General features: G+C 37.9%; 2 protein-coding genes across 6 annotated transcripts in view; both read left to right on the plus strand.

Annotated features, from left to right (window-relative positions):
* The window catches only part of HERC2 (HECT and RLD domain containing E3 ubiquitin protein ligase 2), a 94948-nt gene extending 78662 nt beyond the window's left edge, over nucleotides 1-16286 (plus strand). For all 3 annotated transcript variants that reach the window (XM_087938435.1, XM_087938437.1, XM_087938436.1), the window contains exons 78-91: nucleotides 426-603; nucleotides 1487-1648; nucleotides 2741-2832; nucleotides 3151-3290; nucleotides 4738-4925; nucleotides 5456-5653; nucleotides 5939-6022; nucleotides 7586-7727; nucleotides 8654-8848; nucleotides 8955-9067; nucleotides 11493-11683; nucleotides 12049-12154; nucleotides 13978-14190; nucleotides 15508-16286. In XM_087938435.1, coding sequence (XP_087794561.1) covers nucleotides 426-603; nucleotides 1487-1648; nucleotides 2741-2832; nucleotides 3151-3290; nucleotides 4738-4925; nucleotides 5456-5653; nucleotides 5939-6022; nucleotides 7586-7727; nucleotides 8654-8848; nucleotides 8955-9067; nucleotides 11493-11683; nucleotides 12049-12154; nucleotides 13978-14190; nucleotides 15508-15780 — 2275 coding nt within the window. In that variant the 3' untranslated portion in view covers nucleotides 15781-16286. The remainder of the gene's footprint in view (nucleotides 1-425; nucleotides 604-1486; nucleotides 1649-2740; nucleotides 2833-3150; nucleotides 3291-4737; nucleotides 4926-5455; nucleotides 5654-5938; nucleotides 6023-7585; nucleotides 7728-8653; nucleotides 8849-8954; nucleotides 9068-11492; nucleotides 11684-12048; nucleotides 12155-13977; nucleotides 14191-15507) is intronic.
* Nucleotides 16287-32737: 16451 nt separating this feature from the next.
* On the plus strand, nucleotides 32738-241611 carry OCA2 (OCA2 melanosomal transmembrane protein). Of its 3 annotated transcripts, XM_087938439.1 has the most exons (25): nucleotides 32738-33034; nucleotides 61720-61826; nucleotides 64872-65155; nucleotides 84297-84395; nucleotides 85483-85674; nucleotides 91831-91888; nucleotides 92565-92637; nucleotides 103991-104139; nucleotides 105403-105485; nucleotides 106367-106520; nucleotides 128883-128954; nucleotides 130491-130556; nucleotides 132318-132374; nucleotides 135043-135167; nucleotides 140827-140965; nucleotides 143078-143210; nucleotides 165213-165360; nucleotides 167336-167393; nucleotides 170150-170258; nucleotides 182400-182527; nucleotides 189731-189790; nucleotides 190888-190992; nucleotides 192685-192778; nucleotides 207034-207127; nucleotides 238910-241611. In XM_087938439.1, exons 3-25 carry the CDS (start codon nucleotides 64905-64907, stop codon nucleotides 238992-238994), a joined length of 2532 nt encoding a protein of 843 aa, XP_087794565.1. In that variant the 5' UTR covers nucleotides 32738-33034; nucleotides 61720-61826; nucleotides 64872-64904; the 3' UTR covers nucleotides 238995-241611. The 3 variants fall into 3 exon arrangements, with proteins under 3 accessions (XP_087794565.1, XP_087794564.1, XP_087794566.1); XM_087938438.1 differs by lacking the exon at nucleotides 61720-61826; XM_087938440.1 differs by lacking the exon at nucleotides 61720-61826 and having other exon boundaries at nucleotides 64877-65155.
* Nucleotides 241612-288358: the final 46747 nt, after the last annotated feature.

Raw genomic sequence — 288358 nt, forward strand, 5'->3', positions numbered from 1 at the left:
AGGGAGGCAGGGCTGAGAGGCGGGGCTTCTCAGCCATCCTGCAGGGACTTGTCCTGAGCCTCCCTGAACTTGGTAGTTTGCTGGCAGATGTTTTATTACCCGACTAGGTAACAACATCAGATGTTATCTAGTCAGGTAATGAAACGTCTGCAAGCAAACCACCAAACTCGGACTCCTCCCCTCCCCTCCTTGAAAAATGTCGTTCCCCCCGCCGGTCCTTGAAAAAGTGTTTCTGCGTGAAACTGGTCCCTGGTACAAAAAAGGTTGGGGACCACTGTCTTAAAGGCAGCAAAAATGTGTTAGGATTATTTATCTTGAAAAGTCTAACAACTGTGTTTTAACTGTTCCGATTAATCTGTTATACCTTGCAGTCCACAACGTATTTACTAACATTGCCCTTTATGCTTTACAATTATTTTGTTTAGTCCTTGTGATCGTCCTCGAGTAATTGAATCTTTGCGGGGCATAGAAGTTGTTGATATTGCTGCTGGTGGAGCACACAGTGCATGCATTACTGCTGCAGGAGATCTTTATACATGGGGCAAGGGAAGATACGGACGTCTTGGTCATGGGGACAGTGAGGATCAGTTGAAACCTAAGCTGGTGAGATGGTGTCCAAGTTGCATATTTGAACCCCCTTTTTTTTAACTGGTCAAGCATTCAATTCAACTCGTAATAGGTCACCTCATTATGCCAAATTTCATGCAAAAGATTTAAGGAAGTCAAAAATCAATAAACAAATAATTTTGGACCTGTTTTGCCAGACTTATTTTTGGAAGTATTCATTCATTCATTCATTCATCTGCCCATCTTAAACCAGAAATTTTTTTAAAAAAAAAATACGTAAAAACATCAACCATACAGCTATTTTAAAACTGCTATTAAAAATCCAATTACATATAAAAATATTCAAGTGGTACTGCAATCAGTGTAATACATTCAAAACAATACATTATTTTAAAAAGGAGTCAATTCAATGTATGTATTATGTAGTTATTAACATTGGATTATAATTCATATTGAAAATTCAATATAGTCGAATAAAGTCAGGGCAATCAGCTACATTTAACTTCTGTTTCAGGCTATCTTATTGATCTTTTACTTTGCTGAAATTACCTTGTAAAAATGAAAATTAAAAAACATTGCTTGAATTTCAATCCATTTTTTACTTCATTTTTATTTCAAAATCTTAAAATTGCAAAACACAATAGTATAATGTGCATGTAAATCAAAATGCAATATTAATTCAATGAAATGAGTACCACATCTAAAAGTTAATATGCCATATGTTTCTGTTTCATGAAACGCATGCAAATGATCAAACCTTTCAGAATGGTGTCTAATATGTAATGTGCCACTGTTCCACTGTACTCAATGTAATGTACCACTAAAGAGAAGACCTACATGAGTGTGTATTATTGTAGTAATTTACCTTTTAAAGTTCTGATCATTTGAATTTTGTGATAACCAAATGCTTGTTTGACAGGTTGAAGCACTCCAGGGTTATCGTGTGATTGACATAGCCTGCGGCAGTGGGGATGCACAGACCCTCTGTTTGACTGATGATGATACTGTCTGGTCCTGGGGAGATGGAGACTATGGAAAGCTTGGGAGAGGCGGAAGTGATGGTTGCAAAGTGCCAATGAAGGTACTTCATTCATACTTTAGTAAAATGAGAAAAAAATGTGCACCATTTTTCTATATTGTAAAAATATTTAGCCTTATCTGTTGGATTCGGAATAATGTTGAATGATGTGAGCTAAACAGGATTTTCATTTGAGAAAATCTGTATATATCAATAATTTCTCAGACTTAACAAATGCATTTCAGACTAGTTTGAAGAAAGTCCGATAAGTTATCACGAAGATCACGAAAGATTCTGATTTTTCCCGTGATTGGAAATATTGGTCCCTCTGGCTTGTACTTTTATTTTCAGAAATTTAAAATGAGAAAAAGCAGGAAAAGTTTTCAAATTCCTTTATACTCTAGCTGACATTCTGTGTCGCTTGCACTAAGTGTATAGTATTAATATCCACTAATATTATGAAATAATCATGGAAATATGTTAATGTATATAAACCATTAGATTTGAATCAGCATTGTGAGCCATTAAGCAACTGTTTGAAGTGTTTGAAAAGATAAGTAAATGATTTACAATTAGGTGTATGGTATTCCACATACCAGGTGTGATAGCAGAAATGTCTTCTTCCTGGCTGGTAACAAATATGAATATATCAATCAAAAGTGTATTGTCAATGCATAACATTTGTAGAATGAAATTGAAATACAGAAGATGAAGGCACATCTTTATTAATAACAGCAGTTGATCAGATTTCTATGGATGTAGCCATTTTCTTTAGAAACTAATATATGTATTTTCTGATTTTTAAGGCTCTTTTTAACAATTGTTTTAGTCTTTGTGAGACTGCACTACATGGCTATCGTCTGCTTTCATGGGAATGAAAGCTATGATCACCAATACATGGTTCAGATGTGGCCTTCATTTTCTCCGGTTTATATTTCTCTGGGGAAATGGGTGGTTTGCTCGATTAAACAGAGATGATAAAGAAAAGAGAATGAAATCAGAGTATTTTAAATTATTTCTTAAAATAATGAAACAAGGATTGTAGTAGTATCTTTTTGGATAGAATGGAGCTTTATTTTTAAGATATCACAATGTTCTGCATGTTCTGCAGTTATTTCTTTGACAAGCTGTGTTTAAACTTTCCCCCCCACCCAGATTGATTCTCTCACTGGTGTTGGAGTAGTTAAAGTAGAATGTGGCTCACAATTTTCTGTGGCCCTTACCAAATCAGGAGCTGTGTACACTTGGTAAGTGTATTTATTCTTCCAAAAAATGTAATACCACTCTTAGTGATTTATTTTCTTTTAAACAAAAGCATAATCATTGCAGGCTGGAGATTAAAAAACAGGCATTTGTTACAAACAAAGGTAAAGTATTCCTTTAGCAAAATTATGCTTCTTTAATGGAATCTAGGAAGATCACAGGTTTATCTTTGTGGTATCTGCTTTTTTCAATATAGGGAACAGAATTATATCAAAATCTATATTCTCCTAATTTACATTCCTGTAATAATTAGGAACAATTAAAGATTGATGTGTTAATTGTAATTTATTTTTTGGATACAGGGGCAAAGGCGATTACCATCGATTAGGTCATGGATCAGATGACCATGTTCGAAGACCTCGACAAGTCCAGGGTTTACAAGGGAAGAAAGTAATTGCCATAGCAACGGGCTCTTTACACTGCGTGTGTTGTACTGAAGATGGTATGTGGAATAATTCACTTCCTTTAAAAACAAAACAACAAAAACAGCCTTAAACTCCCAAAGTGAACACATTTTAGAAGACTATTATATCATTTCTGGTCTTTTGGTACACTGCTGAGTATTTACTTCAAATCCCAGTTGCCTTCCATTTTTTTAAAAAATGTGTCCTTTCACTGTTTCTGAAGAAAATTTTCCAAAATAATCTTTGCCTTATGTTCATTTTGTGAAGAACAAGACAAAGTGGTAAGCCTTTAAAATATACCCATATGTTATAATTTGCACTGCACATGTACTCCCCAAGTACATTGCTTCTGAATGCCTTTGCCAAAGGTTGTAATGAAGCAATAGAAACAGCATGTGAAAGTCAGGAAACTAGAAATTTTACAACAGAGCCAAGAAAACAAATTAGAAGCATAGGTGTATGTCATGGCTGCATTTCACCTATCCAAGCTTCATGAGCTGACAGCCAGACATTAGCCTGGGAGGGGAGGCAAGGATTGGAATGTGAAGAAAGGGGGGCCTTGAAGCCCAGTTGAGGCATTTGAGAAGTTCCAGCCAGCCAAGGTCATTACGACATGCAGATCTGGGAACCAAACACCTGTTTCCTGAACAATATGCAAGCACCTCATTGGCCCTTTGCAGATAACAGGGAATGGCCCGTGGGGTGGGGTGGGGGTTGTGGGGGGCAGGAGAGGGAACTTCCCTTTGTGTTGTTTGCATGGAAAACCTCAGATTCATCTTAGTCTTAACCATCCCATTCAGTCATCTAGCAAAGAAAGACTCCTGGCCATTTGTTTTGTCAAGGGTATACTTTACTGAAGCTGAAATAGTTACAGAAGTAGCATTCAAAATTCAGGATATTAGAAGGTAATGCTAGAATATTATCAAAAACAAGATTTGCAACAATTGACTTCAGCAAATGAATGTAATTATCCTAAGAAATACTAATAGCTTAAATTTTCTGTGCCTTCCCTCCCCCTTTCCCCCAAATTATCATTCAGGTTCAAGTATCCAGGTTCTGTTTTTCTTTTGTGCTAAAGTAGAGGCTATGCTTCTGATTTCTAACAAGCATACATTTTCAGTCTCATATATGTAGAGAATACCGTACTTCTTTGTCCAGGTTAATCAACCAGAAGACTATGTCATCACCTCTTTTCTTGAGACATGACAATTCCTGAATCACCACCTTTTTTCTCCTTCTGTTGCTAAACTGACACTAAATTAAAGGAAATACCCATGTCTGCTGAGACTGCTGAAACAGTACCTTTTATCTGTAGTATTAATATATATGTCTTATTAAATGTTTTGATTGTTGTGTGCCAATTATTACTTCTTCTCATTAAAAGGTATTGTTGAAGTCATTTTGTAAATGACATAATGTTTCTATGTCATTATTATAAGTGATTGATTTGTTTGAGTTTGTAAATAATACTTTTGAATGGTACAGGTGAAGTCTATACCTGGGGAGATAATGACGAAGGACAGCTTGGAGATGGGACAACTAATGCTATCCAAAGGCCACGTCTGGTTGCAGCACTTCAGGGTAAAAAGATCAACAGAGTAGCTTGTGGTTCAGCGCATACTTTAGCTTGGTCTACTAGTAAACCTGCTAATGCAGGCAAACTCCCATCCCAGGTAAAAAAAAATTCTTTTAACTCATGTTTTTAATCTTTTGGAAACTGTAAAATCAGAATATTAATAGTCGCAAGTATAGAAGTACAGACATTCTAGTACATTCTATTTATGTACTGGTCATGCTATTCAACGACTTGTTAGGCATGAGCCAAAAGGAATGATTTGATGAGAAAGATAATGGTTTCCCAAGACTTCTTATGATTTTAAAAATCATGACTTTAGCTTCTTCATTTTCTATGGCTTTCTCTATTTTATGGTCCCACTAGTTTTTGCTTTCAGGCAAATGGTATTTCTTGTAGATCTTCCAATGCACCATTGTTGCTACTTACTTTAATCATACCATTGTTTGTAGTCAGTATGTGAATACTGTGTATTATTATTATGATTAAAATATAAAACATATCAAAACAATGTATAATACTCAATAGAGAAAGTACCTAATTAGCTGACTATTAGGTCTTATATTATCTGTCATGAAAGAACACCTGTTGGTCAATGCACAAGAAATTCTAATGATGTGAATTTTGTAGGTTCCTATGGAATACAATCATCTACAGGAAATTCCTATCATTGCCTTGAGGAACAGATTGCTGTTACTACATCACATTTCCGAGCTCTTTTGTCCTTGTATTCCCATGTTTGATCTTGAAGGACGCCTTGATGAGACTGGCCAGGGTCCCTCAATGGGGTTTGATGCATTACGAGGAATTTTGATATCACAAGGAAAGGCATGTATCTCAAAACATCCTACTAACGATTACCAGTTACTGTCATAATGCTTAAAGTGTGCAAATTGTTAACATCTCATTCAAGATATGACTTACGATGTACAGTATAGAAAGATCATAGCATTGATACATGGAATTCAAAATATGAATTATTAATAAGGTTTCTTCTAATATATTTCTGCTAATGTAATATTTTGTATTTTAAATGAAAAATGAATAATATTAAATATTCAACCAAAAATGTATGTTTTAAAACTTACGTTCCAAGTCTCTTTCTTCTTTTAGGAGGCAGCTTTTAGAAAGGTTGTACAAGCAACTATGGTGAGAGATCGACAGCATGGGCCAGTTGTAGAACTCAACAGAATACAAGTAAGAATGTCATAATATGACTGTTGAATGTAAGATTTCTGGCCAGCCTTGTGTTTGAAGTTGAGGATTAGAGTATGGGAAACTCCACTTATAGTACTGATAGAAGTTTTTTCCGCTTTCTAATTAAGATTGATTGATGCTGATTGATTTGTGGCTTTTAAAAGCTTCACATTATTTGATAAGTCAGAAATAAAACATTTTAGTAGCCATGAGATATCTGTGAAATCTTGGTGGTTTTGTGGTAAATACCAAAAATTAATCTGTAAAGATCCAGTCTGCTTTGTGAAACTGTTCACAATTGTGTGGACTGTATGTACAAAGTCGCAGTCTGATAGGCATGTGTAATTCTGATCTTCCACAGTATATATAGCCTCTGTGAATTTATATTTCCTGGAGTTTATATTTCCTTCCCACTCTCCCTGCATCCACATATTCCTCCTCAAGAGCCCTTCTGGAAGAAAACAGGGCTATCCTAAGCAAAGTGGAATAGATGCTGGTAACATGGCTGAGTGAGGAAAGAGCTCAATTAAACAGAGCCCTGATTAATTTTGAGTGATTTTTTTTTCCCCTGAAGAACATTGTGTTTAAGTTATCTAGAAAGGCTTTTTAGGAACACAAACAGCTGAAAATAGAAACATGGCTTGGACACTTATTTTTGTTATATTGATAATCATGACATCATGACACTGATGAAAGATAGCAAATACATTCTTATGAACTCAGAGCATTAAGACTGTACTAAGACATTATGAAATTTCGGTTGCCTACAGCTCAGTCCCCAACCTTTCTGGCTCCATAGATCGGCAGTGGCGGAGGGGGGAGGGGGGGTGCGCAACTTAAATCCCACACATGTGCAAATGAAGCTTCATGCATTCCCCCATTGCTTCTGTAGCTGGGTCCCTAATAGGGGTTTGGAGGTCCCTGGTCTAAAGTATATATGAAAATCTAGATAAGGCTCAAATCACAAAAACATAATGCTTCTCTATGTAGAAATCTCACATTGTTGTCATTGTTTTACCCATCTTTAATAACTTGACATTTTTTAGAATGCCCTCCGGCATCACTAAATTTTAGGAAATTAGCATCACATGTGGTCACTTCATGGAAGGAAGTGGTTATCATAAAAAATGTCAATGACGTAAACACTTCTAATATTAGGCCTAAGGCCGGAGATATATGTTTCAAGATTTTTTTTTCCCAGAGGATGAATATACTACTGTTTATTGTTTTATTTCATTAAGCAAACCAGGCGAAAGACATTGCACATGTGCTTTGGAATAATGGGTTAATACTGTATCTCTTTAAAGGAAAATCAGTGTTAAAGTAGGAGGGAATAAGTGCAGAACAGATTGAGAATTGTGTCACTGTTTAACTTTCAGGGGCATCCAGCTTTTTCTCTGACTTTCATCCAGTTTTATGTATGTGTCTTCAAAACCAGCTGCTGAAAAGTTTTATTAGGACCATTAATTTGAGTGTGTGTTTTTGCATTACCAAAATACTCTTAAGCTTTTGTTTTGCTAGAGTTAGATTTTTTACTAGGGTTTTTTTTTGTTTTGTGATCAGGTAAAGCGATCTAGAAGCAAAGGAGGATTGGCTGGTCCTGATGGTACAAAATCTGTGTTTGGACAGATGTGTGCTAAGATGAGCTCATTCAGTCCAGATAGTCTTCTTCTACCTCATCGTGTTTGGAAAGTCAAGTTTGTTGGTAATTTTTTTTCCCCACTTAATCTAATTTTATAATATTTTGCCCTTTCTTATACATCGAATAAATACCAAAAAGAAGAAATGTCAGTAATAATTTTTCCTTGGTACTAATTATTGGCAACTGGTTCTCAACCCAAATTAATTGCATATTGTCATTTTCAAACAGAAATCTTCTTAGACTAAAAAAATAGTTTCAGATATTTCTGTTACATGCTGCTTGCTGGATATTTTTTCCTGTGCTATTTTCTTTTATTTTACCTATATAGGTAGTTCTCAATTTTATGACCATAACAGAACCTGCCCATTACAATAATAAGTTATGAAGTGGGTCGCCCCTGTGCCCTATCTGATTTTATGACCTTTTATTGTGGTGTTCGTTAAGTGGCCATTTAGGAACCAGTTCACTATGGGCCAATTCTGACCACAAGCAGAAGTAAATGACAGTTTTCAGCAAAACTGTTGCAAATACAGTCAAGCACCTAAAATGTGGTCCCATGAACATGGGGCAACTGATACAATTTTGGAACCAGGTCATAAGTACTCCTGGGAAGGCCCATCATAACTTTGAATAGTCACTAAGAGACCAGTTGTAAATTGAGGATGACCTGTACATAAATGTTTATAAAACTTAAATATGTAGAACAAGAGGGAGGATATGTGCCTTTGAATAGACCATATTGAGGGCACGAATTGGCTCATCCTGTAGAATCTGACTTCACTAATTTACTGATTAAGCATGTTTTTATAGATCAATAAACATTTTGAAATATGTATTCTATTATGTCTAGGATTAACTGAATGGCAAAATGAGTGAATTCAGCAAATATTCCTTTTCACTGCATCTAATGTTAATTATAAAAATGGCTGAATGTAGCTTTAAACTACCAACTCAGCAGTTCCACAAAGTATTTTTTTTCTTTCTCTCAGGTGAATCTGTGGATGACTGTGGTGGGGGCTACAGTGAATCAATAGCAGAAATGTGTGAAGAACTTCAGAATGGACTGACCCCATTATTAATTGTGACTCCTAATGGAAGGGATGAATCTGGAGCAAACAGAGATTGCTTTCTCCTAAACCCTGCGGCAAAATCTTCATTGCACATGAACATGTTTCGCTTCCTCGGTAAATTATGCTGCAGCTTTTAAACTTTTTAAAAAACTTTGAGTAAAGCTTTGATCGTATAATATGTGAAACACTTTTCTTTTCTTTTCTTTTTAAAATTACCTAGGAGTTATGTTGGGGATAGCTATTCGGACTGGAAGTCCTCTGAGCCTTAATCTGGCAGAACCTGTATGGAAACAATTGGCAGGAATGAATTTAACAATTGCTGATCTCAGTGAGGCAAGAAAAACCTTATGTTCATCTATATAATAATATTAGCATAATGAAGTGATTCTCAGCTTGTGGCCCGTGGACCCCTGGAGGGGCTGTAATATCATCACAGAGTTGGCAAAGGCTTGAAGAAATGTTATGATTTAAATGTTGAATTAACTCTTTGTGTTCTATGGCCATAGTCTGTGGCCACAAAAGGTATTTAAAGGGGGTTCATGGCAAAGAAAAGGTTGAGAACTACTGGCATGAGGACTTACCTGGTTATGGTTACATCCTTCTACTGCCAGAAGGCCATTCTTTTTGCATTAGATATGTGTTTTTATTTGGCCAAATAACATGTTGTTTTTTGAGGGATAAGATGAGAAGACAATAATTAATAGGAAGCATTTGTATGTAGTTTAACACTTCCAAAGTTAACACAAACAACAAAGGTGATAGTGGGCACCCTTGTCTTGTTCCTTTTCTTATATTAATAGAGTCTGTCAGTTCTCCCTCTATCATTACCTTTGCCGTTTGCTTATAATAGCTTCTATTGCTTGAATAAATTTTCTAGCAAAACCCATCTGTTCCAACAGCAATAACATGAATCGCCAATTCACATTATAAAATTCCTTCTGTGCATCTAGAAATATCAGAGCCATTTGTTTTTCAGGATGTGCCTCGTAGTATTCCAAAGTATCCAAGATTACTCTCATATTGTCTTTAATGTGTCTCTTTGGCAGAAATCCATTTTGATCAGGATGGATAAAATTATTTAAATATTTTGAAGTCTTTCTGCCAATATTGAAGCAAAGATTTTATAATCTGCATTTAGTAGAGAAATGGGTCTATAGTTCTTAATTTGTAATGGGTCGGCCACGTCTTTTGGAATAAGTGTAATATAGGCTTCTGACCATGATTTAGGTATCTTCTTCTTTAACATAACTTCATTCGTAACTTCTAGCAATGGAAGATTCAAGTATTCTTGTAATGTTTTATAAAATTTTGCCGGAAGTCCATCTGGGCCTGGTGCCTTTCCATTATTTTGCTTCTTGAGTGCTTCAGTTAACTCCATCATCCTTATGTTGCTTTCTAACATTTTTTCAGTCTCTTTAGGTATCTGAGGTAAATTAGCATTCTGTAAGTACTGCTTAACTCTTTCCTCATCAATATTCTCTTGCATATATAATTTCCCATAGGAGTCTCGAATGATTTCCTTCTTCTCTTTGCTACCATGGCAAACTTGGCCTTGGTTATCTATTAATTGCAATATTTTCCTTGATTCTTTCTCATTTCTCAGTTTGCATGCTAACCATCTACCTGGTTTGTTTGCATCTTCAAAGTAGTTCTGTTTAGCACATCTAATTTTCTGTGCTAATTCTTCTTTTTCTATTTGTCCCATTTTATGTTTAATTATATCCATTTTTAGCTTGATGTCCTTTTTCTGTGGCATTTTCTGTAGCTCTTTTTCTAGTCTTTTATGCTCATCCTCTAGGTCCTTAGAGGCTAGCCTTTTCATAGTATTCCTTTTCCTTGTATAGTCCAAAGATATACTCTCTTCTTAAAGTGAGCAATTGTCTGCCTAATTGATAGCAATACAATTTTAAGCTTGTTTAGTGGAAAATTTATGGAGATAAATGGGCTATAAGCATATCTATGTAAAAAGAAACTTAAATTTAGAACGAAGGAGGAGATTAAAGCCTCTCTCCATTACCTAAGGCAGGTAGATGATTGTTGTCAGGATTATTAGTACAGAAGACTTCTTTCCCAAGAATAGGAGTATATCTCTCTGTGTGCATCTCTCTGTGTAAGAAAAGACACAAATACAGGAACATGGAATGCTTGTGTGTCATGGCTCCCACCTACAAGTCTTATACATTTGGGCAGTTCTCAAAGGGCTTTCCCCCCCAAATTTTCCAGTCCTACTGTAATCCAATATAGTTTAGAGGTTACTTTATTTACATTTTATTTCCAGAGAGCACTTAGTCAACCTGAAAGTCAAAATCAAGTATTTCACCTGATGGTTCTAGTATTAGTGTCTTTTTGCACATAAAGGAAGCTGACACTGTATGGAAAATACTTAATTTGGGATATGTTCAGCTTGTTACTCCCTTTCATCAAATGTATTCATTCTCCTGCTTCTCACATTTCCAAAAATTATATGATAGCTTCCCCAGGCTTGAAAATGCGTTTCAAGGTATTTATATTATTGTTCTGTAGCTCATTAGAAGATTGCCTGTTCTAATTGTTTCTAAGAGTTTAAAATCCTAAAAGTTTTGTAAATGGTTATGCAGTTTTAGTGTCAATTTGCCACTATCTCTAACTTTAAGCGCATGTTCTTACTTGCTTGAAGGATCATAATGTGAACTAATTAGCCATATAATTTATCCCAAATAATAGGATATTTAAACATTATGTAGAAAAAATTCACTTAGTTCTGTTTTATATCTAAAAGGTTGATAAGGATTTTATTCCTGGACTTATGTATATCCGAGACAATGAAGCTACCTCAGAAGAATTTGAAGCCATGAGCCTGCCATTTACAGTGCCAAATGCCAGTGGCCAAGATATTCAACTCAGTTCCAAATATACCCATATTACACTGGATAATCGAACAGAATATGTGAGGCTTGCAATAAACTACAGGTTTGTAAAGTAGTCAGACATGATAAGTGATAATTAGTCCACTGTTGAATGTGTGCTGTAATATTTGTCAGTGTTGAGATGAAATCAAGCAAATAGAGCACTGAATAGAGTATGATGATCATTGTTAAGAATTCAGATTATTTGAAAAAAAAAACCCTGAAAAACTAAATACAACTTTGTATCGTCTTCAGTGTCAGTGATCTTATGTTTATTCACCTATTTATTACGAAGACTTTCTCCAGACTTTTAAAGCAAATTATGGAAAATATGCAGATATCTCTTCGTGTCCTCCCATATGATTGTGGAGCAATTGTATTTCTCTTACTAACAAATACATGGTGACATGATTTTTTTTTTTTGGTCAGATTACATGAATTTGATGAACAAGTGGCTGCTGTTCGAGAAGGGATGGCTCGGGTTGTCCCTGTTCCTCTTCTTTCACTATTCACAGGATATGAACTGGAAACTATGGTGTGTATATGCAGTTGTTGTTGGCCAACTTAATAAAAATCAGAACACATATTTGTACTTCAAAGATTTATAACTATTTAAAAGAGAAGCATGACAGTAGCTATATCTCATTATTTCCTAAAAGTTAAATTTGGCTGAGTTACATAACAAAACAATGCTAAGGAAATAAGACAGCTATTTTGTGCTTTTAAAATATTTAACATCTAAATTTAAATTTAGTCTTATATAGACAGTGAATAATTCTCTTTGCTTTCTGTCCAGATGTTAATGGAAGATAGATTTGCACCTCTGATGTTTTTCCTACTTAATAATAGCAACAAAGACTTATTCTCCATCTTAAATCATTCTGATCAAGTTAAAAAAAAAACATGGTCTTTCGTAAAGGAAGACTAAATGCTGTTCAGTCTAAGCACTGGAGTTCAGGGAGTGTTATTTTAGTTCTTTACTTGATCGATCTTAGACTCAAACAGAACCTTTAGACCAGGGGTGTCAAACTTAAGGCCTGGGGGCTGGATCTGGTCCGTGGGGTGCTTAGATCTGGCCCACCTGACTGCCTGAAAACAGCAAAGTGGAGCTGAGCTAAGGAGGGCCGTGTGAATCCCTCTCAAGCTCCATTTTTCCTGGCAGAGGGTTGCAGGAGGCCAGCCCAGCCCAGCCCAGCCATTAAGGGAGCTCACAAGGGCTGCGCGTGGCCTTTCCAAGCTCCATTTTTGCTAGAAGGTTTCAGGAGGCCAGCCCAGCTGGAAACGGAGATAGTGAGGGCCACATACAGCCTCCCCCCAAGCTCTGTTTTCACTGGCAGAGGGTTGCAGCCGACAATGGAGCTTGGGAGCCTGTTTTTTCTGGCAGAGTGCTTGGGCCACCACAGGCGCCCCGCTGACATGAGTGAGATCAAGCTGGCCACACCCACTCTGGCCACACTCTCCTGGCCCACACGAGGTCAAATAGAACCCTGATGCGGCCCTCAATGAAATTGAGTTTGACACCCCTGCCTTAGACAAAGTATATTTTGCAGTCCTGAAATCAGCCCATCTCTCTTCTACTTGTCCTAGAACGTCTAAATCTAGGTTCCTCCTCTGCAACTGTGTGAACCATAAAGATAGGTGGTTTTTTTTGTTTTTTGTTTGGTAGCAGAGCATTTATCGCCAGAGGAAATTAAGTAAATGATAGAAATAAATGTTTACGAGTTACTGAGTATTAAAGTAAAAAATAAACATTCAAGAATCGAGAATAATTCAAAGATTTTTAGGCCAGCTAGTCTTCTGTAACCAGGAAGTCTTCCAGATGTGGAGTCTTTTAAGTTTTCAGAATTCTCAGTAAAGGCAAGTTATTTCCTTCCCTTCCACATATTTCTTTTGATTCTTCTCCCATATAAACACCAGGGTGCCGGACCATAGTTATTTCATTGTCTCTGTTATGTGTGCCCACATTCTCTTTTCTGTCTCTTGCACATGAATGAGAGATACCACTCTTACTAATTTTTTTTAGTCAGCTGTCTTTTATTTGCCTTTTCTCCTGTAGTTTTCTTGTGCAGAATTATTTTGGGTTTTGGTGACCAAGTTATAATAGATGTTTCTGTTCTCTGTTTCCAAACATTGGATCTGAATTTTTATAGCTATTGAGAGATAATTAACACTCACACAATGGAGCAAAGCAAAAGGACAATAACTATGTAAAGAACATCATATATCAAAGTGCACCTGAGAATTCAAAAATCTCTAACAGCAGCATTTTTAAAATACATTCCTATGAAGAACTATATTTCAAGCTCTCATGAGAATAAAAACTAAACTAAAACAGTTTCTGCTTTCCCCCTCTTTCAGGTGTGTGGGAGTCCAGATATTCCTCTCCATCTTTTGAAATCTGTGGCTACATACAAAGGGATTGAACCCAGTGCTTCTCTCATTCAGTGGTTTTGGGAGGTGATGGAATCTTTCTCCAACACAGAACGGTCTCTGTTTTTGCGCTTTGTATGGGGTAGGACAAGACTTCCAAGAACCATTGCAGACTTCAGAGGCAGGGACTTTGTCATCCAGGTAAGACTTCAAAAGCTTCATGACAGCAAAGTGCCCTTATCTCAGGGGTCCCCAAACATGGACTTCCACAAGTCTTAAAATTGCCAAGTTTGGAGACACCTGCCTTATCTCATGCAACGGAGGAAATGTTTATTTATGGATGGTGTATTGAAAGAAACAGGAAGCTTACAGCTAAATACTTGTTCTTGTTAGGTGTTTCTTTGAATATTTCCAGTTCTCATTTTTTTCTTGTCATGATTTCGCCTATAGTTTTTTTTTGCATATAAACAAAATGGTTCCCAAAGTAATGCACTGTATCTGTGTGTGTGTGTGTGCATGCGCACGCGCATACACACACATATTTGTCACTGATGGAAAGTAAGTTTTTTCTTGATCTCATAATTATTCTGCTGAATAGTGATGCACTTTGAATGAGAAACAGTTGTTTATTTTCAAGAGATTAAAACAAAACCTTTAATGATGTATATTTAAACGTTCATGGCTCAAAACAGCCCATAACAAATTGTGAGGTGGTGTGGGTAGGAAAAGATTTAATATTCTTCAACAAGAAAGTTTTCTAAAATAGTCCGTAGAAAAATGGTGAAACTTTAATTTACAAACACCCATTCAGCAATGTTCAGATGCAACAAAAAAAAATCTAGTTCGGGCTTCACCCCCCCCCAACAATTTTTTTTAAAGGATCCCTGACAATTGAAGTGATTAATATAATTGACATCATTTGCATCATTTATGTCAGTTGTGTAATTAGGTAAATGCAATAAATTGCTGCAAATTATGTTAGTTACTTCAATTTTGCAAATTTAAATTTAATGGATGTTTGGTTTTGATGTTACTTCCCCAAATTGATGCATAAAATTGAGGTCTTACTGTGAAACACATTGATGGCATTCCAATGGCTCAAAGCACTAACTACAGTATAACAACCCAATGGTCAAATCAAGACGGCTCTTCATACGTAATTGGTAATCACAAGCACTAGTCCAAAACGTGCAAAATACTTTAAAACGTGCGTGGGCTGCTGGCACAGTGAAACATATACATATCTCCTTTGTACAATGTTTTTGCCATTAAATTACTACAGTATTACATGGATAGCAACTTGAGATATAGCTTCAAAATTGTTATTTGACTTGGGAGAAAGCAAAAACAAGGTGACAACTGCCTTCCATGGCCCTTTCTTAGGAGCAGAACTCTGACCCTCTTAGCTAGAGATAAGCCTTTTATTTTTCTATAAGCATGGATAAGTGACCACTTTGAATTTTGGGCTATACAAATGGCATTCAGTGACATTGCTGTTTTTTCTTTCTCCTTTCACAGGTTCTGGATAAATACAACCCTCCAGACCATTTTCTTCCTGAGTCCTACACATGCTTTTTTCTTCTGAAGCTTCCTAGGTATTCTTGCAAACAGGTTCTAGAAGAGAAACTAAAGTATGCTATCCATTTCTGTAAATCCATAGACACGGATGACTATGCTCGAATAGCATTGACAGGGGAGCCAACTGCTGATGATAGCAGTGATGATTCTGACAATGAAGATGCTGATTCTTTTGCTTCTGACTCCACGCAAGACTATTTAACTGGCCATTGAGAGGGAAGGTCCCCTTGCCAGAGACAATGCTGGAGCCCCGGAATAGCGTGCCACAAAACAGCTTTGATGCAACGGGTCACAGTCCAAAGGCATGCAGCCAGAGAACTACTAATCATTACTAAATGAGGAGTACGTACTACTTGTTATAGGAGTGGCAAATAATGGAAATAACTGTCTCTAGAACTTGTGGGTGCCATACATGGGCATTGAACATCTGTTTTGATGGCTGGAGATTCCCTTCACCCCCTTCATGCTGCACTGCAGGATAGAACTTGGTGTTTACTGATGTGTTGTAAATGTTTATAAAAAATTGGTAGTGTGGCATTTAAAAAACTGAAATTATTTTAAATGGTCAGTGCAATAGTCTTTTTTTCCAAATTAAGTGTTGTGTTCTTTGCATCTTCTTGATTGTATATTGGAACTACTGTGCAATTACTGAATAGTATTATAAATATTTCAATTAACTTTAATAGTTGTTTGGTTATTAAAAACTTTTTTGAACGCTGTTATCAGTATTCATTATATTCTAGTCGACTAGCTGCCCTATTAACTAGCCAACAACTTACTAAGCTTGCCACTTTTCAGTGTCATATTATCTCCTGTCTTCCCGCCCCCCTCTCTGAATAACAAGATCCTTAACATAAGATATAAAAGCTACATAATTGTGCCATGACCATGTCAAATTATAATTTCTCTCTAAATAAAACAGCCATCACTATCCACTGACAACTTAATAGGGCTTTTTATGGTGAGAAATCTTTCCAGGAGTTTCCAACTTCTAAAACATCATTGTAGCAGCAATAAAGAAGTGTTGCTGTACTAAAATTTCAAGTCTTAGATAGCCTAGAGTTTATTTCTGAATTAGTTAAAAAGAAAAAAGTCAAGTCGCCTTTGAGTGAAATTAGATTCCTGGTGATTTATGTGGGTTTACCTGTACAGTTCTCTTGGCATGCTACAGAAGCGATTTGCCATTGCATTCTTCCTGGATATATTTTTAGCTTCCTAAGCTGCAAAAAGTCTGGGATTCTCTAGCCAGTCTTGGGGTTTTACCTATGAACTAGGAAATTTCTTGTTTCCACTTATTGCTGCTGTAATTGTTTTTATGCATCTAAATAATTTGCCATTCATTTTCCAAGCCCACCACACACAGGGACACAGATAGAGACACACACAAAATACTATATATTCTCTCTCTCTCCCTCCCTCCCTCCCTCCCTCTCTATCTCTCCCCCTCTCCCTCTCTTCCCCTTCCCTTTGCCTTGGACTTTCTTAGAGCCCCACAGCATACATTTTGTTTCTTAAATTACATTTTTGCTAATCATTCTGTTTAATTTTAAATCTCTGCATTAAATATTTTTGAGAAACAAAATTAGGACTGCTATGCTGATGAACAATTGTTTAATTTAGTTAGTACCTAAATGCAGTGGTCCCCAATCTTTGCGATTTGGCCTGGCTGGAGAGTAGGGTCCCACGAGTGGCGGGCTGGCACACATGCGCACATACAGCTCAAGTCACACGAGCAGTGGGCTGGTGTGCAAGCATACACACATGTTGCTTGACTGCAAGTCAACCTGGCACGCAGAACCGTATGCTCTGGCCCGCTTCTTGCATGATTGGTTCCAAATAGGCCATGATCCAGTAGTGGGCCAGGGTCTGAGGAGTCTTGCCTTAGTATACAAAAATAAATTTAGATTGGGTGATGAATAACAAACTAAGTGACATTAAAAAGTGCTTTAAGATGCATTGTAAATTCAATCTTAAAATTGGAATTCTTTCAATTGGAACTCACAGTAACTAGAAAATGAAAAATGTCCCTTGATTATTTTTAATAGCAAATTTGCTATTTATTTGCTATTCCAAAATTTTAACTCTGAAGTTAGGTCCATTGACAAATTTCTGCTTTAATAATAATACTTCCTTGTGTTGCTCTTTTACTTTACAATGGATTTCCTAAAAGCTCCTTTAAACCTTCCTAATCTCTGGCTATTTCTTGACTTGTCTTTCTGTAGGATTACTTTGCAAAAGTGGGCCCAGTGTTTTAAAAACTAACACAACCCCTTACAATAAGGTTTTCATTAACAGTCGTATCTTGTATCTCATATTTTTCTATTTCACTAAGCAATGCAAGGCCTTTATTCATTGAAAGGTCAAATTCTTTTGGCTTTGTTATTTCATTAATTTTAAAAAAAACAGTGCTGGCTCAGTTTCTGATTTGTAAAAAAACTTCCCTTCCCTTTTCAGCACTGTTCAAAGTCACATGGCAAAGGATTTTTTATATAATCCACCATACAGAATTGAAAATTTGGTATCAACACCAAATGAGATATTAGAACTAGAATCAATATTGCTAGCTAATTGCCCTAATGATATTTACTTGCTGGGTTAACCCCAAACATAATGCACAATTACTGGAATTCAAGAAATGCCAACTGGAAAGTAACATACCATAATCTGAAACTAATATTTAACAGTCTTTTATATAAGGCACATAACAAGTTTCTACTCACTGTTCTGTAAGAGAAGTCCACTGTAGGAATTCTGTATAAATTAGAAACTAGATCATGCAGCCATTCTGTTGGTTACTACCATCAAACTATAACCAGAAACGTGTTTAGGATTCAGACAGCTGTTTTATTATTTGACTTCCTGCTATATATGGCTGGGGATATAGACTGGAGTTTCATTTGGAGCTTGTCTCTGAAGACTAAACGCTTCAGGTTGTTACTGCCCAGAGAAGGGTAAAAGAACAGATATTATCAAGCTACAGGCTGAAAAATATGTGTCAATTATTTTTTGGGTGCCAGGACAACTAATATGTACATATCAGTTTGCTGGTGAAAATGCTAGCCTTCATTTATATGCAGAGACAGGCCTGAAATCGGGTGGGATTCTACCAGTTCGCACCTATTCGCTAGAACCAGTTGTTAACATTCTAAGCAAATCAGAGAACTGGTTGTTAGAAGAAATTACTGGCCTAATCCTGTAAGGAAGGCAGGAAGGAAACATTCTGGTGTTGCTTACAGAAACTGCCTCTCCGTTAACCCTTATTACATTCTTGGCAGGACTAGACTTCCTGTCTCAGGAACTTCTCTGGAGTTTTTCCCCCCTCCTTTGCTGGTATTTTGCTTATGTGGAGTGACCATTCAAAGTTACAATGGCACTGAAAAAAGTGACTTATGACCATTTTTCACACGACTGTTGCAGCATCCCCATGGTCATGACAGGCCAGGCGAGGAGATGCGTGCCTCTATGTGAGTGACATTGAGTTGGCCATGCCCAGCCAATAACATGACCACCAAGCCATGCCCACCAACTAAGTCATGCCCACAGAACCAGTTGTTAAAAATTTTGAATCCCATCCCTGCCTGAAATCTTGTAAACTTATATTTATAATACTTTTTTTTAAAGGAGGCCAAATCCTTTTTTCTTGGCATCCAGTAATAATTTATATTTCACTCTGGGTTTTTTCCTCTGCCATATAAATTTAGGTATATATTTGTTTGATTCTACAAAAAAATTATTTTCCAACTTGACTCGCACTGTCTGAAACAAGAACAACAATTTTGGCAAAATATTCATATTTACTATCGAAATACATCTCAATTGCGATAACTGCAATTTGGCCAAATTATCTAAATCTTTATTTGCGTTATTAACTTATAGTTATCTTTTTTAATTGATGAACATCTAGCAATCAACCAGATCCCTAAGTATTTTACTTTATTTACCACCTGTATACCTAATTTATTTGCTAGTTCTTCCTTCTGCTCCTTTGTAGTTTTTTGTTAACACTTTTGTTTTTTCTTTGTTAATTTTTAACCCTGCCACCTTTCTGTATTCTTCTATTTCTCTTAGTAGTATAAGGCTCGCTTCTAAGGGTTCTAATATAAATGCCTTATCATCGGCGAATGCCTGGAGTTTATATTCCTCTTTTTTAATTTTTAGTCCTCTAATCTCTTGATTTTGTCTAATTTGTGCTAAGAGAGTCTCTTCTGCCAGTATATACAATAGAGGAGGTAGGGGGCAGCCTTGTCTTACTCCCTTATTTATCTTTGTGGTATCTGTATTTTCCCCATTTATTAATATTTTTGCGGTTTGCATGTTATAAATTGTCTTAATGAATCCTATAAAATTTTCACCAAATGTCATGCCCATCAGCTGTTTAATAAGAAAGTTCCAATTCAGGTTGTCAAATGCCTTCTGGGAGTTTAAAAATATCAATGCCATTGTCTTGGTTGAGTATACTTCATAATATTCTAATATATCCATAATGGTTCTTGTATTTGTTTTTATTTGCCTATGGGGGAGGAAGCCATTCTGATCAGTGTGGATAATTCTACTTAATACTCTCTTTAATCTTTCCGCCAATATTGTGGTCATTATTTTGTAATCTACATTTGAAAGTGATATTCTATAGTTTTGAATTTTTTGTGGGTCTGATTGTTCTTTATAAATAAGGGTAATATGTGCTTCCATTCATGATTTAGGCACTTTAGCATTCTCCAGGGCTTCATTGTACAAGTCCACCAATATCTCCTCTATTGTTATATTTATAATACTTAATTCACGTGTCTTGCTTTCTCAATTATAAGTGCTCCTTTGCAATTATATGTCACTGTGGACCTTCCCACATACGGACCTTCCCAAACAGGAAACCCTGGATGACTAGGAAGTCCAGACTCTGATCAGGGCCCATGACCTGGCTTTTAGAGCAGGTGATACTTCACAGTACATCGCTGTCAGAGCTGAGCTGAGAAGGGGCATCAAACATGCCAAGGAGATGTATAGGAGGAAGGTTGAGGGCCACTTTACTGACAGTGACCGATGGCAGATGTGGAGGGGGATACAGGCCCTGACCAACTATAAAGGCGAGGGCCCAACAAACAGCGAGAGCAGTAGCACTCTAGCAGAGGAGCTAAACCGCTTTTTTGCACACTTTGAGACCACCAAGAACCTGGACATACTGTTTCACAAGGACCACGACGCTGCACCTCTCTCTCTTCAGGTGCATGAGGTGAGAAAAACATGGAGAGCAGTAAATCCCAGGAAAGCTGCTGGGCCTGATGGCATTCCTGGTGCAGTAGTTAAAGGGTGTGCTGACCGGTTGGCAGAAATACTTACAGAGTTGTTCAATCTATCTTTAACACATGCCATCATCCCACAATGCCTGAAGGCCACAACCATGATCCCCGTTCCCAAAAAAACAAATATAAACACTCTCAGTGACTATAGGCCAATAGCATTAACAAGTTCCATTATGAAGGTTTTTGAGTGACTAGTTTCACAGCACATCAGAGACTGTCTCCTGCCCTCCTTTGATCAACATCAGTTTGCTTATTTAGAGCAAACCGATCTACAGAGGATTCTGTGGCCATCACACTTCACTGAGCGCTGAGTAATCTGGAGAACAAACAGCTATGTGAGGATGCTCTTTCAGGAATATAGCTCTGTGTTTAACACTATCATCCCAGATATACTAGTAACCAAACTCTATAATCTGCAGGTCCCCATCCCCATGTGCTCCTGGATTAAGAACTTTTTGACAAATCACAGTCTGTTAGACTTGGTCCCCACCTTTCTTCCACTATTACACTCAGTACTGGTTCCCCCCAGGGTTGTGTCTTGAGCCCCCTACTATATGCCTTGTACACCTTTGACTGCTCACCAAGCCACGCAACAAACACCATCATAAACTTTGCGGACAACACGACAGTGATTGGTCTCATCTCTGGAGAGGATGAGTCGGCATGTAGGGCAGAAGTAGAGAACCTGTCTGTCTGGTGTTCACTGAACAATCTGTCACTGAATGTGCATAAAACCAAAGAACTGATTATGGACTTCAGGAAACATGGACAGGACCACGCCCCACTCATCATCAACGGAGAATGAGTGGAAACTGTCCCTACGATCAGATTCCTTGGTACCCATATGTCAGCTGATATGTCCTGGTCCCCTAACATCAAGGTCATAGTGAAGAAGGCTCAGCAGTGGCTGCACTTCCTGCAGGTTCTCAGGAAAAACAATCTGGATAAGAAGCTGTTGCTGGCTTTCTATAAAGTCTATGTAGAGAGCACTCTGACATATTGTCTGGGTGTGTGGTATGAAGGCTCCACAGCTGAGGACAGGAAAACTGTACAGAGGGTGATAAACACAGCTCAAAAGACCTCTGCCCTCCTTGGAAGACTTAGCCAGGTCCCACTGCCAAAGCAGAATCAAGGCCATCATAGAAGACCCCTCAAATCCTGGCAATTATCTTTTTGACCTGCTGCCATCTGGACGGCACTTTAGGTCAATAAAATCCCACACCACTAGACTAACAAATAGCTTCTTTCCCTGGGCCATCCGAACCGCAAATAAACACAAAGTCACAACCTTATTAAGATGTGAAATCTCAATACCTCATTCAGATGTATAATAACATATTACAGTACAATCCATCTCTTGTGTATTATACTCGGCAAAGCGTCACAGTCAGTGTTGGATGTATATTTTGTGTATATTCGTAGATATTGTACTCTCAAATTGCAAATGGAGACGTGGGTACTTTATTTTTCTTATCTTCATTTTTAAGTGCTCTGGTTTTATTGTATTGTGAACAGTTGCTGGGGTGCATCCACAGTTTCGTTGTACATGCACAATGACAATAAAGTTCTTCTAATTCTTCTATATCAGCCTCAGTGGTGCAGTGGTTAGAGTGTAGTATTGCAGGCTACTTCTGCTGACTGCTGGCTGCCTGCAATTTGGCAGTTCAAATCCCACCAGGCTCAAGGTTGACTCGGCCTTCCATCCTTCCGAGGTGGGCAAAATGAAGACCCAGATTTTGTGGAGCAATATGCTGATTCTTTAAACTGCTTAGAGAAGGCTGTAAAAGCACTGTAAAGCAGTATATAAGTAAGTGCTATTGCTGTTACTAATATTGCTTTACTAGAAGGGTACTACTACCTGTGAACAGGAGTTTTAAACTATAGGTAGTCCTTGGCTTACAACAGTTTGTTTAGTGTTGCAAATGGCACTGAAAAAAGTAGCTTATGACTAGTTTTCACACTTACAACCTGATGTAGCATCCCCATGATATGTGATCAAAATTCAAATAATTGGCAATCGATTCATACCTATGACCGTTGCTATGTCCCAAAGTCATGTGATCCCCTTTTGCAACCTTCTGACAAGCAAAGTCAATGGGGAAGCCAGATTTACTTCACAACAGTTTGACTAATTTAACAACTACAGTAATTCACTTAACAACTGTGGGGAAGAAAGGTTGCAAAATGCAGCAAACTCACTTAACAAATGTTTCACTTAGCCACCAAAATTTTGGGCTCAATTGTGGTCGTAGGTCAAGGACTATCAGCACTGCTTGTTGAATGCAGCCCTGGTTAATTTAAATTGGATACCGTCTAGCTCTGGGGCTACCTACGTTAGCTTCATTTGAAAATTGGGAGTATAGATTCAGGAGTTCAGTTTTTCACTTCAGGAGTTTTTCTTCAATTTACAGGGTTGTGTAAAAGACAATGTCACCCTGAAATGTTAACTTTAGATAATCCTCAAGATGGCTCTGTCATTGTGAACTGTTACCTTTAGATTAAAAAAGAGATAGTGCAAAAATTGGGTAGGTGAGTAACAGAGTGGCATCTGTAACAATGTCAAGACTATGCTTGAAGAGGAAAATGTATTTTGCTTCCAGTTCGGAACAAAATATATTTACTAGGAATACAGGTGAAACTCGAAAAATCAGAATATCGTGCAAATGTTCATTTATTTCAGTAATGCAACTTAAAAGGTGAACCTAATGCATGAGATAGACTCATTACATGCAAAGCAAGATAGTTCAAGCCATGATGTGTCATAATTGAGATGATTATGGCTTACAGCTCACAAAAACCCCAAATCCACAATCTCAGAAAATTAGAATATTGTGGAAAGGTTCAATATTCTAGGCTCAAAGTGTCTCACTTTAATCAGCTAATTAAGCCATAACACTTGCAAAGGGTTCCTGAGCCTTTAAATGGTCTCTCAGTCTGGTTCAGTAGGAATCACGATCATGGGAAAGACTGCTGACCTGACAGTTGTGCAGAAAACCATCATTGACACCCTCCATAAGGAGGGAAAGCCTCAAAAATGCTGCATCAAAGCACATTAATAGAAAGTTATGTGGAAGGGAAAAGTGTGGAAGAAAAAGGTGCACAAGCAGCAGGGATGACCGCAGCCTGGAGAGAATTGTCAGGAAAAGGCCATTCAAAAGTGTTAGGGACATTCACAAGGAATGGACTGAGGCTGGAGTCAATGCATCAAGAGCCACCACACACAGACGGATGCTGGACATGGGCTTCAAATGTTGTATTCCTCTTGTCAAGCCGTTCCTGAACAACAAACAACGTCAGAAGCATCTTACAAAGAAAAACGGAACTGGTCTGTTACTCAGTGGTCCAAAGTCCTCTTTTCTGATGACAGCAACTTTTGCATCTCATTTGGAAACCAAGGACCCAGAGTCTGGAGGAAGAAGGAGAGGCACACATTGCAAGATGCTTGAAGTCCAGTGTGAAGTTTCCACAGTCTGTGTTGATTTGGGGAGCCATGTCATCTGCTGGTGTTGGTCCACTGTGCTTCATTAAGTCCAGGGTCAACGCAGCCGTCTACCAGGAGATTTTGGAGCACTTCATGCTTCCTTCCGCAGACAAGCTTTATGGGGATGCTGACTTCATTTTCCAGCAGGACTTGGCACCTGCCCTCACTGCCCAAAGCACCAAAACCTGGTTCAATGACCGTGGGATTACTGTGTTTGATTGGCCAGCAAACTCGTCTGACCTGAACCCCATAGAGAATCTATGGGACATTGCCAAGAGAAAGATGAGAGACATGAGACCAACCAATGCAGAAGAGCTGAAGGCCGCTATTGAAGCATCCTAGTCTTCCATAACACCTCAGCAGTGTCACAGGCTGATAGCTTCCATGCCACGCCGCATTGAGGCAGTAATTTCTGCAAAAGGGGCGCAAGCCAAGTACTGAGTATATATGCATGCTTATACTTTTCAGAGGTCCGATATTGTTCTATGTATAATCCTTGTTTTATTGATTGCATGTAATATTCTAATTTTCTGAGATTGTGGATTTGGGGTTTTTGTGAGCTGTAAGCCATAATCATCTCAATTATGATGCATCACGGCTTGAACTATCTTGCTTTGCATGTAATGAGTCTATCTCATGTATTAGGTTCACCTTTTAAGTTGCATTACTGAAATAAATGAACTTTTGCATGATATTCTAATTTTTTGAGTTTCACCTGTATTCCACTGGAGTATTCTGACGTGACTGCAGAACAACATTTAAACAACTCAACTATTCCATATTCCATATTTTGTGGGAAGAATATTTGAAAATTTTTAAGCGTTCTTGCTGTGGGAAAAAATGGGAAGTCAAGCCTATTGTTTTTCACCCTAGGCTCCCAAACATATCTAGTGTTGCAATGATCCTTGATGCTACCAACCAACTTTCAGACAAATTGCCCAAAGAGATTATGTTTAAAACTTTTGGAAACTCCCACTATAAAAACTGTACGGAAACAATTTATTTTTATTCTCGCACTCCAACATTCTTCTTTTTCCCCTTAAAGTATTCTAACTGAAAGGAATGTCAAGAGAAACAAACTTAGTGTTCTTTTTTAAAAGAACATCATAAATTCTCCCACTTTACTTTCAAATCAGTTATTTCCTCCAGGGCAAGCTGGTGAAAGTCACATAGCTGGACACAAACACCAGTTAATTCATTGATTGAAATGAACTTCTTTCAAATTGTTTTAAAACAAGAACTTAATAAACAGTGCCTATTACTATTTGCCTTCGTCAACTGAGGTTTTGCTGAAGACATTATAGGATTCCCATGATGTATAAATGAATTTCCCTAATCAAAATCTGAGAACTTAGTGTGACAAATCTTTGTTGACTCCTGGTTATTACTACATTGCTTTCAAACTTAGACTTTCATACCATAAAAAAGTGTGCATTATACTCCAGAATTTTAATAGACATTGTTATTACATTGGCTAGTTTGTAATTGCTGGTTCCTCTTTTCTCCACTTTTTGATGATAGGTGATACAGGTTGTCCTTATTTAGCAACTGCCTTGTTTAGTGTTTAGCAACTGTTTAGTTTGAATGGTGGAGTAAAAGTAACTTTGTGACTAGTCCAGGCATTTGCAACCATTGTAGGTCTGCAAAGCAAGCAAAACTGAAATATGATAATAAAATCATGATGTTTCACTTAGCGACTACTTTGCTTAACTACTAAGTTGCTAGTCTCAATTGTCGCTAAATGAGAACTACCAGTATTTGCTCTCCCATCAGTCAGCTGCCATTTCACTATCTCCAGACTTCTCAAAGGGAACACATAAAGATTGGGCAGTTCAGTAGCTAGCTCCATTAGTACCGGAGGTACTGTGATATACCAGGACTGTCAAACTCCCAGGCCGCGGGCTGGATGTGTCACATGTTGGCTACACCCACACCCGGTTTAGCCAAGGGGAAAAAAATCCCGCTATGTCACTTGACACCACCGTGATGATGTGAGTTTGACCTCCATGGGATATACAGTGTATTCATGAAGTATTCAGACTTTCTTCACTCTCATCAGATACAGATAATCAGAGTTGGAAGGGACCTTTAATCTTTCAGAATTTCTTCAATTCTCGTTGTGTATATATACTTTTCTGATATCTTGTTTCACTTACACTTTTTCATTTTCTGTGCAGCCACAGTAACTTGTTCCACTGTCCTCCACGCCTCATTTGAAATGTTTGGAATTATGCCTTTGTAAATTAGTACCTCTGGAATGTGGGAAGTGAGAAATATGACTAAGGGTCAATCAAGAGTAGGCAACTGAGAAGAGCTATTGCTTTTAAAAGGGGATGCTGCTCATGAGAATGTCAGACTGGCAGAGAAGAAAATTAGAAAACACAAAAGCCCATAGAAATTGTGAGCCTAAGACGACAATATATGCTGATTGATGAGAGATTGTTTTGTAATTGTGAATCTGAATAGATAAGATGGAAGTGGGGAAGCTCTAATTTAGTTCAGCTAATTATAATACCTGAGAGGTCCTAGGCCTGTGATGACGAACCTGTGGCACACGTGCCAGAGGTGGCCTGCAGGGCCCTGTCTCTGGGCATGCACACGTTGCATTTTCGGATGCGTACATGTGTGCTTTGGGCACTTGGTGCCAAAAAGGTTAGCCATCACTGTCCTAGGCTGTAAACAGTATATGGAAATGGAGAAAGGGAAGTGCCACTGCCAGGTGGGGGAATGGCAAGTTCAGGCAGTTTAATTTGCAGAAGGAACATGATTGTGGAACATTTTCCAGAAAGGACTATCTCTAGTTTCTTGGGCTATAAAGGTGACGGGGGGAGGGAGGAGGGGAAAAGAAACAAATGTACCTTCAGATTCTGTTAATGTAACATTACAATAAAGTAGAATTAGTTTATCTGTATTTGCTCTGTGTGCGAAATATCCCACAAGGATGACCTGGGATGGAAAACATGGTGGGGGAGGGGGGGGTGGAATTATCCTGTCATTTTTATTGTAAGACATTCTACAGGGGGCTGCCCTTAAAGACCATCTTCAAGGGGAGAAGAGAAATTACTATTTCAAAAAGTGTCAGAATTGAACTGTAAAATAATAAAAAGGGTAAAGTCTCAATGCAATTTCCTATCGATTTTAGTTTTGAGCCTTGAACTGTAGTTATTGTTTTCTCCACCTCAACAGTAAGTTCTTCTCCTCTCCTGTTCTCACTCATTGATTTATCACATTAATACTTTACACTTGTGGAGATTCTCAGTCGCGCAGGTCAACTGCAATGTTTTTTTTCCTTGAGGAAGACTTTTCACCTCTTATCCAAGAAGCTTCATTGGTTCTGGCATGGAAGGATGGAAGGATTAGTTCTGACAGGATTGGGAAGGGTTGGAAGGGCGTTTCCCCAAGTGTCCTCAAGAGCTCTCAAGGAGTACGCTAAAGAAATATGATCCTTCCAACCCCAACCCCCCTTAGAACATTCCAGTTGCCTTTTGGAAAAAGCACCTTTCAGACAACTATGACCTGCATGACTGAAGAATCTCCACAGAGGTAAAGTATTAATGTGATAAATCAAGGAGTGAAAACAGGAGAGGTGAACTTATTGTTGAGATGGAGATAACAATAATTAGAGTTCAAGGCTCAAAAGTAAAACCTGTAGGAAATTGTGTTAGTGTATCAAAGAAAATAACACATTGCTTTCAGGGGGATATGTTTTAAAAGGGACACAAATAAGAAATCACTATGTTTAGTGTTGGCACTCAGTACATTTTGTGTCTGATTGAATAATAAAGCATCTTTTGCAATGAAAGCCTTATGCCTGGCTGCTACCATCTTGCATAAGTGAATGGGTGGCAATGGCTTATTTCTCTTCCTCTTGTGGCTGAACTTTTGAACAAACTGTATCCTTTAATCCAGTGCTTCCCAAACATTTTCCTTTATTATCCCAAACTGCTTATTGGAAAGTCTTTATTTAAATGTCCGTGTTTGATTGGGTAGTGGGATTGTGTGCAGTTTTCCAGCCCACTTTTTGGGGGTAATGACCAGTTTTTGGTTCCACCTTTTAATTGATACATTCTGGTCATGAGAATCATCCTACCTGGTCTTTATTATGTTTACCAAATCCTCGTTGACTTTCTGTGCTAAGAGCCCAAGCTCATCCTCTCTATTTCCCATATTTTGAGCATGAAGGTATAGATAGTGAAGTTTATGAACCAATGTTATGTCTGATTTTCAATGACTGGTTTAAGAAGCTCTATTAAGCACTCCCCCTTGTGTAGGACAAGGTCCTTAATTTCTCAGATCCTTAATTCAGGCTTTTCCATTTCCAGTTCTCAACAGGATATAGTTTGAATAGCTTTTAATTATTTTAATCATTATCCTTAGGCCAAATACATTTTTACCAGTCCTGGTTAGGTGAATAACTTAGAACTCTGGCTGCTACTGATGTATCTGATGGTCTAGACCAGGGCTTTCAAACTTACATTGTTACATCATCACCACATGATGTATTGTGACTTTTCCTCCTTCGCTAAACCAGGCGTGGGCATGGCCAGTGCGTGACGCATCTGTCCCATGAGCCACGAGTTTGACACCCCTGGCCTAAACCTTTCTTGTGCAAGGGGCCTAGTCTTATTTTTTCTTCCAAAGCTGCTTTGGCATCTTGGTGTTCTTTCCACCTTTTATTCTTGAGTCACACATGCTGGCAAATGTCAATGAAATCCCCCAAATTCCTCAACCCACTTGTAGTCTTTAACTGCTGTACAACTCCAGCAAGCTCCTAAGAGTCTTGATTCCTTCTGTTTATTTATTTGTAAAATTTATTGGCTGCCCTCCTTACTTCAGGGTAACTCTGGGAGGCTTACAAACATAAAAGATAAAAACTGTACAAAGCTAATATATATACATATAGATAGAGAGAGAGAGAGAGAGAGAGAGAGAGCAGAAGTAGTATCTGTTATTAATCTTTCAACCATCTCTATTGTGATTCTTCCCCATTGGAGCTCCAAGCTAACTGGCAGACCCAGATCTTTAGGATCTTACTAAAGGTCAGGAAGATTGGCAGTGACCTCACTGGAGGGGGGGGGGGCAAGAGGCTTCAAAGGACAGATGCTGTTGATCTAAGAACTTTCTAAAAACACAACAAAATTTGGTTTGGTATAATAATCTGTGCTTTTAACTTAACTGTGAAGAAGAATTCAAAGGCATGTATCTTGCCATGTATTGTGCAATCACTTACAAGTAAGTAGAGTTTATGAATTATGAACATTTTGAAGATTCAAATGTTGGAGTAGACAAAGCTTAATCTGAATGAAGCTGGTTCTAACCCTGCATCCTCTTGCACTAATGGGAATTGCCAGCATTCATTTGTCCCCTGCCTCCCAGAATCCTTGGTATTAAGTAGAATAATCCTCATTCTAGCTCCTTCCAGATCAAGGTTTTCTCACATTATCTGATGTAGTTTGTGAATGATACAGCTGATACCCATAAAAGTATCTGCTAAAGCAATTTATCAGCTTGAGAAAAGCTGATATTTAAGAGATGATGAATATGAGTGTGTTTAATGAACATTAATACTACCTATAGCTTTGAGGTTGATTTTGAATTAGAAAATGCCAGGTTTAACCAATCAAATTATTACTTAAGTCCCATTGATTTAAAAGGAAACTCAACAACTAATTTACAAGGCAGTCCTATATTCAAAAGTGAATCATGTTAAAATCAATTAGGTTTATACCCACTACTATTGTTGTTGAGCTCTTTGCTTTGTTTTCTTTTTTCAGATATTTCATTACCACTGTAGGTAATATTATCAGCGCTCTGACATGGGGAAATGAGATTGTTAACTGTTTATATATAGCAACTTGTCCTATTACCTTTGAATTGTGGGCTTTCAGCAGAAAAAAAAAGTTTGGGTGGAGGTTTGCCTAAATATGAATTTATTTCATTTGTGTTCATTCTGAAGCATTTTGCACCCATGCTTTGTTGCTGTAGTGAAGAACACATATAGCTCAGGGAGAGTTCTTCATATGTGTTTGAGTTCAGCTCTTATCATCCATAGTCAATGTGACCACTGAAGGAACTGCCATTCGCAGTCTGCAAGAGCCCATAGGTTTTTTTAATGCTTTCTTATAATGTTTTTATTGCATTGTGACATCATAAATTACATAACTTGAATAAGGCTTGAATCACAGGACACTGATCACTGTAGTCCAATTTAGTCTCTTGCTGTTATCTACAACCAGGGGTGGGCTGCAACTGGTTTAAGCACACGCAGCATTCAATAAAACCAATTTGAGCCACTCCAGCTCAGCTTCTGGTCTTCCCTGATAAGTAGAACAGCTGAGGCACGGTAATCCACTTTGCCGCATGAATCTGCTGAACTGCATAAGAAGGAAATGTAAGACAGGATAGTGCAGGGGCAGGTGCCAACTGATCATTGTTCATAGGGGTTTGCTAGAACCGGTTCGAACCAGCAGCAGCCCACCACTGTCTACAACTCTTACATACTTTAAAAGGGTATCTTTTGTTCTCTTCCAATTTTCTTTAAAAAACAAAATAACAATCTGTTAAGGCTTGAGATTAAACCCAATTCTTCATGAATTCCATATCATAGAAGAGGAAGAACAATGCTAACTTTAGTTTAAATTTCATTCATTGAGTTGTAACTTGGATGGTTGTCCTACTGATATAGAGTAACTATTGTATGAATTGCTTTCTTGAAGTTACTAAAAACATACAAATATGAAAAAAGCCCAGAGCAGTTTCTTCCCCCTTCCTGCCCTCCGCTTTATCCCTTCTGTTTCATTGCACTGAACTCAAAGTCTGCCAGGAATGCAGACAAATTATTTTGTATTCACCCTCTTCACCTCCACATGCTTGTCATAAGATATAACCTCCTGAGTGGGAGGACAGGAACTAATTTGCAAAGCCCCAATCTTTTTTTCTGATGGTTATTACTACTCTTCAGCAATTCAAACAACCCCCAGCCTTATCAATCCAGCCCAAAGCAGGTTCTAACTCATAGCTGTTGATCTCAGCTCTGTTACCTAGATCTCAGGTTCTTCCATTGTCCTTCTTCTCTACAGGATTGTATACCAATAGCATAGCCTTCTCCAACCTCATGGCTTAGTAGTGTTGTGAATATAGTTGTGAATTCAATGTGATATAGTGATTAAAATGTTGGACTAAGAGTGGGGAGACTCAGTTTCTAATCCACCCTTAATCATGGAAGGTCCCTGAATGACTGAGCTCAACCTATGTCACATTGCTGTAGGGAAAACTAGGAGGAGAAAACAGATTGTATATTATGAAAAAGCTTGGCCAATCTGAATAAAAGGCAGGATAATAAATCAGATCATTAAATGCAATCAATTTATAAACTGCTTCAAAATGTGATAGTTTGTATAATTGGATTAAAGAGTTAAACTCCTAAATACCGAATCAGTGTTCTATCAAAGGATTTGAGTTACATTAGAGTCTCTATAGATCAAGGCTGAGTTCCCACAGGACTAGTTAATTAACAAGATATGAGCAAAGTGTAGGGAAAGCTTTGATGTCCAACATCCTTTGTCAAAAGATGAACTATCCCCCAAGCAATTTTATTCTTACAATGGCTTCAGATGGAACTTACATTATAGCTGGGTTTGTACTGAAACTTATTTGGGTTGTTTAACCCACTTTCTTAATTCATATAATATATTGAGCCATAATTCAAATACATTGCTTTTGACAACACACTATGCCACCAAAAGCACTCTCCCAACAACCTAACCCGACCCTCAAGCAATTTAAAACTCGTGTAAAAGCTTGTAGGCTAATCCTTAGTAGGGTAATTTTCTTTCTTGTGGGAACTTCATTTGAATGAAATACAGTTGGGTAACAGCATCGGACTTCAGACTCCAGATGCAGCGCTCAGCTCCAGAAATGAGTTTTAAGATTCTGAGATTTTGACCTGGAAGCCACCCTCCCCTTAGATTTGGAATTTCTTTGCCATGAGTCTCAGACCTAGTTTGAAACAGTTATTAATTTCATTCAAGATCCAATACTATAAACATAATTTTCTTTGAAAAAAAATCCTCTTAGCCTTGATTGTTTAAATGTGTGCATAGATCATTTACAAAATGAATGGTGTGAATACAAAAAGGTTAATATTCATTTACTTGCTTTTCTGTTCTATGAATAAAGGTTGAAAAAAAAACTACTTCCTTTATAAACTGATAGTGTTTAGCAGTATAAATACTTTAAAGCTCTCAATACAGTTACCAATTTATAATCCAGACACTTTATAATATAAGGGTGTCTCTCTGTGTGTATGTGATCCATTTTCCTTCTTTCCTCCACCTCCCTCCTCCCCTGCACTTTGTTAAGAACCACAGGATGATTAGAAAGGGCTTTGTGAAGTCAGAGTATTGCTAGTGGCTGTTAAATGCCAGCATCTACGTTGGTAATATCACATGATGATAGACCTAAGAATTTTTGCTTCAGTTGTATCTGTCAAGAATGTAATGGACACTTGTAGATTTGTAGATACTGAATGCATCTTCTCTGTGATTTATACATTTAGATTCCTGAAGTCACTCTTCAGGAACATGCTAACAGCTTAAGAGTTTACAGAAATATTGCAGGAGACTGTGCTTGTGCATATCTTTTTCCTTTTGTGGACTTGAAGAAGGTATTAAGAAATCTACAAGACCAGGTAAAATATTCTCTCCATAGAAATATTTTTTTCGTCCTTTGAGTGACAAATTATTGAAAGCATATGATTGATACCAGTACTCAAGGACACAATTTGTCCTAATTTCTCTTAGGTTATTGGAATACCATTTATTTATTTCAGATCTTTCACTGGTCAATTTGTTGTGTAACATTTTGGCAACTTCTGCAAAATAACATTGTCAAATGGTAAATAATATATGGTAAATAAAATAAATAATTACACTATACACTGTACTGATTCATATAAGAAATAAGCTGCTTTTCCAATTTATTTTCCAAAGCTTTAAGATATCTTGGTTTTTCTCTAGAATTATAGTATCTGCCTTTATGTTTTGTTTTAGTTTGTTCTGTCTTAGTTTGTATGTAATTTAATAGGATCCACACTTTTTAAAAAAGCAATGTAAATCAATATAGTCAATTGTCACTGCTTCATTTGATAAAAAATAAGATATTTAGCAGCATGAATATATTTTTATTGTATTACTGGCCTTTGTAATTATCTATCATCAGTTGCTTTGGAGCCTTTAATGATTGAGGGATAGGATTAAGATCGGTAAGACAATTTCTGAATAAGTTGGGTGAGAAAATAAGACAACTGAATAACTTATGTAGAAGTTATTGTATGGTGATAAATGTTTTTACCTGAAGTGTTAATGAGTTGTTAAAATTCAGGCTACTGTAAAATTTGTCACAGAGTTTGTGACAATGGAGCTTAGAAGAGAAACAGAACCTTTTGGTGGTACTAAGGTGTATCCTATTTTTTCTCTAAAATAATAAGTTTGAAGGCTGACTATTGTTCTTGCACATTCATACTTCATCTGCTCCATATGACTGCCCATGAAATAACAATGAGATCAAATGTTGAAATTAAATATAATTGATGACTATATAAAATTTCATATGTTCAGCAAAAATTGGGTAATATTTGATATCAATAATTAGAAAAGAAAACAATTTGGAGAAATTTGAAATAAACCCATTCCAGTTCTGTCTTTGATCAAAAAATGGTTTCAAAACTACTCAATGAAAATTTCTAGTCACACAAAGAATTATTCATATGAAAGGATTCTTTCGTTGAAATTCTAAAACTTTTTCACCACTCCTTATTTTGATTCACATTAAAGATTTCAGAGTCCTTGAGAACTTGCCTTAAGAAGAATGACGTACTGTAATCAAACTAAACCAAAGCAATTGCATTTTTAAAATAAGACAACAGATTTATTTTTTATTTTCTAATAATTTTACAGGACACACATATTATTTTTCTTATTTTTAACCAATTTAAGCTGTGGGACACAAGCTTTTGAATTTAGATCAGTGAGAAAGAGAACAACTAGTGTCATTTCAAGATCTTTCTTCTTGGGCTGCTTATTTGGAAAAGTGTGTTAATACAAAGGAATGATTACAATCTTGGGATAAAGAAGGATAAGAATGGGAAAAATTTATTTAGCAAATGAATCAAATTCAAATTCCAGAACTTCTCAGAGATTTTGAATAATTACATTGGGGTCATGTCCCATTCATGGACTTTCATAATTTCAGACAAAGGAAATACTTTTTGTTTAAGAGCAACAAGGATATTAAATCATGTCACACCCAGTAACATCTATACTGCAAAAATTTCAATTACCAAAATTATTCAAAGGACCAAGATATAAATGCAGGATGAGATGTGTGAAAGCAATCCAAAGATATGACAGTTTGGGGTAAAACAGAACTGCCAAAACAAACTCTTGTTGTGTTTGTTGTCTGCACAAATGCTGCCTTTATTTGATTTTGTTTTGGTTTTTTTCTGTATTACTCCTTGCACTTTGAGTGCAAAAGACCATACATTGTTAGAATCCTTGATTAAAAAAACAACTACTACAAACCATGGATTTTAGAAAGGCTGATTTTCATAAATTGAGGGAAATAATAAGGAGTATGTCAAAGGAAAAAAACAAAGGCAAATGTGGTGTCTTAATGAGGACTTCTTAAAAAGAGAATTTAGGATAGCCAAGTCTCAATAAGGAAGAAAACTAGGAGGCATCTAAAGAAGTAATGTAGTTGAATAGGCAGCTCACAATAACATTAAGACTAAAGGAAGATGTTCATTGGAAATGAAAATAGAGCTAATTACCAACCAAAGCTCTGAAGGTTTGGATTATACATATAGAAATATAATTATATATAAATATAAGATTAGGAAATAAAAGGTGGGAAATGAGGTAGGACTTCCAAAAGAGAAAAACCCAGAAAGAGGGGTTTCTTCAAATATGCTGACTGAAAGAAGAAAACAAAGGAGATAATAAATTCACTGCTTAATCCAAACAGAAAAATCTTAAGATACGACCAAGAGAGAGTAGAGACGCCTAATGTCAATTCTGCATTTGTCTTTACAATGAAATGAATTGGGCAGGATATAGACAGGATAGGTAGATTTAAGTAACTTAGCGGATAGAGAGTCTAGTCTAATCAAATCAGGGCATTTGCTTTTGCGAACAACAGCTATCTTTATTAAATGCATATAATGGATTTGCTATTATAGGATTTTAAACAAGGAGTAGAAGAGTGGGAAGGGGTGAAGAAAAACAAGGTGAGAGGTTAATGGGTTTACATAATAGTAGAAATAGAAAGAGGCTGAACATTAATTTATGCATAATGGTCTAAGAATCCATTGTTGTTCAGGTCTTCTGCAATGGATTTAATTATTTTTAAAAATGTTTTGTATTGTAATTCAGTCCGCAGAGTGAGTGGTGAAGTTTCTCTTTGAGCCACTTTAGTCATGAAGTATCTCCTGGGGCTGAAATGTTGTACCTTTGCCTTGTCACTGTTTGGAGCTTCCATTTATGTCCAATTATTTCTTGCACAGAATAAGACTGACAAGTTTCTCCAGTACAAAATCTACAGGAGCATTACTGGCATGTGATGACATACAATATATCATGTTAGAGCAGTGTTTTTCAAATTTGGCAACTTTAAAATGTGTAGATTTCTGCTCCCCAAATTTCCCAGCCAGCCAGCAGGAAAAACACCATTTTAGAGGATGAGCACATGAAGGTGCCGTTAACAGGGCTTGCTATGGTGTTGTTGGCATAATTATGGGGCAGAGTTGGCATCTGTCATGAGCCACAATTCAATTTCAGAATTTGACTCTCATACTGACAACATTGCTTCAGCTGATTGTCAACCTTGGGAGTGTTCAAATCATGATTTGAGGAGGCTGATCAACCATAGGTGTGTCCTGATCAGCTGGAACAGTTGGATGATAAGTCATGATCCCAAAACCTCAGACCTCCCCACATTCAGTGATGAGCAGAACAAGTGCTCTCAATGTGGCTCCTTTACTAGGCAAAGGACAAGGCCCAATTAATTGCAGCTAGCTGTCTGCAGACAGATTTATATAGCTACTTTGCAATCAAACCTTTAAAAAAACCAATTGTTCAGAATTCTAGCTCATGATACTTGTTCTTGCCTTGACTAATGGACTAGCTGATTACCAAACTCAGTTATCTTGCTTAGTAAATAAACCAGCTCCTTAGCAACTGTGTCTATGCCTTGCATGCAGGGGTGGGATTCTACCAGTTCGCACCTATTCGCTAGAACTGGTTGTTAACATTCTAAGCAGTTCGGAGAACCAGTTGTTAGAAGAAATTACTGGCCTAATCCTGTAAGGAAGGCAGGAAGGAAACATTCTGGTGCTGCTTACAAAAACTGCCTCTCCATTAACCCTTATTACATTCTTGGCAGGACTAGACTTCCTGTCTCAGGAACTTCCCTGGAGTTTTGTTTCCCTCCTTTGCTGGTACTTTGCTTATGTGGAGTGACCATTCAAAGTTACAATGGCACTGAAAAAAGTGACCTATGACCATTTTTCACACTCACGACTGTTGCAGCATCCCCACAGTCACGAGAGGCCAGGCGAAGAGATGCGTGTCTCAATGTGAGTGATATTGAGTTGGCCACACCCAGCCAATAACATGACCACTAAGCCATATCCACCCAGTCACATGACCACCAAGCCACGCCCACCACTTAAGCCACACCCACAGAACCAGTTGTTAAAAATTTGAATCCCACCCCTGGTTGCATATGTGTATGCAACCTGAGCGATATCTGGGTTTGTTGCAGAATTTTGTCCCCATGTTTGTGTTGTCCTGTTTCCTTTTACTACCAGCGATAGGTTAGTTTAAAGTGGGTGGTTTTCTGAGTGAAAGTATGGCCTTACACCTATACTGTGAGAGATTGGTATTGCTCAGTACAACTTATTGATGATACTTTTTTTAAAAATAAAAGTTTTATTTAAGTTTTCACAAAACATACAAATACCAATAAAATATCTTTTTTTGAGGACAGCATGGCCCCGGGTTATCACTTCTCCATACAGACATAAACTCAATACATAGTTATCTTATACATTCTAATCCATATCTTATAACTATTTTAGCATTTTTTTCAATAGCTTTTCCCTTTCTTTACTTCCTATAACCTTATTTTAAATTATCTCATTCCTTTCTTAATTCAATTACATATCTTTTTAAATTTAAATTTTAAAAATCTTTCTAATCAATGTTTTTATACTTTTGTCTGTCCTGTTTACAATTTCATATTATCTTTTCTCATAAAACAAATGTTCCCCTGTAATTACTAGACTGGAGTGTAACACCTTTGTATCTTTTTTCAAATCTTGTTTAAAAATTTGTTACACCTTTACAGTTATTCATTTTCTAACCTCTATTTTATAACACATCTGTGTATATATGTATAACAATAATAAATGGAATAATTATTCAAGTACAGCTCTGCCATTAATATTAATAACAATCTTTTACATTTCTATTTCTTTTAACAAACATTACCTACTAATATCAGTACTAATATCACCTACTAATATCAGTTACCTATCAATATCAGTTGATCACTTTAATCATATTTCATATTTTACTTATTACTGTCCTTAAATAAAAACAATAGTTTTTAACAGTAGTCAATAAAGTTATTATTCTTATTCAAGTTCATCTTGTCAACTGATAAAAATCTTCCATGGTTCTCTTCAGTTTTTTTTAAACTTTCTTTTTAAATCATTGAGAGCCTTATTTTCTTTACAAACAAATATTCCACTACACACTTATTGATGATACTTTTGAGTGGACAATTAGTGCAGTTGTGTCACTATTTTACACTGGTTTGCCTGTCTCTGATCTAGCTCTGTTATTTGTCTTTTGATCTCATTGGTGGATATTTTAGTCAACTGAATACCCAACTAAGATTTAGGTTTAAGTAAGGCAGGCTTTGTATCTGGTTATCTTCCTAAATGAAGCGTAACTTTTTCTTTATGCAAATACAAGCTTCAAAAATACTTTATTAGTAATGTTAATGTTATTGATTCTCTCTCTCCATATGTTAACTTCATTATATAAAGCTTCCTGTTACCCATAAAAGGAATTTAGGGGCCAGTGGTTCTCAAGAATAGGTTGCATAATCCTGTAGTAGTAGGAATGGCACTTGTTATTTATATGTAGATAACGTAGTTCGGTTGACAATATATAAACTACAAATATATATGTTTGCAGCTTTAAGGAAAAATACTGTAATGTATTATCCTGTGTTCTGATTGGTTAATTATGCTACAAGTTGCCATAATAGGGAGCTATAGATCATGGTTTAATCTCTTCTCTCTCTTTTTACTGATGATCTCTCTGGACTGACTATGGACACATATTGACTAACCCTGTTTATTTTGATATTCGGTTGATATTGAAGATTATCTGTTGTATTATGGTTTGATATTGGTCTGCTGTAAAAGACTTGAAACCGGTAAGAAGACTTTATAACTGGATATTTCTGGACTGTTAAGAACATGTATGACATGGACTGTTTATTGGACTGTGCTATTTGTTCAAGTAAACATTAATACAACTTGTTCAACTCTGTGTGGCTGTATATTTATTCATAACTGTTCCCATAAACCATTTCCGTGTGCATATCCTTTTTATACAAGGGTTACTCTGCACATATCCTAACAATACTACCCATTCTTCCCCCCAAATATGACCTATCCTGAAAAGAAACTCTAGCTTCAGTTTTGCACGTGTGTCCAATATAAGTCCTTCCTCCAAAATAAGCCCTAGTTAAGATCCCGATCACCCCATTGCACCTGGTTGCACAAGGTGGGATAAGGCGCAATGGTAAAAATCAAGCCAGGGTGGGGATGGGGGTGGTGCAGCTGCCCAATGTTCCCCGCATCCACTTAGGACAGTTGCAGCTAGGCAATTACTTAGGACAGTTCTAGCCAGGCCTTCTACACCCTAACAACTGCCTTGCCTTACACTTCTTTTGCGGCCATTTGTTGTCATTTGCATGTGTCGCCTCTGGCTTCCATTTCACCAGTTGAGAAAGGAGCTCTGGATTGATATGCATGGCATTCCCCCAGCCTCTGTTTTGAAGGCCTCTATTTTGCAAGATAAACACATACAGTTTTGACTTCTGAAGTTATTCCTGGAGTGCCCAAATAATGATATCATTGTATATAATTCACATGGACATTCCAAAAAGCCTTGAAGAAGGATAAAGAACTTTAAGCACAGTTTTCCGATCTGATACTTTTCTACAATTTGCAAGTGGTTTCATTTTAGAATAGATATATTTAGACACATGTTTATGTTTAATTATTGAAAATATTAATGAGGATATTGTGGATATCCTGCATAGTAGTGGGAGATATTATGGTTAAAATGGCAATTGGATGCTGGATCTGGACTGCCAAGATCTCTTTAGAAAAAGAAGAGATCTTCAAGATCACATACACATACTCTGGGCAGCTACTTTATGTGACTAGATAGCAGAAACCAAGGTTTTTGTGGTGCTTGAAATCAGCTAGAAGTTGCAAGATTTCATTGAGTTTATAGCCATTAATGTAGCCTTCATGGACTCAACATTCAATAAAACTTCACTTCTTAATCACTTTGGATGTTACTTTTTAAAAAATTTGTATTACATTTTAAATATTGAGAACCTTCAGAACCAAAGTTTTATCATATTCAGTGGGTGCCATTTTTCTTCAATTGTTTAAGAAAGAAGATTACATGTTTAAGATTTTGTAAAAAAAATCTATTTTGGAATACATAGCAAAAAGGTGATGAGAGTATTTAATTAGAAAGTTTAAGGGTTTAAATGGAGTTGAACTAAGATTTTGAACTTAATTAAATGCATTTTTCTTGTGGGAAATATTCTGTGCTGACATCTGGATAACTGTTATGATTACTTTGAAAGTTAGTCACTAGAGGAAACCAGAAGGAAATGGTTCTGTTGAGAATAATATTTTGGGGCATAGAAAACAATTTTAAGTATTAAAATTATCTACCATGATAAATGAGATGGCATTATGGAAAAGAAAGATTTTATCAAAATAATTTGAAACCAAGTTAAATGTGGATTTAAAAATGTATAAGCAGCTGAAAAAAGATGAAACAGTGGACACACTAAAAAATGAACCATTGGATTTACAAGTGAAACCAGATATTGTTTAACAATTAAAAACAACATCCAAATACTACAACAGAAGCGTGGTATAGACAGCTTTTTTATATTGTATTTACAAAGAGTTTGTTAAAATTGTCAGTGATTTTTCAGAATCAACAGATTATGAAGAGTGACATGGATCTTTATACTGGATCTACAAAGGAGATTTTCTAAAGTCAGCAATGAGAACATAAAAAGAAAACAGATATTTTAGATAGAATTTGAGGAGACTAAAGATTGTTCTGAGAAAGGAGAAAGAATACAGAATTGATTTATTTGATCAAGGCCAGAGAAAGTGAGAAAAAAAAAACGGGTCTTTAAATTTGGTTTTGACTATTCTATTGGACTAATCTGGAGGACAAATTTAAAGAAAAATATGTTAACACAACAAAGGTTTAAAAATTAAACTGGATAGATATTGAATTGTGGACACTTAAAGGGCATAACTAAATGCTGGAATTGAGTGTGTTGAAAAGAATAGCTAATGATTGAAATTAGTGAACTTAATAAAAATATTATATTCAACAAAGAAAGTTAAAAAGAAAAAGACTCAAGAGCACCACCTGATGGTAGAGAAAATTTTTAATATGTTTTAAAATGAGTGTCTGGTCTTTTTGAGACTTTGGATTTTGGAACTTAAAAGAAAATAAAAGGAACTTTACTATTGCCAGTAATTTGGGCAACAGGTGAGAGGCCAATTAGAGGATTCTGAATAAAGATTCAAGAGTATGAATTGTTGAAAATAAACTCAAAAGATATTGGCTGAAATAATATACTGGACTCTGAATTGAATATATTTATGAAAGGAGAGGATTTCAGCTATTAAGGAAGAGGAAAGAAAAAGAAAAAAGGAGAAGATGTAATGGAGGAGCTACTTGATATAAGATTGGACTCACAAGTTATAAGATTGGATATACAAGATACAAGGGACATAATAAAAATCAAACTTGAAATGTGTAATTATATACTACAGAAATTAGAAATGGTGACTCAACATACACAAGAACATAATAAGCCAGAGGGGGAGGAGCCAACTTAGGACAAAACGAACAACAATTATTTAAGCGGGGAGCAGGGGGGAAGGAATTAGAATTAAAAATTTGTGGTCTGATGGGATGATAAAAGCGAGAATTGTTCGGAAAATGGCTAAAGAGAGAATGAAAAAGCAGAAAAAGAAAGTGCAAAAGGAAAATCAAAAGAGGGAAAGAGAAAAGTTTAATAACTGGAATGAGAAAAGGAGGGGAATAAGAATGGAGAAAAAGGGAATTAAGAGAAAAGACCAGAAAATAAAGAGGAACAGGAAACAAACAAGGATGAAAAGAAGGTACCCTGTTCAAAGAGTGAGAGATAATGGGAAAAAAGGGATAAGGAAGGGGATTCTGCAAGGTAATGTGTTGGGAAGTATAAGAATATACTGAAAATAACATTTTGTAATGTATAGATGATTTATGGAGAAAATATGTGGAATCTGAGAAAATATATATATATATATATATTTGTGTATTTATACTAGATAGGGAGATTGATATTAAGGAAGAATGAAGGTGGTTAGCTCGAATTATTAACTAGAGGGGACAATGATATTTACAGATAAAGATTGATAAAATGACAAATATGACATGAAAAAATAATATGAGAAATGACAATAGAAAGGAGATGAGAATTTTAGATAACATTGAAAAATAAAATATGAGAATATATGAAGAAAAATGGAAGGAGTTATATTAGGATTTGGAATTGAACAAATGAACATAGAATTGAGATGAGAATTTTAGATAATATTGTAAAATAAGATAAGAGAACATGAATTGGGATTGGATAAGATAAGCTTAATATTTAATAATGATAAGGATGACGTAATATGAAATTAAACAAATAAAATGAATAGGTAACTATGGTCATGTTTGTATTGAGATGTGAAACCTGGAATCATACTGCTTGCCAAATGAGAAAATTGAATAATGGAATTACTAGGTATGTTTAACTGATATGGTGGTAAGCATTTGGAGAGAATGTTGAAAATAAATATTGAAGAAGTATGAATTAATATGAATATATGCAATGAGAGATGTATGATACATTGATGCCACACCGTTAATGTATTGTTGTTATATGTAGATTGAAATAAAAAAAATTGGGAAAAAAAAGCATAGCCTGATTAATCATAACCATTGGGAATTCTTGTAGTTGCACTCTTTTAAAGCTGGTTAGATAAGTTTGGTTTAATAAGATGTTTGTGCCTGTCTTTCAGAAAAACTGCATGTTAACATCATAGAGTGTATATGAAATATATAGAAAGAAGAGCCTGAGAAATATTTTCTAAATGGAATGTTTAGCAGCCCTTTTGAGATTTAAGGGATTAACTCATAGCCACCAATCAGAAGTTATTGTTAAATCCTTTTAAAAGCAGAAAGCAGTTAGTGTTAATCCTGACGATTAAAAATATCTGTTCACATTGCAACCATTGATGAAGAAATACTGCAACAATTTTCAGGAATGTTACAAAGTTCTTAACACTGATTGGAATATTAAATGTGAGGCCAAATAAGTGAATTAGGCATGTTATTTAACTGATATTGAAGGCTTGCAAACATTGCATTGCTATTAGTTAATTACTAATTTCCCTCAAATCTTGGAATGCCACTTCATCATGGCACACGTGGGAGAGGGACAGTGCGGTGTTGTTGGAGAGATCAGTGAAGAATGCCAGGAATATAAATCAAAAGAGTATAATTCCAGAAGGGACATCCAAAGTGTAAAGGTCCTTCCTACTGCTCAGCTAAATCAAGTAGGCATCAAGTAGGTAGTGATATATGAAGTTGTTGCATGATCTCTTAAAGGATAACATGAAAGGGATCATTTAATACTATGTAGAGAAGGCAGTGGTCAGCCATTCTTTCCTTGGCAAGAAAATAATATGGAAATGCAATATAAAGTTGTTATGTCTCACCTTTCTTTTTTCCAAAAAAGATGAAAGAGTCCAAACTCACACAAACACAGGCAAGCAAGTTGACTCGGTCTTTACAGAGTTAATCCTTTATACTGATAATGTCTTTAGCATTCGAACACACTCTGCCTGCCAAGTCTGAAATGATAACAAGAAAAACTACTCACTAAAGTTTCCAAAGCAGACCACAAAAAACAGTCACAACAAAACCTGGAAGAGAAGTAAAACTTCGTCCCGTACAAAGTTTCTGGAGAAAACACACCCACTTTTATCCCCTGTGGGGTGTGTCTCAATGACTCAGCTCACTCTCTGACCCTCCCACGCCTCCTACGTTGCAGCTCACATTTCTTCCTACGACGCTGCCTAGGATCAAGCCAACATTCGTCCACTTGACTCCCTGTCCAGGGCTGCTCCGATATGCCCTCCTCCTCCTGATTAATCTCAGGCTGTTCCTCTCAGTTGTCTGCTGAAACCTGAGGTATTATCAGGGAGGAAGGCATTGCCAGAGAGGAAGGTCCTGGGGAGGAAGGCATTCCCTGTTCCTCCTCCACAACTTCCGAGTCCTCTTCCTCTAACAGCACAGGCTCAGGAATCGGAGCCACAACATAAAGTGTTTGACAATATACAGTTGGACGATAGGCTCCCTCCTATTGGATGGCACTCAACATGTTACTGGAGATTTTTGTAGTTCTAAGAGATTCCATTAGATGTCATATTTTGTCCAAGAATCTTTCCCAACACTAGATAGTATAGGACATTGTTAATTACTTTAATACCCACACATCAATATTCAATTTTCTGCAAGTGCAATGGTTTGTATTCATTGTATTGACTCCCTTCATTTACTAAGGATTTACTTCTTGACTTAACTATAACTATTTCCCATTTTTAAAACACTATTTAATTATTATGCTTAAGAGCCACAGCAATTTTTCTGCATGTGATACATGCACACTCAACAAGGGTCCAAATACTTTGGGAATAGATGAATTTGAATGACAGGTTTTATTTACTTCTATACTCAAGGTGAGGTTTCTATGGTGATGCTCACAAATAGTTCCCTTTGTAAGTGTTCCAGAATTGTTGCCCATCTTGGTGTTTAAATTGTAACTGTTTTTTTAAATTAAAGAAAAAAATATTAGAGAATGCTAGCTTGTTACAAATCGTAATGTCAGCCTCCAGGACTCTTTGTTTTAAAGCTTAATTCTCTTCATGCGTCTTCTAGAGCAGGGGTCACCAACCTTTTGGACTTCAGGGACCACCAAACTCATAATTTTAGATCCCAGGGACTACTAACTGGTTCTGTGGGTGTGGCCTAATTTGTGGGTGTGGCTTGGTGGTCATGTGACTGGCTGGGCATGGCTTGTATGTAAATATTATAAATATTTATATAAATATTGAATTTTTTTATAAAAAAGAGCAACTTTTACCCAAAATCAGGCAAAGAGGCAGGCAGATTGAATTGCTCACAGAATCACAGATTCATTCAGAAATCTATCTATCTGCCATTGGCTAGCTCAGTCTGTCACATAAAATTTGCTAGCAAGCAAACTCACAAAATTAACTCACAACACACCATGTATGTAAATATTGATTTTTTTATTAAAAAAGAGCAACTTTTACCCAAAATCAGGCAAAGCAGGCAGATTGAGTTGCTCACAGAATCATTCAGTGATCTATCTATCTGCCTTCGGCTAGCTCAGTCTCTCAGATTTGCTTTCCGTGAGTCTGCACTGAATTTGCTTGCAAGCAAACCTTCAGTGCTAAGGGAGGTTCGGCTGTACACTTAAAAGCAGAGCCGAAGATCTAAAGACTAGCTAGAAAGCAAGATATCCAATCATTTCTTGCTTCCTTGCTAATCTAAATCTCCCGGCACAGCAGAACAGCTGATGTTCGGAAAAAGGAAAAACAGCAATTTAGCAGGCAAGTTTTCCAGGTAGAGAGTGAGTGGGTGGGGAGGGTTCCTGTGGGCCATGTGGGCAGTGCTTCTGCGCAACCTGGATTAATTGCCTTGGGGGTGCTCTGGGGGTGAGATTTCTCTGTGGCCCACCAAAATTTTCTCACGGCCCACTGGTGGGCCGCGGCTCACCGGTGGGTGACCACTGTTCTAGAGGCACAGTTAGCCAATGGGAAAAGTGGACAGTTTTGCTTTAGGGTTTGAATCAAATGTAAGATGGGATCATTGGAGTCTGGTTTGACTCTTGGGGACTTTGTAGACAACATCCACGTAGTTTTGGGCAACAAAATAGTAGTAGTTTGCTATTGCCTTCTTCCAGGATAGTTGAGCCTATTATCTAGGTATTTACTGGACCTTTTTCCAGGATGTTGAGCTTATTATCCATATGCTTTCTGGATCAGACTCTTGCTTTCTTTTTTTTTAAAGGTCTGCCAAGGTCAGTGAGGAGCTATCACTTCCTGTAGTTCAACTCACATTGTCAACTCACATTGTCATGGCGGCATCATGTGACATATCACAATTTCCCCCCCCTTTTCTAAACCAGGTGTGGCTATGGCCAGCAGGTGACATCTGGCCTGCAGGCCACAAGTTTGAGAGCCCTGTTGTAGTTCATGCTGTAGTTCAAGAACACAAATATTCTTAATGGTAAATCATAGGCATTTTAGCTTTTAAGCAGGCAATCTTCACACATAATCCTCACAACTGATATTTCACTGCAACATCACAGTATGGATACATCCAAATTGATTAATTGCATGCACACAAATCCTTGTCTAATAATCACTGCTCCCTTATAAGGAAGCCTTTGCTGAGTGCCAAGAAAAAAAAAAATCCAAATGTAAATGTTTCTTCTTCCCTTTGAATTTTTTGATGTTAGCAATGAGGGTCGTTTGGCTCTATATGCTGAAAGTACTTAATGTAATTAATTAGTGCTTTAAATGCTTTCTAAGTAGAAATATTTCATTTAATTGATTAATTAATTAAACTGGAACCTTGTGACCATGTCACAACTTTAATAAATTAAGGACAGACTTTTGCTTCCAGTTTATGTAAAAACTTATGCTGGCATCTATGGAATATTTGCTTTATACTGCCAATTTAATATTATTGGGGTTTTTATTAAATGAAAATTTGTACATTCAATGGGTTGCATCATCTGGTCTACTTTATCTGAGCTCATAAATTAAGTAGGATTAGGCTAGTTAGGACTAAACAGAAGATTTCTAGATAATATTGGGCTGTAGATTAGACTTAAGGTAAACTAGAAGTAGAGTATCCAAAAACAGATAGGACTGTACGATCAATTTCACTTACAATTATAGATTTACAGTAGAGAACAATGACAATTAAATTAATGTTTTCAGAGCATATAATTTCATCTTTCCCTTGACTTTTACTTATTCATATTTTTCAGTAATAGCAAAAGAAGGCTATTGCCAACTTGTTGGGTCAATCAAATATGGGAAGTGTGATTTTGACAACATTTTCACCTGTCATGACTTCTGGAAAGTGTAGTGTTTATACTTGCCCTTTTAGCTTTTCAGGAAAAAACTGCTAAAAATTAATTACATTTGTGGCCTGGATTGTTATATTGTTTGATACTATTTTAAAGGGTTTTCTATTCCAAGCTGCAAAATTGCTCCAAAAGACAAAAATACAAATACTGTAATGTCAGCCAGGCATCTTAGAAATTTTTCTAGGGTTATAGGTTAGGATGCAGTGCTAGATGGTGGAAAATTCTAATTCATCCTCTGGTATCTCAGTTAGCAAGGTATGAAAAAATACCAACAACCTAACACCTGGACAAACTGTGCCAATCAAAGACACAAAATTAGTTAAGTTATTTTGGTACATGGGACATATTATTCCACGTTCACCTTTCTCCATCCCAGACAATAAAAATACAATAACAATTTAAGAAAGAACCAGTTTGCTGTCCTTTCATAACACTCCTGAAAACCTCTGCCTCAAGCATCTGCTTCATACAGTTTAATGAGATGGTTTTAATGGGCCACATGAGACAAATACAAGTTTTTTTTAACATGTACCTTTAGCAGGCATTCTTCCCATTTTAGTCCTGCATGCCACATTTACCCTTCATACTTCATACTCTTCATATCCACTTAAATTATGAGCAAAGTGACTTTCTCACATCAAATACAAAGATGTTTCTTTGAAAGTTATAAATGCTTTTTTTCTTGGAACAAATTTCAAATTAGTATGCTTGTGAACATTAGCATTGTTTTCCCGCCCCTCTATGAATGTTAATAGTTCTTCCATTTGTCTTGTTGTATATTTAGTGGCACTTTTAAATGATAACCACCCAAACTGGGTTTTACCATCTTTGTAATCTAAAATCATTGATGTTTTAAACAATGCATTAAAGATTTGATTAGCTATGCTTCAAGCTTTGTAGTGCATAGTTTTGCTTTCTAATTGGAAGCAACCTAAGCAATTCATTAGCATAATTAAGAAAGCTATTCTTTTGCACTTTTTTTAAAAAAAATCCAAGCCAGTTATCTTTACAACGTCATGCTTGGGAGCTAGTGTTTGTTTCAATACTGCATATACAATTTCCTGATGCAAATCATTTTCTGTGGCAAATTAACAGAAAAAGGTTAAATGTGGGAAGAGTAAATAAATTCTAAAGTATATGTGAAGTCAAACTATTTGCTTTCCTCTGAAATGTTGGCAAGGCTGACTCTTTTGGGATGACTCTGCATGTGATCAGCTTGCCATTTTTAGAAGTATGTAGCATTAGCAGAAAGAATATCTGGGGGGATACATGAACCCAAGTCAGCTGTCTTAACCTTTCTATGACGCAGCTTTTGAGCATCCAGTTGTTATTCAAAACGATCTGAAGGTCTCATTAAAACGCTGCCAATTTTACATAATCCTCAAGCCAGTCAGCTGAAAGACATGGGAATGGGGCAAATGTAGTGTCTATTGTTAAAGCTCTAGATCAGTCTTTCCTTTACAGCTTGCTTTAATTCAGATTCTCTGGATAAATTTTATTCTCTTGGAAGTCTCTTCCAGCAGATTAAACTGGCCATCTTCTAGTTTTCTTTATCCCACTATTCAGTGTTAATAATTCTTAGTTGGACAGCTTTATTGGGAGAAAATGATCTTGCAGATATCCAGCCCCAAACCACGAAGGGTTTTTAAGGTAGCAACCAACATCCACCAATCATTGCATGTTTCAGCATAAAATATTATATGGGTACTTCAAGAAGTGTACAAAGTCCAATCAAAAAGTAACTAAGACACAAGTGACATGCAAAATGACTGCTATTGTAGGAATGAGCTGCTCTACTCTTTATTTTATTTATTTATTTTGTCAAGCATGCATTTAATTATGTATGTATGTATAGACATGATTATTAATACATGAAATAGATACAAATAAAAGGGAACATTAAAACAGGGACGGTAGGCACGTTGGTGCACTTATGTACACCCCTTACAGACCTCTTAGGAATGGGGTGAGCTCAACAGTAGACAGTCTGAGGTTAAAGTGTTTGGGGTTAGTGGAGGAAACCACAGAGTCAGGTAGAGTAATCCAGGCATTGACCACTCTGAAGTTGCTGAAGTCGTAGTTCCTGCAGTTGAGTTTTGTGCGGTTTACCCTGAGTTTGTATCTATTGTGTGCTCGTGTATTTCTGAGGTTGAAGCTGAAGTAGTCATTGACAGGTAGGACATTATAATGGATAGTTAGAGACTGAAGGCAGTGTAGTTCTAAGTTACCTAAGCCTAAAATTTCAAGTCTGGGGGCATAGGGTATTCTGTTGCAAGTAGAGGAGTGGAGGACTCTTCTTGTGAAATATTTATGGACTCTCTCGATTGTATTAATGTCCAATATGCAGTGCAGAATCCAAACAGACGAGCTGTGTTCAAGAATTGGTCCAGCAAATGTTTTGTATGCTCTAGTTAGTAGTACAATATTACTGGAGAAAAAGCTTTGTAGAATTAGGTTAACAACTCTTAATGCCTTTTTGGCAATGTTGTTATAGTGGGCTCTAGCACTTAGATAATCAGAGATGAGAACTCCAAGATCCTTGACAGAGTGAGAATCGTCTACTTCACAACCTGAGCTGGGTGAGGTTAGGAATTCAGCAATGGAAAAACGTGGCAAATCAATATGGCCTTCATTTGCATTCTTTGAACAGATGAGTAGGCACTTCAGACTATATGCTGAACATGCTATGTTTTGCCTCTTCTCTATATAGCTGTGTGTAGCTCTTTAGGTAGAGAAGCAAGAGCAAGGAGGAATTGCCATCTTCTCATTTCCTTCTTTCCTTCTTTCATTTCACAGAGACCACCAGAATTGTCTGCAAGAAGGAGCTAATCGTTAAAGTGCCATTTTTATTAGCTCCTTCTTTTTCTCAAAGAGGTCATTGAAACTCACTGCCTTATGAAGAAGAGCAGCAGACATGATCTACCTTTGGTGGTAGAGGTGAATGGGAAGAAAGAGGTCATATGAGCTCCCAAACCTTACCAGCCACAAACTGGATGTAAGCAAAATGCCTGAAGGCCAGGATAATCAGAGACTGCCTTGATCTGAAACCTGTGTATTAGGGTTGGGGTATTGAATGCTTTCCATCCATTGAATAGAATAGAGCTGGAAGGGATCTTGGAGGTCTTCTAGTCCAGCCCCCTCAAGCAGGAGAACCTACTGTATACAATCTCAAACAAGTGAAACAAGTGAATGGAGAACCCCTTCTTTTTTGGGGAAGTCCCTCAAATATTGAAATATTGCTATCATGTCAGTCCTAATTCTCTTTAGTGTATTAGGGTTACTGTGAGGAAACTGAAGAAAATAGGTAGTTTTTGAACCTGGGGGTGAGGTTTGTTTTCTTGGCTGGCTAATACAGAGCAACATTAAGAACTGGCATCTGAGATTTTATTTTTCTATTTGGGAGGTATTTTTAACCAGAAGAGAAAATATTTCCTGCTTTTTTATTGATGTATAAGCCATACAGGGAATCTGCTTGCTTGAAGAGTAGGGACTAAATCCTTTACAGGGGTCTAGATAAATAAGCATGGTAGACAAAATGGAAACTGATCATGTATTACTGTGCTATACACTTGATGTTACTGAAAAGGCTGAGAAGTGTTACTGTAGATCTCTGCTGAGTGATTTTAACAGATGATGCTTCTCCATGGAGATTTCCCTAGATGTTCTGGATCTGGAAAGAAACTTTAACGTCTGGAGCAACTCTTGACTTATAAAAATGCTGTTTTTATATTTTATTATCCAGCACTCCAGAAGAAAGAAATTGAGCCCAATTCAAGGGCTTGATTCATTATCACTTTCCACTTTCTACTCCATGGATCATGTCGAGTGGTATACTGCAGATGCAGGGAGCCTAAGTCACCTGTGCCATTTGCTTGCCACAGGAATGGGCACTTCTAGTCAAACCTGGCAAAGGGTCCCTATTTGGATCAAGAGAAAGTCCATGCTATAAACCAGGCAGAAAATCACCTGGAGGAAAGTAATGGCAAACCATTTTCACATTACTGCTACCAAGAAACTACATGAATGTTTCCATACAATCACTAGGAGTTACATTCAATGCAAGTGAGCCTGTGCTATTGCATTATACAGTGGGTTAATTACTCATTCCTTAACCATCAGTTATGTAGCCAACATCCATGCATGCAGAAATGGGAGTTAACAGAAAACAAGAAAATTTGCAGAAATATCAAAAGTGCCCCTTTAGCCACGGTGGTGTAGTGGTTAGAGTGCAGTACTGCAAGCTACTTCTGCTGACTGCCAGCTGCCTGCAATTTGGCAGTTCGAATCTCACCATGCTCCAGGTTGACTCAGCCTTCCATGGTGGGTAATATGAGGACTCAGATTGCTGGGGGCAATATGCTAACTCTGTAATCACTTAGAGAGGGCTGTAAAGCACTGTAAAGTGGTATATATGGCTATTTAGAAAATTAAAAATTCCCTCTAAACTCCTTCTAAAAACAGCCTAAGGTTTGAATATGGTCTGTGAATCAAGTAACGCTGATCCACTGGAGAGGGAGAAAGAAAAACCATAGTGGAGAATGGAACGGAGCTTCTTTGAAAAAGACATAAGATGGAAAAAGGACATAACTGTCACCAGGATCCAATCTGGATCAGTCACCAGGACCAGAAGTTTAGTCTTCCAATTTTTAGGACTCATACTGGAGCCCATCCTTAGGGAACTGTCACTGAATGTGAGAGACTATTATAACTGTGACCTTTATAAGTCCCTTTATGGCATTTGATTATCTGCTAACACAGTAACTGAAAGTAGAGGAAGGTTAGGTAAGTAAGCAATTTGACCCAACAGGCATTCATTAATTATTTTCATGCTTGGGCAACCATATTATAACCCCAAACACAATCTGGATAAAAATATATAAAACAGGGTATGGCGCTATAGATATGGAGAGGCATCCAGACAAACAGGAGTACAGATCACCTGTTCCAATGACTATGCGAAGTTGGAATGAGTAGAGGACAAAGTTGTCAAAACATGAATTCAGAAAGATTGCACACCAACATTCTGTACCCAATTTCACACCCTGGGAAGGTTCAGTATAGAAACACTTGTCAGTTTGGCAACACCATAAGTCACTCAACACTCAGATGGCTCAAGAAAAGGATGGTGAAGGAGAGTAAAAAAAATCTGGATTAAGAAAGTAAGTTGCCAACATCTGTTTTACAAAAGAAAATTACTCTAATCAAGTTGAAGAGATGCATCATCAGAATTTGGAGAGGGAGGGCACTTCACTAGAAAGCTGGTGCAGGGCTACAGAATTGAAACACCTGCTGTTTATCAAGGGAGACTTAAGCAAGATTGACACTGCAGAATAACAATAATTCAGAGATATCACTCTAGGTACGATAACACTTTTATTCTCCCTCCTGAAATGTACTTTAGCATGCTTATTTCTCAGCATGAACAGCTGCCGTGTAGCTTTACATAGATTTTGGAATCACTGCAGTGTTGAATTGTTGCAGGGGGAACTAGTGCTGAAGGTATACTTTTAAAGTGCTTAATCTCTAAAAGAAGTGAGACCAAATCTCAGATCTGTTTAGTAATAATACTCTTTGATCTGGAAGCCTTTCTCTCTATCCCTGATATCTGGATATGTTGTATAATTATGGTCTTTTCCAACTTTTGGTACTTTCCAAAAGATAAAAGGTCACATTCCAAAAATCGGCTGACCTGAAATTTTCTCATCCACAAATATGTGTTATATGGGGGTATTGAACATCATAATTCAACCCATTTGGAGAACCTATATTGTAGAAATATGTCCTAGAATTTTTTTCAGTTCTGCTATATAGTTTTTATATATTTTACGAGCAGGCTGAACAACTGCAAGGCAAAATCTGTCTTTACAGTTGATTAAACCCACCTGCAGCAATGACCTTTGTATAACACAGACAAATCTTCTCTGTAGGGATGGCTAATACTTTTTCACCTTCAGGACAACGTGCTACATGGCATTACTTATGCAGCACATGATATGTTCTCTAACTGTTTTCTTGTAGTATTTCTCCCTCTTTAATATGTTCCTTCAAACTATTTGTAATCTTTCATGTTGAGTATAATTTCCCTGTAAGTTGTAGAATATGTTTTAGAATTTTTCCCATAACTTCTCTTTGATGCAGGTAGAGCAAAAATAATGAGCAGTCAACAAAATCATGGATTTTTTTCCAAAACAAGATCATAGTCCTACAAATATACAAGTATGCATCTTTGACTAACAACACTTCCTCCTTCCCTCCCTCTCTGGAAATATGATCTAGATTTGTCATTTCTGTGTGTGAGTAAAAAAACAACCTAATGTATGCTATTTATTTATACAAAAATTACAATAGCTTTAGCTGCTAATGACAGGTGATACTCTCAAATTAAAATAGCTTCCAGTTCTTCCTACTTTCCCATCTGTCAGATGGAAGCAAACAGAACAGCTTTGAGGCTTAAGTCAAACCTTTATTGTTAATTCATCACTTCACAAGAATCTTGCCAGATTTCCTGCTATCCCCTGGGAAAGCCTGATATAGACCTCAGGGTTTGATCTCATATGTTTCCTCTCATTTATGGAGTCCAAGCTGGACTATTCTTTAACTCTTAACTTCCTCTATCTTCCTTTCAGCCATAGATTCCACCATACCAGCTAATAGAACATTATGCATTGCCATGTGACACTATATCATATTTTAATCTGAACATGGTATTATGTACAATTGGATTTGACAAGAATACAGATGTAGTGGTGTTGCAGAAGCAGAATGAAAGCCTCAGCAAAAATCCTTGCTTTACATGATTTTACCTGGGAATAGGAGTCTATTGCTTATCCTTATGACCAATTAACTATAGCATAAAGACCTGTTGCTAAAGGACATACCTCATGAGGTCATTTTTGTTTCATTCTCGGCTGCTGCAAGGCAAAACTTCATCTTTAGCTGTTCTAGGTTTCAAGTAGCCATTACGCCTTTTCCTGACATAAGTTTGCTGTATGAAAATCACTTATGATTTTGGTGATGGGAGAGAGAGAGAGAGAGAGAGGGAGGGAGGGAGGGGGAGGAGGGATATATATTATCCTATAATAGGTGTTCTGTGGCCAGTAAAGAGACTCGCAGACCGGAGTTGAATTCAGCTCTTTAAGAATAATAATAACTTCAACTGCAGTCGAACCGCAGCAGCCCTTTTTATAGCGGCTGCTCCATGGCTCGTAACCAATGACATTTAGTTTAACTTCCCGCCGCTATTGGTGGCCAATCAGGCACCAACGTTACTAACCAATTGTATCGTTGCTTCGGTTAACCAATAGGAACACCACCCTAGAAGTCTTTATTTAAATACACTACACCCCTCCCCTCTTGGTTCGTTCCAATGTAACGTAGTCGTGCAGGTAGGCGGGGCTCTTGTGAGTCCTTGTTGACCTGCGCAGTTCAGTCTCTGTGTTGGTTTCTGCCGGTTCGGAAAAGCCAGCTGTCCGTTCCTCTCCTCCCTCTGGAATCTCCCGGGAGGGTGCCTCGACCACACCGCTTCGGTCGTGTCTTGGGATTGTTGGTCCTACTCTGCCATCTGGGCTTGCTGGATGGGCAGCGTGGTCTCCTCGCTGGGGGTTGCCCTATCTCTGGCTAGGATTCCCAATAATGGTTTGTGGTCGGTAATCAAAGAAAATGTCCTACCGTATCAGTATTCGTGGAATCGTTTCACTCCCGAGATGGCTGCCAAGGCTTACCTGTCTAGTTGGCTGTAGTTTCTTTCGGTTTTGGATAACGTCTTGGAATAAAAGGCAATTGGTGCTTCTCTGCCGTCTGGAAGTGTGTGGCTGAGATTTGTGCCTATTCCGAAAGGTGAAGCGTCGCAGGTGACAGTTAGAGGTAGCGTGTTGCTGTATTGAATCAATACTGATTTCGATGTGATTAGATCCTTAATTTGTTTGAATGCTGTTTCTTCTTGGTGGCCCCATTTCCAGTTGGCTTTTTTATCAAGTAGTCTATGCAGTGGTTCTGCTACTGCTGCCTTCTGTGGCAGAAAAACATGATAAAAATTAATGAGACCCAAAAAAGCCTGTAAATCCATTTTGTTTTGGGGTCTGGGGGCTTCCTTAATCGCTAGTATTTTTTTGTGTGTGGGGTGGATTCCTGCTTCATCAATAAGGTATCCCAGGAACTCGACCTGGTTTGTGGCAAGTTGGCATTTTTCTTTTTTGACCTTAAGTCCTGCTTCTCTAAATTTTGTCAGAACTGCCCTTAAATGGTCTTTTAGTTGTTTTTTGTTTTCAGCAGATATTAATACGTCATTGAAATAGGGTACCACCCCTTTTAGACCTTGTAGAAGGCGTTCCATTAGGCTCTGGAAAACGCCAGGGGCTACGCTTACGCCGAATTGTAATCTATCGCATTTAAATGCTCCTCTGTGCGTAACGATGGTTTGTGCCTCGGCTGTTTCAGGATCAACGGGTAATTGTTGATATGCCTGCACGAGGTCAAGTTTTGCAAAAATTCTGCCTCTTCCCAATGAATGCAACAGGTGTTGGACTACTGGAACGGGGTATGCGTTCTGTTGCAATGCGTGGTTCAGGGTGGCCTTATAGTCACCACAGATGCGCATGGACCCGTCAGGTTTTATAGGGATCACAATTGGGGTCTCCCATCTGGCGTGGTCAGTTGGCTCTAGAACCCCCTGAGAGATTAGTTTGTTTAGTTGTTCGTCAATTTTAGGTCTTAGTGCAAATGGTACCTGTCTGGCTTTGAGTCTAACTGGAGCTACGTTCGAGTTTAAGTTAAACGATATAAGGGTCCCACGGTACTTGCCTAAGGTCCCGTCAAACACGTCATGGAATTCTTCCATCAGGTCTTTCTCCCAGTCAGTCATGGTGTTGTTGTTTATTCCTGTCACCTCGATCCCGAGTGGTTCGAACCATTCTAAACCGAGCAGGCTGGGCCTATCTCTGTCAACAATGGTTAAAGGCAGGATCTTGGTGTGCCTTTTAAAACTTACTTTGAATTGTCCTAGCCCTACTACCAGTATTTTGTTACCCTAGTAGTCCTTGATGATTAAGCTTTGCTTCTCAAGTTCTCTGCGTTTTATATTGGGAATCAAGCTTTTTATTGTGTTCCATGACGCCATTGATAAATACGAACCGGAGTCTACTTCCATCTTGCATGGCTCACCTTCAATCAGGATGTTGATTCTAACCTTCTTAGTGTTTGTTGTTCTGGCCGTCCCAATTGTGATAGTTTGGTGTGTTTCTTCCTTTTCATCTTTCTGTTGACTTTTTCTGTCATGGTTCCAATGGCTTCCGGTAGTCCTTTCTTTGTTTCTGGGGGAGGTACTGCCCTGTTCCCTTGATTTATAGCTCTTTTTGTTTCGGCATACCCTTGCGATGTGTCCCCATTTCTCACGATTCCGGCAGGTAGCATCCAGGAATCGACACTCAGATCTCGGGTGGTTTCCGCCGCAACCCGCACACTGGAACTCGGATCTTCTGCCTCGTCTCTCTCTCTCTGGTTCCTTTCTGAGTAGAGTCTGTTCACTTCCTCATCTTCGTCAACTGAATCGGTTGATGATTCAATGTCCTCATGGTGAGAGGACCTGGCAGCGTGCTTTTTGGTTCCCTCTGTCTTCTTCTCTTTGTTGATGCTCAGGCTGCCCGTCATATTCATCTGCTTCATTTTTGCTGCAGATTTCTTTGCGGCTTCAGCGGCAGTTGCTTCAGCAATGGCTTTGTTGACGGTGATGTTTGGTCGGTTTAGTAGTTTGCTCTGCAAGGTTGCATCTCTTAGTCCAAGGACTATGCAATCCCTCATGGCTTCAACCATGTTGAGGAATTCGCATGCCCCCCCAATGTCTCTCAATGCTGCTACAAAGTCTCCAATGCTCTCGCCTTCTAGTTGGTCACGCTTGTAAAACTCGTGTCTTCTATTTAGGTTGGATACGGCCAGTGCATAATGGTTCCTCAACATCCGATTCAGGTCTGGCCATGCCATCAGTTTAACATTGTTTGGTCTTGCTAACACTTTGGCCATTTTAAAAATAGTCGGACCGCAATGGGTTAGGAATATGGCTCTCTTCCTTTGGTTGGTGATTCCTTGCAGTTCGTTGCTTTCTAAAAACATCAGGAATCTGTCAATGTACGACTCCCATTCTTCTTCGGCTGGGTTGAACGGTGCAGGTGGCGAATTGTTCCCGGCCATCTCGTTGGTCCTTCAGCTGTTGTTGCCACAAGCTTACAGTCTTTGTCTTTTTTATCCCACCTTCGTCGCCAGTTTTCTGTTGCCAGTAAAGAGACTCACAGACCGGAGTTGAATTCAGCTCTTTAATAATAATAGTAACTTCAACTGCAGTCGAACTGCAGCAGCCCTTTTTATAGCGGCTGCTCCATGGCTCGTAACCAATGACATTTAGTTAAACTTCCCCCCGCTATTGGTGGCCAATCAGGCACCAACGTTACTAACCAATTGTATTGTTGCTTCTGTTAACCAATAGGAACATTGCCCTAGAAGTCTTTATTTAAATACATTACAATAGGCATTACCCAAAAGGATATTTTGGCTTGTGAGAGAAACTGAACACCTGGCTTCCAGTAGAGTGATACCTGACTGCACATTCCAAAATGCCTGTGATATTTGGGCTCCTTTTATTCACAGGCTTCCTGCTTTTTGGGAAAGAGCATTAAGCTTTTTTTTGTTGCTAAACTACGACATAATGAGCCTTTAGAAATAAAAAAGCACAAGTGACATTTCTTTGAGTATATCCAATTGGGCATTATTAGACCCTAAGTGAAATTAATCAGAATTCAGTCTGTTTTCTCTTTTATCCAGAGAATAGGTACAGTAGACAGGCAGATGGTGAAGTAGGATGGAGGTGTCTCATGACTCCTTATAATGCTTTCATTATACAAGTGACCTGCCACTTAGAATATTTCTGAACACGGGTCTACTAATCCAAAATGATTTAGTGGTAGGTGAACCAAGTGGGGAACTATGTAAGTGGGTTGAAAGAGGAGTGTGAGGTCCTTGTCTATTGGGGCAACTGATCCAAGAACTGGAGTAAGCCTCCACTGATGGCCTCCCATGTGTGTTGAGACTATAATAACAGCCACTTTGGTCTAGAAAGCAGGAGACCATGAGTTCAAGTCCTCCAGTCACACTCTCTTAGTTCAATCCATCTCACAGAGTTGTTATGGGAAAATAGGAGGAGGAAAGTATGTTAGATAGGTTTCCATCTTGAGTTATTTGTAAAATAATAAGGGCAGGGTATAAAGAAATAATACATATAAGTTGCTCTGGATTGCTTTACAACCTCGACTTACAACAGTTCATTTAGTGACTGTTCAAAGTTACAACGGCAGTGAAAAAAGTGACTTATGACCATTTTTCGCACTTATGACCATTGCAGCATCTGTATGAACATATGACCAGAATTCAGATGCTTGGCAACTGTTTTGTATTTGTGACAGTTGCAATGTCCAGGGATCATTTGTGACCTTCTGACCAGCAAAGTCAATGGGGAAGCCAGATCATTTAACAACCATGTTACTAACTTAGTAATTGCAATGATTCACAACAAGGTTGTGGCAAAAAGGTTGTAAAACGGGGAAAAACTCACTTCACAAATATTTCACTTAACGATTATAAATGTTGGGCTCAGTTGTGGTCATAAGTCGAGGACTACCTGTAATTCTTTATGTACAGAAACAAAATCCTAATGATATTATTGTAGGATAGAACTGGGATATGTGGAGGAGAACAGACTGGATTTCTTTCATCAAGCTTTTACCTTTTCTTATCCAGCATGGGCAATGGGATATTGCTGCTTTTCTGCTTCACCTTGACATTCTCAAGAAGAATGTTCCTTTTTAATGTTTTTTATCTGATAATATTGTCAACCAACAGCTATGCATAGCAGTATGGTTGACTTTCCTCTAAGCAGTTCTATGGTGGACTGTAAATATTTAATGGAAATGAGGGAAGAGGAAACTTTATGGGGTTAAATGGGTTAATTTGTCTCTTACTTCCTAAGAACAGCTACATATTGTGGCTGAAAGGAACGGAATACAGAAATAGACTGCTTTTTAACCCGATTTCTACTTAGTCAGTTTTCAGACCTGATAGAAAAGAAGATAACTTTTTTCTTTTGAAAGGAAGTGGATTGCAACGCTTCTTATAAGATCTATATATTTGGACAAGCATTTAGCTTTTCAAGTACTGAAAAAGAACTCTTTGTACCAATTCTGAGTCATTGCTCTTTTAAAGAATTTAATATTACCCGAGCATCTGAGTAGGCTCGCACTGGATTAAGTATCATCAAGATTATACTGTCAGTTGATTGGGAGGAACAGGCAATTTTACTCTAGCCCCTCAGACAGAAGTCAATTCTGATCGCTTCAGATCTTTCAATTCAAAAGGAATATACACCATCTGTGCATGCACTAAGAATACAAATATTATTGGTGTCTTCTCTTAAACAGATTTTCCTCCTTCCTTCCTTCTTTCCTCCCTCCCACGTGAGAAGAGATTTCTCATTCCTCAATTCCCAGCAGTTCAATTCCTCATACCCTGAAAAACTGATAGCAACATACAGAAGTCTCTTCTTTTTCATGTGCTTTTTCCAGAATTGCTCACAACTTGATCTTGAGGAATCAAGATGCCTCCCCACTTTAGCTTTAAATGCAATGCATACAGGGGTGGGATTCAAAGTTTTTAACAACCGGTTCTATGGCCGTGGCTTAGTTGGTAGGTGTGGCTTGGTGGTCATGTTAATGGCTGGGTGTGGCCAACTCAATATCACTCACATCGAGGCACACATCTCCTCACCTGGCCTCTCATAACTGTGGGGATGCTGCAACAGTCGTAAGTGTGAAAAAGGGTCATAAGTCACTTTTTTCAGTGCCATTGTAACTTTGAATGGTCACTCTACACAAGCAAAGTACCAGCAAAGGAAGGAAAAAAAAAACTCCAGAGAAGTTCCTGAGACAGGAAGTCTAGTCCTGCCAAGAATGTAATAAGGGTTAACAGAAAGGCAATTTCTGTAAGCAACACCAGAATGTTTCCTTCCTGCCTTCCTTACAGGATTAGGCCAGTAATTTCTTCTAACAACCGGTTCTCCGAACTGCTTAGAATGTTAACAACCAGTTCTAGCAAATAAGTATGAACTGGTAGAATCCCACCCCTGAATGCATAGCAATTCCCAGTGATTTTTACATGGTAAACTTTTTAATGTAGGAACCTAACATTTGGTGATGCTTCACAGGAGAATACTACAGCTACCAACAATGCTGCATAAATAAATACTACTTTTAACATGGGCAGATATTGGTTTATTACTTCCAAAAAATAAAGACTCTTAAATATAATGGAATGGATTGATATTTTTGTGCAACATGTATTGTAACTGGATCCACTTTGCGCAGATTCAATTTAGCCATTTCTTTGACTGAAATGCCAGTTTAAATGTGATGTATGCCGGCCACAAGAGGTCAGTGTATACTTTTTTTTTTTTTTTCTAAAAATGCACATTGTTACCAATCATACAATAATGTAGGTGGAAGAGATTACAAATTCTGTATTTATAGCATTTCATGCCTTTTACAGTGATTTTTGCTGTGGATCTTTGCTTAAATGCTGCTTTGTAAGGTGGATAAGTTAATCAAATATTTAGCAATGGGGAACAGTTCAAGAATTGATCAGTTCGATTGTTAACTCATGCACACCTGGGAATTGTGCTATTTTAGATATGTTTCATTCTCCATGCTCGTGTCAGGCATACATTGGACCATTATTTTCCAAAATCACTCTGTGCTTTGTTTTGATTAGAGCTCTTTTCCCTCCTCTTTCTCCTCACTTGATCATATTGCTGCAAGAAATAGTAAAGTCTGTCCGGATTGATCCTTGGATGAGAACCTAGGGAGGACATTGGAAAGAAGCAGAAATAGGACTAGAGGTCCCAATGGCTCATCACTGCAATTTGGACTGCATTTCCAATCATAAATAATTATGGCTGTCAGTCAAGGCTACCGCAGGACTGGCCCCAATTTTACAATATTTTTTGCATCTGTTTTTAAGTGACTCATCGCAGTTGTTATGTGAATCCATGGTTGTTAAGCAAATGCCATGGTTGTAGGTATGAACTCTTTCTTTTGAATGTTTTCCCCACCTCCCCTGGAAATCAGCAAAAAAACATTGCAAATAGTGGTCATGTGACCGTAGAATGATGCAACCAGTTGTAAAGGAAAGCCGATTTCCAAGCACCCGTGTGTACGTATGTGTGTGTGGTAGGACATTTTAGACAGCCTTTATGGCTTTAGGCCACAAAGCACCTGTTCTTGGCCTGTAATAATTTTGAATGGTTATTAAGCGACTGGTCATAAACTGAGGACTACCTGTACTTCCTGTGACTTCTTGTAATTCTGCTTTCTGATCCATAACCCCTGAGTCCTCAGAGGCATGGCCACTGCCAAGCAATAGAATGAAGGATTGAATGGGACAGGAGCAAGAGATTAAGGACTGGGTGCTCTTGGTGAATGAACTCTCTTGGGAATCTGGGGGAAGATGGCCACTAGGAACTTGTGGCACGGGGCCAGGTTATCTGAGGAACCTCCCTTCTTCGATTACATCAGCTCTCCCTCATTATTTCTGGCAGAGAAAATATGATGTGGATACCATCTGCCAGAGGTAGATCCCGGATGGGTTGGACTTCTCTGCTGTGGCACCTATCCTATCTCTCCCCTAATATTAGGTTCATTTCATCTCTTTTAGATGTTTTGAAAGTCCCTCAAGGTCCCGTTATGTCACCAGCCTGGTTTCTCATGAACCATGTTTAGATTGCTCCACTCTTAAATATACTCATTCTTTCTCTGCCTGAGGTTTGTATATGTTTTAATTAAGTTTGTTTTTTAAAAACATATATATTAAATGCTGTTCTATATCTATATCATTCTTTAATTATTATGTGCTGTCAGAATCACTTCTCCTGAGATGGACAGTTATGTAAATGTGATAAATACATAAATTTTGTAAAGTAGGGTTAGAGGCAGATCTTCCTTGTACAAGCAACATTACTTTCAACTCCCTTATCATCTCATGTTAAAAATGGATGATGATGCATTTATCCAATGGGGCAATTATAGGAGAAGAGACATATTAGTTTGTGGTTGCCAAAATTCTGGAGGAGTCTGATAGCAACTTTTGCAATTAACAGGTTTTATGAAGTGAGCTATCCATTGGTGAAAGGAGCTGGAGCTCAGAAATGATTGTTTAATTAATAAAATATATTAGTTAGCAAATATGCTACCATATTCCTCCTGATGAATGTGTGACTATTCTTTTAGACCCATGGCATCCATGGGCCTTCTCTAGCAACCCATCTCTCTCCCCCCCCCTCTCTTTCTTTGCCATGTGGGCTGGAGAAAAGGGGAAAGAATTCAATGTCAACCAGAGTCTTTAATTCACAGAATTCCATGTTTTCCACTTAAGATAAAAACAAAATTCCTTAGAATTTACAGTCATGGTCAATTAGCAAGGGATAATTGAATCAGAAAGTTTATGCAAAATGTAGCTTACATGTATAATATATAATAATATGTATTATACAATGTATAAGAAAGAGAGGGAATAGCCCCACCAGCTTTTAAAGTTCCCCTCACTTGGAAGAATTCAGACCAGGGATGGCATTGATTGGGCTCATGGATGACCTCTGGTGGGGATGCAATAGAAGTAGTACAACTGTCTTAGCTCTTCTTGACCTCTCAGTGGCATTTGATACCATTGATCATGGTATCATTTTGTGCCGGCTCTGGAAACTGGGCGTGGGTGGCACTGTATTGTGCTGATTCTTCTCCTTCCTCTGGGGCTGGTTTCAGTCAGTGTTAATAGAGAAAGAGATCTAGTCCAAGGCCCCTACTTTGTGGGGTGCCTCAGGGCTCTGTTCTCTCTTCTCTTCTATTTAATATTTACATAAGGCCACTGCGTGAGGTAATCTGTAGGTGAGACATCATCAACATACAGATGACACCCAGCTTTATATCTCTACCCAGGCCTCTTGAGTGATGTTATGGATGTCCTATTTCAGTCTGCGGAGACTGTCGGAGATTGGATGGGTAAAACAGGCTCCAATTCAACCATAGCAAAAGAGTGACTGTGGGTATTTGGACTCCCCCTCAATAAAAGGTTCTATTATCTCTGGTTCTGGGTGGGGTTACACTGCCCCAAACAGACCCAGTGTGCAATGTGGGGGGAGTCCTCCTGAACTTGTGGCTCTTGCTCAAAGAGCAGGTGACAGCCACATTTAGGAGGGTTTTTGCTCACTTTGGTGTGCCAGTTGTGCACATACCTGCTAACAGTAACTTATGCCCTTGCAATTGTTGTGGTTCACCAGCAGCCTGTGCAGACGGCAGTGGAATCGGACAGTGGGGAAGAACAGGGACCAGTCAGGGAATCTGAGGAGGACTCAGACGAGGGTCCTGCATCCAATGCAGAGATTGGACCAGGACCACCTGGGAATGGGGAGCAGCCTCCGGAGCCTCCGTCTGGCAGCAGCAAGGCAGAGGAACAAGGGGAGCCTGTTCCCAGTGCATGTGTGAGCAGAATTGCTAGAAGGCAAGAGCAGCTAAGACAAAAGGGGCGACTCGGGAGGAAAGCTTGTAGGTGATTGCCCCTCCCCTAAGATACAAAGGAAGTACAAAAGTAGAGAAACCTTTGCAGGAAGCAAAGTCGTTCACTCTGTTTGGTTTAAACCTTGAAGCTCTGTGTGGACTTTGTACTTCAGCTGGGTTTTTACAGTTAATTTGGCACTTTAGTTGTTGGCAGCAATTCAAAGGAGATAAAGGTGGGTGCTTATGTCGGGAGATTGTTTGAGACTCATTACAGACTGGGAATGAACATAATTCCCAGCGTTGAAATAAAACAAGAGTTGTTTGGACTAAGCGTGTGCTTAATTACAGTCTCAGGAAGCCGTGGTCAGAACAGTAACCTCAAGACTACTGTAATATGTTCTACACCAGGCTGCTCTTGAAGACCATTCAAAAATTCCAACTGGAGCAATATGTGGCTGCACGAGTAGCAAATAGTACCAGATATATGGCACATGTAACACTATTCCTGTGTGAGCCACACTGATTACTGGTGTGTACAATTCAAGATACAATTTAAGGTGCTGGTGTTGACTTATAGAGCCCTACATGGCTTGGGATTAAGGTATCTGAGGAAGTGCCTTTTTTCAAGAGTCAAGGACTCATCAAACTAGGTCAAGCAGAAGTCTGTCTTTTTCTTCACTGGCCCCTGCAATATGGAACATCTTCCTTTCAGAGATTAGAAAGGGTTCAACCCTATTAGTCTTGTGTAAGGTTTTAAAACCCTGGTTATGTTCCTGGGGTGCCATATGTACCAATGGCCCCCTTTTCTGCCCATATTACTAGCTGAACAAATATTTTGCTCTTGTGTATGTCAAATTGGATGTTTTTAATGGTTTGTACCAGTTTTATTGTTTTATTGCTTTAAATGATTTAAAAAAATTTAAATTGTAATATATTTTCTGAATTATAAACTTCCCAGGTTAATTGATTGAGATGGATAGCCAGAGAAATGGAACAAATAAAGTGTATGGCTTACCAGTTTATGTAAAAGAAATATAGTGCATAAAAATGGAAGCTCCGATGATTCATAAAAAACATTACTTTTTAATATGTAACTTTTGTGCATTTTATTAACTTAACTGAACATATTACCAATGAAGCATTATTAAAATAATACTTTGGATTGCAAGAAAACCCAAGAATGGCCAAACCATCCCTTGTACTGATACTTTTATGGCAAATGGATGTAGGTCAATTTTTCTATTAAAGACAAAAACACATTGAATTAGCACAGAAGAGATGAAAATGAGTGTTTAATATTGTCTCATCCTTTTTTAGAATAGAGGACACAATTCATCTGGTACCAGAACTATGTACCTGGACAACAAAGATGATGGTGCAATTACCAGAAACGTAGATATGGAACTGGACTCCCACCACATGGATGTGCTTGGAGATGGAGCAACAGAGCCAATTTCTTACAATGTCAGCAAACTGAAGCTGTTGAAAGAGATCATGATTGGTCAGGGACCATCACATCAACCATATCCAAATATTGTACAAGAGCCAGAACAGTGTATTACTTTGGGGAAAGATTTCAATCCTCTCTCTATGCAACAGAGGTAAGAATCCCAAGAGGGAATGCAATATATCCTTTTCCTTCTGAAGCATTTGTTCATTGGCTCAGGAATCCATATATGTTTTATTTAACATCTTCCTACAATTAATAGAGACTGTGGGGAAAAAAAGCTTAGCTGAGGAACCATAACAGACAATTGCTGCAAAGGGATAGGCTCTCAGCAGGTTTCAGAACTAACACATGATTTTATAGCAGCTCTGTGAGCAATTTTTTGTGCCTCTATTTTCAAGGATCTTTTTGTCTTCTTTGCCTTTGTACTTAAACAAAACATGCATAGGACACACAAAAAACTCTTTATGCAAATAAAATTATGCCAAAATTGATAAGTCAAAAGTTTACAGGACCCAGTTCTGTAATTATGGGTGATTGCTCAGGTGATTAAATTAAGGCACGAAGCTGCAGTTATGATACTGCAGAATGGTGTTTATTATTCATTTCATTTACTGGGTGATGAGCGTGTAAAAAAAATTTGATGCCATCAAATGAGACGCACAAACACCAAAAATATTCCAAAAGCCAATTTGCTTTTGCTTTTTAAAAATCTTTACCAGGTTTTGTTTCTGGTGTACCAGATTGTTTTTATTCTGATCTTGTACCACTGTTTAATTATATTGGTCTCAGGTATATAGAGGAACTTTTGAATGATTTCTTGATAATTGATTCTTCTAGAAGTTTCAGAAAGTGGCAGCAGAAAAGACCACTTTTGACTGTTGTGTCTTCACATATTTTGCTAAGTTTAACTCCCAACAACTCTTCCTTACATGACTAACAGTGAATGATTCTGGAAGTTGAGCAATATTAATGTAAGTTCATTTCTAGGGCATTCAGTACATAATATTCCTTTTCTGCCATTTTATCTTAACAAACAGGTGTGGGCTAAGGCTCCCCCAAATCCCATGAGTTTTGTTACTGAGTAAAAGATTGAAACATGTAGATTTTTAGTCCATGCAATCTTTTCCTGCTATTTCATACTATCTCAATGTTGCATTACCAAAAGCGTGATATAGTATGATATGTCCATTAGTATAGTATGATAGTATATTAATGCAGAACCTTAAAATCACATAGGAAAAACATGCAGTTTTTACAATAATTGTAGAATTAATGCTGTGCTTTTTTATAGGGCTATTTTATTAGCTATCATTTTTGTTGCACATCATTTTCACTACTTTTTCTGTTGTTCGGTACTTAGCTGAGAAGAAGTGCATTATAGAAATACAGTGAAATTTATGTTCAGTGTAGAAGAAAGACGTAGACCTTCTGTAGTGAGGTCTTGATTTATTATGGCACTAACAGGGCAGAGAACCATCTCCGCTGGTTTCTTAACACTATATGATGGAAGGGATAAGTTACTCTCTATAGGACAAATGAGATATTGTAAACAAAGGGGGAATCGTGGTTTACATTAGGCCACTGCATGCACAAACTAGCAAGATAAGTATGTTTCCAGACAGATAGTCTCTACTTGGTTCCTGAGTGATGTCTCAGTTACGACTTCAGTTCCTGAATCCTATGAATGTCACATACCTGCTGATATAAAACAATCTTCCTTGCTTTACACCACAGAGTCAGATTAATTCTCACTAGACAAATAGTCTGATATGTGCATCTTTTATTCAGTGCATGATATACTCACTGAATTTACTCATACATGATTTGGCCTTTGCTACTAGATTGCAAGGCTTGAGAGGAGTAGAATGATGCAATAAATTCATTTGTCTGACGACAGAGTTAAATCCAATATTTAACAGAGTGTGCTTCTTCAGATACTAGTTTTACCCCTTTCATTCAGTAATCAATAAACAATTTATGTAGTATCTTTCTGTAACAAGAAAAACAGGAATGAAGCTTATGCTTAGGAAGCCTCTAAGATAATATCCTGTGGGGAGATACTTCACCTGAAACTTCCATAGCATCAACAACTCTTGTTATAGTTGCTATGGGGATGTGTTTGTTTTCTGTTATATTTTCCATTTTCCTTATTGATTGTTTAAAATTTAAAGACAGTACTCATGAAGATCAAGAAAAGCACCATTTTTACTAATAAACTGATATATATGTTGGCAAAATACAATTTCATAAACCTGAACTAAGAGAACAAACTGTTCATTCCTGATCTGTTTGTTGTGATAGACATAAACGATGCAAACTGTTTTTAATGGAGAAATGCTTTCCCTCATTCAAAGCAACTGTCACTGAGGATCACTTTTCCCAACCTCTGTGGGCTACCTTCTAACATGCATGAGGCTGAGGATTCTGGGAACTATAACTGTAACTTTTTAAAGAATAGATTGGACAGATATTTGTCTGAAATGGTATACAGTTTCCTGCTTGAGCAGTGGATTGGACTAGAAGTTCTCTAAGGTAACTTCCAAGTCTGTTATTCTGAGGGAACAAATTGAAAAATGCTGATGTAGAAAGATGAATGTAAAATAACTTATTTAGATAATCTTATGCCCAATCTAATTGATACAATGCCCAGAATTACTACATATCATGATTTTGGTTAAAAATAGTCTGGAGTATGTAGGGGTAACATTCCTCCTAAGATATCTGGAGAACATTGACTTGAGGATGAAGGTTCACTCTCTGAGCTTGTGGTTGGTTTCTGAACACTTCATTACCAGGCTAGGTAACATCTTTAGTGGAGTTTAGGGTATGTCAGTGTTTTTCTGTTTATGAGGGCTTCAGGTGTAAGCGTGTCAGTGAGGGTCTTGTGATGGGGAAGTTACATCAAGTGATGTTATTGGGAGGTGAAGTGCTAGTTGGGAGTGGGGTTGAGACCAGGGCTGTCTTTGGCTGGCTGTGTGGTTGATTTAGATTTTGAGGAGTTTGTAGGCTGGTTGTAGATCAATGTGTCTATTGATGGAATTGCTTGTGGAGTGTCAGGCTTTGATGAACTCATGAGCATGGCGGGTGGTAGTGTAGCCGATGAACATTGTCTTGGACAACACATATTTGGAGACTTAGAGCATACCTGTATTTAGCAATGTAAGCTGCTCCTAACCCATATTCATGCCAGCTCAGCTCTAAGCTTGTAAGCTAGTTTAAGAAAATCCTGTGAACTGAAAAATCTTGGAAGTAGTTTGCAAGGTTTTCAGTCTAGCTACCACATTCTGCTTTTGGATAATTCACCTGCTGATGTGTTTTCTCACTTTTTTGTTCAATGAAAACAACAGCCAATTTCCTTGCTGTTGGTGAGTATTCCTGTACACATATAAAACATACTTTTATGCACACCCACCCACATGGTTATAGTGTTAAATTAACTTTATATTCACAGGTAGTATGGTAGTTAAGATCTTTGCTTTACTGGATAATTTAATTTTGAATGCTCCAGATTCAAATGTTTGTTTAAAAACTGAATTGCCACATGGACAAATACATATTTAGAAAAATATATTGTCACAAGTATCAATATTTTGCTCTATCCTAATTTTTTATGTTTACTATAGGAATTTTCACTGTTTTCATATTTTTTCATGTTTTTTTATTTTACACAGTTTAAATATTTAATTTTCTTCATTTTATTTTTATAAATATAATACATTAAGTCTCTATTCTAAACTATAATTTTATTGTATAATATTACTATTGTTAAATGATTAAATTGGTACTTAGTTTTAATACAATATGATTATTGTAAAATGCTAGTTGCAATCTTTTTTGAATTTTGAATACTAAAAATAAAACAAAAAGATCTTTGTTTAAAGGCCCAGAGAACCCTGCTGATTGAAAACTTGCCCTGAAACTAGTTTTTTTTTTTTTTTTTTCTGGAGTAGGTACCATTTTCCCTCTGTTTTTTGTTTAAACAAGTCTAGAATTTTACCATTTTACCATTTATCCACTTATCTGAACTAAAAGGATTTCTCATATCAATTTCCAGATAGCAAATTTTTATGTGGTAAGGGTAAAAATCCTTTATTAATGAAACCTATTGGTTTGGCTGAAGGCATAGCCTTTCCTCTGAAAAGACTGAACTGAAGTGCCCTGATCCAGATGGAGAGGAGGATTCAAGGCAACATAAAGTGGAAAAGAATTATCTGGAAGTGGAGCAGCAAAAAGAAAAAGGACCTTGCTACCCAGTCTTGGTGATGAATCAAGAGTTAAGTGTAGCTTTGATCTTACTGAATGAGATCAATCCATTTGTCACATTGATCATTTCTGGAACATTAAATGATGATAATGACAAAAGATGGGTAATCTGGATACTATCATTGCAACTGCCATTCATGCACTTATCCATTCACTGAGAATAGGTAATTTCTCGTACTGGCCTTTTTCATATCACTCTAAATTTTCTAAACTTATTTGCTTTTTCCTAAAACAAAAAAGAAGTTAGTAACAATTGGATGCATTTAAAAAGAGGTTTGCAAAATGTAGTAGGAATCAGGTTTCTGTTTATTCAAAAGGATTGAAATCCATAACCGAACAAAGAAGTTGAAGGAAGGAAGGAAGGAAGGAAAGAAAGAAAGAAGGAAGGAAGGAAGGACAGAAGAATAACAATAGCTCACATTGTTTTACTTTTTAAAGAATAATGTCATATACTGCTGTAAAAAATGTTTGCATATGTGATTGGGCATTGAGGAAGAGAACCTCATGGTATTATTGCTGACAGCTTTTGTGATTCAGTTCTGCAAACAGGTTCAACAAATAAATAAACAAAAGGAAGCAAAGAATGATGCTAGAATAGTTTTTGAAAGCATCATGCAAGTTTTTATTGTTATTTCCAATATATCTTTGTCCATTACCATCAACCCACTTTCAATCTATATGAGGCTTCTTGTTCCTTCAGAAGACCTTGTACTTTTGTCTTTCATGTGCCATAGAGTTGTTTGGAAGATGCCATTATTAGCAGATTGAAATGTACCTATCACATATTCTTCTAGTATGAGTAAGAGCCACTACTCTAACTACCAAATATGATTGTTTTATGGTTGTGGAATACTGAGATAAATTATAGAGTTTGATTGATACTAAGCCACCTTATGTGTAAGCTCTCTAGAATAGCTGTCTCAATCAGTTTCAGTCTGAATACTCAGATTACGTAAGTAAATATTCCAGAAATCCACTTCCCCCCATTTTCATATATAAGGAAAACTGTTACTGTTATGTTTATACAATATGCTTTATATAGTTCAGAACCTCTAAAACAAAATGTCACCTTAAATTAGTATATTCTTTCCAAGTTCTGAAGATGAGCACTTTACCCCTGTTAATAGTGTATATATATATATTTAATTTTTTAAAATAATTTTGCTTCCCATTTTCTGCATCTTCACTAGCAGATAGAGAAGTTAATGTTTCTAAGCATATAGGCAGCAACAGTACCTCATACAATCATAATGCTAACATGATACGAGCATCAATCCTCTTTAGGATTTTATTGACAACTGTTTCGTTATGTAACATTCAGAATAAATATTATGAACTTGATTTTAATTATCATGAAGATTGATAATAGAACCAGTAAAACCAAAATTGTGAGGGAGGGGAGGAAGTAAAATTGGAAAAATAGATTTTTCTTTACTTGTTACTTGTATTGTGATTAGTTTTATGATAGTACATTTCATGTTACTCAGAATATATAGATGTGATCAGAAGGACTGTATTTTATGGATTTTCTCAATCTCTCTTAAAATGGAAGCTTTAAATACTAGCTGAGGGTATTGCTTTGCAATATAGAAAACGCATTAGTGTTTGTTTCCTACAAGTGCTGCATTATTTTTATTACAAGCAGTACACTGTTGATCTAAAAATAGTTGGGTTAAAAGCTTGCTGACGTTTGACCAAATAAGCTGTGCTAATTAAAAAGATTTATTTACTGTTCATATGCTTTGCCTGGAATCAATAAAAAAGGATGCATTTTTTGTTTTTTAAAATTATTAGGTTTTGTTCATTTTCATTGCACCGAGGAATGCAATAGCCGTGCCCCAAATCTGATTAAATACAAATGGTGAGGGGGGAACGGGACAAAAATAGTAAATCCTGAAAGAAGCAGAGGTGGGATTCTACAGGTTCTCACTTATTCGCTAGAACCGGTTGTTAACTTTCTAAGCAGTTTGGAGAACCGGTTGTTGGAAGAAATCTCCTTTTGTTATTTTCCACCCTTCTTGCATTCTCGGCAGTATGCCTAGACTTACTGTCTCCAAAGGAGGTTTTTTTCTTTGCTGGTAAAGGGGAAAGGTTGTTTTAAGCTTTTTACACTGCTGTTGGGAGGAAATACTCCCCTGTTGGAGTTAGCACTTTGAAGAAATAATTGAATAATGAAGCAGAGCTGCCAGGAAGAAGCTTGTAATGACAATGAACCAAGATGAAGGACATTCAGCAAGGCTTCTTGGCTAGCTAGAAAGATTGACATTCGAACGTGAGTTTACATACCCTTTTTGAGTTTTAGTCTAAAACTGGTGACCATTCAAAGTTACAATGGCACTGAAAAAAGTGACTTATGACCATTTTTCACACTTACGACATTGCAGCATCCCCACTGTCATTAGAGGCCAGGCAAGGAGAAGCACCCCTTGATGTGAGTGATGTCGAGTTGGCCACGCCCACCCAGTCACATGACCAACAAGCCACACCCACCAACTAAGCCATGCCCTCAGAACCGGTTGTTAAAAAAATTGAATCCCACCCCTGGAAAGAAGGTTATTTCAACTCTATTCAAGTTACACAGAGAGGATTATACTCCAGATTTATTGGATTTTTTCTATTTAGTCTGAAAACCAAGCATTTCAGCATTTACAAAGCAAAAATGTAGGAAAAATTCACACACTGTATGGATCAAGAATGAGTCTTTTACACATGTAGAGTGGTGCTTAAAAGTTGTAAAAATTTAATATTTCTGCTTAAATATGAGCTAACTGATCTATTCTTTGCATGAATCCTAAAACTAGATTGACTACATGAATGAGTCAAAATATGCGTTCATTTAATGAGGAAATGATCCGAAAGTACATATTTAATATATTCTGATTTATTTTGTCAACTAACTTATAACAATTTATGGGTAGGAAATCAGGCAAAATCATTAGGATTTCATGGGCATGGTGGACCCTAGCTTCTTGGGTTTCCCTTGCTTTTACTTCCTTCAGTATGAAATCCCTTCTAACAGAGATGGTTTACTTGTGCTCACATGTCTTTTTTAATGTACCCAATAGCCTTTTGTTCTTTCACACATTAGGTCTTCTGGGTGCTTTAAGGTGAACTGATAGAAAGACATGCATTTGTGTGTAGGGTCAACCACAAGGTCAAGAGGAACAGTGGTGTAACATTCTTTGAAAGATGTTACAGGGCATCCAAGATGAAAAGAGAAACATAGAAAATCCATCAGTGTGGCAAAGTCCAGTTGTCGCATTGGAGAACAGAATCTTGTGGGTGTAAAAATAAATTGGGAACAGAAAACCTCCTTGTTTTTGCTGTCACATTTTATAACACTGAATGCTTGCTTGGCTAACTTCCCTATTATTCTATAAATAAACTCCACACACTGGGGACCAATATTGTATTGAATCTATTTGGTGTTTAGTCTCCTTTCTAGCTGACTTCTTTAGCTGACTATTCAGGGGTTTTCAGATATTAATTAGATTTGTGTCACTGATGCTGGAGACATGACATTAAAGCAGTCACCTGTGATTTAGATTAACATCTTGTGGTTCTTCTGTGCATATTGTTGCTGGCATCAAATTATTCCAGAAACACTATGTCTCACATTCAACTTTTAAATTTTCCTTTAAAGTTTTGCAAAGTAATTGCTTATTTATGTATTTCAGCATACTCCAATATCTAGTAAGGCATTCCTCATAAATCTGGGCTGCTGGCCCACATCAGTTCAGCTATGCAACATTTAACTCACCAAACCTTCTGCAAGGAATGAATGATGCTTGCCATGCACTTTTTGCTGACCCAAAGCAGAACACGATACACAGGGGAGCTTTTTCTGTATGTGCATTGTGATGATAGAATTGCTAGGCACTAAACATGTTGCAAAAAAGACAGCGTAGTTCTTATCTGTTCTATTTAAAATTGAGCACAAAGCATAGAATGCAGAATAAGTAGGAGATGTTAGAAAGGTCAGTGCTTTTCACAATCTAGAGCATCACAGTAGAGGCCTTTGCTAATGCCTCATATATTTTTAGAAATATGCTAATTCTCTGCAGTCATGCAGATTTACACAGAAATAAAACTGAGAGATCAGATGGGTATTTGTTGATATGCTCCATTTTAGGCAAAGAAGATTCACTACACTTAGACTCCAGGCAGCTAGATAGAAATCAGTTTGCAGGTTCCATTAATTTCACATAGAATGCTCAGTCACTGATCAATTTTGCAATGCCAGCTTCATTTTCCTTTCTAAGCCTGTGTCTTTCCCTAAAAGATCAGTCAATATTTTGGGTTTACCTATTGTATGAACCCAGGCTTTCTGGTTCATAAAGTATGATTAGAAGCTGCATGAAGTCTAAACCCAGCCAGTTTTGCTTATTTAAGAAATGGTGTCTAAATAAAATAATGAAGTGACACAAGGTATGAAGGCCCAGCAGAGACATAGCCTGGCCAAACACCATTTAACTCCAGCAAAGTTTCCATATTGTCTACTGTCAGTTCATACATTGGTTACAATTCCAGGGCTGCTTGGAGAATTTAGGATGGCTCAAAAAGATTTGAAAATATTGCCTTGATTGTTTTCTTTTCACTAGTTCAGCTGTCCTTGAATCCATCATAATTCCATGTTACAGCTTGCAATAGGAAAGTGGTTCTCAATTTGCGGTTTGCTGACCCTTGGGGTCTGTGAAGACTTGAAGAAATATTATGATTTAACTCTTAAGTCTTGGGGCCCATAGCCATGGTAAATGGCTACACAAAGGACAGTATTTAAAGGAGACCCATGGTGAAGAAAAGGTTGAGAACCACCACAATAGGATATTTTATGCAATTTAATCAAGTAAGTTACTCTTCATGATTCTGGATAAATGGTCCATATCATTTCAATTACACAAACTTTGTCCCATCAGCGGTCCATAAGTAGTGAATGATCTTGTCAATCTTTCCCTTCAGCAAGTTTAAATTTACTGCAATGCTTGTGCACCCATATCCTAGGAATATTTGTGAACATGATTAAACTTCTGTTTAAATCCTTGAACTAATTTATTGAATTAGTCTTTTAAAAGAAAATATAACTTGAGGAATGGGCTGGGCAGCAAGCTTGCTTTTGATTCAAACTCACCTAGTTGACACCTGACGAGTAAGGAATATTGGGTTAATTTATTAAGGCTTAAAATAATTGATTTATAATAGGGTGATTTTGTATAATCAGTTGTATTTAAATGCTTTCTTAGGAGCAAGCCATATCTGCCAATATTTTGTGCAACTGGAGAATAAAAGCAACTAACTCATTATTAAGAGAGAGGGAATAGATACTAATAATCTAATCTAGCATTTTTTTCTGTTGCCTAGTGTGATTATATTGAAGAGTGTTATGAAAGAGAAACATTTTTCCCATTCTCTATTTCCCCTTCATTCCAAAGGATGGATGTACACAGAAGACCCCTAACCTGTAGGACAGGGGTGTCAAACTCACGTCGCCACTGTGTCATCATGTGATGTATTGTGACTTTTTCCCCCTTTGCTAAACTGACTGTGGGCATGGCCAGTGTTTGAGGCATCTGGCCATAGATCTCAAGTTTGACACCCCTGCTGTCGGAGGAGGACTGGCAGAAGGAGAAGTGAAAAGAGGAATGAGTTTAGTAATTTTGAGCCTCAAGCAAACTTAGTCCAATCCCTCGAATATTGTTGACCCTTATTTGGTTCTAACCAAGTGTTTACCATAAATTGAGAAGATTCCTGTGCTTTTTCACACCTGACATAACCACACCTTCCCTACCTGTTGTGTTCCAGATGTGGTGGATTCATGTAATCCTTGGTTGAGATGGGAAGAATCTTCCTGCTTGCTAGTTCTGAGCATTCCTAAAGCAAAACTTCTAGTTTTCTAATGCCTTGTGAACTGCATTTTGGTGGCCAATAGCCATGGAGAAGAACATTTCTGCCATAATAGTTATACCCACCTATAAATATTGGAAAATTGTCAAAATTTTCTCCTGAGTCAGAAATGGCAGAAGGCATAAGAACTGGCTTTGAAGAAGAGGAGGAAGAACTGCTACCAAAGCAATAGTCAGATAATAGAGATTTGAGAATTTTTTCACTTATTTGAGAAAAAGTCTTAGGGGGTGCCTCCCTAAGTCACATGGAGATAAAAACAGAGGATGGGAAGCACATTCTAATGTGTTTGCCAGATTCTGTTTCTGTACCTATTAATAATTAAAGGTTAGGGGAATGGCATCCAAGCATCATTGATTCCCATGAGACATTGCTCCCACCTCAAGAATACACTGAGCAGATGTCCCAGCATGGCTGCCTGGTTCCCATAACAAAATGAACAGAAGTGATTGGTGGACATAATAGACTGTGAATGACCCATAGGGAAAGAGGGGATTAACTATGCTTGCTTTTGTACAGGAAGCCCAGAGTTGGTTTTGCTTCTTCTATGCCAGTGTGTTTTATTCAGTAAAGCTTATATTCTTGGTAAAATAATGTTCCAGGAGTTTCTTTTTCTGGATTCGCCAATTGGACAGTTGACATCTGACCTACGTGGCATTGGTTTCTTAGTTAGGTCTGCCTGCCTTGTGGGCTTAATAGGAATAGGAATTTCTGGATTATTCTCAGGTTTTTTACCCTTATGTTAATATTGAAACTCTTGATATCAGGGAATGAAAGGATGCAGGTGTTTCTAAAGAGGCCAGGGAAAAGGGATATGCTGTCAGATTGTTTTAAATGAATCTTCTTATTCATTTTCAGGGAAGTAAGCAGCTTAGAAACTTGTATAATTGGAGGAATACTGCAGCTGCTACAGCATGAATTCTTGATTTCTCCATTACTTCACAGGCATAGGAGGCTGTACAACAGGGGTGTCAAACTTGTGTTATCACATTGTCATCATGTGATATATCACAACTTTTTCCCCCTTCCCTAAATTGGGGTGGGTGTGGCTAGCGCATAACGCATCTGGCCCGTGGGCCAGGAGTTTGATACCCCTGCTCTTCAAGGTGTAAAAGATGGAGAGCAAAACATAAACCTATTTCTGACAAATGCTAAGCTCACTCGGAATCAATTGTCATAGAGCTTACTCAAGTGCACAAACTTCTAATCAAAGCATATTCATTGCTGCAGATAATGAAAATGATCATAATTTACTCAACTTGTGTGCTGCCTAATTCACAATGACTCTGGCAAATCAACTATAAAATAAATTACAATAAAACCAATAAAACATAAAAGATGAAAATGAAGTTAAGGTCTTACTCTCTTTTCAAAGGCCTGGGTGAAGCAAACACAGTACATAAATTGATAGAGGTGAATATCTGTAATTCAGGGTTGAAATGAGGCCTCCTTGGTGTTCTCTAAGTTGGCTGCTTTTTTGCAGACATTTCATTACCCAAACTAGGTAACATCACCAGTGTTAGCAGGGAGTTGGGTTTGCTCTCATTTTATATTCTAGTGGCTTGCCCTGTCAGTATTGGTGAGAGTGGTCTAGGTAGCCTTTGGCTGGGATATTTACTGTTAGCTTGTTTGGCAGTTCCTTGATTAAGGTATTGTTTGCTTCTTGATTGTAAATGTAATGTCAATCTTAGTATTAATCTCTGCTCATCTGGATGTTGATTGCTGGTAGGGAGGTGTTTTATTCCTTTTTTGGCTTGTTGATTGCCACTTTTGAATGATATGTAGATGTTGTTTATGTCTATGTGTGCCTGTTAGTGGCTGATTTGTCAGAGTGCCAGGCTTCTAGGAATTCTGTAATTTTTTTGCACTTGGCTTGGTCTAGGATAGTCACAGTTTGACGGTTCATAAATAATCTTCCTTCATTGGTTCTTTTCTGGTTTACTGATTTACATCTTGAGCTATTTACCTAATTCATGACTGAATTAGGTAATTCATGACTGATTGATTCTTCAGCCTTGATAGACTACTGGGTGATTTCTACTTCCTGTTTGCAATTTCTCCAATCAGTCTCAGATGGAGGGACATTTATTTTCTAAGGCTGGAATTCTCTCTTTGATCTCAGAGAACAAATCATATATACATGATTCCACTAATCCCAGAATACTTCTTGGATGCCATAAGATTGCAGTTTATAATGTTGTTTCTGGTATTTTTTTACATTTGAGACTGAGTTGCTATAAATTATAAAAGGAAGAAAAGGAAATATACTGGAAAATAAAGAGAAAGATAATATTAATGCTGTCATGATTTCTAAACTGATAAGACTGAAGGACTCCTCCAGGCAATCATGAGGAGTCAACACTGACTTGAAAGTACAACAATAAAAAAATAAAAAATAAGGTTTTTTATTATTATTATTATTTTAAATCAAGCCATGCAGCACTGATGAAAAAAAACCACCCTAAATTGGTTCCTTTCTACTGGTGAAGACATCATACATGTCAATGTCTTTTCTGGCCTTTAAGGAATGTAAAGAATGTTTGTCCTCTCCTGTTACAGAGGCTTTGCAGTCAAAAAATATGTCAAATTCTCTTTTCATTAATTTAATCATGGCTGATTGATTGCAAGCAGTCTTTGAACATACCTGTCTATTGTCTATTGTTATGGACCCGCTATTTGGATGATCAGCTGTTGTAAACTATAACTATCTTTTATGATGGTGCAAAAGCCAGACTATAGGATAGGTTTAAAATTAAATTAACAATATTCATCTGGTACAGCTGTGTGAAAAAGTTCTGCACACTGTATGGTTTACAGTCTATACTTTATGACATTTTTTGGATAGGCCATTGATTTTATGATATTTTATGCTAACTGCTATGCAAATATTGTTATATTTAAATAAATACTGGTGGTTTTTAAGTGAAAAGCATAAGCTTTTTGCAATTTGGTGCTGTTTGGATGGGGATTGTGAATTTTCTTGCATGCTTACAATGCATGTTACAATGACTATGAAAACAGATTAACTGATACATACCCAGTGACATACGTGTTGCAATTACTAAGGCCGATGCTAATGTTTTGTTAACATTTTATTGTTTGTGGCCCTGAAAAGGACCGTTTAGGTAACCAAACATGGTCGCTAATATGAAATTGGCCAGTCCTTATTGCTTATCACCCAGCGGCATCACTTCGGCATAGACTGTATAAGCCTTTGCATGTGATCTTTGGTGACAATGTGGTGCCAAGCTGCAATAATGGATTAAATCAGCTCCTGCTTGGTCTTCGGATGCTTCTTGCTTATTCGTAACCAATATTGGTTCACAAGTTCTCAATTGGGTTCAAATCTGGGCTCTGAGCTGGCCAATCCAGGAGTCGAACACCATGCTTCTTCATCCACTGCTGGATGGACTTGGCTCAATGAAAAGGAGCATTGTCATCCTGGAAGTAAAAGTCCTTCCCTACAAGTTGCTGAGCTGAAGGAAGCATGGTCTTTTCCAGGACTTCAACATACTGCTTGGAATTCATGATTCCCTGCATGATTTGTATCCAACCAATACCAGAAGCAGCGATACAGCCCCAGATCATCACATGCAATGGATGCTTCACAGCTAGATTCAGGCAGTATGGCCTAAATTCTTCAGCTGGAAATCTTCTGACATGCTTACTGCACTGATTCCCAGTTAAGTAGAAATTGCTCTCATCACCGAAGATGACCTTGGCCCAGTGTTCGTTGGTCTACTTGGCTTACTTCTTGGCCCACTCATGTCAATGAGAGCGGTGAGCGTCTATGAGCAAAGGTTTACTTTGAGCCCTGCAGCCTTTGAGCTCTTTGGCAAGCAGTCTGTGACACACTGCACACTTTTACATCACATGTTTCACCCCAAATTCTTGTAATCTGAGGTGAGGTGAGCTTCCTGTCAGCCATCGAAATGCGTTGCAGAGCCCGCTCTTGCTGTTTTGTCGACTTCCTTGGTCTTCCAGAGCGGAGCTTGTAACTGAACCAGTTATTATAACCAGTTATGAATAACTGAACCAGTTATTTGGTATTTTTCAACCACTCTGCTCATTGTGGTTCGATGGCATTTCACTCTTTTGGCTATTTCTGTACAAGAGTAAACCTCTTCATGAAGCACAATGATGCGATGCCGCTGCGCAGTACTGGTGAAAGCAAAGGCCTTCATCCTTGCCTGCAGCCAGCGCTAAATTAAATTTCTCGATGCTTTTCATGCCTATTTACAGTCAGAGAGGATGACAACATTGATTGGCTCATAGATTTAGCCTCTGTGCATTTTGATTGGTCAGCCAAAGCCCACTGATGATTGGCTACTTTCGATCCTAACATTCTCAAAAATGCAAGTTGTGTTTGTTTTAGCACATAAACTTACTTAAAACCTTAAAAAGACTTTGGTTATATTAATAAAAATTACGCATCTCAATCCAACTACAGAAATTTTCATCAAAGTACTAATTTTGCATGGTTTCTATGAGAGAAAAGTTCATTAAACATGTAAATGCACTTTAAAATTGAAAACTTTTCACATAGCTGTATGTTACCAGTGAATAAGAGCAATACACATAGTCCTCAACATATGACACAACTGGACTAATATTTGGCTGTTAAGCAAGGTGGTTGTAAGTGATTTGCACCCAATTTTTTGCTCTTTTTTTGCCAGGGTTAAGTGAATCACATGGTGGTTAAGTGAATCTGGCTTCTCTCATTGACTTTGCTTGTTGAAAGCTAGCTGGGAAGGTTGCAAATGACAATCACATGATACCTGGATACTAAAAATGTAATAAATGCACGCTAGTTGCCAAGTGCCTGAATCTTAATCATGTGATCATATGGCTGCTGTGATGGTCATAAATGCAAGGACTGGTTGCAAATCACTTTTTCAGTGCTATTGTAACTTCACTAAACTAATGGTTGAAAGTCAACTACCTACATTTAAGAATGATCAGCCTTTCAGCAAGGACACTTTTTGCTAATCCATTTCCTCAAGGGCAAAAGCATGCAGAACCTACTTCCAAATAGCCAAGCCAACCATAGATACTCATCACATAAGCAGTTTGTTGACAATACTGCTACCCTTCCTACCCTTGATTATATCAGAATGGTCAAACAAATGGCAACTTCAAATCTCAACAAATAAATGCTCTGTCTTACATATTGGCAAAAAAATATATCAGAAAATAAAATGCAGGCTGAATGGTCAAGACCTTGTTGATGATCCAAACTCTGTCAAGGATATTGGAGTACTTATCTCTCATGATCTAAGTGCTAGAGCCCACTATAACTACATAGCCAAAAAGGCATTAAGAGTTGTTAACCTAATCTTACATAGCTTTTTGTCTGGTAATATTACACTACTAACTAGAGCATACAAAACATTTGCTAGACCAATATTCGAATACAGCTCATCAGTCTGGAACCCACATTATGTATCTGATATTAACACAGTTGAGAAAGTCCAGAAATATTTTACAAGAAGAGTTCTCCACTCCTCTACTCATTGCAGAATACCTTATGCCACCAGACTTGAAATTCTAGACCTAGAAAACCTAGCACTATGCTGCCTTCGGTCCGATCTAAGTATAGTATATAAAATCATACATTGCAATGTCCTACCTGTCAATGAATATTTCAGCTTCAACCATAACAATACAAGAGTAAACAATACATACAAACTCAAGGATAATCGCACCAAACTTGACTGCAGGAAATACTACTTCAGCAATAGAGTGGTCAATGTTGGGAATATTCTACCTGACTCTGTGGTTTCTTCCAATGGTGGGATTCAAATTTCTTTACTACCGGTTCTGTGGGCATGGCCTGATGGGTATGGCAGAGGAAGAATAATGTAAAATCTCCAGTCAGAGGTGGTATTTGCCGGTTCTCCGAACTACTCAAAATTTCCGCTACCGGTTCTACAGAACTGGTCAGAACCTGCTGAATATCACTTCTGGTTACTTCCCCAAACCCCAAAAACTTTAACCTTAGACTGTCTACTATTGACCTCACCCCTTTCCTAAGAGGTCTGTAGGGGGTGTGCATAAGCGCACCAATGTGCCTACTGTCCCTGTCCTATTGTTTCTTTTATTTTTTTTATTTTTCTTATATGTATCCATGCATTCATAACTATGTTTTTACTTATACCTATTATCTTGTAAGCAATTGACAAACCAAATAAAATAAATAAAATAAAATATTTGAAGTTGCCATTTGTTTGACCATTCTGAAACACAGTCGAGGTCTTTTTGAAGGGTAGCAGTATTGTCTGTGGTGTTGAATAGCTTTACATCATCAGAGAAGAGAACACAGTTGCTCTTGATATGATCACAGAGGTCATTTATGTAGAGTATGAAAAGAGTTGGTCCTAGAACTCTGCCTTGGGGGTCACCGCTGTTGACAGGTACAGGATTTGATAGGACGCTCCCAATTTTGACCATTTGTTGTCTGTTTGAGAGGAATGCTTCTATCCAGTTATGCAGGTGTCCAGATACCATAAGATTTTAGTTTTAGGAGTAGTTTATCGTGTACCACTGAATCAAAGGCTTTACAGAAGTCTATGTAGATTGCGTCTATTGCTTTGCCCTGATCGAATTGTGTAGTTCATATGTTTTTGCAGTGTAAGAGTTGCAGATGACATGATAGTTTTTTTCTGAAACCAAATTGTTTATTAGAGAGTAGGTTGTTTGTCTCTAAGTGGAGGATAATGGATTGGTTAATAATTGATTCCATGACTTTACAGGTGACGCAGCATAAAGAGACTGGTCTGTAATTTTCAACTAGGCTGGGGTCTCCCTTTTTGAAGATGGGAATGACCGTGGCTTGTGACCATAGTTTTGGCAAGGAGCTGGTCCTGAAAGATTTTTCAAAGATTATGCTTAGAGGTTCAGCTATGGCAGTGGATAGCTTTTTAAAGAAGTAGGCACATATTCTGTCCAGTCCAATAGACAGAGATTTTAGATTTTAAATTGTGTAGTGCTTTTTCAACATTGTCTTCTGTAAAATCGATATGTATTAGATCATTGTAGTTGTCTGTGGTTCGACTAAGAAATACTGTTCTAGTCAACCAAATTGACTAAATTCACGGGCATGTTTTCGCTACCCAGTCCATGTTTATCAAACAATTAGTCATTTAGGACTAAAAGAAATTTTAGCAACAAAGCACAACCATGGCTGACTAAACTCTGTTACAATATTGGTCCTCGGAGATTGCCAAGATTTTGTTTGCATATTTTGAGAAATTATTTAAGCTTATCATTTAAGCCTGATTAAAAAAAGAAGTTTATCCTTAATTCATAGAAACCCATTCTGGCTTTTTACTGAAAAAAGAGAAAGATGAACTTGTATTTTTATGGGTTGAAGATTAGAAACAGTAGTTTATGGAAAGAAGGAAATTATGAAAAAAACTTAGAGAAGGGATAAAATACAAATGCCTTTATAACCTTTGTTAAAAAGAATGGACACCTCTTTTTCTTGACCTTTTTCTTTTCTGTTTCTATTTCTTTTTCTATTTTCTTTTATTTATATTATATATATATTTATATTTATATATTTTATTTATATATTCACTATACTTTGTTAAATTCTGTGTTTCTTTCCTAATATTTCCATTCTTTTTATCCTGTTAAAAATTTATACACAAATTTATACTAGAAAAATAGAAAATGTTAATATAATGTGGTTCAACTGTAATTAATGGTGCTGTAATTTAAAACATATTACTCCCATTTTAAAAATGATTGGTGATACACCAGAACTTAATTTTTCAAGTTATACAGTGTTTACACTCTACATACTTATAGCAAACTCTTTTTTTCTTCAGCATCCCTCCTAAACAAAAATAAGATGGTTTACAAAGATTTAAGAAGCTGTTTTTCAGTAGCACTAAAGGGTTTTGTTTTTTTTTTTTTGCATTTTTGCAGCTGGAAAGGTAAGATAGTAAGTAAACTGTATTGTTTTGCTTCCATCAGTACATTCCAACAACTTTCAATATTTTACGATTTAAAAATACAGATGACAGAATTTTCCCAACAGCTAGACCAAAAAGTAGTTGTTTATAGCTTTCAGAGCAACAATGTTACATTAAAAATGGCTGGAAGCATTAATGTTATAAATGGATTTTAAGGAAAAGCATTCATTGTGTACAGTGTGGAAATATATATAAAAAAATCTTACAAGGTCTTGGCTTATATAAAATTTCAGAAGAATATTTGAAAAAACATTTCCTTTTGTTTATGTTTTAGAAAAACAAAGTATGAGAAACAGAAACAATAATTGTGATTCATATAATGTTCCATTATATTATAGAATAAATTATACATCTATATTTTCAAATTCTTAAAGCATCTGTAACCTTGAACCTTCCAGAGATTATTAATAGATATTATTAATAGACATGCAAACCCAAATAACTTTTGCTTGATATCACAACATTTCTGTATGGTGACTTCTATGGATACCCATAATTTCCAGTGTATCTTATTTTATGAGAACCCAACAATCAACTTGTTGATGCATGATTAGTGCAGAACAAATGTACGAGAATGTTTTTATTTATAAGAAAACATTTTTCTAAGTCTAACACTGATTCCATACATATTGTCACAGATAAAGTAGTAGCTTTTTTCTGCTGTAGACAAAATTATTCGAGATGTATGCAGGGCCATTGTTGGAATCATATTTATGTAAGAGGCAGAATTCTGAGTTGTTGGTATCCTGAAAAGGGAAGACAGATTGGAAAATTTACATCAATAATATTTTTAAGCTTCTAGATAGTGAAGATAAATATACCTTTCGCAAGTAGCTGGGGGAAAAATAAAAAGTAAAGTGAAATAACTGCTTCCTTGATTACTTTGATCAGGAATTGAGAAAAAATATTTTGATATATGGGCAGATGCTTCTTGGAAAAAAAAAGATTTATAAGAAAAGCAGTGTTATTATTACAGGAGGGAGTGAAAATGAAAAACTGTGATAATATTGCTTGCCTGTTCTAACATAAATCCTTAAATTAATGTATTTGTTTAATCTAATATTAAATCAGTTTGTGTACTGACATACGAACTACATATACTGCTTTGGAGAGATCATTAGTCTAACAATTAACAATTACTTTTTTTTAAAGGTATCATTATAGTTTGCCCAAATTCTTCAGCACAAGATCAGAAGGTAATTGTTTTACAGAAAGGACTCCTCTGTTGAAAGTTTCCACTAAAAGCAATGGGTAAGAGTTTTTTTTTTGTGTGTGTGTATTTTACTTGATATTGAGCCCCAGAATATATTATTAATGGCTGAAGTCCTAACTATTTTGAAAGGGGCTCATCCCTATGCTTCTATATCATAAATAACCTAGGCATTAGAGAAATAAATGTCAAGTATACCACTTTAAGTTTGTAAAGGAAAGAGTTATAAATTAAATACATAAATAACTATCAACAAAACAATGCTGATATTCTTTTTCTTCTATAATGACAACTATAGTAGAATCCTACATCTTATAAAATAATGGGGAACTATGTTCTGGTCATGGATCTACAAAGACATTGATCAACAGTAAAAGTATATAGTCATTTTTGGAAATATATTTGTACTCTTCCTTCTATCTTGCTAGGATATATCAGTTTCCTTGGAGTTATCCTTGGAAAGCAACTCTTCTTCCTCCTAAAATCTAGGATATCCTGAGATTAGTTAGGAGGATTCCTGACCTAGAAATACTTTATTTAGCCATTTCCCCAAGAATGACACAGATGATTTCATGGGATAGACTCCTGGTTGACTGATAACAATCGATAGGCTCTAAATGGAGCTTCCTGTAGACCAGATGTTTGAGTGAACCCAACTTAACTCTTAAATCTAGGAAATATTGTAGCATATTGATTTTCAGTTTATTTTGCTATTTTGATATGTATCATTTTCTTTTTATGATGGCTTTTAATATGTCTGTACACTGCTCAGAATCACTGGAAATTGGATGGGTATCCAAGGTGAATAAATAAAATAACTGATTACTCAAGCTTAGTAATGAGGTAGTGAAAGAACATCTCTCTGAAACCCCATAAGTGTAGAATATTTTGATTGAAAATGCTCTAATGCTGAGGTTTCTCCTGTAATGGAAAAATCAGCATTGCTATTTATTGCAAAGGTATAAATAGCACATTAAGTTGTATTCCTCACAAGTTTAAGGACATATCATGTTCACATTAGCACCCTTGATTTCTGCCGCTCTTCAGTAGACTTAGCTCCCAATGGGACAAATTTGAGAAGATCAGACCATAATTTATACTGATAGCTGTCTCCATGATATTTTATAGGTTAGGATGCACAGATGTTCATAATACAGATTTCATCACAGATGATGACTCTTGGGAAAATAGTTCTGCCGAATTTGAGCAAAGATCTCATCCAGGAAGTGAAATGACCAGCTTGTCCAGATCTGCTTCCTGCTCGGAAAAATATGAAATATTGGACAATTTTCACGTCAAATTCAATTTATCCAAGATGAGGTACTGTTCTGAGCTTTTTTTTCCCTTTTCAACAAATAAGTAAAGTAACACCCCTGTGCTAGAACTTGCTATTGATTCAAGCAGACCATTCCAATGAGATAGATAATAACATCTAGTCAGATTTATAGCAGTAATACTACAAACTGGTATATAACCTCCTTTATCTCCCTACAAAGTACTTTATGTGAAGGGATGCCCTTCACATTATTTTAACAATGTTGTTAAAGTTTAAGTAGGCTTTGGTTGCTGGAAGATTATTGTTTTTATTTCTGTTTAAGTGTTTTTAATTATGCTTTGACTTGTGTTCTCAGTTACATTAGTTTTATAGAGAAAGATGTGTGATAAAATAAAGAAAGAATCTAATTATATATTTAGAAACAAGCGCTACAGAGTTTAATGTTGTTTTTTTCTCTCTCAACTCTGCTTAGGCCCTTATCTGCTTTTGAAAGCATGATTTGATTTAAAGAATCCTTTTAATCTATAGGACCAGTAAAATAAAAAACTTGTAAGTTTGCATACCATGCAACTTGGGAAAAAAGAGTGGGAAAAAAGATAAATCTAGGGATTTCTGCAATACATGGTCAACTACAAATTCATGCTGTGCCAACTATAACATGTAGAAGTTTTAGTCATGTAGATATGAGTGTATTCTCTCTAAGCTGCTATCTGCTAAGAGGCACCCACAAAAACATATTTCCTGTTATGTTGGAAACTACTCAAAGATATTTCTTACTGATTTTTTTTAACTTGGAAGAGAAAGATGTATCCTAATTAATAAGATGAAAGGAAAAGAAATAGATTTATATTTTATTTCCAACTAGGTCTCAAACTTGCAGCCTGAGGGCTGGATGTGTCACACGCGGGCCACGCCCACCCCCATTTTAGTGAAGGAGAAAAAAGTCGCGATATGTCACGTGACAGTGTGACTCTGTGAGTTTGACGTCCCTGATTTAGTGGATGTAGGATTCAAACTGATGTGATTTTATTCTATGGTTTGTTACATGTATTCATGTGAGAAAGAATGTTTTATCATCAGTCAGTTTTTGCTCCTATTTAGCAATCTACTTCTTAGGGCTTTTTGTTTAGAAGAGTTGCCCAATTCATAAAACTAGACACATAATTTTATTTCCCACAGATATTTTGGACCAGGTCTGCACTACCTTTCTTTGTGCACCAGTCCATAAAAAAAGTATCAGTGCCACTGCCTACATGCTCCCCTCTTCCCCAGATGTCTAGGTCCAGATTCACAGGTCTATCTCTTCACCTGTGTTCACAGGAGGAGGAGGTACCTCATTTAGTCTCTTCATGGAAGGGTTTGCTAAAGCCTGTCAGGTGTGTGTGTGTGTGTGTGTGTGTGTGTGTGTGTGTGTGTGTGTGAGATCTATGTAAGATTTCTGGTGAAAGAAATCCTAGCATTTGGCAAGCCTTGCTTCTCCACTGGTCTGCCACTCTTGCTATTGGAAATCTGGTCCTAATGTTCATCTGAAGCTGGTTCCCTACAGGTTTACCCCATCAGTGCTGGTCAGGTTGAAGTCCCTTCAATTTCTTCTCTATGTTTGATAACATTGGATTGAAAAAAAGAAAAGAAGGACTAGGGGAACACGAGAGCAGTCTTCCACTATTTGAGGGGCTGCCACAAAGAAGAGGCAGGGGTGGGATTCAAATTTTTTAACAACTGGTTCTGTGGGCATGGCTTAGTTAGTGGGTGTGGCTTGGTGGTCATGTGACTGGCTGGGTGTGGCCAACTCAACATCACTCACATTGAGGCATGCATCTCCTCGCCTGGCCTCTCATAACTGTGGGGATGCTGCAACAATCGTAAGTGTGAAAAATGGTGATAAGTCACTTTTTTCAGCGCCATTGTAACTTTGAATGGTCACTCCACGCAAGCAAAGTACCAGCAAAAGAGGAAAAAAAAACCCCAGAGAAGTTCCAGAGACAGGAAGTCTAGTCTTGCCAAGACTGTAATAAGAGTTAATTGAGAGGCAGTTTTTGTAAGCAACACCAGAATGTTTCCTTCCTTTCTTACAGGATTAGGCCAGTAATTTCTTCTAACAATGGGTTCTCCAAACTGCTTAGAATGTTAACAACCAGTTCTAGTGAATAGGTGCGAACCTGTAGAATCCCACCTCTGAGAAGAGGGGATTCATCAAGGAGAGAAGCAACTTGAAATTAAGGAGAAACTTCCATACAATGAGAACAATTAACCAGTGGAACAGCTTGCCTTCAGATGTTGTGGGCGCTTCATCACTGGAGGTTTTTAAGAAGAGACTGGATAATGACTTGTCTGAAATGGCATAGGATCTCCTGCTTGAACAGGGTGTTGGAGTCGAAGACCTCCAAGGGCTCTTCCAACTCTGTTATTTCCTATTATGTTTTAATAATTCAATTAATCAATGATCATTTTATTTAAAACCAATTACCCACTTAGCACACCACCCCCACCCACAGATGTCCACATATGCACATACCATTTGTTATTACAGACATAACAAAATACCATAGCATTTAATAAAATATTTTATTTCAGCAAAAATACAGCAAATGGCAATATATATTTCTTGCAGATCATTAGTTATTTTGGTTCATTGCCTAGTGCAGCCATGCATCTAGGTTAGGGATGTGGAAATCATTAAATATCCTGTGAGCTTTGCTGTCATTCTAACTCATAATATATTAAAAGTGTTTGTAGGCAGAAGGGCACAACTACAGTTGTATAAACTTGGAACAGTTTTATGAAAAAGTCTTAGTGAGGCGTGGCAATCTGTTCAGAAATGCACATTTCACATAGTAGACTCTTTGAAGCAACCCATCCATATTTATGCTCTGAGATAATAAAGGAATAAAAGAAGAATGTATTATTGTTGGTACTGATGTACTGACTAGTTGGAGCCAGAAAACACAGCAGCAAATATTCCCTGTTCTTAATTACTGCCACATACAACAGCTCAGCTGGCAGCAAGAAGATAGATATAAATTCTAGAAATCACGCCTATTATTTTTCTTCTGCACTCTTCCTTCCTTCCTGACCTTCCCTGTTCTATTTTAATTATGAATATAGGAATACATTAAAAGCTGCTCAGCTTTTCTTTGTTTTGTATCATTGCTGTGTAAGCACAGCCCAATATAATTGCCCTGGTTATGCAGAACAGTTGGCAGCCAGTCCTTCATTGTATCCCCGGTGCTGTAGCAGACACACAGTCTTGATAAATTGTTCCCTGAAATACTTTCATGCAGCCCTGTTGAATAAACATGCTGGAGTTTCCAGACGCTGAGGTGGCCTAAATCTGCATAGTTACAGTGAAATAGCTGTGCTATGTGTGATGCAGATCTGAAAAGAAAAAAACCCCTCATTTTTTTGGGCAGTCATCAACACGATAGGCAAAAAATAACTCCAAACAAAGGAAGTGGCAAAGGTAAAATTTCAATACAATGAATTCTAGGGTAGCTATTTGGATGGCAATTGTTTATAAGACCAAGCTTCATTATGGCTAATTCAACTCATCAGAGCATTTATCTAATATGTTAGAAGGTTGCTTGTCAGTGAGAAGAATACTCTTAAGTATTATAGCTGATTAACAAGTTCCTATTTTCTGATTACTTAGTTGAATTTATTATTTTAAGGGTGTGCTTTTCTGGACATCTAAATGATTAGTTTAATGTTTCCTCCTTTTTATGGCTATTATGGACAGTCTGTTTCTAGACATCGTATTTTAAATTTAAATCTTAGTTCAAAAGGTTAAAGCTTCTCTTTGGTCTATGTCTTAATTGGTTGATGATGGAAATAAAGAGACTTGACTTGTAACACACATAATTATTACATTTGTAAAATGAGTGCCTTAAATGTGTAAATTATAATGAGAGTCCTTTTTTATATTAATACTATGCAAGGGGTTTCCTATTACCTTCTTCCAGGATGTTTTTTGACTTCTCCCATCTAGTTCATAGCCCTGTATTCCCTGATAATCTTTCATCCAACTATTAACATTTTGTTTCCGAGCCAGACAAAATTGTGCAGAGGCATTGTCAACCGCAAAAACAAGACATGTCAGATATAATATATGTATTATATGTAGAATAGCCAAATTTCATTTTGTTTCAGTCTTTCTCATCAACAATTAAAAGACAAAATGTAGACAGCATTGTATAGTCTACTGCTGTTTACCCTTCCATGATATGGGCAGAAAAAACACGAGTTATTTAGCCAATTAGCAGTTAAATCAAGTGTCTCTATGTGGCATGCTTGTAGTTTTAAGGGGTCTCTGCCCTAATGAGATGGACAGAGCTTACCCATTTGCAAATACTTATTACTGTATGTTTTGACCAATCATACAACAGAAAATAATGATGTCCTGACAGTCAATGACTACTTCAGCTTCAACTGCAACAATACAAGAGCACACAACAGATACAAACTTAATGTTAACAGCTCCAAACTTGATTGCAGAAAGTACGACTTCTGCAACAGAGTGGTCAATGCCTGGAATGCACTACCTGACTCTGTGGTTACATCCTCTAACCCCGACTCCTTTAACCTCAAACTATCCACAATTGACCTCACCCCATTCCTAAGAGATCTGTAAGGGGCGTGCATAAATGCACCATCATGCCTCCCATCCCTGTCCTATTGTTCCCATCTAATCATACCTATTTTCTGTATTCCTACTCACGTTTATACTTATATCTATTATCTTGTAAGAGATTAACAAATCAAATAAATGAATAAAATAGTGATGCTGAAAAAAAAGTAATTTGTGCAGAAAATTAATCCTATGCTAGAAGTGGAGTCAAGTTAAAAGAACACAAAGACACTTTTAGAATTAACAGTTTAGAGCCCCCAATGTCTGTATCACAGAAGGAAAACCGATAATGCAGAGCCCAATAACTTTGCCTGAAATGTTGTCAAGATAAATTAAATGTGTTCTGAGCTTCCAATGATAATTATTTGTTTGGCACCATAAAAGCAAAACAAAGCATTTGTTTCTCACAAAACTGATATTCAGACAAACCCACCCACAAAAGCAAAGCACTCATTCACATCATCCATCCATCTCTCTGTTCTCCGCCAGAAACTCGAACAAAACTCACATCGCACATAAATCCAGGCAAAATGTATCAGACAGCTCTCCTAATCTCAGGGAAAATATAGCAAAAAGGCAGGCGAACTCAGAATCATGCCAACCCCAAGAAAACTAATGCACCCATAAAATCCATGCAAAACACCCAATATTTACAACCATATATTCAGAAAAGAGAACTGCATGTAATCTCCCTACTTTCTGTTGGCAAAATCTTCAGTATACAAAAAAAAGCAACAAAATATCTCTTTAAAGCAACAAAATTATCACAGAAAAATCATAGCCAAATACTACTTTTGCTTTATGGTCCACTGATTTTCCTAGTACTGAGGTTATTTTTTCCTTGTGATAATTTAATTACATTTTTCTTCCTAAAAATACAGTACCTGCTTCCCTCCACACCTCCTAATTACCAAGTATTGATGCATTGATTTCAACAGAAATTAGCCCACTGGCTTGTCATTCAAGCCTGATTTTATGGGCTGAGAGAAAGTGACTGGTCCAAAGTCACCCAGCTGGCTTTCATGCCTTAAACAGGAACTCACAGTCACCTAGTCTCTAGCCTGGTGCCTTAACCACTGGACCACCTGTCATTTTCATGTTGTAATCTTTAATGAATTTGTTTTTTGGGGAAAGGGAAATAATTTTGAGGTATCACAGTGATCAGTGAAATGCCTGAGTTGAGCATCATGTTCATTGGTACGTATCTCCTTGAGAACTCCATGCAAGATATTGCAGAACGAAAACAAGAAGTATTTTTATTGACACCCATTTGCCTTACACCATAACTTAATTTTGTCTCCAGGAAGTTAGAAATGTGAAAGGATTAGTTTTGAAAGTTTGAAGAGTTGCAACGAATTATGTTAGATAGTTCTGCATTTAATTGACTGAATCAGTGCATTGAACCTTCTTATACATTTACAGCATAAAACAATTTAAAAATTCATCTGTAGAAATTGTGTAATCTTTGTCTAATCACTCACATTTTCTCAGGTTCTCAAACCCTGTCCCCTTGATGACTTCAGAAGCTTATGGTATTTCCTGGTGTTCTTTGTGAATCTTTCCTCTTATTTTACAGATGCTGCTTAAAATTCCTAAAGGTTTCATGCCTTTTTATCTTTGTAGCTACATGCTCTGTGAGTATTCAATTTTGAAAGTGATACCTATCCAAAACTAAAGCTGATAGTATAAGCAAGACCTACAAAATAGCATTGTGGGATGTTTTATGAATAATTCCTGAGCCTGGCTCCAATTTTGAGGAGATCATTGGTAAAGTGCTTTTCAGATTTAGTCTCTTTCTATTTCAATATGGAATAATGAAAGAAATGTTACAAATAGCAATAAAGGAGAAAGATTGTTAATAACCTTATTTACTTTTTTGTTTTTCTTTAATACCTATAGTATTCCCCTGGACGTTCTATTGGAATATAATTTAAAAATAAAAGATTAGAAAGTATAATAGAGAAAAAAAGATAATGTTTCTGCTCTATTGTAAACTCTGTATTCTCCCCATGCCATTCTGTAATACTAAGAATACAACAAAGAGTATATTTTTAAGGCATTCCCTGTGCACTTTTCGTGGAAAGGATAGGAAAAGTAGCAGTGGCTGGGCAGCAATGGAGTGAGGCCCCCAATCCCTGGTCTGTAGCCCATTCAGAATGGGGCCTTGGAAGAGGTGGGCATTTTAGGGAATAGAATTTAGAATTTAGAAAGTGTTTGTTCTTTGTAGTTGTTTCACCAATGCAAAAAACTTTAGGGAGAGTTTATTTAATAACTTATTAACTGAAATACTATTATTGGATGTATCCCCAGATTTTGTTTAGCATTTATCCTGAAAGCAGGACGTCTTGGCAGATGCTGGCTGTTTCACCTGTGGATGTTTACAGTATCCTTTACCTGTTACCTTTTTGGAAAACACAGCAGGAGAATAGTGTAGAGTGTGGACCCAAGTTGCTGACAATAGGCCAATTCAAAAACTTGTTTGATATTTAATGGCTTTTATTTTGTTTGCTAAATTAAATATTGAGAGATTTTTTTTTTTGAGAATTTTTTTTTTAGAGATCCTGATAGTAAATACTTCACTGATTTTAAAACCAATATATTTGCAAATCTGTTTTCTAAGATCATGATCCAAATGGTATTGAAGATCTGATTTCATATCTCCTTTAGATGCTCCCTGAAATGTTTCTTTCAGAAATATAACCATCAAAGAATGCCTAATACCTTTGGATGAAAGCAAATGATCAGTTTTAAATTAAAACGTACCTTGTGCTTTATATAGCATAACTTTTAATAGTATAACTGTCATCCAGCAGTGGTGCATGAAATATAAGATGTCCGGAAACATTGTGGACCACTCTATGGCATTTCTACCTGTTCTCTTCCAAGTGCATTTTCGGACTACAAGTTCCATATTTCTATCAGAACATTGGATTGGGATACTATATCTAGGAGGCAACAGATTGAGAAAGACTTTCAGAGAAATACAATAACTAGTGATCCATGTTAAGGATCAGATAGGGACAGATGCTACATAGGGTCAGATACTATAAAAAGCATGCTTGGCATAGCATTCTATTGACCTGTGATGGATGCTTTTTCATTATTTATTGATTTGGCTTTGTAGTTTGGGTTGTGAATTTCAGAAGTTCCCGATGGTGTGCATTCCAGAAAATTTTTTGGCATAGGAATAAGAGCATCACTTGGATGGAGTACATAGAACAGAACTTCCATTACAAAGCAGTGAGAGATGTACATCTTGAAGACTGGGTGAGAACGTGGAATATAATTGGCAATACATGAGATAACATATCTTGCATCTCTGCAATGGATTCCAGTGTCAAGTATGCTGCACTGCATATCTTTATTCTGGGTTTAGGTTGACATAAGATATTTGATAGGGTACATTATATAAGTTGCTCCTCTTTCATTATATAAGTTTTCCCCTCACTGATTGGTAATAGTAGCCTGGTATGGTATGCAATTGATAGAGGCCTACTGTGCTTTCTAACAAGAATCTGATCATTTTAAATATCTTCATTTGTAATAAAATGTTTTTCCTCTTGCTAAAGATTAATTTAGAGACTGGCCTCTTTCCCTAATCCAGTGAGTCTCCCTAAACTCAAGGATGTTCTTTCTTTTTCCAAGACACAGTTTCTGTGTTTTATAAACATATACGCACATTTTGATGGGATTCTGGAAGCACTAATGAGTTTCTTTCCCCTGGCTTTGGATGGTTGGCTGGGAAAATCAAGAAAAGTGGAGAGTGTGAATGTTGTGCATGAACTATATGTGAAGGTTATCTCAGATGTTGCTGAGTGATATTTGCTGAACTCCTCTCCTTTCCTCCCCCTCCCCCTTCCCTAGTCCTGTAAGAAAATGATACAATATTTGAAAAGTGATGAATCTGATAGCTTCAAATGATCTTCTTTCCTCTTCTTCTTTACCCTTTATTGTTTTACCTTGCTTGGCTATTTCTGTAATGTACAATTGGTGTCCTGCTCAGATGGATTGGCTGTTATTGTTAGATATTAAACCAGAAAAGTTATACCTTTCCTAACATCATCAAACCCCTTCACCATGTTATAACTAATGGGAAGTTTTCATGTCTATTAAGATTTCCTCTTAAACTTTATTGACTTGTTTGCTCACACTGGCAAAGATTCAAATTAAATAGCTTTAGTGTAACATTCCCAAACAGTAAGGTTGCTATTCCTTTTCCTTGGTGATTTACTGACTTAAAAGATCAAAAGCTTGACAATAGAAAGCATTTGTATGGACAGTCATTTGTTCTAGACCAGAAGCTTTTGCTAGGCATATTATTTGTAAAGAATTTTCAGATATCTGTATCTAAAGAGTTGGACAGTTCCTAATGTAACTTGGGGCAATTCCATTTTTGTATTGTGATGGAAGATAAGGAAAAACACACAGAGATCATGAAAACAGTTTAAATTCCATTGGGTTCTTCCCACAACAGGAATATCAATTATATCAACAACCAGCTTACATCTAACACCAAATCTAAGGAACAAGAGCAATGTATCTATGAAGCTATGGAAAAGGGAGGAATCAACTCCTTTAAGTGCTTATTTAGCGAATGTAAAGAAAAGGAGTAGGGGGGAAATGATAGCACTTTTCCAGCATTTGAAAGGCTACCACAAAGAAGAGTTGGTCAACTTTTTTTCTAAAGCACCAGACAACAGGATAACAAACAATGAATGGAAACTAATCAAGGCAAGAAAAGCAACCTGGAATTAAGGAGAAACTTCCTAACAGTGAGGACAATTAACCAATGGAACAACTTGCCTTCAGAAGTTGTAGGTGCTTCATCCTTGGAGGTTTGTAAGAAGAGACTGAACAGCCACTTGTCTGCAATGGTTCAGAGTCTCCTGCTTGACCTGGGTGTGTGTGTGTTGAACTAAAAGACCTCCAAGATCCATTCCAGCTCTATTTCGACTTTAAAATGGCCTCATTCTAGAATCAAGATTCTTATCAAGCCAAACTATGTGAAGTATCTGGAAAGCTTCTGTGTTTGAACTAGAGAGGTTGGCAAAAACATTAAGATGGTAGCTGATCTCTGTATCCTAAATACTGTTAGGATATTTGATCAATTAAAATTATATCTGACAGCATTCCAGCAATATGATCAGTATTTGACAAATATTTCTCGGAAATTACTTTCATTCTCCCCCCTGCCCTTTAATTTTGATATTTTAAATTTTGATATTTTATTGTTTATGGTTATCAAATGAACTATCCTCGTTTTCATAGATTTAAAATCATCACCAGAATCACAAGCTTTGGGTAAGTTGATTAAATGTTTTTTACCCCAAGGAAACAAACACTTGGATTGTTTTAGATTACTTTCTCTACTTTGTCATTCATTACTACACTTCCCTTCATGCTGTATTCCTAATAACTTTAGTTGTATGCAGAATTACTATATAATGGGCAATACAGACAAATGGAGGATAAACAGCTGAAACAATCAAATTATCATTTTACAGATTCTATTGGGGAAAACTTCCCTTTGTTTTTCCACTTATGGAAGAGTAGTGATAAATATTTTATTATTACTGAATATGCATCCTATAGATAAATTGTTTATTGTGATAACAATGTCAGTCTACTTACCAAAAAATCTCAGTGAAAAACATACCCATATCCTCCTGTATAAAAGCAGAATCAACTAATACAAAAGTTCTTTTTGCTGAGTTTATGAAGATGATGATGTAGAATTATGTCTGATCTTCCATCAAACTGATATGCAGGTAAAATGGAATCTATACACATTTATACTTAAATACACAAATTTCTGCATAGGGAAATATAGTCAAGAAATTATTTTATAGCATTGTATTGCAGATACATTGAGAGAAGTACAGCCTTTAGTGACACTATTCAGTTGAATTGAACATTTATACCCATAAACATTATGACTAGCCTGACCCCCCAAACCAAGCAAACTGACACATGCCATGAACACACAGCCAGGCCTCAAACTCGGAGCCAAACCAAAACCCGGAACATCACATCACAGTCACCCGCTCAGGATATCACATCACGGAACTCATGAAGTTATACCACAAAACCTCAGGATGTTACAACACAGCCAAATGACCCAGGAGATTACACACAAGACCCAGGATGTCACAACAATAGAACTCAGAAGGTCATCACACAGCCCATTACCCAGGTCATTATAACACAGGAGGCTGATAGACACACAGCCAATACCTCAGCCACACATGTTCTTATGAAAAAGCCAGCCAATCTGCAAATATCAACTCCATCAACCAATCAAGAAATGACAATACAGCCAACCTCCCCACCACTATTTATAGAGAGACAGCAGCTCCGATCATGCTTTGCTCACACAAGCACGAAGCCAAAACCACCAACCTGAAGATGGTGAGTGGGACCTCATCGAAACGTCACCAAGATACTCTCAAACTTACACGGGAAAAGACCTAAACACGCCAAGACCTGCATACCTGTACCCGTGAAAATCTACAAAAACATAGATTATTTTTAGGGGTTTTGTATAACTAAATCCAACAATTTTTGCTGACATTTTAAAAACAATTTGCTGAAGTTGTTGTAAAATTGGATTTCTTGCTTTTGTCTTCCACTTTCAACATTAAAAAATGGATTCATTCATAACTTATCATCCTGACTGCCTCATCCTGTTTCCCTAAGTATTCAGGCTCTTCTAGAGAAATTCAAAGAACAAAATAGCAAAATACAGATTAGAAAAATTCAGAAAATAAAACAGAAAGGCAATAAAATTGCAAGAAATAATAAAACACTAGAATACAAAAAAGTGCTACGAATTATGAAATAAACCAGCTAATCAAAATTTAAGCTAGCAGGATCATAGAGACATATATGATTCATTCCTAGCTTGGTGATTCATATTTCCTGCACAAGATGCTTACTTGAAAATTAGTACTTTACTTTCTCTGAATATGTGGAAAAGCCTCTTGGATTGTGGCTAAAGATTAAAGACAGACAAATAGATTATTAATTTTCTTATACCAGAAGTCAAAATACCTCTACCTCAAACTCAAAGGTATCCCAGAAGTATAACATTTATACCAGAAGTCAAAATACCTCTAAGTCAAACTCATCTTCTGGATATATTTATACAATTTTCTCAGGGGTGAAATTCAAATTTTTAACAACTGGTTCTGTGGGCGTGGCTTAAGTGGTGGGCGTGGCTTGGTGGTCATGTGACTGGGTGGACATGGCTTGGTGCTCATGTTATTGGCTGGATGTGGCCAACTCAATATCACTCACATCGAGGCATGCATCTCCTTGCCTGCCCTCTCAAGACTGTGGGGATGCTGCAACAGTCGTAAGTGTGAAAAATGGTCAAAAGTCACTTTTTTCAGTGCCATTGTAACTTTGAATGGTCACTCCACACAAACAAAGTACCAGCAAAGGAAGGGAAAAAAACCTCCAGAGACGTTTCAGAGACGGGAAGTCTAGTCCTGCCAAGAATGTAATAAGGGTTAATTATCTGAATCCGATTATTATCTGCCCATTCGTTAGGTAGAATTTCAATCTCTTTTAACTCATTTGCTAGATCACCATTCATCCACACGATATCAGTTCGTCTCCATGGTTGGTGTGGGTTGGAATAAAATGTAAATTGCTTTTTCTCTGGGTTTAATTTTCTCCACATATCTATCAAATTTAGTTCAGTCATCATTTCCTCACATGTTTTCGGTACTTCTCTCTTTTTCCTCTCCCCCCCCCCCCCACTACTGTGATCTTTCTGATGGTCCACAATGGCATTGAAGTCCCCCAAGATACAAATATTCCTTTTTTCTAATCCCACTATTTTTTCATGTAATTGTTTAAAAAAATATTTTTGATTATCGTTAGGAGCATAAATTATTACTAATAGAATTGGGGTTGATTTGTAAAACCAGAATTCTTCTGTTGGAATCTGTCCAAATTAGCTCTGCTTTCATATCCTCTTTCACATATACTGCTATCCCTCTCTTTTTCTTGAAGTCTGCTGGTGACGTAAACAGATTCCCTAGCTTGGAGCATTCTAAATATTTTTCATCTACCTTCCTTATGTGGGTTTCTTGTAAACATTTTATATCTGCATTTTGTTTAATTAGTTTAGTTAGAATTTTTTGTTTAATTAGTTTTTATCCTAGAATTCAGGCCATTTATATTAACTGATAATATTTTGTTTTCCTCATCCATTATCTAATTGATTCTTGCTCTTTGTCTTGTAGCTACTCCTGTCTCTTTTTGTAGCTGATAACGTGTCCTCGGTTCTTCTCTCTCTTGTTGTTGTTGTATATTTTTTGAATTCCTGGGATTCCTATCTCTACTCTTTTGGTAGTCCTGGTCGTCTTGAGAATTTGATTCTAGTTCATCTTTACTACTCATTCTTCCGGGCCTACCAATCGTTCATGGAATTCTTGGGCTTTTTCCATGGAGTCTAATTTTCCTTTCTTCCCATGAGATTAACATTCCTTCTGGGATTAGCCATCTAAATACAATGCCTTTTTGGTTTAATTGGTATACCAAATCTTTATAGTCTCGCCTTTGCTCTCTCACTCTTCTTGGGATTTGTTTGAGCACCAAGACTTCTTTTCCTTTATATGTAATTGTTTCTTCTCTGGATATTTTGTATATTACATCCCGGACCTTTCTTCTGGCAAATCTTACGTGAACCTCTTTTGGATGTTCATGACATCTTGCATAATTTGTACTCACTCTATAGACTTCATCCAGCTCTTTCACGATATTCTGAATATTATCCTTATCTTTTTCCAACAATTCTGCTAATATTTCTTCTATCACTTGTTCCAAATCCTCTTCTTTTGATTCCACTGTATTCTGGAATCTCAAATATGCTGCAGCCTTGTCCATTTCCAGATAGACCAGGGAATCATCTATTTCTTTGCTCAGATTTCTTAGTTGTTCACCAACCATTTCCAGATTCTTCTCAGTTTGTTCTATCCTTTTCTCAACCTCCTTTATTGTTGATTCATTTATCTTTAGTGCTTGCTGTATTGTTCTGATTCTTTGATCCAACTTTGAAATGTCTAATTTCATTTCCGCCTTTAAATTCCCCATCTCTTCTTTTAATTCATTTGTATCAGCTCTTGTCTCAGTATGGTTTTTTGTCATTATTTCTTGGAGCTTCAACATGGCTTCTTGTAAAATAAGAAGAGTTGACTGGATATTGTCATTCGTGATGGAGGGTTGTTTCTCTCCTGATAATGTTTCCTCAATTGTCTTTTGTGCCATCATTGAGGGTGATGCCACCACAGTTGTTGGTGCTGGAGTAAACTTCTTCCCAGATTTAAGCATTGTATTAGTTGTGGAGGTCATTTCTTGTAGGATTTGTTTCTGTTTTTGTATTATACTAAATACATTATCCCAAATTAGCATTCACTGTTCAAAAATATCAAATGAAAGTAGCCACTACTCTGGTTGATTTAGTATATTAATGAACTAATCACTCTTATCAATATAAATATTCTCCAAAACAATTTTAAAGTCAAATTAGAAATCAATTACCTGAATTTATAAATCTTAGTGTTTATATCAAGTTTCCACTATTTAAATTCTAAGTACTATTAATCTGTATATCTATAAATGCTATGAAATTCCTAATCTAAATATCAATATTATAAAATAGTGTTTTAAATGTTTACAAATCTAAGTGAAGATATGTTAACCTTACTATACAACAATTAATTATTTAATATATAGCAATCACAATTAATCACAATTAATTATTTAATCTAATATAGTCAACACATATAATCAAATATCAATACTTAGGTAGTTAATTAATTATCATCCCCTTGTTTCTCCTATATATTAAAACCAGATATGAACTTCAGTATTTACTAATATATCAACTAAATCAGATATAAATCACATTTACCACAGTCAAATACCAGGTGAGATGAATAGAAAGTTGGTAGCAGAAGATAATTAGTACAAACAGCAGGGGTTATAGGTGCTGTTAGGGATACACCCTAGCAGAATCTGCACGGCAGTCAGGCAGGCAGGCAAAATATGTGAGATAAACGTTTTTGTAGCTTACACTCAGTAAAACAGATACACCGTGCTAGTTAAATAGTTTATTCCAGTAAGAGTTATAGCATAGTCAAACAGTCCATATATCATTCACTAGTTCAGTCCGTCCAGGGATTATTCAGTTGCAAATTCCAGTGTCGAAAGAGAGGTCAGTAAACTTACAAATATCAGTCCAGGAATATATCTCCTCGCAGTAGAGATATGAAGAAGTCAAAACTCCTCTCTTCCTTCAGCAACTCAGCAGTAGTGAAACACACAGTTAACAAACCATCAATCCATCAAACCAGTCAGGAATCATCAGCAATCAATCAGGAATCGTCAGCAATCAATCAGGTTCTCTTGCACCCTCTTATGGCAGTTCACAACTGCACCCAAAATTACATGCTTTGCAGTTTAAAGTGACACACACTTAAACTTACAATCATAGTTTATATATATTATTTTACCCAAACTATGTTAGGTAACCTTGTTATTCCTAACAGGTGCAAAGTATCTTAATATAACTGTTCAGTTCTTCATCTCTAAAGTCAGAAAGTTCCATCACAAAACACACTGGAAGCACAGTCTTGCTGAGTAATGCCTCTGGTTTCACAGTCTCACTGCACCCTCTGCTGTAATGGTTCCTCCTTTCCGTTTAAAACTCTTGCAGATCAATCTCCAAATTTCATATAGTTTCTTCAATTAATAGGCCTCCTCCACTTATTACAGCTCCAAGCCAATAGTCCAAAAAGACTACAATAAATTGTTAAATATCATCCATAGAATATTTAGAAATACGGTAAGGCTGTTTACTTCCTCACTTCCGATCTTCCCCCGGTCTCAGATTTGTTAGTCCAATCTTCCCAGAGCCCACAAACCAAATCTCTCACACTTCCTGAAAACTAAACTCATTGCTCTTTCCCTCCACCTACCCCCGGTTATTGTCAGTTACACAAGCCACTCTGATTTTCTTATCTTCTCTGTTCAATCACGCGCGTCCTTACCCTCTTCCATCTCACAAGCCCTTTAGCTTTCTCCACCACTCGTATCCACTTTGGCCACTGCTTTCGGGCTTCGCTTCAACTGATTTTCTCCAATGCTCAGTGCTCAGTCAAGATTGCAGATTCCTTCACTCGCAGTCCTCATTCACCACAATCTGTCATTCACTCACTTCCTCTTATATATAACGATCCGGACTTCAGGACCGCCATTACTGGATGGCGGTCTCCTGTTAGTGGTCTGTACAGGGTCTCTACGTCGCGATGAGAGTTGCCTTCTCCACACCACAACTTGAGCCTCCCCACACTGGCATGTTTCTCTGCAGGATACGTGCACCCTTAAGGGTCACTCCAATAGCAAGAAAAGGTAGCATAAAACCCGGAGTGAGCTTCAGCACCTCCACTCATCCATACCTCATCACCAGAAGTCTTTTTGAACTCTTTGTTTCAATGGACCAACCTTTGCCATCTATATTCTTGTCTTGTTTATGAAGAAATTCTGGACATTGGATAATTTTGAATTTATAAAAATTGAGCAAATAAAATGAATATCTGAAATATATATTGGTATATGAAAAAGCTATACACATTACGAGAAATTTTCAGTAGTTGAACTATAACAAAAGGAGATGAAGAATTGGGGTTTCTTCTCAATTGAAGGAACTGAAATGTGAAGAAATGATTAAAGGACAAGAAAGAAATGTTATTGAAGAAATAATCCACAATAACAGTATTATATTTGAAGAAAGAAAAATCAGGAAAGTAAGAGGAAAAATATCAGAAATAAATGGGGAATGAGCACAGGGGTCTTCAGGAATACATATGTCAAAATGTCAAGATAGCCCCTAGGTGGATATCCCAGGGAGCAAATAATCCAAGATTTTAGTTTTAGGTCTATTTTAAGCCATTAAAACAACATATTGAATATTAAATTCAATTGCTAAGAAGCTAGCTAAAGATTCTGTTGCTCTGTTCAGTAGGTCAATTGCACTTCTTGTCTGAACTGACACACAACTATAAGCATTCTGGTTAAGTGTTTCAAAAGAATCTGTAACAATTACACATTGGCCACTTTGTTCTATATTAATATATTGTGAAATGAGTTCCATTTTTTCTTCAATAATTTGAAGAATTTTTATAATGGCTTCTGAATATGTCATTTGTGTAATTACAGAGTATATTTTAGTCATATTGTGAACAAGGAAGCAGCTATAATTATGTGCACCTGAAGCTTCTTGTGGATACAAATTATGGCTATATCATAAAATTGGCTACAGGCTGTCAAAGTATTTTGGGCTGCTAGGTTAATTAATACAGGTCAGCAAACTTTTTGAACCACAGTTCAGAGTCAAGATCTGAATCACACTGTATACAAATGAACCTGGAAATTATAGCAGTCATTCAAAGCTTCAGTATTTTAAAAGTTGCAGACATTTATGAAAACAAATGTATAATATTTTTAATATGTTTGTGTAGCAATATTATATGTCTACTTTTGTAACAGTTGAAGGCAATTTAATGTCTGGTCTATTTGGAAACCATATACAGTATAACAATAGTGTGAGATTTTTTTAAAAAATGTACTTGTAGAATGTCTAGATCTTTAAAAACCAATTCTGATTTTAAGCTGTCTCTGTCATATAGATTGACGGATGTAAAGAGGATTCGTTTTTGAAAATCTAGACCTTCTAAAGTTAGTTCTATTGTAAATAGAGATTTTACAGGTGCATCTCTTCTCTTTCTCTCATCTCTACCAATCTCTCTTTATATCTGTATATCACCTATCTACTATGTATCTAGATGGATTGTGATTGAGGGTGTAATCATCTTTATCAATTTTTGATGCTGCCTTTTGCTGCATAACTTTTTGATGTATTGTGCCATGTTGCATATGAATCTGACCATAGTATGGGAAGTTGCCATGCCAACCCTCAGTACCTATTCAATATGTTGTATTGAAACCACTTGGAACTTTGGGAAACAACCCAGCAAGTTCTGTGTGCCAGAAGATATATACAAGAATGACGAAAAAAAAAACCAATGTTGTCAAAGGAATACTTGGGACAGTCATAATAACATGGTTTTGTATGTGCTTATCCCATTTTTTGGCCATGAAGAAGAACCTAATATATTGTCCAAAGTAATCCATGAGTGTGCAGGGTAGAAAAATGGAATTTAGAGGCAGAATATTTTTTGATATTTATCATAGTCCCACCTTCTCCACTTGCAATGAGGCCTTTTTGATACTGTTTCTAAGCTAAGTCTCTCCCTCCAATGATTTCCTGATACCAAGGGAATCTAGAGCTTTCAATCTTATAAGTAATAATGAGGAAGAATGAAGACAAACCACATTTTATGCTGAGGAAGTTTCTTCTTTCTCTTTCCTTTTTATCAATGGTTACTTCCTTTCATCAGAGATAAGTTAATAAACTTTTAGGTAGAATGCTCTTGAAAGAGACATGTCCTTTAACTCTCTGAAATAGGTGTTTTCTGTTTCTGAATTAATTATATTAACTATATAAAGTTACAGGAAAGGTCAAAAGTCCAATCACATTAGAATGAGGTAAAGGGATGATACCATGGTTAGTTTTTTATGGTGGCATTAAAAACGCACATGACTTAGAAGACTACATGTCTTTCACTTGTAGAAAAATGTGGAGTCCTTAACTGTCTTTCTATCAGCTGTGAACTTTAGCAGTTTCAGTGATTCTGCTCTTTTAAAGGTAGAACTGGGAGGGCCCTTTGTAACTGAGCGACAACCAAAAGACTATGTTGTAGTTCAAGTTGGACAAATAGAAGACTCCAGTCCTAAAAGGAGACGTCAACAGCAAGTAAGACTTTAAACATTTGAATCGTCTCCCCACTTTTACAGATCCGCTCTTAGTCCTATCAGGCAATATGGGAAGAATCAAAAGTCCTATGGATCTTGAAAGAAAGATGCAGAAGATTCTAGAGCAGTGATGGCTAACCTTTTCGGCATTGAGTGACCAAAGTGTGCACATACATAACCAAAATGCAATACGCACACATATCCTGTGCATGCGCCCCACCCCCATGCATATGCCCTCCCCCACGCTTGTGTATACACCCCATGCATGCACTCCACTGCACATGCATCTGAATTACTCAAAATTTCCCCTACCAGTTCTTCACAACTGGTCAGAACCTGCTAAATCCCACTTCTGCTAAAGCAGATTTCAACATGAGAATTGTATTAACAAGGCAAATGGCCCAAGAATGTTTATTTGTGTGCCGTGTCATCTTAATTATTTCTTTCCAACTGGTTATCGGGTATAGGAGCATATATGGAAACGTTTCCATTTCACTAGTAAACAAAGACAATAGAACAGGTCTGGATGATAGAACATTGAAGACATAGGGTTCAATGTTTGAATTTATAAGGTTAATTGCTTAGTTTACATAGACAAGCAAGAAAGGAGATCAGCAGGCATAGTTATAAGGCAGTAATAATCTGGGGAGCTTCCAAGTATAGGTAATTTCAGTATAATTACAGCCAACTTCAATTAGACATTTTGCATCTCTCTGTTTTCTACAATATACCAATACCCCTTTTTTAAATAAAAAAAATCCCAGCCACCTTCTGTCTCTGGGCAACATTTATTATATGAATATGTATTAAATATATGCATATGTTTTGCCCATACAGTGAGGGCAGGCAGAGGGCATGATCTAGTCTTTTCTTCCCAACAAAAAGTAGAGAAAAGGAGGATAAAAGCAAGCTAGTTTAGAGCATTTTTTCCTAAACACCCCCTTCCCCCACACTTTAAAACAAACAGAAAACCATGGGTTTAATGTACACCATTCTAATTTGATCCCCTGATGCACTGATTCTTTATCCTTAATTGATTCACACCCAATAGAATATAATTCTTGTTACTTCCATTGATCAACTGGCCATCTTGAGCTATTAGCTTAATTAAGGAATGACTCTCGCCCAATTTACTGTATATAGTACTGGCTTTTAAGATATCTATATGCCAGTATGCCTAGAGTCTCTTCTATCCAATTAGCAACTGGAATTGGTGTAAAGGTAATCAAACTTATTAAACTTCTTAATTCTTTCTTTTTTGCAGATATTACATAATTGGACTCTTGCATTAAATGTGAAGAAAAACGAGCAAGTTATTGTGACTAGAATCTTCGAGACAATTAATAGGTTGGTTTATGAATTCAATGAAACTCACTGAAAAAATATTTTATATTTAATAATTATTTATTAAATATTTTCCTCATTGCCTAAATATTTCATTCTTCAGGTGGCATAATAACAGATAGCAAAACCATTTTATGAGTGGTTACACTGATGTGTGTTTTACAGGTAGTCCTCATGTAGTGACTATAGTTCCAATGAAATAGTTGCTAAGTGATATGGTTGCTAATAAAACCGTGTCACTTGGGAGTGGGAGCAACAGAGAGATTCTAAATGCAGCTGTCTCATTCTGATAAAGTTTTCTTATACAGCACCTTGAACCCGACCCAATTTTCTTCTTTCCTTTTTTGCCCTCATGGAGCGGAGAAATTATTTAAACAGGCTGTGTCTTCTGAGCTATTTTTCTCTGCAGCTGCTTCTTTAAAAAGTGCTCACCACAAGTTAACAAGCTCATCTCTGCACCCCTAATTAGTTGATTAAAACCCTCTGGCTGGCTCCCTGCTGCCCAGAATTGACCAAACTTTAATCAATTTCATATTGAAGGCCTGCTTTTGTCATATATGCAGTCATAGGTTGCAAAGTTCCTTTTTCAACACTGTTTTAATTGTGAATGGCCACTATCTGAGGCGATTGCTAAAGGAGAACTATCTGTATATCCTTTTATCTAAATATCTCTTTTCAGAATTTCTGTTTTTTGGCTGGTTATGAAAATGACCTAAAAAGATCTCAATAATTTGAAATATTCTAAATCATTATATATTGAAACAAGAATAATAGCAGCAAGAGAAATAGCATACAATTAGTAATGCTTAAAACCTTTAGCAGTATGAACTTGTGGTCATTTTTACTCCAGCTATCAAATAGAATTTTATAATTTCTTTCAACAGAAAAGAAACCTCCCTAAGAATCCAGGCATTTCTTCAGGAAACAGAAATCATTCCTCTTTCTATGACACATCAGTATCTTCATGCAAATATAGAGGCTCAAGTCACAATAGCTTCTGTCATTTTAGCAGGTGTTTATGTTCTGATTGTGTTTGAGGTAAGAATAATCATTTTATTCAAGGGAAATAGAAACAGAATTGTTTTTGCCAGTTAATATACTAACCTAAAATTTGAATAAGAATCAGTGCATTTCACTTAAGTACATCTACAAGCCTCCATCAATTTCGGTATCTTTTCATTTGATTTTTTTTTCATTGATTTTCACTAACTTTCCATTCTATTTTAAACCCCCTGTTTCTGTGAAGTTGAAAACCAATCATAACATAGATCTCCATGATAAATTAGACTTTTTTTTTTTTAAGATCACTTGGAACTCTGATCAATCCCATCAACCCTTCATAGGAACAAAGTAATTAAACAGGAAGTGCTTAACATTCTGATTGCTAGTAATCACACTGGAAGCTATTTTGGTCTTTTTGGTCAGAAAGATGCCAGGCTGGTATGAGGAATCTGTGATGAAAATAAAGGGGAAAAAAACCCATCCATTTTTTGTCTCCTTCCCCCAAGTCTCATAATACACAATTATAATACTCTTGTGCCTGCATAAAACTTGGAACAGAAGTAGCATAATATAGTTTGACTGCTAAGCACTGAGGCAGAACCAGAGAGCCTAATCTATGAGCAACCTACCAATCATGTCATTTCAGTCCAGTGGTGGGATTCAAATGTTGTTACTACCGGTTCTGTGGGCGTGGCTTGGTGGCCGAGGCAGGGGAAGGACACTGTAAAATCTCCAGTCAGAGGTGGTATTTGCTGGTTCTCTGAACTACTCAAAATTTACACTACCAGTTCTCCAGAACTGGTCAGAACCTTCTGAATACAATCTCTGTTTCAGTTCCTTCTTTTCAACTCCTGATCCCCAACAAGATTTTTTGGTTGGTGCCTTTGAGTCAGCATTGATTCCTTGCAACAACTTGGGCAAGTGACTGCAGTTTTCTTGGGTAGATGTCAGAAGTGGGTATGCCTTTGCCTGTTTCTTAAGGTTGAGATAGATTACTGGCCCCCAGTCACCCAGCTGGCTTTCAGGCTGCTTAATTTCACCAAAATTAATGAGCCTCAGTGGTGCAGTGGTTAAAATGCAGTGCTGCAGGCTACTTCTGCTGATCACCAGCTGCCAGCAGTTTGGCAGTTTGATTCTCACTGGCTCAAGGTTGATTCAGCCTTCCATCCTTCCAAGGTGGGTAAGATGAGGACCTAGATTGAGGACCTAGGCAATATGCTGATTCTGTAAAACTTAGAGAGGGCTATAAAGCATTATAAAGCAGTATACAAATCTAAGTGCTATTGCTATTGCTATAAAATCCCCTCCAGTAATGGTTATGCTATTTTCCATGAAGAGGCTAAAAGAAATACTATGGTTATTCCACTAATCTACTGTCTTCCCATGGAAAAGTGTGATAAATCCCAGTGTGGCTGCATGGTGACATCAGTATCATATCTCTGGTGGTTCTTGGTAAGGTGAACAAAAATTAAAAAACAAATATAGACCCCTGCCAATTAATGGAGTTGTGATATGAAGGGTTTGAAACATAGCCTTGTTACTAAGCCCATTACGAAAAGAAGTAGTAGTAAAACTTTTGCATCAGACAGCTACTAAATATACTCCTGAGTGCCTGGAGATACAATTTTTGAATCGCTTGGGAAATAGTGTAGTGCTTTGAGGTCATTCTCCTTTACTTTGATCAGTTGTTTGGAAACATATTACCTGATTCCTTATTCCCCCCCTCCCTTTTTAGGCACTATTGGAGCTACAAAGGAGTTGCAGTTAATAGTTATAATCTTCCATGTTAGGTTTTTTTTCCTTCACAGCAAAATTTATTTCACAGAGCAGTAATTGATATTTTTATTAAATAGTTCCATTTCCACTATTTTTTTTTTGAAGACCATACCTTCTCTCATCAATAGATATAAGATTTTTATGTCTCTTTAAAATATGATAAAAAGTGGCCTGGGCTGAAAATTAAAATTGTATTTAAACACTGGGTGGCACTGCTTGCTACTCTAAATCGTAGCAATTGTTCTGATTTTTGTGATGCTTTCTCACAGAGAGAAAATGCTTTTGGACCAACATCAGGAGGGTGCCAGTCCATCCCCTTAATGGAAAAAACCCCTCAACTTTCAAGTGTATCTACTTTTTCATATTTTCTCCTGCTTTCTAACGTTCAGATTGAATAGTGCCACTGTTTAATAGGAGTGACGTACATTTCCCATCTTATAGGTTATTTGTATTTTCTTTCTTTGGTGGCATTGTGCTGAGTAAATTGAATGTTACAATGCCATGATCAGTGAGCCCAAGACACTGAGGGGAAGACAAAATAAAAAAAGCTTTTAATGTTGAACAAGTTACAACAACAGTTTTCCACTTTTCTGTGCATGTGTGTGCATAAATACTGTATATGCAGAAAACATGATTTCAAAAGGAATGAGTTGGTCAAAGAGACAATGCCCCCATAATGCTTAAACATACAAAAAAAATACTGAACTGGAGAAAATGAGGCTTTAAAGGAAGCAGGCTTTTAAGGAAAGATTGGCTTGTTTATTTATTTTTTAATGAGAACTATTTTGCATCTGTTATTGCTCATTAGGATACTGCTCACAGTATTTCAGGGAAAGCGACAAAAATAGAGCGGTTTAATGATATGAGCAAATTAAATACAGATGTTTATCCTTTTGAAGTTCTATGGGGTTTGCTAATATATTCTTATTTGGTGCAGTAGGAACTTGGATTTTGGTAAAAGTACGGAGATCTCAATCATCAAGGTACAAAAGTTATGTGTCATTTCTCAGGAAGTTCTTTTAATTTTCCTCAGTTCTTCTGATTAAATTATAAATTGGAACTTGAACAAGTTTCCTCCTCTTCCTCTCCATTACTTGCAAGAATCCCCAGCTGAGGTTTGATCCAGAAATGATAATGATAGCTCAACTACCCTTGCCCCAAATATATCAAAAGTCAAATTCAGTGTTATTTACTCCACATGTATATGCAGGACAATATAATTTTGTTTGATCCTTTTCCCCCTCATAGTTAAACATAAGTAGTTTATTCAAGGCCTTTCACTCTCATTGCCATTTCTGTTCGACTACATCTGAATATTTCTAAAGTTGTGGTATTTACAAAATAGAAATGGTATTTGATGTGGCTCTGACCATCATTGAAGATAGTAGAAATATATTGCTTTATATGATGTCATAGCTATATATTAATAATTGTAGCCTAAAGTAGCCCTTGCCTATCTTTGCATTTGTTTCACTCTACTGACTCAAAATCATTTTATTGTGAAGTACAGTTTATTATGAATGTTATTTTGCACCCTCAGGAAAGGAGTTTATTATTTATATACATTGATTTTTAAATACATGGTGAAGCTCAAATACTTAGTTAACTGTTGGAGTGTATATACTGAATTACATACTTCTGTATCTGTATTAACCTGGATCCATCAACCCTTCAATAAATTGCAGTGCATTCTCTAACAATTCATTTGTTCAAGGGATGTGGGGATATTTTTAGCTTCTAGGCAGCATGGTGGCAGTTTCATTTTATTTACATTGGTTCTCATCTTTATTACCCAGGATTACAAAAATCCTGATTTAGTGGACTTCAACACAATAGACTTCAGATGCAGCAAATGAAATTTGTGTTGTATTTATGCCATTTAAAATCGCTTATATAATGAAATTGTTACAAAAATACTGCAAATAATATCACTAAACTCTGAGATTATAACATCAGAGAAATAATGTGCAAATGGATGGAATACTTTCTGATTTAATGGCCAGTCATGAATAATGGACAACACTTTCCCAGAACTAGTCTGTTAAATCAAGGTTTCCCTCTATAAGGAAGTGTCTCTATGTTACGTAATGATTTTGAACAAGAAGTTACTTCAAAAGTACTCTATTTCCTAAATCACCCCAGGAAAACAGTGAGCAGCCATATGCTTCTTCTTAAATATCTGTCTCTTTTTGCCTTGATTGTATATTGACAAAACTGCTGCTAATACTGTCCTGTAATCGCTAAATGGCTTAATCTTCCATCAAATCTATTTTCCACTGATCTGATTGATCATCAACATTGTCATGTGGAATAATGTGAAAATTGGTGCTATCTGCACTGAGATATACAGATATATCATGTCCTAAGTTGTTCAAATTCAGAGAATGGATGCCCATCTTGTGTACTAGGTTTATTTTAACTGCCATGCAGGTACTCACTCTTTATTTGTCACTATGAGAATGCTGTGTCCATTTGACATTTTTTGATTGGTGAAAGACATGCTTTTAAAATGACAGCAAAAGCAGTGGCTGGTAACCTGAGGGCAAGTACAGAGATAACTGCGTGAAACAATCTAGTTGACTGGCTGAGTGGTGGGTGTACAAGGGAGGTTGATAGCATACAGAATAAGCTAGTTGGGTAGCTTTGCCAGAGGCTGTTAAATTTCGGTGTTTTAATGTGTGCATGGATATAGGTGGAAAGTAATTAATAATAAAGAATGATGGTTGAAGAGAGAATGAGAAACCATATGTAAGAGAAAATGGATGAATGAGAGACTGAATAGAAGATGGCTAAGGAAGAGAAGGAATGTCCAATTTTGCTTTGGCCTTGTTGGTTTCCCCAATGTCATAAGGAAATAAAAATTCAAAAGGAATATATACCTTTAACCAAACCACTGATTAACACAAACTATTCTGAAGTATTATATAATCCCAGATTATGTAATTTTCGAGTACTATATGGGTTGGCCCAAAATATTTCCAGAGCCACCTTCTTAGCAGGAATTTTTCCATTCAATATGCTCATTTTTCAAGATGTTCTTGGTAATTTCCCACTTTAGGTGGTGTGGGTGTTAAAGGTCAGATAGTATAACTTTTCCATTATGGCACTGATATTATAGAATATAACAGCTTTTATCTGGAAATCAGATTTCCCCATTACTATTTACTTTCCAGACAGTAGATATCAAAGTCATATGGAGAGTTTTTTCATGGTTGCTTAAATAATGTTGTGCATTGTTCTGGTGCTTTACTGTTTTTCTTTTTATGAGGAGTTTTTACTTAATACTATTTGTTAAGATGGACATTTTTATTATATTACATGAATTTAATTTCTTAATATTGAGTTCTGATCAATGTTCTATATGCATTTTCTTGGGTTAACTGCCAGGAGTCATTAAAAATATGCTAGTATTCAAGAACGTTCAACCAATAGATGCTTCAGTGCCGGTGCAAAGTTTGTGATGCATTCAGTTTAAGAGTTTAAATGAGCTCTGCTGATTTATTTTGCTTTTTATTAGCTGCTATGATTATTTTGACCTTGGACATCCTGCTTTAGATTGCTAAACTGTTGCTTTAACCTTTAATACTACCCGAGTCATTGCTGTGAGATGAGTGGTATCTAAATCGTACAAACAAATATAGTTCCAAATAAGAAACTATATGGAAGAAGTCTTGTCTTAAACGTTGTGCCCTTATAGATATGTCTTACTTGCCTTAAATATTATACTCATGGCAAATCTTGATGTAAGTTCAAGACCATTTTTTTCTGTATAATCAGATTAATTATTTCCATATAAATTGGCAGGCAGGTCTGTCTATATGTTTGTATAAATAGAAAGATTTGCTATATGGTTAGCATTTAAAGGTTCATCAGTAAAGGTAATTAAAAAAGCATCATTCATTATGTTCATTATGAGAGTTTTAGATTAGAGTAAAAATCCTATATTTCAACCTGATAAGATCAAGAGTTATCTATCTTGAACTATTTCAGTGAACAAATAGTCCCGTACAGAACATTGAATTTTCACAATACTGTTTACAGAGAAGATATGGTTGTGCACCAAGGTACAAGAATATACTTTTAGCATTACTCTTTAGTGTTAAGCAACTGTTAGCCTGTTTTCCATATGGCCCCGGGAACAACAGCATTCATTAATTCTTCAGCCAAATTCTCAGATTCTTTTACCTGTAGAAATATCATAGAATTGGAAATCAATACAAACTGTCTTCCTAGAAAAATCCGAGCTCTGTAGTGCCATAAGCCATCAGCCAAATTTCTATTTACATTTTTGGATTTCTATTATATGCCTCCAAATTGTGAGGTTTTGCAGTGTTGTTGCTATTAGCAACTAATTTATTCTTTTCTGGTGACCCTCTGCCAGATGGCATAGAGTAACTAATTCCTAAAAATAGAACACATTCAAAGTACAAATCTAATATACTATCTGAAATAAGCTTTTTAATTAGCTATAGTCCTTTGGAAAAGAATCTGGCTAGATTTCATCAAAACCAACCATTTCTAAAAATTTGTGCTCAGCTTTATATTAACACCAACATTGTTTTACAATAAATTAATTTTTCCACACAAAAATGTCAGATAATTTAAATAGTGTGTTAAAATTCAAAGTAACATTTCATTTGTGATTTGAAGGAACTGGGTGCAGTAGAATGATTTTGCCAGGCTTCTCCTTAATACATTTTGGACTATATTTTTTCTGTTAAATTCTATGATAAAATTCTATAGTATTGTTTATATCTATGATATCCAAGTGGTATTGCAAAATTATGCTATTTATACTTATCACACTTTTATTTATATTTCTTCTGTATTTATTTGTATTTCATTGTTGCTTTCTATAAATGGTGAAATCAATAACAAAATTTGTGTTCCAATTACGAAAGCTGTGCACCTTTGAAAATAATTTGGAAGAAATACTTTGTACAACTTGCTGAAGCAGAGCCCTTCAGCTATTCATGAAAGCAGCCCATTTTTTTCCATGTGAGCCTGATAAAAAAAGGTGTGTTTGCTTTAAAATATCTATCAGTTCATTAAAGTTAATGCACCTTTTGAGGGTGTTGCACATTTTCTGTTTTGTGCAGAAGCATGAATAAAGATTGATTCCTTTAATTCAGTGTTTCTTCAAGCATGGTCCTAAGATCCCTGCCCCCCAACACCTCTCAGGGGTCTGCAATATCAAAATTATTTGTCAGGCTATGTTGAAAAACAATGCAATATTAAATTCCAATTGAACAGTTGTGAGATCTCTGCTTCAAAGGTTCTGTTTTTCTACCTTATTGCCAGAGAAGCATTTGTGATGACTTGGGGTGTGGCGCAAAGGCAACATAGTCAAATAAGCAATAAGAGTTCCTTTATTATCTCCAACTTTGCCTCCAAAGTCCAGGTTACCTTCGGCTGGAGAAAAATTCTCCCAGGAACAGCCTTTGACTTCAGAAAATTTAGTCCAAAACAAGGTACATACAAACTTTAACTAAAAATCCAAACAAACCAAGCTGAAGTAATTAACTTTACAGAACAGGAGAAGGAATTTCAGACTTGAAAGCACGCCAAAACTCACACAGTTGGGAAGATGCCAGGAACACAGATAAGCTATGACGATACCAGATAAATTCACGTTTGCTCCCAACAACTTGCTGTGCACAGCTTCCTTTTTTATACACTGTGTTCCCAGCTGCAGCTAATGAAGGGAACCAGGGCCCTTTCCTCCCCCGTAAACCACACAACTCATGTGCTCCCTTCTCTGTTCCTCCCTGCCTGGGTCTTCCTCTGAATTCCCTCTCCCTTGCTCTACCTCTCCCCTGCTCTGCCCAACAGGACTTTGCCCTTCCCCAGTTTCTTCCACAGCCAATGGAGCCATGCTCCCACTCCCTGTCAGCTGTTCAGCTTCCCCCTCCGAGTCAGATTCTGACAGGGGCATGACAGCATTCTTGAAATCATTGCCTTCTTTGTTCCTTGATTTAGCTTACCTCTAAGGGCTCGGTCTTTTACTGTCTCTCTTCTTATTCATCCAGATATTAGCAAATTTCAATAACAAATATTCCCCAATACATTTTTGTGGCACATAGCCACTGGAGAAAAAAGGCAACTCTGCTTTTATTATTACAGTGACAACTACTGAATGTTACTATTCTTACTAAATGGAAATAAATTCCTTCCTGAGAACAGATATACTTAGGGCATGAAAGACAAATATGAGAGGGAAAAGTAGGGATTAGAAACATGCCTCTAGTTTCATTTAAAGTTTTGCACTGAGGTAACTGCAAGCACATTTCAACAGTAAATTCATTCATTCATTCATTCATTCATTCATTCATTCATTCATTCATTCATTCAGTATATTAAACAACTCTAGATGGCATTCCAGGATTCCAGGAAATAGATAATGAACACTAAAGAACATGTTCTCCAACAATTGGAAATTAAACATCTAATGCTGGGGAACAAGCAATGCCATGTACACTCATTTAACCCAAATAATAAGAAAGGAAGGCAAAGAGACTTGCTGGGTTCATTGTATAATTTAAAAGAATGTTTTCAGTTCCAGATGGGGAAGCAGCGAATGATTTAAAAATCAAAACAGCAGATTCTTTTTTTAATCACCTGGGATTTTCTGGTGTTGTGCCCTTTGTGTTAGGAATTTTGGAAGAAAAAACATTCTCAAAGATGCCTGAAGTGTGTGGTGAAATCTGTTACGTATGGTCGGTGGGTCCCATAGAGACACGAGGCTCAAGTAGTGAACAACAGCTCTTTATTAAGGAGGCAGATTCTGAGACAAGAGAAACCTAGCCGCGGCAGCCCTTTATATAGAGCTGGCTGCGGCTAGGCAGCCTATGACAGTCTTTTAAGCTTGTCGCGCTTGGTTTCACCCAATCGTGGCAAGCCCTGTACGAACCAATCAGGAATGCTTATATCGTCCAATCATGGCCCGGGTCTTCCGGACCAATAGGAATGCAGGTCTACGAGCCTGCTAGTATGGAACAAAATCCACTCAGGTTCTTACCTCAAGGGATATAAAATTGATGCCAGAGATCTGAATTTATTTCATCCTGTTCTATTTTTAGAAATCTTGGAGGTCACTAGAAGGGAATAATATAGTTGATCATATCAAAAACACTAAAATGTTACACATTGATGGCATATAAAAAGCAGAAAAGAAAAAGAATGTTATTAGAAATGTAAAATCTGACCTGATATTTAACTCTGTATGTGACTTATGATATTTTAGATAAGACTTACCCAGGTGTGGGATTCACATTTTTTAACAACTGGTTCTGTGGGCATGGTTTAGTTGGTGGGCGTGGCTTGGTGGTCATGTGACTGGGTGGACATGGCTTGGTTGTCATGTTACTGGCTGGGTGTGGCCAACTCAATATCACTCACATCGAGGCACGCATCTCCTCTCCTGGCCTCTCATGACTGTGGGCATGCTGCAACAGTTGTAAGTGTGAAAAAGGGTCATAAGTCACTTTTTTCAGTGCCATTGTAACTTTGAATGGTCACTCCACACAAGCAAAGTGCCAGCAAAGGAGCGGGAAAAAACTCCAGAGACATTCCTGAGACAGGAAGTCTAGTCCTGCCAAGAATGGAATAAGGGTTAACGGAGAGGCAGTAAGCAACACCAGAATGTTTCCTTCCTGCCTTCCTTACAGGATTAGGCCAGTAATTTCTTCTAACAACCGGTTCTCTGAACTGCTTAGAATGTTAACAACTGCGAATTAGCGAATAGGTGCGAATTGGTAGAATCCCACCCCTGGACTTACCTTTTCCTCATCAGGAAAAAAAACCTCTGAAGATTTTTATGTCAACTGATTGCTGAGTAAATAACATCTTGACACTTTAATTAGGTATAGAAAAGCATTTTGGAGAATGAAAGGCTGTCTGATGAGGTTTGTGAGGATCCCTATGTATAAGGCAGCAGCCCCCAACCTTTTGGGCACAAGGGACTGGTTCCGAGGAAAGAGTTTTTTCCACAGACTGGAGGGGTGTAGTTTTGCATGCTGCCTACATCCTGCGGATGGGACTTTGCTTGTTTGCTTGGTCTAGTTTCTGGCATGCTGAAGCCCAGTGCCAATCCACAGACTTGTGTGTGTGTGTGTGGGGGGGGGGGTTGGGGACCCCTGGTAAAAAGAGAAGGTCATGCTTGAGCCACTGTTATTTCTTCACAACCTTATTCACTGTTTCAGAATTCATCTTGGGTGAGGTTGTCTACATTAATAGCTAGGGTTTAATTGAGATGTCTTTAGAGAGGCTCCTAACATTTTAATCTTATTCTCCACCTGAAGGATATCCCTGAAATGTAAACCTTTATATATGAATGTTCTCCATAAATGCGATATGCTCTTGATTTCATATTTTCCTTCAATAATAACAACATATAAAAAATTGTATGGATCCTAGCAAATCTTTTTTTATAAATGTCATAATGCTACTATCAATGAATTTTGTTTGTACCAAACATTTATAAACTGTGTATTGAAGAAGAAAATTTAAAATGTCATGCAGCATAAATAAGTTATATGTGTGTCCGTGGGTCCAAGCATCGATGTATGAATATGGAATTCCAGATGTATTTTTGAATTTGGGCAAACAAATATCTGTTATAAAGACTGCTGTTATCTTCTGCAAGTATTTTTCTAATGTCTTTTCAAGTTGGTTAATATACAATATAGTTAATATACTATAGAAGTAGGTGACAATATTTCAAAATGTTATGATGACAGGTTATATACATTTCTGATTGATAATATAGCTTTATTGAATCACATAGATCTTTTTTCAAGTTATTATTTTTAATTCTAAATTCCCTGGAATGAGAGAGTGGAAGGACATTTTGACACTAAAGTGTTGCATCTATAGTATTGCAATGCCTGTGAAGGATTTTCATCCAATAAGAATTCACCACCTACTTCTTGGCTACATAAATTTACTGCTGTCCACAGTCTCTTCTGAAGGCCTGAAGTTCACTCAAGTTATGTGGCAAAAAGCTGCATGGGGAGAGGAAATGTACAGGAAATAAATCTTTATGAAATTTAACAGATTTCAGAAGGAGACAGGTTCTGCAGTCATGTTTAAACTCTTGCATCTGGTTTTTTTTTTTTTAAAAAAAAAGTATGTTAAAATTATCTAGAGGGAATTATTGTATTATTGTATTCTTTAAAATAATACAGAATACCCAGCATAATTCATGGATTTCCACTCTCAAACTAGGGGAGAAAACTGTTTATATATTTGTTTAATGTCTCCACCCAATAAATAGATTCTGTACAATTACAAAACTTTAAAGGTGATATGCAATGGCCAGCAATAAAAAAGCCCAAGATAACATCAAAATATATACAGAAAACATATACATTTTATTTAGCCAATTAGGGTTGATGATTCAGTGAAATAAAACTGTCTCAGTGACCTTTTGAATGCCATGAGAGAAGGAGTTTAAAGAGAGGGAGTTCCAAAGTTTGAGAACTGTAGCAAATAAGACATTTCTTGTCTATTTATCCCTAAGAAGAAAGAATTTTAATAGGCTTTTTGGAGAGATTCTCACCAAACAAGCAGATTCAATTTACTATAAATGGATGAAAATCCCAATGGAATCTCCACATACGTATGTATACAACCATAAAATCATAGAAGGGACCTTGGAGGTCATCTAGTCCAACCTCCTGCTTGAGCAGGAGAGTCTATTCCAAATAATAGGACTTTGACAATTATTCAGCAGGGGGAACTATGCTCATGCCATGTGTTTATTAGCAGTTCCTGTCTGTGCATGTGCACATGACCCCCTGAAGCACAACTCTAATACATATTGCAACTACATGGATAATTCTAGTAGCCCCCAGTGTTCCCATGTATATGAGTTGCACTGGTTGCTGATTTGCTTTAATTTCAATTGAAAGTGGTTTTTTAAATTACTTTTAAAACCTTCATGATATGAGATCTGTCTCACCCGAGTGGGACTGGCCCACCCCATTCACTCTGGCAGAAGGGCCATGCTGCGGACCCAATTATCCAATGAACTTTAGTTGGTGGGGTCTAGGAGAATCTTTTCTGCCATGACTCTGGTCCTCTGGAACATAATGCGGTTGGAAGTGAGATCCATCCTCACTCCCTTGGCCTTCTGAAAATGGCTTCAAAATGTTGCTCTGCAGAGTAGCTTGGGTATCTGATGGGGGCATTCCAGGATGGAGGTGCCTAATGGACTAAGAAAGACAATCCCATCTCCATCACACTCCTATACTGATTCCTACTTCCAGTCCCTGTTAATTTTAATGTTTTAATGATGTTGTATTCTTGTTTTTATGTTGGTGTAAGCGGCCCACAGTCACTTCAATAGTGAGATGGGTGACATATGAATTTAATAATAAATAAAATATATACAGAAAGCATATATGTTCTATTTAAGTATTGTCTATGATGACTCTTAACATAATCCATATAATAAAGGAAAAATATTATCCTTTATATGATAGGAATTGATGCACACTTCCACAAAAGTATAAGCATCTGCTGGTGGGACATCATTTTGGTGTCAGCATGGTTTGTTACATACTAGAATGTACACCACTTTGGAAGCAGTTTTGGTCCTCTGAATTCCAGTGAGATCAGCAGTGCTACAAAACCTAGATGATTTGTTTCTGGTTCATCTCTGGGCTAATCAAAACAGTTACAACTGTTTTTTGTTTGTTTGAAATGCTTTGCTTTGTTTCTCCATTACTGGATTCCCCTCCCCTTTCCTTACATATAGTTTTCCCTTTTCTTTTTTTTTATTCTAGAAAAAAACATTTATTTGACATACATTTAAAACAGACAAATCAACACACACACACACACACACACACACACACACACATATACATATATACATTTTACAGTGTATATTGAGCAATGGTTAATTTTTTTCTTTATCTTTATCATTGTTGTGATCTGCCTTGTTACAATAACTCCTTTTTTTCTTTTAATGTTTTAATTTCTCTATATAGTTTATAATTAAATGCATGTCTTCTGTCATTTCCATAACTTATCCAAATATCAAATATTACCTTTTCTTTAACCAATCATACCAAATGTTCCATATTTCATAATAGTCACTATCTTGTTTATTTTTTAACAATTTGATTAGGCTATCCATCTCAGCACATTCATGTATTTTTTTTAATTACCATATCCTCTGAAGGAATGAAGGACAGTTTCCAGTTTTGTGCATAGGTTATTCTGGCCGCAGTTATGATGTGCAAAATTAAATATTGATATTTTTTCTCCATGTTTAAATCTATCATACTTAGCAGAAAGATTTCAGGTTCAAGTTTTAAATTTTGTTTTGTTATATTTAAAATCCAATTTCTAATATTTCTCCAAAACTTCTGAGCACATGGGCAAGTCCACCACATGTAAAAATATGTTCCTTGTGTGTAGTTACATTTCCAACAGTTGGGTGGTAGGTAGGGGAACATCTTCGCCAGTCCCGCAGAAGGTAGGTGCCAGCGATGAACAATTTTATATAAATTTTCTTTATAAGAGACTGACATGGTTAATTTGTAATTTGTTTGCCAGATGTGTTCCCACTTATCTAATTCAATACTATGACCCACGTTTTTAGCCCAAATTATCATAGATTCTGTGACTATTTCTTCTTTTAATTTGTAATCCAAAAAATATTTATATGTTTTACTAATTGTTTTCTTTTCCTTTCCTAGCCATATTTTATCTAATTCTTGTGGGATCATATTAAAGCCAAATTGTTCTCTATCTTTTTTATAATGGGTTTGTATTTGTGCAAAGGGCCACCATGCTATCTCCTTTCCTTGAATTTGTATTTGGTTCGTATTTTTAAGCTCTCCAGTATCATATAGTAAATCTTTATACCTGGCAATATTTTCATAATCCAATAGATTTGGATATGTGACTGCTTCCAATGTAGATAGCCACAATGGAACATTTGGGTAGTATTTTTTTTTAAATCTTTCCCCAAATATTGAACAACACATTTCTTACATGGTGCCTTTGGAAATATGTTGTTTAGATTTTCCATCCCACATGAAGGCATGCCAGCCAAGTTGGAGAAAAAACCTTCTAATACTAATAACTTTCTATTTTCTAATTTAACCCAATCCTTAAGCCAGTTTACTATAGCAGCATCATAATATAATTCAAAATCTGGAAGGCCAAATCCTCCTTTTTTCTTGGCATCCTGTAATAGTTTATATTTCACTCTGGGTTTTTTCCTCTGCCATATAAATTTAGATATACATTTGTTTAATTCTACAAAAAAGTTCTTTTCCAACTTGACTGGCACTGTCTGAAACAGGAACAACAGTTTTGGCAAAATATTCCTTTTTACTGTCAAAATACGTCCCAATAGCGATAACTGCAATTTGGCCAAATTATCTAAATCTTTAACTATTTCCTTACATATAGTTTTAGGGGAGTCCAGGGAAGCAAGAAGGACCTTACAAATTGCCATATTATTGATGTTTTTAAAAACCTTTTCTTTCTTTCCCTTTTACGTAGAATGAGACATAAAGCAAGTTTTGCAGTTGTGGAACTCAGCATAAAGTAATAATTTTCAGTTGCTCTCTAAGAAGTGAAGACGATCGCAGCTTGCCTTCAAATGGCTTTTGAGAGTTGGGAAATGAAAGCAGTGATGGTGTGAAAATCTCTTTATTTCCCACATATTTAACTAATTATAGGAGAGAAAAGAAAAACCTTAATAGAAACATGGCATCTACCTTTTCTTCCCAAATAAATCTATAACTGGTCTGGGATCCTTAGAAAATAACCTCACATTAGTGACAATAAGCTCACATTTGTGACAGTGGGGGTTATTTTTCTATGTTGCATGGAGCAGGTATGTGATTTTCATTTCAGTCATCCTGGGGCAGAAACAGGGGTGGGATTCTACCAGTTTGCACCTATTCTCTAGAACCGGTTGTTAACATTCTAAGCAGTTCAGAGAACGGTTGTTAGAAGAAATTACTGGCCTAATCCTGTAAGGAAGAAACATTCTAGCGTTGCTTACAGAAACTGCCTCTCCGTTAACCCTTATTCCATTCTTGGCAGGACTAGACTTCCTGTCTCTGGAACTTCTCTGCAGTTTTTCCCCCCCTCCTTTACTGGCACTTTGCTTGTGTGGAGTGACCATTCAAAGTTACAATGGCACTGAAAAAAGTGACTTATGACCCTTTTTCACACTTATGACTGTTGCAGCATCCCCACAGTCATGAGAGGCCAGGCGAGGAGATGCATGCCTTGATGTGAGTGATGTTGAGTTGGCCACACCCAGCCAATAACATGACCACCAAGCCATGTCCACCCAGTCACATGACCACCAAGCCACACCCACCATCTAAGCCATGCCCACAGAACCGGTTGTTAAAAAATTTGAATCCCACCCCTGAGCAGAAAGATACATTCTTGTAGTTGTTCTGGCAAGGATCCTTTCTCTGCTTGTAATGAAGTAAAAACCAAGTGCATGGAAACTATTTATGTGTTTCATTTGATTCTAGCTGTGCCTCAAGAAGGTATGTAGCTAGTTATACATCTCCTTCCCAAAGTGTGTTAAATTTCCATGGATATTCTTGCCTGTTCTATAACCAAAGCAGATATATAAGTAAGCATTTAACCTTCTGTTATAAAGTGTCCCCTTGTCCCTGGGGAGAATAATTATGGACATACGTTACTTATTCAGGCAGATGAAGAATGCATGCTGTTGGGATGGTATCTAGCACATTCATCAGCAGCTATGTAGCATGGTTTAGCTCTCATTAGCCATTCATATATTTGGCAATATTTGGCAACCAGGAATCAAAATGTGCAGAATTGATGTGCTAATCAAGAGTTGATGTGATGTGTATTATTAATCTCTCTCTTATTGATTGCAATAATAGATATAAATACAATACACAATAGATACAAACTCCAGGTTAACCGCACCAAACTTGACTGCAGAAAATATGACTTCAGCAACAGAGTGGTCAGTGTTTGAAATACTCTACCTGACTCTATGGTTTCTTCCCCAAACCCCCAAAACTTTAATTTTAGACCGTCTACTATTGACCTCATCCTGTCCTATTGTTTTTTTATTTTTCTTAGAAGTATCTATCTCATGTATTCAAAACTAGAATTACAAAGGTTGTTTTATTGTTTTCTGGATATCCAAACATGTTCTAGTACTGCTTGCTGTAAATAGATTTTGTGAAATAGTTTCTTCTGAATAATATTTTGCTAGATAATATTTTTATTTATGTTCTGTATTAACATTCTTGTAGACTCGCATTCTGATTGGTCCACCCGGACCGTAACCCGATTGGTTCACTGAACGCCTGTGATTGGAGCACTGAGAATCTACCGCGATTGGCCGAGCCGATCGCGGGAGATTCAAAGCGCTGCCATTGGCTGCCGAGCCGCCGGCCGGCTGTATAAAGCCAAGCGGCTCGCACACTTTCCCTGTCCTTGTTCTGAAGTCACAATAAAGAGCTGACTGTTCACTTTCGCGTCTCGCCTCTTATGTGACCCGATCCACCGATCTAACACTGGCGACGAGGATGGGATTGTGAGGCGAGGACCAACTAGCACGTGGCAAACGGCACTCAACGACCTGCAAGATGGCCAGCACCCTGCCACCCGCTCCGTTCGACCCAGCCACCGAGGACTGGGAGTCGTACATCGATCGCTTCCAGATGTTCCTGGAATGCAGCAACCTCAAGGACGCCAACGGCCAGAGGAAACGGGCAGTGTTTCTGACACACTGTGGCCCCACGGTATTCAAGATGGCCAAGGTGCTGGCCAAGCCCGCCGACGTAAAGGAGATGGACTGGGCTGACCTTGAGCCCATCTTGCGCCGCCATTATGCCCCTGCTGTGCCCATCCTCATCCGTAGGCACAACTTCTACCGCCGAGATCAGCGCAAGGCGAAACCATAAGCGACTTCGTGGCTCAACTGCGGAACCTGGGGGGCCCTGCGGATTCCCGACCTGGACCAGGCACTTCGGGACCAGTCGTCCTCGGACTCAGAGACCCCGTGCTGCAGAGCAGTTAATGGCCAAAGGCGACATCTCCCTCGCCGACGCCCTCGCCGAGGCTACCGCCGCCAAGGCCACCCACCAGTCGGCAGCCCGGATGCGTCAAGCAAACACGACTGAACGGCCACCGACCAGCAAGGCGACCCCAGCCTCAGCGAAGCCGGAGAAGCCAGCCGCCGAGAAACAACCACACATCATGGCGACCTCGAACCCCAATCCGACACCGAGGGCGAGGACGAGGAGATCCATTGGCTGCAGACCGAGCGCGACCGCCGGGACCGCAGGGGCGTAAGTCGGGCTTCCATTGCGCCCGGCTGCGGCGGCGACCACCCCCGCTCCGAATGCTGTTTTCTCGATGCCATTTGCCGGCATTGCGAAAGCGGGGCACATCGCCAAGGTGTGCCGGAACAAAAGAGCTACAGCCTGCAACGATGAGGAAACAGCCCACGCACGGCGAGACAGCACTCCCCAGGCACCGAGACTGCCCGACCGAGAGCTGGTGGAGCTGCGACAGCTGCAGCAGACGACTCAGCGAAGCACAGCACCGCGAGGAAACCCACCAGATGGTCGTCATCGGCCATTCATCAACCATGGACGCCCAAAAGGTACACGTGGCACTGTGCATCGAGGACCAGCCCTGCGAGATGGAAGTGGACTCCGGGTCCTACCTCTCAATGGTCTTTTGGCGCACAATCAAGCACCTAGTACCGACCATCCGCCGCAACGAACTAGACGACCAGAAGCTAATCCTGAAAGACTACCAGGGAAACCGCATCCCTGTGGCCGGCATCGGGCATTTTAAAGTCACATTCAAGAACCACACCGACATCTTGCTGCTCACAATCGTGGACCAGGACCGCCCCAGCTTGCTCGGCCTGCAATGGTTCTCCCCGCTGGGAATCGAGGTGACGGGCATCCATCACACGGACGAGGCCGACTGGGAAGCGACCCTCGTAAAAGAGTTCCAGGAGGTCTTCGATAACTCGCTAGGCAAGTACCGAGGGCCCCCTATCTCTTTCAACCTTAACCCTAACATCGCCCCAATCTGCCTCAAACCTCGGCGAGTGCCATTTGCGCTCAAGCCGAAAATCAACGAGCAGCTAGACAAGCTCGTCGCGCAAGGGGTACTAGAACCCATCGACCATGCCCACTGGGAAACGCCCATAGTCACCCCCATCAAACCCGATGGCTCCATAAAAATCTGCAGTGACTACAAGGCCACCCTCAATCACGCGCTGCAGCAAAGCGCCTACCCCGTCCCAGTAGTACAGCACCTTCTGCACTCACTGGGGGGAGGCCAGGTCTTCGCAAAACTCGACTTGGCACAAGCATATCAGCAATTGCCGGTCGATGCGGAGACAGCCGAAGCGCAAACGATTGTTACACACCGGGGGGCTTTTCGGTGCAACCGACTCCAATTCGGAGTCAGCGTCGCCCCAGGAGTCTTCCAAAGTCTCATGGAAAGGCTCCTCCAGGGAATAAAAGGATTGGTCCCCTACTTTGATGACGTGCTGGTCGCAGCCGCCAACAGAGAACAATTGGAAACCCGTTTAAGGGCAGTGCTTAGCAAATTCAAAGACGCCGGCCTTAAAGTCAAAAGAAACAAATGCCAACTCCACACTGAGAGGGTCGAATTCCTGGGGTACCTCCTGGACCGGCACGGAATACACCCAACCGGGAAGAAACTCAGAGCCATCAAAGAAGCCCCCACACCAACAAACAAGGCGGAACTACAGGCATTCTTGGGACTGCTTAATTTTTACAATGTTTTCCTACCCCAGAAGGCGACCGTGACGGAACCCCTACACCGGCTACTCGATAAAGCAGCCATCTGGACCTGGGGAAAGCGGGAGGAGACTGCGTTCCAACAAACAAAAAACCTACTGACATCAGACGCAGTCCTGATCCAGTATAGCGAGACCCTACCACTCACGGTAACTTGCGACGCATCACCTTTCGGCATCGGAGCGGTCCTCAGCCACACCCTACCCGGACGGGAAGGAAGCACCCATCGCCTTCTTCTCCAGAACGCTGGCCAAGCCGGAAAGAAATTACAGCCAACTGGACAAAGAAGCCTCGCCATCGTCGCCGGAGTGAAAAGGTTCCACGAGTACCTTTACGGTAGGACCTTTTCGATCATTACGGACCACAAACCCCTGCTCGGGATACTCGCAGGGAACAAGGCCACCCCGAACATCCTCTCGCCCCAGATGACGCGGTGGTCCGAGTTCCTTGTCGCGTACTTGTATGAACTGTCACACCGGCCCGGCAAGAATATTCCGCACGCTGACTCACTAAGCCGGTCACCACTACCAGACCTAGATGACGACCCAGCGCCCACAACGACGATCCTGCAAATTGAGACCCTACCCAGCCCACTCTTAACCGCGCCAGACATTGCCCATGAAACAAATAAAGACAAACGGCTGGCGCGGGTATTGAGCTGGGTAGAGCGGGGGTGGCCAGAAAATGACGGCGGCGAACAGTTCAAAGCCTTCTGAAACCGCCAAACTGAGCTGTTCACACAAAGGGGGTGCATACTCTGGGGAGACCAGGTAGTCATACCGGAAGCACTACAAAATAGAGTCCTGGCAATGCTTCACGAGGGACACCCGGGGGTTGTCAAGATGAAAGCCCTGGCCAGAAGCTACGCTTGGTGGCCAGGAATGGACAAACAAATCGAGACATGGGTCGCCGGCTGCAGCAGGTGCCAAGAGTCGAGAGCCACCCCCCCACTGCCCCGGTCCTGGAATGGGAAACCCCCAGAGGACCATGGTTGCGAATACATATAGACTTCACCAGGCCAACCAAGGGGCATACATTCCTCATCAACGTAGATGCTTACTCCAACTGGCTGGAGGTAAGCACCATGAGCACAACAACAACAGAAGCGGTCATCGACAAACTCAACAGACTCTTTGCAACTCATGGGCTACCGGATGTCATAGTGTCGGACAACGGGCCACAGTTCACGGCACTGGCATTTGAAAAATACCTGGCCGAACGGGGCATCAGACACGCCTTAACCTCGACGGCTCACCCGGCGGCGAACGGTAGGGTGGAACGGATGGTCCAATACACAAAAAAAACCATCCAAAAAATCGAAACCGGCGACATCCAAGAAAAAATAAACAAGCTACTCTTCATACAACACATCACGCTGAGCACAACTATGAACAAGAGCCCAGCAGAGTTACTGATGGGAAGGAAACTGAGGTCTCCACTGGACCGACTACACCCCACCTACAACCCAGAGAAACCCCAGACTCCTCCAGCTGGTACCGGGCATTCAACATGGGGACACGGTCTCACGCAAAGAACTTCATGGGAGACCCCTCTGGGTACCTGCACAAATAACACAGGTAACCGGGCCCGATCATACAGACTCCAAACGACGGACGGAAGGAGCTGGAAGCGGCACATCGACCAGCTACGGTCCAGACTAGCCGCCAACACCCCGACGCCTCGGCAACAACAACCACGGAAAGCAGAGAGGAGGGGAAGCCTCAGCAACCAAGCCGGTGAACGACGGAAGGCTGGAATCATCAACGGCACCCCCAACGCAAGCCGAACACCCCCACCAGAAGACAGAAGCGTGCAAATAAACCAACCATACTCACCAGCAGATCTCGAACTGTCACAGACGGGATCTTCACCCGGGAGGGACAGCCAAGCCAGCTCAACCAGCCCAGGAAGACCGAGCGAGAGCAACAGGAACCGCAACTCGACCAACCCAGGCAGTCCGGGTGGGAGTCGCGGCAACGGGCCCGGCTCACCCTTCCAGGCGGTTCCATCAATGGAGTTGAGAGCGACGCGGAGCCCGTCCGAACCGGCTGACGATCACACACAGACTGAACCGCGCAGGTCAACTAGACAGAGTCGGAGCCCCACCTACCTGCGCGACTACGTCACGACGCTGCATCGGATGAAACCATGAGGGGAGGGGTGTTCTGTATTAACATTCTTGTAAACTCGCATTCTGATTGGTCCACCCGGACCGTAACCCGATTGGTTCACTGAACGCCTGTGATTGGAGCTCTGAGAATCTACCGCAATTGGCCGAGCCGATCGCAGGAGATTCAAAGCGCTGCCATTGGCCGCCAAGCCGCCGGCCGGCTGTATAAAGCCAAGCGGCTCACACACTTTCCCTGTCCTTGTTCTGAAGTCACAATAAAGAGCTGACTGTTCACTTTCGCGTCTCGCCTCTTATGTGACCCGATCCACCGATCTAACAATTTAATTTACTTATTTATTTATATCCTGCCTTTCATGTGAACAGGGTTCAATAATAACAGAGAAATTCAATTATATAAAATATTTTGCTGTTGCATTTTGTTTAATGGTATTACTCCCTTTAATGGTAGATCACCAATTCAGTTTGGAGGCTGCATCTGAAGGATGCATTAAGCAAGTCACCACAGATTTTTACTAAGATTTTATACCTTGCTCCACTATTTTAAAATATTTATAAAAGGTGACATCCTTTATATAACAATTCCATGAAAAAGTTTGTTTTCTTGGTAGAAATGTTTATGTAAAGACTATCTAGCTGTTGCAGTGAGCAACTGAAATCAGATTTGAACCTGACTGTGCATGATTAGGTAGGAAGAAACATCCATCTGATTCAGTTTCTACATGGAAACATGGAGGCTAATTAGAAAGATGGTTTATTGATGAAGCAGAACCACATGGGTTTGTGGTTCTGGCCAGCTGACAAAAAGGAGTTGAGAGTGAGGTATTCTTTTGGCTTTGTATTTGAGCTTCCTGTTCCTCTGCAAAAACATGTCCTTTAATATTCTATTAGCTGTTTTCAGATTCCTAGGGGGTCATGTAGGGGTTATGTAGGGGTCATATCTGGCTCTATAGGCAAAAGTGGAAATGCAAATCCTAAGTGCTTGTCTGAACTAATCTGGTCAGCCTCTGGCTTACTGTTTATCTGAGCTCCCAGTTGTGGTTTGGACTACTCTGGGATGGTGCAATAAAGGGACTTGTGTTCTGAAAGGTTGTTGGGCAATTCATATTGTGGCCTAACGGCTTTTATCCTGTTTTGGATCTTGTGTGAGGGGGATGTTTCTAATCCTAACATTCTGCCTTGGTTCAGACTTTGCTGCAGGGAGTTTCAAAATACCCTGTCTTGAATGGATTACCAAACTGCATTTCTAAAAGCTGCCTCCTCAGTTTCTGCTTGGGGGCAGGGAGATTGGGGCTGCTTCCTGCCTCTAAAAAACATGTTTCTCCATTTCTCATTTAGGGAAATATAATATTCTGCCTTTTTAATATTCCTTAAAATATTTCATTCTTCTTGGGGAAGGGAGAGGGTGCTGGCTTTCTACAGTTAAATCATGCATTTTCCTGTAAACTCAGAAAAAGAAGGATGTATTGCAATTTAATGGCCTGATTTACCTGTACAGTTAAGCAGGAGTCAATCTGTATACAATAAGTGTGTCTCTAAGCAGTCTGCTGTGTGATTGTGAGTAGATCTTTGTATGAAGACCTATTGGAGAAAGACTGTGGAGATGCAATGTTTCAACAACTGAATTTGAATTTTGCAAAGGACTCTGCTACAGAATTGCCCATTACTTTTCTACAGATTGTCCACAGGACATTAGCTGCAATGTTGGGATCTTTGGCTGCCTTGGCTGCCTTAGCTACAGTTGGTGATGTAAGTAGCAAGCTCTCCTATCTGTATTACTCAGAACTCTTGGGTACGGATTTTGGTTTAACTTTGCTGTGCCATGAATAGTTTGTGTCTTTGCCTAAAGAAGGCATCTGTAGTTAAACTCCCAGTTTAGTAGGGACACAACACTGCAAAAAGATACATAAGGAAACATGTCAACCAGGATGGGAACCATGGAAATAATGTTATATGTACAATGGGAAAAGGCAGAATCAATTTCAAAATGCATTCTCATCTAGTTTGAAGATATAGGTCACAAATATTAATGGTGCTGAAAGAGTAATTTGCTGATTTTTAGGATTCAGCTGCTTTACCCTTAGCCGTAACTTTGTTTCATTCCCATATTCTCTGTGCTCACAGCATTAGTTCAGCTCTCCTTTCTTCACAGCAAATCTCTTGATAAGGCTCAGCAAACAATACAGTAAAGCCCGTTGCTGAGATTGCCAGAGATACAGCTGGTTCTCATTTGTTAAACCATCAAAACCATTATTTGAGGAGGCATCCATGGCTAACCACAATGATGCCCAAAGATTGAAACTTGCTTCATGATATCATAACACAAAACAAAAAACCAAAACTTTGCTTGCATTTTTAAATGAGGGGGAAATTACACATAGCCTTTTCTGATAAGGAAAAAAAAATGTGTTATATTTGGATGTTCACTCATGAATGACTAGTGGTTATTTTCTGCTGGCATTGTTTTCTCATCCTTACAGCTCATTCATTCTTAGTTTCCATAATGCCCAGACAATTTTACAACAGGAATTATCAAAATGTGACTTGGGAACCTCTGATGGTCCCTGGAAATGTACAAATTATCTGTCATAGAGTTCCATTTGGCTGCCAGGCACAAGTGGTTGCCAGTTGGCTGACTAGGGCAGAGCTCACTCATTGCTGCAACCCCCAAATCCCAGCTTTCATTGTCAGTTAGTTTGTTTCCAAAAAATGGATCACTGTTTGAAAAATGGTTGATCAAAGTAATAAATACTTTTTTCGAGAAGGTGGCTCGAAATTGAATTTCAAGAAAGTCTTTAAAAATGAAGGGGGTGCCAAAAACAAATAACCCCAATTTTGCAGACTGAAAAATATTTCTTCCTTATACGATCCACATATTGTCCAGGTGTTCATTTAGCAGTATATCACTGCAGATATTTTGAAAAATGCTGCTTTTAAAAATTGCCTTTTTGCCCTTATTGTTTTAGTTTTTTCCAACTGTTTTCTCTCTACATTCTTTCAAATGCTCCTAGTATTTTTGTCGGTAAAATGAAGGCACATACTTATATAATTTTCATTTATTTTCATTTATTTTAATATATGATCAATATTGTTATAAATACTGTAAATCCCACTCCATTTTACCTTTGCTAATACAAAGAGGTTTCTGATCTGGGTTCCTTGCAAAAATATTGAGTCATTTTCTTTAAGAAATTGTTTTTTAAAAAAGAATTTGAATTTCCAAGATTCAATGACTAGATAAAAAGATCAATGTGATTCAGTGATAATTATACCCTTTAATTGCAGAAGCCAAGCCTGATCAAAGTAGTGGCATGGATTGATTATGAAACTCTGGCTCTCTTGTTTGGAATGGTAACTAAACATTTTCATGACACTTTAAAAGATCTGATTTTTTTTTTTAAAATACTATATATAAACCTTTCAGGTTACTATCATTCATATGTATGGTTGGGCAGGAAGAGTTTCAGCATTAGTTCCTTTTAAAAACTGTTTTGACTTAACATGTTAAGAATGAATGCACCCTAAATATGGCAAGGAACTGGTCACAAGTATGTACCACTAGCCTGCTAGTCCCTATTTTGGGCTCTCCAATCCCTTCAGGCTTTTTCAGGTCACCCCTTTTCCAAGGTATCTTGGTGTTGTTATCTCCCTGAGAGAAAATGTCTTACCTGGGGCAAGTGGTTAAACTGTTACCACCTGGTCTTAGGTGAAGAACTGCTGCCTCTTTCCAATCCTCTCCCTGAATCTGGATGGGAAAGAATAGGCAACTGTTCAAGGGCTTGATTTCTAAGCACATGACTCTGGCTTTTCTCTCTAAAAAGATCCAAGGTATATGTGTGTGTGTGTGTGTATGTATACACACACCACACACATACCCCTAGAACTTTACTTAGTTTGGATCAGTTCAAGGAGGGCTGTTTCTGAGCTAGTTGATGAGAAAGAGCAATCTTCATTCTTTCACTATATACTGTAGACTAGAATACATGCTGTGAGTACAAGATTTTGCTTTACATGCTTATAGCTTCTAAATTTCTTGACTTTGGCCTGGTGGTATTTCTCATTAGGGTTAATTATTATGCGTAAACAAATAAATCTGCTTTGAAAAATATCTCCATTAACTAAAGTGAAAACAAATCAACAAATGGTTATACTTTTCTGCATAAAACACAGTTCCATAGTAGTCCCCTATGAGAATATAAATAGGGAATCAGCAACATTTTCACCCTGGAGTGCTAGATAAAGTGGGAGTGAGACACACTCAAATGTATATATGTAGGTGTATGTAGACTCTGACAATGACTCTCTGATAAGTTGAATGTGGTCCCTGTGACCATCCTGGTGGAGTTAGTGGTGCCCTCATTGGGCACCCAGGGGAGGATGTTAGCCCTATTGGATTTGGGTTACAGCAGGAGTGTAGTTAGCCCAGAGGTAGTAGAGAAATTGGGACTCAGACTGCCCATAGCCTTCTGCTAATTTGATGGGTCTGTGGTGGGGAGGCCCCAGCTCACTTCATAATGGAACTTATGGAAATGAGGTTGAGCATCTGAGTTTTATAGTAATACTGAAACATTTACTTACTGAGTCCTCCTTCTAGGTGCTGTTTTCCTGAAAATGTTCATTTGTGAATTTGGGTGAGGCAAAGGGCAGAAGGCACACATAATTGGCTACACAGAAGTGTTGAAATATTAAGGAAATAAATATCACTGGTAGAGTACTACCAAGTTGCAACGATATAGCATTAATCCCAAAGTTACAGCTTCTGCCTCCCAATGGCTAGCAATTTTCCTTTTAACTTGCAAGGGAATGATTCAAACCTGTATCAATATTGGGTTTATCCAAAACTGAAATACTTTCAAAAGAAAGGTTTAGGAATAATCTACTTGCTTTGTGACCATTCATATGTTTGAAGATTAGTCACTGAAGTAATGCACATTCCTATCCACTCTAAAAAAAAGAATTTGCACTGAAATTCATTTAATGACATTAGTTCACTAAAGGAAAATAACATATTCAATTTCATCTGAAAGATTCTCCAAAAGAGTCATATTTACCCATGTAAAACACATTCAAACATAGCAGCACAGCTCTTTCAAAAGATTTCTGTCTTTATAGATGCTTTTGGTTGCTATCTTCTCGGAAACTGGGTTTTTTGATTACTGTGCAGTAAAGGTGAGTCTGTTTTTAATGTTAAGTATTTACAAATACTTTCTGTGTACATTACACTGAAAAGTGTGCTTGAATCATTCTTGGTTCAATTGTTCCAGTTTTGCTCTGAGTAATGCTGACTGTCTTTACAAAATTGCTAGCTTTGTTTTGTAAAGATCTTAACCAATTTGATGAAATTTAGAGGTACTATTTCAGAAGACTTGACAAAGATTTAGGACACATTCTTAATCTTTATTGCAGTTAACAGCACTTACATTGCACAACTTCAATAAGATTGAGAGAGTAGCTTCATCCATGAGGTGATGTTAAATATTGGATATCTATCTGTTTGCAAATGACTGGAAATAAACAGGGAGGAAACTGTACATTCATTAGCACTGATGATGTTATCTAGCTGGGTAATGAAATGTTTTTTAAGTAACAAGCAAGCTCATAAAACATCAAAAATTTTGCAGTTCAGACCCAAGCTACATATAGTCTCTTCTCTTGTGTATCTGAAATAAGTCTGCTTTAAACAATGGTTATTATTAGCTAGTTTTAATTATAATTATAAATATGATTCAGGATTTATCACTGAAACTTTGTTGTTAATCGAAATCAGAAGCCAAATTGACTGTTAAATGAAAAGAAAATCAGCATAAGTACATTACTCAAAGCCTTTGTTCTAACTGACAAATAATTGTTTCCTATTGGATCCATATTAGACTACTGTGAACAATTTTGAAATGCGCTTATATTTAAACTTTGATAATATTTACTTTTTGCCCAAAAGGTCTTCTGATAGAAATCTTGAATCTTACAGTGGTAACCAAGGGACTATAGGTAGACAGTGATTCCCATGTAGCATTGCAATTTCCCACAGGCCTTAATTTCTTAAAAGCAACAACAGGTACATGGAGAAATATGTCAATGACATTGTTGTTTTAAGTTTCATATTAAAAATTAAAGATGTTTTGATATTAGAAGCAGGTGGGTAATAGCATGTATAGTAATAAAAACTAGGCAACCTTTGAGCCATTGGGTCATTGTTACAGTATATTTCCATACCTGAACAGAAAAACAAAATGACTGCAGACAAATAATCAATGCGGGCAGGAGAGACTTCTTATTTTTGGTCAGCTTCCCAGTGAGGTTCTTGTAGGAAGCTGGCAGGGAGTGGGCATCAGAAATCCTTCCTCCCTCCCTCCCTCCTTTCCACTTCCCTTTGTCTCCCCTTCCCCCTTGTCCTTCCCCTCATCCCCTTCCTTTCCCAGCAGGCAGGTAAGCAGCTGCTATCAGCTGTGGGAGGAAATGAGGGAATGCATGAGGATCCAGTAGAGTATGAGCGCAGAAGGACTGGACCATTTTTCCACTTCTTCATTTCTCCTTAAAAGCTTCTGAGAAGCACATTTTGTCAATAAGACGATGGCAAAATGTGTAGTTCCCTCCTATTTCCCCTTGACTTGTGGGAAGCTGTCACTGCCACACAGTGTCACCAAAATGACAAAACATCCCCCAAATTTCATTCCGTCGGGAATAATGGGTCCCAATATTCTGTAAATTAGCCCTTCTGGGGTACTCTTGCTGAGTGATGCAGTGTTTTTGATGCAGTGTTTTGCCCAGTTGAAGGTTACAATATAGTAAAGTCACAAGAGTTTAAGAAGTATATAAAAATACCAACCGTGTTTCTCCAACAATATGGCCTCCACCAATAGGAAGGCCCAGCATGATTTCTAGGCATGAGGTGAAATTAAGCCCCACCCCCAAAATTTAGGCCTATTTAATCCATGTATTTCCCCGCCATTTCTCACATCGTTCGTTAGAACTACACGAGGTGAAGAGAAATGGGGGGGAAGGGTGGGGGGGGGAGAAAACTTGCCTTTAGGAGTGCCCTGCAGATAGCCTAGGCTAGAATACCCCGATAGGCGATAAAAGCTCCCCAAAGGCAGAGTCCCCAGCCGCTTCAGGGCATGGCATGGCTGCCCGTGTCCCCTCACCTTTAGGCAGTCTCTTTCGGGCGATGGAAGCTCCCCAAGTGCAATCACCAGCCACTTCGACCGGCTGATAGAAGCGGCCTTGTGGTGAGGGGAGTGTGTGTGCGCTCTTGCCCCAAGGCTGCTTCTACTGGCCAATCAAAGTGGCTGGTGACTGCACTTGGGGAGCTTCCATCACCCAAAACAGACTGCCTAAAGGTGAGGGGACACGGGCAGCCATGCCATGCCCCGAAGTGGCTGGGGACTCTGCCTTCAGGGAGCTTTTGTCGGCCAATAGAAGTGGCCTCGTAGCAAGGTAAGTGCGTATGGGCTGCTCTAAGTGGGGGAGGAAATTAAGTCACTCCCAAAAGATGGCCTAGCCATTTTTTGGGGGGTCCAAAAAAAATAAGGCCCGGCCTTATTTTGTGAGAAACACGGTATCTAGAAGAGATGTCTCCAAACTTGGAAACTTTAAGACTTGTGGATTTCAACTCCCAGAATTCTTCAGCCAACATAGCTGGCTGGAGAATTCTGGGAGTTGAAGTCCACAAGTCTTAAAGTTGCCAAATTTGGTGGCCTCTGATCTCGAACTTTAACTCTTCTCTTGATACCAACAGAATCCCTAATGTATGTCACAAGAAGAACAGCTGATCCGTTGAAATTTGCACCATGTTGTTGATCGTCATCTATTTTACTATTTTTTTGCATCTTTTTATTAGGCTTATAAACTTTCTCGAGGTAAGGTCTGGACCATGATTATCATTCTCTGTTTTTTTGCTGCAATTCTATCAGCCTTTCTGGACAATGTTACTACAGTGCTCCTCTTTACTCCAGTCACTATAAGGTATTTTTTGAATTGTCATATGTGTTGCAGTACATTATGTATTTGATTGCATTCATATCTTATTTTTTCCACTTTGGGCAAGGAGTTAAAAGGTTCAGATAGACATTTATGTATGAATCATATATAAATAGAAGTAAAATAGCACATTATAAAAATAAAAGTGGAACCTATAATGAAACTAAGGAGTTTGTTTTAATTGCATGAAGTCTGACATGCCCTCTTCCATATCCATACCACAGTTTTTCTTTCCTTGAGCAATAGTAAATGAGCATTCTGAGATAGATGATATACAGGTGTTTCTGGTTTTATTTCATTTATTCTTTTGCTTTATTTTATATCATCTATCCATCTATCTGTCTGTCTGTCTATCATCTATCTATCTATCTATCTATCTATCTATCTATCTATCTATCTATCAAACTTTTAGAAATCGCAGTAAAATTGGTCAATAATTAAGCAAAAGCTAAAACCAGTGTTGTAGAAAAATGCAGTCAAAGAAACAAAAGATAGCAACACAAACCAACAATTCTTACTTTGCGATTCAGAGATTTATTCCACTAATAATTAGGAACATAAACAACCATCATAACACAACTTATATTAATAACCCATTGCAATGAGGTCCACTGACATGGCTTGGTCCAGTAAAGACAGCTATGGACCAATGGCACAGATCTCATCCCAAGACATACATTTTATACTTTTCTGAACGCATTTCACAACTTACTTCCTTGTTTTTTCTTATCTAATAGATCAGTAGGCTATATTTTCATTTCCCATACCAGTAAACATAGTTTATAATCTGTCTGTATAAAATAATTGCTCCTGAAATTAGATTTGTTATACCGAGTTAGCTATAAAGAACATTACTGAAGACTTATCGGCTAATTAAAAAAAAAAAAGAGAGAGATCTTTCTCCTAATTCAGCCGACCAAAGTTATGATCACATTAATAGATCTGTGTGCCATGCGAGTAAAAATAACGTGGTGCTATAGTCTTGATTTTGCCAAATTTGTTAAGAGCAGAAACTTCTGAAATAGGATGTTGTGAAAGGTCCTTTCATGGAAGCATTAATCTGTGATTGGCACAAAATATTAGAAAAGTACTTAACAGGGTAAAAGCATTTCCAAGTGGATCAGTGTATGTACTCACTCTCTGAGTGGCAATATAAAACCCCTTGTTTCAAGTCACTTGTGATTCTTCTCAGGAACAGTGAAACAAAATATTGTGCTGGGAGACAACAATGCAACAAACAAACCCTAACTGATGTCTTTCTGCTGGAATAAATGAAAACTATTCTTTTTTTAATAATTTTTTTTAAACAACAAACATAAACACACAAAAACATAAACACAAAACATAAAACCTTCTTTCCATTGTACAGCATGTTGGTCGGTTCAAATATTCTTGTGCACAATGTCAACAATCCTTACCTTCTAAATGCATTACTAAAATTTATATTATATAAATATGCACATTGTATTATATTATTATTAACTATTATTATTGGATTTTACTTATAGACTATATCATCCTTTTTGATATCTTTATTTTTTGTTATCTTTATCATATTTATATTGTATTATATTTTATTTCCCTACTTTCTTTTCTAACCGTTGATAAAATAAATCCCAAATTTTATAATACTCTTTATCTTCTTGCTCTCTAATTGCTAATGTCAGTTTACTCATTTCTGCACATTCCATTATTTTCATAATCACCTCTTCTATTGGTATTTTCCCACTTTTCCAGTTTTTAGCAAATACAATTCTAGCTGCTATCAAAACATTTAAAATCAAATATGTCAATTCTTTGCTGTATCGTTCAGGTAAGATACCCAATAAAAATATTTCTGGTTTCAAGTCTATATGTTGTATTGTCATTTTCCAGCCATGTATGAATTTTAGTCCAGTATCACTTGGCTTCCACACACATCCACCAATGTGATAATATGATCCAGGTATCTGATGACAACATTTCTCCAATTTATTCTTGAACATCTTTGCTATCCTTGCCAGGAGTAGATGCCACCTGTAAAACATCTTATACAAATTCTCTTTATATGCTGTTGACATTGTTATTTTATAGTTTTGAGACCATAGTTTCTGCCATCTTTCTAAATCTATCCCATATCCAAAATCATTATTTCTTTAACTTGTTCTTCTTCTAATTTAACTCCAAGTAATTATTCATATAATCTTTTAATCACCTTCTCATCAGTACCTGTCAGAATCCCATCTAATTCAGTAAATTCATTATAAAACCCTTCTGTCCTACAATCTTTATCATATCTAGAATGTATTTGCACATATGAATACCAGTTCATCTCTATTTCTTGTTCCTCTAGTTCTTGTTTAGAGTTCAACTCACCCTTTTCATTTAATATTTCATTGTATCTTACTGTTTGTTCTATTCTATATAGAATTGGAAAATGAAAACTATTCTGAATAATCAAAGAAGGAAGAGAATCTGCAAGCCAATTTTTGCCAAAATTGCAGCTGGTAATCTTCCTGAGCTGTTATGTTTATGTAGTTTTTTGAAATACTTCAGCAACCTTGAAGTTGCTTTTAGTCTAGCTCTCAATGCTTAAAGACCTTTAAACTAGGCTGTCAGCCCAGGTTCAAGACTTGAGCACTGTGTGATGAAGTGAACTTCTATTCCTGCCCCAGCTCCTGTCCACCTAGCAGTTCAAAAGCATGCAAATGTGAGTAGATAAATAGGTACCATTTTTGTGAGAATGTAACAGTGTTCCATGTGCCTTTGGCTTATAGCCATGCTGGCCACATGACCAAAGAAAACATCTTCAGTCAATGATGGCTTCCTCGGCCAAGAATGGAGATGAGCACCACCCTCTAGAATCAAATACAACTAGACAACTACAACCTTTACCTATATAATTACCTCTATTGTGTATAAATATATGTATTTTATATTCTAGTAAGCTGAACATTGTTTTAATAACTGTCTCTTTTTGCCCTTTCCTTTGGTTAAAATAACGTTCACCCCAGTGGACAAATGTTTATCAATTCTGCTTAATTGTATTGTCAGTACCGAATTAATTTTTCTCAATCTATTTGATTCTTTTACAATAGAATTGGCTTTCTAAAATTACATTTGGTAGTCACATTTTTATTACATTTTTAACTGCATTTCCCCCTGGGTTTTATTTATTATTTTATGAATTAGGTAAAATAAAAAAACAAAAAAGTAAAAGAATACACATACTTACATAAAAATAATCATGGAGAAAATATATCTGTGTGGTTGCTAAAAATTGAGAATGACTTGATGGTACATAGTCAATTACATAATATATACAAAACTTGTATGAAAATATGATTACAAACAAAAGAAGAAAGAATATTATAGGGCAATACATTTTAATGGTGTTTCTTCCCCTCTCTTTTCCACCCCATCCACTAATTTCTGCTTACATACTTTATACTATACCTTAGACATCTGCAACTCTTGCTCATATCTATGTGGATCATTTGGATTACTTTTTAAAACAGTTTCTCTTTTTCTCAAAGAAAGTCCAAGTGTACCTTGTTGTGTAATATGTTGTATAAAAGGAAACAATTCTTAATTTGATCAGATTTCTGCTAATATTATATCTAAGCAATTTTCCACTATTGGTATTCTCCAATTTTACTTTCCCAATGTAGTATCAATGGCCTGCCTAACATTACACTTCAGAAACTAATGAAGATGCTTAGATAGATGATAGATAGGTAGATAGAAGATAGATGCAGCCCTCATTTTTCTGTGTTTTCTTGCTTTGGACAGTTTTTTTGTCTCTGAATCCAAATCACTTCCAGAATTAAACATAGTCTAGAAATGAACACAATAGTGAGGTAAAGTGATTCACTGAAAAAAAAAGAATTGACTGTCCTTTTTATCTGCATATCAACTCCAAACCTCATTTTCTGCACTCTACTTCATTCTATTCTTTTTCTAGGAGTATTTTCCCACTCCTTCCTTCTGTTTTTATTTCAGTCAGCATCAGCCATGGTCAACATGTTAAGGGATTATGGGCATCATACTCACAAATTTTGTCTATTCATGTTCTAGACCAGGGGTCTCCGACCCCTGGTCCATGGACTAGCACCACTCCACAGCATGTCAGAAACCAGGCTGTGCAAACAAGCAAAGCCCTATCCGTGGGATGCAGTCAGCATGTGAAACCATGTCCCCTCTGGTCCATGGAAAAACCTCTCTCCAAGGAATCAGTCCCTGGTGTCCAAAAGGTTGGGGGCTGCTGTTCTAGAAATTCCTTTTCCTTACCTGCTTTTTGATTTGAGAACTGTGTGAGAACAGAAGATTAAACAGCCAAATCCACTTGATACAATAGCAATTTAATTATTAGTTAACTTATCTCATCTTACCAAGTTGGGAGAACTCCATCTTTCACTCCAAGGAAGTGATACCATTAGCATTTTTATGGTGAATGCTTTTCCCCCCCATAGGCCTTCAAATGTTGATGTAATTGGAAACAATATTAAACACAATTTCTAGATTCAAATATTTTTTCATTCACATGAGTGTCTTGCCAAATAGAATGCGGAACACATACTCAATGAGTGAGTAAATAAATGTTTTCATATTATAGTGGGGAACCCATATATAGTAATAGTTTTTTAAAGAAGAATTTTGAAATATGTAATATATTTCTTCTCTTACATGGTTTTCTTAATCATCCAATTATTGCTACTGTCTTTCCCAGGCTTTTTCAGTCCAATTTTTAAATGATTTTGTAAGCTCTTATTACCATGGTGATGAAGCTTAGTAGCAAATTCTCCTGATTCCCTGACAATAGGGATTTAGCTTTTTACCAATGATGCACGAAATATGATCTTATTTTCTTGTTAGGTTTTGTGGCAAACTCACTTTTTAAAAAGAAAAGATCACAGTTTATGTTTAAGAAAAAAAAACCCATTCTCACTCATGTTTCCATGGGACTGCTACTCAACATTGCTTCTTCATATAAAGTATTGTGGAAAATTGGAAATAAATCTAGACCCAGAAGAAAATCCTATAACATCCTTTAATAGGCAAAATTTACTCATCAGAATTAGTTTTATGGATGTTGCATGTTTTTGCAAAATAATTTGTTCTGCTCCAATTATACTGTTGTTGCACATATTCTTATTTTTTTTTAAGATACTCTGTGCCATCCATTTTAACTTGTTCTTCTCTAATCTCAAACTATAAAGTAGGAGTGGACAACTGTAGCTTTCTCAATACTGTTGGCTCCAACTTTTGTCATCACCATTATGCCTTATGCTTTACTGTAGTTGTCAGGAAGCCCAGGCATTTCAATTAAAAAAATGCTATCATTTCTCCTGTTTTTGAATTGGAAGGTTGAGTTGTTTAAAGAAAATTAATGGAAGCCCTATCACGTATATTCCATGTTGACGCTTTAATTTTATTGAAGCAAAAATTAAAGGGCAAACTATGTTAATATTTAACATTAAACTGAAGTTATACAGATGATATCTTTTGCTTTTGGTCTTTAGTTTACTCTTGATTTTTGTATGATAGTTCAGGTGCTCTTAATAGGCTCTGTTTTGTAGTTATGTTTTAAAGAAAAATATTAATAATGTTTTTAAAAAGTCACCCAGCAAGGATATTATTTGGTATTTTCTTTGTGGAATTGCAGGTTATGTGAGGTGCTCAATCTTGATCCCAGGCATGTCCTGATTGCTGAAGTTATCTTCACAAATATTGGAGGGGCTGCTACAGCTATTGGGGATCCTCCAAATGTGATTATTGTTTCCAATCAGGAACTCAGGAAGATGGTATGTATTGCTCTCTGCTGTGTTAATTAAAGCAACAACAAATCTCTATGTACAGATGTTGCTGTGTATTACTGATTCACTTATCCTACTGTGTTGAAAAATGAACATTTTAAAACAACATACCTCATGTGTGGCCAGAATTTGAAAATGACATTTAATACACCACAATTTCTGACTAAAATGGTCTGACTGAGATTGGCATATGTGGGCCTGATTGGAATTATTGTATTTTACTCTACTCTTATTTTAAATGATTTATATAGGATTTTATTGGTAACACATGTTCGAACCTTGTAAGTTGATATAGCCTACAGTCTAATAAATAAATAAATGATGATGATGATGATGAATAAATCCATTCTGACACTACATTATTACATATAAACAAGCATTCACTTTTTTGTTTTTTTCTCAGAATGGTTCTTCAAGGAATAATTTAAATTAGAAAAATGAATATTAAGACCAAAAAACTCATCAAATGTTAAAGTTCAATTTACTGATCATCATCAAAATGTAGTAACTACCTTATTATCAAGCCTTCAAATCTATATCCACATGCTTGGGATTAATTCCCAAAGAATCAATGGAATTCATTTCTGAGTGGACTATACATTGGAATTGTGTTATATGGGATGCAAATAACCAAAATTGAGCTGGCTGATGGGAGGTTTATTACCTTCATGAGATTTTTCATTGATTGATTGATTTAATTTTTAAATCAAATTTAAAGACTGTTCATCTCACTCTCAGAGTGACTCTGGGCAGTTACAGATAAAAGCAGGAAAACCTTATTAAAAAAAACCTTTGTTTTTATCTTGCATAAGACATGATATAACACATTTCTAATTGCCTGATAATATATTTATTTTCTTTTTCTGCATTAAAGATTTAAACTTTCAAATACTGGTCACTAAATGAATAATTGCTATCTTTAATTGAATCATTGTATGGTTGTGACTTATGATTTCATTTCTTTGTTCTCAATTTATTCTGCTTCTTTAGAAGTCCGTTGAGAAGCACATAAATATCAATTATATGACCATGAGGCATTGCAATGGGTCTAAATGTGAGGATTGGTTGCAAAACGTTTTTTTCCCCAAATAGTTATTATTTTGAAGAGTTGTTAAATGAGGCAGTTGATAAGCAAAGACTACCTCTGCTTGCATTTAGTATAAATATTTCTTGATGTACCTCTAATGAGTCATACTTGGTTAAAAATATAGTGCATAGTGACTGAATCTATTTAGATTTGCTATAGTTTGTTACAGTATGATGATAAGAATGTGTTTTGTTAGCAAACATAACTGATTTGCAATAGGTTCTGTTATAAATTATTTTGTTTCCAAAACTGAAAACTATATTCACTTATTTGTATTACAGAAATGGTGTTTATGTGTTTGTTTTTGTGTTTGCTTGTCTGTTTACTTACTTACTAACTTACTTACATATGTACTTACTTACTTACTTACTTACTTACTTACTTACTTACTTATCTGTTTACTTACTTACGTACTTACTTATGTACTTACTTACTCACTTACTTACAAATCTATATGGTCACCCATTTCACAAGAAGTGACTTTGGATGGGGTATAGCCTATATCTTTCTTATCTTCTTTGTTCATGGTTTAAATTAAAATTATTAATTATAACTTGTCTTCCATCTTTATCTTTTGATGTCATAAACATATTTTAAAGACTCAGGCGATGAAAGCTATTTTTAAAGCCAATTCATAATGATACACTGATGAATGCTATCTTAAACTATCTTCTAGGGTAGTGTAACAGACCAAGAGGGAGGTGCAATGGTGTGTGTGTGTGTGTGTGTGTGTGTGTGTGTGTGTGTGTGTGAAAAGTAATATTCTAAATCTCTTTCACATGATAGCCATTTTTCATCAGAAACGGTGGGCATATTTCCAGCCATGGAAAGCTAAATGGGGGAAGAAATTGGAATTTGCGAGCTCACCTTAAGATGCGCTTCTTCTAACATAGACATAACTTTAAGGGTGCTATTAAAAAGACAGTCTGATCACATAAAACTGCATTTTGATTTCCATTTTCACTGATTAGAACCATTGTAACTAACTGTATTTCAATTGTATTTTTTCCTAGGGGTTGGACTTTGCTGCATTTACGGGGCATATGTTTATTGGAATGTGTCTTGTACTTCTGGTTTCCTTTCCTTTTCTACGGCTACTTTACTGGAATAAGAAACTCTATAACAAAGAGCCAAGTGAGATTGTTGGTGAGTGGAAATTTGAAAACAATGTAGATATACAGTAGATCTGATTTACTTGATAAAATGAAACACTGAGAAGGGTGTATTGTTTGAATATGGATTGGATTTATAGTGAACTTCAACCCTGAGAATTTGTTATAGTCCTTTTCCAGAATTATTTTATCTGCTTATTCAGTGATTAAGTTTGGTATGGACAGCACATTATGCATCATGTTTAAGAGTATCAGATACAATGAATGTTGATTTAAAAGAGTATTTGCTGGCAATCAGATGTAAAGTTATGTGGGCTGGCCTGTGCCAAATGTTTATGTCAGGCATTACAAAGGTATGGCTTTAAATTCAGCTGCCCAGACCCTTAACTGCTTATGAATGAATTGGCTTATGTGAAATGAGATTAATCTCTTTACTGCAGACAGAAAAGAAGGTATATATACATGCTGTAGAAGAATTGTCTATTGTAGTGCAAAGAAACCAAGGTCCTTATATATTCTGTGCTCGAAGTTTAAATTTTAGGCATTTTCCTCTTCCAAATCAACAGATAATTGGCTGATTTTTTGATAGCCTTGATCCAGCTGTTGACATAATGGTTCTCCCTACTGTCTAATGCGAGAATTAATATGGTTTCTCAATCCCCAGCTTTATTCTTTACAATAGCAGTGGCAGTTAGACTTCACAGTGCTTTTTTACAGAATCAGCATATTGCCCCCAACAATCTGTGCCTTCATTTTACTGACCTCAGAAAGATGGAAGACTGAGTCAACCTTGGCTACAACTTTAGTCTTGATTCCATTTTTGTTTAATATTTTAAATTAGTAGGCAGTGGTTCCTGTACAGATGTGCTTTCTTTTTAGTTTTTTAAAAATTATTGCTAGTGGGCATAAAAAGCATTTTTAGGGGTAGCTGTCAGTAAATTGTAATTACTCTGAAATCGTAAATTATATTCTGAAAACCAACTCCTAATAGTTTGAGATGTCCTAATAGGCTGAGATGTCTTGAAGCTTTTAAAGAAAATGTAAGCATCCTATGCTTTGTTATTTAAAAGAGCATAATCATCTACAATATTCTTGCATTTTAGTAACCAAAATGGTTAAAATAAAGACGCATACTCAAACTCAGATTAGACATCATCTGTGTTATTCTCTCATTACTATCTTCAGATTCAGCAGTTCTCATAATTAGTAAACTTTTTCCCTTCTACAATCAGCAGTAGTTACATCATGATGAAGCTAATCAGAACTTGCTCATTGCTCAATAAAAGCAAATACTAAAGTACTCGTTCTATTAATGATTTCTGGGAAAGGAGATGAGAGGGGTGATCAAAGTACATTTCATTAAAAGGGATCTGAAGCAATTTGACTTCAGAGAAGTAACAGAATCAGTGCAAGATGTCTTAATGGGACTTTCCAATTTTTAATTGTTATAGTTTTGTGATAACCTTCAACAGAATTGTTTGAAACAGCTGTTTCAATCAATTTAGTGTCTGCAAAGTTGCCCTCTGATTACCAATCAAACAAGTACTGAATGTTTATAAAAAAAAGGCCTCATTTACTATTTTCCATTGCTTAGATTTCCTTGGTTTTTATATCCTTATTGAGGGTGTTCTGCTGCTACTCAGTTGCTTAGGATGAGCAAGGAATTCACAAGATCGCACTTTGAAATTCAGGGAGACTCCTGACATTTTAAATTCTAGAGACTTAAAAATGCTGCTTACTGAAAAGGCTTAAAACCTTAAATATTAAACCTCCATTATTTTCCTAATTTTCTAGCACGCAGGCTGTAATTCACCATGCCATTTTTCTTCTGTACAAATCTATCATTTTTTATTTTTTGAACCTGTATGTTGATATGCCCTAAAGGCTAATCAATATATATCTGCTTTATTGATTTATTTGATGTCAGTTAACTCAATTTCCAGATCTAGATCTATACCAGCAGATAGATTCATGAGGTTGATCATTTCTAAGACTTGAAAACTCAGGAGGGTTGGACCTGGTTAGTATTTGGGTGGGTGCCACCAGGCAATTCCAAGATTATAGATTAGATAACCTCGAAGAAGGATAAGTAGGAACACAGAAATGAAGATAAGGTACAGGTGAATCTAGAGAAAGCAAAAGGCATGAAAAAGAGTCTCAAGGCAGTACTGATGTTATCTAATTTGGTAATGAAACATCTGCAAGCAAATAATCAAACTTAGAGAGCATCAAGTACTCCACAAAAGAATAAGAATAATGTTACCTTCATTCTATTTGATAGAAAGGGAAATAAAAATGTAGCAGCATTTCATGATTCAGTTATTATACCCTATAACAAAAATGTAGTAACATGTAACTCTTGCATTGTCCTACCTTATTGGGCTGACACCAGGCTAGATTCAATTTCACTGTACACATGTTGTGGATAGACAATAAAGGTTTGATTTGATTTGATTGGAAGATGAAGATACAGTATCATCCTCTTTTAATGATCCCATAATCCCTTGTGCGGTAGAGTCTCGGCAACTGAACGGAGCTGAGTGTTTAATGGCCAGATGCCCTTCTTGTTGCCAATGCAGAGTTTTGTTCAGCAGATATATTCTCAGTGTGCCCAGAGAGAGAAATATCTGCCTCTAACTAGGATCGAATTCAGAGCCTCCTGATTGTGAGGTGAGAGCTCTACCTCTAGGCATCTATATAGATATATGGAAATAATATTATCATATTATCAAGAAAATGACATGTATACTACCAGGATTCAAGCTTGACTTGAAAGTTTTCTTTACATCACACACCTACACACACACGATAATATTTAAAAGGAAGTTTGACATAAGGCAGTGGAAGTACAGTGAACCTGAAAATCCTGAGGTAATTATCTCTTAGCATTTACACAGTAATAAAGATTATGCCACATAAAGTTTTCTGGGAACATCTTCCCTCTTTCTTTCCCTGAGTAAACATGTGAGTTTACAAACCATATAAAACAACCAAAAAATAATGAAAAAAAAAATCCCTCTATCCATATTACAGGAACCATACCAATTGTCAATCATCATTTATTAAAACTTTGACAATGCCATAGAGGAAGGAAACACTTGCTGAATATCTATAGGTAGGCTGGCCCATCACCTTGAAAACTTGGCTCTTTCTGACTTCCAGAAGAGGCCTGGTGAGCTAAACATTTCTCCAGGAGAGCAGAGACAGTAACTACGGCAAAGACCAAAGAACCAGTTCTTCAGAATTTCTTCAGACAAGAAGAGGATGAATGATCCATATGGCTGATCCTCATGAGGAGGCCGCAGAACAACAATCTTCCATAAATAAGCACCCAGAGACAAAGGGATCAGTCATCAAGCTCACAACTGTAGTGGAGCCTTTTAAAGGACACTAAATGTCAGTGTTCCAGCAAACCTCCATGCCAGTCAATAATTCTGAGACAGACATATTTCCAAAGTACCTTTATTTGGATAATAAACTGGCACATCTGAAAGTTCTGGGCTTCCTTGCAAAAGTCAAAACCACAAATCCACCTCCCCACCTTAGTCATCACCACTTCACATGGTCCAATCACCATCTGCCCTAAAGTAAAATTCCCATTTCATTGTACACCACACTCAGTGACCTTGAACCAAACAAAATGATTTTTATTTTGTTTGGTAGCTAGATATATTCAGATGAATTCCTCCCTGCCCCCACTTTCACAGACCCAACTGTGGTAGCTTGGGAGCATCAAATCCAGAGGTGGTATTCAGCAGGTTCTGACCAGTTCTGGAGAACCGATAGTGGAAATTTTGAATAGTTCAGAGAACTGGCAAATGCCATCTCTGACTGGAGATTTTACAGTATCCTTCTCCTGCCACGCCCACCAAGCCATGACTACAGAACCGGTAGTAAAAAAAAATTGAATCTCACCACTGATCAAATCTCAATACAGCTTCCAAAGCTGACACTAAGTTTGCTAACATCTTTTTCTAATCACTTTTGGAAATTGTTTATTTAACAATCTTAAAGCTGTTAGAGATCTTCAGAACAACAAATTAGATCTATATTTTCATTTCTGAACAGAAGATTAGATCTATATTTTCATTTCTGAACAAAAGAAAAATTAACTATTTTATCTAGTTTTCTTTCCAATTCTCTACAATTTTGTCTTACTCTTCAAAAGTTTATTTTTTCATTACAGTCATTTTGTCTTCCTGTATCCTTAATATTTATATCTTACATGGCATTCTGCAGTTATAGTGAGAATTACAGTCTGGCTCATATTACGCTTATGTTTTGATCTGTGAAATTCACCAATTGTCTGGACTCTTTAATAGCAAGCAAAAACATTCTTTCAGTTAATTGTTTTTTAACTCCAATTTGTTCAGAAGCACTTTCACCAAAAATAATCTTTCAAAATAATTGTCCATTTTATGCCTTCTTATATTCACGTCTTGTTAAACTTTTTGCAAAAAACTTTTAAATATTTAAAACCTTTCTCCTCTTTGTAATACTAGAAATCCCATCTTGACTCACCGAGTGGGATTTTCTTTTCCTGTCTCTCAGAAATCCTCTTTAGTTGTAAATTAGTTATATCTGAAAGTGCTTTAAAAGCTCAGGCTACCCTTATATCCTTTTAGGTTGCATTACAGCTGTGAGCTTGATTGAGATCCCTCAACTCCCAGCCACTCAACTTACAAGCTGACCACAAAAATCTCAGTTCCTGCAGTTTATTCATAAACAGCAGTTGCCTGAACATAAGCGGGTGATCTCACAATCTCTCCTTTTTCCGAAGATATTGTAGTGGCTACAATTCACTGTCTGATTTTCTAGCTCTGTCAAAAAGTTGTATCTTCTCTTTCAGGACATCTAGTTCACCATAAATCTTCATTCGAGGCTGACTAGAAGAGGACTAAGTATAGAAACGAGTCTGTCACCTATAAGGATATCTCACTCTTGGTAGGATTCAGTTCTGATGCCTAGCCTTTAATCAATATGTTTATGTACAACTGAGAACAAGAGATAGGCTAGAGATTCTTCCAAACATTTTCAAAGTAGCTGACTGAGATGATCTCTGCAGACATACTTAAATCATCTAGATTATTAGTGGTAGATGATGTCAACAGCCTCTCAAGAACTTATAATACACAAGATATCTGTAGGCCCAGGAGTGGGATGCTACCGGTTCAGCCTGGTTCTATAGAACTGGTAGCTCTGAAGAGTTAGCAGACACTGAACTGCGTGGCACAGCTGAGGTTGAAAAAGCAGGAAAGAAGAGGAATTTGAAATGTTACGCACCCATGCGTAGCACTTGTCAGCTGTCTGGGTGGCACAGCTGAGCTTGTTGGGAAATGGTCTACACACACACAAAATGCACCACTGGCTGGCCCCGCCCCACCCACTCACTGCTTACCTGGCATGCGAGCCATCAAACTTGCTTGCTAAGTTGCTATTTTTCCTTCGTTTTTCCTGACCATCAGCAGTTCTGCTGTGCTGGGAGATTTAGATTAGCTAGAAAGCAGGAAATCATTGCATTAATCTAAAAGCTAATCTAAAAGCAGAGCTGAACCTTCCTTAGGACTGAAGCTTCTATTTTTTCAGTGCAGACTCAGGTAGCTGATGGCAGATAGATAGATCTCTAAGTGATTCTGTGATTCTGTGAGCAACTCAATCTGCTTGCCTGCTTTGCTGGATTTTGGGTAAAAGTTGCTATTTTTTAATAAAAAATTCAATATTTATATACATAGTGTGTTGTGAGTTAATTTTGTGAGTTTGCTTGATAGCAAATTTTATGAGTTTGCTTGCAAGCAAATTTTATGTGACAGACTCAGGTAGCCGATTGCAGAAAGATAGATCTCTGAATGAATCTGCAATTCTGTGAGCAACTCCATCTGCCTACCTGCTTTGCCTGATTTTGGGTAAAAGTTGCTCTTTTTTTATAAAAAATTCAACATTTACATAAATATTTATAATATTTACATACATACCATGCCCAGCCGGTCACATGACCACCAAGCCACACCCACAAATTAGGCCACACCCACAGAACCAGCTGTTAAGAAATTTGAATCCCACCCATGTATAGGCCAGCACATAATGCTGATCACGCACTTGATTTGATCATTTGCTGGGATAGCCTTCTTTAGATAATTTCCCTTATGGTAATCCCAGTGCCATGGACTACTACTTGCTGAAGGCCAAGCTTATAGCCACCCTCCTTTTTTCAAGAGTTGAACTAGTTTCCCCCAAGAGATGGGATGAAACAACAAAAAATTCAGAATACAAGTACTGGAATACTGATCTTGAAAATGCAACGTAGAGCCCATTTGAGATGCTATAGTGTGACAGCCCCCAGACTTTCAGGCACCAGGGACCACTTCCATGGAGAGAAGTTTTTCCATGGACTAGAGGGGATGTGGTTTCATGTGTTGTCTGCATCCTGCAGATGGGGCATTGCTTGCTTGGGCAGACTAATTGCTGGAATGCCATGGACTGATGCCATTCCATGGACCAGGAGTTAGGAACCCCTGCTATAGTGTATTATGACAAGTAGTAAAGTGATTACATCTACAGATTCTTATATAGCTATCTATTTAGTGTTGTGAGAGAATGTACGAATGTTTTCAACCTTGCATTTAAACACCCATGTTGCTGTGATATTTTCAGTGAGTTCATAGATTATAGCTGCAGCTCGGAGGAGGGGCACTGGCAAGGAGATAGTTGGGGCTGATTTGGCTATAGAGCTTTCTGAGCAGTTGGAAATGACAGAGGATAAGGGCCCTGAGCTGGGACCTCCTCCTAGCATCAAAACATGTAGCGCTGAGGGAAGAGCAGAACAGAAGCATGGCTTCTGCTGAGGCAAGTGTATTTTTATTGATTATTGCTTACATCTGGTCAGAGCTCTATTTTAGAGTGACTGCTAGCAAGTAGTCTTTTCTGGGAACTTGTTCTACTACCTGGAACTCTCTGTTCCACATGAAAATCTGTGATTTTGGAATTACACACTCTTTGACTTCAGAACTTTCAAACCTGGACTCCAATGTCTGGATCCTGTTCAGGGTTTTGGTTCAATTCTGACAAGACTGAATAGCTGAATGTTTGGATGTCATCCACCCTCTGTGGTTCAGGAAAAACATGCCTCTATTCCCAGATCTGGGGTTGATGCATTTATGGGATGCCCGTCATATTTTTATTGTTGTGTTTTTAGTGTGGACTATCTAATTTTTTTCTATGTATTTAATAGTTTTAACCATGCATTGGCTTTTTTAAATTGCCCAGAATGTATTGGAGTGGTAAATTCTAATGCCTGCATGAGGGAGATGAATCCCTATATAAATCCCTATATAAATCTGCATCCACAAGATCAACTTTATGGAAATGTAATACTTCAGTTTATGGTCCAGTTCCTAGAATTCTATCGGTGGGTAGGAAAAACAAGGGTGATTCAGATAGACAATGTGAAATAAATATGAAAACTGACTTTAGGATGGTTTATGGGATTGAATTATTTGTTGAATGGTTTTCATTTGGGGACAACGAAACTGTTGATTCTCCAAAGTTTCTCAGTGGCTTTCAACATAACTTATCTTTCGAGATAACCTGGCAGCTTGAAGAAATCTCCATTGAAATTATTCTGGTCATATCTGCTTTGAAAGTGGTAGATGGTGATGTTGAGCTTGTAGTTCCATGAATTTGGAGCTCATCCCTAAAAGCTTCATTTAATCTCCAACATTTTTTAAACAGATATTTAACAGTCTGGAAGAGATCATCAGCAGATTTGAAAGCAAATGTTACCAATATGATGATGAGATTCAAATACCTTTTTCTATGACAACATCATAAAACATGACTGCCTTGACTAGTTTGGCTGCAGATGGTAATGGGTTAGATGAGGAAAAATAACATTCAGGCCAGATGGATTGGGAAGACTCATTGGATTTTAATACCAGAATTATATACAACTGTCTAGATTATAGTCATACTCTCTTAGAATGAGAAGATACATTGGAGTGAATCTGAATATAGTTTTCTTTCTTTAATGGAGTTTATAATCAGAAACACTTTGATTTGTATTAGTTGATGTGCCAGCAACATCAATTTGTAGAGAATTATGAGAAAGTTACAGTTAGGCTCCAGATTTCTATTTTGTAATTTTCACATAAGGTTGTCCTTCTGTACTGTTTAGAAATTTCAAATGGTCTCTGAAACATCTGTTATATTTCATACCAATTCTGAAATGTTTATGATGCTGCATGCTTGCTTTTGGGAGGAGTACAATGTATTATTTGATGGTGATCCATAGGAAGGATTTAGTAGCAGAAACATAATGCTGGTGAGTGTGTAATGCTCTTGACCTTAAAGAAATATAAAATTAAGCAATGTCTAATACATTTCTTAAGAAAGTAGATTTTAACAGAACAATAAGTAGGATGCCCTGACAGGAGTTATTAATCAGAAAAGGAGCTCAAGATGGGAGTGTTAAAGGAGATATTAAAAACATAATTGGAAATGTTTTTAATAGCAGAGAAATAGGGAGCAAGAAAAGAAATTAATGAATTACATAAAAAGCTTAGTGAAGGCTTAAAATTTCATTGTGTGAAATTGTAGAACATGTATCAGAAAACAAAAGTTAGGAGTAAGCCAAGGTTAATAAAGAATGCAAAGAACAACAAACAGCTCTTTAAACAGATCTAGGCAATATAAAAGGAAAATTATCAGATATCAGCTGTTCAATGAAGAAGACAAATTGCTAACAGAAGAGATAGAATTACTCAATTCTGACTTGGTTCACTCAATCAATCAATTAGAATAGAGCTAGGAGGGACCCTGGAGGTTTTCTAGTACAACCCCCTCCCCACCCATGGCTTAAGCAGGAGACCTTATATCATTTCAGACAGGTGGCTATCTGGTCTTTTCTTAAAAACCTCCCGTGATGAAGCACCCACAACTTCTGAAAGTAAGCTGTTCCACTGGTTAAATTGTTCTCACTGTTAGGGAATTTGTCCTTAATTCCAAGTTATTTCTCTCCTTGATTAGTTTCTATTCATTGTTTCTTGTCTTGTCTTCTGGTGCTTTGGAAAATAAGTTGACCCTCTCTTCTTTGTGGCATTCCCTGAAATATTGGAATACTGCTATCATGTCACCTCCTAATCCTTTTTTCCCCTAGACTGGCCATACCAGGGGTGGGCTGCAAATTTTTTAACAACCAGTTGTCTGCCCTAATGATTACTGGGTGGGTGTGGATAGGTGGGTTCATGTGGCTGAGTGGATATGGCCAACTCTACTTCACTTGTGTGTGTGGTCCCTGTATGGGACAGGTAGGGATGGGGAGGGAATCCAGGGGTCTCCATTGAGGTGTGGGTGGGAGGAAAACAAGATCCAACTCTGTGTGTGTGTGTGTGTGTGTGTGAGAGAGAGAGAGAGAGAGAGAGGGAGAGGTGGGGGAGCACCACCACCAGCCCTGATAGAACTCTTCAAGATTGGGTTGGGCTAGCAGAGGGGAAGAGTGCAAGGTTGCTGCTTCTGAGACAAGGGGACCCAGGACACATCTGGGTCCGGCTCACCCAGCTTCTTTTCCTCTCATAGCCAGCTTTTTGGGCTGTTTTCAGGCTGTTTTTGAGCCATTTTCAGGCTGTTTTTCAGGCCATTTTTGGACCAACAAAAAAAAACAACCTGAAAAACAACCTGTTTTTGGCCCCCTTTGGGGCCTTTTTTAGGCCATATTCAGGCTGTTGTTCACCCCCAAAAAGTCTGAAAATGGCACAAAAAACAGATGGGGGTGGGGCCACCTGGTGGTCTGATTTGCCAATTCTCCGAACCGTGTAGAATCGGAACAACCAGGTAGAGTGAACCAGTCCGAACTGGCAGCAGCCTACCTCTGGGCTAAAGATTGTATTAACTTTTTTGGCTGCTGCTCCATACTGCTGGCTCATGTTCAAATGATCGTATTCTAGGACTCCAAAGTCCCTCTCACAGTTTCTGTTTTTGAGCCAGGTTTCGCCCAATCTGTACTTTGGTTTTTTTTCTGCCTAGATGTAAAACCTTGCTTTTCTCCACAGTAAATCTCATGTTGTTGGACAGGGCCCATTCTTCAAGTTTGTCTAGATCATTTTGGATCCTGAGCTTGTCTTCTGGGATGTTGGCTATTCCTGACAGCCTAGTTTCATGTGCAAATTTGATGAGTTACCTTTCTATTTCCTCATCTAAGTCATTTATGAAGATATTGAACAGTACTAGTACTTGTACAATGCCTCATAAAGAGACTGATCTCAAACATCTGGAAAAAAATGCAGTAATTATCAGAAACCATCATGGAGTTAAGTACAAATCTTTCCTGACTACTTTTATCTTATTTTTTTGATTGGATAACTCCCTTAATAGATTATTGTAATGTAGTAGACATAATATACCTTGTCATGAACTGAAGCATTCATCATGCTGACTAGCAAGCTTGTTAAATGTGGGATGGCTGACAATTAAGGGGATATGCTGTCATCTATAAAATTAGACTCAGAGTTCTGATCAACGACCTTTCATTGAATTTGAGAGAAATATAAATTAGGACTTCAGAAAGTTCAATCTTCATTTGTTTACTCTTCAATGTTTTGGTTTGGGTGGAGAATAGGGGAGTGCTTATCAAATTTGCTGATGATATAGAATTGGCTGGGATAAATAATATTACAGAAGACGGAAATAAAATTCAAAATGCAAATGAGATCTTGTAATAGTAACTTATTGCAAATTGAATAAAACAGACAGAAATATGATTTGATTGCAATGAAGACAAATACATTTTAGCTGTAACAACAGAAATAAAATAAAATGTCCAAATCACAGATATGATCTTTTCACTGTATTCTGCTCCCACATCAAATACTGTGTTCAATTATGGTCATCACACTATTGAAGAATAACAGAGATAATTGGGAAGCTACAAAGAAAAGCTATTGAAATAGCTGCATATGTTTAGTCCTGAAAAAACTAAGTGACAGAGATGGGAAATGATAGTATCCTTCACATTCCTCTAAAGGTGTCACGTAGATTAAAGTTAAGGTGCATTCTCATTCCAGAATGCAGCACATGGAATAATGCATCACATTATTGGATGACAAGTGATGATTGAATATGAGACAATAAAATAAATTACTAAAGAGGGGATGGAGATTAGATTGTTGGGTTAATTCATTTTGGACTCTCACACTGAGCCAATGAGTTCAAGTCCCACCTTGGCCATGGTGGGACTCATTCTGGTGACTTTGGGCCTATCACACTTTCTCAGCCCTACCCACCTCACAAGGTTGTTGTAGTAAGAAAAATAGGAAGAGGAAGATTTGTTGGATATGTTTGCTCCTTTGGGTTATTTGTAAAAATAATAAAAGGGGATATAAATAAATATAATAAAATAACGTGATGATCTGAAAGGTATCTGTCTATAACACCAGGGAGCTAAAATAAAATCTTTCTTGTAAGATTTTATTTCCAACTAAGGACATTTGGGGAGGGTCACCCCTAAAGGCATATGGTCTGTCTTACTTAAGTTGAGCTTCCTTCACTTCTGGAGTTCACTTCCCAGTACATGATGGGGACTGCCACCCACTTTGTTCTTTCTTTGGAAGACATTAAAGTATCTTTTTTGATAGGTCTATAACAATTATTTTTTTCTTTTAAAACATTTTATCCCTGTCATCAAAATAATAATTTTGTTCAATTTTAATATGTTTATATAAGCTAGGAAGTTTCATGTGTTTTAAATTGGTATTAGACCTCTGTTCTAATTGTTTTAGAGCAGCCTTTTCAAATGTGGCAACTTTAAGATGTGTGGAATGCAACTCTCAGAATTTCCACAATTTCAGCATTAGTGGAGATATAATTTAAATATTTTAAAGTTGTCAGTTCTAATAATCACTCTTTTAGAGTATTTGGAGATTTAGATGGCTGACTCTAAACAAGTAAAGTAAACTATAAATAAAAAATAGATATGGTTTAACAAATTTCTATTTCTGAAGGCCCATAGTAATTCTGGAGCAGTGATTAAATTTATTGGCTGCTCAAAGTTACTCTGTGGTAAGCCAATAAATTAATAATAAATAGTAATAATCAAAGCAATTTTCTTTTAACTAAATTGGCTGGTAATTCTGGCAGCTGCCATCAACATGTTACCCATTTTGGGAAGGCTATGCTAAAAAGAATTAGGATTGTTCTTTTTCCTTGGAACCATTTTGGAGTGGTTCTGCCAGTGAATAAGTTTCACTGAATAAAACAGAACAAGACCTACCCAGAGTCCCTCTTTCATGTAGATGGGCTGTTTAGAAATGTGAAATATAAATAATAAATAACCAGGGCTGATGTTACTATAACCAATGTATACAACTGGTCCTGGAGATAATCTTCTCATATCAAGTAATATAAAGTTCAAGTAACATGCTGTAATTCCTATGAGTTTTCTTTTTTTTTTCTTTTAAGGTTTCTTCTCAGAGGTCTCATCCCAAATTCTGGAAAGCTAAAACAATTAGAGAACTTCTACACTATTTGTGTGAGCAGATCTTTTCATGGTTAAATGCAAAACAATTACTTTTGTTCTGGTTTGCTGTCAGATGAACAATAATTTAAATATTTCTGTTTTCCTAAAAAGGCATATCTAAAGTAGAATCTTACTGAATGGTTGTAAAGCTTGATAGAGGTGTATTTAGGCTATCATCACACCATTCCTTCAGAACGAATTTGATATGATTACCTGCCCATACATAATTTATTTCTTTTCTGAAAACTGAAACCAATGGAAACTGTTTGATTTAGGGACAGATTGATGGAGTATGTGAAGCACTTTACAAGGCTTGAAGATTGAACTGCCACATAATGATGTTGCTTCTTGGAATGATTATGGTGATGATAGCATAGTAACCTCCCAAAAGAAAATACCTCATTTAAGAATTGTGTCATGAACTACTGTATGTAGTAATGGCAATCAATGGCATCCTTCTTGAATAAATCTTGCTAGATCCATGTAGAGAAATAACAGAATGGGAATTGTTCCAGTGTAAATATCTTATTCGTAGATAATCAGTACATGATTAAAATGGTTGCTGACTCTGTGGTCCAGACATTTTTAAACATTTAAAAGTTCCTGGTAACCGGCCCAAAGCAGGGAAAGCTATTGCATTGGTTACTTCTGATTTTTGATGTAATCTCTGAAAGGTGACTTTGCAGATTTCAACAAAAATATTGTTTGTATATTTAAATTTTTGATAATATAATATTAAAAAAAAGACTTTCAAATATTTTTATAATGATTATATGTTATATATTTGATTTCTGTACACTACTCAGAGTAGTATTTTGTGAGTTGGGCAATATAAATTTCATTAATAAATAAATAAAGATGCATCAATTTCAGCACGGAAACAGGTCCTATTATATACATATGAATAGAATGGTTAGATTTTATGCCAATTAGAAATGAGCCAGAGGGTCCTTTGGGCCATCAGCTAAGCTGAAAGGGACTGCATGTTGAAATGTGCTGTTCTTATATTTAAAATATTATATTTATGCTCATTGTTTTAATGACTTGTTCTATCATGTTTTGTACTGTGCTTGTTAACTTTTTATATTATGACAAAGTCTTTCAAAAGTTAGAAATAATTTGCATTTTTTTTTGTGGGAGATCATGACTGAAAATGCAAAAAAAGGATATGGAAAAATGACCTTTTGCAAAGATGTTGACTTACTGATTGGTTGATGGTTGATTATATATATTAAGTCAATTTTTAGTCCTAATGACCAAGTAGATAGATCTTTCCAATAAGATCTGTCTCCAGCCTGGCTCTGCAGGTCTTCCAAAAGTATATTGACTTCTGCTGTAACCTAATCCATCATCTGGCCACCCTTTCTGTTGAGGTAATTCCCCATTAGGAGAATGAACACATACAGGGAGATGTATTTGAGAGAAGTGTTTGAATAAGACAACACAGCACACAGATACACTGTATAGTAAATGTAGGTTTTTTACTTCCAGAAACATGTAAGCAAAGTTCAAAATAGGCAGTCCAAAGTCCTTCACAGGTAAATCAGTCAGTTTTTCAATCCAGGGATAATCCAATAACAAAGTCCAGTGTCAAAAACAGTTCAGTATCAGACTTATATCAAATCCAGTAATATCAGTCAATTAGAAGAAATGGAGGAATGGCAATACTTTCCAACAGAAGGAAACAGAGATACTCACTCAGAAACACTCTCTTCTGAGACTAAGACTAAACAAGCCAGGTTTCTGTCTCCATCTTGAGAAACCACACCTAATTACGGTTTTGCATTTTCTTAAAGATACAGTTTTAAAATGTTTATCCTGGTTTATATATTTCTAACCCAAATAGCTGTTAGGTGACTCATATTCCTAACATTTTCTTCTTATATTTTTTATCATGATCAACTTCTCCAGAGAGCTATTTTTTGTATAAAGTGTCCAAAATATGATAATTTGAGTCTGATCAAAGTAACTCTGGATTTATTTGTTTATTTTCCATTGTTTGTTTTCTTGGCTATTGGTGATAGTGAATATCACTAGTTTTCTCCAGCATCAAAGTTCAAAAGCATCAATATTCTTTATATTTGGCTTCTTCAAAGTCCAACTTTTCCTTCCCATACTGTCACAGGGCATACCATTCTTGCATGATTCTGATCTTTGTAAGTACAGACATGTCATAGCATCTGATTATCTTTTCCAATGCCTTCATTGCTAGTCTGTGGCATACTGTATTTCTTGACTGCTAGATGCTTTTTTGTTTTATTTTGTTATGCTCAGTACTACTTCAGGATATTTTCTCAGTTCTACAATGGTTTTTGTACCTGCTGTCATTAGTTTAGTCTTTTTTAGACTTAATCTTGAAAACAATGATTATCTGCTTGAAATCGTATGATGGAACTACTTTATTCCTTCTCTTTAGCTTGATTTGTGATCTGATCCAGAGCCAGTCCCTGGCCATCTCTTTGATTTTATAGTTGAATTCTTCAATCTCCTTGTCCCAGTAATATAGTCAATTGATTTCTCTGTGCCCCATTTGGAGATGTCTCTATGTATTGTAGAGGCATCATTTTAGTTGTATGAAGATGATGTTAGAAATGATAGGATTGGCAGGAACAGAAATTTAATTATAATTTTCCTGCTTTATTTCTATTTTCTAAGCCATACAGACCAGCTAATCTTATTTCCTCAGTATTTCCAACTTTGGTATACCAGTTTCCACCCTCAGGGGCTGTATCTTGCATGCTCTGTCAAGATATGTTTCAGATTGAACTTTCAGCTGTATTACCATATTACCTTACCATACAATTCTTCTGCATGGATAACAAACAGATTAAAAGGCGTTCATGAAATCTAATAGCTATTGTTTAGCCACTGACTGCATAGTGCCTAAATAATAATAATATCTTTGTTATATTTTTATTGACCCTGAAATACATGCTGCTCTTTTATTTTTTTAATGGTGTTCTAAGTAGTAAACAGTATCTTCTCATCGAAAGTATCCAATTCTAGTTCATTTCAATTTACAGATGCCTAGGATGTCAGCATGTGGTAGATTTATTTCATTTTCCCTCTGTTCGTGCTTCTATGTTTAGGTATACAAGTAAGAAAGATGATCTTGAGAGAAATATTAAAGAACAATTATCTAGGCAAAAGCATCTGAAAAATTTTAAAGTCCCAAGAAATGAGATGATATTCAGAAACAACTTAGGCAACATCTCCCTGATTCAAGAGAGTATAAGAGGCAATGGTGGAAGAGTTACACTACAATTACAGTTGCAAAATTCTGTTAATGTGACCTATTTCAATCAAGCTTAGTTCTAAACTCTTTGTAGAACATTTCCTGAAAGAGCTAATGGTTCATTTGGTTTCTTGTTGAAGTTCAGGATGATTTATTATCATTGTCTCTTATGGAGTAAAACGATACTTTTGTGGTTGTCATTAAAGTGATCATCTATCTCCTGCATCTTCTTGTATTGCTACTTCCTGATACAGGTTTTGGTTTGGTTGTATGAGATATGTGTGCTAATTTATTACTTATTTGGGGTTAGGGATTACTTTTTTAATGATTGATTTATTGAGATGTATTCCATGTTCTTGAGTGGCTTCACCAAGGGAGGCTCATTCAATTTCATTGTACACATGTGCATTGATAATAAAGGTTTGAACTAAAATTGGTTTACCTGGAAAAACCTTCATACCTTGAATAACCCTACTGGAAATACATAATGCTGGCATACAGTTCTGATGTTCTTCATTTTTCTTTTCCAGAAATAGTCCCCTTGACTATGATGAAGCAGCACACCAGAATTTAAGAATATTTTTTTTAAAGTATAATACACTGGCCCTCCAAATACTGTTTGATTTTTGTAGTGCCATGTGGGAATGACCTTGGGAGACAGGGGAAGAAGTAAGATTAGAGGCAGCTTTGGCTGCATCAGAATTGTGGGTAAACTTCTGGGAAAGGATCCTCCTTAGTTTCTTGGGCTGTAAAGCAATATGGGAGAAATTTATTTTTAGATTTACAAGAGTCTGATAATGTAACCTTACAATAAAATAGAATTAGTGTGCTTCCTGTCTGGACTACCTTGCAAAGCTGATGTCAATTTTGCCAGTCTTAAAATACATACAGGATGTCCTTGACTTATGACCACAATTGAGCCCAAAAATGTATGCTGCTAAGTGAGACACTTGTTAGACAGTTGCCCCATTTTATAATCTTTCTTGCCACAGTTGTTAAATGAATCACTGCAGTTGTTAAGTTAGTAACATGAGCTTCCTCAATGACTTAGCTTCTCAGGAGATCACAAAAGGTGAATCACATGACCTTGGGACACAGCAACTGTCATAAATATGGACCAAGTGCTGTGTGTCTGAATTTTGATCATATGATCATGGGGATGCTGCAATGGTCGCAAGTGTGAAAAATGGTCATAAGTCACTTTTTTCAATGACATTATGGGCATGAAATGAACAGATGTACAGTAAGTTGAGGACTAGCTTTACTTCCTCATCTCCTTCTCTGGACTAAACTAAAGGATTAGCTGCTTCTTATCCAACCATTGTCCTGGCTATAGCTCTTCCTCCTGCCTCCCAAGATCTAATCTATCAATCTTTACCTCTACCTATAGGCTATTGTCAAGGAAGATTGGAATTATATTCCAGCAATATCCAAAGATTTATAAATCTGCCACCTCTGATTAAGAAACTTGCAAGTAGAATGTGAGGGTGATGGCCAGGGGTGGGATTCTATCAGTTCGCACCTATTCGCTAGAACCGGTTGTTAACATTCTAAGCAGTTCAGAGAACCGGCCCAATCCTGTAAGGAAGGCAGGAAGGAAACATTCTGATGTTGCTTACAGAAACTGCCTCTCTGTTAACCGTTATTACATTCTTGGCAAGACTAGACTTCCTATCTCAGGAATGTTTCTGGAGTTTTTTTCCCCTTCTTTACTGGTACTTTGCTTGTGTGGAGTGACCATTCAAAGTTACAATGGCACTGAAAAAAGTGATTTATGACCCTTTTTCACACTTACAACTGTTGCAGCATCCCCACAGTCATGAGAGGCCAGGAGAAGAGATGCGTGCCTCGATGTGAGTGATATTGAGTTGGCCACACTCAGCCAATAACATGACCATCAAGCCACGCCCACCACTTAAGCCATGCCCACAGAACCGGTTGTTAAAAATTTGAATCCCACCCCTGGTGATGTCCAATATAATTTCAAACATACAAACATATGTAAATCTATACACTGCTCAAAAAAATAAAGGGAACACAAAAATAAGACACCCTAGATCTGATTGAATGAAATAGTCTTATTATATACTTTGTTCATTACATAGTTGAATGTGCTGACAACAAAATCACACAAAAATTATCAATGGAAATCAAATTTAGCAACCCATGGTGGTCTGGATTTGGAGTTACACTCAAAATTAGAGTGGAAAAAAACACTTCAGGCTGATCCAACTTTGATGTAGTGTCCTTAAAACAAGTCAAAATGTGGCTCAGTAGTGTGTGTGGCCTCCACGTGCCTGTATGACCCCTCTACAACACCTGGACATGCTCCTGATGAGATGGTGGAAGATCTCCTGAGGGATCTCCTCCCACACCTGGACTAAAGCATCCCCCAACTCCTGGACAGTCTGTGGTGCAATGTGGTGTTGGTGGATGGAGCGAGACATGATGTCCCAGATGTGCTCAATTGGATTCAGGTCTGGGGAACAGGCGGGCCAGTCCATAGCATCGATGCCTTCGTCTTGCAGGAACTGCTGACACACTCCAGCCACATGAGGTCTAGCATTGTCTTGCATTAGGAGGAACCCAGGGCCAACTGCACCAGCATATGGTCTCACAAGTGGTCTGAGGATCTCATCTCAGTACCTAATGGCAGTCAGGCTACCTCTGATGAGCACATGGAGAGCTGTGCAGCCCCCTAAAGAAATGCCAACCCACACCATTACTGACCCACTGCCAAACCGGTCATGCTGGAGGATGTTGCAGGCAGCAGAACATTCTCCATGGCATCTCCAGACCCTGTCACATCTGTCACATGTGCTCAGTGTGAACCTGCTTTCATCTGTGAAGAGCACAGGGTGCCAGTGGTGAATTTGCCAATCTTGGTGTTCTCTGGCAAATGCCAAACGTCCTGCATGGTGTTGGGCTGTAAGCACAACCCCCACCTGTGGACGTCGGGCCCTCATACCACCCTCATGGAGTCAGTTTCTGACTGTTTGAGAAGCCACATGCACATTTGTGGCCCCCTGAAGGTCATTTCTCAGGGCTCTGGCAGTGCTCCTCCTGTCCCTCCTTGCACAAAGATGGAGGTAGTAGTCCTGATGCTGGGTTGTTGCCCTCCTACGGCCTCCTCCACATCTCCTGATGTATTAGCCTGTCTCCTGGTAGCACCTCCATGCTCTGGACACTACACTGACAGACACAACAAACCTTGCCACAGCTCTCATTGATGTGCCATCCTGGATGAGCTGCACTACCTGAGCCACTTGTGTGGGTTGTAGTCTCCGTCTCATGCTACCACTAGAGTGAAAGCACCGCCAGCATTCAAAAGAGACCAAACCATCAGCCAGAAAGCATAAGAACTGAGAAGTGGTCTGTGGTCACTACCTGCAGAACCACTCCTTTATTGGGGATGTCTTGCTAACAGAATGCCTATGCTTTCTACCTGTTCTCTATTTCATTTGCACAACAGCATGTGAAATTGATTGTCAATCAATGTTGCTACCTAAGTGGACAGTTTGATTTCACAGAAGTGTGATTGACATGGAGTTACATTGTGTTGTTTAAGTGTTCCCTTTATTTTTTTTGAGCAGTGTATTTAGGGTACACACACACACACACACACACTTTGTTTTCAAACTATCTCCACACCAGTCAATAAACTAGTGACTATATCAGGCTTAGAAGATTATTGTATCAATTGATTTCTTCTTGATCCCAGCAGTTGTTTAATTGTGCAGAAATACGTACCACAGCATATTATAGATGCACTACCAATCCTTATCTAAAAGCAATAGAATGAACTTTAGAAAGACTTTTTTCTCCAGATAGTTGCCAAAGAGTAACCTTTTGAAAAATGTTATCAGCTTGATTTTGGAAATGATGTAACCCAGAAACCTAAAACTTTGAGAGGCAGCATATTTATACCAAGTAAATGGCAATTGTTTTGATAGTTTTCAACACTGAATGCAATCTTCTTGGCAACAAATTACATTGTCAGATTTTTTTTTAGCTCAGCGAAGAGCAGTAATTTGTGATTTTGAATTTGATCTACTGCAGATGAAAATTACCTAAAATTGGTATTGTGCAGAAAAATAAGTAAACAGGTGGTGAAAAATATACCTTATGGCATATGACCCACTCAGGTCAGAATTCAGTAGCTGTATGGGTAGATAGATGATGGGAAGACAGTCCTGCAAATCTTAGTAGTAAAAGAATATTATATTTCTGATACCATTTTAGACATTTCTATAAATTGAAGAATAGTAAAGTGTAAGACTTTGATATATTGCCCACACTTAGATGGCAGATTGTGTGAAAAAGCTGACAGCTGAATTATAATTCTTTGTCAAAATGTCTTTTCTTTGACTGAACATTTGTGTTAGCTGAATGTACAGTTGCGTAATGGTAATTGTAGCTGTAGAAATCCAGGTTCAGATCTTCAGTCAACTAATGAGGCTTCACTAGATTATTTTTACTGAGTCACTGTCTCTCATCCTAACCATCTTTTAGAGTTGTTGTGAAATTGCAATAGTAAAAAGTATTTTATATCTTGCAAAAACATATAGAAATTATATCCATAACACTTACTATGATTAAAAAAAAATCTAGTGCATGATTTTGAACAGTTGCATATAAGCCATGATTATCAAATTGCTTGAATTTTCATATTATAAATGATTAGAATGATAGAATTGGAAAAGGCCATTTAGGTCATGACATATCTCCCTCCTTAGTACAACCATGGAAATTCAATAGAGGACTAATTCAGTCAGTCTCTTAATTCTGGGCTTTTGTGTCTGTAAAAATGAAAGGAAATTCAAATGAGATAAGGCAAGATGAAAAGTAACAAACCATGAATCTCACTGTTATCATTGCTACAATCTAATGTCTGTCGCATTCATTCAATCATTGAGGATAGCACTTGGTTTTGCTTTCTTTTTAACATTTTTGTTCATGCTGATCCTATAGGCAATGGCTTTTCTAATAGGAGCAGCTGCTCAGGTTTTTTCATGTGATTATCTCCATCTTAGATTTTTGAAAAGCATTCTGTGTGATCTGAAATGATTGGTAGGAAAAAGTGGCAATGTAGTCTGCTCAGGATCTTTTAAAGGTCTATAGTGTCATGTCCATCTCAACAATTCATGAAAAGTTATATTCTAGCTTAGCTTCTGATTGAAATACTCAATTTCAAAAAATAGAAATGATCATTTATATATTAGATAGATTTTAAGATTCGAAATGGTGTAGTACAAGTAAATTCTTAAAAAGAACTTAGGGTTCCAATCAAATGTTTAAACACCAGCATGTTGTATTGACAGTGTATTATATTTAATGCCTAGTCAAAAGAGTTCAAGATTCAACTTAACTGTAGATTAATCTTTTATATATAAAAGGATTTGGTGCCAAAAGAAAGAATAGGATTTAAATGTTGAATAAATTTCACATTTTCAATGCTCTCTACTGTACATAAAGTAATTACAAAAATTGGCATATTTATGAATAACATTTTATGAATATTTAACATATCTAAGAATAAGATTTAAGTATATAAATGAACAAAAAGCCAATCATAGTACATAAATATTAAAAACACTCTGATCTGTTGTGCAGTTTTATCTACACCAAACCTCTTTCAGTTTCAAAAATAATTAGAGTGGTTCACTTGAATGACTGCATTTGTAATTTTTGCAGTAAACTTTAATATTTGTAAAGTAAATTTTCTAATGAATACATAAAGTGATTGATGATTGCTTTGGAAACAAGTTCCATTTCCATGATTTCATGCACTATTGTTTTTCTCCGAATGGATTTCTAGAAAATAAATACAATAATATTGGGTCAATAGAGATCTCCAGACCACCTGATTTGCTCCTGGATCTAATAATATTTAGCATCTATAAAATATTATCTTAAATTGCTTTGCATCCATTTCTTAGGAGTTATTATTCAGTGACACTTGGAGATGCAGTATTACATTATCTAGTGCTCCTTTTATTTTTCCTGTACAATTCTCTAACCAATATCTGATTTAGGGTGAATTCCCATTAAACAAGAAACCATGACATAGCATTACAAAGACTTTGCATCAATGACCCCCACCTTTCAGGCATTTACAGTGAGAAAGAAATTTGGGTGTTTTTATTTTTTATTTATAAATCCAAGAATGGCAGTGCCTGATTTGGTTGTAGTGTTATAAATTTTTGGTCAGAGACATCGTATACCTCCGTTGTGACTAGGAAAATTGAAATGTGCTATATTGTCACTCTCAGCTAAATAATTTTATTTCTTTTTAGAACTGAAACATGAAATCCATGTTTGGAAGCTGACAGCCCAGAGAATTAACCCTGCAAGCAGAGAAGAAACAGCTGTGAAGTGCCTCTTAATGCAAAAAGTTAGAACTCTAGAGTTCTTGCTAAGGAAAAAGCTCAAAACTTTCCACAGGTAATGTCAAGCTCTTGATAGCCAGTCTTACTGTAAACAAGACCTACAGAGAATCATATTTAGCTTTTTCATAAATTAAAGTGTTAGGATTCAGGGTTTCCAGGCTTAACAACTTTAAGATATGTGGACTTCACTTCCCAGAATTCTCCTCCCAGGAGGTTGAAATTGACACATCTTGCTGAGCTTGAAAATTACTGGATAAAGTTATGGAAATCTCAGTACCTAGACTACTTTTATTTAAGTCTCATATTTAAGGTAATATTCTGTATTTTTTTTCAAATGTCTCTCTGGTCAAACAATGGGTTGCTTGCCCATTTCCTGAAAAACTAAGAAATATGCAAATGTACCTCCAAATCAGATCCAGGGAAAGGGGAAATTGACCTGAGAATATTTAACTATGGCATAAAGTGGATTCAGAAACAGAAGTCAAGGTGCAGGATGAAATCTGGTTTGATAGAGACTTAACATGATGAAAAAGCAACAACAATAAAAAACAAACTTAAAAATATTTTTAATTAAACACATTAAATATAAATGAGAAAAATATTTGAAAACATACCTGTATTATATACCTCAATAGGAATCCTACAGCTGCTATGGAGTGTACATTTAATGGGAAATCTGAGTTTTCTATTATGTGGTAGTCTAGGACCATTCTAAATTAAGCAATTGCTTAGAATTACATTCCTGAATCTTTTAATTTTGTTACCCCCAACTACAAGTATTAAAAAGAGCAACACTATTAAATAGCTCAAGAAATTCTATTGATATTCATTGTTAGTGAAATATCCATTCTTTTTAAAATCATGAATTGTTAGGAAAAAAATTATGTGGAGGGTGAATCTCTTTGGGTCTATCCATCAGCTAGATAGTTCTCTGAAACTTAAAAGGAACAAATCACAATTGGTATGAGTCCAAAAATGCCATTATTTTTTCCCCTGGTCCATCCCTAGAAAATAGGCAATTGCAACTACTCCATTCTAGGATCTTTTATCTTCCCTCCAGATTATCTGACCCAGCACCAGAGATGGTATTCAGCAGGTTCTGACCAATTCTGGAGAACCATTAGCAGAAATTTTGAGTAGTTCAGAGAACCAGCAAATACCACTTCTGACTGGATATTTTACAATATCCTTCCCCTGCTATGCCCACCAAGCCACGCCCACAGTACTGGTAGTAAAAAATTTTGAATCCCACCACTGTCCAGCACAAAATATATGCAAACTTTCCTCTATTTTTCAGCAAAACGCAACATACCCAGACTGAATGAGCAGAGAAAGCAGAAATACACACAGAAATGCAACATATTTTTTTGAATGGAGAAGGAAATATAGTGCTTCCTATAGCCACTATTGATAAAAAGCTTTAATGTATTATATAAATTATATTCTCCATGTATCGCTTATCTTGTTTTTAAGGAGGAAGCACTAGAGTTAAAAGTATTCACAAATTACAGATTTATTTTGGAGCATGTTGGCATTTGACTTGGGGACTAAATTTACAAACAATAGTGTGATAGTGTCAATTTCTTGAGCTTTGTGTGAAGATTTTGACTGGGTATGTCAGAGACAAAAAAACAATATAAAATGTAGCTAATTTTTCACGAAAATATAACCTTGTTGCTTTTGGATAAATTAATTAGACACGATAACTGAATATATCACAGATGTTGTGTATTTGTAGATAGTGATCCAAAGTTTAATGAGGCACAACACAAATTCTTCTAATCTTTTGGAGATCCTGTTGTAATTTATAGGTACTGTTCATCACATTTAGGATTAGCATTTAAGATTCTTTGGAAATGTGGAGAAATTCCAGTTTTGGAATATAATAGTATCATGTGTTGTTTAAGATAGCTATATGTTGTGTTACTTAATAATAATTGGATATGGAACATAAATATTAAGTATAATTACCGGTAACAAATAATGATATAAGTTCTTTTTCTATTAGTATGGTTTATATATAATTTCAGACAAATTTCACAAGAAGATAAAAACTGGGAAACAAATATCCAGGAGCTCCAAAAAAAGGTAAAAAATTCTGAGAAATGCTAACCTACATTTGTAATGTTCTACTTTTCTTGATATTGAGAACAATGCCAGTGTACAAAATCTTCTATTTTGAAACTTGCCAAGGACACAAAAATACAATTATTCTGAGTCTGAAGTGTGCATATAGGTACTCTCCCTTAGGTCATATTTAAATAACTAAAGCTATTTTAGAACACTTTGTTTTATTTCACAAGACTATCTTTGTCTGAAATAGAAAATGGTCTGTTGCTTTGCATCTTGGAAGAGCAAGTACCATTATACAATTGTAATGTAATTCTTTATTATGCTCAATCTCAGTAAAATCTCAATAAAGAATAAAATAAAACCAAAATAGTAAAACATTAAAAACAAAAGCTGGTACGAGGGTATAAGGAACAAAACAGACTACAATAAAACAATACAATTATGTTGCAGAAATCAACTTCTGAGAATACAAGCAATAAAACAAAAACTGAGTAATATTTAAGGGATGATATGTGTGATGCAGGAAAACAAGCCTCAAACTGTTGCTGCCAGATCAGTTTACTGCCTTGATTAGATATTTGATATTGAACATTATTTTGAGTTCTAGGTTTGAACAAATGAAGCAGTGTCTGTTTATGTTTTCAATCATTGTCCTTGAACACTCAAGGAACTGAGGAGAATAAATTCCAGCAAGTTCTTTAGATCTTTGGAATATGCAATATTTGCTTTCTGTTACTTGCTAGTCAGCTCCCCTCTCTACAAAGCTATCTGCCTCAGGATGATTCTACTTGTTATTATTTTTTATTATATTTATATGCAATACAAATACAAATACAAAATAAAATGATAAGAAACATTAAAAACATTCAGCAGACAATAACTAGTGAGAAAACTGAGTTTCTTGGGAATTTGATTAAAAGAAAAATTAAAAATCAAGTGCAAATACTTTTATAAAAAGCACAATATAAAAGAAAGTGACCCTCATTTTACATGCATAAAGCTTTCCCTTAAACTTTCCTTAAAGTTGCTCAGTTAGACTTTCAGTACTTTGAAATATGGTAATAATAAGGTTCTTCTAACTTTTGATATTTTAGTTGATCAAAATATCTGGCTGAGATGATGCTAAGTAGCTGATTGGCCTTCTAAAAATACATCTCTTAGAAGATTTGTCCATAGCTATAATGTATAGCCTTCCTGCCAAGTTAGATGGATGAAAATTTAATGCTAAAAGATTTTCCTGAAAGATACTATAATATTTTCTGCTATATAGAGCTTTTCTATCTTGTGAAGAAATCATTAGGTGGATGTCACTGTGGATAGTCCTAAATAGTAAAAGGATATACTTAACCAATAGTCAAAGCTCCACATCTGCAGATCCACTTTGGAAACACTAGCAGCTTTGTGGAGAGCTACATTGAGTCCACATTGGGCTATTTGAAAAAAATTATTAAAAATTTTGTACCAATTCTGGTGATGTAGAGTTGCCAATCTGTCGTAGTTAGATGAGCCATACTTGAATCGTCATGCTTGGGTTGTTAGTAAAAATTATTCCATTGTTTGTAGAGATAAAATAATATAGCTAGTGATGAGAATTAATGGCTGATGACAATTTCTTGGAGTTGTGCAATATATAATTCAAATGGGAACTCTGCCTTTTGCATGGTTATGACTCATTAAAGCAGCTGCATCAATTTCTAGAATTGCTTGTCTGTACAAAAATCCATCTACACTATTTTGGAACTGCCTCTAAGACACTGAAGAATGCTAAAGATTATTTAATTCATCATGGCGGGAGGGGGGTTATATTTCCATTAGCTAATAATTATTTGCAAATGTTTTAAATAAAATATCTGATTTGATTTGACTGAGAGAGAATCCAATCCTTATGAATTTAAAGAAGTCCTTAAAACTGCTTTATGCGTTTGTGTTGCATTCGGAGAATACGGTAGCTTCTTCAAAGCTTCTGGAAAAGAATGCCTACGGATTGGATATAGATATGTGGTAAACTCTCTTTGTAATCTGGGATTTGATGGACAGCATTCCTAACTGTACATTTTAGCTTAATGCTGTTATCAATTTCTTGCAGATCTTCCCTGCAATGGAAGGTTAGGAATAAAGATTCCACTGCAAGTTTTTCTCATTCTTAAAAATTTATGGATCTGGAATACAGATAGTTTCCTAAAGTGGAGGTCTATGTCTAATTATTTATTTCATTTGTTTCTAAATGTATGTTTGTGCATGGGGGAAAATCACAGTAAATACTATATCCCATAATAAATGAATAAAAGTAGAAGAAAAATACAGTGTTCTACCAGCATTTTAACCATAATTAACACCATTTGTCAATAACCTGACATAGCTGTTGAGAGGCTGGTTAGTCATGGAATGTATGGCTCCTGGTACTTAAATATTATTAAGGAACTTTCATTTTGGTATTTCTGTTCCTGATATAATAAGAAAAAAAAGCATGAGATCTGATTTTATTTCTATGATGAAAATAAAAACTTCAATTGAGATGAAAGACTTACTGCTGTTCCCAAGACTGTCTATAGGGTTCTACTTGGAAATGTAATATAAATCTCTAAAATGCAAATGTGTTTCATTCTAAATTTAAAATATTGTTTTCACACTTTAGATGTTTCCTCTGCCATTTTAATAAAAACATATATTACAGTCATATTTGGTTCTGACTTGGGAAACATGCTAGTATGAAATTGGATATTTGATGACTATTTCCACTTGATTCATCTATTTTTTTTTCTTTTGAACAGCACAGAATAACAGACAAGTTACTTCTCGTCAAATGCCTGATGGTTTTAGGAATTGTTATTCTCATGTACTTTCTCAATTCATTTGTTCCAGGAATTCATTTAGATCTTGGTAAGTTTCATTTGGATTATTTATTGGTGTTTAAATTTGTTCTACTTTTGTAGGAGAAGAGTAGGCAGAATTGGGGGCAGAGTTAGGTGCATTGTTAGTTTAGAGTTGTTGTGTTCCCACAAACGCCCCAAGTCTTACCCCTCCTGAATTCCATTGACTGTGCCAATTTATCTGTGCCAATTTAGTGTTGAAGTTTAGTTGACCACATTCTTATGTATAGGAGAGGTCTCTTCCAGCCCTGGATTGCTGTGCTATGTTGTTTCTATGCTGAAATTTCACAAATGGTCTTGATTCTTTGCATCTGACAACTTTAAGTGCAGTGCTCCATGCAGGTTTGTGTGTGTGTGTTTGTGTGTGTGTATGTGCTTGTGTATATGTATATTCTTAGGCATAATTCCTATACAGTTCAAGACTATGTAATTCTATCTCATTTGTTGAAGACTTGATGATACATTTCTTATATTGCATTATAAAAGATTTAACTATTTCCTCTCTGGTTTTTCCTGTTGCTGAGTTCTTGCTGATAATCATATAAACCAAATTCAAGGCCCAGGGGTGGATCCAGGCTGGGGAGGTGCTTAGATCTGGCCTGCGGGGCTGCCTCAAAAACAGCAAAAGACTGGCCCATGGTGCTTCTGCCAGCAAAAACGGAGCTTGTGAGGGCCCCAAGATCCATTTTTGCTTGTCAAGGGTTTCAGGAGGCTGTCGCAGCTGAAAATGCAGCTCAGGACCCCATTTTCACTGGCAGGCACCCCCCTGACATAAGTGATGTCATGTTGGCCATGCCCATCTTGGCCACGCCCCCTCCCCCGCTCAACATCAAACCCAACCCTGATGTGGCCCTTGATGAAATCAAGTTTGACACCCCTGATATAAACTATAATTGAAATATAATTTATATATTGTGCTATATCTTTTTTTAAAATGGAAAATAAGATTCTTTTTCTAAAGTTCTTGGTCTGGGTTTGTATGGATTCTTAGATTTTGTTCAATGATATTTTAAAGAAATGTGTCATAGGTTGGATTGAAGACATTTTATATAATACTTTAGAACACAATTTAAACTACTCTACATACTTGGATTGCAGAGGACACTCAGGAATACATTTTTCATGTATAATTTTAATTTTTAGTGAATGCATATAAAAGAGAGCCTAGCCATTTCTCTGCATTTTAGAGCAGTGTCCCAGTTATCTTCCAAACTGGTGTTAGCTACAGAAGTAAAACCCTGATTAAGAAAGAGAAACCTAATTGTCCCTCCTAATCATAGCTAAAAGGCTTATAGGCCTTTCCTTATGCAGTGAAATCTCAAGTTAGTAGACCTGGATATAATGGATGTTGCATGAAATGTATCAGTTTTCATCATCAATTAACTTGATTTGCTTAATTACATAATTAAACAAGGGATGCAAATTTCAATATACAAATAATGCAAATTGACAGAAATTGGGTGATTTGCATCATTTGCACAATGATGTTATTAGGCAAATAATGCAGATTGCAGTGCAGTCACCTACTCAATGTCAGATTCTATGAATAGTGGACAACTCTCCCCACAATTAGTGAAAATGAGTTTTTACTCTACTACAATTTCAGTTGTAGTGAGACTGGTTTTAGAAGCGGAAAATTACAGAGGAAAATCCAAGTTCAGGACCTAGGAACATAGAACTGTGCTTCTTTTTGTATGGTTTGCCAGCCTTGAAATATACATTTAATATGGTAGCAACTGCAATATTTAGTGCTACAAAAGTAGTACTGCCTTTATTTTTAATGAAGTGCAACTGTGTTAATATCTGCTGATCAATAGAATATGTTAAATGTTTCATTTCTAATGCATGATTTATCAGTGCTAGCTAAAATATTTTAAGTATAGAGGAATACATTTGAACCTGGGAGAGGTTTTAAGTTGTTTTTTATTTAATTATTTTTCTTAGCGGCTTCGAACACTTTTTATCAAAAAAGCAAGATTGAAATACTTTAGTTAACTAATTTTCAATAAATATATGCTAAGAATTTTGCAGTGCTATCACCAAATTCAATCTTTGGAAGAGAATTACTTCTACCTGTGGAAAGATACTAGATTAGCACTATGTCCTACCTAGGTTTAAAACTAAATATACTTTAAAATTCTACAAAGCTTGCAGTTCTTTTAACACTAAGGCCCACATCTCTGCAACTGGTTACCATTGGTATCCAGCTGACTTCTCTTATCAACATCCTAGTTTTAATTTGATTTAAAAGTCATTCTCTTCCCCTGGAGAACTATGTTAGCTAGAATTTTTTTTTGAGAAGAACAGGGACTTTTTACAAACCTGTAAATGCAAAGGATATTTAGGAGAAATTGGGGGAATTATATCTTTGAGGCTGAAACATAATGTTTGCATGTTGGAAATGAGTATCTTTATACATGTGCTGCCAAAATATTCTTTTTCTATTGATAGTGACAGCAGAGAGGGCAGTGTGATGAAAATATTAATTGTCTTTTCCTGATGCATATTTTAAAGATGAAATAGAATTTTAGCACAGGAATGGAAGAAAAAAAGTATTTATTTTAAATTTGAGCACCATCTTATCTAATTGCGTATTTTCAAATCAATACATGGATCAAAATTTAATTATTTTTGAAAACGGCAGATCTTCAAATTTTGTTAAGCCCTTTGCCAATTTAAAAAAATATGTTAAGAAAAAGTCTATATCATAGGCATCTAGTATAAATCTCAGCGAGGAAAGAAGGATGAACTATGTGTTGTGGTATAATAAAATAAACCCTCCCATTTATGGTGAAATTTTAAAGGTGACATTGGTTTGTGTCACAAGACTAGTAAGTATATATTCAATGAAAATGTGTTATGCTAAAGAAACTGTGAAACCAGTTGAAGAAATTTGATTGGTGGAATCCAGAAGGGAGCCTTCTTTACTTTCATATTGCCCTTTGGAACATGTTACACCTCCCTGGTCCCAAAGTGAAGCAAGACCCCTTCTTCTGGCCTCCCAAAAACGTGTTAAGACCAGGCTCTACCAATTGGCTTGGCTATTGAAGACTGAGATGAAACCCTTGGAATGGCTGGTGAAGTCAGGCTGCTCCCTTTGACTTTTAAAAAATGTAATATCATACTTTTATTTTTATTCTTAACTCTGTTTTAATTTTTTTGTATTTATGCTTTTCTACCACATGTTTTCTTTATTATAAACTGTCCAGAGTTTTGTTCCATCATAAAAAAGAACTGAGAAAAATCACAATTTGATATACTTGCTACTTGGTACTCAACTACTTTGAAACTCATCAAATTTATACTCAATGCATTTTGATGTAAAATGTTTGTTCCAGTCATAATTTGTTTGATACTCAAAACACAAGCTAAAACTTGTGGGTGTTGACTACCTTGTGATTCACTAGATCAGTGGTTCCCAAACTTTTTAAGTCCACCGCCCCCTTGGTGCTACAAACTCATCCTCGGTGCTCCCCACCCAGAGGTGGGATTCAAATTTCTGTGGGTGTGGCCTAATTTGAGGGTGTGGCTTGCTGGTCATGTGACTGGGTGGTTGTGGCCAGGTAACTGGCAAACCAAATACAAGTGGTCCTCACGTAATGGCTGGTTGTTTAGCAAGTGTTCTAATTTATGACTAGCCTCCCCAGAGCTACTTGACCTGTTTTTGGAGTTTTGACAGCTTTAGATCAAAGGTCTAAATCCCACCCCTACCAGTGTGTGTGAGAGAGAGGGAGAGAGAGAGGTTGGATCAGATCTCTCTCTCCCACCAATGCCAGAAAGCAACCGTCAGTCAAAATTCATATTAGTGGTTTCTGGGATTTAAAATTATGAGTTTGGTGGTCCCTGAGGTCCAAAAGTTTGGCGACCCCTGATCTAAAGGGGTGAGCCTGAGAGAGAGAAAGAGAGAGAGAAAAGAAAGAGAAAGAGAGAAAGAAAAGAAAGAGAAAAGGAAAAGAAAAAGGGACAGATAAAGAAGGGGGGATGGAAGGAAGGGACAGAAAGAAAAAGAAATAAAGAAGGAGGGAGGGAGGGAGGAGAAAGATAATGAGATATCTATTCTAGTCCAATCACCTGCTCCAGCAGGGTTAAAAGGGAGTGTGTGTGTGTGTATTCTCCTTGTAATTTACCAGAACATTTTGGTTTTGCCTTCTTCAAAATTGGCACTGTAATACATTGGGGAAAAGTAATTTTTTAGGTTGGAGGTCTGGTCCAATGGATCCTGTTTAAAGCCTCAACAAAATGTGAGAGCTTCCTGATAGTTTTGACCATGTTTCACCCACAAAACCTTTAATAGAAGCCAAAGAGGTTTCAATGTGCTGGCAAAGATGCTTCAATGTGGAAAAGGGCCTCAGTCTAAACTAGGCCTCATTCAGTCTGATGCATCAGGTCTCTATCTCCCTCCCTCTCTCCTTCCCTCCCTCCCTCTCTCCCTCCCAGACTGGCTTTGCTCTATTTTCCTGATGTGCCTGCGGGGCCGGTGCTTCAAACGTGGATGGAGAGAGAGAGAGAGAGTGGGAGGGAGGGAGGGAGGGAGAGAGAGAGAGAGAGAGAGGCAGATAGATAGATAGATTGGTAGGTAGGTAGGTAGGTAGATAAGTGGTAGGTAGGCAGGCAGTCAGGAAGACAGACAGACCTTTTGGATGTATGTATGGATAGGCAGGTAGGTAGGTAGGTAGGGTGTCAGGCAAGCAGTCAGGCAGGCAGACCTTTTGGATGAATGTTTGGATAGATAGGTAGGTAGGCAGGCAGGCCACCTCTTAGCGCCCTTCTTCTGGCCCCCTTGGGGACGCTAAGAGGGGGCAGGGGGGCAGCGTGTCAAACGCAGCCATGGCAGCACATAACGTGCCACTGCTTCCGCAATGAGGTGCTGGCTCTGGAGCGTTACTACAGTCAATTGGTGAACCTGCATGGCCGGCACCTCAAACACCCCCCTCCGCCTCTTAGCATCCCCAAGGGGGCCAGCAGAGGGGCGGTCAGAGGCTGCAGGTTGGTGGCACGTTGAACGTGATGGCATGTAATGTGCCACCACTTCTGCATTGGAGGCACTGGCACTGGAGCGGTGCTACAGTCAATGAGTGAACCTGCAGGGCCTGCGCCTTGAACGCCCCCCTGCTGCCTCTTGGTGCCCCCCAAGGCATCCCACTGCCCCCCCAGGGGGCGGTACCACCCACTTTTGGAACCACTACACTAGATTATTATTTTTTATAGAAAAAATTGTTTGGTTCTCATCATTTTGAGTATTCATTATGCCTCCCTGAATTAACAATGAGTACTGTCGAGAGAAAACAAAATTGATAGATTTGCTGTCTATAATGCAGCAAATTACCAGAAAAATAATTCCATATTAGACAAAAGTTATAAACATATTTGTCCTAGCTAAAAACACTATGGGACTTTATGTTGAATGAGTCTGAGAAAAGGAGAATAAGATTGCGTGCGGTAACTTATGTGAATTGCTCAGAACTTGCATTGTTTAAGATATACAAAGATAGGCATATCTGTTTTTCAATCTCCAGGACAATCCCCAAAACAAAATCTTGACCTGTCCAAAACAATAATTTATTCCCAACAATTATGATTATTATATTTTACATGTCAGTGTTTATTGTAATCTATCATATTAGAGGACAGCAACTCTTGTAGCCTATACTTTAAGTTTATCCCCTGAACACTTTAAAATATCTTACTTTATTTAGTTTAACATTTAATTTCTTTACAAAAGGATATTATTGCCAGGACTTTCAGTAACATTAGGTTGAATTATGCAGATTAGTAGATTCTGGATATATTGTTATTTGTTCAGAAAGCAGTTGGCATATTTAATGATTTATTTACTTAAGAACTTTTTAAAAAGCTGGAGAAATTAAGCACTCTAATTGGAAAGCGCAACAATAGAGCCCCTTTGTCATACTCCCTGCCTTAAACAAATGACACTGAATGCATTATGCAGAGCACGGGGGATATTGTATCTTAATAAACAAACAACAACAAAATGGCAGGATTTGCACATGTAAGTGCTTTTTATTTTTCAGTTTTATTGCTGCTTGGACAGCCATGCAGGTTACTTAGATTTTGCAGTAATTTCCTACAGTTAAATGAATGAACATAATAGACTGATTACAAAGTAGTCATGTGTGACCTTTTCCTGAAGCCCTGTCTAGCAATGATAAAATGTTTACATTACTCTTGGGTGTCTCATGTGTTCAACTAGAAATCACTTCTGAAATTTCAAAATGAGGAATAGTGAGAGCTGTATTAGCTTGTCCTTATTAAAATGACTTCACTGTTAGGGTCTATATTTTATCTTGTTACCTACTCTGCATTATTTGTAAGGTAAAATTGAGACATATATTTAAAAATATTTTGATGTACGGCTAAGAATCTTTGCTGTGAGCTGTACAGGTACAATCATGCTTCTGCGTGCCATTTCTTCCTATTCATTGCAGACAGAATAAGATTGGTTTGCAAAGAACAATATGCCTTAGCAAGAAAAAAGTACAGAATTGTTGCCAAACTTCTTCAATAATTGGCCTTTGTTACCAACCACACTGATACCAGAAAGGCTACTTCTGTGCCATGACATCCTAGCAAAAAATATGTGATTATGTCATGATGTCCAATAAACATATGAGTTGTATATTTGCATAAAGAAATTGTCAGGCTTCTGTCCTTTATACTCCTTGCCCATACAAACAAATGGAAGTTATTAATCTGAAACCCCAGGAATATGTCTACTCAAAATATTCCAAGAAGAAGTTAATTATATTTATTCTGAACCCTTTTAAATTCATGGCAACTATGCTAACAGTAGATCAGATAAGTTAAGTTAATTTCCAAATTTTCTTTGCTTTGCAATGGAGTTCCATTCTTTTACTATGAAGTCAGTACCATTCTCCTCAATGGCTTTTAAAGTTTTTTTTTGAATTAGTCTTAACTCCTGGGGGCTTCATGGACAGGTCCACATAGTTCCCTCAGCAATATTGCAGAAGTGATATACCAGTGCTTGTTTTTCAATTTCCCAGGCTAGGACTGAGAGAAAGTCACCCAGCTGGTTAACATGCCAAAGGATAACTGGAATTTGGCTCCTTCTATTCTTGGTTCAGAAAGAACCATACTTGTTCTCTCAGTGGGTGGCATTTATTTGCATGCATGTTTGATCAGGATGTTAGTTTCCAAGTAAGCTGTTTATTTCCCAAAAAGACAAATGTTCAGCAGAGATACTGTGCATCCTTATTTAATATATTTAACTCATATTATACTTAATAATGATAAATAAACAGGTAAAGATCTGAGCAATTAGTTGTTTCAGGTGCTAACTCTTACTGTCCTTGTTTTCTATTTTTTCATTATTTTTTCACTATTTTTTCGTTGTTTCTGATGAGTAGGCAAAAGAAAATTTGGAGTCTGAGATTTCAGTTCAGGAGGTTCAGAGAGATGGGTGGGAGTTTGAGGGGGACAGATAATTGGGAAGCAAATCTATGTTATTTGAAATTTCTTATTCTTCTTGAAAACCTTGCTTGAATTAGATTGCTGAGATTTGAATTCCAGCCTGAGCTTAGTATGAAAATGTTTTCCTCCGTATTTTGCCTTTCTAAAGCTATTTTAGTCCTTTTCCCCCCCATGGGGAAAAATAATATTTTAGAAGATTTCAGAGTGCAAAGTCTGTACAGAAAAACCTTGTGTTGCACTTTTCAATGATCTCATGGGTAAACACAGTCTGTTGTGTAGCAGTATAACCTTACAACCTGTTGACACCATAATGTTCTTTTTAACTGTGCCTGCAAGCAGAAGCAATTATATTTTACAGTGAAGGTCCTAATTACTATAAGAACAATGTAGCAAAATAGACAGTCACAGGAAAACAAAGTTAAGAATTATTACATCTTGTTCTACACCTCATGTAAAAACCAACCCACTTCCCTTTACTAAATGGGATTTTAAAAATCACACTGATCATTCAGTTAGAACAGTTCATTTAGTGACCATACAAAGTTATAATACCACTGAAAAAAGTGACGTATGACTGTTTTTCACACTTAAGACTATTGTAGCACCCCCATGGTCACATGATCCAAATTCAGACGCTTGGCAGCTGTTTTATATTTATGAGGGCTGTAGTGTGCCAGAGTGATGCGGTCACCTTTTGCGACCTTCTGACAAGCAAAGTCAATGGAGAAACCAGTTTCACTTAACCATGTTATTAACTAAACAACTACATTGGTTCACTTAACGGTGGCAAGAAAGGTCATAAAATGAAGCAAACTCACTTAATAAATGTGTCACTTAACAGCAGAAATTTTAGGCTCAATTATAGTTGTAACTTGAGGACTACCTGTATTTTATAGTTGAATCCTACATATCCATTCTGCTAGATTACTTGATTGTTAAGTCCAAGAATAAGCATGGATATATGGAGCCAGAGCCCACAAAATATTAAAGAAAGTGTATCACTTGTTGTATAATGTTGTGTATGAATACTGAATGAACCTCAGCAGTGTTTTGCTTTCGCAAAAAGCCCTGTCTCCTTTTAATAAGGATCAAATGCAGAATCAGTAAAAGCTTTTACAGAATATTTGATGAAGATTGCGTGTGTACAACTATCATAACTTGGGTTTATTTCAACCCCCTCCCCAATATTTTGAACAGGTAAGCTTGACTTACATACTCTTTTTATTTTTGATCTATTACTGAAATCATTTTCCAACTTCATTCCAGAAAAGGTATTTATATTTAAAAGGGCGATGTCATGGAAACAACACATAGAGGCCAACAGATAATTTATGGCATTATTTAAAAAAATGCTGTTAAAATAAAGGTGCTCAGAACTAAGTATTTTATCTGTAGTGTATCTTTGTTTAATATCTTGGAGAATTGATTCTGGTAGTGGCATCTATGACAAGGAACACTCCAAACTCAGCAAAATGATGGATGAAATATCATGTTTTACTTGTCTTTTTGGAACTTACGTGACTTTGATTCAGTTATAAAATGAGTAGAGGAGAGGGTTTTTATGACCGTAGAAGCTAAATTCACATTTTCTTATTAATCATGTCAGAAAATGGAGTTATTTTACAAAGTCTTAGAAACTGGATAAACAGTTCTTATTAATTGGTGAGTTTATTAAGGCAGAGATCTTTGTAATCCCCTTGTTTATAGATTCCTGGGAGGTAGACTGATTCTTTACTTAAGGCTGGAATATCTATCTGGAATTTGTCTGTTATATTTTGGAAAACTTTTTCTTTTACAGACGTGACTCTGATTCTGTTACTTCAAAATGCAGCAATAGTCTTTACAGGTAGACTTAAAAATGAAGAACTGATGATCACTACAATTATCATTGTGTCTCTCTTGTGAAAAGGAGTTTAATTCAACTATCTATAAAACAGACCCTTTAGGTTGGGTTGTCTGCAGGAGTGGGATTCTACCAGTTTGGACCAGTTCTATAGAACCAGTTGTTACAATTCTGTGCAGTTCAGAGAACCATTCAATCGTGTCCCTGGCTGGCCCCTCCCCTCCCCTCCCCACCCCTCCCCTCTCTGCCCAGTCGCATGCACAGCATTGCACGCAAGCACGATAATGCTGACTGCATTCTCCTCCGTCCAGTCACTCCTTAAGGTATTTCTATTTTTTTCCTCCCAACGACCAGCTGTTTCGATGATCAACTGTGCTGGGTTCCTCCTCACTGTCTTATTGCTTCACACAGGAGGCTTCCCTGAGGCCCAGGAGGCAAAAAAGGGTGCAGGGGTGTGTGCTGCATGTCCCCCATGTTCTGTTTTTGGCCTTCTGGGCCTAAGGGAAGCTTTCTGAGAGCAAAAATATCCCCCAGAAGGCTTCCCTGAGGCCCAGGAGGCCAAAAAATGGAGCACGAAGGGAGGTGCTGCAAACAAGAAAAGAAAAGAAGAAGCCATGCCCACTCAGTCACAAGGCCATGCCCACAGAACTGGTTGTAAAAATATTTGCATATCACCCCTGGTTGTCTGCCTGGTATGCAGGCATTTGTGTGCATAACTCTGTCTTATCCAACAAAAAATGGATATTCTTGTGTTGTTGGGGTTTTAGCTGATGTGGTAAAGATAAATAATGTGTCCAAGGTAGTGACATCATTTGTCCAATCCAGAAAATAATGCCAGACCTTGGGTCAGTAGGTACAGAAGTTGTTATTGATCAGAAGAGTTGGATTTATCTATAGGTGGTGGTGATTATTCCACGTTTCTAGATTATCACCTTTAGCAGTTTCCTCAAAGTACTCATCCATGTAACATTTCAATCACTACAATATGGACTGCACTTCCTCCCAGGACAACCTTCCACAACTTGCTACTTTACAAATGAGTTGGACTTCAACATACATAATCTTCCAGCCAACATATTATTTATTTATTTATTGAATTTATATTGCTGCCTATTTGCCCATGGCGACTCGAGGTGGCTTACAGAATATAAAACCACATTTAAAACAATAAAAGCTAATGAAAAGAATCAAATAAATTAATAAAGTACAATATAACAAAATCACCCCCCCCCCCAACTCCCACTCCCTGCCACGGCCACAGCAGATTACACAAGCCATTTAATGGGCTCCATTCCACTCTGATTATCAATGATTATCTATCATTGTTGAATGATGAAGTTGAATCCAGTACATCTGGAAAAAAGTGCCTATTTTAGGAGTTTTCTTGGGGTTCTGTGCATATTATTTAATTTTTATGCCAATTATTGGAACATGACTGTCCCATTGCACTGTATTCCCTTTAAAAATATCCAAATTGTCCCTGCCAGTAACCATGTTATTTTTATTTATATTTGTTGTATGCCAAGTACATTATGATTTTATGGAAAGTATCATTGATTTTAATAGATTACTAGGAGCTTGTATTGAATATTTTCATTTAAAATGTTTGTTTCATATAATAGATAACTATTCAGTTTTAGCTGGATTTTTAAACTCAGTCTTGATTACATTCAAAGAGGAATGAATACACTAAGGAGGCTTAAAGGTTATCTTGAAAGACTGTAGCTGTGATTATATTCTTTTGTTCCTTTGCATCCGGATTTTATTCTTTTGTAGTATACTGTCTGAATATTTTCTTTGAGAAATTCAGCTTTTAGTTGTTATTTACATAATATTTGAAGAAATATCCCATTAATATTTCCCCAATAGATAAATAAAGAATCTGCAATGTCTTAACATAAACAAGAATAAAAAAAACATAGGAACCACTTGTATAACATGCAATATGTGTCCTTTGAATAAGTTTAGTATATACAAATTCCTAAGTTATAATATTCTGGTTGTAGAATTCCTCTTTTTCTAACCCAGAATGGTAACTGAAGGACACAGAATTGGGTATGGTCCATAGAAACAAATATTGCCAATAGCTGTGGAGAGATATTTTCTTATTTTGTTATTCAACTCAGGATAGAATCCATTTGGAAACATATACCTTGCCCCCTTTGAAGGAAATTTAGAAAAAACTTAATCTCAGCATTTCCTTTTACATGTTTTTTCTAAATTCATATGGTAAAAATGGGAGTGAAATATAGATTGCTCTTCTCATGCAGGATAATTAATTTACAGTCATCATGTAAAGTTAGTCTTGTAGTAAAGGCAAGTTGTATTATTGCACAACTTCTGTGTTGTGATTTTTTTTGCACAGCTGGAATTTTCAGGACTAAATATTTCTGGGCCAAGATATATTTTTTAAAAATTAGAATACCAGATTAAGTCATAGTCAAGCCTGACTTTTTTTTTTTCTTAGTATGGCCTTGTTTTGAATTCTCAGTGTTGGATTCGCATCAGGGAGAAACAAAGAATTGGGTTACACTGCAAATTTACAACTAGTTTATAACCAGATTTTTTTAAAAAAAATCCTGGGTATTATCCTTTATAGGATATGAAAGAAAGTAGAATATGGAAATAATGATATTAGAGAAGATCCATCTATTGAATTACTTGAGATATTAAAGGCACATAAGCCATACCCTGGGGGAAAATAAATCGCAAGCTTAACCATGATTATGTGCTATTCTACAGTATAAACATGTTTTTAATATTGCTGTACCCAAAGGGTATGTGTACTGTAGATTTGCATATAGCAGGTTAAAATGGATTCAGTGAAATTCATGTGAACTTTTTTCTCTTTTTATGTAGGATGGATTGCTATGTTAGGAGCTCTGTGGCTTCTTGTTCTAGCCAACATTCATGATTTTGAAATGATTCTGAACAGAGTGGAATGGGCAACCCTCCTTTTCTTTGCAGCATTATTTGTTTTAATGGAGGTAAGATAAAGACATTTTAAAGACTGTTTAAAATCTTGGTGAAAAATTTCATTTTTACTTTCTCGAGTTGGTTTTCAATCAAGTGAAATATAGATTGCTCTTCTCATGCAGAATGATTAATTTACAATTATCATGTGAAGTTAGTCTTGTAAAAAAAGGCAGCTTTATTACGGCACAATTTCTGTGTTCTGATATTTATTCTGTGGCTGGAATTTTCAGGTATGGACTAAATGTTTCTGGTCAAGACATGAATTAGGAGCTCTTTGTATAAATATGCTGTGGATAAAAGAGTTTAAAGAACTATTTTGCAAATAGAGAGAGATGAAATCTGTCATCCCATCCTATATGTTTCCTATATGTACTGCTTTTCCTGTTATATATATAAAAAGATTCAGGCTGGCATAACCAGGGGCCATTTCCTTTGGGAATATCCAATGATACTATGATGTCTTTTGAGAAACCGTTGATGTAATGCTTGCCTATTGTTCATGCTTTCTCTCTCATTTTGTCTGTTAAATATTTTGAGTTTAATAGTTATAATTTTGCTAGCTATACTGAGTGGCCTGTGTGCTTGATCTAATCAGGATATAAGGATTGAGTGCTTTGATTATATGCTGGGTGAAAATTAAATTAAATTCAGGATTAGTTCTGATTTGGTTTGAGATTCTATAATACTCAAGATATGTAACCTTTCATGTGACCTCAGTATATTTCCAATACACTCTGTGGGCCTCCTGCAAAAGTTGTATCAAATATGACTGAATCTTTCAAAGGGCGAATATATGAAATGCATGGGAAATAAACATATTAATTAAATTTAATTAAGGTAATAAAATTAATTTCATTGTCACGCTCGCCCCAACCACCTTTTCTTTTGGCTTGCTATATTTTTGAGCACAGGTCCCAGAATGCTACCCCAAAATTGCATAGCTCTCAGCCTGAAGCAAAGTGATCTATCTCTTCATTCCAAAATTGTGTGAATTAAAAGAAAGAAAAGGAGCATTTGGAAATTATTCTCCAGATACTTGTAATTATTACTATCTATTCTCAGTACTGAAGAGGAAATCCTGATATACAGACCATTGGGATCCTTAAGATTAAGATTAGATAAGATAACCTGTATTGTCATTTTTTACTGTGAGCACATTGGCCCACATTAAAAATGTAAAATTTAAGGATAGGGCTTTACTCCTTGACAAAAGTGAAGACTGACTATTCATATTACAGAAAGTAATCTCATGCAAGGGAAGATTTGGTAAATCCAAAATGAGTGCTAAGATTTGTCTTTCAGTTGTGTACCGAATAGCAAGCGTTTTTACTTTGAGTTCAGTGAATTAAAGAAATCTTCATCTGCATTTCTCCTGGGTACTGTGTTTCCCATTTCAGTGTTTTATCTGTGTAATCAAAAGCAAATTCAGTGAGGCTTACAGAGAGGCCAATAAGATGTAGAATTTAGCTAGGTTTAAGAATCTTAGAAAGAGAAAGAATGAATACTTTCATCCAGAGATATATCATCTAGCCTAGAAAATTCTTCTGCTGATGGATAGAGTAAGGTAACTATGTGGAAAAATACACTGTGTGCCCTATGCTCTCCTATGGGATTTGTACATATTTATTTGTACAAACTTGTACAAATAAATTAGTACAAGTCATGCCACAATGTTTCGATCATTGTAAAGAATAAGCACCGCTGCTCTTTATAAAACTCTTTAGATAGTAAGTAGACAACCCTTTGACACATTCTTTGAAAGAAAAGTAGTACAGTCTAATATGAGCAGAATGTACATTAAATTTTGAGTTGACCATATTTTCTTACCCCAATGTTGGACAGTCTTATGATAATCAAAGAAGAGGATATATTATAAATAGAAAAATTGTTGTGGCAGATGAATTTCAATAATAAATCAATATTTACCTACCTAAACAGATTGACCATGGGTGGGCCAAAAAAGCAGTGGGAATAAGAGCTACTTCTGACTTTCTGACAGTTTCTCCAAGGACTTTGCTTTGCTTTCTGGTGGGGAGTACTATAGCCTGGATTTTTTTAAAACACGTTCTATAAATTAGCAGAATTTATGTTCCTCAATTCAAAAATAGGTATATCTTTGGGCTAATCTGAAGGTACAAACAGACAAACAGATAAATATAATGTGAGTTTACACAGTGTATGTACATTGTATACAGTAAATTGTACTTCTCCCAACTTGTTTTCCTGCTAAATGAATTAAGCTCTTGAACTGATAGGATCACAACAATCAGGGTAAAGGCACTTCTATGAAATGAATGAAGAAAGAAGTTACTATGTTAATTTGAAAGACACTCCAGATCTCTATGAACTCACAAAGTTAGCAGCATTGGAGTGCTGAAATTGTTTTTTTTTTAATTCCTGTGTGGTTGTAGTAAAACAGGTGCAATTCTAGGTGTCATTTGTCCTCAGTTCAATCAAAAATCCTGGAAAGCGCAAACTTCTGAATATAAGTAACAGTGGAATAACTAGCAATAATTTTAGGATGCAGAAATGATTTTACACAGTGCCAAGTCAGAAATCCTACACACAAGGAAGAACCCCATATGCACATCCAACTAAGTTAATCAAGATAAATGTAACTATTCAGGTAGCGGTACACATAAGGTGTTTTTTTTTCAGGTGGGATAACAGCATGAAAAAATAAACTCAGAATTTAGCCCCAATCATAGTTGAGTAAATCTTGCAGGTGCATTGGCTCTTCAAGCCTAATTTTCTTCTGGAATTTTGAGTATGCCACTCTCAGCTTCTCTAACCAGCTGAGCTACACTAATGACTTTTACCCAAATTGTTTCTCTGCAAAACTTATAGCTCCAACTGTTCTGTTGTTTTTATTGCCATGCCTCACTGAAGTTTATCTCTTCCCATCACAGGGAAACATAGAAGCAAACTTTAAAAGATTGGAACTGCTACAGTAGAAGCAGAGATTATTTTTAGATGATTTTTGTATATAGCAGTAGACACATGTGATTTAAATACTTTCCCTTTTTACTTCTGGATGGAGGCACAGTTCTTTGTATGTAGTACTTTCACCACATTTTGACAATTACAAACTTAACAATTATTTTTGGTTTATTCTCTTCATATCTGAGCCCAAGAGATAGTTGAAATTGGACCACACATTCTAAGAAACTCATTGTGGGCTTTATACTTGTCAATGCACATTTAGGTGGCAGTGTAATTTTTTTAGTTTTTCATCTATGTGCCTTGCAATAAAATGGGATACTGTGGGCCAGCTCAGCCAAGGAAAGTTGGCTGGAGGGGACCAGGAGGTGCATCTTTTTGGCTGCAACTCCAGCCTTCTGGAACATTCTTCCTTTGGAGCTCAGGATGGTTCTGATCTTGTTAGCCTTTCATAATTTCTAAAAATCTGACTATGTGCAAGAGCCTGGAGTATTGAAGAATACAAAAGGCATTGAGTGACTTAGAGAAACTGGAAAGGTCTCCATAGGTCCCCTTGCAATGTAGATCTACATAGTTATGATAGATAATCATATGTACAATGAAGAAAGTCTATCTTTGAAATGCCAAGAATTAAATCGGAGTACCTGCAATATCAAAAATTATTCTCCATTTGCTTGTGAGAAGAAGAAAGGTCATCAATATTATTTTCATGAAGAAAATGGAGAAAGAGGAAAGACTATGGACAAAAGTTATTGTCTGCAGTTGGCAAGAGAAAAAATTGTTATGTCCCTGTTGGAATCTGATTCAAAGTGGGAAGCTGAGCAGCTGACAGGGAGTGGGAGTGTGGCTCCATTGTCTGTGGAAGAAACTGGGGAAGGGCATGATCCAGCTGGGCAGAGGAGGACAGGGCAAGGGAATTCAGAGGAAGACCCAGGCCTACGCCCTCTTCATCCTAGAGCATGCAGGGAGGAACAGAGAAGGGAGCAACATGAGTTGTGTGGCTTATGGGGGAGGAAAGAGCCCTGATTCCCTTCATTAGCTGCAGCTGGGAACAGTGTTTAATAAGGGAAATTTCGCACAGCAAGTTGTTGGGAGCAAACTGTGAATTATCTGGTATGTGGAAGCTTATCTGTGTTCCTGGCATCTTCCCAACTGTGTGTGTTCTGCTGTGCTTTCAAGTCTGCAATTCCTTCTCCTGCCCTGTCAAGTTAATTACTGCAGCATGGTTTGTGTGGATTTTTAGTTACAGTTTTTATGTACTTCGTTTTTGGACTGACTTTCCTTCACTTAAAGGCTGTTCCTGGGAGAGTTTTCTCCAGCTGAAGGTAACCTGGACATTGGGGGCAAAGTTAGAGATAATAAAGGGACTCTTATTGCTTATTTGACTGTGTTGCCTTTGTGCCATGCCCCGCGTCATCACACACATGGAAATCTAATCCAAAATAAGTAAGCAAATTTTGGATACTGATCATTAATTTCTACCTAGCAGAAATTTGACCAAAGGTTTTGCAGAGTTGCTAAATTTTGTCTATGGGGTTACCTGAACTGGGTATGCTGCCTGAAATGAATTGGAATATAGTAAAGAAGAAAATTTCTTTCAAAAAGCATAGAAATTTGTAAAGGAATATTTAAGATTAGTTGGTTAATGACTTACAAACTGCAGACTAATTGAAGAAATGTTTAATTCTATGGTATTTTTTGCCATGAAACACTGTTTAAAGACTTGTATATTTGTTTTATTTTTTTCAAAAAACTGGAGAGAATATAGTTCCTCTTGAATAAGGCCAAGGCAGGGAAATTATAAGTAAAATATAGTTTAATTTTTCACAATACTTCAAGAAATAGATTTGGTTAAGCAGAACTGTCTAATATAGCTTCAGAATCAGAATTGCATGCTATTTTCTGGTAAAAATATCAAGAGTCCAAGCAGTAAAGCAATGTATTTGCTTCAGGGGATCTGATTTGTGAAACTTGAAATTTAAATCTAAATAGGAATAAAATTTTGCATCACTATCTTTTGATTAAGGATGATTTACAGAGTAGCATGTTCTAATATAATGTCAAATCTACTAATCTGTATAAATTTTTGTAGCTGGGTTACATATTGTGACTTAATTGCTTGTATTGGGAACAATATAAATTGGGATGGTAGTAATAAATGCTCAAAGGTGTTCTGGACTTTATTATTTCCTGGATTAAGCCATTTCAACAGTCTCATTTCTCATTTATTTAGGCCTCAGTTCAGCTGTTTTAGGTCTTACTGTTTTAATAGAAAAGAATATATATAGCTCAGGGTCGAACTGAGCAGCGATGATGCTACCTAGTTGGGTAATGAAACATCTGCAAGCAAATAATTAAGTTCAGAGTTGATGAAGGACTTAATCATACTGTAAATAAAGTTTTTAATTCAAAATTCTAGGACAGACTTGCCTCATAGGATGAAAAGAGAGTAACAGCAATAATCTTCTCCTTCTGCCATTATTCAGATATTAAATATATTGTCAGGGTTCCAAATAATAGATCCATGGCAAGCAAGAATCTGAGACAATTGAACTCATCAAATAATACTTTTATTGGAAATATCATATTGGCACATATCTGGCGAAAACTGACTCTGAAATCTCCCACGGTTTTTACTTAATTAAAAATAAAAGATTTTCTACTTTTTCAAAACAGTCACATGGTCCAATCATTGTCCAAGCAGTCTGACAACTGGGTGGCATCACTCTGCCTTCTTCTGACCAGGTGTGAGAAGGTCCTTGGTTCCCAAGAGAAAGTTTTTTTTTTTTTTTTGTTACAGAATTCCCTCTATCTCAAATCCCTCCCTCCCTATCTTTCAGCTCCAGTGTGGCAACACTGAAGCGGACAAAATGGCTTCAGTTAGGCCAGCTTCAGGGTTGACACATATATTCAGTTCACTTGATTGAATATGAGTCATTGTAACCAGATTCCTTTGTAAAAGTTATTTATATATAGCTTCAAGCCAGGACTGAGTGTCATGAACATATTTTGACTCTGATTTGACTGTGTGACTTCCCTAGCCCTCTTCGACTATCCCACAAATAGTTCCACAATCTGTTCTCGCAGTGGTTGACCAATTTAAGGACGTCACTAATCTCCCACAATATGACTTTCAAAGGCAGCCATATTGCCAACCAGGCTAATAGCCATTGATTCCCATCAGTGGTGGGATTCAATTTTTTTTTACTACCGGTTCTGTGGGTGTGGCTTGGTGGCACGGCAGGGGAAGGATATTGTAAAATCTCCAGTCAGAGGTGGTATTTGCCGGTTCTCCAGACTACTCAAAATTTCCACTACCAGTTCTCCAGAACTGGTCAGAACCTGCTGAATACCACCTCTGATTCCCAGGCCTTTGATGAATTGGTCCAACCTGTTTTTGAAGCCAGCTAAGTTAGTAGTCAACGTAGCATGTCTCTTCAGTCTCACCTGTTGGTAGAATTTTGAGTGGGGATGTCTGAAAGTATTTATAGAGGCTTCTATGAAACAGTTCCAGAGCTGAGACTTATGAAATGTTTGCACTTAGATGAAGCTCATGAGAAGACTTTGTACTTTATTCATCTGTCATTTTCAACATGTAAATGTACAGGATCATAGTCAACAACATCCCTCCTTTTAATTATATATCAGCTATTTATAATGTATGAAGATCACAATCAGATCTACATCTACCTTCCTGGGAAATTCCTCTTAGAACATTGTCAGGCTCTGCAGAGTTTCAGACAGTTAGCTCCAAATAATCTTTTTCTAATTTCTTTTTACAATTTTAATTCGATAGCTATATATTACCTAATGCTAAGCCACAGTTGGTCCATCTCATCAAGGACTGCCTACATTTCATGGAATCTGTTTTCTAGACTGTTGTTCAGAGCAATAAAACTAGAGCGTTTCGTATAAAAATTGTATTATTTGCTACTGACCTCAGTCTTCTTAACATGGCTAGAATATCATTCCTAAATTCCTAAAACACTTCTGAGCATTAAACATCTGCTTGAGAATCCATATTAACTGAAAAATTACATCAGTCTTTCTTGAGGGAAAAACAAATCTGTTTGTTTTAATTACTGGGGGAAGGGGGAGGAGAGAATCCCAGTTCCAATTTACTATTTTTTTTGTTAAATGTGTAACCAGTGTTTTTAAAAACTTGTTGGATTAGTAATTTCTTGCAAGTGGGAAATTTTGCCTAATAATTTAGAATGCATATTTTATTTGCTGACTTTATTTCATTTCTTTATTTCCTTTTTTCAAAAAAATAGGCTTTGGCTCATCTTCATTTAATAGAATACATAGGAGAACAAACAGCTTTGTTGATAAAGGTACAGTTTGCAATACATTTTTTAAATTTAAAAAGGGTACATTGCATTTTTTTCATATTTATGGTATTATATTCATGATTATGTTCTGTTGTCAAAGATACAGTCCTAGATTCAAATGCAAGCCATGCAGTGAAATCCTGGGTTTTTTCTCTTAGATAAATTGTTAGATTTGGGAATTGTGGATTTTTTTTTTTTAAAGTCTCAATGCTGGATCTGGATATTATTATTCTCAGGCTACTGTTGCCATCAGGAAAAGGAATCAAACTTAGATCCTTGGTTATAGGAGAGCCTCTTCAACTCCTTTGGACCTGTGAATATATTTGATGTGGAAAACACATTATGAGCTTTTAAAAATTTATTAAAAATAATCCATAAAGTAGCTGCAACAGTGCACAACAGCTGCAGAATAGCAGTTTATAAGAAAAAAAAGATGGTACTTTTGCTTCTTTACTGATAATAATGATTCCCTTGAAGAGTGGCTGATCTTTCTTTTTTGAGGAGGCAGATAGCCACAATTATAAATCAAACCCTCGGCCACAGCCCCCCACCCCAATGATTTTGATGTTCCAAGAACATCTATGTGGCTTATTTGGAATCTTGGGGCAATTTTTTAAAAAATAAAGATGATTTTTGATATGTTTAAGTATATTGTTGTATATGTGATGTACAATATATAACTAGCCATTAAGTTGGTTATATAATAAAAAGCTATAACTGAGAAAAGGGCCCTCTAAATTTTGGACTAATCCCCCAAATAAAACCTATTTGGCATACAGTTGGAACACAGAATGTAATTCTCATGTACTTTTATATTTCTGTGTCTTTTTCTTATTTCTACTGAATCAGATAATTGTGATATTTTTATGTACATATTTGAATTTGAGTTTTTAAAGCAAAACATTTAAAACAATGGCTTCTACTGTACTGCTCAAAGGTGAAATAAAGTTGACCTATCTAACATTGATGTATACAAATCTGCAGAATTCTCACATGAGTTACAGCAGGATAAATCAGTAACAATCTTATTTGCAAAATAATTGCTTTCATGAAAAAGGCCATCTATTTAATCCATCCTTTCTGTCCTGCCTGCCTGCCAGGTCGTACCTGAAGAGCAACGTTTGACAGTAGCTATTATTTTAATTCTGTGGGTCTCTGTATTGGCATCATCTCTAATTGACAATATTCCATTCACTGCTACAATGGTAAGTCCTATGTCTTTGCATCCTTCTGTCAGGGATACAATGTAGAGTAACTGCATGTCACTCGATGTTTAGGTTGCTATACATTTTTCTTCAGGACTTTCAGATATGAATTTGTTAAAGTAATTTCCACCTTTCCCATTATTTTATTGCCAAGGGGGCTCTTACATTAATGTTCTGAGATGTGAAAGTTACTATAGCAATTCCCATACTTCATTAAGAAGTTAATAGTTAAAAGAAATAAAATAAGATTAGTCTGACAAGATTTCTTTTTGACAAGTCCATGCTAATAAATCCATCACTGTGTGGTTTTCAGGGGCTTAGAGATGAAGCTGTGTTTACTTGATCTAGAATCTTTTCAGATATTGATAACCCTCTGCAACCCTTTTGGTTCTTCTATTTCTCCTGTTTGAAGATAGCCATAGATTTGGTATGTGCATTCTTGAAGGGAAGGGTTCCCATCACATGTGAGATGAGGGAAAGTGACCACAACATGCCATCCCAATGGTGACCTTTATATTCTGGAAAACCTTAACACTCTCCCCCCCCCTTTTTTTAATGACAGCATCATTGAGAGATTCTACCTTCAGAGTGTTATTTGGGAAAACCGTATTTTCTACACATGTATTTCAATAAACTGCTATTACAGTATATGCTACCAACTGTGAACCATCTGTTAGGATTTTTCAATTTTATTACTATGACCTAGATAATGTTATATTAAATCAGCTATAACAATAATTATGAAATTTCTTTTATGTCTACTCCTAACCAGAATATTAAAGAATACTTTTTACAAAGGTTTAAAATTGTTATTGCCAACACTGTACAATGTATTCCCTCCATTCATTCTGTCTTTTGTTGGGAAGAAATAAGAGATTAAAGTCAAAAGGGATAAAAGGGGGGTTATCTAGAATGCAAAATACACTGTAGAACATCTTCAGATCAAGATCATTCAGACTTCATCTGCCACTGAAGAAAACTATAACACATACATAAATATACACACACACAAACTCATCATTAATTAATACATTTCTTTAAAAAAAAACCAGATGTGACGTTTTCTCATTTGTCAAAATTTTGACTAAAATAAAAAATAAAAGGCACCCTTCCCTTGTACCCATTTATATCTCTCTCACAATTTAATCAAACCTGTATTGACAATGATGTTAGTTTGCTGAGTTGCACAAACAGACTTAGTCCCTTGAATAAATTTCTTCCCAAAGTCCATATTTTCCAAAACTTAAAACATAACAACCCAATTTAAGTTGTAAAACTTTCTCTTTGTGCAAAAATATCAGCTCTGTTTGTTTCTCCTTGTGGTATTGTAAATACTCATTGACATTCAAAATACTGTAGTTCTCACATTGTCCCTTAACTGCCTTTTTGGCAAAAATCCAGTCTGATCAATCTTTGGATGTAATATTTTGTATGCTTTTGTGGTTTTGGTGGGATTATTTTTAAGAGCCCCTGCAGTTCTCAAGGAAAATTCTAGAATAGCCTCTCCCTTTATGCTAATTTCCATACATAAAGTACTTAAATGAAGGGCACCTCATCGCAGGATAATTGTACCAAGCACTTTTAAAAGATGTTAGAAATCAAGTTTCTTGTTTTCAGTGTAACTGATTATCATCTTTAATCTCAATCTTACTGTTTCTCTTACTATTTATTATTTTAATGTACCTTTTGTAGATTCCTGTACTTCTCAATTTAAGTCAAGATCCTGAGGTTAACTTACCTGTAAAACCACTCATCTTTGCATTAGCCATAGGTGCCTGTCTTGGAGGTAAGCAGTGATAATAGTTTGAAGAAATGTATATTATCAGTGAGAGCTAAAGCAACACACTAAATTTAAGGTTGTGATTTTTAATTTTTCAATCAGATTAAACACTTTTGTAGTTAACTAAAATGTGATCCATAAATAATCAAATTGCACATTTAAAAATATTAATTTTTTAAAAAAGATAACCTGTTAGCACATGTGATCAGTATTTTATATCCTCAAAGAAATAGTAATTCTTTAGAAAATGGGGCTGAAATTGACTTCATGCTTGATTTCACAGGTCTGGCCAATGATGGTATTAGTAATAGTATTAATGATAGTATCATTCTACAATTTCCATCGGTATTGGCCACTCTCATCCTGATGTTGTAGATAATATTTTCCATTGTTGCAAGCCATCTCATTAGTTCTGTTTCTGAAGAGTATAATCTGTGCTTCTGAAGACTATAATCTGGAACATTTGCCTCTTGAATGCAGATGGTTCCTTAGGTAGCACATGCTAACCTAGGGCTGTCTTCTATTTCAATCTTGTCTGCTTTAGCTTTCTCAGGTGAAGCACAGCAGTTATTACAAGCAACTATTATTTCAGTATTCTTAACTAGGTAATTGTCATCGGCATCAGCCCTAATATCTTTAAAACTGCCTGGGGCCCAATTGACTGGATATTCACAATGTTTTTCTTCTTTGCATTCCTCGCCATAGTGCAGAGTTATTTCTCAGTCATTTTATGATACAACATAAATGAATGTTCTTCTCTACTAGGAGCAGGTAGACATCATCATTAGCACTGCCCTCATTCAAACACCGTACTTTATACAACTGTCATAATTATATGTATTAAGGTGGTTCTGACCATATATCATTAACATCATTGGAACAGTCATCTACAGTGTCTTTTTCAGCACTGTTCAAATTGCAATCAGGTCTGTCCACATTTGAGGTGATATGGTTATAGTTTTGATTCATTAACCAGAATGTAGGTCTTTACCTCTACACCTCATGAAAAATTAAACTAGTACATTGCGAGACCACTGACTATATGGATCTTTCATGCTGGAACAATATCTGAATAGATATTTAGATTTTTACCCCCCATTCTCATAATTTCACCAATGTGTTTTTAGATCTGTTTTGGGGAAGAGAAAGGAACTCTATTTGTGAGAATGAGGAAGGTGCTTTTCAAGCTGATTGACCTAGAGATCAGTGACATCTATAACAAACCACAAGGACAAAAATGGTGATGATCCTGATGCTGCAATTGCATACTGCATTGTAATATTTAATACAAATATCTAAATTGTGGGACATGCATGATGATGATGATGGTGTCATCATTTGGCCTCCATGGTCCTCTTGCAGAAGCTCATTCTTCCATTTTCATATTCCGTATTCATCCATTTTTACTGATCTCTCAAATAGGAACTAATCAGGACTCAATCAGACATCTTTATCCAAGGAAACCAGTCTGTGGAATCTAGAATTTCAGAAGCAGAGGATTTATGTCTCTCTGCTAGTACTTCTTCACTCTGATGCCAAGAATTTTGATCTGAACAAAAGAAAAGAATTCCCAGCCTAAGAAGACTAAAACCAACTTGTAGAGAGCCAGAAGTTAGCTTAATAATTGATTGCTTATCAAAGGAAACTGATAATGGTCCTGAAGCTTTGCAGCATCAGGATTCAGCAAAATCATGGCTACAGAACCTAAATTGCAGATGGTGGGAAGTACAGAGAACTTAAACATTTAAGCAGATTGAAGCCTTGATGAAACAATGAGCTTAATAGCCTATCCTTGATACTGATAATCTCTTATGGACCATGGTAGTTAGAGTGCAATATTACAATTCTAATTCTGCTTCTAAATCTTGAGCAGCTCAGGGTTGACTCAGTCTTCCTTTCTTCTGAGGTTGGTAAAATGAGGACCCAGATTTTGTGGGCAATAGGCTAACTCTATAAACCGCTTAAAGAGTGCTATAAAGCACTGTAAAACAGTATATAAGTGCTATTGCTGCTGCTATAATGTGAACCGAGACACTTGGAATTGTTTATTTACTTATATTTAATATTTCTAGATCACCCATCTCTCTTCAGGAAGACTTGTGGTTTTTTTATGTTTGTAACCCTGGTACCAAACTTTTTTTTGGAACTTGCTATTTTTGCGTGATGCTTGACACCTTGAGAAAAGATTATCAATACGTCTACAGTTTTGATCATAAGTGAATTGATTTATGGTATCTCTTTTAATTTAATTCCAGAGATTTGTTAGGCTGTTTAAAGTGGCCACTTTCCAGAAAGAGACCTATTGGTTGTTGTTGACTCCTTGAGTCTGCTTTACAATGCATAGGGTAACATGCAAATTTGTCAATTTCTTGCAGAAGATAGATTGGCTCTTCCCTCTACCCCCCCAAATAATCTTAAATTTTGTATCTAAAAATCAATCATATATAGAGGACTTTTGTAGTGGAATGGAACAGATCCTATTTTTTTCTGATTACTTGGAGATTGCTCCTTCTTCATGCATAATTTCTAAAGAATTGAAGTTTTCTTTTGGGATTTGAGTCTGAAAGATTTCCAGTTGCTTCTTTAAGAATTTATCTAATTGCTATCTTTATATTTTGAGGTAGTTAATATTTTTCCCCTGTTTTCTTGCATCCTGTTGAGAGCAATTTTAGAAAGATACATCAAGATCAAAATGGTGTTTACCAAAAGATAAAAGATGAACAGATGGCAACATTATAGACCAGATATCATGTTATAAATATGTAGGAAGGGTGTTTCAGCAACTCGGCCTTGGGGCAAAAAATAGCTTGCCACTGATAACACTCTGATAAGTGAAGTAGCTATTTTCAACTTTTTCAGTGTGAATTTAGATATTCTAGTAGATGTCAAAATCTTTGCTGCTTAATGTTGGAGCTAATTGCTTTTTTCAGGACCAGGTTTTTGATTAAGCTGAAAACAGTGTTTCCAGACTTCCTTCAGGCTGTCTTCTCAATAGCATTACTATGATTGGAAGCAGCCTAATTAAGTTTGAAGCCAAGGCCTGGATTTTACTGATTAATTTTGGGTTCAATTAAATTTCTTCCTAGTAGGCTTAGAACCTATCACTGTGATTGACAGTTTTCAGTCTCCTTGGCACCAAAATCTAGAAACCAAGTAGGCCTTACCTGGATTTCTTTTTAAATGTCTTTTTATCTATAGGTTTTTAAAAAGCCAAATGTGTTATTTGATTAACAACTTTAGATTGTGAGCATCAACATGATCTGGCTAAGTGATCAGTACCCCCAGAGAACTTTTGAACCGCTATCTTACACAACCCAACCACTTCAAGGAAACATAAATTCTTTATTCTGGCTTCCTTATATATTACTTTGGGAAGGTAAAATTAATAATATCCCTATGGGAGATTGGCTCTGTCTTTGTGGTTCAGGAGAAGCTGAAGCTCTGATGCATGTTTTATCGTAGTCTTATTGTCCAATATTTGATTGATTCATGTCATTTCTATTTTGACTCACAGATCAGGTAGCTTTGACATATTTTATATTTCCTTTTTATTATTTCTCTTAACCATTTTTTTTTCTTTTCAGATTTAAAAAGTACATTTCTGAAAATGGGTTAATGGCAAATTATTCAAGTTCCAAGCTTTATCAAGATTTTTCAATTTTTTTTACCATTTCACTTACTTTGCTATCTTACTTGGGATTGACCAATGACCATAATAAAATGTAGATTTATTTAAAAAGACTTACTAAATTTGTTTCCTCTTTAGTCCCCTCTGTCTTGGATCTAGTATGGTCCTAGTCTTAAAATGTCAATTTCCATTTTCCGTTTAGTGGTCTGAAAGACTGCCTTTCTAATCTCTGATTTGTCATTAGACATGCAGTAAATCTAATCATTTATGCTGGAAAGTTCCAACGTTGAAAATTGCACGGGGATAGGAAAATTCCTCTACTGAGTTATTTTATCTCAATTTCGTTTATGGCAGAAATTAGTTCTCTCTGCATTTGCAGACCCCAAAACATTCCTTAATATGCTTAATATCTGATAAGGAGTATTGATTCTGCAATTTTGGGGAAGGGTCTACCCTTTATCTCATTCTCAAAATCCCCAAAAGGCATTATAATTTTATTACTTTGTGAAAAGATAAAGAATGATAAAGATAGAATAAAAAGAAATTGGTTTCTGAGACACTTCTTAAAAGGAACAAACATCAAGACTATCAAAAGTAAAAACAGGATTTATAAGGCTTGCTTATTTGACCAAGATTATAATATATACAATGCTTTTTCCTCACCCAAAATCTTTAAATGGGTTTTTCTTGATTGGGACTGAATAGCAATAGCAGTTACTTATATACTGCTTCATAGTGCTTTACAGCCCTCTCTAGGTGGTTTACAGAGTCATCTTGTTGCCCCCAACAATCTGGGTCCTCATTTTACCAACCTCAGAAGGATGGAAGGCTGATTCAACCTTAAGTCGGTGAGAATCAGACTGCCAGCAATTAGCCTGCAGTACTGCATTCTAACCACTACACCACCACGGCTCTTACTGTTGTTGAATGTTGAGGCTTTAAAGATTTGTTTATAGATAAGATATGGTAAGAAGCTGTTTTTTTCAGTTAAATCAACAGATTTAAATAATTTCAATAAACATATTTTATTTATTTTAAAGTAAATTGAAAAGTCATAAACTATGGTATTAAAACTGAAGGAAAATGTTAAATTTGTGAAGGACTTTCTGAAAAGAGATGATAAGATGATAAGAAATTAATATATGGGACATTATATGATGGGGTTAAAGTTCTATACAGTGCATTCAGAAAGTATTCAGATCCCTTTCACTTTATCAATTTTTTGGTGCAGCAGCTTGATTCTACAGTTGTTGAAATTCATTTTTTCATTAATCTACACTCAGTACCCCATAATGATAAAGTGAAAACAGAATTAGTTTTGCTGATTAAGACTCAATAATAAGGCTTTATTATTAATAGATAAAAGATGGGGTATAGTATGAAGACATTTTAGGTTGAAATGTTAGAGAAAGTGATATGTTATTGAAATTAAAAATAGAAGGAACAAATTATACACACACACGCACACACACACACATATATATATAATTTTTTTTGTGTGTGTATATGTATGATAGATATACATACCCATACACACACACACACACACATATATACATCAGTACATATTCTTTCCCCATATTTCTATTCTGTTCTTCCTTTCCCCTCATTTCTATTTTCTTCTTGTACTTTTAATGTTTTTTTCTTTTCTTTTTGTATTTTACCTAGTTTGCATTAGTTTTTATCTTTTATTTTTAAACTTTAATAAAAAATAATATTAAGAAGGGACTTTGTAATTAAATTTAATCCCTCTGAAAATGTGTTCTGTTAGATAGATTTTAGCTCAGTGTTTAACTGGTGAGATTTCAGTTTGAAATATAAATCTTTCATCAAATATTACTAGTGAAGCAAGCAATTCCACAAAGAGTTTATCTGAAATTTATAAAAACAACACTGAATTTACAACTGTAATTTCTTTAATGTATCTTAATGCTGTTCTACAAATAGTGACTATGCAGAAGCTGTAACAGTGACAATTTGCTAGACTAAACCTAACTAAGAAAGGGATTTACAGAGAGATATTAAAGAATTCAAAATTATTGCCATATTACTTAGCCACCCCAATGGATTTCCTGTAAGAAACTTTCCTGTTTTGGCCTCAGTAAAAATCAGCACTGTGTTGCATTTTCGAATGATGTTCAATTTCAGCAAAGAATAGTTGCCATTTGTTAACATACCTTGACCAAAAAATGAAATCAGAAGGATCAAGTGTCTCCACATAGACAAAAGATGAAGGCAACATTGTGTTATGATAAATCTGCAGAACTGGTACAAATTACTCCAAACAGTGGGAAATCTCTCACAAAGTGAATTTGTCCATCTTGTGTATTCAGTTTAATAAGGGGTACTTGGGATTTCTTCCCTCTGAGTGGTCTGTGGGAGGAACTGGTTTTCTTGGTCATTATTCCAACCTTTTAGAATAATCTCTTCTGATGTTCAGACTGCCCCTACTTCGCTATTCTTCAGAAAGCTTTGCAAACTTGACTGTATACTATTTCAGAGGGAATTTGCATTTGCTTGACTGTTTACATCTTCCTTGGGGGCAGAAGGTTATGATTATTTTTTTAAAAATAACTCACTAAGTTTGTATTGAATTGTTTTCAACTATTATCATTGTTAGCACAAGTTATTTGGAATATTATATACCATTCCATTCCAAATGACTTGTGTTAACAATGATAACAGCTGAACTGTTGAACTGTTATCATTGTTAACACAAGTCATTTGGAATAGAATGGTATACAAGTGAATACTTCTCTCCAGTTCCCTGGGCAAACATTGTTTGGACTGGTAATTCAGTTTTAAGGCATTATATTTGATGGGGACTAGTTAATTCAGGGTTAAAGATACACACTTGTGTATAAAATCCTATTCTTCTCCATCAAACTGTTCCCATTGTATTTATTGTCTCTAGTCATTGAATTGTGTTATGCTTTATTTTGATTGATTTTTTTACTAGTACCTAAATAGATATAATAGTATTAATAAACTCTCAAGAAATGTGTAGTACTTTAAGTATTAAAGAAATCAGAGAAAGCCATCATGAACTCAGCATTATAACTAGGATTTGATACCGTGGTGAACATGAATGTAGCAAATTAGTGTTATGATTTTTTTTGTGTGGTTATGTGCTACGTGTGTACATAGAATCATGTAGATATTGATAATCTTATTGCCTAATTAAGTCACCTGTGACCGGGCACACCTGACGTAGTAATATATACAAGACAGGTGTTGTTAAGTTTGAGCAATGAGAGGCTGAACCAGAGCATGAGTGCAACAATACTTTATTTTACAATAAAGGGCTGACCGTGCTTGCCAAGCCTGGAACTGGCTCGCAGCAATCAGCAACCGGTTGGACCCCGCATCCTGCTTTTATAGCTGGCTGCTGGGGAGAGCCAACCAATGGGAATGGGGAATAACGCCCACGTAAAGTGAGTGGACCTGAGTGAGAACTCCTTGAGTCCTCAGGACATAACACCCCTTCCCCCCAGATGCGAACATGCATAGTCCTTGAGGTAGACGGGGGGTTTGTGTTGGCGCCCGGAACGGCGCAACTCGGGAACATTGTCTGTCTGTTCGGTACCAGTCTGTGATGGTCGAGCCGGCATAGTGTCGCCAACACTCTCTCTGACTGGGCATCCTCGGGAACCACCGGGTTGGTTACTGGGGTCGAGCTCGTGGGTTGGATCAGGCTGGTCAACTCTCTGGGCGCTGTTGTCCGAGTTTGGGCTGACCGGAACGACCGCTGGTGCAGACTGGTCGCTGGGTACGATGTGGCTGGGCGGCGGATGAGGCGGTTCCCCTTCGACTGGAGACTCTGGATTCTTGTTGGCAAGGGTGCTGAGGCGCCTTCTAAGCTGGTCTATATGTCTCCTCCAGACGCGACCATCCTCCAGCCTGACTCTATACGATCTCGGCCCGGTGATGGCGATGACCTCGCCTGGAATCCAAAGTGGGTCCCCAGCGAAATTCCTTGCGAATATCGGCTCCTGTAACAAAAATGTCTAACCCCAAGTAGAAGCGAGGGGAGAGTCAGGGCAGTATTGTGGGTGCAATCTGTCCAATACAGTCCTCAGGCGCCGGCCCATCAGAAGTTCCGCTGGGGACTTATTGGTGACTGCACAGGGGGTTGAGTGCTGGCTCATCAGGAACCGTGCGAGTTTGTGGTGCCAGTCATCCCTGCCAAACCTAGCGAGGGCCTCTTTGGTGGTCCTGACGGCCCTTTCAGCCAACCCATTACTGGCAGGGTGAAATGGGGCTGTGAAAATGTGGCGAATGCCCAGGTTGGCAGCAAAACGGCTGAATTCTACTGATGCGAACTGTGGGCCATTATTGGAGACAATGGAGTCGGGTAGTCCATGTGTAACGAACAGGCGCGTTAACACGTTGGTGATTGCTAGTGTGGTGGTCGTGGATAGCTGTGCCACGTCTATCCATTTGGAATAAGCGTCCACGACCACTAGGAACATCTTTCCATGCACGGGGCCTGCCAGATCGATATGGATTCTAGACTAAGGGGCGTTGGCGCTCTCCCATCTGGTAGGGGTGGCGATGGGGGAGCAGGACGGGATTCCTGGCAAATGCTGCAGGAACTTACCCAATTGACAATGTCCTCGTCTAGACCCGGCCACCACACGTAGCTGCGTGCTAATGCCTTCATTCTCACAATGCGGGGTGTCCCTCGTGCAACGCCTCCAGGACTCGGGTACGCAGCGAGGTCGGAATGACCACTCAAGTGCCCCACAGTAGACAACCCTGCAAACTGGACAGCTCCTGCATGCGAGTCTTAAAGGGTGTGAATTTGTTATCAACGTTGCCTCCCGGCCACCCCCTCCTCACCCAGTCGAGCACCTGGGCGAGCGTTTGGTCTGCCTTGGTTTTAGCGGCGATGTCAAGGGCGGTGATGGGCAGGTCCAACTGGGTGATTTCAAAAATGGCGTTGACAGGAGCTGGGTCTTCAGCCGGAGCGGGTAAGGGGCAGCGACTGAGAGCGTCGGCGTGGGATAGAGTTTTGCCCGGGCGGTGAATAAGTTTGTATGAGTAGGCCGCTAGGAAAAGTGTCCACCTTGTCATTCTAGGGGAAAGGACTTGAGGTGTCTGTTTGTCGCCGGCCAGTAGGCCCAGGAGGGGCTTATGGTCGGTGACCAGTTCGAAGAAGTGGCCAAAAGGAATTCGTGAAACTTTTCACGGCTGCAACAGCTGCTAGAGCTTCCTTGTCTATTTGGCTGTAATTTCGCTCCGTGGCCGAGAGCGTCCTGGAGAAAAAGGCGATGGGGGCCTCGGCGCCATTGGGGAGTCTGTGACTAAGGACCGCCCCAATTCCAAAAGGGGATGCGTCTGCTGCCAGTACTAAAGGAAGGTTGGGGTCGAATTGGATGAGCACTGCCTCTGACGTAAGTAGTGATTTGACGGCGTTAAACGCCTGGTCTTCTTTGTGCCCCCAGTGCCACGGTGACTTTTTGTCTAGTAATCTGTGTAGGGGTTCGGCTACTGAGGCTTTATGGGGCAAGAAGGATGCATAAAAGTTCAGCAGCCCTAAGAAAGCTTGTAGCTCCGTTTTGGAGGTTGGTGTGGGAGCTTCGTGGATTGCTCTAACCTTGGACTCCAGGGGGTGAATGCCAGAGGCGTCAATTTTATAACCCAGAAAGTCCACCTGTCTAGTGGCAATGGCGCATTTTTCTTTTTTTAACTTGAGGCCATGCTGTCTGAACCTCTCTAACACTGCTCGCACTCTCTGGAAGAGTTGGGGTCTGTCCCTGGCCGAGACCAAGATGTCGTCGAAGTAGGGTACTACACCAGGGAGGCCCTGTAAAATCCGCTCCATGAGGGATTGAAAATACCCGGGCAACACTTACGCCAAATTGGAGACGCTTGCATCGGAAGGCACCCCTGTGAGTGACGATGGTCTGAAGTTCCGCTGTTTGATTATCAACAGGGAACTGCTGATATGCTTGAGACATGTCCAATTTAGCAAAAATACTGCCCGGCTCGAATGTGTGCAATAAGTGCTGAATGACGGGCACAGGGTAGGCGCTAACTTGTAAATATTTATTGATTGTTGTCTTGTAGTCCGAGCAAATTCTCAGGCTACCATCTTTTTTAAGGGGTGTGACGATGGGCGTCTCCCACTTGGCGAAATCTGTTGGCTCAATGACCCCTTGTTTTAGTAGTTTATCCAATTCAGCGTCTAGTTTTGGTCGAATAGCAAATGGAACTCTACGTGGTTTTAATCTGATTGGGACTGCCTGGGGGTCAACGGTGAATGAGATGGGGGTTCCATTATAACACCCCAGCTCCTCGCTGAACACATCTGTGTAGTCAGTGAATAAGGAGTCAGTGTCTGAGGTTGAGACAGCATGGACTCCTGTTAACCCTAGGCCGAGGTGGGGAAACCAATCGAGCCCCAATAAGGTGGGTAGATTGTCGTTAACTACCACTAGAGGTAGGTGGCCTTTAAAAAGCTCTAAAACTGACAAAGAACTTGCCTCTGCCGATCACGGGAATGGCCTTCCCCTGGTAGTCCTTCAGACCGAACTGGCATCTCTGAAGCCGGGTAGTAGATAGGCTGGGGTGGAGTCTCTTGAGGGTGTTCCACGAGATTATTGAGAGCGCTGACCCTGTGTCAACCTCCATGTGGCACGGTTTACCTTCTAGGGAAACGGAGAGAGAAATTTTACTAACAGCGTGGCAAGCACGCCTGGCAAGGCGGTGCGTGCGACAGTTTAATACTTGCCTCTGTGGTCCCGCGTGCGAGGACGGGGGTCTGTGTGCAGCGCTTTGGGGGGCTTGGCAGACTCTCGCGATGTGCCCCCTCTTATGGCAGTTGTTGCAAGTGGCTCCTTTAAACTTGCAGGTGGCCCTTTGATGCGATCCCCACAGGCTAGGCACAATGTGATGTGCTTGGGTGGACCGGTGTATTCTTGTTTGGCCCCTACCTGCGACCGTCTGTCGTTGGCGAGGCGGTGGACGTCGTTTTCATCGTTGTGGGTTTCCTCCGCTTCCACCTCTTCGGAATGGACTGGGAACGATGCTAGCTTGGCACTTGGGCCCTGAATTTCGGTGGCTGAGTTCGTTGCTAGCTCGGCTGCTAGGGCCTCCTCGACCGCTATGCGAGGTTGAGGTCTTTTTGCTAGCAGGCGCCTCTGTAGGTTGAGATCTTTGACCCCACAAACTAATTGATCGAGGAGCATGTCTTCCAAGTATGTTCCAAACCCGCAGTGCAGGGCCGCTGTTCTGAGGGCGGCCATATATTGATTGATGGTCTCCTTACTTGATTGCTTCCTCATACGGAACATGAACCTCCTGGCGATTTGTGAAGGCCTGGGAGCGTAGTGGTTAGTGAGGATCTCAAGCAACTCGGACCACGGAACGTTTTTCAATTCTCTCGGCGCTACGAGTGCTGCGGCGGTATCAGAAACGGTGGCTCCGCAGTAGATTAGGAAATAGGATTTTTCCGATGCTCTCCCGCATCCGCCAAGCCGACCGCATCGATGTAATGATTGAAACGGTTCTTATACGACTCCCACTTCTCTTCGTCTGGTTTAAACGCCGGAATACTGGGTTGGAACTCATGGTGCTGGAACGGCTGGGCTACCTGCGGAAAAATCTCTCTGGGACTACGGGCGCTCGTGAGTTACTAGTGATATCAGCTCTGGAGAGGTTTTTTTTGCTACCCTCTCTTTCTCTCTCTGGGTTACCACGTTGGCTGCTAGCCGTTGGAGGTGTCTAGATTCGCGCCAAAAAGTGGGTGTTAGTGACTTCCTACAGCGCTGTGCTGTGTCTCCTACTGGCTCGAAATTCAAATGACACCCGTTTGAATTTCGCGCCAAATACAGAGCGGCTGCGGCTCGCAGCACTTCACTTTCCCTGCAGCGGGGCTAACAAGCGGCTACAGACACTTCTAACTTTGAATCAGACCGCTTTCTCTGGCTGCGGATCAGCGTTTGCTCTTTTTGATCGCTCGTATTGTTGGCTGACCGCTCTCTCTGGCTGCGGATCAGCGTTTCCCTGTCGCCAGCCGATCGCTCTCTCTGGGCTGCGGATCGGTGGCTAGTGACTCAGCGGTTGCAAGGTGCTTCTGGTAGCCATCCCACCCTCGTCGCCAGTGTTAAGTTTGAGCAATGAGAGGCTGAACCAGAGCATGAGTGCAACAATACTTTATTTTACAATAAAGGGCTGACAGTGCTTGCCAAGCCTGGAACTGGCTCGCAGCAATCAGCAACCGGTTGGACCCCGCAGCCTGCTTTTATAGCTGGCTGCTGGGGAGAGCCAACCAATGGGAATGGGGAATAACGCCCACGTAAAGTGAGTGGACCTGAGTGAGAACTCCTTGAGTCCTCAGGACATAACAGGTGTATACATTAGGAAGAGCAGGAAAGGTGAGAAAGAGAGATCTGCAGAATGTGTGAATTTGTGGAAACCACTGAAACATCTGGAAGTAACAGGAACTAGTCAGGCAAGATTGATCAAAGTTCTGGAATTTTAAAATGCTCAGGAATAATGGTTTTCCTCTCTTTCACTCCTCCTCTCTAGTCTAAAAACAAACTTAAAAGTGAAATTAGCTCTCTAACCAAGTGAGCAAGTTGTGATAAGGAATGCCTCTTTGAATAAGGGAAGTAGGCTTTCATGAAGCTGCATGTAAAAGTATATGATTATATGGCTTGTTAAACTAAGGCCACTGCATAGAAATCAGTGTAAACTATTTACTGGAAAAACACTGTAACAAGAAATCTCACTGGTTTGGAGCGGAACAGTGTCTGTGTCTGGAAAGTTCTGGTTTTTTTCCCCACGGTCTGACAAATGTGAAGCCAAGTATAAGAAATAGTATATAAGGGTGTTTTCTAGCCTTTGATCGGTTAATACAGCAAAATCCGCAACTATATTCCCATTCCCAGTCAAGTAAAATCCATTTGATCCATTAGTGGCTTTAGAAAATGATCTCAGAGAAATAAAATTAGAGAATAATTTCAAACACTGGAAAAAACATCCAAAGATTTCCAAATTGAGTGTGTGAATGGGATTGAAGCCTGCACAGATTACAAAGAGGTGAGGGTTTTTTTTAAAGATGTAATAGGGTTTAATCTAGGATTTAAGGATGATCCAAAAGAAGTATCATTTCTTTCTGTTCAGGTATAGTTATGCTGAGTGTGAAAATTGGGATGAAATTAACATTTGAAGAACATCGTATTTTGCTTCATTTTTTAAGTCACAGTCATAGCTCTCTGACAGCTTCAGCATTATAATATAAAGACCTATTCACACATGTACACAAAATCCATGTTGACATTCTGAACTGTACAGGCTTTAGTTGTGCAAAACACCTAATGTTTTTCTACTTCAGTGAGTCTCAATTTCTTAAGTAAACAATGGAGAGAATGCTCTAAGGTGTCTTTTTTCCAGTTTATAGAGGAAGAACACTCAAATTCTGCTCAGTGACAACAGGATGTGAAAAACCAAACCAAATTGGATGTACAGTAATTGATTTTCGGTTACTGTTGGGACTAATCCCATTCTGAAACTGTCACAGACTTATCACAGTTATAGTTCGCCATGGATAATCCATTGCTTATCTCTGTGTTCACACACTGTTTCTCCATTTTAGAAAACATTGCCACAGCTTACCTTTCTAGGCTTTTGCTGTATTTCGTGCCACAGTTCCCAAGTTTCCAGGGTTGTCTACAGGGAGGGGATCTAAAAGTCAAAGTGATGGCCGTAACAATGAAGCCCACCCTTTTTTGCATACATCACAACAGACACATCTGTGAATTTATTATATTCTCTGTTCTTGTCAAAATCATGGCCTGCCCCTTAATTCAGATTACATTTTGCTCAGTTTACTGCAATCTATTACTAAAAAAATGAAACAACATTTAGATACAGCTCATCAGAAGTTTAGAGATTGAAAACTGATTATTTTTCATTAATTTAGAAATTATCTTTCACTAATATATTGCATATGCAATATTGCAATTCTTTAGAAATTCTATGATTTTTACATGTATGCATTTTTCTCAAGAGAAGGTCCTTAACCTAAGAAGGGAAGGAAATTATGGAGTTAAACATTGCAACCTGTTAAATTTTCAGCATTCTTCCATTTTGTGGCAGAAGGATAAATTCCTGATTTCCATTCGTATGTGTACCCATATGTGTGTGTTTGTAGGTTTAAAAGTCTCATTGTATAAGATACAATGGGTATCTTATGTTTTAAAGATACTTATTGTGCTACTGTTACATAACTTTCTAAGGAAATAAAGGACTCCCCTCTGTTTCCATTGTTCCACCTGTCAATAGTGATGCCTTTTTCTGATGCTTTTCATTTTATCTTAATGTTACTTTCCTGAATTTGAAAGAAATAATCAGCAAATTGCTTTGAATGCCTCATCTTAACAACACAGTGCCATCGTTTTTTCTTTCTCTCACTGCCTCTTGTCTCATTCACAATAGGAGCACAAAGACAGGCTGCATTTGAAAAGGTGCAACTGTTTATAGGCAGGGAAGTTATTGTTCTGTCAATTTCTTTTCAGGTGGATGTGAAATGATGACTCTCCTTTCCTCACTTACATTTAGTCTAGAAGTAGCAAGACCCCAAATATCTGCTCGATTGTTTTACTTGTTATTTATTGAATTGCAGGTAATGGAACATTGATTGGAGCCTCTGCAAATGTTGTTTGTGCAGGTATTGCAGAACAGCATGGCTATGGCTTTTCTTTCATGGAATTTTTCAGGTAAGTTTTAGACCTGACACTCCTCTGGTTTTGAATTTTTGTATTTCAGAGATCATTCACTAATTTAAAAATATAAATAAAAATGATGGAGAAATCTACATAATTGACAGCATAACAAACAGAGTTAATGAAATGGGTCTCCATTTCAATAACAAAAAAAATGCATTTTGTTGATTATTTCTTAACAAGTTTGTATATAGAAATGTTGTGACTCGGAGGTTTGAGCCTGCTCTGTTAGAAGACACAGACTTGAGCAATGAGGAAGAGGAGGATTTGGCCTTGAGGTTTGAGCCTGCTTTGCTGGAGGACACAGACTTGAGCCATGAGGAAGAGGAGGATTTGGCTCTGAGGTTTGAGCCTGCTTTGCTGGAAGATTTGGAATTGCCTTCCTCCCCAGGACCTTCTTCCCTGGTTGTGCCTCAGGTGTCAGCAGATAATCAGGAGAGCGTAGCGGAGCCTCTGGCTGAGGATCAAACTGAGGAATGTTGGTTTGATGCGAGGCAAAGATGCAGGCATAGGCGTGAAACGCAATGCAGAAGGAAAGGACAAATCAGGGACTGAGATGAAAGACTGACACGCCCCTTAGGGAATAAAAGTGGGCGTGTTAGCTCTGGATTCTTGTTTGGGACAACTTGTTAATTTGGCAAATTCTGCGTGTGGCGTTTGCCTGTGATTTATGTTCTTGCTTTATTATCGGACTTGGCAGGCAGCTTGTGGGAGACTGCCAAGGACTTCTCCAGCCAAAGGAATTTAACCCTGTCGTTACTGGTCTTGTTTGCTTGTTTATATTCCTTTGGAAACTTGGACTCTCACCTCGTGGGCACAGGTGAGACATAACATAGAAACATAGAAAACTGTCAGCAGAAAAATACCTAATGGTTCATTAAGTATGCCCTTTGAGTTTATGTGTGTTTTATGTGGTGAGGAGCTGGCTGGTTTAGCATTAGACTGAAGACATCTGTCTGAGTATCCGATTCCAGCTGGACAAACACATTGAGCAAAACTCCATAGCTTTCCAACCCCTGGGTATCTTCCTGTTTAATCACTTCCTAAGGCAAGGCTAAGCATCTGTCTTCCCTGCCAACCCAAAGTCTCTGTTCTGTTTGTCACATACTTGTTGGGGAAGAATGTCCTGCTTGATTCATTCGACAAATATAACATTAGATAGAAAGAACGTAGAGGGCCTACAGTCTGAAGCAGAGCTGAAGCCACCTGAACACATTATTTGTCCCTTCTTCCTGTCTTAATTTTCCCCATCACCAGGACTTTTGTATATTCTTTTTCCCCTTATCTCATTTTTGCCCCAACTGATTTGATGCTACAAAAATAATCATAAACACCCGCCCTGTTCTGAAATTCCTGGTTTTGATTTTTTGTTTCCTGGAAGGCTCTCTTAATCATCTCATTTCTCATCAACAAAATATATTAAGCAGAATACCTGATTTACATTGATTTAGTGATGTGAGCTAGAGTAAAGTCATCACTTGGTTGATCCAAAAAAAGCAGAGTCTGAACTTGTGGAAAAATACTGGGAAGAAAAAAAAGCAAGAGCTAGCCTGCCTCATCCTTGCATTGCTTGGTGTAGATCTTTTCTTGCTGTTTGAGTGTGACTGGAGATGAGAATTGCTGCAAACAATAACTCAATACATCCAGATACTATCATTTGCCAGCAAGCTGGAACATTGCAATGGTGGCAGGATAGGATTTTGGCAATAAGTCAGCACATTTTATGCTACTATAGTTTACAGACAATTTGAGGGTGGGTAGGAAACATTACTAATCTGAATCCAACCAAGTTTTTAAAAATGTTGTTATTCTTTTTTAAAAAATAATATTGTTTTATAGTAGAAAATAAAGTACAAAACTGTAAAACAAGCAAATAAAATAAAACAAAAGCATAACCCTACCTCCCCCAAAAAACCTGTACAAAAAATATTATTGCACATATGTACAATGAGAAGATAAATTTGACCAATCCTAACTCACCCTGTTCTCTTCACAATGTTAATTAACTTTCATTGAGCTGTAAGTGATACTGCTTAGCAAAATTTAATACATAATGTCATTTTCTATATGCTTAATAAGTATGCTCATAATTACAATGAGTTATTGTCTTAACAGCACATACCACAAGGAACAGATTTCAAAGTGATATAAAAATTGATTAACTACATAAAGTAGAAGATTTTTTTTTTAATGAAGGGCAATTTTCATTCAACCACAGATAGATTGTACCATACTGAATTTGGCCTAATGTTTAAGAAACACCATGAGTTATAAGCACAATGTTCAGATTATATTCTTAGTGATTGATGACTGAAAAAATAATATTTCATTCATTTGCTCAGATTCAAAAATAATGAGTGAAAGTTGTTATAAAGTTATTTTAAATGTTGATCTAATGCACTGTTATAGCATATTTTCAGCATGACTAAAAAATCCTCCTATAGGAAACCAGTACCTAGAAATATTTGATGTCATTTTATGTAAAGACTATTGAAAACTACTAATCATTATGAAAATATTGTTGTGGTTAACAATAGATACTTTCCACTCAATCTCTTGTTGCTATAACAAACAATTTTTTTTAAAGTCAAAGTATTTACTTATCAGGTTTAATGTATTATGTAGCATAACAGAATAACAGGGTTGGAAGTGACCTTGGAGGTCTTCTACTCCTACTCTCTGCTCATCCTATACCATTTCAGACAAGTGGTTATCCAATCTCTTCTTAAAAACTTCCAGTGATGGAGCACCCACAACTTCTGAAGGCAAGCCATTCCACTGATGAATTGTTCTGTCAGAAAATTTCTCTTTATTTTTAGGTTGGTTCTATCCTTGATTACTTTCCATTCACTGCTTCTTGTTCTGCTTTCAGGTATTTTGGAGAATAGCTTGACTCCCTCTTCTTTGTGACTCCCTCCCTTAGATATTGGAACACTGCTATCATGTCACAATTACACCTCATCCTTCTTTTCATTGAACTAGATATACCCAATTCCTGCAGCTATTCTTCATATGTATTCTAATCATCTTTGTTGCTCTTTTCTGCACTCTTTCTAGAGTTTCAACATCTTTTTTTATATCATGATGACCAGAACTGGATGCAATATTCCAACGATGGTCTTACTGAGGCATTATAAAGTGGCACTAACATCACATGATCTTGATTCTGTCCTTCTGTTAATGCAGCCTAGGACTTCATTGGTTTTTTGGCAGCTGTTGCTGGCTCATATTTAAGTGACTAGGACTCCAAGATCCCTCTCACAATTACTATTATTCAGCCAGGTACCACCTATTCCCCACCTATTCCATACCTGTGCATCAATCATCTATCAATCACCTGTCTATCTGCCTGTCTATCATTTATCTTTATGCAGATATTCATTTTTTGCAAGTTGTACTTTAGTGTATAGTGTACTCAATCACTATTTCAGTATTTCATTCTTTAATTACTTGTTAAGTAAATAAAAAATAATCCTTGAATAACTTCCCCACCACCTGCCCTCCAAAGAAGAATAAACACTTTGCATAAACTTGTGCCAGACTATAATAACAAAGGGTTGTATGTAACGTGATGTAAAGAAACTCTAGAGACAGACTTGTTCTCTTCCTTTACATGTTCTCAAAATCCTTTAGTCCTTCACATGTCCTTAAAATCTTCCCCAAAACCAATTTTGAAGAAAAACAAGAAAGGATTGTAAAAAAACAACAACAGATGTAACCTCCATCATAGAAAAAAATCACCTCTATTCACAAAAACTCACCACTTTATTCATCCTGATTAGATTATTGTGAACTGAATTACTGCTGTATGCTGTCTTTTTCTTGAATTAAAGGTATAGCCTTTTTCCTCTAAACTGAACATTTTCGTCTAAAATGACATTTTATTTTAGACTAGGGAGTATGCTGAAGAGAACTTGGTTATTCTGCACTGAATTGCAACATTGTGATGTTTATTCCTTATTTTGTAGGAGAAAATATAATTGACATAATGACATTTTGCATTTAATTAGTGCTGCAATTACTATGTTATTTTTAATTTTTTGATAGAAACATATAGACTGAAATGATATTATTGTGATATTTAGAGTTGCCTTGAGAGTAATTTATATCTATTCATATAATAGTGGATACTATTCTATCGAGTAGGAAGTCTTATATCTAAAACGGGATTTATAAAGTCCTAGAGGCTTGACACTCTGAGAAATCAGCCCCAAAGCACCAACCTACTATTACAACCATATGGCATCAATGTAACACATAAATCAGCTAAAGCGCTCCAAAACATCCTAAGTAAACAAAAAGACCTAGCAGCCCCAGGTGAAAAAAGAGGAATCATCTACAACAAAGACCAACAATCAAGAAGTAAACAATACCCAAATCAACAAACTACCATTGCAGGCAAATAAGATAACAGTATACAGCAGTCTAATCATGCAGCCACCAAGACCACTCCCACTAACATTGACAGAGCAAGCCACTAGTATATAAAATGAGTGCAACTCTCACTCCCTTCTAATACTGATGATGTTTCCTAGAAACATCTGTAAGAAAGAGACCACCAAGGACCCCATAAATCAGTCATTAGCAGGCTCATTGATATAAGTTTTTTAAAAAAGTATCTAAGGTGAAGGAAAAGGGCAAATAACGTCCCCCAACCTTTGGGCACCAGGGATTGGTTGAAGGTGTAGGAAAAGGGCAAACCAGTGTCCCCCAACCTTTTGGGCACCAGGGATTGGTTCCAAGGAGAGAGGCTTTTCCACAGATTGGAGGGGCATGGTTTTGCATGGTGCCTGCAAACTGCAGATAGGGCTTCACTTGTTTGTGTGGCCCAGTTTCTGGCATGCCATGGCCTGGTGCTAGGGGTGGGATTCTACCAGTTTGGACTGGTAGAATGGTTCTATAGACCAGTTGTTAGGATTCTGCGTAGTTCAGAGAACTGGCAAATCGTGCCACTGGCTGGCCCCTGCCCTCCCCTCCCTGCCAGTCACTTCTTATCTTTCATGTGCCCATCCAACTTGCCCCCATTGTGCCTTCGCCTAAATTTTGTTAAGTTGTTATTTTTCCTCCCTCCCAATGATCAGCTGTTCCAACTATCAGCTGTGCTGCACAATTTTGATTAGCTAGAAAACAGGAAATCGTGGGATTTCTTGCTTTCTAGCTTATCTAAATCACCGTTGTACTGCTTTGCCTTCACCCAGGAGGCTTCTCTGAGGCCCAGTCAGGGGTGGTATTCGGGGGATTGGGGGGGGGGGGAGAAGTAGCTTGAGAGCAGAACTGAACCTTCCATAGGTTTCCATAAGCTTCTATTTTTCAGTGCAGACTCAGGCAGCAGATTGCAGAAAGGTAGATCTGTAAGTGAATCTGTGATTCTGCAAGCAACTTAATCTGTCTGCCTGCTTTGCCTGGTTTTGGGTAGAAGTTGCTCTTTTTCTAAATAAAACATTCAATATTTATACAAATATTTACAATATTTACATACAAGCCATGCCCAGCCAGTCATGTGACCACCAAGCCACGCACAGTCAGCAACCCAAGCTCACCCAATCACATGACCACCAAGCCACACCTACAAATTTTAATCTCACCCTGCCTAGTGTCACCCATGGACTGGAAGTTGGGAACCCCTGCCCTAAACAATACTTTGCCATTACACACCTATTAACTGATATTCAGAGAAATGAAACAGTCAAGGAAGAAATAATAATCTATTCAAAGAGCAATAAAAAAAACAAAAAAACCCCAATCATAGTTGGCAGGACAAATCTACCTCATATATACAGCCAGCAAATTACACTTCCTCATATACTGACAATCCTATATAGACTGCTAGTGAAACATCTGCAAGAAGAAAAGCAAGATCATGGTATATTATGAACCAGTAGGTATTTTGAGAAGGAATCAGAAACTAATCATTCATAGCATTTATCAGAAGCAGCAAAGTATCCTAGATAGAATATTTTAATTATTATTTATTTATATTCCATCTTTATTATGTTTACAAATAACTCAACACTTCTTCCTTCTCCTATTTTCCCCACAGTAACAGAGATAGGTTAGGGTTAGGGTGAGACAGACACCCTAAGACTAGACCACCCAGCTGGTTTTCACAGCTAAGGTGGGATTTGAACCCATGGCCTCCTGTTTTCTAGCTTAGTGCCTTAACCTCTAGACCAAGCTGGTTTTATTGCTGGTCATTGGGATTTTCTCTTCACCAAGCTCTGGATGCTGAAGATGTGGAGTTTGGAGAGAGAGTCTTGCAAGGATGACCAAGGATTGTCAAAATTGGACAACGATACTCTTATTGTATTGGCAATAATCAGTAAAGAAAGAAGATGCAACTGATACCATAACTCAGCCAGTTGCTATCTGTGGGATTTGAGCACCATTGATCAAGTGACCTTGCTTGCATCTTCACACCCTTCAAACTGGTACTAAAATTCTACCCTGTCAAGTAGGAAGCCTTATCTAAAATGGAGTATTTACAACTGGTTTTCAAATATCCTGCACAGGATCATGCGTGCCTTCCAATGTGTACAATTAAAATTAGTAGCAGAAAATCATGGCAGAACCATCCATGTTTCTGTTCCTATTTAATTTGAGAGTACTCTTCCTGCGGCTACTTCTCAATGGACTCTAGTCAAATTCTAGTTGATTGGCCATTTGATATTCAAAGGTCAAAAGGTCCAAAAATGACGTCATATCTTTGTGATGCAAGTTTCATAATTTTCATTTGCGTTATGCATTTAAGAAAGGATGATATTTGCTTTCCAAGGGCACAACCCTGCTTTCATTATATGACTCCCCTTGCAGCCAGATGGCTCTATTTGTTTTGGTCAATTATAATTCAGATACATGCTGCACTGTATGATCACATTGAGAAGGTGACTCAAATTAACAAAAACCCTCAGACCTAAATCACAAAACAGACTGATCTTAGTTTCACAATTAAAAAGAAAGTAGTACTTTTTATATCAAGAAACAGCAATCAAACTTTTTTTTTTTCTGAACCTATAAGCCACCACACAAAATTTGGCTACCTTTATGTAACTCAATCTGTCCATCCATTCAGATTTAAACTGGCAAGCAAAAATATTGTAATGTCTTGATAACATTGGTAGGACTTTAGAAATGAGGCAGATAACAGAGTTTAGGATGACATGCTATTTAAATTCAACAAAGGCAAGGAGAAATTCTAATCCAAATAGATTCTTCTTTTTCTCACTACTGCAGGCAAGAGATTACATTATGCTAACTTGGAGGACCTAAACTTGGAAACTTGGGAATGGTTAATACACCGGTTTCAGAAAATAATAAGTTCTATTCAAATTCAAGTTAAGCCACCATTTATCAAACCTGAAAGGAGGTTCCGTAAATAATGCTATTCCCAAACTATTCAGTATATGAATGACTGGATGTTGGCTATTCAGGAAGAAGCATTGCTTTTGTATTAAGGACATTCCTTTGAGAAGACAAGAAAAAAAAATGGATTTCCTGCACATTACTTGCTATCTAGTTAATAGAGGTTCCTATAGGTTGGCCATGTGGCATATTAACTTGATTTTAAGCCTTATGTAGAAGCTGGGCAACTCCTCCCTGCCCCCCCACCAAACATAAGAGAGAAATCCTGACCCTGAGGTAATATTCAGAAGGCTCTGACCAATTCTGGAGAACCAGCAGCGGAAATTTTGAGCAGTTCGGAGAACCAGCAAATACCCTCTGACTGGCCCCACCCTCATCTATTTTCTGCCTCCGGAGTTCCAGCTTAATCGGCTGGGTCTTCTTTTGTTGCCCTGCACAGGAGAACAGAGCTGGAAATCAGGTTACTGGGATGGGGAGGGAATGGGGATTTTGCAGTCACCTTCCCCCAGGAGTGGGGAGGGAATGGAGCTTTTACAGTATCCTTCCCCTGCCATGCCCACAGAACTGACAGTATTTTTTTAAAAAAATCCCACCACTGTCCTGACTACCCAACATATTTTCCTTACAATCCTGCTGGTTTCAGCAGCTAGCGTGTCTGCTTATACTGACAGTTCTTATTGCATTTGACACAAAAGGATTGTCAAATGGAATAAAGAAACTCCAGGTCCTTTCAGCCAACTTCACATACTGTGGATTCATACAAAGATGGACTTTCTGTCTCTGAACTCTGGGAAAATTTTAGAACAGATCATAAGGCAATCTTATGATCATCCTAAGAACAATGTAGAGATCCATAAAATTTTGCAAATGTTGATGAAGAATAGTTTTATCAGAGTGGCATTAATTTTTTAAAAAAATGGATAACCATTAACAGATAATTAGAATTCTGTAGGCATCATATATCTTGATTTCAGCAAAGCTTTTGATAAAGTACTCCATGATATTATGACTAAAAATGCAGACTAATTACAAAGAAATGGATACCTATCTGGCTAGAATTGTATCTGTCAACCTGCCAACCCATTCTAAAGAACAATAAAATGTTATAATTTGAATGAATTGTAATGGAATATCAGTGGAATATTTTAATGATTAATTCTTAACAGCTTGCTTGATATTTGGAATTGAACTTGAAGAAGAACTGAACAGTACTGAACTTCTATTTAAATAAATCTGTAATTCTATAAGATCATTTATCTTCCCATTTCTTATATTTCTTATAACAAATACGTCCTTTTGCTTAAAAAGGTAGGATCAAAGAATAGGAACAGATTGGGGATGAAAGGTTGCTTCCATATTTTCCAAGTTTCAGAAAATAAGTTTTAAATGTGGATTTAACACAGTAGATACTCTGTACACTATACTGTCCTAGCCAGCAATAAATTCAATATTTATTCAATATGTGGCCACTGAACATTATTTGATTTGCTGATGTTTTAAATTGTCTTAGTTGAAAAGCTTATTTTGTTTCAGTTTTTCTGAATGTCCATTGTATTAAAACCTAGAGGTTTTTAAAAGTACCTATGTATTAATTTAGTTATTTTTATTTATTAAATTTATTTGCTACCTATCTCGTATAAAAATGGATAGTTTACAGCATTAAAGCATTAAAATCCTAACAGATAAATATTTTTAAAACAATAAAAATGGAAATCACAATCAAAAGAAAATTATAGTTAAAACCTTGGAGAGGGAGGGGACAGGACTGGTGGGGGGTATTTCCTCTTAATTCATCAATCTTCTCCAATGTGATGCTTCCTTGTTGGGTCCCCAGCCATCTGGCAGAGCCAGGTCTTCAGATTCTTGTGGAAGGTCAGGAGGGTAGAAGTCAATCTCACCTCAGGAGGGTCAGATGTTCCAAAGGGCAGGAACCATAGCAGAGAAGGCTCTTCTGGTCTCCACCAGCCACAACTGCTTGACTGACAAGGCCTGCAGCATGTCTCCTTAACCAGCATGGGTAGATTGGGCCAGTCCCAGTGGGGTGAGCTGATTCCTCAAGTAATCAAATTAAAACTTTTTTGCCATATATGAAATCAAGAAGTGTGCAATATAAAATGATATCAAAACCAGAAAATTATAAGAAATGTAATCATTATACCAGCAAGTATTGTTCTCAGTAAGAATAATAAAAGACTTTCAGGACAAAGTCAAAATTATATTTTTAGTTGGCCTAGGCTTTGAAGTAGTTATTTTTAAGTATCTCCATGCATATGAATCAATATGGAGCTAGGTTACTTTTGAAGCTGTTACTTTCCATGATAGTTTGTGGATGTTAATTAACACAGTGGAAGATATATCAAAGCTAACTTGTAAATATCTTACCTCATGGAACTTAATTAAAATTGCAATTAAGATACATTTGTGTTTGGATGTTTAAGCAAATGAACATATCATCTGCAAATATATTTATTACTGATGTTTTGTTTTATATTAACTCCTTCAGCATTCATATTCTTCCTAATCTTCTGGGCTAAAACATACTGTATATAATAAAATCAAATATATAATGAGAAAGGGCATCTTTTTTAGCTCCATTTATTTGAAAGACATCCACGTTTAATCCATTAGTGCTAATTACTGCTAGTGCTGTTGAATATAACTGATTAATTATGCTGATGAAGTGTTCAAATCCCATTTCTAATTAAAAAAACAACTTTACACTCGATCAAATATTTTAAAGACATTTGAAGATAGCAGAGAAATCATGAGGTAATTCCGTAGTCTTTACTATAATGCACTATATTTAATACTTTCTAATGGAATCTATTATATATACATTGTAAATATCTATATTGACCAAAATATCTGAAATCACTTAAAATGTATTTTATTAACCAATAAGGCAGCAAGTTTTAAAATCATGTATACACTGATACACTGATATGAATCAGTGAATACACTGATATGATGACATGTTGAAAATGTTCGTCAGGCTTAAGAACAAGCAGAAGTTGGTGTGTTAGCAAGAGGCAGGATCTTGATAATACCATAATATTATGTAGATTAAAAAAACCTTTGTAATATTCTGATCTAAAACTATTTAAACCTACAGCAATGTCGTTTTAAATTGATTTCTATTAGTTCTTATTTCATCTGATGAGTTTCTGATCTCGTTATCCTCAGAATTGTTAGATGTATAAAGACTATTCTATAAGTACATTTTGCATGTAATTTTACTTAGACAAAGCGTTCTTATTAATTATATATTCCAAGTTATTTTTATTCCTAACTCTAGAAGCTAGTAATTTTGGAGTGTGATTTCCAAATTTTTAGTATCTACATTTCATAAGAATTCGTGCTGACTTCTTCACTATCTCAGGCTAATAATTCTTCATATATTGAAATTAGGTCAGCAACAGCAGCATTTTCACTTTCTGATGTTTCTTTTATATCCCTTATTCAGGTTATAAAATATTAAAGATAATTGCAAAACACAACTACCTTTAAATATTTTATAGAATGAGGGCAATGTTTAGTTATTTGGTTTCTTTCTATAGCCTGCTGTGCTATAGTTCTCTGTGTCTCTTCTAGAGCAGTGTTTCTCAATCTTCGCCAGTTGAAGATGTGTGTGGATTTCAACTCCCAGAATTCTGGCCTAGGTTAAGAAACACTGTTCTAGAGAATTTCCTATTTCTTTGGAGAAGGTTTGTGGAAGGGAATGGAAGAGAGATGCCATAGTTGCTTGAAATTTCCCAGCCTTGGTCATCTTTTGGCTGAAGCAGTTTTTCTCAACCTTGGCAAGTTTAAAATGTGTGGGACTTCAACTCCAAGGATTCCCTATCTAGCATAGGAGTTTTGGAAGTTTAAGTCCACATGTCTTAAATTTGCCAAGGTGGAGAAACACTAAACTAAAGGATGGGCATAATCCAACATATAAAATAAATTGACATGGCTATTTCAATTACTTGGTAATGGAGAAATACATTAGACATACTCCTCACTTGATGACCATAATTGGAATTTTGAAATTTTGGTTGTAAGTCACTGTGGCCACTGAGCTGGTTATTCCGTGACGCAACTTAATTTTATGACTATTTTCACAATAGCTGTATAGAGAGTCACCATGATTGTTAAGTGAACCATGCAGTCATTAATTGAACTGTGTGGCCCTTAAGCAAATTCACCGTATCCAATAGGAATTTTTGCTGTTTTCTGTCAGAAAATTTTAAAAATGTTGTAAATTGTGATCACGTGACTGTGGAACTGGTCATAAGTAGGAGCCTGTGTCCAAGCACTCAAAATGCAATTGCTCGGGGGGAGGAGGGGCAGTTATAAGTTCAAGAACATGTCATAACTTTTTTTGACTCTGCTGTAACTTTGAATCATTAAGTGATTGGTCATTAAGCAAACACTACCTATTATGTTGATAAATAATGTCCAGCCTCTACTAATGAAACCTATATTAATGAAACCCATATAAGACAAAATCCTTACTATTTCCTGTCAAATGGTTTGTCATATCAGGCTGGTCTAAATATTCAGTTTAAATTTATCTACCATGGAGATAATTTCACAGCCCAGTTATGGAGAGGTGGATCTACTTACATTGTTCATATAGTGATGTAATCACAGAATTTTGTAACACTTGACTGGAACTCATGTGAATCCATTTGTCACTTTGTCATGTATTATGTCCCAAAAACACAAGAGAAGGGAAAAATCTTTCTCCACAAAAAGCACCACGTATTTCTGTCAGTAACTGTATCACACTTTTAAATCACCAAACAAAGCTGGAGAATGTTTCCTTGGCTACTGCATAGGATTTTGAAAAGTGTTACTGCCCATCAACATCTAATCTTGTCATATTTTCCTTTGATTTTCAAAATAACTTTATATGGTAAGAAAGAAAGTGAACGTTGTTCTGTAGCCTTCAAAAATTGGAACTACTATAATACACTATGAGCAATTTTATCTATGGTATTGCTGATTTAATTGCTTAATCTTTCTGTGTCTTATATGTAGGGTTGGAGGAAGAAGTGTGATTTATCTCCTGACAGATGATGCTCTTGTATATTCTTAAGTAATAAATATTTTAGTACAAGCTGCAGCTACTAAGAATAGTTGAAAACTTTTGATGTGGCTAGGGAAATCTATTTGAAAACAAATTAAATCTGTATTGTAAATATGCCAATATCTTTATGAACTTGCATGGCATATAGAACTTGTTCAAAACAGAAAATCTGTTTTCATGTACACATAGCTATGTGTTCATACAGATCTGAAAATCTGTCATACATTTGATAAATTACATTGCCATGCAATAGGAGATGCATCAAAAGCTCCCTTAGTGCCCATGAATAATGCTTCAGACATAAGGTTTTTGTTAAAAAATACTCTCCCTGTGAATTTTAAGCCTTTTCTTTTAGCTAAGCCATTTTCTAAATTTGGTACAGCACAAATGTTTCAAGATGAATGAGAAGTTCCTAAACTGAGATTAAAGAGAAAACCAGAAAGACCGATTTCTGTATCTGGCTAGTTGCTTGCTTTTATAACACGGGAGCAATTTTCTTGAGATAAGAGTATTCTTTCAGTTGTAAATTTCAGTGTAATCAATAGGGGGAAAAAGACAAGAAAAAGGAAAAAAAAGAAGTTAAACAAGATTAAAATCAAAGTGTTAGAAGTCCTCACATCATATACATGAAAGCAAAGGGTTTTTTCAGGTCTCACTGATAATCAGTTGATTTGGCTTCTTATATTCTCAGTTTAGTACTTCTTGTCCAGTAGTTTGACAACAGAGCAATATTTACAGATCTGTGACAGTTTTTACCTTGCAAATAATATTGAGATCTAAGAGTGGCACCCTAGTGAACTTTTGTTCCTTGTAAAGCACCTTAATAAAAAGATGAATTGTATTGAAGAAAGCACAGAAAATAATGCTTAAGCTTCCTTACTCACTAATTTTCCATTGACTGTTCCTTATTCTCCCTGATTCAAAACTTCAAAACATCTAATACCCAGTACCTCTGTTTGGAAAGGGGTGGTTTTGTGTGTGTGGCCTACACCCGCATGTGCGGACAATGGTGTATTAACTATTAAGCAGCTTAAGTACGTGCTTAGGTGACCAGCCCCAAAGGGAGCACCACCAAGTTGAGAATATAGCTTCATTTGTACAGTGTGTACAAAGGAGGTGGGGGGCACCAAGATTTGTCAGTGCTTATGTGAGCCTTAATCTGCCACTGCCTGCACAAGTAAAGCACCACAGTCTCACCTGCTCAGTTCCCAATGGTCTGCAGCCCGGGACTGGGGACTTCTGTCTTAGAGGCTTCAAAGGGTGAAATAGGTTTCTTCAGTCTTGCAGGTATTAAGCATTTTTCATTCTTGGCTCCAAGAGTGGCAGTTCAGGTGGCATTACCTTGTCAAGCTTCTCTGTGTGGCCTGGTCCACTCAATTATTGAATATTAAAATGCACAACTAGTCTTTTTTTTGGTTTTCCTCAGTTTCTATTTGAATGTCAAGTTGTCTAACATATTTTAAAAGGTCCATTTGGCAAAGAAGAGATCTTATTTCTTAATTCATTGACAGTCCTAATTCATCTTGTTAACAAAGCTGGTTTTGAAGGAAAGTGCACTTCAAAAGATCTAATAGATGATTAATGTTTCTGCAAATGAAATGTGCTTTCCTTACTTTAACTTGCAATTCTACATCTTAATATCTAGTATATTGACTCCAGCTGACAGAATTTGGCACCCAGGCCATTCAGGAATGATTTGGGAACTTGAGAATAATAAGATTCATAAAGCTAATGATTTCTATGGAGCCTCTATGGCATTTTCCTCTTTTTGACTCTGCACTAGGGAAATGCAAATAACAATTCTTTGATCTGAAAAAAGAGACTATTTTATAAAATAAACAAGAACCTGAACCAAAGCTTCCTCCCCCAGACAATACTGGAGTAGGATGAGCTCTGAAAAATAGGAGAAATTGCTTCAGTTTAACATACATTTTGAAAATATATTTAGTAATTTTGGCAGAGATTTGCTGTATAAACCTTATTAATATCTTGAATACTTTTTTAAAAAATCCAGGTCAATCATAGGAACATCACCATAATCAACAAAATTCTTGTAAGCTTATTAGTGTCCAATCTCCTTTATTTCTGGGACTTGCATTTTTTTCCTTTCTGGCAGGTTGAACATTTGCAGTCGAGTTCTGGCTGTGTCCCAGCCCACAAGGTGAGGTGTAAGACGGAGAAGAGGAAATACCCTGTTTCCTCAAAAACACGACCTATCCTGAAAGTAAGTCCTAGCTTGATTTTTTACACGTGCACCCAAAATAAGCCCCAATTAAGATTCCATTCACTCCAGAGTGCACGGGTAAAAATTAAGCTAGGGTGGGGATGGGAGGGTGGAGCTGCCCTACTACTTACCTTTGGACAGTTGTAGCCAGGCCTCGTACACCCCAACAACTGGCCGGCTGCAGAAGAAGTTCCTGAAGGCCTCTGACAGCGAAAAGGCCAGGGGCAACACATACAAGTGAGTTTAGTCAGTGGATGACATCCCCCCAAAATAAGACCTGGTGCCAAAAAAAGTGTAAAATAGGGTCTTGCATGTATTTTCAGGGAAACACAGTATATGCTGGATCCAGTTGAACTTAGTAGTTGCTTAAATTTTAAACACTGTCTTCCTGAGCTTTTGTCCAATTATTATTGAGTAGGTCAACAAATTAAAATGTCAGTATTTACGTGCATTTATTTACAGCTTGTGTTGTGGAGCGGCGGAATAACCTGAGGCAAACTTGGAGCGAACATCAGTTGTTACTTTATTGAAACAATAAAGGGTTACCATGGCTGCCGCGCTAACAAGGCAGCCAGCTTGTGGACAACAGCTGATGCCTTTTGACAGTTCCCTTTTGTAGCCGGCTGTCAAACGGCATCAGCCAATAGGAACGATCCATGTTCCCGCTGGAAACACGGACTGGAGTGAAGACTTCGGCTTAGTCTATTGTGAACACCACACTCCTTTCCCCCAGAACGGAGCATGCATAGTCCTTGAGATAACTCGGGTGTTTGCGCAGGTGGCCAGATCTTCTAAGTCCTGGTGAAGCTGCTGCTGGAAGGAACTTCTCCGCTTGCTGGGCAATTTCTGGTGCCGACGAAGCTGGCGTCTCGGCTTCAGGTGTTTCCAGGTGAGGGACCCATGGCTGTTCAGGTAGGCTTGCGTTGCTGTCGGATCCGAGGGAAGTTTCTTTGGGCACCGGCAGTTTCTCTGTTGTAGGAACGTCTTGAGGTCCATCTGCAAATGCACTCCAATGCCTTCTAAGCTGGTTGATATGGTGGCTCCAGATGCACCCGTCTTGCAGTAGGACCCTGTAAGACTTAGGATCAGTTACCGCCACAATCTGCCCAGGCATCCACAAAGGGTGTCTTGCATAGTTCTGGGCATAGACCTGGTCATTCTCAGTGAACTCCCTTGCCTGGCTTTTTGACCCTAAGGGTGTGACTGGGACATAATGTGGATGGATCTGTCTAGGGTGGTCCGCAGACATCTACCCATGAGTTCAGCTGGAGACTTATTGGTGGTGGCACAGGGGGTTGTGTGCTGGGTCAGGAGGTACTTAGTGAGCCTAGAGTGCCAATCTATAGGCCCAAACTTTGCCAGCCTCCTTAACTGATCTGACTGCCCTTTCACCCAGGATGAAAAGGAGCTGTAAGTGCATGCCTAATTCCTAGGTTGGCTAGGAAGACCTCAAACTCACAGGAAGTAAACTGGGGGCTGTTATCAGACACAATGGTGTCAGGGAGGCCATGGGTAACAAATATCCTTGATAGAGCCTTAGTGATAGCTTCTGAAGTTGTGGTCATCAAGATCAGTTTTACCCATTTAGAAAAAGAATCAACCATTACCAGGAATGTACCCCCATGAACGGGGCCAGCCAGATCAATATGCACCAGGGACCAAGGGGCCACAGAATCTTCCCACCTGCCTGGAGTGGATGTGGGTGGAGCAGGTCTGGTAGCCTGGCATGGCTGACAAGCATTCACCCAACTTGTAATCTGAGCATCCATGCCTGGCCACCATACACCCTCATGCACGACCTTTAAAACTGAGTCTTGCAACTTGGAAGGGATAACTACCCTCGTTCCCCAAAGTAAACAGCCTCGCAAAGAAGATAGTTCTTGCTGGCGAATTTTGAAAGGCAGGAATTCGGGGGCATAAGAAATTGCTGGCCACACCCTTCCCACCCAGTCAAGAACTTGGGCAATTACCTTGTCCCTGGAAGAGTGGGAAGCAATATCAAGGACACTGATGGGGAGTTTGAGATTGTTGATCTGGAAAACAGCATTAGTTGGTGCGGGATCTTCCACAGGAACTGGCAGTGGGCAGCGACTAAGAGCGTCAGCGTGGCATAGACTCTTGCCAGGACGATGAACCAGTGTATAGGAATAGGCAGCCAGAAATAAGGTCCACCTGGTCATTCTTGGAGACAAAATCTGAGGAGTTTGTCTTTCGCCAGACAGAAGGCCTAACAGAGGCTTGTGGTCCGTGATCAACTCGAAATAGTGTCCATATAGAAACTCATGGAATTTTTTGACAGAAGCAACTGCAGCCAAAGCCTCCTTGTCAATCTGGCTGTAATTGCGCTTGGCTGGGGAAAAAGTTCTGGAGAAAAAGGCAATGGGTGCCTCAGAACCGTTAGGCAGTCTATGACTTAAAACAGCACCTATGCCAAAAGGAGAATCATCTGCTGCTAAAACTAAAGGTAAATGTTCATTAAATTGTATCAGGACAGCATTGGATGTAAGTAATGATTTGACAGCGTGGAAGGCATGGGCTTCCCTAGGTCCCCAGTGCCAGGGGGATTGCTTGTCCAAGAGTCTGTGCAGAGGCTCAGCAATGGAAGCTTTATGAGGCAAGAATGAAGTGTAAAAGTTAAGAAGTCCTAAAAAGGCCTGGAGCTCAGTTTTGTTAGTTGGTGTAGGTGCCTCGTGAATAGCCTTTACTTTGGATTCGATTGGGTGAATACCAGAGGCGTCAATTCTGTATCCCAAAAATTCTACCTGTGGGGTGGCAATAGTGCACTTGTCTTTCTTTAACTTAAGGCCATGCTGTCTGAAACGATCAAGGACTCCTCTGACTCTTTGCAGTAACTGAGGCTTGTCAGGGGCAGATATTAAAATGTCATCGAAGTACGGAACTATGCCCGGTAATCCTTGGAGAAGTCTTTCCATTAGGGATTGGAAAATCCCTGGGGCTACACTTACGCTAAATTGGAAGTGCCTACATTTGAAAGCGCCCCTGTGCGTTACATTAGTTTGTAGTTCAGTGGCTTTGTCATCAACAGGGAACTGTTGATAGGCCTGTGACATGTCTAATTTATCGAAAATGGTTCCTGGCTCAAAAGAATGTAGAAGGTGCTGGATAACAGGGACTGGATAGGCGCTGATTTGTAAATATCTGTTCAATGACGTATTGTAATCTGTGCAGATTCTCATGCTCCTGTCTTTCTTCAGGGGCGTCACTATTGGGGTTTCCCATTTTGTGAAGTCCACAGGCTCCAATAGACCTTGTTTAATTAATTTGTCCAGCTCAATGTCTAATTTGGGGCAGATTGCAAATGGTACCTTTTGAGGCTTTAAATGGATTGGAACTGCCTGAGGGTCCAAGTTGAAAGATATTGAGGTTCCTGAATAACAGCCCAGCCACTCGCTGAACACATCAGCATAGTCATTAAACAAGGTGTCCACTTCAGCATTTGTAATAGAGTGGATTCTGCTTATATGGAGGCCAAGGGCAGGGAACCAGTCTAACCCCAACAGGCTAGGGAGGGCACCGTTAGCCAATAGACGCCTTTGTAGCCTTAAATCCCCAACTCCACAAACTAGTTGGTCTAATAGCATGTCTTCCAGATAGTCTCTAAACCCACAATGCAAGGCAGCTGTTCGTAGGGCAGCCATGTACCCACTAATAGTCTCTCCCTCAGTCTGAATCTGTCTTCTAAAAGCATGACGCCAGGCAATTTGGGATGGCTTAGAGGAATAGTGGTTGGAAAGAATTTCCTGCAATTCTTCCCATGGAACAGTCTTAACTGAACGTGGATCCAATAATGCCATAACAGTGTCAAACACTGTGGCTCTGCAAAAACTTTAAAAGTAGTACTTTTTCCTATGGTCGGAAATGTCAGCAAGGTCTATGGCATCTAGAAAACAGTCAAATCGGTTTCTGTAGGACTCCCATGTTTCCGCTGTCAGCCTGAAAGGCGGGAATGCAAGGTTCAAAGTCATCTTGATTCAGCGGTGCCATATCTTTCGAGGAAAGTTGAAATTCACGCTCGCGAATAGTGACAGTAGTTCTTAAAATGACAATCAGCTCGGTAGTGACTTTGGCTCTTTTTGTAGTGACTTTGCTCAGCGATTCTTTGCCTGGTTGCCTCTTGTGGAACGGCAGAATAACGCCGTTGTGGAACGGCGGAATAACCTGAGGCAAACTTGGAGCGAACTTCAGCTGTTACTTTATTGAAACAATAAAGAGTTGCCGCGGCTGCCGCACTAACAAGGCAGCCAGCTGGCGGACAACAGCTGATGCCTTTTGACAGCTCCCTTTTATAGCTGACTGTCAAACAGCATCAGCCAATAGGAACGGTCCATGTTCCTGCTAGAAACACGGACCGGAGTGAAGACTTCGGCTTAGTCTATTGCGAACTCCACAGCTTGTTCCTTTGAAATCTCTTCATTCTGGAGAGATTTGTAGGCTCCTAAATTGCAGCATCTCACATTCAAATATATGTTAGGGAGAGGCTCCTGTACCTGCTCCTATCTGACCATTTGTTTATTCAACAGTCTATTATTCTCTAGCAATATTTGGCTCTCATCTTTGTCAGTATGCATTTGAATTGTTTGTTAAGGAGAATGATTTCATTGTACAATCATTGGATAGACTAGCAGAATTATTGAAAGAGGATATTGAGGCAATTGAGTTCAATCCCTGCTCAATGTAGGAATATAGATGAAAGTATCATAGATACATGGCTGACTGGCCACCATCTGAACACATATATTGAAGCAATTTATTAATCAAGTCCATTGTTGAATTGCTCTTAGTCTTAGGAATATATGTGCTTTAATAGTCAATTGCAATATGCCTTCCATAACTAAAACCCACTAGTTCATATTTTCTCTGTGAAAAGAGAGACCTAGTCTTGATTTTTATATTATATTATTTCATAGATATTGGGAATAAATATCTATATATAATATAATATTATATATCAATAATATAATATAATATAATATAATATAATTAATATACATATTATATATGTGTATACACACACACACATACATATGGGGGAGAGAGAGAGAGAGAGAGAATTATCAACTTCCCCAACAGTTGGCTTTTCTCAAAGCTAAATCTATACAACTCCTTCGATTTGTCAGAAGTATTTAGTGTATGTTTGGGAAAGATTCAGGAGCAAATGGGATCAGTAAGAAAGTTCCAATTTTGGGGGCATAATTCTTGAACATCACAGCCTTGTGTGGGACTCTTTCTTAGAAGATGAATATATGGTTAGTCTATTATATTAATTATATCAAGCTTTAAGAAAAACTGTAGTCTTGAGATTTAAATATATCTAAGTTAATTTTAAAACAGATTTTGGTAATATTTTTTTACTATGGGCTTTTCCCTACTACTTAATTAAAGCAGTCTATAGGGTGTAGGGTGTGGCTGCACAGTGAAGGCCCATAGATAAGGCGTCTTTTGTGAGGTGTCAAGGACTTCTCAGAAAATAAGACAGGTGGCCTAATCTGATTAATGCATAACTGGCTCATCCCATCCCATGCAGATCTTTGTATAGCATTATATACAGGACTCTGCCAATACCAATATGGAATGGGAAGTGTGGCAGATTATCCTCAATGGAAAATCAGAACAGGTAATTTAAATCACTGGCCGTAGCTGAGGTGAGGATGAAGGCATTATCAGAGGTAGAGATAGAATAAAGAAGTAGTCAGTACACATTCCTATCATGGTTAGATGCATGTGATAAAAGGCCATCAGTCTAAGCAAATCATTTCAGATCACTAATCTAAAATTAAGACTGCAATAATTAAATGTTGACAAAAAGAATTTCTGTTAAAAAGTTTAAATATAATTTAAAGTAAGATAATACTTTTTTAAAAAATAACTGGACCATCTGCCTGATAAACAGAAATACTGCAGAAACTGTTATTTCTAGAAAAATTGGTTAAATCAAGACTCATTAAAAAGTCAACAAAATGTTTATGCTGGATATGTGCAATATAACAATATAATGTCACATATAATGACTATAATGGTGGGTAAACACTGAACATAATACACATGTATTTTTCTCTAAAAATCATACAATAGACTTTAATATGGTAATAATATTAAATTTTGACATATGCAAATTAAGTATGCACAAATAGACAAAATAAAGATTTATTTAGGTTGGTGGTCTGTATGTGTGAATAGGAAAACGTATGTCATGCAGAGACAGACATACTCTATACAGAAATCTATTTAATCTTATTCAAAAGTATGATTCCATCATAATTATAGCTTAAATGTACAATGTGCATATGTAGAAATAGTTAACTTAAATTGTGTGGTTATTTCTGTTAGACTGTACCTTAATACAAAGGATGCTGTGGGAATTGGAGTCTTTAAGTAAAATCTATTGTGGAGTTGGGGTGTCTATGGAAAATCTCAGTCATCCAGGTCATGGTTGTCCCAAAGGTGCTTTTGTTGAACTGAAGAAGCTTCTTGGATGAGAAGCGAAATGTCTTCAAGGAAAAACAAAATTCAGTTGCCTTTTGAAAAAGCACCTTTGAGATATTTTAACAACTTGTTTAAGGCATCTGGTTTTCCCACTGAATTTTCCAGGCCTAACTTCACAACTTTTTAAAAAGGGTGAGATTTGTCTTTAGATATGATGGGCGTTGACATGCTGGAGTGGCACATACAGCCTAAGGGTTGTAGATTGCCAACTTTTTAAAAACAGGATTCTAAAAGATGCTTGCAAAATATGAGAGTTACTTACTATACAAAAGTTGTTAGAAGCATCCTTGAAGCCACAGAGATAAAACCATGTGTATGTGTGATGAAAAATCTAAGTTATGGATGTCATGTGGATATGCAGTGAATGAATTATGTCTTGATATTCTTTTTCATATTTTCATCCTCCAGCAATATTTAGTTTCATAAGAACAAAGAGAGTTAAAAAAATCAATTTATTTGACTGAGGAAAAAAATGTGGAACATCTGTTACCATAATCTATTCTGTTTATTGGTTTGTTAAGGAAGTGAATCTCCAAAGAGATCAAGGCAAGATTCCAGGGATGATGCAGAAAAGTGACATTTGCTTTAAGGCAAATATACTATGAATATGCTAGACCTATCTGAAATTATTTAGTGAGTATGGCTCTAATCATGTTGTCCTCATCAACCATCCAGTCATGTCTGACCCTCGGCCACTCTATGGGTCAGCACTCTCCATGCCCCTCTGTTCTCTCACTCTCTCACTGCCATAGTCATCCTAATGTCATCCTTTATAGTGTCGAGCCAGTGGGCTCTAGGACTTTTCCCTAAGTAGTGCAATTTCCAGCTAACATATTGTAAATTTAATTCAGAGAATCTACAATGTACTTCCATCAGATTATTTGTTATACTATTCAATTTGTGTTCTGCAAACATGTTGGAACCACAATTTTCTGTGCCTTAATTTTTAACTTCACAGATATCTGCTGGATATATTCACTTTGGATGGGCTCTGCAAGTGTTAATTTCATAGCAAGATCATTTGATTCACCAGCTGTGGTTTCTAATATTATTATCAATGTTTTGTTTGCTTTTAAAGCTCTGTCTCAAAGTGAAACTATCAGACTTCAGCTTGCTTGCCTTATGCTATGTTTGAATTTTGGTATCATATATGTTATGGTATTATATCTTTATCCTTTGTCTAACTTTGGAATAGCCTATACACAATTACTGTAAGCCCATTTAAGTTTGAGAGGCCTGTATGTTTGTTTAATATTCTTGAATTGAAAAGCAGGGTCCTAACTATTAGTGAATGAACAATCTTATCTGTAATGTCTATAGTTGTACATAAATTGATAGTATAAAATATTGCAGAATTAAGAAACCATCTTCTTAAAACAGCAAAATATAAGTAGCCCTTGTTCAGTGACTGTCTTGGATAACGTTCATTTGCAGTTATAATTGTGTTATAAATGTAGCTCTTGATTGCAAGTAACTTTTGCAACCAAGAGTCACATTTATGACCTTCATTGCATGCCCCCCCTCTCCCTCTCTCCCTCTCCCTCTCTCCCCCTCCCTCCCTCTCCCTCCCCCCTCTCAAGCTCACTATTAGAACCCTGCAGGCTTGCAGTGCTGCCTAACCCTAATTTCATCCTGAATACTTTTTTTGCCTCCTAAAGAATATTAGCATATTCTTTTAAATGTGCATTCTCCATAGTGTGCCTGCTTACTCTTAATTCCTTCTTTCCTGATGGATGTAAATACAAACATTAATGCACAGGCACATGAACACCATTATAGTCAATATATGTTATCCTGTGATTAACCTGCTATTTTTCTTTTTTCATTTCTTGCAAAGTGAAGAGATTGGAGAGGAAGGAATTACAACAGAACAAGCAGGCAAACAATGGGAAACACATTGAAAGGAATGTGAGGGGTGTCAGCAGCCCCGAGAGTGCTATGGAAACATTCTGGTGTAATTTTTTTTCCCTCCACACACGGTTAAGCAATCTGTCCACTCTGCGAGGAAGGGGGGGGGGAAAGAACCCAAGCAATCTAGGCAATCTTTTATTTCTGATCTGCTTTTTTCTCCCTCCCTCATTGAGTAGAGAGAGTGGAGAGGAAAGAATTATAAAAGAGTAAGCAGACACGCAGTGGGAAATTCATGAGACTATTAATATAGTGTGCTCATGGCTCTCATCTCTGAGCATGTCTGCTTTCCAATGAATGTAAATATTAATTTGCTTCTAATTATCCCAGTGACTGGAGAGCATTTCCAAGAGTGGGGGAGTGGAGAAAAAGGGGAACTGAAGTAAAATCATTAGGAGAAAAACAAAAGCAAGAGGTAGGTAAGTGATCAGTCTTGTCAGCTACATATAGTAGTTGCAAGCTGGCTAATACAGTGCCAGTGTTAGCATTTCAAAGGGTGGAGGAATGGGAAAAAGGAAAGCACAGTCATGGTTATCTGATTTCCCATCTCGTGGCCACTTTGCTTCATAACACAGTTGTCAGCCCCAAATGTGGTCACTATACAAGGAGCACCTGTTTTTTAAAAAACTGCATATTAAATCAAACATATTTAACTTTTTATTACAGTTTGATTCTTACAATGTTCCCTAAAGTAGGAAGACTGAAATAGAATTTCATCTCCTCTAGCATCATGTTTTTGAATATTAATAACTCAGGTTGGTAGTTATGTTGTTGGTTTGAGCTCCAAGCTTGGCTATTTGGTTGCAAACATTTCGTCTCCATTCGAATAGACATCTTCAGTACGCTTTGGATTGTGCATGTCTGGAGGAGTACTGGCCTTTAAATACCTTTCTGAATCCTGGACTAATTTTGGGATTTAACCAGAGTTGTAATCCAAGCAAAGTCAAGGATAGAAATTATTGGAAGCCTGGTTTTCCACCAATAAATCAATAAACAGACACATTGATATCAACCCAATCTACCAACCACTTAGAACAAAAGAATATCAACCATGATCCCAAAGAGCATTTAAATTCCAACCAACGGCCATGCTGTAAACAAAGTTATAACTTGACAGTTCACAAGAAATCAGACATCACACACAACTGATCAAATCAACCTGAAACCAGACCACGATATCATCAGAAGACATCTGAACAACAACACCAGCACTAATTTACATCACACAGACTGTATTTAAAAGCAAGGTCTATGACTCGGCAACTACAGCCAGGCAATCGCACAACCCAAAATCAGACCAGGACTTAGAAAAATATTTAAAGGCCAGGCCTCCCCCAGACAAGCACAATCCAAAGCATACTGAAGATGTTTCCTTGAATGGGGACAAAATGTTTGCAACCAAATTGCCAAGCTCAAAGCTCAAACCCAAAAGCACAATAATGTTCTATTGCTCTGGTTAGGTTTTGTTTTATACCACCAGTTGGCAACCCAAATTGTCAAAAACACTGTTCTTTTTATGATTCTAAGGTCTCTAAAATCTCCTTAAAGAGTGCTTTATTTTTCCATGCACACTTTTTGAGCATATTTCATAGAGAACAATACATTGTTGCTATGGTCAAATTGTCATCTTTTCTGATTTGCCGTATTAGAAACTAGGAACCCATGGCAATTTTAAAGGGTTAGGGTTAGGGTTTGTGCTTTCCCTGACTAGGTGACCTTTAATGGAATCCATTCCTTCCTATAGTGACTGAACAAGCTGCTAAGCAAAAGGTCTCTCTAATCTGCCATTCTCTGTGAAAGATTCAAGTGTTTTGTGGTATAGAAAATGGCTGTGTAAATCAGTGCTGTCAAACTTGCGGCCCATGGGCTGGATGCATTATGGGCTGGCCATGCCCATGCCTGGTTTAGTGAAGGGGAAAAAAAGTCATGATATATGTGACGTCGCTGTGATGAGGCGAGTTTGACATTCCTGGTGTAGATCATGGCCTTGGAGCAAGAGGAAAGCATGAGATATGGGGTGAAATGAAATTGCCAGATCATTCAAGTAACAGAAATATCTAATGAAAAAAGGCCTTTCAAACGTTGACACTTTAAAATGCCAAGTTCTGGCACCAAACAAAAAAGGCTTTTTCATCAGCAGAAAAGATACCCATGAAGCTATCCTTGTCCCAAGATCAATGGCTGCCAAGGGAGATGCTTATTGTGTTTTCTCTAGAAGGTCAAGGAAAATGTATAGTGCACATTTTGTTGAGGGGAGGGAAGGTCCAGATTTCATACAGAAATAAATTAAGAAGCTTTTAATTTGTCTGCCTTGTGAACTATTCCACCATTTCCTACCAATCTAAGAATTTTTAATTGAGAGCAGCTGCGTGAAGCAAGTGGGCAGAGGTTCAAGGGGAAGAAAAATAAGTGATTCTTGTAATTTTAGCATTCAGAACAAAATAGGATTATAGGTTTCGTCCTATGATTTCAATTCCTCACTAACTAGTATGATAAGTAAAAAAGTAAGGGCACAGGCATCTTTATGCAAATATAAGAAATTCATAGCTATTTTCATGTAACATCAGATGGATTTTGCAGAAACGTCAGCAATATATGGTATCACACAGTATTAGAGGGAATGCAGTATCTTCTAACACGGAAGAAAATGATAGTCTGAAAGCATGTTTGTATATATTCTTTAGATGAAGATTTCAGAGATGTTTATGTTTGGTGCTTTATTAAAAGGTTATATAATTAATAAAGATGGGTAATGTTGGTGAATTAACACCTTTTAAACTGGAACTAAAACTCACCTTGTTACATATCCCTCTTCATAATGTAAAAACAGTTGACATAGTGAATACTTACAGCAGCCACTCCTTCCTCTGTTTTCTCAGGGTCTTTTCTGTTTTCCAGCTAAGCCACCTAATTAAATCTGAAAACAAAGAAATCCAAGCCTAGGAAGCTGTTTAATTGCAGGTTGGGTGATTTGGGTAGGGAAGCAGGATAGTCAGCAGAAGGAAGCCTTCAAAAACCAATGGGAAAGAAAGCCAATGGTAGGAAAATTGAGGAACAGATGGGGGAGATGGTGAGTGGGGAAGAGTGTTATAAGTTTTATAATACTGTATGATAGGCTAAATAATAGATAAAGAGATGAATAGGGAAGATGATAATAGGATAATAAAGTAAAAGTTATAGTGGACAAAGATAGATTGAGGAATATAGACAAATGTACAGACAGCTAAGATTTATGTAAAAGTATGCATAGCATCATGGAAGTGTTGTAATGAATGGAAATGGTTGTACATAAGCAAAATTATTTAAAACAATATTTAAAAAGAAGAAAGTGGTGAGGAAAAAATTTGGGAGAAGCTGGGGTAGGGATGATTTACAATGTCTGAAAGCTTGGTAGACTAAACCTCTGATCCCGGTGACCAAACCATATTGGATCCTGCAACTTTATCTTGAGACACGTATATTCTCCTTAGTTTGTGAGGATTTTCAAAGCCAAGGGGATGGGCAGAAGAAACTAATTAAGGGAAATAGATCAGCAATTAGTGGGAAAACAGAGAGGAGGAAAAAGGATTTGAGAGAAAGGAAGCATATATGTTCTTATGCATGTGTTAAAAAGAAGATGTAATAATTGTATGCTTTCACAATGGGAGGGTCAGGTTTTGTGATTTGGAAGGGGAAATGCCACTGAGATTTGTGGGTGTTTAGGATTTTGATTTAAGACACAGCCAATGAAAGACTACTTGTGTCAGCAAACAAAACAATACAATCCTTCAGCTTTGATTGTAGGCAGCATTCTTTTATTGTAGCCTGAGTTAGGAGCAGCTGCTCAGGCATTATAAAACAAATTACTTCTCTAATACTAAAGTAAAACATCTTGGTGAAGTGTACCATGTTATGTGTGTAGATTCTGGTTCTGACTAAATGGGACTAATGTTATACTTGTGTTTTATCCCTACTTCCTATTTAGAGATGAGTCTATGGGTGTGAGAGTTCTTTGCTTTCACAGGAAACACCACACAGTGTAGCAAATGTGTGCACAATGCTTTATTTGTGTCTATTTGCCTCCACGCTTCTGGGACTTGCAAGGTGATGTCTTTAATAATAACTATAAGTCTGTAAAATAGCATACAACCTTTGCATCCTTACAAAGGTTCTTACAGTTGTTGGGATGAGGAGTTGCTTCAGCGTGGTTGATTTTCTAGTTGCTACCAATCTCTTGGCAAAGCTCCAAGTAGGTCTTCCACCAGGATAAGTGATTAGCTGTTTAATGATAGTCCTCTTGCTTGCTTTTAACAGCTGCCAATCTCTACATATTGCCTCTACTTCCCTGTCTGGACTTGCTTATCGTGTACCTTCTTCATACATCTCCCCATTCTGACCTTGCATTTTTTTTTGTCAGTAGAGAGCCTGGGTAGGGTGAGGCTGTTTCTGGATATTAGCATATCCTTGAAAAGGGTCGACTCAATTACCCATGCAGTAGCAACAATAATGTGAATGATTGTCGGTAAAGTTGTGAGTGAATGTATGAATGTATGAGGGAAATGGGGTGAAAGAAGTATTTGTGCCTGCAACTATTTTTCCCAGTTCACCGATAATTATGCTAGTTAGCATTCTGGTTCTCTCTTGGTGGCATCTTTCTCTTCAACCCTCCATGGAAACTTTCTGTGGAGGAAAGGTTTGTCCCATGACAGTTCATTTATTCTTTAATGAGTCTTCAGTTCTCTCTCTGCTTCATCCAGGATCTCCTGGGAACAGCTAAGCATCAAGAGGCAATTTTGTGTTGGACAATTCAATCGTTACATCTTCATCTTTCCTCTTTTTTTCTTCCTAGAGTTTTTTTTTAAAGTCTCTGCCTTTCTCTATTTTTTTTGCTAGTTTTATGAAAAAAATTATAAGAACCCATGTTGTCATTTCTGAACTCAGAGTCCACTTAATGTTTAAATGTTGCACATGACAGATTGTTAGAGAGCCATGGCTGACTGCAGGCTGATACAGTTGAATCTTTTACTTTTTTACCTGCATTTGTATGGTGGTGATGCCAGAAAATCTAGACAGCTGGCAATATACACGACTAAAACACACACAAAAACAATTTGTACAAGCAAATAATAATGAATACAATGATTAAGTACTGCTCGTAAACAGCTGTTTGACCCATTGATATTTTCATTCAATGCCATCTAAAAGGGACTACCTTTATTATTTTTCTAAAGTCCATGAAGTTAGTAATGCATATAACTATGACAAGGAAATGAGTTTGGGAGGTTTAATTTTAGAATAATTTATTTAATATGATTGTTGACACATTGGCATACCCTTCTGTGAAGTGAACATATGTTGATGCAAACAAACAGATGTAATGATGTAAATGAATGTGTTCTTTAGGGGATTCAAGAAGACAGTTCTCATGATCCAATCCTTGTCCTCTGTGTAAAGTGATTTATTTGCTTCTTTTTGTTACCATTCCCATCTATCAGTTAAATTTTTATGTAAATTCTTGTTTATATATAAATTCCTGCCCCAATTATTATTAGGACAAAGTTTTGTCTGAGGTTCTGCAATGAATGATGGAGCATGACTTGACATTCTCTTTGAGGTATGCTCAAATACATACAAAGCCCTTCACCTCCTGTAACCTAACCAAACCAAACCAAACCAAACCAAACCAGACCAAACCAAACCAAACCAAACCAATGGACAAACAAAATTTCATGATGTTATTGTTTTCAGCTGACTCAAAGACACACGAGTAAAAAAAAATCTACTCAATGGTGGGGACAGTTTAAAGTTCATTAGATTGAAAAGCCCCTTTTGTCAGCTGCTTATAAATCATTAGAAAAATCAATGAAGCCAAAAGAACATGAGGACAGAAGGTATGAACAGCAGATGCAATAGCAATAGACTGAGATTGTGTTGTCTTTTCTCCCCTTAACATTTAGGTGACTTATGAGACAATTAAAAGTAATTGAAGAATTCCAAGCTATTTCAGACTGTTTTAAGGAGACCAGCTGAATTGTGAAGAGTTATATATGTAAGATGATGCTTAACTCAGAAACACAGTTGCAACAGCTTGTCACTTTTAGGTTGTACACATATACAATATGATAAAGGGATCAGACCATAATGTAAAGGCTCAGTTTCAATCCTTTCTGTGTTTTTTGGTTAAGTACCAGGAAAAGTTTCCCTGTTTTTATTTATTGGAGGCTGCTGTGAATCTGACAGTAATGGACTACATCAGTGTTTCACAACCTGGGAAATTTCCAGATGTGTCTATTTCAACATCCAACTTTTCCAAGTAGCATGCACATGATCAAAAATCCCGGGATTGATGTCGAAGCTCTGGAAAACAGCTAGATGTAAAAATATCCAGTCTGTCGAAAGAAAGGAACTTTTACTAATATCTGATCATTACTTGCAAATACATACTATCATTAGGTAAAAAGGGCATCTGCCTCAGACAATAGATTTGAGGTGTTATGAAGTCATATAAAATGGTGGCTTATTTTAAAATATTATTGAACCTTTACTGCAAAAAGAGGAAGGAAAAAGAACTTGTAGGATATTCTGCCTTATGATCCAAAATAACTTTAATAGCTTTGGGTCCTATGTCTGTTTATTTGTTGTTGTTAGTCGCGAAGTCTGTCCAACTCATCGCAACCCCATGGATAATGTTCCTCCAGGCCTTCCTATCCTGTACCATCCCCCGAAGTCCATTTAAGGCTCAACCAACTGCTTCAGTGACTCCATTCAGCCACCTTATTGTCTGCTGTCCCCTTCTTCTTTTGCCCTCAATTGTTCCCAGCATTAGGCTCTTCTCCAGTGAGTCCCTCCTTCTCATTAGGTGGCCAAAGTATTTGAGTTTCATGTTTGTTTATAGACAAAGGCTAAAGCAATGATGCTGAGATTTCAGCCCAAAGTACAAACAAAAACCCACTTATTTATTATTTATCTACTACTTTATCACAGAGCTGAAGAAAGTGATGATAAATATGTTTTGAGTAAAATCAGATGAAAGACTAATTTAAGAATTCCAGAGAAGATCCCAGACCCTTGATCCCAAGCTTACCTCTAGATACATGAATAACACATTGCTAATGCTCTCAATCATAATATATGTAACTAGGACGTTTTTCTCCTAGATGCTTTTGCTAACTGCAAATACATTTTAGAAAGTGCTGCTTTCCTATCCGAAAGTATTTGAAATTTTTTTCTAGCTTTTAAAAAATAAATTAGCTTTTTAATTTAAAATGTTTGAGTTTCTGTATTTCAATTAAATTAGTAGAAATGTAATATATGCTCATCTGGCCCATGCTTCCAGCTCTGCTGTATTGGAACAACTGTCCAAAGAGGCTTTAAAAGTTACTTGGATAATTGCTTTGTTTAAAGTAGTAGAACATACAGATTGGTTTTAATAAGGAAACTAATCTCCTAAGGTTTCTTTTATTTTTCTTATTAAGAAAATAGGTGAATAAATGTACTGTAAGTGGTATCATTCACCTTAAAAAAAAATTGGCAAGATTTTCAGTGTAGTTTTCTACATAGCAAATTGAGAGCAGAGACAAAATGCTTACAATCCAGGAGTTAAAAGAGTCTTGTCTATAATCAGGCAGTGATTTGAACCTTTCTATCTGAGATCTGGTACAGGATATGTCTGCGGGTTAAAATATGTGATGAATGAAGAGACTAACTAACCTCTTGTGGCCATGACCAGAGTTGAAATAAACTATTGAAGGTTAAAGGTTTGGCATGATGAGAGTTTGGTGGCTTCTGAGCAAAAGGCCACCAAAAATCAGAAGCTGCAAATATTCCAAAATTCCCTGCTTATTGGCTGCCATGATAAAACTACAATACTTTAAGGAAAATGGGACATATAAATAGCTGTTGTGGTGTACTCTTCTGATCATTTAGGGAGAGAACTTCGTTCTGATGTGTTATTGAACTTCTGAACTACTGAGTTTTCTAAATTTAGAGCAGACACCTGTTTTATTTTCATAATTTATACTGCAAAGGAGCATCATACAAAATTTGCCATGTGGTAGAAAAGTTACTGAGAAACATTAGGTCAAAAATGTGGGGTTTGTGAAAATATGCCATGATTATTCTGATTTGGTCCTTTGCTGACAAATCCTAGTCTCTCAATTGTTATGGCCCACACTGTAGAAATATATTCAGATACTATTAGCATGTTGGTAATAAGTAATACAGAAGAGGAGTTAAGTATTTTTAGACATGATTTGGTATATCTGGCTTCAATTTTACTCTCTAATTTCCAGTTAATGGTTGAAAATAGCCTGCAAAGTATTTTTTTTTCTTTCCACCCTCAGTCTGCAAACTGTATCCTTCCTTTATGCACTTGGGGAATGAAACTCTAGATATGTAAATCAAATTGAAATAATGGTTACTCATTGTGTTGGCATAATCCATCAAAATTATTATAATTAGGTCTCATTTTAATACATGTTGAAACTACTTTCTAATCTAGCATTTTCAACAGGATTTTATAATGATGATTTGCCTTCATTTATCTGATGTATTACAGAGGCACATACATTTGTAAATTATGTTTATAAAATTGTAACAGATCAATCAATTACAACACTAACTTGGCATTGCTTTGTTATTGTACTTGTTAGTTATAGTATTCTCTTTCAATAAGAATGTTAATAAGAAAATACTGACTCCTTTCTTTCTATCTTTCTTTCTTCATTTTTAGGTTGGGGTTCCCCATGACCATCATATCCTGTACCATTGGAATGTGTTATCTTCTTGTTGCTCACGTTGTATTGGGTTGGGCTTAAATTCTATGTGTTGATTAGGTACTATATGAACGGAAGATTCTTTCAAACGTTTTTCAGCCTTTGTTATATTTTTTGAACAATGAAAGAAAACCAGATTTTTTTTAAAAAAAATGTTCCAAATTGGCTTTCCATCATGTTCAAAAAATCTAGTTTCCGAATTAAATTGAGCAATGATTTTGGTAGGAAAATTTTTAATCTGTGCTCACTATTGAGACTGAGATAAATAGAACCCCATGGAATGCAAGTCACCACAATTTTACTTAATAGATGATAGCTCTACATGATTACCATGTCAAATTTTGAAGGGTTTGCACTATTGTATATTGCAATTGGAAAGACAGTAGTAACTACTCCTGATAGTAGTTACATCTAGCTGAAATGTATTTCAGGTTAACTTTTCACATCCCCCGAATTAAAAATTTGGTAAGGTAATTTGACTAACCAGACATTTAAATATTACCTTTAAAAAAATACGCTTGTAGGTAATGAAGCTGATTAAATGCTAGGTCTATTTTTTCTGTAAAGATCGTTATGCAATAATAATAAACCTTTCTGCAATGGTTTACCCAAAACATTCTCAAAGGAGGGAGATTTATTAATTAACACTCAAACAAATATACACAATTTCATAATAACTTGTATTAATTGAGGCATGAATGTAATGGGAATATATTTTCTCCTGAAATTTTTGATTGCTAAATTTGGTGTTTAGTCATTAGTAAAAATCTTGCTATTGCAGATATTTTCTGTTTCTTGTTTGGGCTTTATTTTGTCTTGGTGATATGTTTAGCAATTTGTAGTGTAAGCTGCTGATATTCACCTTATGCTTACTGTGATAAATAAGTAAAGAGGGACACTTTGCATAGTGAAATTAGTTCATTGTTTTAAAATAAACAATTATTTGAAATTGAATAATTATCCCTTTTAATTTGGTTCATAGTTTTCTACCAGTTTTAGAAAAATGGTTATTCACTCAAATGCATATGTATAAATACAGTAAAATGAGCTACATTTTGGGCAATTATCAGGGGTATTTACCTAAGGCTATGTGTAAACAGCTTAATTTTAATATATTTAGTGATCAAGGATTCATGCTTGCTTATTGTTCCTCTAGTTAGGCAGGACAGTTTAAGAATAACAAACTACTGTAGTTAGAATATTTTTCCAAGGTGTTTTATGGATAGAGTATGTAAATATAGAAGTGGAGAATGACACCCACAGATTGAAGCAGTGCATCCATTATGCTCTCATATCTACTTTCCAAATCTAGGATGAGTTGCTATCTCTTTGATCCCTATGATTCAATGATTTGGCCTTCTGACTACCTGTTTCATTTCAAATATGACGTGGCTCTTAATCAGTACTAATGTCTCCAGGTTGTAATAAAACAGTATTGTATTGTATGTAATAAGTACTTTTCCCTATATGAAGATTGTTCTTTGGATTGTGTCTACTGACTCTTATGAGCTATTCTAGGTAACCATTCCTACCCATATGGTGCTAGACTGATGATAAATGTCTCATAACATCAAAATACAAATCTTTTCAAATTGACATGATAGTGTCTTACTAAAGTCTGTAATGTTGGATATAGCATTACAATGCTGCAATGTATATTTCATCTCTCTCTGTCTTACACACACACACACACACACACACACACACACACACACACACACCCATACATCCTGCTCAATACACTGCAGTGTCAGCTACATGAAAGGAGAAATCTAAAATATGTAGGATTTTTCTCATCACAAACTCATAAAATAGATGAATTTCTTATCTATCATGTGTTATCAAGTAATAGTTCTGCTCTTCTCCCAGTTCTTAGTTCTTAACCCATTTAGTAAGGTTCTGCCTCAGGAATTAAACAATATGCCTCTGTCTTGAAATCTTTCATAATCTTATTATTTAATCATATTAGATTGGCTGTTCTAGGAATTAAATAATGTGTTTTAAATTGGATCCAGATTTAACATTATTTGAATTAAACCAAATGAAAACAGTACATTTATTAGTCTTAGTCTTGCTAAATATGAATAAGTGCTATATAAGGATCCATGATAATGTTAGCCTATCATGACATTATTGTGCAAACAGTATTGTAAAGTTATGTAATTTGATCCTTTTTGCAATGTGATGTATGTGATGACATTATGAATGTGAAGTTCTTATCTTCTCTCTCTGACGATGCCAATGTCAATTTGATACCACATATTATTTTATATTATCTATATTATAGATTTTGACCTTATTTCTTAGTTGATTTTCTTAAACTAGTTGATAATATGAGACATCATGTTTTATACAGTTTGAGTTCCAGTACTAAGAACTTTCAAAATTACAATCTGCATTTTTAGAGTGACAAAGTACAATTTTCCTTTTGTATTAAAATCAGTGCATTTGACATTTGGCTAACAGAGAATGGGAAGATATGCAATTCTCTCATTCATTCTCAGCAGCTATCTGAAAAAAAATCCATACATGTGACTTACTTACAGAGAGCTTCACAGTAAATATGATGAGCTTAAAAGATTAAATATACCGAATACACACAATAGGATTATTTTCTATTGTAATTTTTATGAGAACTTAATAAAACAAGAAAACTGCAGTCTATATTTTTCCAGTGATGTACCTACCAAGAGAAAAATGCCATTGTAAAAAAAAAATCATAACAATATATACAATACCTATCCACAAGCGTGTGAGTGTTTTTCTTTTCTTACCACTGGCTCCACCCCAGATTATATTCCTTAAATATAATTTTTAAAAACAACAGTATAACAAGTCAAAGTTTGATTTATTCTATTATATTGGCTAAACGGTGCAGTTCTTTACTGAAGTCTTACATAATCAGATATTTTAGAAGCCTTAGATTTCTACTATTAGATTTCTGCTGTTCCTTCAGCCAAACTGACTTCTCAAGACATTATAAGCACCTAGAAAACCTATGGTCATCCTTCTTTCCACATAAATTATAAAGGTAATTATATTAAATATTAAATTATAAGGTAAAGGTAAAGATTACCCTCGCACATACATGCTAAGTCGTTCCAGCTCTAGGGGGCGATGCTTATCTCCATTGCAAAACTGAAGAGCCAGTGCTGTCCAAAGATGTGATCACGTGGCCGGCATGGCTAAATGCCAAAGGTGCACTGAATGTGGGTATCTTCCCACCAAAGTGGTCCCTATTTTTCTACTTGCATTTTTACATGCTTTCAAACTGCTAGGTTGGCAGAAGCTGGGACAAGTAATGGGAGCTCACTCCCTTACGCAGTGCTTAGTGCTTAGGGATTTGAACCACCGAACTGCCGATCTTCTAATAGACAAGCTCAGCATCTTAGCCACTGAGCCACTATGTCCCTTGCATACAATATCGGCTAGTGCTATTCTCCCTCCTCTCATGACCCTCATCAGAGCCCCAATGAAACCTTCTTTTGCTCCTTCTACTTGGCTGATCCAAGGAACTGTCTGTCATTTTGCAAGATGGAACAGGAACAAGAGGAGTTGCTAGCCTGCTCCCCATCCAGCTGTGTCCCCAAGAGCCTCCTTCCTCCAGGGAGAAAGAGTGCTTACCTAACAACAGCACATCCAAGTCATCCCTACCTCATAAATATGCATCTGAATCACTCCCTGTTGTTTCTCTCCCTGCCCACTGTCAATAAGAGTTTTCAGATTTTGGCCTCGGTTCCCAAGCAGGCAATCACTGCTTGCCAGTCAGAACTTGCTACCAGCTGTTTTAACGCAGATGCAAGAGGGAGCAGGGAAGAGCACAGGGATATGCTTTCCCCATCTTTTCTAGTTCCATACAACCTATGCAGGGATGGGATCCGACAAGGTTAACTACCGGTTCGGTGATTTACGATGTGCTTCCCTGCACGCTGCATGCGCGCCTGAAAATCGTCATCAGCTTACTGCCTGGACAGCTGAGCAGCGCTGCCTGCAGAGAAGCAGTGCTTGAAAAAGCACTTTTTCCCTACTTTTTCAACCACAGCTGAGGTTGAAAAAGCAGGAAATAAAGGTCAGCTAAGAGCCCAGGCAGGCGGGTGGGCCAAAACATCAGCAGATATAAAACCGGTTCTATATCTGCTGCTCTTCATAGCTACTGGTTCTACAGAGTCAGACAGAACCGATAGAATCCCCCCCCGCCCGAACCTATGGGGTTCTGGAAAATGTAGTTGGAAATCATGGTCATGTGATCATGGCTAACTGTGATACTGTTGCAGTGGCCACAATTTTGTGAATACATCTGGTGTGAAAATCCTTGAAGTTTCCTTTACACAGAGATAATTGGTTCTGGAACTTGGATGCATTTTTAACTCAGGCTATTTGAGTTACTTTGATTTAAAAAATGTTGCCCTGTGATGTACCATTTCACCCAATTAAAGGTGACAAACAGAGGAATTTTAGTAATATATAGATTAATTCTGATAAACTACATGGATTCTCCAAAATTGTTATAGGCATGGTTTACCTCCCAACCATGCATGTAATATATTTAAAATGATTATTTTAGTGATATTGAAGAGGTTAAGTGATATCTAAAAGCAATAACCAAGATAAGTTATATGTAAGTTTATGTTTCATGCAAGCATATCCTATAGATCAATGTTATATCTCCTCTTGGAAATTCAAACGAACAAACACAAAGCAGCCGTTTCACAATCAAATCAAACTGAAGGAAATAACAAGATAACAGCTGGCAGAAACTGTTAGGACTCCCCTTCAAAATTCAAACAAACAGAGAGCTCTTTGCAGTAACGTCCTCATTCAAAATAGTCATTTTGTTCCTGGCGAAAGGCACCAGCTCAGCTGTGTCCTTTTATACCCATTAAGGCAACATGCTAATTAACTGGCTTGCCCTTCAGATTAACGTTTCCTGGTGCTGACGTCAATCCATGATCTAACAGTCATCAGAGTCAAAACTCCTAACAGGACCAATCCTTCCAATCACAACACTATCCCCCACCGCAGGGCCCTTCCCCCGAGTCTGATGATTAACTTGACGATGTTTCGTTGACAACCCCACTCTGTCTCCCACAGCCAATGGAGGCGTCGCTTGTTCCAATTGTCTCAGGTGGTCTACACATTGGAGACTTGGAAAAGAAATACCGTTCTGCGACCAAGCCACCAACGGATTGTGCAAACGCAACCAGGACATTCTGAGCACCAAAGGGAGATGAAGGTTCGAGGTGATATAAAAACTTATCGCCTCCTCATGATCCCCAATGATCATACGCACTGGCTGGGTGGCGAAACGAATGGGCCCAGACTTGAGCTCACGCCCATCCACGGTTTCCACCTTAATGGGTGGATGTACAGCAACCAATGGGATCCCATAGTGCGTAGCAAAAGCTCGGTCCATAAAGCTGGTTGTAGCCCCTGAGTCCACCAACGCAACAGCGGGAATTCCCTCCTTCTGTGACTGTAGAAAAATTCGAGTGTCCAAAAGTAAATGCCGAGGAGGGCCAGGATTTACTTCAGCAATTTGAGGTGGGGATGTGAAATGTGTCCGACCTAGGGTTTCCTTGAGGTCAGGTCTACCCTGTTTTCCTGACGAGCCAAGAGTGGTTTCAGGTACGGGTCTGCGGGTCCCTCTCCGTTTGCAGGAATTAACAAAATGTCCCAGACCCCCGCAATAAAGGCACAAGCCTTCCTGGAACCTTCTCGAACATTCTCGCACCATTAAGCGAGGGCGGAGTGCGCCTAACTCCATCGGCTCCTCCGTCTTAACTGTAGCTTGTGAACAAAAAAGAGAAGGTGGTTCCACAACGGGCCGTCTGCTTCCGCGCTGTTGTAAACGGGCTTCAATCCGTAAGCACTGAACTATCAATGCATCCAAAGTTAAAGCCCTCTCTGCATGGACCAGCTCATCTTTGATGGCATCAGACAAGCCTTCCTGGAATGCAGCCATATGAGCCGGTTCGTTCCAGTTGGAGTCCATACACAGCAAACAAAATTCTGCAACGTATTCCTGCAGGGAACGTTTCCCCTGATTTATGTCCCATAACTGTCTGTCCACAGTTTGTATCTTAATTGGGTTCTCAAACATCACTCTCATTTGTTGAAGAAAACCCTGGAAATCATTCAACAACGGGCTATCTTGAACTAACAAGGGAGTAGCCCAATTAGCAGCCTGCCCAGATAAAAGGCTAAGAATAAATCCTGTCTTGGCCTGATCATTTGGAAAGTTTTCAGGCCTCAAGGACATAAATAATTGACACTGCCCCAGAAATGCCAGAAACATGTCCATTTGTCCTGAAAATTTCTCCGGCATGGATACTGGGCTTTTCCTCTCAGGAGGGGCAGGGGGAACAGCAGCAGGGCTTGGTAAGCTGGAAACATAATTCAGCAATTGTGTTACCTGATTCTGAAGCATCACATTGCTTTGCAGTAGCTGATTAATTTGTTGTTGTTGCTGCTCTACCAAATGCTGCAGTTGATTTAAATCCATCTTGCTTGAAAGATGGTTTGTTTGGGCCAGGAACAATAATGTTATGTCTCCTCTTGGAAATTCAAACGAACAAACATAAAGCAGCCGTTTCACAATCAAATCAAACTGAAGGAAATAACAAGATAACGGCTGGCAGAAACTGTTAGGACTCCCCTTCAAAATTCAAACAAACAGAGAGCTCTTTGCAGTAACGTCCTCATTCAAAATAGTCATTTTGTTCCTGGCGAAAGGCACCAGCTCAGCTGTGTCCTTTTATACCCATTAAGGCAACGTGCTAATTAACTGGCTTGCCCTTCAGATTAACGTTTCCTGGTTCTGACGTCAATCCACGATCTAACAGTCATCAGAGTCAAAACTCCTAACAGGACCGATCCTTCCAATCACAACAGATCAATTGATTCTGATGCACAATAATAGTGTTTTATAATTTGCTCTTGTGCGACAATCGCAACTTTATATTGATAAATTGATGCTGGAATTATATGCCTTCAGCTAATCTTGTCAGGGTTCAGCTAAAATGGATCGAACCTACTTAGTATTTACAAGGGAGACTATTAGGACTGTAGGGTAGGATGGAAATTAGTAAAACATCTTGAAAAAAGCCAGTGACCAACCTCTTCTGTACTTTTGGTAATAAAATTGCATGGTTCTGTCCACAAAATTACATGGAGTCAAGCTTGTCCTGAATATGATTTTATTCTTTCCCAACATATACAGATTTTTACCAATCTAACAGATTTGGCTAGAATGATAAGGATCAATGCAATCCTGAAAGATGGAGGCAAATATGTGGCTTGAATGCAAATTTTGTCCCACTGCTTTGTTATGTAGTGATGGTTAATGATCAGTTGTTTAATGAGTTTGACATATATAATTTTTATGCACAACTGTGACAAAACATATGTAGTCTTGTAGTTTTTGCAGTTAGTTGTTGCAATATGTGTGCAGTATGTGTGCAGTAGTCAATGGCTATAGCCTCATCCACTGTTTTGATTCCATTCAAAATCCAATAGCTCTGTAGTATAAAACTACCATCTCAATGTTACTATTGATCTAGCATGCATTTGTACATGGTTCAGAATCTTTGAAAGGCAGGCAGCATACAAGTTTAATAAAATTAAATTGTCACTTAACCCTGCCTACCATATACTGTAGTATCCCCAAACTTAATGGCATTTTTCTGAGATGAAGACATTAAGTTCCTACTCTTTCTGTAATTGCTGTAATGGATAAAGTACCTGCCTCCTATCCTTTCAATCCATGGTTGCTTTAAAATATAAAAGTTCTGGGCCCAGGTTTTGATTAGGAAATAATTAAATTCACTCCTTCATTCTCTGTCACCTACCAGAGATAAGTAATTATGCTGTATGTTCTATGAATTGTACAGGGAAAATAAACATTTTCTAATATTTGTCATAATGATGCCATTAAGAATTCATGATTTTTGCAGAGAACTTGATATACACAGAAGAAAAATGTATAGAATAATAATGTACAGAGGTCAACAATGTTTGGTTAAATGTGGATAGCCAAACATTTCTAAACAGGTTACAACAATTCCCAAGCAATCCATATTATACTATCCATACTATGCTATTCTACAAATTTCTACAGATAGTGGGTATGGGAATTATGTGCATATGTCCTTAATTTAAGGACATTGGAAGTGCTTCTTTGTTGCTTCAGTAAGGAGTAATATTTAGAGGCCAGCTCTTGGAGAATCAACATATATAAAGCCAAGGACTGGAGAGATTTGAGTCTTCACTTGACCACAAGGCTCCTTTTGCAATTTGGGGTCCGGTCTTCCCTTCTACCTACCTCACAGGCCAGAAGTGGGTATTCAGCAGGTTCTGACCAGTTCTGGAGAACTGGTAATGGAAATTGTGAGTAATTCGGAAAACCGTCAAATACCACCTCTGACTGGCCCTGACCCCCATCTAGTCTCTGCCTCCCGAGTCCCAGCTGACCAGCTGGGGCTTCTTTTGTTGCCCTGCACAGGAGAATGGAGATGGAAAGCAGGTTGGTGGGATGGGGAGGGAATGGAGATTTTACAGTATCCTTCCCCTGCCACGCCCACCAAGCCACGCCCACAGAACTGATAGTAAAAATTTTTGAATCCCACCACTGTCACAGGCAGGATATAACTGCAGTAAAAAATAAATGCAGTGTTTTCTATCTACAGTGTTTTTCCTTCCTGATGTTTTTTTTTGAAAATATGTATTTCCCAAAGCATCTTTGCAATGCATATTAGAAAGTCTCCTTGCTAGTCTAGATGTCAAAATAAGGGATAATGCAAGACAAAGTTGTTTGTTTATGCATCACTCTCAATCTGCCTTTCATTATTGTAATCTAATGTTAACTGGAGGAACCACAGAGATGATTAAATGTACCCCTGCAATTCTCCCATCTGTGCTAACTTGATACTTGGAATATATAAAAATGAAGGTATTATACATTTTGAGATAACTCAGTAAAATTCAACTGTAAAGTGAATAAATTACAATTCTAATGTAATTGTGAAGTTAATAATCTAGTTAGACATAAATGAACAGAAATATGTCTTCCATATTTTCATGCACTATTTGAAAATAAATGACAACAAAAATAGTGCCTTATTTTTTATTTTCACTAATGTATAAACCACCAAAACCCAGTGGGTTTAGTAGCTTATGAATATTTTACAATAAAACTCAATTTGAAAAATAGTCTTAGAGTCCTGGAGATCAAGAAAAATAGAAACCTTAGAATCACGTTTTCTGAGCTGAAGAATTAATTTGATAGCCATTCCCTAAAGCTGATAGCATCAAGTTCTGTCATTCCCTTAGAAAGAATGAATCCTATAGTGAATGTATTAAATTCAGCTTTGTGTTGCAATACAACAATGGTAACAAAGTCTACCAGGACATGAGTAAAAATCTTCCCAATTGCAACGTTCTTGAAGATATAGCTTCAAGTAACATATCTTTTTCCAAGCCTTGACAACTTAAAGATGATCAACTGTAAATATGTATGGCTTTATTCTGGTCCGAGGAAAAGGTCTCTTCTCTTCTCTTCTCTTCTCTTCTCTTCTCTTCTCTTCTCTTCTCTTCTCTTCTCTTCTCTTCTCTTCTCTTCTCTTCTCTTCTCTCCCCTCCCCTCCCCTCCCCTCCCCTCCCCTCCTTTCCCTCCCCATTCCCCTCTTCTCTCCTCTTATGGCCAGACATCTCATCCTGATAACTCTGGGTGGATTACAGTAGTTATCCACCATAGTAAGCAGTATAACAACAAGTATAAAATAAGAAACTACTGTAAAATCACAAATCCTCTCCAACCTTTCTATCGCATGGGCTCTGCCACATACACTGACCTCCATGCCCTATGATAGAGCCATATAATCAAAGATTTATGAAAGGCAAACTGGAATGAATGTTTCCTGAACCAGGTGCCATGACCTGTTTTGATCTTTAGTAGTTTTAAGCTATAATTCCTGCTCATTCCCTTTTCCTCTTCAAGATTGCCTTTAAAAATATCTTGTTACAAATAATGATATTCTAAGGACATATCTCTTTGAGGGGTTGCATAATAATTTAGCATTGCCCAAACTTTCTCAGACCTCATACTTCTTTACAAATAACTCTTTATAGTTGTTATGAAATAATCTTTCAGTCTTCAGTCAGAAGAAATAGTTACTGATGAAATAATTCTGCAAAGAAATCAGGAGCTGTTCCTAGTCATTGATGGTGTTAAATTGACTCCTTTGCTTCAAAAATGCTGCAGTTCCAAGTCTTATATACTATATACCCTATATACTATCAATATAAAAATTATATATTGGTCTCTTTTAATGTACTACATCTTGATGTCAAATATATCCCCAAATACTTAACCTTGTTCGTAACTTGGATTTTCAACAGATCTGCCAATTCTTCTCTTTGTCTTAGTAGCATGTTCTTTGACAAAATCTTTGTTTTATCTTTATTTATTTTCAGACCAGCCACCTCACCATATGTCTCTATCTTTTCCAGTAACTTCAAAGCTGTTTCTACAGGATTTTCCAAAATAAAAACTAAGTCATCTGCAAAGGCTTGTAATTTAAATTCTTCCTTTTTGATTTTCATTCCTTTTATAGTTTTATCTTCTCTAATATTTCTATTCAGCACTTCCAGAGTCAATACAAATAACAAGGGAGAAAGGGGACATCCTTCTTTGTGCCTTTTCTTATGTTAATAGAGTCTGTAAATTCTCCCTCTATCATTACTTTTGCAGTTTGCTCATGATAAATTGCTTCTATTGCTTGGATAAATCTTCTAGCAAAACCCATCTGTTCCAGTAAGAGTAACATAAATCTCCAATTCACATTGTCAAATGCCTTTTGGGCATCTAAAAATATCAAAGCCATTTGCTTTTCAGGATGTGCCTCATAATATTCCAAAGTGTCCAAAATTACTCTCATATTATCTCTAATTTGTCTCTTTGGCAGGAATCCATTTTGATCTGGATGAATAAAATTATTCAAATATTTTTTAAGTCTTTCTGCTAATATCGAAGCAAAAATTTTATAGTCTGCATTTAATAAAGAAATCGGTCTATAATTCTTAATTTGCAGTGGGTCAGCCTCCTCTTTTGGAATAAGTGTAATATAAGCCTCTGACCATGTTTTAGGTATCGTCTTCTTTGACATAGCTTCATTCATAACATCTAAAAGTGGGATGCTCAATGATTCTTGTAATATTTTGTAGAATTCTGCAGGCAGCCCATCTGGACCTGGTGCTTTCCCATTATTTTGTTTCTTAAGTGCTTGGCTTAGTTCCATCATTGTTATATTACTTTCTAACATTTCTTCAGTCTCTTTAGATATTTTAGGTAAGTTTGCATTTTGCAAGTACTGTTTAATTTTTTCCTCATCAATATTCTCTTTCTTGTATAATTGTCCATAAAAGTCTCGAATAATTTCCTTTTTCTCTTTATTGCCATAACAAACTTGACCTTGATCATCTATTAACTGCGATATTTTCCTCAACTCTTTCTCCTTTCTCAACTTATATGCTAGCCATCTACCTGGCTTATTTGCATCTTCAAAATAGTTCTGCTTAGCATTCCTAATCTTCTGTGCCAGTTCTTCTTTCTCCATTAAATCCATTTTATGTTTAGTTATATCCAGTTTCAATTTGATGTCTTTTTTCTGTGGCATTTTCTGTAGTTCTTTTTCAAGTCTTTTGTGGTCATCTTCCAGGGCTTTAGTAGCTTGTCTTTTCCTAATATTTTTTTTTCTTATGTAATCTATTATCAAACCTCTCGCATATGCCTTCATTGTGTCCCAAACATTCTGCGCTGAAGTATCTTCTTTTCTATTTTCTTTGAAGAAAAAGGTCAATTCTTTCTCAAACCATTGTATAAAGTCCTTCTCCTTTAAAATAGTATTGTTTAACGTCCATCTCGACCTTTTTTTTTGTCCCTTCCATTTAATTGTCAATGGGTTGTGATCTGCCCAAGTACTTGCTTCAATGTTTATTTCTTGAATACTAGATATTAGTTCTGTTGAAATCCAGATCATATCTAATCTGGACCATGATAAGTGTCTATTTGAATAAAAAGTATATTGTTTGGTTTTAGCATTTCTTTCTCTCCAAATATCTTTTAAACTTAATTCATCTGTCATTTTAAAAAAGGATTTAGGAAGTATCTTTCTGTTGTGCTTTGCTGTTGTTGCTATATAGTCCAGTTTATTGTCCACAATTCCATTAAAGTCTCCCATCATAATTACATTAGCATAGTCCAGTCCAGTTATTTTCATGTGTAATTTTTTATAGAATTCTTCTTGTTTATCATTTGGAGCGTAAATTGCAATCAAAAGTATTTTTATATTATTATCCATCATTTCCACCATTAATATTCTTCCATCTTCATCAGCGTGGATCAATTTTGCGGGGATGGCCTAATATATAAAACCACTCCTCTTTTCTTACATTGAGTCAAAGAAGTAAATAATTTCCCTAGTTTTGTCTGTACTAACAATTGTTCATGTTGTTTTTTAATATGTACTTCTTGTAAACAAATTATATCAAACTTTAATTTCCCTAATTTATGAAAAATCTTCCTTCTCTTAGCAGCTGAGTTCAGTCCGTTTATGTTCATTGTAATCAATTTTTTTCTCTTCCATGATGATATTTTATATTTAGGTTTGGCAGGTCTCATGCATCTTGGTTCACGTTGATCTTTGATATCCACCTGTCCACCTACTACGCCTTCTTCTTTTCCAATCTCCATTTGTTCCTCTTGGGATTCATTTAATAAGACCTCTTTTTCTGCCTCTTCCTCTCTCCTTCCAAAAAATTCTGCGTAGAAGAGTTCTGCTTTCTCAATTGAATCAATTCTATGTCTCTGTTCTTGCCATATAAATATCAGTCCTTCTGGGATCAGCCATCTGTAATTCACCTCCTTTTTCAGTAACACTTTGGTCAGAAATCGATATTCTCCTCTCATCTCTCTCACTCTTCTAGGTATTTGTTTTAGGACCAAGATTTCTTTACCTTTATATTTCAACATCTTCTCTCTTGCCGCTTGTAAAATTTGTGTCTTGATGGATTTTTTAGTAAATCTAATGTGAACTTCTCTGGGTAGGTTATTTCTCGTCGCATATCTTGTGGAAACTCGGTACATCTCATCTACTCCATCCATCATCTTTTCTTCTGTTATTTCCAAAGCATCAGCCAAGATTTCTATCATTATCGCAGCCAAGTCTTGCCGTTTTTTTTCCTCTATATTTTGGAATCTGAGATAGAATTCTGACCTCTCCATCTCCCACTGCAGCATCCCACTTTTTTCTTGTTCAACCACTATTAATCTAGTATGAATATTTCCAATCTTCTCCTCTCTTTGTTTATATTAAACTTAAACAACAGATAGCCCTAGATTTGAAGAAATGGGAAAACTTACAACTGTCATTAATAGGGAGGATCTCAACAATCAAGATGAATATTCTACCCAGAATCTTATTTTTGTTTCAAACAATACCAATTAGGCTTGGAAAAGACTATTTTGAGGACCTAAATAAAATTGTGTTAAAGTATATATGGCAAGGTAAGAAAGCGAGGATAAAGCTAAAGCTTTTGCAAGATGCTAGAACTAGAGGAGGGTTCGGCCTGCCTAATTGGGAGTTGTACTACCAAGCTGCAAATTTGATGTGGGTTAAGGAATGGATAACATTAAGGAAGACTAGATTGTTGACACTAGAAGGTCATGATTTGTTGTTGGGTTGGCATGCTTTTCTATGGTACAAGGGAACCAAAACACAGGGCTATTTTAGAAGACATTATATACGGGAGTCTTTGTGGCTAAATTGGGAGAAGATAAAAAAACAATGTTATTTGAAAATTCCAGTTTGGCTATCAACGATAGAAGCATTTTCTTATCCTATAATTTATAAGAAGGAACAAACAGTTAGATATGGGGAATTACTAGATGAAAAGGGTGAACTTAAATCGATACAAAATTTAGAGGAACAAGGTATAAAGATGAATTGGTTTTCATATGTGCAAATACACTCAAGGTATGATGAAGATTCCAAAGCAGAGGGATTTTATGATAAACAGACTGATTTAGACAAGATTTTGACAGGTACTGATGAAAGGGTGATTAAAAAACTATATGATTACTAATTGGGAATTAAGCTAGAGGAAGAACAAGTCAAAGAAACTACGATTGCTTGGGGGAGGAATTTTGGATATGGGATTGACTTAGAGAAATGGCAGAAATTATGGTCGCAAAATTATAAAATGACAATGTCTACAGCTTATAAAGAAAATTTGTATAAGATGTTTTACAGGTGGCATTTCCCCCCGACAAGAATAGCAAGAACGTTTAAGAACAAATCGGAAAAATGTTGGAAATGTCACCAGACACCTGGTTCATATTACCATATGTGGTGGACTTGTGAGGATGCTAGAAAATACTGGACTAAAATCCGCATGTGGTTGGAAAAAATGACAAAGAAACATAGATTTGAAACCGGAGCTTTTCTTATTGGGAATCCTACCAGATGTATACAGTAAAGATTTGAAATATTTGATTGTAAATGTATTAACTGCGGCTAGGATTGTATTTGCAAAAAATTGGAAAAATGAGAAAATTCGATTGCAGGAAGAAATTATTAAGAAAATATTGGAATGTGCTGAGATGAGTAGATTGACATTTGAAATTAGAGAGCAAGAAGATAAATAATTTTATGCAATTTGGGACCTTTTCTATCAATGGTTGGACGATGAAATACAAAAATAGAATATTTAGAATGTTAGGTAATAAGGAATATTATTGACTTTTTTTTCTTTTTTTTTTGCTACTTGACATTATATTTATAAAGTGTTCTTTTTCTTTCTTTCTTTCTTTTTTTAGGATAGAATTGGTATGATTATATGATTTGTTATAGAATAAATTATTTAAATTATAGTTATCTCATAAGGCATGAATGAATAAAAGTATAGTCAAATGTTTTTTTTAATAATGATATGAGGATATATAAGTTTGGATTGATAATAAGAGTTATTATGTAACATAATTGTAATTGAGACTACGAAATGAATGCACAAAACTGATGAACCAACTGACACCAACCAACTGTATATAAGTATGGAAGGGAGCTGATGCTTTTATGTTTTGTTTGTTTTGTTTGTTTGTTAAAAAATCAATAAAATTGTTTTCGAAAAAAAATATTTAAAGAATAAAAGAAAAAAAAATTATATATTGGTATCAGTTTTGAAATAATACTGATTGTCTGTTTAGAAAGTGAGTGATACCTTATAACTTCCCTGATCAATACAGTGGAATATCAATATTGTTCTCTTGTTCTATATCTGTCTTTTCAGGCCAAGAATTTCATCACAGCCTAAGTGAGTAGTCTTACCAGAATAGAGACATTCATATTGGACTCACATCATTACTACATAAATAGCAAGATTTCACATTATGAAGCTTTCAGATACCAACCATGATACAACATACAACATTGCTATGATTTGCAGTAGCATTCAAAATTTGTCTCATATTGATCTGTGTTTGGGACCCAAATCTATAAACTACATTTAATAAGTACTTAGCTCATCACATCAGAATGCTTTATGACTTCATATAGTTTTCCACATACTAACTTTTTATACTACCCCTTCTTTTAGATACTTTATTTTTCATGTATAATTTTTACTTTATATATTTTCTAGCTTTTTATATTTTTTATAACTTTATTTTTACTATTGATGCATTCTTTATGCTTTTTTAATGGCTGGACCTGCCCTCCTTATCCTGATCTATGACTACAATAAAGATTTGAGTTGAGTTGAGTCTCATACATATTTGTATTTTGGATTTCAGATAAAGATATCACTGAAGGATTAAAGAGGCTAAAGGATTAATTGCATTAATCAGTTTGTAAGGGATAATTAAAATGAAGTTTGAACTTCTTTTCCCAAATATTTTCCCAACTTCATAAAAATTAGGGTATTCAAAAAGCATCTTAGGAAAAAGCTAAGACAACCCTATAAGTTAGTGTTGACAAGCACAGCTATATATGAGAAGATGTCTGGAACTGAGCTTTATTTGAAGATATATTTTATTTTGAAAAAGTTTTTACAACTGGTCTTTAAAGAAAAAATATGTTAAAATAAAAAACACATATAATAAACTAGCTTTTAAAAATTCCATTAAAGATTATATGATATCTCTATTTATTTCCTTGATAAAAAACTTTATTGACTGGAAAAATTATTATGGATGTTTTAAACATCTCCCTCAATTGTGAGTAAGCTGTGGAATAAAGATTAGATAAATGTATAGATGGATTTCTGTGAAATGAAATGTTAAAACTATGTGTTCAATATGAATCATCCACAAAATCGGACCTAAAAATTAAAGCTATATCCTGAAGAGACATTCTAGATTAAATGAAAGTGTTAAATTAAATAGTAATTTTTGAAAAATCACATTATTTTTTTTAGAGAAATCCCTACTTCCAGGAGCAGAAGAATGTTTTAATGTTTAAATGCTGTGTTCTTTGCTTTGTATTTTTCTATAATATGTTATACTAATGGGCTCTTTACTTACAAACGAAAGTTACAACTACTATGTCAACTCATAAAACAACAACATAGTTACGACTACTATGTCAACTCATAAAATATTCCTATGCCTGTTTTCAAGTTGCCATAAACAAAAAAAAAAGGGGGGGTGGGAATAAATCTGAAGGAGCATTACAGCAGTTTTAAACCTGAAGTACATTCCACCCTGCAAAAATCTTCATTGGAGAACGTGATTGATGACACCCAGCCTGTGAATGTGCTTCATTGGAGAATCTGATTTATGATACATGGATAGGGGGGAGGAAACAGGGTCACAGGTGACTGTAAATTATGTATTCCAGACTTGGCTTCATTTAGGTTAATGCTGACATGTTGCTCCTAATAAATCTTTTGAATTTTTTTTAAGCTTGGCTTGAGGCTCATGATTTAATTAGAGCAATTGGCAGAACCCTGACATACTGTATATAATAGGGCAATAATAACAATAACAATAACATCACGAATGTTCTTCTAGTATAATAATATCTGCTACTAGATATTTCTTCCTGCCCCATTTCCTGTTGTTAGCCAACAGTGTATGCAGGAAAAGGCTTCTTAACTCACAGCTCCAATGACTGTTTAACCAGAGTCATTGTCAAAAGCTTTTTCAAAGTCCAAATGCACAATGTGAAGTGGATTACTTGTACGTGCATGCCTGTTCACATTATCTGGTAATGCCCATTCTCTCTCCCTTTCCAGACATGATAGAAAGGGGTGGAAGATATATGACCTGCTGCTGTGTTGCTGAACGTGCTAGTATCCCCTTTCTTTCAACATTGGGGGCAGGGATCCAGAGTGGCAAGGCGGGGAGGGTCTATTCTAGAGGAGGGGAGGGTCTATTCTAGAGAATGGGAAGATGTAGTAGACTAAACATTGGCAAGCATGCACTGGTGATCATTTAAAAAAGCCTAACAATGGAAGGCATGATAAAAGATAAAAGAACAGCAAGGACTATTTTTTTAATCATCAAGTGTATCTCCAACTAAAAGACTAATAATGACTAAGTCATTAGATCCAAAGAGAATGGTAAGCCATTTTCTAGTCTTCTGTTCTACCAATGACAATACAAATCACAGTCCAAACTTATGTTTGTGGCAAGATCATCAGTTAGAGTTCTTCAGTGGGACCAAAAGTCTCTTAGAGTGAAGCATAGCTACCTCTTCTCTAAAAACCAGCGGTTGCTATATCAACATTGTTATGTCCTGAGGACTCAAGGAGTTCTCACTCAGGTCCACTCACTTTACGTGGGCGTTATTCCCCCATTCCCATTGGTTGGCTCTCCCCAGCAGCCAGCTATAAAAGCAGGCTGCGGGGTCCAACCGGTTGCTGATTGCTGCGAGCCAGTTCCAGGCTTGGCAAGCACGGTCAGCCCTTTATTGTAAAATAAAGTATTGTTGCACTCATGCTCTGGTTCAGCCTCTCATTGCTCAAACAAAACACTGGCGACGAGGGTGGGATGGCTACCAGAAGCACCTTGCAACCGCTGAGTCACTAGCCACCGATCCGCAGCCCAGAGAGAGTGATCGGCTGGCGACAAGGGAAACGCTGATCCGCAGCCAGAGAGAGCGGTCAGCCAACAATACGAGCGATCAAAAAGAGCAAACGCTGATCCGCAGCCAGAGAAAGCGGTCTGATTCAAAGTTAGAAGCGTCTGTAGCCGCTTGTTAGCCCTGCTGCAGGGAAAGTGAAGCGCTGCGAGCCGCAGCCGCTCTTATTTGCGCGAAATTCAAACGGGTGTCATTTGAATTTCGAGCCAGTAGGAGACACAGCACAGCGCTGTAGGAAGTCACTAGCGCCCACTTTTTGGCGCGAATCAAGACATCTCCAACGGCTAGCAGCCAACGTGGTAACCCAGAGAGAGAAAGAGAGGGTAGCAAAAAACCTCTCCAGAGCTGATATCACTCACGAGCGCCCGTAGTCCCAGAGAGATTTTTTCCGCAGGTAGCCCAGCCGTTCCAGCACCATGAGTTCCAACCCAGTATTCCCGGCGTTTAAACCAGACGAAGAGAAGTGGGAGTCGTATAAGAACCGCTTCAATCATTACATCGATGCGGTCGGCTTGGCGGATGCGGGAGAACATCGGAAAAATCCTATTTCCTAATCTACATGGAGCCACCGCTTACGATACCGCCGCAGCACTCGTAGCGCCGAGAGAATTGAAAACGTTCCGTGGTCCGAGTTGCTTGAGATCCTCACTAACCACTACGCTCCCAGGCCTTCACAAATCGCCAGGAGGTTCACGTTCCGTATGAGGAAGCAATCAAGTAAGGAGACCATCAATCAATATATGGCCGCCTCAGAACAGCAGCCCTGCACTGCGGGTTTGGAACATACTTGGAGGACATGCTCCTCGATCAATTAGTTTGTGGGGTCAAGGATCTCAACCTACAGAGGCGCCTGCTAGCAAAAAGACCTCAACCTCGCGCAGCGGTCGAGGAGGCCCTAGCAGCCGAGCTAGCAACGAACTCAGCCACCGAAATTCAGGGCCCAAGTGCCAAGCTAGCATCGCTCCCAGTCCATTCCGAAGAGGTGGAAGCGGAGGAAACCCACAACGATGAAAACGACGTCCACCGCCTCGCCAACGACAGACGGTCGCAGGTAGGGGCCAAACAAGAATACACCGGTCCACATCACATTGTGCCTAGCCTGTGGGGGTCGCATCAAAGGGCCACCTGCAAGTTTAAAGGAGCCACTTGCAACAACTGCCATAAGAGGGGCACATCGTGAGAGTCTGCCAAGCCCCCAAAGCGCTGCACACAGACCCCGTCCCGCACGCGGGACCACAGAGGCAAGTATTAAACTGTCGCACGCACCGCCTTGCCAGGCGACTTGCCACGCTGTTAGTAAAATTTCTCTCTCCGTTTCCCTAGAAGGTAAACCGTGCCACATGGAGGTTGACACAGGGTCAGCGCTCTCAATAATCTCGTGGAACACCCTCAAGAGACTCCACCCCAGCCTATCTACTACCCGGCTTCAGAGATGCCAGTTCGGTCTGAAGGACTACCAGGGGAAGGCCATTCCCGTGATCGGCAGAGGCAAGTTCTTTGTCAGTTTTAGAGCTTTTAAAGGCCACCTACCTCTAGTGGTAGTTAACGGCAATCTACCCACCTTATTGGGGCTCGATTGGTTTCCCCACCTCGGCCTAGGGTTAACAGGAGTCCATGCTGTCTCAACCTCAGACACTGACTCCTTGTTCGCTGACTACGCAGATGTGTTCAGCGAGGAGCTGGGGTGTTATAATGGAACCCCATCTCGTTCACCGTTGACCCCCAGGCAGTCCCAATCAGATTAAAACCACGTAGAGTTCCATTTGCTATTCGACCAAAACTAGACGCTGAATTGGATAAACTACTAAAACAAGGGGTCATTGAGCCAACAGATTTCGCCAAGTGGGAGACGCCCATCGTCACACCCTTAAAAAGATGATAGCCTGAGAATTTGCTCGGACTACAAGACAACAATCAATAAATATTTACAAGTTAGCGCCTACCCTGTGCCCGTCATTCAGCACTTATTGCACACATTCGAGCCGGGCAGTATTTTTGCTAAATTGGACATGTCTCAAGCATATCAGCAGTTCCCTGTTGATAACCAAACAGCGGAACTTCAGACCATCGTCACTCACAGGGGTGCCTTCCGATGCAAGCGTCTCCAATTTGGCGTAAGTGTTGCCCGGGTATTTTTCAATCCCTCATGGAGCGGATTTTACAGGGCCTCCTGGTGTAGTACCCTACTTCGACGACATCTTGGTCTCGGCCAGGGACAGACCCCAACTCTTCCAGAGAGTGCGAGCAGTGTTAGAGAGGTTCAGACAGCATGGCCTCAAGTTAAAAAAAGAAAAATGCGCCATTGCCACTAGACAGGTGGACTTTCTGGGTTATAAAATTGACGCCTCTGGCATTCACCCCTGGAGTCCAAGGTTAGAGCAATCCACGAAGCTCCCACACCAACCTCCAAAACGGAGCTACAAGCTTTCTTAGGGCTGCTGAACTTTTATGCATCCTTCTTGCCCCATAAAGCCTCAGTAGCCGAACCCCTACACAGATTACTAGACAAAAAGTCACCGTGGCACTGGGGGCACAAAGAAGACCAGGCGTTTAATGCCGTCAAATCACTACTTACGTCAGAGGCAGTGCTCATCCAATTCGACCCCAACCTTCCTTTAGTACTGGCAGCAGACGCATCCCCTTTTGGAATTGGGCGGTCCTTAGTCACAGACTCCCCAATGGCGCCGAGGCCCCCATCGCCTTTTTCTCCAGGACGCTCTCGGCCACAGAGCGAAATTACAGCCAAATAGACAAGGAAGCCCTAGCAGCTGTTGCAGCCGTGAAAAGTTTCACGAATTCCTTTTTGGCCATTTCTTCGAACTGGTCACCACCATAAGCCCCTCCTGGGCCTACTGGCTGGCGACAAACAGACACCTCAAGTCCTTTCCCCTAGAATGACAAGGTGGACACTTTTCCTAGCGGCCTACTCATACAAACTTATTCACCGCCCGGGCAAAACTCTATCCCACGCCGACGCTCTCAGTCGCTGCCCTTACCTGCTCCGGCTGAAGACCCAGCTCCTGTCAACGCCATTTTCGAAATCACCCAGTTGGACCTGCCCATCACCGCCCTTGACATCGCCGCTAAAACCAAGGCAGACCAAACACTCGCCCAGGTGCTCGACTGGGTGAGGAGGGGTGGCCGGGAGGCAACGTTGATAACAAATTCGCACCCTTTAAGACTCGCATGCAGGAGCTGTCCAGTTTGCAGGGTTGTCTACTGTGGGGCACTCGAGTGGTCATTCCGACCTCGCTGCGTACCCGAGTCCTGGAGGCATTGCACGAGGGACACCCGGCATTGTGAGAATGAAGGCATTAGCACGCAGCTACGTGTGGTGGCCGGGTCTAGACGAGGACATTGTCAATTGGGTAAGTTCCTGCAGCATTTGCCAGGAATCCCGTCCTGCTCCCCCATCGCCACCCCTACCAGATGGGAGGCGCCAACGCCCCTGGTCTAGAATCCATATCGATCTGGCAGGCCCGTGCATGGAAAGATGTTCCTAGTGGTCGTGGACGCTTATTCCAAATGGATAGACGTGGCACAGCTATCCACGACCACCACACTAGCAATCACCAACGTGTTAACGCGCCTATTCGTTACACATGGACTACCCGACTCCATTGTCTCCGATAATGGCCCACAGTTCGCATCAGTAGAATTCAGCCGTTTTGCTGCCAACCTGGGCATTCGCCACATTTTCACAGCCCCATTTCACCCTGCCAGTAATGGGTTGGCTGAAAGGGCCGTCAGGACCACCAAAGAGGCCCTCGCTAGGTTTGGCAGGGATGACTGGCACCACAAACTCGCACGGTTCCTGATGAGCCAGCACTCAACCCCTGTGCAGTCACCAATAAGTCCCCAGCGGAACTGCTGATGGGCCGGCGCCTGAGGACTGTATTGGACAGATTGCACCCACAATACTGCCCTGACTCTCCCTCGCTTCTACTTGGGGTTAGACATTTTTGTTACAGGAGCCGATATTCGCAAGGAATTTCGCTGGGGACCCACTTTGGATTCCAGGCGAGGTCATCGCCATCACCGGGCCGAGATCGTATAGAGTCAGGCTGGAGGATGGTCGCGTCTGGAGGAGACATATAGACCAGCTTAGAAGGCGCCTCAGCACCCTTGCCAACAAGAATCCAGAGTCTCCAGTCGAAGGGGAACCGCCTCATCCGCCGCCCAGCCACATCGTACCCAGCGACCAGTCTGCACCAGTGGTCGTTCCGGTCAGCCCAAACTCGGACAACAGCGCCCAGAGAGTTGACCAGCCTGATCCAACCCACGAGAGCTCGACCCCAGTAACCAACCCGGTGGTTCTCGAGGATGCCCAGTCCAGAGAGAGTGTTGGCGACACTATGCCGGCTCGACCATCACAGACTGGTACCGAACAGACAGACAATGTTCCCGAGTTGCGCCGTTCCGGGCGCCAACACAACCCCGTCTACCTCAAGGACTATGCATGTTCGCATCTGGGGGAAGGGGTGTTATGTCCTGAGGACTCAAGGAGTTCTCACTCAGGTCCACTCACTTTACGTGGGCGTTATTCCCCCATTCCCATTGGTTGGCTCTCCCCAGCAGCCAGCTATAAAAGCAGGCTGCGGGTCCAACCGGTTGCTGATTGCTGCGAGCCAGTTCCAGGCTTGGCAAGCACGGTCAGCCCTTTATTGTAAAATAAAGTATTGTTGCACTCATGCTCTGGTTCAGCCTCTCATTGCTCAAACAAAACAAACATTTTATACAATTTCCTTTCAATTACCATGTTGTTAATGCACTATTTCCATCACTATATTGGATATGCTCTCCCTTCAGCTCCAGAGATCAATGAAGGCCTTATTGGGCCAACAGTGTGATGGCTTAATTATACAGATGAGACAATTGTAAGAGATTGTGCACTCACCACAGCTTCTTTTCAAAAAACTAAACATACAAAATAAGCAAATAATAGATGCCTCTTCCTAGTACATTTACATATGGCCAAGGGTGGGATTCAAAAATCCCAACAACCGGTTCTCTGCCCAGTTGCTTGGTGAGCATGGCCACCAAGGGGGCATGGCCTACTGGAACTTCTGCTTTCGCCTTCTCCAGAATCCAGAGGCTCCCCTCGGACAGCTGGGTGGGCAAATTGGCCTCCCACGGGCTCTGGATGCCCTTCAGAAGCCAGAAACAGGCCCATTCCTGGATTTCTGGAACTTCTGGGAGCTGTTTTTTGCCCTCCCATAGCTTCCGCATGGACCCTGCACTCACCTGCATCCAAAACAGGCCAGTGGAGACTCTTGGGAAGGGGTGGGGTGCGCGGGGCGGGGCCAGCTAGTTGGTTCAGTGAACTAGATGTAAATTTAACCTGTGCCAAAGGAAGAAGTATAAAAAAGTCATGAATGTCAATGTTCATAAATAATAACAAATTGAAGAGAGCATAGCTGTGTAGCATTCAGGTGCTACACAGAAGTTTATACTCAACCACACAAGAATAATGACAAGTTGAGTGGAGAGATCGACAGAGCAATTCTGTGACTTCAGTGAGGATAATGTGAGTTTGATTGATACATGGGAATAATATCATTGGAGCCATTTTTCATGCTATGCCCTACCATGTAATTTTCAGGTGTGTGTACTTTCACCTTCTTCTTATATGATCTTTGGCACACTGGAAAAGTGTGAACAGAAGATATAAGCACACTTTGTAAGAACTTGCATTTGTTGCTAATCAATAAGCAAAGTATAGTTTCTACCACATCTTAAGAAAAGTATGAGATTTTTTCATGTTTACGAATAAAAAAACAGAAAAGATTTTTACAAAATTATGTTGCAGTAGAAAAGGACACAGGCTTCTGTTATACAATCCCAACATTGATTATAATGATTCTGCAAGCTGCTATTATGGCTTTGATAGGCTGCAGCAATTTAGTGGTAGATTTTTCAATCAACAGTTTTCCTGAGGACTTAGTAATGGAAAGGGTTTTTTCCCTAACGCTTGCCCCTAGTTATCTGGACTATTTTCACAGCAAGAGCAGTAAAATCTGTGCTAATTGCTCAAGAAAATAGCCATTTTACACCACGCAAAGTAGAAAATAAAAGCATGACTACAGGGACAAAGAAAAATGAAATGTCAGGTTAATATACCTTCACAAAAGCAAATACAGAAAATGCCCATTCCTAAGGAACGAGATGTATTAGAAAAATTTAATCATGATTTTCAGATTTGAGATGTGGATTGGGTAAAAAGTAAAAAAAAAGTAAAAAACCCCTTATGTTTCACTTGATTGGATAAGACTGCTATAAGTTACTCCATTTTTCTCTTCTCTTTTATCCTCTCCATTGGCAGCTGCATTAGTAATTTAATTTCATAAATTGGATGCACACATTTATTCTGGCCTTGACTCGGCAATGCTAATATTCCACTTTGATATTCTTTCTTGGCTGTACTTTTGTACAAGTCACCAAATTGCATTTTCAATAGGATGTGAGGTTATCAGATAGGTGGATACAGCTGCAATTTTTCTTCCTTTGGGAAGAAAGGTTTTAGTTCCTTTTTTCTCTTTGGTCTGCCACTAGTGATGAAATCTTGTGTCCAAAAGCTTTTTGGCCCACAGCATCTAAATTTGCACAAGCTGGTTTCTGCACACTTTTATTAATCAACCACTTTGTGGTTAGGGTTAGGTTAGGGTTAGGGTTAGGGTTAGGGTTACCCTACTCACTGGCAGGCAATGAAGAAACAAATTTCCCTCTTTTTGATTATTATAAAATGAAAACATTTGTGATCTGATTACTAACTTTTTTGAGATTGCTGATTTAAAGATTTGCCGTGCTCTTAAATTAAGTAACTAAGAAATGTTCAGAAGAGATTCGGGGGAAATATATATAATCTTATCTTGAAATTGATCTTTGTGTGAAATCTGAACTTCACTGTATTGTTTCAGTTGTTTCAGATATAGAGCAAATCTACAGTGTGTATTCTTATTGAATTTTTGGCTCATAGCAAAACTAATGGAGTAATAAACTGGTTTTAACTTTGTTGCACAGATACGGAACTAAGGAAACTCAATGTGCCTTTAGTACAGTCACTTTCAGCTCATTCTATTTCATGGGGTTGTGATATGAATAAAATGGAGATTCCCAAGTTACTGCACAGTTCTGCTCTCTCTCTCACACACACACAACTGTAATTTAATGGGTTTATTAATATTGCCCACAACTCCTTCCACCAAAAACCCAGAACTGTCCCAATGAAGACCAGTCACAAGCAGACCAATACTAGTCCATAGAGCAATAGCCAATGAGTGCACAAGGCACTTGAAAGTTTCCCAATCAAAACAAACCCATCAGGCAAAATTAAATCCAGGATCCAAAAATACAAGAGGTTCACAAGACAAGAAAAGTCCAGAATTCACAAAAAATTATCCAAGTCAAGGAATGAGGTCAATCCAAAGCAAGGCAAGAATAACAACAACCAGAAAAAACACAATTAGGCAGTTGCAATGGTGCTTTTTCAAAAGACAACCGGACTTCCATTTTTCTTTGAAGACATTTCACTTCTCATCCAAAAAGTTTCTTCTGCTCTGACTGGATGAAAGCAATGGAAGGATTTATATTCCTTGACGATGGCTGGTCCTTTTCATTCTTTTAGAACTGGGCTGTCAAACTCCTGGCCCATGGGCCAGATGCGTTATGCACTGACCATGCCCACATTCAGTTTAGCGAAGGGAAAAAGGCTTGATATGTCATGTGACGCTGCCATGATGACGTGAGTTTGACACACCTGTTTTAGCGAGTCATTGAGGCCACTTGAATATTTCTCTGTGTCCTCACTTGGAAGATTCTTTGCATCCTCAGGCTCACCTGAGTCATGTAAATGGGTGTGGAGTCTTCTTGGAACTGCTGAAAGGATTGTGTTGTAGACAGGAGATAGATAATGTTGTATCCCTCCCCTTCTATTGGGAGAGGGTGTTCATTTTGAAATAGATGGCCTCTTTGGCCCCTCTTTCAAACCAGTGGCCCTCTCTGTTCAAAATGTGGATAGAACGGAGAAAATGAATCTTCAAGCATGTTGCATTTCATTGTCTTATATGCTGTAAGAAGTTTGTCAACCAGCTGAATATAGTTTGGTGCTCCGTAGTTGCCAAGAAAATTCCCAACAACATCCTTGAATCTTTCCAGGTGATTTTCTCTGGCCCCATAATGTTTGAACTCTTGTCACTGATGATGTAGTTGTTCTGTGGATCAACAAAAATACTTTTCTTAATCTTGGCATCAGTTATTCTTGAAAACATCTATCTCAGATAATGATAATATTCAATTCCCTTGTTCATCATTTTCATAAAACATTTCATCAGTCCAAGTTCTATGTGAAGCAGAAACAAAAATATCTTTGTTGGGTTAATCAATAGTTTATGCTGCATGTTTTTCTGCCCTGAAACCAAATTCTTCAGAGTGACAATTTCTTTTTAATGTAATGTGACTCTCTTGCATGGCTGTCCCATTTGCATATGTAACAACAATTCTTGGTATTTCTGAGCTGCATTCTAAGTAGCAGAACCACTACCTTTAGAACTTCATGGATATTTCATTTGTACTTGGTGTACTGGATGTGCTTCAACAACAGTTCCATGTTTTTATATGTTTCTTTCATGCGTGCAGCGTTGCCAACAGATATTAAAAAATTACAGTTGCCATTGTGAAAAAACAGATTTCTATAAAACGGTATGTCATTGGTTACAATTATAGGTTATTTTCATGATCAGAAGCTAAAAACACTATAAGATACACCCAAAACACCCAGGAAGCAAAATCTTTGTTTTCTAGCTGCCTTGAGGTCCTAGAGAAAGGATGAAATTCAGTTAATCAAATAGTATGCTGCCCTTGATAGCCCTTTGTTTTGAGATGCACTTGCAGTAAGAGATAACTGTAAAACAATGTGCAGAAACTTCTGCTATACTTTTGGGCTCATGGAACAGCTCATTCTTTTACAAATTGTAGCTTTAAGCCAGGAATATTCAGCTTTCAAAGGCTGATGGATGCACTAGCTTTTCAGCAGCATATTGGGGCTCACAATGCAAAACCTAATGGCCACCTAAAAGAAAGTTAAGGAATGCCTGAGATGAAAGGAAAGAGAAAAAAGGAAGGCTGAGAAGAACCCAAGGAAGCAAGCAAGCAGATAACTAGGCATACAATCCTCTTGAAACCTTTGCCACTCTGTAGTGATCATATATTAATGTGTAGAAGTTTGGTTAATACCTACACACCACAGGTAGTATTCAGCAGGTTCTGACCAGTTCTGGAGAACCGATAGTGGAAATTTTGAGTAGTTCGAGAATTGGCAAATACGACTTCTGACTGGAGATTTTACATTATCCTTCCCCTGCCATGCCCATCAAGCCACGCCCACAGAACCGTTAGTAAAAAAAAATTGAATCCCACCACTGATATACACTATTGGGAAAGATTTTGGAGACCACAACTGATCCCTGGAAGAACCAGTATGAGACTCAGGAGCCATCTATGCTAGTGGTTTAAAGCCAATTTATTCTAATCAAACAAATAAAATCATGGTGAAGGATTACCCTGTTTTAAAAACCAAAATTTTCAGAAAATCAAGATAAAAGTGTTATGTCCCTGGAACTTGCCAAAGTCCCCACCCAGGTCCGTTCATGCTGCGGGGGCGTTTGCTGCCCCTCATTGGCTGGCCTCCCTCGACAGCCGGCTATAAAAGCCAGCTGCAGGGTCCGGCCAGCCGCTATTCGCTGTGAGCCTGCTCCAGGCAAGGCTAACACGTCCAGTCCTTTATTGTTTCAATAAAGTCTTGTTGCATCCATGCCCTGGTCTAGCCTCTCATTGCTCAACTACAACACTGGCGACGAGGATGGGATGGCTAGCTACCAGAGGCAATCCGCAACAGCTGAAATCACTAAATCGCTGAGCCGCAGCCGCGCCGCCGGAGAGCTCGGTCAGCAAGAGCGAAAGTAATAAGTGTCTGTAGCCGCTTGGTTAGCAAGCTACAGAGGAAAGTGGAGCTCTGCGAGCCGCAGCCGCTCAACACAAAAGAGCGCGAAATTCAAACGGCTGTCGTTTGGATTTCTTGCCGGAATACAGCGCGGTGCTGTTATTCCGAGTCACTGACGCCTACGCAGGCGCGAAATTTGAAGCGCTAGCAGAGGCGGCTAGCCATTACCGCCTACGCTCCCCAGGAGCGCGAAATTCAAAACGCTGCCAACAGCCGTTGCAGCCTAGCCACAATTGTTAGCCCAGAGAGAGAGCAGAGAGGGTCTGTGGAGCCTCTCCAGAGCTGTAGTCACTAGCCTGACAAGAGCACAAAGTGCCATTTTGTTGTCCCAGAGAGATTTCACAGCAGCGTAACCTGCAGCAGTCCTCATCATGAACTCCAACCCAGCCTTCCCACCGTTCAAGCCGGATGAAGAAAAGTGGGAGTCATACAAAAATTGTTTTAATCACTACATCGATGCCATTGGTCTGGCTGATGCTGGGGAGCACAGAAAGAAGTCATTCTTCCTCAGTTATTGCGGAGCCATCGTTTTTGATACCGCCACAGCACTCGTTGCTCCACGTGAGTTAAAGAATGTCCCCTGGGCAGAATTGCTGGAGATCCTCACCAATCATTACTCCCCCAGACCCTCACAAATCGCGAGGCGTTTCACCTTCCGGATGAGGAAGCAAGCGGAAAAGGAAACCGTCAACCAGTATATGGCCGCCTTGAGGACTGCAGCCCTCCACTGCGGGTTTGGGAGCTATTTAGATGACATGCTCCTCGACCAGCTCGTCTGCGGGGTCAAAGACCTTCACCTCCAAAGGCGACTACTCGCCAGGAAGGACCTCAACCTCTCCCAGGCCGTCGAGGAAGCCTTGGCAGCAGAACTGGCAACCCAGTCAGCCACCGAAATTCAAGGTCCCATTCCCAAACAAAGCTGCGCCACCGTTCATTCAGAAGAGGTAGTCAACGAGGATGATCCCAATGATCAAACAGACATCCACCGCCTCGCTCATGCCAAACAACCACAGGCAGGAACCAGGCAAGAAAGCAACAGCGCACCCAAATACATCATCCTGTGCCTATCCTGTGGCGGACCTCACTCGAGAGCTTCGTGCAAATTCAAGGGTGCCATCTGCAACAATTGCCACAAAAAAGGCCACATCGCCAGAGTCTGCCAGGCCGCGCACAACTCAGCACAAAAGGTTCCTTCCTTTTCCCATTCTGGGCCCCAAAGGCAAGTACTAAATTGTCACACTTGCTACCATGCTAACCACACCTGTCACTCTATTAGTAAAATAACACTCTCCATTTTATTAGAAGGTAAACCTTGTCGTATGGAGGTTGACACGGGGTCAGCGCTCTCAATCATCTCTTGGAGCACCCTCAAGAAAATCCAGCCCAGACTATCCAGAAACCAGCTCCAGAAGTGCCAGATCACCTTGAGGGATTATCAGGGAAAGGACATTCCAGTACTCGGCAAAGGCAAGTTCCTTGTTAATTTTAAAGCTTTCAAAGGCCACCTGCCTCTAGTGGTAGTTAACGGCAACCTCCCTAGTCTTCTGGGGCTTGATTGGTTCCCCTACCTCGGCCTAGGGTTAACAGGAGTCCATGCTGTCTCAGCTTCTGACACTGACTCCTTATTCACTGACTACTCAGACGTATTCAGCGATGAGTTAGGGTGTTATAATGGTACCCCCATCTCATTTGCAGTTGACCCCCAAGCGGTTCCAGTCCGGCTGAAACCTTGTAGAGTCCCATTTGCCATTCGGCCTAAACTGGACGCTGAGCTGGATAAATTATTAAAGCAAGGGGTCATTGAGCCAACAGACTTCGCCAAATGGGAGATGCCAATTGTCACACCCCTTAAAAAGGATGGCAGCCTGAGAATTTGTTCGGATTACAAAACAACAATTAACCGCTTTCTACAAGTTAGCGCGTACCCAGTCCCGGTCATTCAACATTTATTGCATACCTTTGAGCCTGGCAACATTTTTGCCAAATTGGACATGTCACAAGCATATCAACAGTTCCCTGTTGACAACCAAGCAGCCGAGCTGCAAACCATTGTGACCCACAGGGGTGCCTTCCGGTGCAGGCGTCTCCAGTTTGGCGTAAGTGTTGCCCCGGGCATCTTCCAATCCCTCATGGAGCGTATACTTCAGGGCCTCCCTGGCGTAGTGCCCTACTTCGACGACATATTGGTCTCGGCCAGGGACAGGCCCCAACTCTTCCAGAGAGTCAGAGCGGTGTTAGACAGGTTCAGACAGCATGGCCTCAAATTAAAAAGGGAGAAATGTGCCATTGCCACTAGACAGGTGGACTTTCTGGGCTATAGAATTGATGCCTCAGGCATTCACCCCCTAGAATCCAAGGTCAAGGCAATTCATGAGGCACCCACGCCAACCACTAAAGCCGAGCTACAAGCCTTTTTGGGATTATTGAACTTTTATGCAACATTTCTACCTCACAAAGCATCAGTAGCAGAGCCTTTACACAGGCTCTTAGATAAAAAATCACCTTGGCACTGGGGACACAAGGAAGACACCGCTTTTCGCGCAGTCAAATCACTGCTCACATCAGACGCAGTCCTTATTCAATTTGACCCACACCTCCCATTGGTACTAGCCGCGGATGCATCCCCTTTTGGGATTGGAGCCGTATTAAGCCATAGACTACCCAAAGGCTCCGAGGCACCAATCGCTTTCTTTTCCAGAACGCTCTCAGCAACAGAGCGTAACTATAGTCAAATCGACAAGGAGGCTTTAGCCGCAGTGGCCATGATTAAGAAATTTCATGAATTCCTTTTTGGCCACAACTTGAACTAATCACGGATCACAAGCCTCTCCTGGGTCTTCTATCTGGAGACAAGCAGACTCCCAAGTGTTGTCTCCCAGAATGACGAGGTGGACCTTGTTCCTGGCGGCTTATTTGTACAAGCTCATCCACCGCCCAGGAAAAACATTAAGCCACGCAGACGCCCTCAGCCGCTGCCCCTGCCAGCTCCAGCTGAAGACCCGGCCCGGTCCATGCCATCTTCGATGTCACCGAGCTCGACCTTCCTGTCACCACCCTCGACATTGCCACCAAATCCAAGATGGACAAAACAATCGCCCAGGTACTGGACTGGGTGAGGAGTGGGTGGCCGGGCTCTAACCTCGCAGCGAATTCACACCTTTTAAGACCCGTCAACAGGAACTATCTAGCTTACAGGGCTGCCTGTTGTGGGGCACCCGGGTTGTCATTCCGGCCTCACTTCGCACACCAGTCTTAGAGGCACTACACGAGGGCCACCCGGGCATCGTCCGGATGAAGCGTTGGCTCGGAGTTACGTCTGGTGGCCTGGCTTGGACGACGACATCGTCAAGTGGGTAGCTCATGCCAACCCTGTCAGGAATCCAGACCATCCCCTCCAGTCACCACCCCCACAAAGTGGGAGGCGCCAACGCGCCTTGGTCAAGGCTACACATTGACTTAGCGGGTCCAATACACGGCAAAACCTTCTTGGTGGTCGTAGATTCATACTCTAAATGGATCGATGTGGCCCAACTATTCACGACCACCACGCAAGCGGTTACCAAGGCTCTGACCCACCTATTCGTAACACACGGGCTACCAGATACCATAGTTTCGGATAATGGCCCCCAGTTTGCCTCAACAGAATTTAGCCGTTTTGCCACCAATCTTGGCATCCGACACATCTTCACGGCCCCCTTTCATCCTGCCAGCAACGGACTGGCGGAGAGAGCCGTTAGATCCACAAAAGAAGCGTTAGCCAGATTCAGCAAAGAAGATTGGCATCACAGACTCTCCCGCTTCTTGCTAAGCCAACACTCAACCCCTTGCATGGTCACCAACAAATCCCCTGCTGAACTTCTGATGGGTAGGCGCCTAAGAACTGTGTTGGATAGGCTCCACCCTCACTATTGCCCTGACACCCCTCTCGCTTCAATGACGGGGGTCAGAGATTTTGTCTTGCAGGAACATGTCTTTGCAAGGAACTATGCCGGAGACCCACTTTGGATTCCAGGAGTGATAGTAGCCATCACCGGTCCCAGGTCGTACCGAGTCCAGCTGGAAGACGGCCGCATCTGGAGAAGACACCTGGATCAGCTAAGGAAGCGACAGGGTACCTTCGCTAGTGCCGGATCGTGGGCTCAGGTCGACCCCCAGGTGCCACACCAAACTCTCATCGAAGACCATGCCAGAATCTCTTCGCCACCACCACCCGGACCAAGGGAGCAGGCAGTAGACCGGGACTGCCCGATGGGTCCTCCACCTGAACCAGCAGACGGGGCCACGACATCGCCGACCAGAAGCACTGCACCGGTACCAGCGAAAACCTCAGAGCGAGGCTGCACCCCATCACCAACCCTACCGGTTTCCTTGAACTCTGAGACGCTTGGTAACTCACTGGAGTTACGACGCTCGGGGCGCCAGCACAGACCGCCCGCTTATTTAAATGACTATGCGTGTTCGCATCTGGGGGGAAGGGGTGTTATGTCCCTGGAACTTGCCAAAGTCCCCACCCAGGTCCGTTCATGCTGCAGGGGCGTTTGCTGCCCCTCATTGGCTGGCCTCCCTCGACAGCCGGCTATAAAAGCCAGCTGCAGGGTCTGGCCAGCCGCTGTTCGCTGTGAGCCTGCTCCAGGCAAGGCTAACACGTTCAGTCCTTTATTGTTTCAATAAAGTCTTGTTGCATCCATGCCCTGGTCTAGCCTCTCATTGCTCAACTACAACAAAAAGCACATATCCCAAATATGTCAGTCTTTACCATATAACTCCTAGTTTAACAAAATGTGGATGAAGCTTCCCAGTACATGCATAATCTAGCTTGAACTGAAATTTCTTAATAACATCAGAAGTTGATTGGATTACTATAACTGATTGCCTCTGACAATTAGGGCTGGTAGGCCTCCTTATATTCTTTTGGGTTTAATTCCAGTGTCTCTTGAATTGTTCAAGGCTTTAGGGAAAACTTCCTTTGCATTTCCCATAATCAATCTGCAGTTACGGTGGCCTGTTTACATTCTTTGCATTTCTGCCCTCAGAAACCTTTGCTTTTAGCATAACTATGGACATTTCCCACTAAAGTTAAATGACAATAATTTTTTTTTAAAAAAAAAAACTTTTATTTTTCCTAGAAATTAAGGAAACCTCAGACTGAATGAAGGATATATTAGGTAATAACTTATTATAAAGTGATAATTACCTTAATGGCTTGTAGTGATTTAATTGTTTTGCAAGAATTCCTCAGATAATTTCACACTGTATAAGAAATATTTTAATAAACTGCCTTTTATATTGTGACCCAGCCAGGTTAAAAAAAAGGGGTGGGGTTTAGTTATATGGTTGTCACATGTCTTTATGGACCCTTCTATAGACACCCCCTGTCACCATTTTCTGTGTTCTCTTCCCCTAATGTTCTACATATTGTATTGGATAGTTCTTACTCTTGCTCCAAATAAACACTTCTTTGCTGCACTGGCATTCTCTCTGGTTGTGTTCCGGTGGATCTGGGAAATAATTATCCAGTAATATTACCTTTCTGGTGAATGTTCTTATATTTTCATCCCACATGAATGTATTTTTGGAATTGTCATGGAGCAGAAATAATGGAATTCATATGCAGCTGTGGAGAAGAACTACAATTATATTTGAGGGGCTTCCGAGAAGCTCCCATTACAACAGTCTAGTGCCTGCCCTAATAAACCTGCCATTTAGTTATGGGCAGAGCAAACAGCTTCAGAAGTTCATTGATGCAGCGGAGATTATTGGCTATGGAATGATGAGAAAGCAATTCTCTGCAGGAATTGGGACAAGGCCAAATTTTAAACAAGTCATTTTTAATGTGAGCAAAGAAGAAGGAATTTATTTGCAATAGTAATAAAGGCAGGCATTTCCTCATGGCAAGATAGACTCATAATTCATTCTTGGTGAGCCTGTAATAGTGTTCCATGCAAATTTTCCTGGGGCGATTAAAAATGTAGAGCATGTTTTTAAAGTACAGTAACTGTATACAAATATTCAGTAATTGAGATGAAATAAAAATTAACTCTCAGATTAGAATGATTTACATACTGAGTTGTCTTAAATGGTTCTAAGAATGCAAGCTAAAGAGATGAGAAGAGTGAGATGTTCATGAATATTCCTGATCTGATGAGAAGTATGTTTATCTTGTCAGCTCTGTTCATCTCAGTACAACAACTTCAGGATAATCACTGCCTCTCTTGGAACTCATTTGTAACTTGAGATGTGAATTTGCATCAGAGTATTTTTTTTGGAGCAGTTGCCCATTTGCCTGATTGCAATCAAATGAACTCTAATACAAATTATACTTTCAGATTTTCTTTAAACCTTGCAATTCTACAGGATTTCATGGTTACCACATACTTCTGTTTACCCTTTAATACAGTATTTCCTCATAATTATAGAAGGTTTAAAAGTATTAAGTGCTGCCTCATTAGCACCTCATTAACTCTTATAATAATATTCCCAATGGAAATATTTTCATTTTTACTCCTAGGATCTTTTGTAATGCCACTGTATACAGGCATTCAGAAATAAGTAGTCAGGAGAGTCCAGAAACTATGGTCAAGGAAGTCAAGATGAGAAGCTCCAATGTGGAGCTGTGCTCACCCAGCAGACATTCTGTGGACACCCCTGTAAGTAGTATTATTTATTTAATTCCGAATAATCACAGCCTCGTAAGCTAAGAAGCTTGAGGTGTGCTTCACAGATGATATGAACACACTACCACTTCTGAAGCACAGAGACAGCTACAACATCTGTAAGATTTGGCATGACTACTACTTCAAAGGCTTTCCCAGATCATCTGTACCTTCATACCAATTGTGTTTGTTGGTAGGCCCAGCAGAATTTTTGTTTGAGCATTTCACACACACAAACAACAAAATCAGTGGTTGGATTCAAATTTTTCTACTACCGGTTCTTTGGGCATGGTGGGCATGGCAGGGGAACGATATTGTAAAATCTCCAGTCAGAGGTGGTATTTGCCGGTACTGTGAACTACTCAAAATTTCTGCTACTGGTTCTCCAGAACTGGTCAGAACCTGCTGAATACCATCTCCGAACAAAATCCTTTATTATGGTAGTGACCAGATGTACAGTAGGTACAATTCAACAATAATATTATAGTGGAACATCTTACACAGACAACGGGGGATAGTCCTCAGAACAGCTGCATCAAGATTTCTGAAGATTGCAGTAGCCTTCATTGTTTGTGAAAGTATGTTGCTTTGCACAGCTCAAGCCTTCAGCTTTTCTCAGATCCACATGTGATCTGAAAAGGATTCATTTAGTTGATTCTTAATTTAATACAGAAGAAGAAATGTCTGGATTTTATTTATTTATTTAAAAAGCTAATATGGATGTTCATCTTGTGAAATACTACTCTAAGTAGAAACAAAAAAAAAAAGAGTAAATCCAAAAATCTGGCACCTTAACCAGCACTCTCTAATTGATCAAGTGATACAATCCCAGGGCTACAATCTTACCCTATTGCAAGATATGGGGAATTTTTTTTTTACCTTAGATGCATTCACAGAATAAAAGATTTTATCCCGATGGAAATCCATGTTAATCTGCTTCATTCAGATATTATTCATAAGTGAATAAGATTTGGAATGTTAAGTGAAAGATGGAGTGAGGAAGGTGATGAAACTATGGATGCAAATGTGGACTATAAACTAAGACTGACTTTTGGGGGATACTGTGTTTTATCTGAAAATATTTCTTAACCTTAGATGTTGGCCATTATTAATGGCACTAAGTGATTCAGTATGGATTAAATGACATGAAAATTAAATAGACACATGGCTAGTTTGAAATTTTTATTTGGCTTCTGTGCTCATGACATAGTCCAAATCTATTTTTCTATGCTTTGTAGTTAGACATTGGTATATTCACTAATTATTCTGAATATATATTAACATATATTAATGTAGGTAAAATTATTATCTGCTCACTTATGGGGCTAAAGTGTGTGGAAGTATGCATGCCCCATCCTCAGTTGTCTGAAATATATTAATGTTGTGCAAAGGTGTGAAGCTGTACAAGATGAAAGATATGCATGTTTGGTGTGAAACTGCACAAGAGAGCTAAATGAATACATAAGATGAAAGATGTTCCATGTTTGCTATGAAATTGTACAAAAGAGGTGGATGACTGCAGTGATCATCCTCTCTAGGATTGGAAACAAAATTGCAGATAAGATGTTGAATTTCATTACCTGGGCTTATTTACTATCTTTGAGTTAGTACTCCAAGATAGACTTTGTGATGGAAAGTTTTCTATTGTTATATAGTCATAGTTAAAATAAAACATGATACATGTTTGCCAGTAGCACAGGCATGCTAATAATAATACCTGAGATGCGTAACTCATTATATATACATGCATAACTTATTCTTTATAGTTGCTTCCATTAACACTGAGAAGTTCCTGTATTCTAAACTTGGCTGCAGATCTCTCTGCACATGAAAATAAATGTATATATGATGCATAAAACTGATCCTTTAAATTCATGGGCTCAGGATTGCACAAAACAAGTGTTGTTAGATCATCACTGTTAAGTTATATGACATTTAAAGATCATGCTTTTTAAAAAATTGTGAAAAGTAGGTAATATGTTGAACTACAGTTCCCATTGTCCTCCAGCGTGGGAATGGTGGATAATGTCCCTCTCTATACTTAGAACTTCATGCCTTTTTGAAAGTTCTGAAGTTTATTTCTAGATAGTATTGTGTTCTCCTTCTCCTTCATTAACTAGACTTCTGAACAGAAGTGAATACTTTCAACATGAAGTAAAATTTATCCTTTCTATTGATTGCATTTCTTCTGAACAAATTGTATTCTGCTGTACTACAATCATGGGACTTATCTTGCTAAGTCTTGGTTAAGCCTGTTAAATCACATTTTCGTTCCTGTACTAAGAATTCAAACATGCATTATTTATTTTCCCCCTGGTATACAGACAACAAAGGCCATGAAATGCTTGATTCAATGTTCTCAATTTATGTTTGTAAATGATACAAGTATTTAGTCCAAAGGCCAATTAATAAAACTTCTCTCATATATCATTTATCTAGTCAGTCATTGACCTTTTATTTATTTTATTTTATTTTATTTTATTTTATTTTAGGAAATTTATATTGCCGCCTATTCACACATGGCGACTCAAGGAGGCTTACAGGAATAAAAACCTCATAAAAACTAATAAAAGAGAATATAATAATATTAATACTAATACTAATCATATAACCCCCATCCCCCATCCCACCAACAACACATCACTTGAACCATTTAATGGGCTTCATCCTTCTCTGTGTTCCCCAGGCTAGCTGGCAGAACCAGGTCTTCAGCGCCTTCTGGAGGAGTGTTGGAGTGGGGACCATTGTTATCTCTGGGGGAATGATGTTTCAGAAAGAGAGAGTCATCATAGAGAAGATCATTCTTCTTGGTCCCAACAGGTGTATCTCCCTCAGGGATGGGACCCGCAACATTCATTCATTGTCTCTCTACTCTGGTTGGTCAGATAGATGTGATCAGCAAAAGACAGTCCCTCAGATAACCTGGTCCCAAGCCATGAAGGGCTTTAAAGGTGACAGCACCTTGAATTGCACCTGGAAGCAAATTGGCAACCAATGCAGCTCCTGCAGGACAGGTGATACATGTGCACACCAAGATCTGCACAAAACCATGCAGGCCACTGCATTTTGTATCAATTGGAGCTTCTAAATGCTCTTTAAGGGCAACAACATATAGAGCACATTGTAATAGTCAATACAGGAAGTGACTAGGGCACAAGTGACTGTGAGTAGGGATTATCAATCTAGCAAAGAGTGTAACTGGTGCATAACCCACAGCTGCACAAAATACCTCCTGGTCATGACAGCCACCTGCTCTTCAATTAGGAGTCATGAGTGCAAGAGAACCCTCAGATTTTGCACAGGATATGTTTGGAGTAGTGCCACCCCATCCAAAACCAAAGATGGAAATTCTCCATGGGCTGAAGAACCCCAAACCCAGAGCACTCAGTCTTGCCAGGTTTCAGTTTCAACCTGTTGCTCCCATCCAGCCCCTAACAGCCTCTAGGCACTGAGAGAAGGAGGACACAGCATCACTTAACTCACCATGGGCTGAGACATACAGCTGAGTATCATCAGCCTATTGATGATACTTCAGTCCATGGTGATGAATGATCTCACCCAATGGCTTCATACAAATGTTGAACAGGAACGGACAGAGTACCTTGCAGAACCCTGCAAAGCAGTGGGTGAGGGCTGGATCTCTCCTCTCCTATCAACACTGACTGAGAGCAGCTGCAGAGGAAGGAAGTGAACCTGGATAGCACAGGCCTTCCACTCCCATCTCCCGGAGCAGCTCCAGAAAAATACTATGGTCGATGGTATAGAAAGCCGCTGAGAGGTCAAGTAGAGCAACGACGGATGCACTACCCCCATCCCACTCCCACCATAGATCATCCAAAAGCAGGACTAATGCCCTTTCTGTCCCATATGCAAGCCTAAATTCTGACTGGTAGGGTCTAGATAATCCATTTCATCAAGAAACCTCTGGAGCTTCTGTGGTTTTCTCAACAACTTTTCCCCAAAAGGGAAGATTAGAGACAGGTTGGAAATTATCTAACACAGGGGTCCCCAACCACTGGGCCCAGGACCGGTACCGGTCCGTAGATCATTTTGTACCGGGCCGCAAAGAATGAAAGTAGGGCCTACTTTGCTTGGGTGCTGCCATCTTGTTTCAACGGCGCTTGAGAAAGTGCTTCCGGGTGAGCTTGTCGGTTGTCGGTTGGAAAGCGGCGTTTGGGTGCTGAAGGAATCCTTGCACCTTAGTTTCGTCGAGGGGGGGGGCAGCTTCGAATGAAGAGCTGTCCCGATGGCGGTGGAGTCTCACGTTACTCAGGAGGAGATTAAGAAAGAGCCCGAAAAGCCCATCGACTGCGAGAAGGTACAAAGGAAGAGTTGAAGGTGGCGGGGAGAAGTGGGGAACGGCTGGCTGGCCGGTCACTCGGCTTGCCTTGCCTTGGTCGTGCGTGCTGATGCCGGTACTGGTCCATGGATCGGTCTATGGATTGTACCGGTCCATGGTACAAAAAATATTGGGGACCACTGATCTAACAGGATGGAATCCAGCGATGGCTTCTTAAGAAGAGGGAGGACCACAGCCTCCTTAAAGTGCTGGGGCACTATCCCCTCCTCTAGGGAAGTATTAATCACCACCAGAGTCCATCCTCCTGTCACCTCCTGGGAAGCTTTCACAAGCCAGGAGGGACATAAAGAAGCCATTTATGTTCTTTGATGGGATAACATAAGCTCCAAGGTTTTGAGATTTCTTCCTGAAATTCTAAATATGCGTCAACTCTTGTTCTTGATACTAGCATTTCTCACTATCTGAGGAAGGAATCATTCATTGCCGTTGTTCTTGCTATCCAGCCTACTGGAAAAAGAGGCAAACGTATTTTGAAATTATATTTTATATTATAAATAAGATTCATACTTGATAGACAGCAGTAATTGAAGTTATTTAGTAATGGCTTTTTAGCTTTTCTCTAATAAACTACTTATCTCAAGTTTCTGCATTATTGTAAGCCTATATAATTGGTTCCTGTCTGATCTACCAGAGAAAAGCCTGACAGACAGTATGCTTTATGAACTGATGGGTTGTACAAATTTATTTTCAATTATTTGTAGCAATGTAGCAACTTAGCACAACTGTATTTTTACGCCTTTTAGAGAGGAAATCAAGAATTTCACTGCTGCAAATATATGCCAGATTGATGAAGGCCTTTAAAGTGTAAATTTCTGTGTGGCCATGTCCACTTTCATCTACTAGTAAAGAGTCATCTTTCTTCTTATTTCTTTTGGACTTTCAGATTAGCCAAACGCAAACTCTCAAAGAAAAAGGTATTATGGATATATAGGCATCTGTTGAAAGAGAGAGAGCAAATGATAAAATTATTTGTATTGCAATGTTATGACCCAAACCACATGACTTATGCATCTGATGTCAGGACACCAGTAGGAAAAGCTAGAGTTTATGCCATAGTATTACATCATGTTTCATCATACTTTTCTTATCATGGGTGATACTGAGCATCATTGGATCTTTCCACCAAACCCCACAGGTAAGTGCCTATTAGCAAACTTTGTTAACTTGCTCAGTGCTTTACTCTGGAACCTGATTGTCTTAAATTTCTCTCACGGTCTCTGCTTACTGTTTACTAGTAAGAAATCATACATTATAAATTACAAATCATTACTGCATTCCTGTCAAACAGGCAACAAATAGTAAAAATAGGAAGCGCTATTTCAAACCCTGCTCCAGTTAACAGATGTGTCCCCCAAGGCAGCATTCTAGGACCCATACTCTTTATACTCTACATAAATGACCTTTGCGATCACTTTATAAGCAACGGTGTCCTCTTCATGGATGATGTAAAACTATTCAACACTACCGACAATGCTACTGTCCTTCAAAGTGACCTTGATTATGTGTCTGAATGGTCAAACAATCGGCAAACTCCAAATCTCGATCAACAAATGCTCTGCTCTACACATTGGTAAAAAAAAAAAAAAGTACACCAAATACAAGCTAGGTGGATGTGACCTCGTTGACAACCCTCACTCTGTCAAGGGTCTTGGAATACTCATATCTAATGACCTAAGCACCAGAGCTCACTATAACAGCATTGCCAAAAAGGCATTAAGGGTTGTAAATCTGATCTTATGAAGCTTCTCCTCTTGAAATATAGAATTGCTAACTAGGGCATACAAAACCTTTGCTAGACCAATACTCAAATACAGCTCATCTATCTGGAATCTGCACTGTATATCAGACATTAATACAATTGAGCAAGTCCAGAAGTATTTCACGAGAAGAGTACTATACTCCTCTGCTTGCAACAGAATACCCTATATCACCAGGCTTGAAATTTTGGGCTTGGACAACCTTGAACTATGCTGCCTGTGGTTGGACTTAAGCGTAGTACACAAAATTATCTGCTGCAATGTCCTACCAGGCAATGACTATTTTAACTTCAACTGCAACTATACAGGACCACACAACAGATACAAACTCAATGTTAACCGCTCCAAACTTGATTGCAGAAAGTATGACTTCAGCAACAGAATGCATTACTTGACTCTGTTGTTACATCCTATAACTAGCACTCCTTTAACCTTAAACTATCCACTATTGACCTCACCCCATTCCTAAGAGGTCTGTAAGGGGCATGCATAAGTGCACAATCGTGCTTACCATCCCTGTCCTAGTGTCCCCAATTATTCATACCTATTTCCTGTATTCTTACTCAGGGGTCCCCAACCACCGGGCCCCGGACCAGTACCGATCCATGGAGCATTTTGTACCAGGCCGCAAAGAATGAAAGTAGGACCTACTTTGATTGGGCACCGCCATCTTATTTTGACGGCGCTTGAGAAAGTGCTTCTGGGTGAGCTTGTTGGTCGTCGGTTGGAAAGCAGCGTTTGGGTGCTGAAGGAATCCTCATGCCTTAGTTTCGTTGAGGGGGGGGGGGGCGGCTTCAAATGAAGAGCCATCCCGATGGCGGTGGAGTCTCGTGTTACTCAGGAGGAGATTAAGAAAGAGCCCGAAAAGCCCATCGACCACGAGAAGGTACAAAGGAGGAGTTGAAGGTGGTGGGGTGAAGTGGGGGACGGCTGGCTGGCTGGTCACTCAGCTCACCTTGTCTTGGTCGTGCGTGCTGATGCCGGTCCCGGTCCATGGATCGGTCCATGGATTGTACCGATCGGTGGTACAAAAAAGGTTGGGGAGCACTGTTCTTACTCATGTTTATACTTATACCTATTATCTTGTAAGCAATTGACAAATCAAATCAAATCAATAAAATCTATGGTGGACAACCAGCAGCCCTGGCCGAGTAGTTTAATATGGACTTAAACTTCTGTCACATTTCTAAAAGTATCAGGATCTCATTTGCAGTTATATTTTCTTGGGTAGAAGAGTCCTCAGTTGTTATAGTCATGTTACTTGAAGTTTGTAACCATTGTATTTGTCGCCTAAACATAAAGTCATTGTATTTAGATAACTGTCTTCATGAGAAACCTATATACGGGACTGGAAGCCATAATACAAACAGAACATGGCAAACAGACTGGCTCCAAATTGGCAACTGAATGAGACAAGTCTGTATACTATCTCCTTATTTATTCATCTCAGCCAAAAAATTGTGGTCTCACTTGGACAGATGGGAGAAAAATGGCTAGCTATATCTGTGAAGAATTTACCATGAACTTTAGAGAAACAAGTACTATCTGAGAAAGGAAGATTCATAATATTGATATTTCAGGCTGAATCTGGAAAAATAACAGTTGTTTCCATTTATGCTTCAAATGATGACAAAATAAAGTTCTACGGAAGATCTTTTTCAAGAAATTCTCAAAATAACAGTCTTTGTCAAGTAGAGACCCTATTAGGCATTGAGAGGGATATTATATAGCACAACCCTCTACTGATCCCAAAATCCCAAAACAAATTTTAGGTGTTTTAGTTAGCATAAAATGTGGATTTGTCTTGGAGGTTTTTTGTTTTTGTTTTACTATATAGAAATGTTTTCTCAACAATATTGGGTCTAATCTAGGGCTTCCTTAAATATTGAAATTTTCAAAAAAAGATTGGAGAGCCATTTGCCTTGGATAATTTAAGGTCTCCTGCCTTGGACAGGTGGTTGAGTTAGAATTCCACAGTCCCTTCCAGCCTTATGATTCAATGTTCTATGCAAAAGACCTCAAACCCTCATAGCTTCAACCTCAAAAGGTCTACTGTGGATTTCACCCCATTCTTAATAGGTCCTTAAAGAGAGCGTGCATAAGTGCACCAGCTTATCTACCATCCCCTGTCTTACTGTCTCCATTTATCTGTATTTACTTCCTTTATTCATGTTTATGTTCATACTTATACTTGTTATCTTATACATGTTTGACAAACAAACTAAATAAATAAATAACATTAATTAGTTTCTTCCCTTAGAAATGCAAGCCAGCCCTCACAATCAGATCACAAACAGGAGAAGTCTTAATATAGACTGGCATTTTTCCATTAATAAATATTTTTAAAAGATATTGTGAAGAATCTCTTCCACTAATATGTTTGTTTTCATTTGGGTATCCTGAAAGAGATAGCTTATTCCTGTGAAATGTTGCCAAGAAAATTAGAATCTAGTCACAAGGACTCAAGAGAATCTTTACATTTTAAATGAAAATGTCAAATAAAAAAAAAAAAACTCTGAGCAGAGGAAAGGTGCCAAATCAAAGTGATTTATTCTTAAAATCTAATTTGGATAATTAAGATCAATGATGTGCATTTTAGACCTATATCCAGAAATTCTGTGCAATTAGAAGTGATTTATGCATCTTGATTTCATTTCTCTCCTCTTCTTGTGCCCCAAAGGCCTTTCTGTTTTACAAATCAAAGAATGCCTTAAACCCACATTAAAAAGAAGCATTATTCTATATTATGGTTAGCACATTAAACCAAAACAAAATTAGGAAATTTCTGCTTAATTTTGTCAGCTAGAAGTAGGGTGGAACAACCCAATTTAGTGCCAAAGAGTACCACTGTATTTTGATTGTAATGGATGACAGTACTTGGAGACAGCAGAATAGAAGAGAAAGAACAGAGAATACAAAGTTCTGCAAATAGAAATAGACTGACTGAAAAAAAAAAGGCAAAGATAGTACCAAAAGTGAAAGGCATCTAGGGTGCGATCCAAAAATATTTGGAGAACTGCTTGAACACTGTTGACATTGACAAATTTATCATCAATCAATTGAAAAAAGCAGCTTTATTAGGAGCTGCTTATATCCTCTGCTTTTGGACTCAGCATGAAAGAATATGGTTGATCTACATGGCTTAGGCTATTAGTTGATGACAATATCTGTAATATCATCAAATATCCACAGGGCCTATCCCAGGTGCCTGGGAAGGACTCACTAGACAGCCAAAAATACCAAATCCATTCTGGAATCTGGCTGACTGTGGAACATACCATAATAATATTAATATGATTTTCTCCCCTTAGGAAACTTTTTCTTTGAGTACTGCATTTGGACTTCAGGGACCTCAGCTAGCCTATCCATCTTTGATTGATTTAATTTGTGAGTGCAAATTATAAATATCTGAATAAAACATGCATTACAGTAAATTCAGTTCAATGGCTACAATACAATGCATGGTTTATACAGCTTTTTCCTCATTTTTGCGTTTTATAAGAAATAAAAAGGCATATAAAATAAATAAGAATTTTTATTTTATTTATTTTATAGGAAATAAAAGGGCCTATGAATTTTTTATAATCCCTAACATAAACAGCACTGTACCAATCCTAAATTGAAGGCCAGGGGATGAAATAACATCTTCAGGCAATTAATTAGCCCTACCTGGGGTGCCAAATCAAGGGTCCTTAAGACAACAGCTCTAACTCTTTGCTACTCAGCAGGGAAACATGTCTGCTCAGTCTGGTATAAATCAGCACATGCTGGGAAAGTAGATGTTGCTCTGAATGAAGCTAACAGAAGCATTCCTGGATGCCTTAAACCTACCCCTCTCAATAAGATCTACCACCTAGCTGGCATTGCCTCACCTGCTATTCTCAGAGAAGTAACAGCATACAGAGGGAGACTCAAACATCAATATTTAGAAGATACATTCTCTATGGCCCACAACCAGCTCATCTGAGACTAAAATCCAGGAAAAGCTTCTTTAGGTCAACAGAAGATTTTGAAGAGTGAACATATGGAAAGCTACAAAGAACCAACACTGGATGGAACCAACAGACACCTGGGCCTGACAAAAGCTGGTAAGTATGGAAATCATTGTGCATGGGTACAACAAGATCCAGAGATACTCTGAACAAACAGGGCTATCCGGTGGCTTCTGTTCTTTGCAATTGTGGTGACATGCAGGCAATAACAGATATGTATATCTGCCCTTTGTGTCACAATCAGTGCTCACTAATGGTTGCTGGTTTCTGGGCAAGATCTGTTTAATTTGTACATATTTTATACTTCTATTTTAAATTTTATATCATGTAGTATGCCCTTATTGTAATTGTGATGCTTCTGACATGAATGAATGAAACAAATAGGAAATTATATTGCTACTATTATTAATCAGATCATATGAAGAGGAAAGGTTGTTTCGTAGGGTAGAGAAAAATAAGTTTAAAAGATATTTAAGTCTGTTTTTTTTATATTATCACAAGATGCATGACATTTGCAAGGAGTTCATTATTAATATGTATATTTCTAGTATTACTATTGCTATATTAATTTTATGTGCTAGAGTTGTTTTCATTTTTATCCCACATTGAGGTTTCATAAGGAAGAGGTTTCTTTTTATTTTATTTCCATAACAACAGTCTTGTAAAGTAGCTTTATCTGCTGGCAAATGATTATGTTCAATGATCCACTGATCAAATATTTGAATGTAAGACTTTCTGGTTCAGTATCAAAAAAATTCTGTTTTTACCTGGCTTGTTAAATAAGAAGTGAGGAATAGATGTATGGCCAATTAATGGCTCCTAGAAGCAATATTCTGATAAAGTCTATGGAAAGATTTTTCTGGAGATTGGGATTTCCTAGAAGTCAGGGAGAAATGGCCAAAAGGATAGCAGGAGGCCCATTGAAGTGGGTGATGTATCAGGACAAAATGCCAGTGTTGACAGTGAAAGGATGTGCTTGTTTGCATAATCCCATTTTCAGGAAAAGAAAGGAAAAATTGGAAAAACAGAGAGGAAGGTCTATCAAATCTTCAATTTGAAGAATCAGCTTTTGGCTTCAGAAATGTCAAAAGTCCATCATCTGTAGGAACAATGTTTTGTTAAAGATAAAATGCCAATTTGGCATGAATGTCAGCAAGCTATTTTTTGTTTTCCCCCAGTGATATTGGCATGATTGATTGCAATCAAAATGTTTTGAATAAATATATTGCATGAGTAATTGGATTGCATGCTCTTTGACTACTAAGAGCCAGTGCATGTGATTCTGCCTTCCAAATATGCTGGAGTGTAAAGTCCCAAGTTGTTCATAACAATAGACTTCCTCATTCTTACAATGGAAAATGTAGCTTCCCATCTCATTCTGGTAAAGTAGGGGTGAGAAATCTGTGACTTGTGGAGTGCAGTCTGGATTCCCAGGAGAGAGGGAATGCATTTCAGAGGAGCAAGAGACAGTGAAATTTAGATAGTTTAATGGAGAAGAAGAGAGTTAATGTAGTTCCTTTCTAGAAGTTCTCAGAATACATATTTAATGATGAAACTAGTTTGCTTTAATTTAGTAATATTCTGACTGTAGGTGAGGAACAATAAAGGAACCAGCTTAGGAGAACCTCAGCATGTCTTTCTTGGGTTTTGGAGCTTGACAGTGACAGTCTAGATGTTGTTGAACTAGAGCAGGGGTGTCAAATTCAATTTCATTGAGGGACGCATCAGGATTATGTTTGACCTCAGGGAGTCGAAGTGGGTGTGGCCAGGGTGGGCATGGCCAGCTCAACATTGCTCATGTCAGGGGGCGCCTGTGGTGGTCTGAGTGCTACCCAGAAAAAATGGGCTCCCGAGTTCTGTTTTCAGCCTGCAACCCTCTGCAAGCTAAAACAGAGCTCAGGAGGGCCGTGGGCAGGTCTCCTGAGCTCCATTTTCTCTGGAAGAAGGACCTCAGGCCACTTCTTCACTGTTTCCAGCAGGCCAGATCTAAGCACCCCATGGGCCAGATCCATCCCCCAGGCCTTGAGTTTGACACCCCTGAACTAGAGTTCTAGGTAATTCCACCCAGCCAGTCTGATGCTAAGGGATGGTGAAAGTTTTACTTTGACAACATCTAGAGAGTTAATAAAGAGTTATTCTGAAGAAATGGACATATGTCAGATACAAATAAGTAAATATCAAGTAAAAAACTTCTGATAAGATTTCTATTTCATATAGGTATTAGAGAGAAGTGTTCATTGTAGTTTGTAATTATGTCAGTGTCATCATTCTCACTGTAAAAGGAACACTTATCTTCAACACTCATAACATTTAGTCTTAAAAGATAGTTTTGAAAAACATTACAAGGTGAAGGAATGTAAGCACAAATATTCATTTATTAACATATCATCCTATCCTACAGTCCTGGGAAATGATCAAATTACAAGAAACCCAATAAACAGGTGATCATCTCATCTCAATTCATAAGTATAAAACTAGAAAAACAAATAAAAAGAGCTCCTTCTCCATGAAGCACAAAGCTCATAAATATGACTTTTGGAAGTTTTCTAAAAGCTGGGTGCCAGCATGTTTCACAGAGTTTGGGGCATAATCTAAGAAACTGCCTCCTGGGCTGTAGCTTTTTTTATTTGCTGTGGTGATGTGCTAAACAGCCTTATTTTGATGACTTAACAGGACAGTCAAACTAATTTTGGATATGACAGTTCATATAGTACTGTGCCACTCAGGCCCTTAAAGTAAATGACTACCATTGAATTGATCACTGAAGCCTGTGCAGTGACAGTAAAATTGATCTTATTGGGCAACATAGGAATCAATCTACCAGCTGTGGGGCTGTTGTGTACTGTAGTAGTTGTAGCTTCTAAGTTGTCTAAAGTGAGAAGCTGCTTAATTAGCATTAAAGAACCCTTTATACAGAGGTGTCAAACTCGCAGCGTCACGCTGTTGTCATATGACATATCATATCTTTCCCCGCTTTGCTAAAATGGGAGTGGGCGTAGCCAGCGTGTGATGCATCTGGTCTGCAGGCCACGAGTTTAACACCCCTACTTTATTCCTTTCTGTATTCACATGTAGCTTTGAGTATATCTAGGTCAATGCTAGAAAAGAATGTCCATAACACAAAAAGAAAGCAGAAAGTGAAAACAGATCTATAGGAAACAGTATGCAAGAGATTTGAGATCCTGAATTGCTTTCATCTCGGAAAATAAGACACTCCCTTTGAGAAGGCACAGATGTTGGAATAAAAATATAAGCTATAGTAGTCGAGAGGCCACCACCTCATCTATAAATCCACATTAACTGTGCACTGGAGAAGAGATTGCACTTGTATATATTTTACAATCCTCTTTGAACAACATTAGACTTAAAAAAAGAATTGGCAGGAGCATAAGTAACAGCATCTAAACTTGTGCACATCTGGCAGTAGCACACTGTAACTAACACTTCATAATTGGTATGACAAAGCAGGGAGATGTACTGGAAAAGGACAATTATATTTAGTCCTGTGTTATGGTTTGCTTGTTAATTAGTTTGGCTATGTCTTGAAACTCATCCAATCTGGAACTGTGAATACATTTTAATGGGATTGTACAGTTATTGAGTTCAATATTTTTCACATGCAGGTTCTAGTTATGCAAATCCCATCAGCTGAAATATTTTGACATATGAGGGATATGGATGGACCCCCCCCTTTTTAAAGTAACTGTCTTAATGCTTTCAGCTGCTGCAGTTACATGCTTCTGAATGCGTGTCATCTTCACAAATCCCTTCACTTTCCTAAGAAAACTGAAGTTCTGAAGGATTTGCTCAGATCTTACAGTTTTCACAATGAATGGGCTTTTTCATTCAATTATGAACAGAGAAATTTATTATATATATATATATATATGTATATACATATACATATATATAAAGAAATAAATGTTCTCTGAGGCATATATCATAAAAAACATCATCCTATTAATCTGGAACATTATTTTCAACTTTTGACTGAAAAAACAAGACAAACACAGATTTTTTTTTCCTGAAAGTTTGCATTTTGTGCATTTTTTCCTTAGCTAATCTTTTTGATATATAATTTGCCTGGCTTTTATTTGCTTAAATCAAACAATTCAATCTGTACAATTATTACCTGGGAAGAAGAAAATATACTTAACTTTTAAAATAACCTTTCTCACTGGTAGGAGTCTAGGAACAAGGGCTGTCAACTTTCAGCCATGCAGCCTCACCTTTAACTGGCACAGTGGCAGTTAGATAAAGTGACAATTGTTCACCTTTCCCTCTATTTAAATTATTTAGATGTTTATACATTTCTATTGTCTCTCTAATAATTATAGAGAAATCATTCCAGAATACTGACATTTTTCAGTGATTTGATCATTTGATTGGTGTTCAGCCAATTCTGACAGCCCTCGGTTTCGTAGAATGTAGGGTGAAGGAGGGTGAAAAGATTATCAGGCTTAAAAAACACAAGACAGTCAATTATCCACTGTCATCTACATGGTAGTTAGCA

The sequence above is a fragment of the Pseudonaja textilis genome, chromosome 8, assembly GCF_049901715.1.
Source record: "Pseudonaja textilis isolate UNSWEBS1 chromosome 8, rPseTex1.2, whole genome shotgun sequence".
Classification (NCBI taxonomy): Eukaryota; Metazoa; Chordata; class Lepidosauria; order Squamata; family Elapidae; genus Pseudonaja; species Pseudonaja textilis.

What these genes read in the sequence shown, in the direction of transcription:
- OCA2 (XM_087938439.1), top strand. Translation starts at nt 64,905, where the DNA reads ATGTACCTGGACAACAAAGATGATGGTGCAATTACCAGAAACGTAGAT. An exon ending in CCTCTCTCTATGCAACAGAG is followed by an intron (nt 65,156 to 84,296) that starts GTAAGAATCCCA and finishes TTTTTTTTAAAG; the next exon opens with GTATCATTATAGTTTGCCCA. An exon ending in ATCAGGAACTCAGGAAGATG is followed by an intron (nt 140,966 to 143,077) that starts GTATGTATTGCT and finishes ATTTTTTCCTAG; the next exon opens with GGGTTGGACTTTGCTGCATT.